Source organism: Callorhinus ursinus, unplaced genomic scaffold (genome assembly GCF_003265705.2).
Source record: "Callorhinus ursinus isolate GAN/ISIS: 27379988/994484 unplaced genomic scaffold, GSC_fseal_2.0 scaffold4, whole genome shotgun sequence".
NCBI lineage: Eukaryota > Metazoa > Chordata > Mammalia > Carnivora > Otariidae > Callorhinus > Callorhinus ursinus.
This window is the reverse complement of record NW_027397066.1, coordinates 72,840,863-73,084,646: the sequence shown is the minus strand read 5'-3', so window position 1 is coordinate 73,084,646 and position 243,784 is coordinate 72,840,863. Positions and strand designations below refer to the sequence as shown.

General features: G+C 35.8%; 1 protein-coding gene and 1 long non-coding RNA gene across 8 annotated transcripts; one reads left to right on the top strand and one right to left on the bottom strand.

Annotated features, from left to right (window-relative positions):
- The first annotated feature begins 15,530 nt into the window (after positions 1-15,530).
- SNCA (synuclein alpha) lies at positions 15,531-161,176 on the top strand. 7 transcript variants are annotated; one of them, XM_073891959.1, is made up of 6 exons: positions 15,531-15,664; positions 18,217-18,362; positions 27,103-27,144; positions 35,177-35,319; positions 158,549-158,632; positions 160,848-161,176. In XM_073891959.1, exons 2-6 carry the CDS (start codon positions 18,242-18,244, stop codon positions 160,878-160,880), a joined length of 423 nt encoding a protein of 140 aa, XP_073748060.1. In that variant the 5' UTR covers positions 15,531-15,664; positions 18,217-18,241; the 3' UTR covers positions 160,881-161,176. The 7 variants fall into 7 exon arrangements, with proteins under 7 accessions (XP_073748060.1, XP_025729234.1, XP_025729233.1 ...); XM_025873449.2 differs by lacking the exon at positions 15,531-15,664 and adding an exon at positions 16,473-16,617; XM_025873448.2 differs by lacking the exon at positions 15,531-15,664 and adding an exon at positions 16,496-16,649.
- On the bottom strand, positions 131,764-149,740 carry LOC112825412 (uncharacterized). Its single transcript, XR_003208684.2, has 5 exons — positions 149,609-149,740; positions 148,871-148,998; positions 133,364-133,430; positions 132,286-132,339; positions 131,764-131,889 (listed from the first exon to the last, which is right to left on the bottom strand). It is a non-coding gene; the product is annotated as an uncharacterized lncRNA (long non-coding RNA).
- Positions 161,177-243,784: the final 82,608 nt, after the last annotated feature.

Genomic DNA, 243,784 nt, shown 5'->3' with positions numbered 1-243,784 from the left:
TCTTTCTTTCTTTCTTTCTTTCTTTCTTTCTTTCTTTCTTTCTTTCTTTCTTTCTTTCATCTTTCTTTCTTTCTTTCTTTCTCCTTCTCCTTCTCCTTCTTCTTCTTCAATAAAGATTTATTTATCTTAAAGAGAGAGAGAGTGCAGGAGAAGGGGCAGAAGGAAAGGGAGAGAGCATCTTATGCAGACTCCATGCTGAGCCCAGAGCCTGATGTGGGGCTCAATCTCATGACCCTGAGATCACGACCTGAGCCAAAACCAAGAGTCAGACACTTAACTGACTGCGCCACCCAAGCACCCCTTGACTTGTTCTTTCATGTAATGACTGTATTGAATACCAACTAGGCTAGGGTTACATTAATAGAAAAAGCATAGGCATTGAAGGCAGGAGATCTGGTTGAAATCTGAGACCAACACTCTAAGCTCTAAGGACTCTGTGTCTTCATGCTCCAAGTAAAAAGGAGAGAGTGACTAATGATTCATATCTCAAATGTCAATGTGAGGATTATATGCTCTATGAAGCCATGAGCATATTACCTGATGCAGGTTAGTGTTCAAGAAATATCCCTTTTCTTTTTTACTATGGGAGGTGGTGGGTTCTTAATCTTTGTACATTTTCTTGTTTGTTTTACATACAGGTAAGGGAAGGCAAGACACTATCTTGAGTTATTTGTAAATTTGTGACTTAGAGAAAACATGTTTTCAATCAAATCATCTTTGTCCATTGAGTGTGCTATACTAGATAGTGAGAGAGTTGGTTTGTGGAATCTGGTGTGGCAATAGTAACACAGAATTTCATACATCTGTAAATTTAAGCAGAATTTCCACTGTGGAATTTTAAAAGAATTAAAATTTTTTTGTTCATATCTTCCTAATTTAAATGTTTAAATTAGTTACTGAGGTACAGACTAAATTTTACTTTTTTTGGCCTTATTGAAAGAGCAATAAAAATAATATTGAAAAAACATACTAGAAATATTATTGTACATTTGATTAATTGATATGTTTATTATCAATATTTTATGTATTAAATAAGACTCTTAGTTGAAAGCTTTGTTTATTCAATCTGTTTTTTTTTTAAGATTTTATTTATTTATTTGACAGAGAGAGCACAAGCAGGCGGGAGCAGCAGGCAAAGGGAGAGGGAGAAGCAGGCTTCCCACTGAGCAAGGAGCCCGATGCCAGGCTCCATCCCAAGACCCTGGGATCATGACCCAAGCTGAAGGCAGACGCTTAACCTACTGAGCCACCCAAGCGCCCTGTTTTTTTATGTTTTTAAGATAAATTTTTTGTAAACTATTCTATAATTTTACTTTTATTAGTTCAGAATAGTCTTACTTTCTTTTATCCAAATCACTGAGTATATCAGTGAAAACTTAGGAAGACAGGAGCAATAATAGATTGTTCAACCGAGATAACTTAATATAAGGATTGGTTACATTGTATCCAAGGACTGTAAAAGGACATCATGGGATAACTAAGTCCAAGAAACAGGTGTCCCCCGTGTGGCTGGGGCAATGAAGGCCAAAGTTCAGGTTATCAGAACTTAACATCTCAAAGCAAGACTCCTGTTGAGTTAGCGTTCACACTTCTGAAGAGAGGGTGCCACCAGGCTCGAGCTGGCATCTCAGGAGCTCAGAGCAGCAACCAGAGCCCCAAGGGAATCAGACCCAGGAGGAAGGGGCACTGCCTGGATGGCTGGTGCTGATAACTCAGAAGCCCCAGGGAAGGGTCCCACGTGGTTGGCCTCAGACATCTGAGCAGAGAGGGCTGCCCTCCTGGTTCTGGAAACCCGAAGGCAGCAACGAGGTTGTTACTGGAGATGTAGAAAGCAGCTAGAAGAGGGAACCAATTGCTGCTGCTGGCATGAAGGGAGATGGTCGGAGTCCAGGGACACCAACAATAACAGCCAGTGAATACGGATCACGGTCTTTCTCCCCTGTCTTCCACCACGTCTCTAAAGTCCTCAGTTGGTAGCATCTAACAGCAGGCAAAGGAACACGGTTTGTGGATCCTAGCCTCAGCACCAGTGAGGAAAGAAAGGAAAAAATTGACCTGGACCGAGGAGCAGTGGCTTTGTAACTGGCACAGGGACAATTCGTAGGCTTAGCAAAATCGTGCTCATCATCAGTTTTGTTCAACAGATTCACTTACTCACATATCAATGTGTGTTCATTTTGTGATACCCCATCAATAAGGATTGAGTATTTGGTGTTTATGGAAAGCAAATTAAGGTCTTAGTACAATTTTTACTTCATTGTTAAATGTCTTGATTTAAATACAATCAGAGAACTGTTGAGTTATCATCATCTGTTCAGTTGATTACCCAAATATGAGAATATAGTTGCAAAACTGAATTCTGGTAAATTATTACTTTTTTATCAGCATTTTAAATATTCATTAATAAGATATATTTTCCACTTTTTCAAATTTGTTCTTATTCTGACAAGTTTCTTCACCCTACAAAAATAAATAATTCTACTGCCTGGATCAATTTGTTTCATTCATAGGAGATTAAGAATAATAAAATCAGTAAGGTGGAAACTATGGGTAAGAGGGAAAGAATTAAAATGCCTGGATCAACCTTATTCTAATGAAAATATGAAATAATCAAACTAGAATGGTACAATAATATATTTGAATAACATTTTGAACCCAAATCAAAATAACATCTTTGCTATTTTTAAATTTTATTATGTTATGTTAATCACCATACGTTACATCATTAGTTTTTGATGTAGTGTTCCATGATTCATTGTTTGTGTATAACACCCAGTGCTCCATTCAGCACGTGCCCTCTTTAATACCCATCACCAGGCTAAGCCATCCCCCCACCTCTCTCCCCTCTAGAACCCTCAGTCTGTTTCTCGGAGTCCAGAGTCTCTCATGGTTCATCTCCCTCTCTGATTCCCCCCCTTCATTTTTCCCTTCCTACTATCTTCTTTTTTTTTATTAACATATAATGTATTATTTGTTTCAGAGGCACAGGTCTGTGATTCAACAGTCTTATACAATTCACAGAGCTCGCCATAGCACATACCCTCCCCAATGTCCATCACCCAGCCACCCCGTCCCTCCCACCCCCCACCACTCCAGCAACCCTCAGTTTGTTTCCTGAGATTAAGAATTCCTCATATCAGTGAGATCATATGATACATATCTTTCTCTAATTGACTTATTTCACTCAGCATAATACCCTCCAGTTCCATCTACATCGTTGCAAATGGCAAGATTTCATTCCTTTCGATGGTTGCATAATATTCCATTGTGTATATATACCACATCTTCTTTACTCATGAAAGAAATTGAGGAAGACACAAAGAAATGGAAAAACATTACATGCTCATGGATTGGAAGAACAAATATTGTGAAGATGTCAATGCTACCTAGAGCAATCTACACATTTAATGCAATCCCTATCAAAGTACCATCAACTTTTTTCAAAGAAAGGGAACAAATAATCCTAAAATTTTTATGGAACCAGAAAAGACCCTGAATAGCCAGAGGAATGTTGAAAAAGAAAAGCAAAGCTGGTGGCATCACAATTCTGGACTTCAAGCTCTATTACAAAGCTGTCATCATCAAGACAGTATGGTACTGGCTATTCGGCTATTTGATTTTTTTCATGTACACAGTGGGCATTAAGAAGCTTTTGGAGCAGGTTGCCAGGTTCTAAAGATAAGTACTGTCAAAGTCAAAGCAGGACCCTAGTCCTCACAGGGGTCCCTTGTGTACGTAGACACTTTCCTACACTAGGAAAAAGTGGAACCAAAGGAGAAGCAGAGAGATAGTGGGTAAAGAAGTGCTTGGAAGGGGCACCTGCGTGGCTCAGATAGTTAAGCCTCTGACTCTTGATTTCTGCTCAGGTCACGATCTCATGGTGATGAGATCAAGCCTCCTGTAGGGCTCTGTGCTCAGTGGGGAGTCTGCTGGAGATTCTCTTTCCTTCTCACTCCGCTCCTCTCTCCACTTGTGCTCATGCTCTGTCTCTCTTTCAAATAAATAAATAAATCTTTAAAAAAAAAAGTGCTTGGGAACCTTCTGGGTGCCTTTTCGGGAAACATGCCAAGTACTGGAGATGTAAAAAAAAAAAAAAAAGGAGGTCCTCAGTTGTTTAATAGCCATTAATTTGAACTAAATATTTAGGAACAGCTGGACCACAATCAGATTTGAAGTCCAGGAAAATACGTTTAAAAAGTCAATTCCTTAGAATATAACTGATGTTCTCTATTGTCTATACCCTATTTATCAGTCAACATGTGTAATTTCTACTGAATTGTGTGGGCAGGGTAGAATGGAACGTCCTACAGGGTGGGAAGTTCAAAAATGAATAATGGATGCTTTTGATCTTCTAGCTGGTTATAAGAAAGGTAAAATCAGAAAACACATTCTTTATAACCTGATTATAATTCAGCTCTTTACATTCTCAGTCCTAAACTTTATTATACAAATGATATTTTAAGTGAATTTCCTCAACCCCACTCTTTTTAAGGAATGATGGCCAAAATGGTAATAAGCAAATGATATTGGTGAAACTGGTTTTAAAGCCTTAGATTAAAAAAAAAAAATTCAGAGCCTTAAATTTATTTTTAGTTGAGCATATTTATTTCAACATATTCGTAATGACAGCTTTTGTTCTCTACCCTCAGATTTTGTTCTCCACTCTGTGAAGCCTGCAGAGTACAAAATAAGCACTTGAAAAGGAGAGGACGGGACAGTACTAATTCTATATATTTTCTCCTCTGGCATATTTGCTTATAAGAGAGTGGACAAAGGAATTAGTGTCCATGGCAAAAATAGGGCCTCTGCATTTTCTGCTGCTGGAGTGCTGGTTGGTTAACCTTGGGCCAGTCACACGGCTTCTACAAACTTCAGATTCCCCGTACAAAGTACTCGGCTCGTCATGCAGCTACACAGCTTTGATTTCAAAATATAACTATTACCCTGATGTATTACCTTTCTAGGGCTACCATAGCAAAGTGCCACAGACTGGGTGGCTTGAACAACAGAAATTTATTTCTTACCATCCTGGGGCTAGAAGTCTAATGTGTCAGCAGGATTGGTCTCTATGGTCTCTCTTCTTGGCTTGTGGATGGGCATCTTCCTCCATTTGTCTTCATACTGCCTCTTCCGTCTGTTGTGTGTGTGTCCTAATCTCCTCTGCAGTCAGTCGTGTTAGATTAGGCCCACCCCAATGACCTCATTTAAATTTACTTAGCTCTTTAGAGATGCTGTCTCCAAATACAGTTATATTCTGAGGTGCTGGAGCTTAGGACATCTGAATTTGAGAAGGACACAATTCAACCCATAACACTTTGGATGTTAACTCCATTGGCTGTTCTTGCTTTTTTAATGAATTTCTACTACTTAAATCAAGACCAGTATTTTAGAAAATAATATATAAAAAAGCCCCCAAAACAAAAAACCAAAACCAAACAAAGGTCAATATTTTAGACAGGGCAAGTCATGAGAAATAAAAGGAAAAGACTGAAAGACTGAAAAGATAAGGTAAAGAGGAAAGAAAAATCCTGGTTGAGAGGTCTCCTAATTATGTGAAGCTGCTAACTTCTAACCATCTGAGTATTCAGAGAAATGTTTGTATCTCTCTTTACCTTCATTAAAAGTCTCAATATGTCAATCAGAATATACAATTCCCGTATGAGAAATTTCCTCAAATTGCTTTCTCTAAATCCAAAGCAAAAATTAATTTGCATATTTGGCAAGTGTGCAAAAGCTCAACACCATTCCAACACTGACAGAATAATTCAAAAGGATTTTAGATGAGACATATTATTACTGGCTCTAATTAGCACTCTAAAAGGTATAACATTCTTTCTATGCAACTGAACTCTATTCAGAAAGGTGTTAAATTCATTTTATTTCTTGGGGAAAAGCAAAATGTGGAAGAAATCTTGAGAAGTGGAGCTATAGTGATCACGAGAGTATAAATCATGTAGATCAAGTAATTAAAGCTTTAATGGAGAATAATGTCACGTAAAAATAATTTCATGGATGTTGCTAGCTAAGAATTATAAGCAGAAGTTGAGAGAACACAAGTTCTGCAATGTTATCTTGTTTGGATAGAAATTAAAGAGCATGTCCTTTCTGCCATAGGGACAAGTGACTCCATGTAGATGTTTCTCCTTAGAGAGCAGTCTCTGAGATTCATCCTTTCCACAGTGGATTTGAGCACGTGCCCTGTTTCATTATTTCTCCCCTTCTCTGCCACGGTGCTGGGTTATTTTGGCCATGATAACACACGATACTTGTGAGCCTCTTCTCATCTTCAGATGAGTCTCTGCGGACCACCACAAGAAGCTTTGTAACAAAGATTAGGGAAACTTACCCCTTGCAATATTCTCAAAGTTTGAAAATTCCTGAAGAAAAATAGTGCATTTTAAATATACTTATGCTGAACAACTCTTTTAATTACATACATATGTGTGATTTTTAACTAAATATTGTATATATAAAAACAAAGTTGAAAGCTCTTCCACTATTTGAATTGGTGAGACCCAAGATGCACCTGGCGGTACTGACGCACTCTGATAGATTTTTTGGAAATTACTCTAAGAGAGCTGGCTTTAATGATAGGATGGGAGGACAATTGTTGTAGACAGAGAATGCTTAATGTTTTTGAATATTTTCATCTCTGATGTAGCTTTTGGCTTTTCTAAAGTGTTCCAAATTTTCACACTTTCTTGGATTTCTAGTTTTAAAATCCTATAGTGTACACTGTATGTGGCAAAATGTGGAACTCTACCTCCTTCAGCTTCACATCCTGAGGCTAATCATTTCTTAAGGAGTTTTAATTTTCTTTTTTTATTTCTTTTTTATTTTTTGAGAGAGAGAGAGAGAGCGCACGTGGGGGAAGGGGCAGAAGGAGAGGGAGAGAGAGAGAGAGTCTTTTATTTTTAAGATTTTATTTATTTGAGAGAGAGACAGAGCACAAGCAGGGGGAGGGGTAGAGGAAGAGGGACAAGTAGACTCCCCGCTGAGTGGTTAAAGGTGGGGGGGGCTCAATGCACAGCTTGAGGGTGGCTTGATCCCAAGACCCTGAGATCATGACCTGAGCTAAAGTCTGTTGCTTAACCAACTAAGCCACCCAGGTGCCCTGGGAGAGAGAGAATCTCAAGCAGGCTCCACGCCTAGTGTGGAGCCTGACCCAGGGCTCAATCTCATGACCCTGAGATCATGACCTGCTTGGAAATCAAGAGTCGGTCCCTTAACTGACTGAACCACCCAGGCGCTCCAGGAGTTTTAATTTTATAGACAATAAAATCGAAAGGTTTTAAACAAGTTATTCTGAGAAATTTGTAATAAAAATAAGATATACTTGGGCAAATTCTCCTTTGCTTCTAGGTAGACTCTTTTTGATTTGATTTGACTTGTTTTGGTGTTTTTCTGCCTAACTGGAAAGTATTTACAACCTCGCTTCCTTTTCATCCAATTAGTAGCTCTTCCATGTCCAGAACTAAATCTATCCTTTACTTCCACAAGCATTATTTCATCATAGGCGGCATCTGTCTTAGGAGAAAAGCAATAAAACAATTATCCCTTCCCCACCAAAGTATGCTTTATAGGTTAAGTAGAATTAGCTCTTTTACACACCATCATAGCAGTAATTTACATGCATTAGCTCAATTCATTTTCACAAGTTTATTAGGTAAATATAGCTAAAGTTTCTCTTTTAAAGAGCGGAAGGCAAGTGGAGTAAAAGGTCAACCACAAATATTTTGAGCTGCATCGTGTGCCACTTAAGAAGAAAGAAGATGGAGACAAGAGACTTCATCATTTACAAGTTATGTCACGTATCACATAAAGAGTAAAAGAGGTCCCAGAGAAATAACTAATCAGAAACTTAACTTGGAAAATTGCATTGCTAAAAACTTCTTATGGAAAATGCAGGAGTATTCTTACAATTGTATAAAACACCACAAATGCCTTTCTTTGAGTATATGACATTATTTTCTTAGTATATATCTCTAAAAGCGAAATTGCTCAAAGATACTGAATGCTTTTGCTACATATTTTTAAGTGATCTTTTTAGAAAAGGTAATCCTCAATAGGAGAGTCAACAGGTTATTTCATGTTCCTGGGCACACTGATACTTTGTTTTTCCTTTTTCTTGCATGCATGTATTTCTAATGGGCATGTACTATTTATGTAACAATGAAAAACGAAGGTGCATTATATTTATGTATCTTTTCAGTCAGTCCTGTCACGGAAATCCACTTGGATTTTTAGCATGTGTGAGAGTGTTATTTTGGCCATTTAAATGTTCCCTACAGGTTAAGATCATAATCCAAGATGATTAAGGAGATTGAATTCTCATTTAATTGATTGTTTTTATAGACACAGAGAGATAAACTAAGCCATTAAACATGGGTTGCTTTTACATCTGAAAATACTTGGCAAATCATTTCACTGTTATTCTTTCTTTACTGAACATAACATCTACATCATGTGAATATATGTGTGCATTATATTCTTTTGTCTATATTTTAATGATCTGGTAGGTATATACAACTTCCTTACTTGAAAGTCAGCTGCACACATTTCAGTAATGTCAGTGAGTTTTTTTTTTTTATGCGAGTTAGGTTTTCCTTTTGATGATTACATTGTGTGAAGATATTTGATTGTTACTTTTTTTTTGGTTCTACATGAATTTGAAGACATATTTGTGAAACCTCTAGTTAGATTTGCTGTAGGAATTGAAGATTTACATATTTAAGCAGATTTATTTCTGCACTGCAAATTTTGATAATATAAAATAAAAATATACAACTTTATTTTTTAACCATTCTCAAGTGTTTAATATCCACTGCTATCAAAAAATCTTTCTTTGAGGGCGCCTGGGTGGCTCAGTTGGTTAAGCAACTGCCTTCGGCTCAGGTCATGATCCTGGAGTCCCAGGATCGAGTCCCACATCGGGCTCCCTGCTCAGCAGGGAGTCTGCTTCTCCCTCTGACCCTCTTCCCTCTCGTGCTATCTCTCATTCTCTCTCTCTCAAATAAATAAGTAAAATCTTTAAAAAAAATCTTTCTTTGTGACAACCTGATTACTTGGAGTTTCTTCCTATCTTGATCTAAAAACAAAAACAAAAAGCAGATTTTAGTCTAATATTTTAATGAGGAAAGTGAAGGGGAATTTAAACAGAAATAGACTCAGAAGAGAATCTGTGAGACTTAAAGAACAATCATTGCTCACCACAGGGAAGTTGATTTAAGAGGAGCTCATTCATAATACATAAATATATATGAATAATTATAAGGCTAAGTATACAGGCAAGTTCTCGTCCCCTTTTCAGGAAGATAGTAGGAGATGAACTCAAGTGATATTTATAAAAATTAAAAATTAAAATTAATTTTAAAAAGAAGATTGATTACATGGTACTATATAGTTTCTTTGGTCAAAAATGATTTTACAAATATGTATTTATTAGTGTGGTTATGTTTTAATGCTAAACTATTTATCAGGTAGCAAGTAAAAACTAATTCCTTCTTGGGGCACCTAGGTGGCTCAGTCAGTTAAGCATCCGGCTCTTGATCTCAGCTCAAGTCTTGATCTCAGGGTTGTGAGTTCAAGCCCCGTGTTGGGCTCCATGCTGGGTGTGGAGCCTACTTAAAAAGGAAGGAAGGAAGGAAGAAAAATTTCTTCTCTGAATAATTTCCTTTTCTTAATTTCTTAATAATGTAAATTTCCAATTTTAAGTGGGATAACAAGCTTTCAAAATATTAATGATGTGCTTTTTATTTACAGTTGAAGAAAATTTCTTAAATGCCACTTAATGCTGTTAAAATATCTACAGAGGAAAACATATTAGATGCCTGGATAATTTTGATGTTACAAGAAAAACATGCTCATTTTATTAATTTGCTATGATTTCTGTTTACAAAGGCATTATAACTTCAGTTCAAACACTACACAAAACATTATAATTTCTACTGAAATATCATTTCATCCATTTATTTTCTCCCCTCTGAACTCAAATGCTGTTGAAAAGTAGAAGTAGAGGGGTGCTTGGGTGGCTCAGTGGGTTAAGCATCTGCCTTCGGCTCAGGCCATGATCCCAGGGTCCTGGGATCGAGCCCCGCATCGGGCTCCCTGCTCCGTGGGAAGCCTGCTTCTCCCCCTCCCATTCCCTCTGCTGTGTTCCCTCTCTCACGGTGTCTCTGTCAAATAAATAAATAAGATCTTAAAAAAAAAAAAAGAAAGAAAAGTAGAAGTAGATCTGTCAGTGTCTTGTCAGTCTGTCCATTTTTTCACTCACCTGAAACATTAGAGGCTGAGTTTATCTCTGGATTGGATATTCATTCTGACGCCTTTCAGAGCTGCTGTCTCAATGAGTCTGGCAAATTTGGAAACCATTTGTTGTGTCATTTTATTTTTCTCCCATGGCAAATCAACATAATTCATACAGAGCTCTGCCACCACCTCTTTAAAGAAACCAGGTTTTAAGAATGTAAAACTGCCAACAAATATAGTAAACATTAATTCTATCACCATCACTATTATTTCTTCATGCTGCTGAAGCAAATTGCTATGAGTGACATTGTTATTGTAATCCATACACTAACGAGAGAAAAGGGATATTGGAAAATTTTTAATTAATGATCCCTATCAGTCCTCCTCAGCTCCCCCCTCTCTGTCTTCCTACAACTGCCATCCCTGGTTGGAAATGTTTTATTTACCCTAATAAGCCAAAGTTATTGATACGGAGACATCAAATACCTCAGACATGTTGTAAGTGAGACAGGAGGTCAGGGAGCATTGGGAATAACGTTCAAACTGCTCTAATGAAAAAGTGTTTCCAAAGGCCCCCTAAACAGGGGGACTAGGTAATAATAATGCCTCCTTATACTGAGAGATGCCAGTTCTTAATTCTTTGCTAAGAACCAGATTATTTATTCCTTACAGTAATCACACAAGACAATTGAGATATCATCCTCATTTCATAGATGAGAAAAGTTGAGATTAGAGAGGTTGGATACTTGCTCTCAGTCACTACTACTAAAGTGGCAGAAACTTGCTAAGTCCCTGTGTTTAATTTGTACCTGGTACCCTTATTCTCAGAAATCTTCCAGGTTCACCAGGGTTTAGTGCATTTATTGAGCTCATAAGTATCTTTTTCTTCTTCTAATACTAAAGGATTTGAACTTTCTAAATCCCAAAATATTTAAATATATTTTCTATCTGGCTTTAAAATCTTTAATCTTGGAATCATGCATGTCTGTATTATTAGCACCACAAAAACCACAGGGACATTTAAAATAATATGCAATTGAATTTTACCTATTTCACATGGTACTTTCTTGTGATCACAATTTATAGTCATTCTACATTTTTGAGGATATACTACAGTATTAATAGATATAAGTTACACTGTGCTACTATAAATGTCCATTCTTTTTTGCTGCCTAAGGTATTATAGGAAAAACATGAAGTTGTTCATGGGGTCAAATTAGAGAATCTCCTCTGGACACTATACGCCCTCTTCATTGCTCTTCATATCTTTTTGTAACTCTATTGCCCTGTCTCAATTTCAGTGTCTTTTAAAAATTGTACGCAATCGTCATCCCAACTGTATCCATTAGGCTTGCCCTTCTGTGCTCACTGTGAAACTATGAGAGAAGCCCACCAAGATGTCACTACCCCATGCTTTTCATACCTCTGCAGAAAATGAGACAAAGGTACAAAAAGAGAATACAGGTCACTGAGGATCAACATTACATTGCCCCTTGTGTTCACAACGAATCTGGAATATTATCCAAAGAGAGTAAAGATTGTATTTTCCTCACTTAAACATGTTAAATCAATTCCTATCCACTTTTTACTACTTGGTTACAAGAAGCTTCCTTATTTTTCATGCCATTCCACTTTGCTCCACAAGCTTACCACATGGCACACTTAGAAAATTAGTTGTAAGGGGGAAGACTAAGAGAGTCTAGGCTAACCATGCACCTCATAGAATGTTAATCTCTAGCTAAATTACTGTATTAAACTCAGATAAAACAATCTCATTGAAGAATAGCAAAGTATTGGGGCACCTGGGTGGCTCAGTCATTAAGCATCTGCCTTTGGATCAGGTCATGGTCCCAGGGTCCTGGGATCGAGCCCCGCATCGGGCTCCCTGCTCCATGGGGAGCCTGCTTCTCCCTCTCCCACTCCCCCTACTTGTGTTCCCTCTCTTGCTGTGTCTCTCTGTCAAATAAATTAATAAAATCTTAAAAAAAAATAGTAAAATATTTAGATTTCATTTATCAAAGAGAAAACCAACACATATGTAGTAGTTATTAACAAAATTTGCACATCAACAATGTCTCCCAATAGGTTATTCTTCCATATTCTTTATGAAGTACAGGCCAGTCAATGAGTTAAACATTTTTTTCAAGTTTAAATTTTAAAGTTACATTTACACAGTTAAAAATTTACTTAAGGCTATGCTATCAATGATGAAAATTAAAAGAAAAGTATCTTTATTAACTTCATTTGTTTTTTTTCTTTATTTTTTTATTATATGTTAATCACCATACATTACATCATTAGTTTTTGATGTAGTGTTCCATGACTCATTGTTTGCATATAACACCCAGTGCTCCATGCAGAATGTGCCCTCTTTGATACCCATCACCAGGCTAACCCATCCCCCTCCCCCCTCCCCTCTAGAACCCTCAGTTTGTTTCTCAGAGTCCATAGTCTCTCATGGTTCATCTCCCCCTTCATTCATTTCTTTTTTGTCCTTAGAGTAATTCCATTTTCTTAGGAATACAGAGCTAAGAGACTATAAGTAGAATATAAGCAATGTCACTCTTGATAGCACGAGTAATTAAAAGTTTATTGAACGCTTAACTGTGTTCAAGATGCTTTGAGAGGAGAAAAGAGAACTAGAATATAGAATTATAACTATAATTCTAAATGACCAAAAATTGACTTACAATTTTCTTTCTCCCTTCTTTTTCTTTTTCTTTTTTCTTTTTTTTTTTTTGTGGGTGATGAGAAATCATCTTTCCCTATTAAGAATTACCAACGTAGATTGTTTCCTGAGATTAAGAATTCCTCATATCAGTGAGGTCATATGATACATGTCTTTCTCTGATTGACTTATTTCACTCAGCATAACACCCTTCAGTTCCATCCACGTCGTTGCAAATGGCAAGATCTCATTCCTTTTGATGGCTGCATAATATTCCATTGTGTATATATACCACATCTTCTTTATCCATGGGAGGGAGGGTGTGGCTGGGTGATAGGCATTGGGGAGGGTATGTGCTATGGTGAGCGCTGTGAATTGTGCAAGACTGTTGAATCACAGATCTGTACCTCTGAAACAAATAATGCAATATATGTTAAGAAAAAAAAAGAAGACAGCAGGAGGAGAAGAATGAAGGGGGGGAAATCAGAGGGGGAGACGAACCATGAGAGATGATGGACTCTGAAAAACAAACTGAGGGTTCTAGAGGGGAGGGGGCTGGGGGGATGGGTTAGCCTGGTGATGGGTATTAAAGAGGGCACGTTCTGCATGGAGCACTGGGTATTATGCACAAACAATGAATCACGGAACACTACATCAAAAACTAATGATATAATGTATGGTGATTAACATAACAATAAAAAATTTAAAGTGGAAAAAAAAAGAATTACCAACGTAGAAAAGGCAAAATTTCAAATATGAACGCTCTGTTTTATAATAGCTTAAGTTCTTCTTAATTTCTATAGTCAAATCTAAATCCAAAGGCTATTTCTAACAAAACTGGGTCCCTCCTTTTTCCTCCCACCCTATACCACACCCAATATGTAAGGTTTTAGAGAGAAACTGACAACTCAGGAGACAATTGTGCCTTTTGGAATGGTTCCTGCTAGATTATCTCAGCTCTGCTGCTTAAGAGCTAGGCAATTTCAGCCTTTTACTAAAATTCTTTGAGCTTCAGATTCCATGACTATAAAAGGTGCATAATAAAACTTAATTTACCCACTTGTTGTGATTAAATGATACAGTACCTTAGTCTTTTGTGAAGCATAAAGTACCATATAAAGGTGTTATGGTATCATGCTATGCTATAAGAATCACAAAAATATAACAGCCACTCCAAAATAATTCTCTCATTAGTCTGCCATGGGACCTAAGAATACAGCCCTTTGATTTAAAGCACTAGGTTTCAAGGAGGTCCCTGTTAAACTATAAACTATGTTAAACTATGTCATATGATACATTAAATAATTGTCATAATAGTCTATCAAGGTAACTTGCAGTGATAGGTCACAGTGGAAAAGATATATTATTTCAGTAATGAAAGGGAAAAAAAAACAGAAGTAATAAAATGGAACAAACTGCTGATACATGCCACAACATAAATGAACTTCACAAATATGTTGAGTGAAAGGGGAAAAATTTTCATACTGTATGATTGCAAATTTGTGCAATTCTAAAATATGTACCACTTATAAAGGGCAAAAGGGAATTTTCTGGGGTGATGAAAATGTTCTGTTTTCAAAATGTTGTGTGTTACACTAATGCATGTATTTTTCAAAACTAATTTAAAGGACTATTTAAGATCTGATGATTTCACTATATGTATATTATACATCAATTTTTAAAAAGACCATTTAAGTGTTATTGCCGATATTTTAAAACAGTTCTTGCATTTTATGCATAAAGGCTGACATATTTACAGATGAAAGGATACATGTAATGCCTGGGATTTAGTAAAACATAAAGTGTGGTGATAAAAAATGGAGAGTGGGTGAGCATATAGATGAAACATGATTAGCCATACATTAAAAAAACAGTGACAGTTGGGTGATATTCACATGGATTCCTTCATTCTCTCAGCTTTTGTTTATGTCTAAACATTTTTCATAGTAAAAAGTTGAAAAGAGATGGCTCATCTGCGTTCATCTCCTCATTTACAAAAGAAAACTGTGAACAGAGGACATAACTTGTTCAAAGTGTTAAAGTCAGACAGTAAACCAGTTCCTAAGCTTAACCTTCTTTTTCTGATTCCAAGGAAACAAAATATGAGCATTTGGAAAGGCTGCTTTTAAAAAGGGCAGACCAATAGCATAAGGACTTGTTTAAGCAGAATATATATATATATATTCTGGGTCCCTGGTTCCTGTTTGTTTTGTTGTTGTTGGGTTTTTTTTGGTTTCAAAGTGTTGTTTTGTAGATTTAAATTGCATTTTACTGTTGTTGTTGGGTTGTTGTCGTTGGATTTTTCAGTTTCAAAGGGCTGTTTTGTAGATTTAAACTGCATTTTACTCAAATTTCAGAACCCAAATGAGTGCTGGGATATAGAAAGCATTTTTTTCCTACAAAAATAAATAAATAAATAAACAAATATATAAACAAACATAAAACAAAACAAGCAAACAAACAAAAAACAAAACCCCATACAGCAAAGACTTGTCTTTCCCTTCCAGTGCTAAAATCCTCCTCCAATTCAGGCAAAAACAGCAAATGCATTCTGTTAGAGGGAGGAGCTTGGTTCTCCATTCTGGTGTGATCCAAGAACAGCTGTTTTCCCTCCAGCTCTGAAAGAGGTGAAATGTGTGAAGCAATGCAAAAATTGTCTTCAAGCCCGCGCATATGTCTGCGTGTCTGTGTGTGGGAAGGGATGTGTCGGGTGTCAGCTCCGAGGGCAACGTGAATCAAATGAGAAAGGTGAGTAGTGTGCAGAAGGGGCGAAGAAATTGGGTGGACGTTTCAGGAGAATTAACCACGCTGATTCGTCTCCTCCCTCACACACTCGAGAGTGGAAAGTAAATTCCATTTCGAGAATGAAAACCTTAAGACCGCCTGGTATCGACGGCTGGGGAATATTTATTCCATGTTCCACCGATGGGAAAAGTCGGCGTCTGGCAACAGCTGATTGGTGGACAAGAAAATGGTGATTGTGGGGTGGGAAGAAGATTCGAAGAGGCTCCTTCCTGCCTCAACCTCTAACTCTGCCTTACTACTCTCTCCATCCGCGGACCCTTTCGGGCTCATCCGAGGTTAAGAGGTTACGAAAATCTGAGTGATATTTGAACAAAGCCATCCTTAACATCGTGTCCTACCATCGTTAATCAACATTTCACCGATCCGAGGGAAACGTGCTCTTGGTAGTACTGGTTGAGCATCTTTCCTGAGCTGCCTGCCTCCTTCAGTAGCCTCCCAAGAGGATGGCTCTATCTTTGGTGGTCGATGCCTCAGACCTCCACTCCACTAGGGTGGCTCGGACAAGGGGGTCCCGTGAGGAACCAGAGGGAAGGGCGGAGACAGCGAAGGAGGGGGGATGGGAAAGACGGAGAAACATCAGCCTAAGGCTAACGGGTCCAGATCGCCACAAGAGTCTCCTTTATCCTGAACCTGGGGTGAAGCGCAGAATACCCCACCTCCCCGCCCCCCGGGCCCAGGCTGGTGGCTGGAGTTGGAGGTACAGCCTCCCCCCGCCCCCATCCCCATCCGAGTAAAGGAGTGAAGTGCACGCGGCTGGGGAAGCAGCGAGCGCCGGGAGAGGGGCGGGGAGAGGAGCTGACAAATCAGCTGCGGGGGCGGTGAGCGGAGGAGAAGGAGGAGGAGAAAGAGGAAGAGGAGGAAGACCACGACGACGAGAAGGGGACCCGAGAGAGGGGGTGAGAAACCGAGCGCGGCAGCGTGGGGCGAGGTGTGTGCTGGCCTTAGAGCAGACCCGAGGACCGAGCCTGGCCCTTAGCATCCTTCGCGCTCTCTCCCTGCCTTCCCTTCCGACCTTCTGTCTCTTTCTCTCGGATCCAATTGTGCGGGGGACGGGGCGTGGCAATTCGACGACAGGTTCGTGGGTTTGCCTCCCACGCCCCCAGCCTCTCATCACCGGGTTGTGCTGACAGCAGCCTCCTCTGGGGACCATCCCTCCCCTGCCGCTACCTCCTCCCTTCCTGTGCGCTTCTTATTCTCCCTCTTCCCATTTAAATAATATTTGGGAATTGTTTAAAAAAAATTTTTTTTTTGTAAGGGGGTGGTTGAGAGGAATTGTAGTTGTGAGGATCAGAGGGACCCAGGTAAGTACCTATGGATCTAAACGGGCAGCTTTGGCAATACTGGAGGAAACCCGGGAGGAGAGGAGTCGTGGGCTTCTGGGAGGGAGGTTGTTGCTGCAATAAGGACCCGCTGTGTCGAGTCTCTCGGAGGTGGGTGCTTATCTCCTCAGTGAGCTTGAGGAAAGTAAGTTGACCTGGCTTTCCTCTGGCATCCGATAATTCCGTTCTTCTCGTCCCCAAAGGCTGAGAGGTTACGCTGCTTCTCTGGGATACGCTTTTTCCTGGGGAAACGCGAGAAGACTAGATGGAGCGTGAGCAGCCAACTTTTATCTCTCTTTTACCTTAAATCCCCCAGTCCGCCCTCTGCGTTTTCTCGATGAAGTAAGCAAGCAAGCTGTATTTGGCAGATCATTAAATAGAAGTGCTGGGAGGGCAGGTCAACAGGTGGTAAGGGGTTAACAGGTGCGGGCGCCGGGTGGGTAGCGAATTCGCGCGCAGAGAACGCCCCCTCGGGTGGCTGGCGCGAGTCAGGAGACTGCTCCCGGCTGTGCACAGGCGCCTGCTCGGAGTAGATAGCTGCGGGCGGGGGTGGCTGGTCGCGTGGATTAGGGCCGGTGCGTGTGGGCTCGAGCTTGAGCCACACCCAGAGTGAGTAGTTCTCTTCCCGCCCCTCTTGGTGATCAACCAGTTAGCCCTCTTCTGAGATTCATTTTTAAGACTGACCTGACCCCATGCCTCCAGCTCCCTTTCTTTTCCTGTGATCTTTTAAACGTACTTCTAACTTACCTTGTCACCGTTTGGACTCTGGGAAGTTGAAAGAGGGGTCCATCTTTTCATGTAACTACCCTTCGAAGATACAGTAAGCACAACTCAGATGATTCATCTTAATCCACGTTTAGGCAGCTAGACTTTTACTAGCCAAGATGGATGAAGGATGCTAAATTTTTAATGCAAAAGCTAAAAAAAAAAAAAGGTTTTTTTTTTTTTTTTTTTTTTGGGTCCAGTGGTTGAAATAAGAGTCTAAGTAAAAGAGTCTCGCACTTTTGGGAGTTGTACTGATCTTTCAGTGGTTTTTATCTTGAATGGTTCTCATTTTATTTTATTCTACCCAAAAGTTATTTATTTATTTTTATTATGTTATGTTAGTCACCATACAGTACATCATTAGTTTCTGATGTAAAAGTTCTCATTGAAATTATATTTTGTGTTCTCCAGTGTGGTGTAAAGGAATTCATTAGCCATGGATGTATTCATGAAAGGACTTTCAAAGGCCAAGGAGGGAGTCGTGGCTGCTGCTGAAAAAACCAAACAGGGTGTGGCAGAGGCAGCAGGAAAGACAAAAGAGGGTGTTCTCTATGTAGGTAGGTAAGCCCCCCCCCATGGCATCTTGATATTTATTTATGATTGATGGGTTAGGATGATTGATGCTCTAAATGCTGGTATTTCTTGATTCATTTTTGCATCATTACTTGTCAAAAGGGTAAACTGAGTCAGAGGACTGTGTGGGTAGATAACTGTGTATATTTGAGCTAATAGTAAAAAGTGAGGATAACCTTTTGTTTTTTTTCAGAATATTTAATTTTTCAGTAATACTTTGGACTTTTTAAATGAATGCTTCTGTGCATAAAGGACTATAATTCATAAAAAGTTTTTAAAACTCAGTCTCCAAAAATAATGAAGAATATTTTTAAGAAGTGAAAGTCAAAGTCATTCATGGGCCTTTGATTTTTTTTAATCATCATGAATAATATTAGCAAAAGTTAGTGTATTCATATTTTAAAATAAGACTTCAATATGGCCCTGGGATATATAAAAAAGACCTATTGTGGCCCTAAAAAGGAGAGGACAGAAAAGTCTTTGGTAGAGTTCATCCTTGTGACCACTTGGTAAACTGAAGACTAATTGCCAGAAAAAGTGCTTGAAGGCTGTTGCTAATATCTCAGAGATATATATAATTCATTTATCAAATGATACTAAATAATGAGATTGATGCTTATCTTTTCTACTTGTTCCTAAATTGCCACTTTGTAGTATTCATGCAGATCCTGACTCTCTTTTTTCTTACCTTGAACTGTGCTAGGTTGGGTGTTACTTTACAATTCACTTCAAAGTCTTTGGGGAAGGAATAGACACATACATAGACAAACACTCATCCACAGAGACACATGCATACACTCACCCTCTGCTCATTCTGCCTCTCGTCTTTCTCTTCTGCTGCTCTGAGCTCTTGCACATTCTCTGGTGGCAGCTGGAGCAGCAGGAGCCCAGGATGGGCAGGAAGATGGAGGATGAACCTGTTGGGTGGCATAAGGCACTACGCCTCTGTGCGTGAAAGACAGCTACACTGCCTCTCCAACCTGGAGGCACTGAAAAAGAGTTAGACTTGGAATAATTTTTATGAATGCCTCTCATATTATTTTTTTTCTCATTGCTCATAGGCTCTATATTGGCTGAGTTTGCTACAAATCTTAAGTTAAATTATTCTTTCTCTTAAGACATACCTTCAGAAAATCATTGAATTAAAGAGTGTTACAAGAGGAAAAAATGACCAGTTAATTTCAAGTGTTTTGTGAATTATATCTTTTTTAGAGGGAATTTGGAATACTGAATCAGTGATGTGCAGATAATCGATATCTTTATACTTGTCCTCAGTTTTCTAAGTTGTGCAAGTGTGTGCTTGCAACGATTCTTTGATTTCCATTATTTTATAATTTAGTAACTTTAAAGATTTTTTTAGGATGCTAATATTTATTCTATTAGTTGGTAGTGAGTCCGGAAACTATTGAATATTAATTTAATACATTCCTGTTTTCTATGTAATAAATAGGTTTTATCATCTGGAAAACTTTTTGTTTTCATTGTCAACTATGTGTTTAGGCAAATATAATGATTTTATTTTTTTGATATTCTGTTATTTGCCATTACATAAAATCATAATTTGTTTACATGTCATGTGTATTTTTAGATCATCTTCAATATATTTTGTGGTATTTTTTTTCAATTTTATTATGTTATGTTAATCACCATACTTCACATCATTAGTTTTTGATGTAGTGTTCCATGATTCATTGTTTGCATATAACACCCAGTGCTCCATTCAATATGTGCCCTCTTTAATAACGTGGTATATCGTGGTTTTTTAACACATAGTGCATTCTATAAATTATTTATTGGTTGTTTGTGTTCTGAAGGATAGTTAAAATTCGAACTCAGACACAGGGTTTGGGATGAAAACTGACCATGAGAAGAGAGAGTAATTAGATCAGGAGTTGATAAACTTTTTCTGTAAAGCGCTAGACAATAAATATTTTAGGCCATAAGATCTCTGGGTCAATTAATCAGCTCTGCAGTTGTGGTGTGAAAGCAGCCATAGACAATAATTAGCTGTGATCCAGTAAAACCTTAGTTACCAAAATAGGTGGTGAGTTGATTTGGCCCATAGGCTGCAGTTTGCTGACTCCTGGAAAAGTAGAGAGAACATAGACGACGTCACACAAACTTAAATTCTAGTCTAGGCTACATCATTTATTGCTCTTAGAATACTATAAAAGTTACCTAACATCTATGAGCTTTACTTCCTTCATTTGTAAAAATAAGATTTAGATAAATGCAATTACCTTGCAGAGTTTTTGTGAGAATGTCATAATAAAACAAAACATGTGAGTAATAAAGCACACTTAAAAAAAATTAAAGACTTTTATTTTTTGTAGCAGTTTAGGTTCACAGCAAAATTGACAGGCAAATAACAGAGGTTTCTCACATACCCCCTGCCTCCACACATGCATGGCTTCCCCCACGATCTACATCCCCCACCAGAGTCGTACATTTATTAAAATTAATGAACCTACATTGACACATCATATTCACCCAAAACCCATAGTTTCACTCCTCATATCATACATTCTCTGCATTTGGACAGATATATAATGAAGTGTATCCATCATTATAGAATATGTAGATACTTTTGTTGTCCTAAAATTGTTTGTATATCACTTATTAATTTCCTTCCACCAACCCCTGGCAACCACTGATCTTTTTTTACTATCTCCATAATTTTGCCATTTCCAGAATGTCATATACCTGGAATCATCACTATGTAGACTTTTAAGATTTGCTTCTTTCACTTAGTAATATGCATTTTAGGTTCTTCCATGTCTTTTCATGACTTGATAGCTCATTTCTTTTTAGTACTAAATACTGATTCCGTTGTCTGGATGTACCACAGTTATCCATTCACCTACTGAGGGACATCCTGGCTTCTTCCAAATTTTGGCAATTGTGAATAAAACTGATATAAACATCCATGTGCAGGCTTTTGAATGGACATAAGCTTTCACCTCCTTTCGGTAAATACCAAGGATCACTATTGCTGGATCATATGGTAAGGATATGTTTAGTTTTATAAGGAACTGACAAACTGTCTTCCAAAGTGGCTGGACCATTTTGCATCCCACTAGTAATAATGAATAACAGTTCTTGTTGCTTCACATCCTTGTCAGCCTTTGGAGTTTCAATATTCTAGATTTTGATCATTCTAACAGGTGTGTTGTGGTAACTGATAGTTTTAATTTACATTTCCCAGATGACATATGATGTGAAGCATCTTTTCATAAGCTTATTTGTCATCTATATATCTTCTTTGGTGAGGCATCTGTTAAGGTATTTGGCCTGTCTTTTAATCTGGGTTGTTTTCTTATTGAGTTTTAAGAGTCCTCTGCATATTTTGGATAATAGTTCCTTTTCAGACATATTTTCTTCAAAAATTTCTCTCAGTCTGTAGCTTTTTTCATTCTCCCCACTTCCTTTCACGGAGCAGAAATTTTTAATTTTAATGAAGTCCAGCTTATTGATTCTTTATTTCATGGGTTGTGCTTTTGGTGTTATATCTAAAAGTCATTGCCATATCCAAGGCCATGTAGGTTTTCTCCTATGTTATTCTAGGAGTTTTATAGTTCTGTATTTTACATTTAGGTCTATGATCCCTATTGTGTTAATTTTTGTGAAGGGTTGTTGTCTCTTCTTCTCCTTGTTTCTCCTTTCTTCTTGCATGTGGATGTCCAGTTGTTTCAGCACCGTTTGTCAAAAAGACTGTCTTTGCTTTATTGTATTGCTTTCACTCCTTTGTCAAAAATCAGTTGGCTATATTTATGTGGTTCTATTTCTAGGCTCGCTATAAGGTCCCTTTGTTTTATTTGTCTATTCTCTTGCAATTATCACACTGTCTTGATTACTATATCTTGATAGTAAGTCTAAAAGGCAAGTAGTGTCAGACCTATGATTTTATACTTCAATATTATCATGGCTATTCGCGGCTTTTTGCCTCTCCACATAGACTTAGAGTCTGTTTGTTTATATTGACAAAATAACTTGCTGAGGTTTTTATTAAGATTGCATTGAACTGTAGATCAAGTTAAGAGCTGACATACTGACAGCATTGAGTCTTCCCATCCATGAACACAGAATATACCTCCTTTTATTAATTCTCTGTGTTTGTTCATTAGAGCGTTGTAGTTTTCCTCATATAGATCTTGGATATATTCTGTTAAATGTACGCCTAAGTATTTTTTTTTTTTGGTGCTAATATAAGTTTATTGTGTTTTAAATTTTAAATTCCATTTGTTCATTGCTGGTATATATGAAAGTGATTGACTTGTGTTTATTAATGTTGTATCCAAGAGTCTTACAAAAGTTAGTGTTTTTTTTTTGTCATTGTTGATTCTTTACAATATTCTACATAGACATACAAGTCATCTGTGAATGAAGATCATTTTATTTCTTCTTTCCCAACCTGTATACCTCTTGTCTCCTTTTATTATCTTATTGCATTGGCTAGGATTTCCAGTAGGATGCTTGCCTTGTTTCTGGTCTTAGTAGGAAAGCCCTAGTTTCTTGCTATGAAATATGATGTTATCTATAGGTTTTTTGGTAAATATTCTTTATCAAGTTGAGGAAGTTCCCCTCTATTCCTAGTTTACCAGAAGTTTTTATCACAAATAGATGTTGCATTTTGTCAAATGTTTTTTCTGCATCTATTGATATGATCACATCATTTGTCTTTTTTATCCTGTCAGTGTGATAGATTACTTTAATTAATTTTTGAATAATGAACCAAACTTGCATACCTGGCATGAATTCCATTTGGTTGTGAAGTATAATTCTTTTTATACATTGTTGGATTTGGTTTGTTAATATTTTGTTGAGGATTTTGTAAAGCACACTTTTATATATAGGAGCCATGGTTATTATTATCAAATAAGCTGTCCAACAGAATAATTGCTTTGCCAACATATTTTCTTTTTATCTTTTCATTCATCATTACAAAACTCACAAATAACTGGGGTGAAAGATTGGAAGTGACTATAGAAAGTTTTCTAACTTCTATATGGCTGAAGATATTTAGCACACTTTTTTCTTAAGCCTAATGAAAAAAGTAATCTCATTCCTTTATAATATTATATTTTTGGCAACTATCTTTTAACTAATTGAGGAACTACATAAGAATCAGTGTTATTTTATGATTTTTTTGTGATTTGTTTGTATACAAATTTTCAGTCTATATACTTCAATTTAATAAATAACAATTATCTCAAATGGCTTAGAAATTATAAATTTAGAGTCCAATTGAAAAGCAAAACAATTTAGTTTTCTTTATATAATGCCAAGTATGTTCCCTTATTTATTTTGTAATTACAAGGTTGTACTTCTTAATCCCCTTCACCTATTTCACCCATCCCTCACCCACCTCCCCTCCGGCAACCACCAATTCTCTGTTTTTATGTTTCTGTTATTTTTGTTTTTTTTGTTTTCTTTTTTAGATACCACATATAAGTGAAATAATATGGTACTTGTCTTTTTCCATCTGACTTATTTCACTTAACATAATACCCTCTATTGTCCATCCATGTTGTTGTTGCAAATGATAAGAGCTCATTCTTTTTTATGGCTGAGTAATATTCCATTTGTGTACACACAATTCCATTTGTGTACACACACACACCCCATATCTTCTTTATCCAGTCATCTATCATTGGACATTTATGTTGCTTTCATATCTTGGCTACTGTAAATAATGCTACAGTAAACATAGGAATGCATATGTTTTTTTGAATTCAGTGTTTTCATTTTCTTCAGGTAAATACTCAATAGTAGAATTACTGAATCATATGGTATTTCTATTTTTAATTTTCTGAAGGACCTCCAAAGTAGTTACACCATTTTACATTCCCACCAACAGTTCATGAGGGTTCCCTTTTCTCCACATCCTCACCAACCCTTATTTCTTTCTTTTTGATACTCACCATTCTGACTGATATGAGGTTATATTTCATTGTGGTTTTAATTTGCACTTATATGATGGTTAGTAATGTTGAGTATCTTTTCATGTGTCTGTTGGCTGTCTGTATTTTTTTTTGGAAAAATGACTATTCAGGTTCTCTACCCATTTTTAAATTAGATTATTTGTTGTTTTTGGCACTGAGTTGTATAAGTTCTTTATATGTTTTGGATATTAACCCCTTATCAAATATCTTATTTGCAGACATCCTCTCTCATTCACTAAGTTGTCTTTAATTTTGTTGATGGCTTCCATTGCTGTGAAGAAGCTTTATATTTTGGTGTAGTCCCAATAGTTTATTTTTGCTTTTATTTCCCTTACCTCAGGAGACATGTGCATAAATATGTTGCTAAGGTCAATGTCCAAGTGATTACTGCCTATGTTTTCTTTTAGGAGTTTTATGGTTTCAGGTCTGACACTTCAGTCTTTACTAGTTTGAATTAATTTTTGTGTGTGGTGTAAGAAAGTGTTTCACTCTTCTGCATGTAGCTGTGCAGTTTTCTTATCACCACTTATTGAAGAGACTGTCTTCCCCATTGTATATTCATGTCTTCTTCATTGTAGGTTAATTGACCGTATAAGAATGAGTTTATTTCTGGGCAAAACCCATATTCTTAATTACAATGCTATCATTTATTATATGTTTTATTTTTATCAGAGGTCCTTAAATGTATTCAAATGGAAACTTCTTAACTATATTTAAATTGTTTTATTAAACATAGATACTTTTCTTGATTGTTTAGTAAAAAAGTTTAAATATGCATCCAAATTTCACTTAATGCCTTATTTATATATTTTCATAAAAATATTTAGTAAACATTTTCAACATAGTCTTGTATATTCATTTAGGTCATTTTAGCAATCATATTATTGAAATCATGGATATATGCTTCTAAATTTTAAATAAATTTGGAAATTGAAGCCATTTAAGACCAGTGTTTTATAAATTTGACACGTGAATTAGAATTAGATCATGAGGGTTATTAGAAAATGCAAATATCTGTACCTGGTATTTCCTGAACATTTGAGGCTCTGACACAACAGTCAGCATTTTCAACCAGCACTCCCACCTGACTGGTTCTGCTGCACTCTCCAGTTTAAGGACCCAGTTCTTAGAGATTATTTAATTAATCCTGTGTAGTCATCTTAGTGATGGGGAACCTGAGATTCCCTAATGCTTTTTTCCTTTGTTTTAAAGTGTTTACTGTTATTTCTAACATGCTTAGGAAAGCTTTTTAAACCAGTGCATTTTTAAACTGAGGATTAGTACCTAGTTTAATCTCCAAATATAGATTTAAATATTTTCTCAGTTTTTATGCCCTCATTTCCTTATATTCTTCTATGTCTGATAGAAATAGATTATTTGACTTACAGGGTAGTTTTCAAATGAATCTCCTATCCACTGTTATTTTCTCCAAAAAAAAAAAAAATTAGTTAAAAAACTGGTGTAGAGGTGCCTGGGTGGCTAGGTTGATTAAGCATCTGGCTCTTGATTTTGGCTCAGGTCATGATCTCTGGGTCGTGAGATTGAGCCCCACATCGGGCTCTGCACCAGGCGTGGAGCCTGCTTAATATTCTCTCTTTCCCTCTCTCTCTACCCCTCCCCCCCAGCCCTCTCTTTCTCTCAAAAAAAAGACCCAACACAAAAAACAGCTAGTGTCACACTAAAAAATCCAACATTAGAGAGCTCATGAATAAAATTGTTAAACTTAGTTTTAGTATATATTAATGAGCTATTTGTATAAAGGCTGTATTCCTCCTAAAAGTTTGCTTGGCTTAGTGGAAAGCATATAGGTTTAGGGTCATATCAATATGCTAATACTGATATCAATAGCTAGCTATTGCCTGTGTGACTTTAGGCAAATCATTTAACTTTGAATTGCAATTTCTTCAGATATAAAGTGGGCATAATTCACCTATAATAAATGGATTAAACAATATTAAAATGCCTTTTACATAATAGGTGTTCAATGAATGTTAATTTCTTCTTTTTCTTCCCTTCTACTTGAGTTTCATGGGTTGACTAATCTCTCTGCTCTCCTGTACTTTAGTATAGCTTCTACAGTTCTGAACCTAAGATCATCTTCCCACCCAGCCCCAGTGTTATCTCCCCTTTTATTTTTCCCTCTGTAAGTTGATTATTGAAGAGACTGTCTTCCCCATTGTATATTCATGCTTCCTTCATTGTAGGTTAATTGACCAAATAAGTGTGGGTTTATTTCTGGGCAAAATCCATTATTGAAGAGGGACACAAGGGGATAAAAAGTCATCATTGGAAGGTGCAGCCACTGTGGATAATGGTATGGAGGTCCCTCAAAAAGTTAAAAATAAATCTACCCTATGATCCAGCAATTGCACTGCTGGGTATTTACCCAAAGAATACAAAAACACTAATTCAAAGGGATACATGCACCCCAGTGTTTATAGCAGCTGTCAACACATGGAAATGTTGAATTACTATATTGCACACTTGAAACTAATAACACTCTGTTAACTAACTGGAATTAAAGTGAAAACTTAAAAAAATAACTCATCATTGTAGGTTAAAATTTTAATTGGAAAGAACCTCCTGCTAGTTTTGCTTTCTTCTATTTGTTGTATGATTACTGGAATTCCTTGTTTTAGATTTTATGCCCTCTAAGGATATTTTTCTATATGGGCTTCTAAAGATTGAGACTTTTTTTTTATTAGTTGTATTTAAAACTAGCTAATCAGTAATATAAGGCCAGTTTGAGACTTATGTTTATGTTTTGAATTTGTTTTTATAGGCTCCAAAACCAAGGAAGGAGTGGTTCATGGTGTGACAACAGGTAAGCTCCATGGGGCCCATATCCAAGAATGATATTGAAAATATCTAGTAAGCATTAATCATTCAGAATGTAATTGTAAACAGCCGCTATGTTCCTAGAGAAGTATTCTAAGGGAATATCAGCTTTGTTTAACTTTAATTCTTTATTAAATGGTTTAAGTAAGTAAATATTTATTATAGATAAATAAAACAATATATTCCACTATCAAGAATGATGCCTCTGAATTGACCGGATATGTTTAATTTATGGTAATATCACATTTAAATATTTTGAAACATTATGTCTTGGCAAACTGCTACCATAAATTAAGTATAAGAATTGCCAGTTTTCAAAGGATTAATGTCAAATTTTCTGTACAGTATAATAAAGCATTCTGACATTAAACTATACTCAGTATAACATTTCCTTGATGACTCAGAAAACATTTTAAGAAACACCCTTGGAATGATCAGTGAAGTATTTATTGTATTTATATCTATTTGGCATGATTTTACCAAGAATTTGAATAGGTTTATAAGAAGATTGCAATACATTAATATCAAAAATGAAAATTATGGTGGTGATGATGAGGAATATGTTAGAGACAGATAGAAAAATGAAAGGAGAACCAAAATTTAATAATCTTAAGAGCCCAGAGACTTGCCGTGATTCAGTTTCATGTTGTATGTATTCCAAGCTGCTTGACAGATGGGGTAAAACAGGATATATAATCAGAAATATAATTCATATGATCAGATAGCAGTAAATGTAAAATTGCCTCAGAAAAATACCGTCTTCCTATTACTGAATTATAAAATGGAAATGGAGAAAATCAAATGGGAGTATTAATACAGTTTTGTGATTGATACCATAACACTGGAGCCAGACTTCCTTGGTTCAAATTTCTGCTTACCATTTACAAGCTATGTGATTTTCTGCAGGATTCATAATGTTTTTGTGATTTAGTTTCCTCATCTGTAAAAGAATAAAGAGAATTAATGTGCACAAATACCTAGAATAATGAAATTAAGTAGTGTGTATTATACAGGTGTTATCTATCCTAACACCTGTATAATACACACTAAATGTTGAACATTTTTACAGCTAGTGGAGAAAAATATTTCATATGACTATTTTATATATATATACTTTTGAAAATAAATGAGGGCACCAAATGAAAATAGAACCTTTGAAACTGATTCTGCTAGAAGGTAGATTAAAGTATGCTGCTTGTATTTGCTCTGTTGCAATCCAATCAATACGCAATGCCCAGAACTAGGCAAGTACATGAACTGTGTTGACTTCTAGGGACTGTTTATAAATATGATGTTATTAAGCATGATTTGAATAAGACCTGGATGGCAGACAGTTGGAGACTGTACTATCTGAAGAGCCTAGCTAGATTAATGGTGTTCCATTTGATAGTCGAAGAATCCATGTGGTTTAGAAAGCAGATAAGCTTGTGGCCAGATTTAGAGCCTGTGGTAAAAATTAAAGAATACAACTAGTAACATCATTGAATGAAAACTAGGGAGATGGACTGCAAGGCTAACTGTTAACAAAGTCAGAGTTTTTATCCTCTCCACAATGAGTGTGTGTGTGTGTGTGTGTGTGTACGTGTACACTACTGAAGTTTGTACAATAAGGCAGCATTTTGTTTTCTGAAGAACAGTAGCCACAGTAGTCACCTTATGTTTCCCTGACTTAATAATATTGAGAAACTTTGTGTATCATGTCTTCTTTAGCATACTGAAGAATCTGAGATATTCCATAGTAAAGAAATTTTCATAATATGGTTTAATCCAGGACTTCTCAAATTTATTTGACCTTATTTCAGTAGTTACTAGGATTGAGTGAAACCAGTGTTCCAGAGAACACCATGGAAAATCCTGCTAAGCAGCAAGACCATGATGATTTTTATGTGGGTAATATTTACAGCCATTGTACCAATCAACTACCCTGGCAATAGCAAAGTATCAAAAATGTCATAAGTAGCCTGTCTATGAGAAATGCAGTGGGATAAATCTGCTGTAAATACCATCCTTCTCCCACATTAGGCAATGAGTAGGATTATTTAATATAAAATTCCAAATTCCAAGTATAAGGATAAATAAGTTTAAGATAATTACCTCCATGGTTAAGGAGAAGAATGGTTATTATACTTGGTCTAAAATGTTTATTAGGTCTACAAAATATAAGTGCTAAATAAATGTTATTATTGTAATTAGTATTAAAGCAGGGAAGTGAGAAACTATTATATAGTATATAATAATATCCTCTAATGTCAAAAGAAAAATTTCTTCAAGATCCATCCCATTACTTATTTTTCAGAAATATAGACTTCAGTAAACTTAAGTTAGGCCAGGAGTTTTCTACCTAAACAATTCCAAGAAAAAGAATTTCTCCCAGTTAGATAATCTCATGATAAAATCTAAATATCTTTTCCTTATACCTTAGCTATTTGATCTCAGTTCATTATTGTTGCAGTTGTCAACTTAATGCATTATGTTATAGAAAAATATGAGAGTGTATTTAATCTGCATGTACTGAATGACATGTCTTTCAAGGCTGCTTTAAAAAATAGATGTTGATAAAAGCTTACTTAATTTTTTTTTCTCATGAAAGTATGGTATAAATAATTTCCTATTATTGGAGATTTTCTGAGTTTTGGTTCTTATAAACAGAAATTTGTTACATGATAATGAACACAACTAATTTCAACATGTTATAATTTATCAAAATGTTTTATAATATAAATTTATTTTCCTCAGATATACAATTTGTACAATTCAAAGCTAGATCTTCTTAATTTTATGATTGTGTTTAAGATCAAAGATTGGATTTACTGTATCTATTTGAAAAGTTGGTGCCGCATTTTCTTTCTGAAATTTTATTTTTGACTTAAAGCCAAATTAAATCTAATTATCAAAGTTAATGAATAAATTACAGAATACACAAAATTCCTTTTAATTCGTTCAAAATAATTTATTGAGTATCTGCTGTGAAATAATACAAAGAAAAATAACTGGCTCTCTGATTTTAATGAACTTTAAATAGGCTGGTGGGGGTGGAGAGACACACTGGGAAATGAATAATTCTGGCACAATATAAACAGTTCCAGAGCAGAGATGTATCTAAAATTTTACAAGATCACAGGAGGAGAAACAGGACACTTGTTGGGAGGAAGGTTTTTTAATATAGAATTTGACATTTGAGGTGGGTTTTAACAGCAGCTTGAATTTGCTGAGTAAACAGATAGGGAGATATCTGAGAAGGATCAAAGCTTCTGGCCAGACAAAGCTATATGAACAAAATTGAGAAAGACTGGCACATTTGGGGGAGAACATAAAATATTATACTATGATTAGTTGGCCGGAAAGTATCCTTTTTGATCCTGGTTATAAGGTCTTTTCCCTTAAAAATGAATATCATTTATTAGATGAAAAATCTTACCAATTTGAATGGGTCTTATTTCCTTTTGTTTTGTCACCCTTTTGTTTGGCATGTCAATGAACAGAGAAATAGTGTAAAAGTCCTTAACAGGGGGCACAGGGGCTCAAGATGACTGGATAATCCACTAGGTAAACAAGTCCTACAGTACTCTTTGAAAATGTGTCTGTCATTGCTACAAGTACACTCTGTCATTTTGTAATGTAACTAATTTACTTATTCTTACAATGATAAAACCTGATGAAATTATGATAAAGTACAAAGTGCATTTGACTGTGAAGTTTATGTGCATTAAAAATAAATTAATGTATATACATATACAAAGAATGGTCTAGATATTATAAAAATAACCTTTCATGGCTGGTAGAAAAATCATGAATCTGTAAAAAGATCAAAATTTCCTCTTGTCTTTGAGATATTGTAACAATAAAATGTTCATTTTTCAAGCAAAATTTTCTATTCATGTTCTTGGAAAAGAAAAAAAATGACAAGTTAAAGCTCACAATTCACTATTTTTGAAGGATCAACATTCTGGAAATGTTTAAAAACATGAAATCTCCAGTATAGCTTCTCACTGGCATTTAAATTGAACTTTGCATTGGGAATACCCATTACATGTTAGGAGGCATCAACTATATCCCCAGAAGTGGCAAAAGGCAAATATAAAGCAACACCTTCTGAGGACTCTTCCTGATTTTAGAATCTAGGGTCACTTCAGCTTCCCCACATTGCCCAGAACTAAAGAGTAAGTATCTGTCCTTGCAGACCACCTTACTTCCCTGACCTGCTATCAAAATCCAGTTGCTTTGTCCACATTATTCAATCATTGGCCTTCTGCAATGGGTGACATGCAATCTGTACTATAATCATGTGACTAGCATATAACATTTGCCAACTTAACAGCTGACAGTGCAGCTCAGCCAATTCCTTGGGCTGGGGATTATCTGGCGAGGATGTACGCAAGCATAAAGCATAACCAAAAAAAAAAAAAAAAAAGTGTCTCTATTTACTTAGAAGAGGGCCTGAGAAAAATTACCACTCAAAACCCCAAATTCCTGAAATCTGGGAAAAAAGCAGGAAAAGAGTTTGTGAGGCAAAAAGGAAAGAAGGCTAACGTTACATAGATGGACATAAGAGATGCAAGATATAGGCTTTATGAGTATAAATGTTATAAGGTTTTGATGAAGAGCAGTTGTTTTATTGCTCTATTGACCTTGAGTTATTAAAAGAGCAGAAGCTCTTGTTTTTCATAGAACTCTTCATTTAATTGAAACAAACTTTTTTTTATTGGAGTTTCTTTTATTTGGCAATTGCATGGAGGTAATAGAGAAAGATTAATTCAACAATTATATCAGATATAGTCTTGGAGAATTTTTTTTTAAAGGAGTGAAAGCCTTTTTTTATTTTTTTATTATTTTTATTTTTTTTAAAGATTTTTATTTATTTGAGAGAGAGAGAATGAGAGATAGAGAGCACGAGAGGGAAGAGGGTCAGAGGGAGAAGCAGACTCCCTGCTGAGCAGGGAGCCTGATGTGGGACTCGATCCCGGGACTCCAGGATCATGACCTGAGCCGAAGGCAGTCGCTTAACCAACTGAGCCACCCAAGCGCCCTTGGAGAATTTTTTATATGAGATTAAGTCTGCTTCTAAATCTAATGCAAACTATTTACACTGTCTTCTCTAAATGTTTAAATTATTTAAAAAAATCTACTGAATCACCATATTGTATTTTGTTTTGTGAAAAGAAATTATAAGTTTGCTCAACAAACTTCGTTTTTATACTTAATTGCTAGCTCTTTTGTTGCCATTAAAATTGTTGAAAATCAACATTTTTATTAAAAACCCTGTTTCAACCACTTGACGTTTGATAAAAGGACCAAAATTTCTTCATAACCATCCCTTAAGAGTAAGGGATGTTTGTTCATTTTTTTGTCTTTTTAAGTTTTTATTTTAATTCCAGTTAGTAAGCATATAGTGTTATATTAGTGTCAGGTATACAATATAGTGATTCAGTAATTCCGTACATCACCTGGTGCTCACCACGGGTGCACTCCTTAATCCCCATCACCTATTGAACCCACCCCCTGCCCTTCTCCCCACCAATAACCATTAGTTTATGCTCTATAATTAAGAGTCTGTTTCTTCATTTGTCTCTCTCTCTTTTCTTTCCCTTTGCTCATTTGTTTTGTTTCTTAAATTCTACGTTTAAAAAAAATAAAAACATAAATTCCACATATGAGTGAAATCATATATTTGTCTTTCTCTGACTTATTTTACTTAGCATTATACTCTCTAGCTCCATCCATGTTGTTGCAAATGGCAAGATTTCATTCTTTTTTATGGCTGAATAATATTCTATTATATATGTGTATATATTAATTATATCTTTATCCATTCATCAATCAGTGGACACTTGGGCTGCTTCCATTTCTTGGCTATTGTAAATAATGCTGCTATAAACTTCAGGGTGTGTGTATCCCTTTGAATTAGTGTTTTTGTATTCTACTGAGTAGATACTCAGTAGTGTGATTGCTGGATCATAGGGTAGTTCTATTTTTAACTTTCTGAGGGACCTCCATACTGTGTTCCACAGTGTCTGTACCAGTTTGCATTCCCACCAACAGTGAACAAGTGTTCCTTTTACTCCATATCCTGGCCAACACTTGTTTCTTGTGTTGTTGATTTTAGCCAGTCTGACAGGTGTGAGGTGATATCTCATTGTAGTTTTGACTTGCATTTCCCTGATGGTAAGTGATGATGAATATCTTTTCATGTGTATTACCCTTTGGATGTGTTTTTTGGTGAAATGTCTGTTCATGTCTTCCGCCCATGTTTCAATTGTATTATTTGGTTTTGGGGTGTTAAGGTTTGTAAGTTCTTTATATATTTTGGATGCTAACCCTTCATTGGATACCTACGCAACCATAGGTTGCCTTTTGGTTTTGTTGATTGTTTCCTTTGCTGTGCAGAAGCTTTTTATTTTGATCTAGTCCTAATAATTTATTTTTGCTTTTATTTCTCTTGCCTCAGGAGACAAATCTAAGAAAAAAGTTGCTATGGCCACTGTCAAAGAAATTATTGCTTGTGTTCTTTTCTAGGATTTTTACGGTTTCAGTTCTCACATTTAGGTTTTTAATCCACTTTGACTTTATTTTTGTGAATGATATAAGAAACTGGTTCAGTTTCATTCTTTTGCATGTAGCTATCCAGTTTTCCCACCAGCATTTGTTGAAGACACTGTTTTTTTCACATTGGATATTCTTTCCTACTTTGTCAAAGATTAATTGACCATATAGTTGTGCGTTTATTTCTGGGCTTTCTATTCTGTTCTATTGATCTATGTGTCTGTTTTTGTGCCAGTACCATACTGTTCTGATCACTATAGCTTTGTAATATAACTTGAAGTCTGGAACTATGATGCCTCTAGCCTTGCTTTTTCTTTTTCAAGGTTGCTCTGGCTATTTGAAGTCTTTTTCAAATTTCAGAATTGTTGGCTCTAGTTCTGTGAAAATTGCTGTTGATATTTTGATAAGGATTGCATCAAATGTGTAGATTGTTTTGGGTAGTACAGACATTTTAACAATATTTGTTAAATCCAGGCCATAAGCATGGAAAGTCTTTCCATTTCTTTGTGTTGTCTTCACTTTCTTTCATCAGTGTTTTATAGTTTTCAGAGTGCAGAGCTTCCACCTCTTTAGTTACATTTATTCCTACATATCTTCTTATTTTTGGTGCAATTGTAAATGAGATTGTTTTCTTAATTTCTCTCTCTGCTGCTTCATTATTGGTGTATAGAAATGCAACAGGTTTCTGTAGATTGATTTTGTATCCTGTAACTTTATTGAATTTGTTTATCAATTCTAGTAGTTTTTTGGTGGCGTCTTTCAGGTTTTCTATATTTAGTATCATGTCATCTGTATTGTTCATTTCTGATGGTAACATGAGCAACTATGTGTTGTTAGTGTGACTCAGAAGGTGTAGTGAAAATGAACATGCTGGGTGAGATTAAAGAATTGATGTTGAAAATGAAATAAAGAAATACATACCTGATACCACAATAGCTGCATCTGTAATCATTGCCTTCTCTAAACTTTCCTTAGTAAAATGTTAATCAAACCTCAGCTACTCAAAGGTTCTATTTGTGATCATTATACCTGAAGCACGTTTTACTATCTGCATGATTACAGCAGCATATCTCAGCAAAGATTTAATGGACTCTGAAAAACAAACTGAGGGTTCTAGAGGGGAGGGGGGTGGGGGGACGGGTTGGCCTGGTGATGGGTATTAAAGAGGGCATGTTCTATGTGGAGCACTGGGTGTTATATGCAAACAATGAATCATGGAACACTACATCAAAAACTAATGATGTAATGTATGGTGATTAACATAACAATAAAAAATTTAAAGAAAAAAAAGATTTAATGTTTGTCTAAGCCATACTCAGTTAAATATCTCTGAGGTTTTATTTCTTCTGACACTTCAGTTATTTATAGCACGTGCAAATACAGGTCTTTAGAAGTTGACAGCTAGTGGAAGTGAAATTAATTTCAGTCCCTGTTGTTCCACTGTCCCTTAATCTGTTGTTGTTCTGGACTTATCCCAGTGGCTGAGAAGACCAAAGAGCAAGTGACAAATGTTGGTGAGGCGGTGGTGACAGGGGTGACAGTGGTAGCACAGAAGACCGTGGAGGGAGCAGGGAGCATCGCAGCTGCCACCGGCTTTGGCAAAAAGGATCAGTTGGGCAAGGTATGGCTGCATACATTCTATGTTACATTTGTAAAGTCTCGGGATCACAGCACATTTTCATGGAAGGGACTAGGCAGGAATAAGATGCTTACTTGGGGGAGGGCTGACGGACCTTCTTCTCAAAAAAAAAAAAAAAAAGACTACTTTTATGTGTGTATTCTTTTTTGGAGGTACTAACCCAGATAAGTGCTATGAAAATTGTACAGTAATTATGATTGTTTCATTTTCTGGAAGAAAGTTAATGAAATGAACAATGTAATAAATACCAAAAGAACAGTGACATTTCAGAAAGAAGGGGTGCTTTCATGTTAGCTACGAATCTTGAAATCTCTCTTTGTTGGGGTATAACCAATGCTTTGTGCCCAACTGACAAAGTGTCAAACTGAAGATCTTTTGCTTGATTTCTTTATAATGACATCATCTCTTATTAAATGGCATATTTGCTTATCACATAGCAGTTCATTTGCAAATATATGTTTGTGGAGACAGAGTCAAATTGCATACCAACCAGAGATCGTGGTTTTGGGGTGATTTAAAAATTTTCAGGAAAACTTTGTATTTTTGACAAATACGAGACTCTAGTAGGATTATACAAAAGATATTATAACTTTCATTTTAAACAGGTAAGTGATAGAAAATGAGGTGTCAACTGGAAGATGAAATTTCATAAATTTTGTGACCACAGCAGCAGAGATTTTTGCTATTTCCTTGGCACCATGACCTCCTTGCTATTCCTTGAACAAATCAAATACTCCCTTGCCCTGGTGCCTCCCTCTGTCTGGAAGGCTCTTCCCAGGTTATATGCTAGGCTCACTCCCTCATCTCAGGTGTTTGTTAAATGATACCTTCTCGGTGAGGCCTACCCTGACTTATTTGAGATTGGAACCACTCTCCTCACCTCTGGTGTTCCCAGTTTCCCTACTCTTTACTTTTTCCTTTTTTACATGTACCACTTTTAAGAATCATAAATGACTTACTTTTTTTAAAGAGTTCATTTATCTGAGAGAGAGTGAGAGAGCATGTGTGTGCATGTGTGCAAACACAAGTGGGGGTGGGGCAGATGGAAAAGGAGAGAGAATCTCAAGCAGACTCTGCACTGAGCATGGAGCCCAATGTGGGGCTCAATCTCAAGACCTCAAACTCATGCTCTGAACCTAAGTCAAGAGTCTGGATGCTTAACCGACTGAGCCACTCAGGTGCCCCCAACTTACTTTTTATATATGTTCTTTAGTATTTTATTTGTACCCTCCTAAAATATAAGCCCCATGAGGATGAAATATATTTATTTTGTTCACCGATATATCACAAGTGTCTAGAAGAGTACCTGACACCTGGTGGATAATTAGGAATATTTATTAAGAAGGAAAGGTAAGAAGAAATTAAGTGAATAAGGAAAGGTAAGAAGAAATTAAGTGATTAAGAGTGGTTTTTATTTCTGTGTCTAATAATTATATGCGTTGCATAGCAACTGTGGCTATTCAACTATCTGAAAGTTATAATCAAAATGGTTTTCAAATAGATATTTTGAAAACTCTGTAAGAAAGTAGCTTTATTTGCTGGCAAACTGCTCTGGATTGTTTCCACTCCATGTTATTCTATGTAGCAGGCTGCCTTGATTGATCATTAAAACACTGATAATGAAAAAGCAGGACTAAAAACCTGTGACATATTGAGATTTATCACAGGTATTTATATCATCTGGGCAATTGATGTTACTTATGGAAAATCTGGGCTGGGCTTCTACGGTAGTTCTTTAGCTAACGCGTAAATGTATGGTTAGTGAGAGGAGTGTTCCTTTGTCGAGTTTATGCTCTTCAAATAATCTTATTACTTACGCTAATAATTATACACATTTCTATTTTCTGTCTGAATTTATAATTATAGCTTTATTATATTTTAAAAGTTAAGAGGGATCTCTGCTATTAGTACAGAGGCAATTAACCTGTTAAATGTCCCAAGCCCTTCTCCAATCCCACAGAAGCTCTGGATTCTCTTCTCAGAAATACACACAATAAAGGACTTAGGGGGATCTTGGAAGCCCATCAACAGACAAAGCCCATGATTTAGACCAACCCTCTGATTGTACAGATAAGGAAAGTAGAATCTACAGAGGGGAGTGACAGTCCAAGGTCACATGCCAATTGTGACCGACTGCTTTTCCATCCACTATGTCACTTCCCCAACCACTTCCTCAAAACCTACCTTCCTTTTGGGGTTTATAAACTGAATTACAGACTAGTTTTAAGTGGAAAAATTCTCTGCTTCAGAATATTAAGAAACCAGGGAAACATGTACCATTCCCTTCTCACCCCTATTTAAGGCATACCATGTAAATTGCAAATAAGGCATGAAAGTGCTTCATTTCTTATAAAATTGGGCTTGTTTTTTTTTATTTTTCTAAAAATATTGCTATTTATTTTAATACTTTAAAGCAGAAATCTAAACGATATGACAAAATTAACCATTTGGAGATATTTCTCTTATGGGTACTTATAAGTTCTTCCAAATTTTTAATATGAAAATGTAGTCATAAAAACCAGAAATTGCAGCATAGTTATAGGAAAAAAAAAAAAGCCACATTAAACTGAGAGTTTAAATGGCTGATTTTCATCCCTGCTCTGTCACCAACAGGCTGGATGACCTTTTGAGGATCTCCTAAGACTCTTTCAATATGAGAAACTATACCAGAAAATTGTTAAAGCCTAATTTAGCAAAAACATTCTGAGTTTCTATTATAACTCAAGGAGTATGCTAATAATCTTTTCATTGTGGCCATATCTATGAAATGCCAAAAATCTTAGAGAGTTTAGATAAAATCTTTCAATTTGTTCATTATGAGATTTGAAGCAATGTAATTTCATCATTCAAACTCTGATCAAAATGATTCTGGTAAATGAAAATAAGCAGATTATTGTTGCTTTAACCACTTGTTAATGACTCCATTGGCATACTCATTCTCCATTCAAGAAATAATGCTTGCTCACTATGTGTCCAACACTTTGCTAGATATTGTGGTTAAAATGAGAAAACCGTACATGGTTTTTCTCTTCATTGAGCTTACGGTCTAGTGACAAAGGTTAATAATAATCATCTAATTACTACACAATAAGTATGCAGTTCTGTAAAATGCTGTGGAGTACGTAATGCCGAGAATATCCCAGCCAGTATGGGGTAGGGATAAGGGAGAGCATTGCAAAGGCTTCCCTGAGGAAGTGATGATGTCTGCATTGAGATCTAGAAAAGTGACTGGCAATTAATAAACAAGTGGGAGTTGGAAGAAAAACATTGTAGGCAAAAGTAACAACATGAAGAAATCTCATGTGGTAGGAGGGGTACCTTGGCAAGTCAAAGAGGACTGCAGTTGGAGCCATAGAAAATAAGGTAGAAGAAGCTGGAGAAATATGCAGGGGTCACAACCTGGTTGGTCATGTTGACAATGTTGGTCTTTATTCTAAGAATGAAGGAACCTATTAAAAAAAATTTTAAGCAAGGATGTCAGGTTATAATTTTGCATATTGAAAAGATGTCTCTGTTTGCCAGGCAGGAAAGAGATTAAAGGGAGGGAAGAGTGGAAACCAGGGACCAGTTAGTGGGCTGGATGGAAAGAGGAGATGACTGTATATTCTAAGGTGTAGGTGGGGGGAAGAAAAAGAAATGGATTAATTTAAAGCCTATGTAGGAGGTAATACCAACAAGATTTGGTGGTGCATTTCATAAGGCTTGGGGGAAGAGGGATGTGGTTGGCAGGACTACTGGGTGTTAGCTCGTTGAAGTGGATTAATGGCTGTGCCATTCTCTTGGCAGTGGTGCCTCTCTTAAATATCAGCAACACTGCCAAGGGAGTGGCTGCATTGATGTTTAGCCCTCGTGTCCTTTGAGGATATTTGGCCCGTTACTCCCTGATTGATAGTGGATCAAATCTTTTTTCTTTCTTCCCTCCTTCCCTTTCTCCTTTTCTCCTTCCCTTTTTCCTTTCCTTCTTTCCTTCCTTTCCTCTTTTCTTTCTTTCCACCCTTTGGTCTTGTCTGTCTGTCTGTCTGTCTGTCTTTCTTTCTTTCTTTCTTTCTTTCTTTCTTTCTTTCTTCTCTTTCTTCTTTCTTTCTTTCCGTCCTTCCTTCCTTCCTTCCTTCCTTCCTTTCTTTCTTTCTTTCCCTCTCTCTTTCTCTCTTTCTTTCTCTCTTTCTCCAAGAACTCTAAAAGCTCATTTTGATTATCTGTTTTTATTTGCTAAATTCATCTCTTTGGAAATGTTTGCTTTGGTGTACTCTATCTCCTTTTGATGTTAACAGAGAGATATGATGACAGATACCTAAGTATTTTTTTAAATTTGAATTTCATATGAATGAAGCTATCTTTATTAATAATTTCTAATTATAATCATTAGATTAAAGGACAAAAGGGATGTCTTGAATTTTAAGAATTTGCTTTATCAAATATTATTAGCTCCTCTACTGAATACATTAGAATAATGCATCTACTAATCTATATTTTTGCCTATGTACACACAAGAGATTATCAGGTATACAGTTCATTTCCTGAAGCTCGTTCATTTGATTGGCATGGTAGAAACAAGCTGCAAATGCATTGGCAGAAATACTCAAGTTTTAAGTTCAAACAGTGGTATTATATAGACGGAATTTGTTTCCTACTTTTTTTTTACATTTTATTCACATTTATTTTCGCTTTTAGTGTGCTCACAGAAAATTAGAACACCCTAAGCAGGAGTTTAATAGCAATTTTTGTAAGCAAAGTTACATTCCATTTCTAAGTCAAATTGGCCAAAGTTTCTCCAGTATTACAAAATATGATAGACAAGATGCTACACAAAACCATTGCATCTGAAGATTTTTTCTTTTATTCTCAAATTGTTTCCTACTTCTATTGAGAACAAATTATCTGCTTGTACTAAGACTATTATAAACAAATGTAATGAGTAAGAGTTGCTCTGTAGTACATCTAGGTTTGCAATATCCAGCTGGTCACGACATTTGCTCCATCCCAACCCCTCAACAGTGCTTTGCGTGTGGTTACTGCTCAAATAAATCCTTGCTGAACAAATGGGCATTTCTTTCATGCTATCTGGAATGCCCTAGAAGAGTTGGATCCTCAGTGTCCTTGAGGTCTATACTTTTGTATTTTTTAAAATTATTTATAGAGAGTGAAAGTTCTCCATATACCAGAGAACCACTGCCTAACAAATAGTATAGCAGTAAGCTTCATTATCACATCCCATTTAGTCACAGACCTCCCTACAGAAATTAATAGGTTTCATGCAAGAAATAAGCTTGAAATATTTATAATCTCAGATACTTGAAATATTCAAGTTCATCTGTTTATTATTTTTCTTCAGAATTAGAGTGAAGTGCCTAAACAGTGCCATTTTGAAAAAATTAGATCAGATTATAAGAAATTTTTACTATCCCCAGCACAGTTATCCAGAAAATATTGATTTCAGATGGATAGAAGCATGCATACTCTGTGCTGCTGCCTTAACTCATAAGAGGATAGCTACCAAATGTGTGCTAGAGGAGTAAAACAAAGCAGGAATGTGACATTTTTTGTAACATTTAAGGGTCCTCCTTACTTCCTTTGATTTACCAGAGCGATCATGTTTAGCTTGATGCAGACTTATTTTTAAACACTTGAGTGTTATTGACCTTCTTATTAAATAATCAGATGATTATTTGGATGTTGGATGGATGTTGACATAAGCTAACTCATTTATATTGATTTCACAAATAAGCCAAAGGTCACAGGCAATCTTTCAGATTTCTTTGAAGAAGCAACACATATCATAGGTGTAATCTTAATACTGAATTGTTTATAACAAGGTAACAAGAGATGTCAAGATTAGTGAAATATTCTGATTTATAGTACGTTCTTATTAAATGTTTAGTAATGATAAATCTAATATATTGTCTCAAATAATTGGAAATTTGAGTCTTGCTTTTGTGCTTGACCTCTGAAGATAACCAACATGACTGTTAGTTATATTTAAACCTAACGCAAAAGCTCTGTGGCACAGGGACTTGCCTGATGTGTACTTGTGGTGGGAGTGGCACAAACTATTAAGAGCATTATAATCTTAGGTTAAAGCATATTGTAATTAAAGAAAAAAACCCAATTGACCTGATTGATTTGTTTTTAACATGTATATAATCAGTAACCTTTTGTAATGTGGTATGTAAAAATCAATATTTTATGCTCATAGGAAAATCTACTAATATTATGTAAAGTCTCTCTACTTGGAAACACATCTATTGTGGTGGGCTTTCTTTGTATCTAATATTTCACTGGGCTCAGGATGGATGAATCATAATTCCTAATGACCCTTAACCTTGTAAGGCTGGAAAGGGGAAAGTGCACAATCATTATATAGGAAGTTGTAAGAAACTTAGGCTTATGATTAGGTTTTCATTAAAATTCAATATCACTTATTTAATGGGTACTTTGTATGTACTGGACACTCAGTTGGGCACTCCCAAGATTACAGAGGTGGATAACATATGCATGACTCCTGCCTTCAAGAAATGTGGTCTAGGCACAGCACCTGACATATTTACCCCTGGGAAAGAGGAGCATCTCTATTCTTGGAGAATGTGTCTGTATTTGTAACAAGTATATATCCATCATAGGGAAAAAAATCCTTTTTGTTAGGAATGAGAGAGACCTATACTCTCAATAAATATTATACTTTAAATTTTGTTTCTGTCAGCAGATTATGAAATTACCTCACACACATAAAAATAACAGTCACAATATTTTAGCTGTTTAGACAGAAACATAAAAATATTTCCACCTGAGTCTTAGCACCAGTAGTTAATAATGTGTAAGCATTATAACCCCACAATATATACATGACTACAAATCCAATTTCAATCTTCAAAGAACCAATTGTGATAGTAGTTTTGTTTGTTAGAAAATGTATTATAGGAAGAGTGTGACAGAACTGCTTCAAGGCACACCAGCAAACAGCTTTAACTCATATTTGTGAAATTGGCTTATTCCTTCATAAATGCTTAATATGAATTAAAATTCTACTGAATGCAATGTAAGAGCAATGACCATACTTTGGTGAGTCAGTCTTCATTGTGAAGGTGGCTAACATCTCTTGCTAATGTCCCTTCACATGCAAAGAGAACATGATATTTTTGATAGTTTCATGAATCAGATATTATTATACATAGAATGATTTCAAACTTAGGTGTTTTCATTTTAAACCTCTGTTACCACTTGAGCCATATTTCCACCTTATAATTCAATGGAAAACCTGGAAAAAGAATATTAATATGTTTAGGTGACAGGAATAAAGGGAATAGACATATTTGTTTATTATGACATATAGTAGTCATTTCCCAAACTTCAATGATAACCAACTTTTCTGTTCCTAAAAAGTAAGAGTAATTTTATTTTTTGCCACTTCAAATACAGGCTTTTAGTTTTCCAATTTTCAGGGAGATATTTGATGGTGTTGTTTGCTTTATCAAGAGAAAATAGGAATTCAAGATACACAAAAATCTAGGACAAAATATGTTTACTTGAATTCAAAGGAACAGAAATAAGGTAAATGAGATGCCAATTGTCTTTTGCATGCAAATACATAATTATAGAACTAGAGTTGAATGATACATCTCATCAACCCAATTGTTCCATGATAAGGATAGAAAATAAGTAATTTGTCAACTAAAATAGGAAGTAATTCTTTTATAAGAAATTTTATCAAAGCTTTGCAAAACATTTAAATATTTAAGTTACAATTTAAATATTCCTCTTTATCAGGTGATTCTGGAATCACTAAACAGTTATTTTGAAAATTCTCAAAGTAGTATTTAATTCGTAATGAAGCTATAGTATACATTAATACAAGGAACAGAAATTATGTTTGTTGAATAAACGAATGAATGAATAAAAAATTTTTTAAAGAAGGAATGTATATTTTATCTTCCTGATTAGAGGTGAAGAAACTGTCTTACTCTTCTTTTGTGTTCCTCACACTAACAAAATATAATAAATCTATTTGGAACTCAATTCATAAGAATAAATTCAGTTGACAGCTTTGTAAATTGTGAAGAATAATGTGAACTTTTAATTTAAGAATTTTAGAATTTAAGAATAGAATTTAACTGTCTGCCAAACCATAATAGTAAATCACCTCCAATGCACACATATATACACTTTATCCTATTCGATTGTTGGAAATCTTCAAAAGATTGGAGAATTGGACCTTCGATATTTCTATTTCATGCCACAAAAGTTTTCTGAGAATGTACATACCGTTTTGTCTTAAGGGTCCAGTTTTTGGTCAGTAGCTTGTGTGTTATTTGCTATCTAGTGAAACCGGAGAAGGCATGTACTCTTACCAATGTCACTGAGTTTGGAGATTAATACAGTTGTCATGTAAAGCATACAGTGGTATTAAAAATACCTCATCTTCAGTTTTTAACATTATGATGTATGTAAGGTAGGCACCTTTAAAAAATAATCTCATCTAAATAACTAATGCCTGCTTAAAATAATCCTTTTATGGTGTTCTTCCTGCAAAGGAAAACTAACACTTGTGAGTTTCAAAAAAAAAAAAACGCAGTTCACAAGTTTTCTAATTAAAGCTGCCCTATATCTGTTCTTTGACTCATCATGATAGCCAGCTGGCCTTTATCTTTATACTGGGTTCCTGGTTTATCTATGTCATTTGATTGGGTCATGTGTATAGGTCCTGTTATGGCTCAGTATGCACAGCATGAGCTTTAAGTAGGGAACGTGGAATTGGTCTTGTCTCTCTCCTTCTGCTGGATGATGTCATCTCACCCCTCTAAGCACGGATTTTCTCATCTGTGAAATAAAAGTGTTGGATTAAATGAGTTCAGAATGTTTTGAGTATGTTTAATGGCTTGAATTTTAGGCCAGTTTGTTCAATTATGCATTGCCAGACCTCTGGCAGCTCATTTAACCTTTCTAAACCAAAGTTACTCGAGTGTCTCTAACTGGCCAGCCACTGCACAATCAGTGTGAATGAAATGAGATCATGCAGATAAAAAATAGTCAATTGTGATATCTTATACAGTGAGGATATTTTGTTGAGAAGAACCTGCATTTTCTTTGAGTTGTGCTAGATATATGATTATAGGTTTTGTTCGTGTAAGTAAATTGTAAACACAGAAAGTGGAAAAACCATTCAATGAACATCCTACTTTATTTAGCTAAGTAAAATGAAGTCACATTACTATTATTTTTCCTTTGATTTCCCCAGTGTGGTTCTATTGAATATTATACACATGTAATTAGAAAGAAATAATTTTGGGAAACACTGGAGTAAACAAAAAAAATTTCTCTTTTAAACAGAAGAAAATCCCAGAGCCCTAATATCTTGTTAGGGATAGAGTTGCTGTCTTTTCTAATGTCTTCTTAATGTCAAACCCATGGAGAGTAGGTCTGGGTGTTTAGTGGAGGTCAGGTTTAAGATGCCCCAGGTTGACTGAAACTGTCCCCACTCACTCTTTTTGTCCTTTTCTTAATAAGGCTGGTATTTAGGTCCTGGGTTAGAGATATTTAGAGATTATCAGGACTCAGCATCTCATATCTAAATCCTATTCTTTTATAGCCATTTTCTGTAAGATCTCTTGGACAAGGCCAAAGAAATGACTTTCTTCATTCATAGGACATTCATATGAAACTTTGTACCAAATCCAGATGAAGCTCCCTTCTGACCTGGATAGGGACAGGTCTAAGAATTGGCTGTGTTATCTTGGCCCCTTCCCTTACACTTAAAGGCAGGATGGGGTGCATGGGTGGCTCAGTTGGTTAAGCATCTGCCTTCTGCTCAGGTCATGATCCTGGAGTCCTGGGATCAAGCCCTGCATCGGGCTCCCTGCTCAGCAGGGAGTCTGCTCCTCCCCCTGCTCATGTTTTTTTTCTCTCTCTCTCTCACTCACTCTCTCTCTGAAATAAATAAATAAAATCTTAAGAAGAAAAAAAGGCAGGAAGGTCCATGGATGGGAAGGAGGCCAGAGAGTTTTTCCTGAAGCTAATTTTGTATGCCAGAACTTTCTAGAATGGAAGCAATTCCAGAAGTGTACAATCCCAAACTTACCTGATTTTGACACCTTCATGACAAGCACTAAGGCTTAGTTTATGGTCTTTAAGGCCTTGCATTTAATCTTATTTTAGTTATTTCCAGGGTAAAACAGACTCATTATATAAATATTCAACCAAATACAAGATTTGTATGTTGCCAGAGCTTAACATCAGCTCAAGTTTCCTCTCCCCAAGTTCACTTGAAAATGGGATGATATGTCTGCAAAGGGGGAAAGTAGGAGGGATAGGAGTAGCAATATCCTTGCTCTTGATCGGGACTGGTTTTCAGTCAGCACAGCCACTAATGTCCCAGAGTGCCTCTCTGATGTGGTACATTATATGTCTAAATGTGCCCACCCGTCCCCTCCTAACCTCAGGGTCGAGGACAACTATGCTCTCCTGTCACTCCCTGCCTCTGTCCTCCACACTTGGCCACCAGGTCCTGTGTCCTCTTCTTTCTGCCTTAATCTGGACTCAGGAAAAACCTAGGAATCTCCACCACACCAGCCTCAACTCTCAAGGATCAGGAGATGTGGGGGTGAGACGACTGAGATTAAACTCTCCATCTTGGTATGTTAGCCCCCCATGTCTCTGTGGTTATTTGCCTACACTCTTTTGGCACTGGGAAAGCTAGCAGGTCCTGCTTTTCAGGCAGAATCCCACCAGGGAGTGAGATGTGAGCCTTCCCAGTGCACAGACCTTTCCAAGCTCATGAGTAACCACTTGTCTCCATAGAGAAGGGCTCAAGGGAAAAGACAGATTCCCACACTCCCACTAATACTTTCCTTCAAATCTATTTTCCTGGAAATGTCTCTTCTCTTTTTAAACTTTACTGATGGGGGTGGGGGGGGGGCCTGGGTGGCTCAGTCGTTAAGCGTCTGCCTTCGGCTCAGGTCATGATTCCAGGTCCTGGGATCGAGCCCCGCATCGGGCTCCCTGCTCCGCGGGAAGACTGCTTCTCCCTCTCCCACTCCCCCTGCTTGTGTTCCCTCTCTCGCTGTGTCTCTCTCTGTCAAATAAATAAATAAAATCTTTAAAAATAAATAAATAAATCAACTTTACTGATGGGAAAATAATGAAAGGGCCTGCACTTGAACTTTTATAATTTAGTTTCATTGTCTCAAATGGAAGCTTATTTCATAGCAATCCTTGCACCTCCTGTTTAGATAGGGGATAGGGAATTACCTATTAGAGCTATTACCCAAGGTCACCATGCCCTCGGTTGGTGTTTCACATTACTAGCAGCTTTATGTGAGAGTTGTCCATTTAATCACTAGCAATATGGTTGGAGAGTAAGTTGATACAAATCATTCTTGAGGACATGTTGGAAATCTATATTAAAAGCACTGAAATTATGGATAGTCTCTGAATCAGCAGTTTCACTTCTAAGAGTTTAAATGATCATGAATTTAAATATAAGGATAGCATTGATTGTAATGTTAAGTTGAAAAAAAAGTTAGACATTTGACAATAGGGTCTTAGATAAGGTTGATAAGGCCTAAGATATGGTTGATCCATACAGTGGTATGCTGAGCAGCCATTAAAATGCTGACAGAGAAGAATATTTAATAGAGTGGAAGGATGCTCTTGTTGCATTAGGTGAAAAGAACAGATTACCAAACAATATGAACAGTTTTTATAGTATTACCTATTTTTATTTAAAAAACAATCTGTGCATGATATATGTATATATAAAGACCTGAAGTAAATGCACCAGGCTCTCAGTTTTTCTCAATGAAGCACACTCAGCATTTCCAGCTGGATAATACTTTGCTTTGGGGAACTCTCACATTCACTGTAGAAAGTGTCCCAGCCTTAGACATTGCTTGTGAGATGTCAGTAATGCTCCCCAGGCATTAGAGCGACCACAGAAAGTCCTCCCACGTTGTCCTTGAGGAAACACTGCAATAGACGATTTCTAGGTCATGGATTACAGTCATTTTATTGTCTCCCCTTGCTTATTTATATTTTTGTCGATTTCCTTTAACAAGTATGTATTAAACTCATAACAATAGCATAATAAATAGTTATTTGACACTTATGTGACTAAGCATTCTGCTGCTTTCACCACAATTAGAACTTAAAGAGGCTAATTTTCCTTCTTAGTGTCTCAGTTCTGTTTACATTTGTTCAACTGATTAAAAAAAAATCAGCTTCATGGGTACTTAAAAGTACAGTTACACATTTGTTATTCATCCATTCACCTATTTATTCATCAGCTCATCTGGTCCGTATTTGTTGAAGTCATGCTCTGTGTAAGATGCTATTCTAGGCAGCATCAGAAATATAGTGATATTCAAAACCAATTTCTTGTGCTGTAGGCATTTAAATCAAACTCTTAATCATGATGAGTATATGTAGGAGTTTCTTAGTCTACTAATGTTATAGACTTTGCTTGAAGATTTCTTCCCCAACCCCTTTGTCTTTCCTTCAAGTTTGAAGTAAGGCTGTCTCTGAGTGAAGTATAATAGCACTAATAGTCTTTTATTATTTCTCAAAAAAAAAAAATCTGGTATAGTCTTGTATTTATTTTTCTTGATCCCAATTATCAAACCAAATTAAAATACTATTTCAGCATTGTCTTTTTGCTATCAAATAATACTGGGTACGACATCCAAATTTCAAGATAAATTTTAACAAAGATTTTTGAGGAGTAATGGGTTGTATTGCCTGAATGAATGTAATACTTTATTCTTTCATTTTTAGCAAGTTTATCTGATCAAGTGGGACCTTACAATTTGACTTTGCAAAATTGTAATACAGATCTTTTGGGCTCTGGGAAAGCTATCATCATCTTATTTTTACGTATCCTCAAAACTTTGCCTTTCTCGTTTCAGTATGCTTTATCCACAGCATGCCCCAATCCCTAAGCTTACAAATAACTTTTAATGTTTTTATTAACCTGATAACATATAGAAAGTTGTAAAACTATATTTTTTGGTAGACTTTTTTTTTTTCTGTAGTTTATTTCTATTGCAATTAGATAAGTCCATCCACAGTGTATAGTTTATTTTATATATGAACAAAGGCCTTGTACCTGGACTGGGAGGGCCTTTATATTCTTTAGTTTTCCCTATAACCTCTGAATATCTCATTAATAGGTACTGCCTTTTAGTCGTAACTAGCAGATCTGATCACCATCTCAAATTCCTAAGGTCACATTTTAAAATGTATTTTTGGACCTAAGAGCTTACTGAAACATAATAAGAATTGACTGATTGATGTAGGTATTCGGAATACATAGAATTCAATTGTAAATAGAAATTTGAAACTAATTTATACCTTTATAAAAAGAAACTGCGAAAGACTGACTTGAGGATGGTAGTAGTTTATGTTATGAATAGTGGCTTAGTATTGTATATGTGTGTATATACATGAGTGTGAGTGTGGGGTGTGGGTATGTAAAATGAAATTTATGGTAACATTTTCTTTAGAAATCTACTTAATCTTCTCATAGTTCAACCATTTTTTAATATTCTTTTTTTATTTTAATTTTTTATTGTTATGTTAATCACCATATATTACATCATTTGTTTTGGTTCAACCATTTTATAAATACATCTACCTTGATCTATCTTTGGAATCTACGAAATGGCCTTTGGCAGTACTTCCTTTAACAAAAGTTGGAAGTTACTAGCTAGATTAGTTCTACAAAATTAGCCAGTGGCTGTTTACTACCTATAGAATCTAGCCCCAGGGCTTAATCTCATTATTCAAGGCCCTATTTTATTTGGCCTCCCTTTCTTTTCAATCACATATTTCTCAATCACTCCACAGAACTCTTCAGTCTAGGCAGACCCCCAGGTGTTTTCAAAATATCTCCCAGTTACCTTACACAATATGTAACTTTATTTTTTTTTAAGATTTTATTTATTTATTTGACAGAGAGAGACACAGCGAGTGAGGGAACACAAGCAGCGGGAGTGGGAGAGGGAGAAGCAGGCTTCCCGCGGAGCAGGGAGCCCGATGTGGGGCTCGATCCCAGGACCCTGGGATCATGACCTGAGCCGAAGGCACATGCTTAACGACTGAGCCACCCAGGCGCCCCACAATATGTAACTTTAACTCTGCTTTACCTTTGAGAAGGCTTTTATGCCTCCTGTCTGAATTTTATCCAGTCTAAAAAGTCCAGCTCAAGCCTCCAGAACTACAATAGAAGCTTTCTCTAACTGCTGTAATGCATAATAATTTCACCTTTCTTAGCTTTCATAGCATTTGCAGATATACCATTCATATTTGGTTGCTTAGGTGAAAACACTGAAAGAATTCTTGCTTCTTTTTCTGGTACATCTTCCATCCAATTCTTTAGCTATCAGTTCACCTGTATTTCACAATATAATATAATACCATGGCTTCCTTCTCCACTGCCACCTCCCGAGGCCAGCCCTCCATCAGTTTTTCACGTCAACTCCTTCCCTAGCCTCCCAAGTGACCTCCCTGCTTCTACTTACCACAACCCAGTTACTCTGTTCTCCACCAGTCGTAGTAATTCTTTTGAAACAGTAACCAAGTCATCCCTCCCCTGCCGTCACTCATCTAGTGGCTTCCTTTCACACATAGAGTGAAATCCAAATCCTTACTGTGGCTTACAGTGTCCTATCCCTTTTCTCTGGTGCACTGCCCTCCACATACACTGGCCTTCCAGGCACATTTCCAATACTTACTAAATATATATGAAAGGAGTTTTATTCATTTAAGTGTAGACGTTTCCTTCTTCTGAAAGCAGAGATAACCGTTATAGTCTTCTTTAAAAAAAACTGACTAACCAGAATTTCTGATCTTAATGTTTTTTAAAGATTTTATTTATTTATTTGAGAGAGAGAGAGAGAGACCACAAGCAGGGGGAGTTGGCAGAGGGAGAAGGAAGGAGTCCATGGGGCTCGATCCCAGGACCCTGGGATCATGACCTGAGCTGAAGGCAGATGCTTGACTGACTGAGCCACCCAGGCGCCCCTCTGATCCTAATTTTAAAAAGACAGACAGCAAGAATGTGTAAAATGGCAAAGATCGTTCTCTACTTCAAATTTCCATGTGATTTTTGGTGCATATTAGTGATTTGGCATGCTATGGAATGTGGGCCAATTCTAATAAAATTACTTGTACCTTTCATACTTATCACAAAAGTTCTTGCGTTTTCATACTTGTGTAGCAATTCTACTTGGTTGTACGTGGATACGTGATATTGACTTTTTCCTTAAGAGCGAAGCAACCCTTTCACTCATAAGATAAATCTTGGAGATTTAAAAAACTGCTTATCATCATACATTATTCATATTCCATTAAATGTTTTCTTAGTAAATCACATAAATTAGATTGACTGTTGGACAGATGGGCAGAACCACATGCATCCAATATTAGGCAGTTGGTGAGCACACGATGCCAGAAAGAAGATTAGGAATATCAAGGCAGTGAGCTCCCGATTGTTCCTGACTCTCCACTGTGTGTTTTCCTTTGTAAGTAACACCTTCCCCAAAATAACTTTCCCCATTTTATGTCCAAACACACACTCAATGTTTTCTCATGATAATTGATATATAAATAATAAAAGGAAATGTTTAGGCACATGGATAAAGGAATTTTCCCCTCCCTCTGCCTTTTATGCAAGGATGACAGCTATGAAATGTTATGTTTCCTCTGCAAGGAATGTGACAGTGTTCAGCTGCAAGAAGATGAGAGGGAGAGAAGGCTGCACGTCCAGGAATAGCGTGTCATTTGTCACTGCCTGGACTCATCAGCTGTGTGGAACTCCAGGAGGCACTGGCTGAGATACCAGGCTCCTTTATTTATTTCTTCCAGAATACTTCGACAATACAGATTTCATTAGGGGCAGAGAAAAACATTAAAAACTAGTTAGTGTTTGTGATGTGGAATAGTCCTCTCTGAATATGGATCAAGATTCAAAAGGAAGGCTTGGTAACTTATTTTATCCGTGCGCTACACTGATTTATCGAGAAAATTCTAATTTCAGGAAGTATTTTGGGGTGTGATAGATCTTTATAACAAATGAGGGCCCATCTAAAACTACAGATAAATTCTGCCTACTGTAATGTTTGAGCTGGTGGAAACCGTTTTAGTGTGACAGTCCCTTCTCTGTAAGAGGGAATCAATTGATATCCTACAGCAAAATTGCAAGGGCCACTAGATTCACATCCAATGCAATTTTTGCATATATTTGCTCTTTCTTAATTCCAAAATACATCCTTCAGGAGTGGACGTCAGTGCAGATTGTGTGAGCAGAATGGCATGAGGGCCACAGTCCTTTTCTATGTCCTGTCCTCAGACCCCTTGGTAGAGTAAAATTTGAAGAGCCTGAGAATAGCCCACTGTGGCCTTATCCATATTGTCTCGCACAGGTAGAATTAATGGCCACAGGGATGGTGATTTTCCTCTTTTCATGTTCAGATAAATTTGGATATTTGCTTGGAGTTAATACTTTCTACCACATTAAAAATTTGGGGGGGAATTGGTTATATAAATCAACATGCCAAATTTCACTGGATTCATCCACTGTATTTTTTTTTATTATGTTCTGTTAGTCACCATACATTACATCATTAGTTTTTGATGTAGTGTTCCATGATTCATTGTTTGTGCATAACACCCAGTGCTCCATGCAGAACGTGCCCTCTTTAATACCCATCACCAGGCTAACCCATCCCCCCACCCTCCTCCCCTCTAGAACCCTCAGTGTGTTTCTCAGAGTCCATCATCTCTCATGGTTCGTCTCCCCCTCTGACTGACTCCCCTTCATTTTACCCTTCCTGCTATCTTCTTTTTTTTTAGATTTTATTTTTATTTTTTATTTTATTATGTTATGTTAATCACCATACATTCCATCATTAGTTTTTGATGTAGTGTTCCATGATTCATTGTTTGTTCATAACACCCAGTGCTCCATGCAGTACGTGCCCTCCTTAATACCCATCACCAGGCTAACCCATCCCCCCACCCCCCTCCCCTCTAGAACCCTCAGTTTGTTTCTCAGAGTCCACAGTCTCTCATGGTTCCTCTCCCCCTTCATCCATTGTATTTTGAGTGGAATTAATTCAGCCCTAAATTTTCACTTTCATTTATTTTTTAAGATTTTATTTATTTGAGAGAGAGAGAGAGAGAGCACAAGCGGGGTGAAGGGCCGAGGGAGAAGCAGACTCCCCACTGATCAGGGAGCCCGATGCGGGACTCGATCCCGGGACTCTGGGTTCATGACCTGAGCTAAAGGCAGATGCTTAACCGACTGAGCCACCCAGGCACCCTGTGTTGTTGATTTTAGCCATTCTGACAGGTGTGAGGTGAGATCTCATTGCGGTTTTCGTCTGTGTTTCCCTGATGATCAGTGCTATTGAGCTTCTTTTCATGTATCTGTTGGCCATCTGTATGTCTTCTTTGGAGAAATGCCTGCCCATATCTTCTGCCTATGTTTTATTGGAGTATTTGGTTTTTGGGTGTTGAATTGTATCAGTCCTTTATATATTTTGGATACTAACCCTTTATTGGATATGTCATTTGCAAATATCTTCAGTAGGTTGCCCTTTAGTTTTGTGGATTGTTTCCTTCACTGTGCCAAAGCTTTTTATTTTGATGAAATCTTAATACTTTATTTTTGATTTTCAACTTCGTCTAATGTCAGTTTCTATTAACTTGTCTCTCAGTTCTAAATATTCTTTGCTTCATTTGTTTTCTATGTGTTTCTTTTCAGACTATTGAAAGAAGATTTATTAGGTTATTTTTAGAATTATTCTGTTACTTTAGGGAATGTATTTTAAAATGTTTTAGATGCAATTACCAGTTAATACAACATTGAAGTTTTTCTTGTTAGAGATAAATTGTTTTCTCTATGCCTCACTGGAAGAGAAGTTGGCATGATACTTTTACAATATATGTAGCTGGTATTCACTCTTCTAAGGCGCATTTTTTCTGGGAATACCATTGTTTGATTTCACTCAGGCACGTTGAATACAAGCTGATAGAACCAGTAATTCTTTTAAGGACCTATTACTGCATAAGTCTTAAAACTTGCCATCTTTGATCTGCTCATTTCAGAACATTAATGTGATCTAAGTTAGACACACATTTACATTTTTTTAGTTTTCTTTCTTTTTAAACATGGTATTTTGAATGAAGTTTGAGGTGATCTGCTAAATAGCAACCAATACTGATTCTAACAGCAAAACAATATAATAAGCAACCTTGTAGCAAATATAGAACACAAGTGAGCCCACAACAATTATATTCTTCTGTTTACATCACAAACTCTTTTCACATCTGATGTTCAACTGATGTTCAATGAATTTCTACTTAGTACCATACACTGTGGTAAATTTTAAGATATGAGAATGAGTAAAATGCTCTTTGATCTTAGGGAAAAGGAATATAGCATCTCTGTATAATAGTTACTCTGACAAATCTCAGTAGAACTAGGAGTAGTTTTCACAGATCTGTTTTAGACTGTAGACACTTAGTTCGATGTCTTTTTCTCCTTATCAGCCTATAATCATTCCAAACCTCTTAACTTCTGGGTAGCCATGAAAATGAGACAGGATACTAAATCTGCCACAAATTTATCTTGATATTCTATTCAGTCTTCCTTGGTATTGAAGGTCATGAAGAGAATGAGGTAGCTGTGTGTGTGTGTGTGTGTGTGTGTGTGTGTATTTCTTTTCTGTTCTTTTCATTTCTTTCTTTTTTTTCTTCTGTTAATAGAAGAAAAAAAAAACAGCAGTATGAACACAAAGACACTGTCTAAAACTGATTCTTGAGTAAATAGGGATCTTACCCTTAAGAATCTCCATGTAAAGAGATCCTACACCTACCCACTGTCAATAGCTATGGAGTAATCTGTTGTGTGTGGTATAGCTTGAATTCTAGAAAATTGAGTTCTAAAAATGGCCCCTCCAGTTAAGGATATATAATGCAGCTTTTCCCAACTTACCATAAAAAGTGGAATTACATTAACTTCATTAGCTTTGTTGCCCTGAACAAAGTGCTTCATTATTCAGTTACATTCTCTGTATGAAATGAGAATAATAAAATACACATATCAGAGATGCGATAGAGACTACATGAGATAAATGTGGTCCCAGAACCTGGCACAAAAAAGCTTAATATCTATAGTCTTTGACAGTTCTTCCTTAGTATTCTAAAGGAACCTTGTCATACCACATCTACAGCAGTGATCAATTGTAATGTGGTTAGTTGAGTGCTTTCTTGTCGAACCACATCTACAGCAGTGATCAATCGTAATGTGGTTAGTTTAGTGCTTTCTTGCTAAACTGTGAGCTCTTCGGGGTAAGGATATGACCCTATATTTTATGTAGTGTTTTGTGATTTTCAGATTGCTTGCATAGTATCAAATACACAGCATAAATGCATATTGTTATTACAACAGTTTCACGGTAGGATGGGCAGAAAGAAAATATATTTTTTCATTTACAAATGCATTCTCGAGGCTGAAAGAAGTCAAATGAACCAAGGTCTGATGATTGTGAGTGTCTCAGGTGAAATGAACTAAATCCACTGACTCTAAGCTCAGTGCTTGTCCTACGATCCCATTGAAACTATCACATATCCCAGCAATGTTTCCAGTGTTGCAGCACATGATTCTCAGCTATATATTTGTGCATATCAGAAAAAATGTCCTGCTACTCAAAATTGCTAACAATTAGCAGGAACTGATAGTCATTACTGTTTACCAAATGAAACATTGATATGAATGCAAGAAAGGACAGGGAAGGTTTATATCCTAGGTATGTAGTCAGCTTTGCAGTTTGAAATGGACAGGCAAGTAGCCAAGAAAAGATCAGACAACCAAAGGTTCTGCTTTTTAATTGTAGTGATGTGAAAATGTGTTGAAAGCTGACTACACACTTATTAGAATGGCAAAAACCAAAACACTGACAGCACCTAATGTTGGTGAGGATGTGAAGCAATAGGAACTCCTCTAATTCATTACTGGTGGGGATGCAAAATAGTACAGTCACTTTGGAAGTCACTTTGGCTGTTTCTTACAAAACTAAACATACTCTTACCATGTAATCCAGCAATCACATTCCTCAGTATTTACCCAAAAGAGTTGAAAGCACATTCACATAAAAACTTGCATATAGATGTTTCTAGAAGCTTTATACGCAATTGCCAAAACTTGGGAGAAACTAAGATGTCTTTCAGTTAGTTAATGGATAAACTGTGGTACATTCAGACAGTGGAATATTATTTGGTGATAAAAAGAAATAAGCTATCAAGCCACGAAAGCATGGAGAAAGCTTGAGTTCATATGTCTAAGTGAAAGAAGCCAGTCTGAAAAGTCTACATATTGTATGATTTTAACTTTGACATTCTGGAAAAGACAAAACCAGGGAAAGCATGAAAAGATCAGTGGTTGCCAAAGCTTTGTGGGAAGGACAGAGGGATGAATAGGTGGAGTACAAAGCTTGTTTAGGGCAGTGCAACTATTCTTTCTGATACCATAATGGTGGGTGCATGACATACATTTGTAGAACTCATAGAACTATACAACACAAAGAGTGAGCCTGAAGGTAAACTATGGACTGTAGTTATAATAATGTATTATTATTGGTTCATCAGTTTTAATGAATGTATCATATTAATACAATATGTTAATAATAGGAAAAATTGGGGGAAGGGGAAAAAAGGAGTATATGGAAATTATCTGTATTTTCTGTACTGTTCTTCTATAAACCTAAAACTTCTCTAGAAAATAAAACCAATTTCAAACCTTATAAAGCCCAGATTAGTTATGGTAACAGTGTAGTAGGAGCCTTATTTCATATGATTTCACCTGTGCAATAGATATAGTTGTGCTGCACTTTGGGTAAGATTCAGTATACAAATTTCTGAATTTAAGGTTTACGGGGAAATTATTTGAATTTCAAAATAATTCTTAATGTTCTTCTCAAGTAATACAAACAGAGCAGTTAATGTTTCATTTAATCACAGAAGATTGATGTATATAGGATATGCCAGGAATGCAATTAGAAACTGGGAGAAGCATGTTATTACTGACAGCTCCCACACAGAACTGTGAGGCACTGTGTGGCATTTTTTCCTTCCTCAAATTTCATTTGGCCACACATTCAACTAATATTTACTGCGGACTTGGGATCTGGCCCCTCACCAAGTATTGAGAATACTCTCTTTGGCATCAGGGGGATGTAAGGTACAAATACCACTTTCCCCTACAGTCTTACTTTGTTTTTTGTTTGTTTGTTTTTGTTTTGTTTTGTTTGGACCTCAAACAAATAAGCTCATAAATTCTTCTGAGGATAAAGCCTACATTTTAGTCAACTTTGTAACCTCCATAGTATCTAGTACAGTGTCTTCAAAAACAGTAGGCTCCAAGAATTTGTTGACTCATTGAATGAGTGCATGACTAAATTAACAAACAGACATCTCCATATACTTTCCTGCTTCTTTATAAGGTGTGACTATAAAAACTGAAACAATCTCACTTCTTATAATCTCAATATTTTCTTCTTGGGAAGAGTTCCAAGAACTATTCTACCTGGTTGTTGCTCTTCATTGTAAGTTTGTATCTCTATTTCACATGAGAGTAACAGGGTAAGAAAGCGCATTTAGTGATCTTTTGTATTCATAGCTAACTTTAATTGATCAAATCAAAGCGTAAGAGGTAATATCGGTATCAGTCAGTGACTATTACAAGGCTGCCTGCACAAAACATGGCAACGATTGGGGCCAAAATGGAGGAAACTCCTCAATGACTATTTGGTGTTTTTCTTTTCTATAAATATTTTGATCTGAACTCACCTTGTATCAGTTATAATTCCTGCAGAAACAGATGGTACACACAAATTAGGTAATTTGTGGAGACTTTCATAAAGTGAGTAATCATGAAGGGTTGGATAGAATTAGGATGTAATGTAGTACTTCAGGATAGTAACCGTGTGCACCATTATACCCACTAGGCCTAAATGAGCAGAGGCAGAAGAGAAGTTACAGATTCTGAGGCAGTAGGCAACGGGGAGAGGAGAGGTGTATGTGTGTGTGTGTGTGGAGAGAGAGAGAGAGAGAATATCAGAGTGAGAGAGAAAGAACGGGAGAAAACACATGAACAAGCAGAGGTTGTTTAAAGATAGCTGCCTGACAGGAGCTGTGGTCTGTGGAGTGACCCAGCTTGCCCGCGCTGACCTGGCAGGGAATGGATGTTTGGGAAACAAACAACCTGGTCTTCCTTTCCTCCCTCCATTTGGTTTTCTGGTGCTCCCATTGGCCAAACACATAGGGTAATGGAATTACCAAAGGAGTACATTGCTGTAACTAACCTTCTGGTTCTCAACGCTGGGACAGGGAGGCGGCAATTTTGTTTGCAGGGACATTTTTGTTTGTCACAACTCTGGGAGGAAAGAGAGAGGTGCTAATGGCTTCCAGTGGGTAAAAGCCAGGCATTTTGCTAAACTTCCTCCAATAACAAAGAAGTATCTAATTCAAAATATCACTAGTGCCAAGTGTGAGAAACCCTGATGTAGTTCATATACGTTATCTTCCCAGAGCAAGAGTAGAGTGGAGAGAGTTTGTAAGGAGGAAGAAGGAAGAAACCAGCATGCTTCACAAAAGAAACCAATAAAAATAGCAAACATGAGAAGAGATAGCACTAAAAACATAGAAGTGTCAAAAATATGACTGTAGTCTTTTATGGAATTTATTAAAATTTATACTGGAGCTCATGATATTTAGCAAGCCAGGTTTATCTTTAGAGAAATAAAAATCCTTCTGAGATTTATACAAGGATTGATTAATAAAGGGCACACACAATACTCAGATTATAGTCAGTCATGTTATGCAAATCACAGACAAGAGCATAATAGAACAAAGAATTTCATGACTACATAGTGAATCCTCTCGCTTTCATTTAGGTGCTGTGAAAGGCTATAGTATCCATAGTAATACAGCCACGTAAGATAGTAAACTTGACATTTATGCAGCTATATATGTTGCCCACACCGATATCCATGGCTTTTCTATCTAGTTGACATTTGATTCTTTTTTTTTTTTAAGATTTTATTTATTTATTTGACAGAGAGAGAGATTGCGAGAGCAGGAACACAAGCAGGGGGAGTGGGAGAGGGAGAAGCAGTCTTCCCACTGAGCAGGGAGCCCGATGCGGGGCTCGATCCCAGGATCCTGGGATCATGACCTGAGCCGAAGGCAGATGCTTAACGACTGAGCCACCCAGGCATCCCGACGTTTGATTCTTTTATTCATCTCTAGCTTATTTCCTAGAGCACTCTCTACAGAAACTGTTTCTCATATTTTTGTAACTTGAAGTTATAGATTCCTGACTCATTCTCCGAGTTTTGCTTTTTCCTTAGCAATGTTATATATTCTCATGAGTATTTATTCTTTTTTACATTTCTAGTAGGCCCTTTCCTAATATACACTCTCATATTTCTCTTTGTGCAGTGCACGTTTTTAGACATCATGTCATCACTTTGATTTCAGCAGGCCTAAAGTTGGGTTAATCTTTTTCCTAAGTAGGAGCACTTCCATATCAGTTATCACAAAAGACACCAGTATTTTCTCTGTGACCTATAGTACAAATCCTGGGTATATTCACAATCTTCTCTTTTTCACGTCTGACCATAATATCATTCTAGGATCCTTATTTATTTCATTCATTCTTCCAATCTCTCTTTCATCTCCTCCATTATGGTTTGGCTAGAACTCTCATTAACTTATGCCTACATTAGTGTGTAGGCTCTCATTTCATCTATCTGTGGCTTACCTTGTCCTCCCAGTAAAAAAGTTTTTTTAAAGATTTTATTTATTTATTTGACAGAGACACAGCGAGAGGGAGCACAAGCAGGGAGAGTGGGAGAGGGAGAAGCAGGCTTCTCACGGAGCAGGGAGCCCGATGCGGGGCTCGATCCCAGGACCCTGGGACCATGACCTGAGCCAAAGGCAGATGCTTTATGACTGAGCCACCCAGGCGCCCCCTCCCAGTAAATTTTTAACTGCTGTCTGTACTGCCTCACACATCATTTCCCATTCAAACATATTTAACTGACTCTTCATTAATTAGAAGCAAAAGGTTGTCACCAGATATTTTAGTGTTCACATTTTTTTGTTCCAATATTATGTCTTTTGTCATTTGTTTATTCATACATTTAAGAGTTGGCTAACATTTGAACATCCAGGAAATTTAATACCTACCATATATGAAGTCTCTAATGCTAGTTCATTCATTGTTACTAGAATGTATCGGGCTTTTTCCTATGTTCATGTATGTCTATATATTTTATGCCAAAAACCTTTTCTTAAATCTCAAATATCTCAGGCACATACTTTTGCCCAAGATCATAAAAATCCCTGCCATAAATTTTTATACAACCTGTTGCCTACATTACTCCTGTTGAACTTGTCAGACATACCTGTTTCATGTCAATTATCTTTTCAGTACAAAATCTTTTTCCATATCTTCATTGTAATTACTTTAGTGTTGGACTGTGATTTTTTTTCCTCTTAGTTTCCCTAATAGCTAATACAATTTCTTGCATAGAACAGGTGCTCAGTAACTGTTTCCTGTTGATCTCTCTGGCTGCACTGTCCACTATGGTAGGCACTAGACTCATGTTGCTATTAAGCCTTTGAAATGTAGCTAGCCTGTATTGAGATGTGGTATCAAATATACACGGGATTTCAAGAATTTAGCATAAAGAAAGAACAAAACTTCCTAATAGTTTATACATGTGGATATTTTGAATGTTATATTACATAAAATATAAAATTCAGCTGTTACTTTTTGCTTTTCTCATGTGACAGCTAGAAGAGTTTAAATTACATATGTGACTCACATAATAATTATATTGGAAAGTGCTCTAAGCAATAATGTGCATGAGTATTTAATGTGCACTATAAGCAATGTGATCAGATAAAGTATTTCATATTCTTTGATGGTACATTATTCTTGACATTGATTTTTTTATGTATATGTGTACAGTTTAACATTGGTAATTGGAGAGGGCAGGATGACAATAGGTTTTCATCTTTTGACTAACTTACAAAGCTGTATGTGAGGAGCCAAGGTATCTGATTACTCAAGTAATTTGTATTCACTTGCAGAATTCCAAGGATGTTTATGCACCTTCATATTGCTTTTAACTTGCTGTCTCAGAACTTTCCTTAAAATCAGTATGTGGTATTCATACTTATTCCTGTTTTCTGTGATTGCCTTTTGATATCACTGTGATTTCCAGGAATATTTTGGGTTGTGTACTATGTGTTGCACAATTTGATTAATTGCACAATTTGTACTACACATATTCAATGCTCATTATTCTAATGTTTCAAACCCCTGGGGTGTTTATTTGAGTTTCATACCGCATGTGTCCTAGCTTTTGCTGTTTTTAACCTAAATATTTAATATTTTGATTAAGCATTATGGAATTTCTAAATGGCTCAGCAAAAATAACTGTCCTTCCCACAATGAGCTATACAGTGCAGTGGCTCAGAGCACTGGATCTAGAGTCAGAAAACCTCTGCTGCCTGCTTTTGCTAAGGTATATACCTGCCGTGGTACTGTTTCTTCATCTGTAGAGTGATAATAACAACAATAAATCCAGAGTGTTGCTATAAGGATTAAATGAGATTAAGCACTTAGAATATAAATGATGCATAGTAAACTCTCAAAGAATGTTAGGTATTACTACTGGTATTTCAATCCTTTAAAAATCTTAGCTTCTTCTCTATCAGTAAAGCTAAAGTTACTATTTCATATAAAACTTGTAGATAAACAATGAAAGTTTACCAAGTGGTTACATATTTCCTATTTTCCAAACATTGATTTAGAATATAATAGAATATAATAGGAAAAATATAATTTAAAATCTGACCTTATATTTAGAGGCTGTCAAATTATTTACAAGAAATTTCAGGTGAAGTTGCACAAGGTAAAATTATACTTTGTAAAATTTTCTTATAGCATTCTAAATCTGTCTGTCAGTGTTCACAAGGACTCCATCAAGCACTTGGCATTATTATTATGATTATTACAAAACTCTTTGCTTACTTTCATTACTCAAACCAATTAAGTAAGCATATATGATTATAACTTTTTTAACCTAAAAGTCTAAAAAGAAAAACAGAAATTGAAATACCCAGGAGAACCATATGTTGGAAATGTATTGAGTTCTGTCCTTTTAAAAATTTTTGCTTGAAAATCTTACCAATCCCTGCAGTATGTGTAGTGTACATTTTTAATTCTTTCTTAACCAAATTGGTATAGTGAAAAAAGGTAAGAATTTATATATATATATATATATATATATATATATGTATATATATATATATATATATTACCCTTTATAAAAATTGCATTACAGAAGAAAAGGGAGTGCTCACCTGCCAGAGGCTGAGAATCTCTATACCTGCTATAACATAATAAACACTTACAGGACACTCCACTTAAAATAAGAATAATAGGCATTCTTTTCAAGTGTACACAGAACATTGCCCAAGAGTGATCACATTCTAGACCATAAAACAATTTTCAATTTATTTAATAGGACTGAAATCATACAAACTATTTTTTTCTGACCACCACAGAAATAAACTAGACATCAATAACACAAGGATGTGTGGAAAGTTCCAAAAATATTTAGAAATTAAACAGTGAGCTTTTTAATAATGAATGGCTCAGAGAAGAAAGCACAAGGGACATTAGAAATTACTTTTAACTGGATAAAAATGAAAAAAAACAGTAGTAGGATGCAACCAAAGCAATACTTAGAGGAAATCTGTAGCTTTAAATCCTTATATTAGAAAAGAAGAATGGTCCAAAATTATTGGTCTAAACTTTTATCTATTTTAATAAGATAGAAAAATAAGGAAAAAAATTAAAGCTAAGTTAGATAAAATGAAATAATAGCAATAAGAGCAGAGATTAATGTAATAGAAAACAAAATATAACTAGAGAAAGGTTTAAAAAGCCAAAAATTGGTTCTTTGAAAGTATCAAAAGAAGTGATGGACCTCTGGTTGACTGGTTAAAGAGAGAGAGAGCGAGAGAGCGCATATTACCAATGTTAGAAATTAAAGAATGCATATTTCTGCAGATCCTACAGACATTAAAAGGATAATAATGGAATAGCTTGAGCAACTTCATGCATATAAATTCAATAATTTAGATACCATGGACAAGTTATTTTGAAAATATAACATCACAACGATATAAGGTGAAATAGAAAATCTAATCTTTATCTGTTGAAGAGTATCAGAGGGGAGAGGGGTGGGGAATGGGTGAAATAGGTAAAGAGAATTAAGAGTACACTTATCTAGATGAACAGAGTACTATATAGAAATGAATCATTATACTGTACACCTGAAACTAATATAACACTATATTAGTTAAATAATAGTATGTTATTTAAACCTTAACTGAAAAAAAAAAGAGCAGACATATAGATCAGTGGAGTATTATAGTAAATCCAGATATAGCTCCATTTGTATATGGCCAATTTATTTTTTAACAGAGATATAATTCACTGGGAAAAAGAAAGCCTTTTCAATAGCCAGTGCTAGAACAACTAGATATCCATATGGGGTGGGGGGAGGAGAGCCTCCATCTTTTCCTCATACCATATGCAAAAATTAACTCTGTGTGGATCACAGACTATATATATATATATATATATATTATATAATCAAAATTTGTGGTATATTCATACAGTGGAATACTACATGGTACTAGAAATGGAATGAACTCTGGTAACCTCAACAACATGGATGAATCTCAAAAACATGCTGAGTGAGGAGTGCCTGGGTGGCTCAGTCAGTTAAGCATCTGCCTTTGGCTCGGGTTATGATCCTGGTGTCCTGGGATCGAGCCCAGCGTCTGTGTCGCTCTCCCTCCTCAAAGGGGAGTCTGCTTCTCCCTCTGCCCCTTCCTCCTCCTTGTTCTCTTTCTTTCTGTCTCTGTCTCCCAAATAAATAAAATCTTTAAAAAATATATGCTGAGTGAAAGAATCTGGCAGAAATGAGTACACACTATAATTCTAGAACACACAAATCTCATTTCCAGCGACAAAAAGTAGATCACTGGATGCTGGGGGCAGAGGTGAGTATCAATTCAGTCATCCAGGAAGCAGTTGCCAAGATGGTGTTAGAATTACAAGAAATTTATTGGGGGGCCATATCTGCGAAAGGTAGAAAGAAAATGGGAGGAAAGTAGGCCCAGAAAGTCTGGGACCACAGTGCAGTTTTGCTGTCTGTGGAAAGGGAGGCAGAAGGAAGAATTGGGTAGGAAGACATCAGGCTGCAGTGCAGCTCTGAAGAGGTCTTGGCTTCCAGCAGTGGCTCTGGTACAAAGATTGCTGGTTCAGTCGTGCACTGGGCAGAAACCTTCAGGCATTAGTTTCTATGCTGTTCTCAGTCATGGGCAGAAGGCTGCCTTGGTTCATACGCTGGTGTGGGTCCCCTCGCTGCTGCAGTAGGAGACTGATAGCACTCCCTGTCGCTCTTTGGCTTTCGAACAGGGATCCAAGAGGTGTACCTTCTACCACACTGGGCCAGGGCGGGGGTGGGGAGAGGAGATTAACTACAAAAAGTTACAAAAGAAATTTGGGGGAGATAATAAGAATATGTAATTTCTTGATTGTGGTAATGGTTATCTGGAATTATTAATACATCAAAACTCTAGAAATATACACTTAAACTGTGTGTATATTATTGTAGGCAAATTATACCTCAATATAGTTGACTATTTTTAAGTTATCGACTTTCCTTTATATGTAAGAACAAATCCAAGAGCAACCTTCCCTCCAAAAATTGATTGCCTAATGACCAGCCCAGCAGAAGTTACCTTGTGGAGGACGAATGAAATGTGACATTGAGTAAGCCAGGGTGGGGAGGGGTGGACCTGTCTTAAGTTAGCAAACTTCAAAATATCTGCTACTAGCATACATTTTGAAAACACTGCAGTATCTTCCCAGTATACCATTTTGGCTCTAGGGATGCCTGGGTGGCTCAGTCAGTTAAGCGTCTGCCTTCAGCTCAACTCATGATCCCAGGGTCCTGGGACTGAGTCCCACATCGGGCTCCTTGCTCAGCAGGGAGCCTGCTTCTCCCTCTGACTGCCACTCCCCCTGCTTGTGCTCTCTCTCTCTCTGACAAATAAATAAAATCTTAAATAAATAAATAAATAAATAAATAAAATTTTGGCTCTTTAAAGGGGTTAGATCATTTGTCCAGGGAAATAAAACCTTGAAGATCTATTAAGGGGTCTAGAGAAGTAAAATATGAAGGCTCTCTTTGCTAGACAAGATATTTAACCTTCAGAACCTGTGGGATGAGGTTGTGTTAATTACACAAGGGTGCTTGCCTATCACTGGTCAGGTGATGATTTGATCTTCTTTCCCCTCAGCTTGTTCTTACTCCCATAACCTGCTGTTTCAGTTTTGTTTTGTTTTGTTTTGTTTTCATCTCTTCCTCTCGCTCACCTACTTCCCTCACTTGCAGTCGGTCATAAAGTCTGTGATTTTACTTTCTATATACAGTATTTCTAGAATTCATCTCAGGACTTCAAAATCTCTTTGGTAGATGGTTGTAATTATCTCCAACTCATCTCTTTCTGTCGCTGCAACCATCCAAATTCATGTCTCATAACTCAGAGTTGTCCCCTGCTTCACACCCATGGACAGCTCTCCTTCAGATTTGGACGGGCTCCCAGGTATTGACCTGGGAGACCCTCCGTGTGCCAACTCAGGCTTTCTCTCTCACCTCATCTGTTACCTCTGCTGCCCCACGTTTTCCCCTTTGCTTGTCTGGTGCTCTCCCAGCATGTTCTGTGTATCTTTTCAGAGTTTCCTGGCTGATGGTACATGGTAACTTTGTTAAATAATGTATTTCCAAAATTTGATAAGAAACTTCCTAAAGGCTAGGATCGATCGTGTTCTCATTCTTATAAAGTCCTCAGCATTTTACCAAGTCCTTAAATATAGAAGAGCCCCAAATGAAATAAATCAGTTGTTATTCAGCAGATTACTTCTTCTCTTTTGCTTTACATATTTTTAATTAAAAGTGAAAGTTATGATGTTTTTTATTATGCAGAATACATAATCTGAGTTTGACATAAATTTTAGGAATACTAGAGATATTACTTCCTAAAAGTTTCTTTTTATAATCTTCCTGAATATTTTTCCATAAGATGCCAAAAAATAGGGAAAAAATTGAGTTTCAATATCTTTCCATGAAGTGCTATTATGACAAGACTCAGGAGCTATTTGAACTCTTATCACATTTAATAGGCAGACTCCTAACCTAGATTTTTCTATTCTTTTTTTTTTTAAGAGTTATCCATTTATTTTAGAGAAACAAAGAGAGAGAACTGGGGGGGAGGGGAGGGGCAGAGGAAGGGAATATTCAAGCAGACTCGTTCCTGGGTGCAAAGCCCAACACAGGGTTGGATCCCATGAGCCATGAGATCATGACCTGAGCCGAAACCAAGAGTCAGATGTTCAACCACACAACAGACTGAGCCATCCAGGCACCCCTAGATTTTTCTATTCTAATGTAGATTGTTTCATTGGAATACCATACAAAGGCTTCCAAACTGGAACTTTTTTCTGGGGTAGAAGGTTTATTTTCTTCTCTTAGAATATTGAAGGAGAGGACTTAATTTTTCCAGTTAATTCCTCCATATATACTTGAACCAAATTTAGTTGTCAGTCTTCCATCTAGAAAAAAAAAACAAAAACAAAACAAACATTACCCTGACCTGTGTTCTATGTCATGTGAAGTGAACAGCTGCTTTTTATCTTTGATGATTAAGTAGCTCAGAGTATTTTTTAGCACTCTGACAATAGAAGTAGGAATAGTATATCTGTTGCATGATGTGGTGATATTTTTAGCTATAATAGTGTATTGCAGTTATAATTGATACAGTTCCATGGGAACATGTATTGTGGCTTTTTAACAGTTGTTAAGTTCACTATTTATAGGTCAGAGAATCCCCAAATGATAATCATGTGGTAAACAAGGTCTAGATTGTAATGAGATAAGAACTAAAATAGCTTTAAGTTTATTATGTCCAAAATAAATAGAGGAAAAGTATGATAAAGTGCTCCTGACTTTTATTTCTTTCTTCACAAGTTCTTCTCATAACCAAGTAAAAAATACTTCATTTTACTTAAAAAAATACACAAAATGTGGATCTACATGGGATAAAAATATCGGAATCAGGATGGTTTCTTCTCCCTCATTCTCCAGAACATCCAGGCTACTGACTTGGCTTTGCCTAGTTTTTTCTTTACCTCCACCACCACAAATATCAATTCATGTCTTCAAAATTTTTCACCTAGCCTGTAATAATAAATTTCTAATTGCTTTCTGTCACTATAACACATTCCTGCTACATCAGTATACTATGTTATATTAGTCACACACTATAACCTCAAAGTAAGAGCCTGTCCTAACAGACTGAGACTTGGAACATCTGTTACATTGATGGATAGTCTTCAGGACCTCTGAAGGGGGGCCTTTGGGCATTTATGCAGAATACCATGAGTAGGGTAGGTATGCACAATTTGAGGGAAGTGTTCATGTCTATCAGGTTTTAATAGGCTTAAACAATACATAAAACATTAAGAACTCTTACAGTATGGAGAATTCAAAACTTCTTCCCATCATCATCACTCTCTATCCCATTTTGAGTTCTACAAAAGAATCTGTAAGAACATACACAGAACCATCATAATAGTGGGCACAGCTTTAAGTGGTAGAATAAAAGGCCCCTAAGGTTCTTTTCCTACACACAACTAAAATTAATTCAACAAGGATTTCTTCAGCTCCTACCAGTTGCTATTCTAGGCACCGGAGATATACAGATGAAGCATGCAAGATTCTGCCTTCATGGGACAGTTAATAAATGAGTAAAGAAAAAATAATTTGGATAGGTGTAGGTGCTATAAAGCCTGTTATTTTATTTTCTTTATTTTAGAGAGAGGGAGAGAGGGAGAGAGAGAAAGAGCGTATGAGTGGTGGGGAGGGGCAGAGAGAGAGGGAGAGAATCTCAAGCAGACTCTGTGCTGAGCTTGGAGCTGATGTGGGGCTTGATCTCAGGACTCTGAGATCATGACCTGAGCCAAAACCAAGAGTTGGATGCTTAACCAACTGAGCCACCAGGTGCCCCAAAAGCATGTTATTTTAATTAATAATAATAATAGTAATAATAATACCATTTGTTTATACTGTGTGCCAAGTAATATGCTACTTGGTATTCATAAACATGACCTCAATTAATCCTGAAGACAATATCTTGGTATTAATACCCTCGGTTTTCATATAGGGAAACTGAGGTTTAAAATTTTTATCTTCCTCCAAATAATATAGTTATTAAGTGACAGAACAAAAATTTTGGTTTTCATTCATTAACCCAAGTTGACCAAGGGTTTATCATACGTCCAGCATCGTTCTAAGACACTAGGACATAGCTATGAAGAGAACAAACAAAATGTCCTGCCCACAAGGAATTAACACTTTTACAGCAGTTAGGCAAACAATAAACAAAAAAGTAAGTATAAGATACATGCTGTTGGATCATGATAAGAGCTATGAATGGCCTTAAGCTAGGAATGGCAGGGAAACATTCTCCCTTAGAAGTTCCAGAAGTAAACCACACCCTGCCAACACTTGATTTGAACCCAGTGAGACCCCTGTAAGACTTCTAACCTATAGAACTCTAAGGAATTTAGAGTGAATTTGTGTGGTTTTAAGCTACCAAATTTGCGGTACTTTATTTAACAGCCACGATAGAATAATACTATGTCAAAATAGTTATATCATGGAACAATAAAGTGCAAATGTGACAAATAATACCATGGCATTATTGTTAATGCTGAAGAAGAGAATGGACTTAAACCTCTAAGGACAGTGTTTGACATAAAATATTGCATGCTATAGTATTATCATCATTATCAAAACTTAGGGGCTTAAAACACATAGCATACATGTAAGGAGATATAAGATTTTCTTGCTGAAGTAGAGGTTAGAATAGAATATATCCTGGTAGATAACAGCTATCAAATAGAGGAAACTGCATGTTTTATTGGTTTAAATTTAATTTTAGAGGATTTTGAGAACAAAATGCAAGCTACAGGATAGATTAGTCTCTGCTACAGTATGTGTAAAAATGACATGATGGAAGTATTGAGAGACTAGACTGACATATTTGATATACTTGTGACAAAGTCATGACCAGGGAGTTAGCACGGGAATAAATAACTACCAGAAGTAAACCAAGGAGACTGTGTTAATATGGGGGAGTGTAGACAGAATGATTCTCTGGCCAGATGTTGAGCTATTGTGAAGGAATTTTTGTACATACTGCATCACTGGGTTTCACCAGGGAGAAATTGAACAAGATGGGCTTAATAGCCCAGTTCTACCACTAGCTTATGGTTTAGGCAAGTCACTTAGACTCATCTACCCTGTTTCTATTTGTAAATATGAGGATGTTTGTTACAGGATCTCTAAGGCTCTTTCTCAGCTGTGAAATTGTATAACTTTCCATTGCCTCCGCAGTGGACATTTACTGTTACATTGCAAATGTTCTAAATGTACCCAATGTCAGGAACATTCACTTAAAAAATAAAAAATAAGCATCCTAGAAATAATGTTATTTTCTGTATGTCTTTATTTCCCTTCAGAAGTGTCCAGGACACAAACCATTCAGAGGTGAGAAAATGTCATGATGTTATTAGTACAAGTTGGAAAGGTTTGCTTTTCTGAAGCTAGATTTTTCATTTTTTGAGTGCTTTTCATTTTTCCAAATGAAAGCAATTTGGAAGGGTCAATATCTCTGTATGAAGGTAGCCAGGTCAAAATTACTTGTTTGCAAGACATTTTTACCCCCTAGAAACCATTGCCATATAGCATAGGAGCAAGCAATTTGATAGTAAGTATATTTACAAAATGCTGGAAAATTATAATCAGCAGGATTTTGAAGCAATGGTATATCATTACTTTTGAAAGTGTTTGGGGTTAAAAACACGTCACCAGACTAGGTGATGATGATGGGGGAGGATAGCAAGGGGAGGAGATTTATATTGTGTTTTCTTTGTGGACAGAGAAACACATTCTTCATTTTTGTCAGACTAGTAAATCACAGCTGTGCAGAATTTTTTAATGTATTCTTTTGAGACAAGCAAAAAGCCACCAAAGGAAATCAATGCCTTATTCTCCTCACATCCAGAGAACAAGATGAGAAACATATCTATCAGTGACTTTAGTTTTGACTTGTGGAATAACTCCTCTTAAGAAAAACAAATTAATTCAATGACTATCTACTTAATCTTTGACCTTTATTTTATAAGAGATTTTTCTATATGACATGCTGAGCTGTCTCAATTATATCAGTGTGTCCCCTGAGAGAGATAAGAAAGGACCACAAATATATCGCACATTATCTTTAATAGCCATTATATACCAAACCATTACTTAAATTTGTATAGTACAAACAGTATTTGTTAATATCAGAAAGCATTCTATAAAATAATGAATCAAAACAGTTAGAAATATTGAATAGTAACTATTATTTTGTACTAGTTTGTGATGTTCCAATTATCAATGTTAAATTGAGACCTGATGAATATGGGTGTGTGTGTGTGTGTGTGTGTGTGTGTGTGTGTGTGTGTGTACACATATACAGTGGAGGTGATTTCCCAGAGGCCAGAATTCAATTACCCACATAGGTTGCTGCTGGAATTGTCCTTCCTTCCTCCTGTTGTATTTAGCCATTGTTTGCACCTCTTCTCTCTCTTTTTTCCACCATCGCTTGTCATCAAAGACATGGTCCTCTCCCTGCCAAATGCAACTAGAGACCTAGGGCACAGAGATTTAGGTAGCAATCATCACCTTCCAAGAATGAAACCATGAGTTCTGCACAAGTTTACTCATGAAGACTCAGTCCCTTTTTGCAGCACCCCAAAGACCACTTTCCCCTGCCTAGAGCCTCAAGACTAGTTACCTTACTATTGAGAACTAGGAAAACTTACTGCTGAGAACTAAGATAATGAGTACAATTAGAACAGGTAGAGAAACCTGGATATTGAGAATGGACTTTTAGTATTTCTTGGTTAGATAGGTAGTACTGATAATGTAGTTACAATTTCATGACATAGTAAGACAGACTGTTATGGACTTGTTTTGGGAAATAAAAAATATCCTTAATGTAATTTCTGTGGTGGAAATAAGGTCATTGTTTCAGCAAATGGCTTACAAACACAGTTTTGGAGGAGACACATTTATAATTGAGGAGACAGTGCCCTAGGCAACAATGTTCTCTTCCTGTTAAAATCATAAGTCATAATTAGTTTTCTTATATACCATCACATGTATTGGTTCCTTTCAGCCCAATTTAGTTGTAGTACTGCAGATGTTACCTTTCTATTAATTTATCAAAGTACTTCATAAAATTTTATATGTAGTATATTAACCATGAGATTTTTATAAGATTATTCAGCATAATGAATAGATGCTGAAATTATATAAAATCTAAATTATTGTTACATTAAATAAAACACTGCTAATCAGCCCTGTCTTTATTCATTTGAGATAATTTTTGGCATTCATTGTGAATATTCAAGGAAGGGAATATATTTTTAGCAGGAATCTTACATACCTCCTACATAGAAATGAAGCATTTACTGAAAACAACTATGAGACAAAATGTTTCTGAATGTGTACTACACGATTCCTATAACCTTTTCTCTTTTGTAATGATATTTGCTTTTACCAAAAAAAATCATGTTGGCTTACAATATATTCTAAAAGTAAGCAGTGTTTTGGTTTTGATAAAAAAATAAAGACGAGAAGTTTAAGCACACATAGTAAGGTCTTCTTTTTAATTTGAGTTATGCCACTGGACAATCGAAAAGAATGTTCATTGTTCTCATGTGGCCCTTGACTTTCTCAAGTCTCAGAAGATATTTTATAAGCAAGGGAATAAGAGAAGAAAGATTTTGATTTCAATCTGAATAAAAAATTCAGTTTTATGTACTTGATCCTGCTATTTAGGAAGGTAGCTGGTCTTCAAAGATAATTATAAATCTAGGTATCCAGCTCTGATTTCTCAGACCTCTCAGATACCCTTTTCAATTCAGACAGAATTTTGAGAAAAATATAAGTGCTCATATTAGGTAGTCTCTGGGGATGTTTTTACTATTAACTTTTTAAAAATGTTGCTTGTCAACGTTTTCTTTCATGTAGCACTGTATTAAAAATGAATTAATTCATCCATCTTCCTTTGTTCTTCCTGTTTTTCCTTCCTTTTCTTCCTTTCTTCCCTTGGTATGGAGACATGCAAACGTGGGTGCCTGAGGTCTGAGCAAGCTTGAGGAAGGAGGTTGTCAGACAGAGGTCAGCTGCAGTGTGGCCAGAGCCAAAGAAAGAAGTGGGAGAGGGAAAGGAGGGGTGTAGAGAGGGTTGTTGAAAAAGGTAGCCAGAGTGGTTATAATATTTGTCACACTGGACAAATAATTGAACAAACAATAAGTACACATACTCTAGCTTGGATGGTAGTGTTGTATCAGTGTTGACTTACTGGTTGCAGGAGTTGTATAATGTCAGTTATATTATGTCTTTTTGTTTGGGGGAGGTACTTATTGGAGTATTTAGGTTAATGCATTATTGTGCAGGAAAAAATATATTTTTATGTCAGGGGAAAATCTCTATTGCATGCCATGCATAAATATAAATATAGATGTGCATATGCATCTACATATACATATGATGCATATACATAGGTATGCATCCATATGATGGGCAGGGAGAGCAAACGAGGGTAAAATGCTAATAATTATGGATTCCAGATGAAAGGGATACTGAGATTTTTGTACAGTTTTGACACTTTTCTGTAGGTTTGAATATATTTTGAGTTTTTAAAAATGAATTTGTTTTAAAGATGAATTTGTTCTTAAAAAAAACAAACAAAAAAGAATTAATTCAGCAAATACCTACTGAACATCTATGTATTTAAAAACCATAAGATGAATTTCTATAAAATTACTCAAAAACAATGCAAGTTTATTTCTCATTCACATAGATCTGTGGTATAGATTTTGGGCTAGTGGGTGAGTTTCCTCCATGGAGTAATTGAGGGACCCAAACAATTACCATTTTATAGCCTCACCATCCTCTAGCGGGACATATGTGTTCCCAGTTTGAAGTAACATACATTATTTCTTCTCTTCTTCCATTGGATATTAGCCACAATTAATTCCAGATAGACTGGAAAATGCAGTATATAGCTACATGTCCTGACAAAGAAGAGGAAACAGATTTTGGTGGACAGCTAGCAAACTCTGACATAGACTGTTATTAAGCATTGTTTGTGGATAGATGCTAACTAGAAGGAGATATTTTTCCCTTCAGCAAACATATATTGAACACATTTTCTTTGGTGGAACTGAGCTAAGTGATGGGAATGTTCAAATTTTATAAGCAGACATAGTCACTTCTGTCAGTGAGATTGGAAAGGATGAATATGTATAATATAATCATACCTACATAGGGCTTGTGTCACTTAAGTAAAATGAATATTCATGAGTACAATTTTTAGCAGTAAGTTACTGTGGGATGGTTAAAAGTCATCTTTGAATGTTATTATGTTAAGGAGGAGATGTTTTGGGTTTGGAAGTTAATGATTATAGTTAAAAACAGTTCTTAATTTTTTTAGTCTTTTCTAGGTTTAAACATATTTATACCTGCTAACATTCAGAGGGTAGAGACTGTGTTTTTACAATCATGACAAGAATACAACATGTTAGTCATGCACGTGCCACATTTTTTATAAACAACTAAATCATGTTGACTGCTTTGGACTTAATTGACCATTAAGAGTGATCTGGCTAAGTGTACAGACATGGCCAAAATGCGGAGAACCCATCTGTGTTGCAAGTTTCCTTTCCCACTCTTTTCTAAATGCTCCTTAAATTTTTGTTGGTGAATGTACTTTGTAGATCAGACACCCTCTTGGCTAGATCATCACTTTTATAACAAATCTATATGCTGTTCTCGCTGAAATATTTTTAGACATTGCCCTACTGGGAGTTTTTTCAAGTAATTAATATACAGCTTTTGTACCAGCTTGAACTTGGCTTCTTGGAAATAATTCACTCTTAGCAGAATCTAGTTCCTGAAGAACACTGAAAGCTTCTGTAGATGTTGGCTCAGAACTTTCTCTTATTTATTATCTCTGAGTTATCTCTTCTCTGTCATTTCTCTGATTTTCCTAAAGGAATCCAAAGTATTATTTTGGAAAGCAAAATTTATTTATAAAGAAAAATCAGGTGAAGTATTGACTTTGACTTATCTCTAACCTTCTAATAAACTTAATTTTTTTAAAGATTTTATTTATTTATTTGACAGAGAGAGAGAGCGAGAGCAGGAACACAAGCAGGGGGAGTGGGGGAGGGAGAAGCAGGCTTCCCGCGGAGCAGGGAGTCCGAAGCGGGGCTCCATCCCAGGACTCTGGGATCATGACCTGAGCCGAAGGCAGCCACTATAACGACTGAGCCACCCAGGCGCCCTAAACTTAATTTTAAGACCCTTTTAAGGGTCATTTAGTTGTGATATGAACAGGAAGCTCTGTATTCAGTTTTTAGTTCCTACCAGAGTAACATACCATATTGTGACTGCTCGTGGAGATAAAGACCTTAAAAATATATCTATCTTTTCTAACTTTATTGAGATATGATTGTATATAGATTGATTAACTAAGATGTATAATGTAATAATTTAATATACATATGTATTGTGAGATGATTACCACAGTCAAATTAATTAACACATTTATCACCCCACATAGTTTACATTTTCTTTTTTTATACTTGTGAGAACATGACTATACAATACATTGTTAATACAATACTAATAATACAGTATTATTAACCATAGTCACCATGCTGTACATTAGATGCTTGGAACTTATTCATCCTGTAACTGAAAGTTTGTACCCTTTGACCAACATCTCCACTATTCCACCAGTCCCTGCCAACAACTATTCTACTCTCTAGTTCTATGAGTTCCACATTTTTATTTTTTTATTTTTTTTAAAGATTTTATTTATTTATTTGAGAGAGAGAATGAGGTAGAGAGAGAGCATGAGAGGGGAAAGGGTCAGAGGGAGAAGCAGACTTCCTGCTGAGTAGGGAGCCCGATGTGGGACTCGATCCCGGGACTCCAGGATCATGACCTGAGCCGAAGGCAGTCGCTTAACCAACTGAGCCACCCAGGCGCCCCCTGAGTTCCACATTTTTAGATTCCACATATATTTCACTTAGTATAATATCTTCCAGATTCAACCATGCGGCCACAAATGGTAGGATTTCTTCCTTTCTCATGACCGAATAATATTCCATGACACACACACACACACACACACACACACACACACAACCACATACACACACACATTTTCTTTATTTATTCATTCATTAATGGACACTTAGGTTTTACCCATATCTTGGCTACTGTGAATAGTGCTACAATGAACATGGCAGTGCAAATATGTCTTCAAGATACTATTTTTATTTCATTTGGATATATACACAGAAGTGGGATTTCTAGATCATTTGGTAGTTTTATTTTTAGTTTTCTTGAGTAACTTCCATACTCTTTTCCATAATACCTGCACCAATTTGCATTCCCATCAATGGTATACAAGTTCTATCTTCTCCATACCTTCACCAACACTTATAATCTTGTCTTTTTGATAATAGACCTCCTAACAGGTGTAGGGTGATATTTCATTGTGGTTTTGATTTCCATTCTTCTGATAATTAGTGATGTTGAGTACTTTTTCATGTACCTGAGCCATGTGTATGTCTTCTTTGGAAAAAAATGTTTATTTGGGTCCTTTGCCCATTTTTTAATTGGATTATTTAGGTTTTGTTTTTGTTTTTGGGGGGTATTTTTGTTTGTTTTTGCTATTGAGTTGTATGAGTTTTTTTTAAATATATTTTGGATATTAACCCCTTATTGGATATGTGGTTTGCAAATATTTTCTCCTATGCTTTAAGTTGCCTTTTCAATTTGTTGATTACTTCCTTTGCTGTACAGAAGATTTTTAGTTTGATGTAGTCCCACTTGTTTAGTTTTGTTTTTGTTGCTTGTTTTAGTGTCATAGCTAAAAACTCATTGCCTAGACCAATATCAAGGAATTTTTTCCCTATATTTTTTTTCTAGGAGTCTTCCAGTTCTTATGTTTAAGTCTTTAATTTGTTTCAAGTTTATTTGTGAGTGGTATAAGTAGAGTTCCAGTTTCATTCTTTTGCATGTGGATATCCATTTTTCCCAACACCCTCTTAAAGAGAGTGTCCTTTCCCCATTGTGTATTCTTGGGGCCTTTGTCAAAGATTATTTGATCATATATGTGTGGGCTTATTTCTGAGCTCTTTATTCTGCTTTATTCATCTATGTGTCTGTTTTTATTCCAGTACCATACTGTTTTCATAATTATAGCTTTGTAATATAGTTTGAATCCAGAAAGTGTGATATCTCCAACTTTGTTCTTTCTCAAGATTGCTCTGGCTATTTGGGGTCTCTTGTGGCTCTCTGTGAGTTTTTGGATTATTCTTTCTATTTCTGTGAGAATGTAATTGGAATTTTGGTAAGAATTGCACAGAAGCTGTAGATTGCTTTGGGTAGTATGAACATTTTGACAATATTCTTTCAATCTATGAACACAAGCTAGCTTTCATTAATTTGTGTCTTCTTTAATTTCTTTCATTAGAGTCTTATAGTATATAGTGTATAAATCTTTTACCTCTTTGGTTAAATTTATTCCTAAACATTTTATTCTTTTTAATGCTATTGTAAATGGGGTAGTTTTCTTAATTTCTTTTGGATAGTTTTTTGATAGTGTACAGAAACACAACTGATTTTTATATGTTAACTTTGTATCCTGCAACTTCACTGAATTTGTTTATTATTTCTAAAAGTGTTTTCGTGGAGTCTTTAGGTTTTTTTGTATATAAACTCATATCAACTTCACTGAATTTGTTTATTATTTCTAAAAGTGTTTTCGTGGAGTCTTTAGGTTTTTTTGTATATAAAATCATATCATTTGCAAACAGAGGCAATTTATCTTCTTTTCAGTTTGATGTCCTTTATTTAGTTTCCTTGCCTAACTTCTCTGGCTAGAATTTCTAGCCCTATGTTGAATAGAAGTAGTGAGAGTGGACATACTTATCTTTTTCCTGTTCTTAAGGGAAAGATCCAGCTTTTCATCACTAAGTATGATATTAGCTGTAGACTTGTCATATATGACCTTCATTATGTTGAGGTACATTCCTTCTACACCTTGAAAAATATATTTAATATTAAGTATATTATCTAGCACTTGGTATGTATGGCAGCATAACAATCTACTGTTGGCTGTGCTATTACCTATTTATCCTTCCTTTTCTTTTAATTTAAAAAGAATAATTTTAATCACATTATACATAAACCCACATCCAAAAAATAACTTGGGGAAAACCATCAGTCCTGCAGTTAGAATATGGTATAGAGTGTCCTGGTAGAGAGAGTTCTATATCTAGAGAGATCTAACATAAATTTGAGTCTCAAATCTGTCCCTAACTACTGGTATGCCTATGATCAATTCATGTGACCGCTATGGGTTTCAACATACTTATGAATAAAATGCCAATCTTTATTTATAATCTTATATATTATAAATAATGTTTCAATAAACATCCTTACATTTAAATCTTTGTTTATGTCTTTATCAATTCTTTAGGAAAGATTGGAGAAATAATTATTGAAGATGCATGTCTGCTACTCAAAATACTGAAAACTTTTGATGTACAATAAATACATTATATTTAGTAAATATTTCTTGTGTTTAAATTTATTCACCTTCTTGCTTTTTAAATGGTTTCCTGAATAAACACGTACAAAAGCACTAAAAAGTTAACAGAATTTTACAAAGCCATATAACTGAGTAGATCTTTTGATGTCAATATAGGTAGCTGATCCTGTAGAAATACTTCAGGAAATATACTCAGTATCACATTATTTAAGAGCTCAGTGACCTTATTTGTGTCATTTACAGCCCCTGAATTTTTTGTGTAATAAGAGAATGCTATTATCTACCTAACAGTTATGTGAGAACCAAATGGAAACATACATGTGAAAGTGCTTTCCAAGTGGTAAAACAATATATCTGTTTTTATTACTGTCATTAATGTTTGATAGATAAAATTGTCAGCCTCACTGAATGATCTTTAATTTCAGTTTCTAGTTATTATTGATTTCCCTCTAACATTTCCTAAGATTAATGAATAAGACATTTCTCTTAAATATATTGACCACTGTCTTTCAATGAACATACCGGATATATTTTTACAGTAATGTCAGAACACAGTGAAGTTTTGAAGCTCTTTATAGAGGACAAATTTATAAGCAAAATTAGAAACAATAAAGTGAACAAATGCACTTATATGAAGCATGTCCAAAAACATTTCATCTCTAAGAGGGACAAATTTCAGGAAAAATCTGACTTATTTTTCATGGACCTTTCAAAATAAACCCAGCTCATATGGCACAACTTTAAGGAAAGGAAAGAAAAAAAAAATCCGAGAATCTCTGGAATCCTGCCGAAAGTATAATTTGGCATTTTACTCCACCTTCTGGATGCAGCTGACTGGCACACTTATATGATGTTAGGGGCATCGTGGAGCCAGAAGAAAACCAGGAAATTCAGGGTTCTTGCTCTTTAAGATCAACATGCTTTGTTATTAGCAGTAAAATTCTGCCACTCTGTACTGCAAACCTATATTATATGATTTGTGGGACCAATCTCTTTTATGTTGCTAGACTTTCACATTCTCTGCCTACACTAACTTAGAAAAGTAAACATTTCTTGGTAAATATTGGTTGATAGTCCCATTCCATATTTCTAAAAAATAGTTCCTTTAAGGTGAATTTATGCATATAGATTAAAATGACTAACTATTCATATGTTTCAATTAAAATATATTGTTACCTTAAAATGGTTAGATTCTTAAATTTTATAGTCAAGTAAACTGGTCAATCTTAAAAGAATTTCTAAGATTTTTTCAGCTTCCACTACCTTGGGAAGGAATAACTTAAGAGAAATTTTAACAAAGACATCTCTTCATACATGTGGAAGTTTTATGTTTAGGAAGTACTGCCACAGATATTTTTAAACACATGCTAAATTCCTGAAAAGCTCTTGAAAGGCTTCCAAAATGCCAGGGAAATTTCAGATGTACCTGTGGCTGTAAATCTCCAATCTTACCATTAGAATGGGTCACCATAGACCCTCATCTTCACATTCATTTTTAGACCCAGAGTAATTAACTGATTTGCTCAAGGTCACAAAACTAGAAGGTAGTGGCATGGGCGCTAGAATAAGTATTGCTTTCCTAAGTGCTACGGTCTTCTCACTACTTAGCCTTCTATATTTTAAAAGTACTGAAGGGCGCCTGGATGGCTCAGTTGGTTGGGCGACTGCCTTCAGCTCAGGTCATGATCCTGGAGTCTCGGGTTGGAGTCCTGCATCGGGCTCCCTGCTGGGCAGGGAGTCTGCTTCTCCCTCTGACTCTCCCCCCTCTCATGCTCTCTCTGTCTCATTCTCTCTCTCAAATAAATAAATAAAATATAAAAATAAATAAATAAAAGTATTGAAGATTCTGAGGCCCCTGGGTGGCTCAATCAGTTGAGCGTCTACCTTCAGCTCAGGTCATGATCCCAGGGCCCTGAGATCGAGCCCCATGTCGGGCTCTCTGCTCAGCTAGAAGCCTGCTTCTTCCTGTCCCTCTTTCTGCTTATGCTCTCTCTCTCCATCTCTTTCTGTCAAATAAATAAAATCTTTAAAAAATATAAAATAAAAATACTGAAGATTCTCTCTGCTATTGATGTCCTTTCCTTGATGTGTTTCATATTTTTGTTCATTTGTTTCATATTTTTAAACAATTGAGATACAGTCTCCCTGTTCCCTATTTCCAACCCATCTTAGAAGGAACTTAAAATCTCCCTCCTTTATCTGCAAGATGATTTATAGTGATGGCATCCAAAATAAATGTTTCTCTCCAAGGCAGGGTTTCTCTGCTTATAACAGAAATATTATATATTATCAAGTGTACAAAAAATTTTCTTCAACAAGGAACCTTCACATTCCTCTCCACCTTATTATAGCAATAGGAGCATTGTGGTCCCATGTTCCCCTAGCACCTGTATTTCAGTCTTTTTATTCACCTATCCATTCATTCCTTTAGCTGATAATTATTGACTACTACTGAGTTGCCCTTAGATTTAGTTTCTGCCATTTTGTCATGGAGGAATATGGGAGAAGCCACAGCATACTCTTTTCTTTTAGTATATTTACTTCCATCTCGTCTAGCCCTGACTCTGGTCTCTTTGTTATATTTCAAGCTTCTTATTGTTTAAAATTATTTCTGCACCATAAATTATTCTCTTGGTCACTTTGTTTCTTCACTTACAAAAGTGACTCAGAAAAATTACCCAAAGATTACTATAAATCACAGACTATATGACTATAATACCATCTCAAATTTATAGTTTAAAGTGTGGTTTGTTTTTAGTTTCTTTTTTTTTTTTTTTTTTTGAGAGAGAGAGAGTGGGGGGGATGAGGGGCAGAGGGAGAGAGAAAATCTTTTTTTTTTTAAGATTTTATTTATTTTAGAGAGAGCACATGATCAGGGGGAGGGACAAATGGAGAAGGAAAGAAAGCATCTCAAGCAGACTCCCTGCTGACCATGGAGCCTGACACGGGGCTTGATCCCAGGACCCTGAGATCATGACCTGAGCCGAAATCAGGAGTCGGATGCTTAACCAACTAAGCCACTGAGGTGCTCTGAGAGAGAGAATCTAAGCAAGCTCCAAGTCCAGCACGGAGCCTAGTGTGGGGCTCCAACTCATGACCCTGAGATCATGACCTGAGCCAAAATTAAGAGTTGGATGCTTAATTAATTGAGTGAGCCAGCCAGGCATCCCTATAGTTTAAATGTTTTAAATACAGATATTGAAAAAGGATACAGATCTCATATAAAATGATAAAAGTAGTTTTTTTTACTCACCTCCCTATGTTGCAGGTCAATAATTAAAAAAAGAAAAAAATAGCTTTCTTTGATCCATCAAAAATGTATATCTAAAATTTAGGAAGAAATGTGCATTTTCTCAAGTTACCGCTCTCAAATTTGAAGTGGAAGAATAGAAGTTTGACCTTGAAATTCATCACAAACCCAATCTATTTGCCTTTCCTATTCCCTGGTAGGATGTATTGAATAACTGGAACCTGGAACTACTATTCTCATTCTTTAAAATCTTTCTTAACCTTCGGTTGATAACTGGAATAAACAATATTTGTCTTACCTGCTTCTTCCAATATCATAGTGATGGGGCTTAATGTACCCTTTGATTAGCAGATAATAATTTAACCACTGATGGAAGTGGGAAATTAGTCCAAGGGCAATTAGAATTAAGATTGGGATTCTAAGGAATAAAATAATTCTAGAGAAATTTGTATTTAAGTCATTAGTATGACACAACATGTTTGCCCATGCATGCAGAAACTATCAATTCCATATGGATGCTTTTATTCACAAAGAAGTAACCACATGGGATCCCACTGTTGCTCCAGAGAGACAAGCAGCAAGAGTCCTTTTCTAAAGGTGTATAAAGAAATTAAAAAGAAAAAAAAAAAGTCTTGTGTTGGTTCAGCTAAAGCAGAACACTTTCAGTTGGTAATGGCTTTTAAAATTAAAACAAGTTCAGCATGTAGGTCGTTAACCTTGGATATGTTCTTTATTGTCATGATCTTTAACCATCTGTTCTCAAATCTTAAGTTTTTTTTTCTTTGCTAGATTATATTCATTCTCACAGTACTGAAATGATTTCACCATATTTAAAGACAAGAAAACTAAAAGTAATGCCTTCCACATCATTATTTTTAAAGATGAATTCCTAATGAAATACTCCCCTCTGAGATTGAGAAAGGAACCGAGTGACATCTATGCTACTTGGGTGGACTAGTCCTAAGTGGCTTCTGGCTGTTTTTGAAAAAAAAGATGTATCTGAAAGAAAAAGAGGAAAGTCTGGTATTTGGCTATATTTGCTTTGAGAATATGTTTATAAGATATATATTAGGAAATGTTTTCCTTTTATGTTCTTGTTTAGGAACAAGGTGTAAAGAATTTTGAAAATGTCTAGGGCCAGTATATAAGCCTAAAGTAAAGAAAAGTTGGGTACCAATGCCATTAGGTGAAACACTGCACTATTAATATAAAGTCATGTAGCTGAGAATGTAAGAGGCCCTCTTGTTTAGGATTAAATATCAGCTACAATCAGGATTCTACATTCACTTGGATATATGATTTGTTTTTTTTCATGGATGGTGTTGAATGATACTGAGATATGTACCTTTCTTGTGACCACAGCTTTATTGCAAAGCAGTTAGCCAGGCTTAGAGATGCTCTCTCCCTGTGTGCAAGAGCGATACCTGGTATGAAGCTATGGGTCTAGAAAGGCTTGACTATGAGCAGAGCGCTAAGCAGGAAACCACAAGAATTCAGGTTGCATTTTTACAGGCTAGTGAAACATATTTCATACTTTTCCTATAAGATATTATTTATGCAAATCTTGTTACAAACTACAACCAGTGAATCAATTAACTGACTTGTTTTTGATTTTGTATTGTATGTAATATATATGTGAGGGTCTCTATACAAAGAAGTATAATTCAATTCATCAATCACTTATTGGGCCTCAACTCAACTGCCCTTACGGTTTTAAATCTAATTGACAAGTGGAGATGAATTAATTAATTGATTAAACAAACCAGTTAATAATGTAACATTTATTTAATAATCAAATAATGATAAATTAAATCAATGTGTTAATAAATAAAATAAGTATTTTATGAGTGTTATAAGCAATAACTTTGGAGAAGTAAAGGGTAGGTTGTCTGAAAACTAGTCCTACAATAGTGAGGTTTAATCAGATTCTTGAAAACTTTCAGTGAAAGTAATAACATGATGAAATTGAGGGCTTTAAATAGTCTGATGACAATGCATAAAATGCTTTGAAGAGACAAGTTAAGGGTAGGAATAACAATTCAAAGGCCATAACAGATTCATCTGAACTCTCAAGATTTTGGAGTACTTATTTATATATTCTAATTGGCAGTTAAATACTTAAAGGATAGTTTCTTAAAGAAAAAAAAATTCTGCTAACAATGGCTTATGCATAATAATGTTACAATAGTATTTTCTCTAGTTTATGCAATAGATTTAGAAAGGCTTTTGAAATGATTTACATATCACTATTTGATGGACTTTTACAAAATGATAAGCTGGTATAATATTTTTTAAGGTCTCCATTATAAATAAGATGTGAAATATTTATTGGTTCTGAGGTATTCACCACAAACTATTCTGGAAATTCAGATTTTTCCTGAAAACTCTTTAGAATTTTTGTCATCTTTAACATCTGTTACCTCTATGTTCAGGTTTGGATTAAGGATGTATATTTCATAATAGCAACAAAAAGAATCAGGGTCCAAGGTGTATAGGATAGATCAGAAAACCCAGTGGCACCAGAGGTCTACACTAAGGGCTTACCAAAAAAAAAAAAAAGTAGCAAAGCACATGGATGGAGATCCCTGGAAGGTCTTCCGCTGGTATGAAAACCATGCACATTCCCTTACCCTCACCCACATGCACACACGAACATGCATACACATAGGACCAGTAGGCATCTATGAGGTAGGAAGGGAGGGCCATGATAGTACAGACAAACATTCTGAATGGCCATTTAGGAACAGGTTTCTCTTTCCACAAGAACATGGCATGGACCCAAACTAAGTGAGTACAAGTACTTGGCTTTGAGAAGCAGGGTTCCAAGCAGGATCCTAGGTGTACAAATTGAGAAACATCAAGCAGGGGAACTATGTCACTGGAATATAGGCTTAAAAATACCCAATCCTCCCTGGACAGGGCCCTGTGTGCCATGCAGAGTTTGTAGGTGTGTTGTGGGACGTAGATGGCCAGGAGATGATTCTGTGAGCCAGGTTGCTATCGTTATAAATTGCTATAATTGCCACACCCACTGATTTCCCATGATGCTTTTTCACCTTTCATGTTCCAGAACCAACCTGAGTTATGGTTCTAAATAGTTAATCATAGGAAATCAATGGGTCTGGCAATTATAGCAATTACAGAAAAATGGTGTGGAACAGTTTGTTGTTTTTGATTATAACTAACCTGACAATAGTTTGAGACCCCAAATCTTAAATTGCTGGGAATATATATTATTTTAGTCTTTTTCCTTCAAATTTTTAAATATAGTTTTCAAAATTCAACATAGTTTGCAAGCATAATTTATGAGCACATGCTTCTTAACAGCTAGCACTTTTTCTCTCCACTTTTTGTGATTCCATAATAGAAGGATTGAAAAGTTTCAGACCCACTTAACCATCCAATCTTATACAACCCATACATTCACGAAACATTTGTGGGTCGTACTATGGGTTGCAGATACGAAGATAAACAGAGGTCATGGTGTCTCAAAGTATGTAACACAATGTGAGAGGAACAGCCACCGAACTACGTATCAAGTGATGTGGGAACACTGAGGATCAAGAATTGGACTCTGAATAAGAAGATTGTAGAAAGCTTCACGGAAGTGTCATTTGAACATCCACAGCACCAAATCACTTCTAACCAGGCTTTTTTTTTTTTTTTTTTTTTTTTTGCCTTGGTGCTCTTGTGCCACTCTCTCCTTCGCCTTCTTTCCCCTTCTCTTAGGCAACTCTTCCCTCCACTTCAAGACTTTCTGCAGACATAACACCCTCCAGCAAGTCTTCCTAACTGTCTCTTCCTCCCAGCCTGGCTTATTATATATCCTCCCTTATGCTCCTGTGGCACCTGTGCACACTGCTGTATCATTCACTGCCAAGTTGCCTTACGGATTTCGGTCTCCTCCAGTTAGACTCTGAGCTCACTGACAGCAATAACTATTGCATTCCCCTTTATATCCTTGACACCATGCTGAGACCCTGAGAGAAACACACAGAGGTGAAGCTGGGAAGCAGGTTGGGCCATATATGAGTCACTCTTTAGATCATGTACATTTGAACTCTAACTGGTAGCAATATGAACACACGACAGTTTTTCAATAGGGGTGAGGTGAAAGCACGTTGTGATTTTAGCAAGAAAACTCTGAAGACATACATAGGATTAAGGAAGAGATTAGAAATAGGAATTCCAATTAAGAAAGTTAAACACAAGTGTAGGTGAGAGATCACTGCAGGTCTGACCCAGATTTCAAATGCGGGAATGGATAAAAATGTTAATAATTTCAGTGTAAGCAGAGAGAGAGAGAGGTGAAGAATGACTAAGTGTGGGACTGTTTTTAAGATGCAAATGAAATTTTGAGTATTTGAGCTAATCAGGCCTAATACCCACTTTTGGACAAAGCAAAAATGCTTGCAACTTACTATTTCAACCATGGGCTAAAAATATATATATAAATCTTCATTTCACAATCTCCTTCTTATACCTGATTTGACAAAGGAATCCAGTCAGTCCCATTGCTTTCAAACTCCATTGAAATCCAAGGCCAGCAAAATAAATTCTACCTACCCCAAGAATACTATATAAAAACTTTACTGTCTTTTTTTCCTAATCATGTGTTTAAGTATGGGTAGATCTTTTACCTTAGTAACAAATTTTTACTATAACCATTTATATTCATCTATGTTTCAAGTAAAAAACCTGTTTCCCTATCTGAAAAACTTACAACTGGGTAAAAGTATTTTTCCCATAAGAAACATAGAAATGTCATAATAAATATTTTTAGAGTTAACTAACTAATTTTTAAATATTTATTATGTAAAATATTTCAGGTCACTTTAAGAGTAGTATGATTACAAAAATACTTCAGTATTGTCTGCTAGCAACTTCTAAGGATACTTTTCATATAATTTCACATTTTTATATCACTATTACAGATTTTGTCTCCAAATCTTGAAAAGGCGTATTTTGGTGCACCTCTGACCACCATACTGGAATCTACACTTACATCGGAATAAACATTATTATGTAAATATAGTTGTAAGATTATGCATGAATTACACCGCCAAGTAAATGATTTCATTATATTTTATGTTCAATCCAAAAATATAAAATTTATTTTTAAACCTGTAGAATGCTGGTAAAATGGTCAGAAGACTCTGGCTTGATTGTTACTAATCTCAAACTGTTCATTGGTGGATTAGTGAGTAGTTTATAGGGAGACCGTGATTAATAACCATTTAGTCTGCCTGCAACAATCAGAAGGTCCAAGGGACAGGGAACAATGCATGATCAGGCCAGACTTCAACATCTGTGCTCTCCTGTAATGTTTCCCTGAAACTTTAAAAGACAAAGAAGAAAACTTGGGAGGCACTTGATATTGACAGCTCTGGGTCTTGATGCATAAAAACATAAACTGCAGAGTGCTGGCGACTTGCCCAGGCAGGGCTGTCCTGGGACTGCTTTGCAGCAAGGCTGACTGTCTGGGAGAGGGGAAGGAAAGTGACGCTAGCTTCTTGTCCCTTTTTCCTTCAGACTGCACTTTTGCCCCTCCGCAGGTTAATATCTCTAGGTGTGAGGCCTGAGGAAAGATGCCCATCCTGTTTTTCTTCCTCGTTAACAATCTATCTCAAGCTACGTTGAGGGAAATCGTACTTTTTTCCAGACTGTGTCTGTGCTTTTGGTGAGTCAGCAGCCTTCATCTTCTTTCAGTCCACAAATATTTTTGAGCTGCCACTCAGTACTTGATGTTGTAACTCTTACGACAGGTCTGTTTCCTAACAGTTTAACAAAAAGTTCATAAATGAGAATTATGAATTCATTTATTTAATCAAATATTTACTGCGCATCTGTAGTTTGTCAGAGACTGTATTAACACTAGTGATTCAAAGATGAACAATAGAAACCTCAGGCTTAAAGAAATTTTGTTTGCTAAGTTTTATTTTTTTTTAAGATTTTTTATTTGAGAGAGAGACACACACACCAGGAGCATGGGGCATGGGAGGGGCAGAGTCTTAAGCAGACTCCCTGCTGAGCACGGAGCCTGATGCAGGGCTGATCTCAGGACGCTGAGATCAAGACCTGAGCCAAAACCAAGAGTCGGATACTTAACCAACTGCGCCACCCAGGTGCCCCTATTGCTAAGTTTTATAATAGAAGTAGGTTCAGGGACTTGGGAGTATAGAGGCACGATGTGTTTTAATAGGAGTAGTTGGGCCTTGTCTTACCTTTTTTGGAATTTGAAGGCTGAATCTGAAATATAGTGGAGGACTCAGGTAGTTTATTTGGGTGGAAATCTCAATGAAGAGGAGAGAGTGCAACAGGTAAGGAGAAAAAGCCAATATAAAGCTATGTTATTAACACAGAAAGTCTGTCTAATAAACTTTGTTTTATATGTCTATACACATGTATATGGATTCAGAGGTGGGTTATAAGATATCCTCAAACAAAAATTTTAAGGGGAAAATATGTATTATTCAATGAAAACTTAATATAAGTGTTATAGGTCAGTAAACACTGCATCTTTTGAACATTGGCTGTATTTATTTAAAATTTTAAAGATTAGGGCACCTGGGTGGCTCAATCAGTGAAGCCTCTGTCTTCAGCTCAGGTCATGATCCCAGGGTCCTGGGATGGAGTCCCACGTTGGGTGCCTTGCTCAGCGGAGAGTCTGCTTCTCCCTCTATCCCTCCCCCTTGCTTGTGCTCTCTCTCTCTCAAATAAATAAATAAAATCTTGAAAAAATAATAAAATAAAATTTTAAAGATTAAATCAAAGATGGTACTAGATCTTAATTTAAACTTCTAATCTAAGACATAGTTATGATGTGGAACAGTTGTTTGATGTTTAAAGAAAAAAAGGCTAAAGAAATTCAGCTACACAGTTATACTGTGAGGTAGAAGTACTCCACAACTATTTAAATTTTTCTAATTATACGTTAAGGGAAGATATTTAATTTTACTGTCATTTAAAAAAAACAGAATTTTTATACAGTTTTAAAAAGATTCAGTATTAAGTATATGAAAGAAGCAAAGTATCTTTTATTCACTTGTCTTGCATCTTTTAGAAGTAAAGTTCAACTGCCCTTTACTCTCCATAAAAAAAAAAAATTAATAAATTGAGATAGTCTAAGGAAAGTCTAATATTTTGATTTTAAGTAATTCACTTTAAATAATATTTTCCTTAAAATGTTCATGCTCTGTCTTCTACCAAGTCTAGGTTAAAAAAAGAAAACCCACTTGGACTTTAAGGTGGAAGAAAAAAATTAAGTGTTTTGAAAATACCACACTTTCTTCCCTCTGTCTTTTTATTTTTAATGCAGAAACAGAAATAGTATGGATTGAGTTTGTCCTGGGATCTCACAAGTGTCAGTATTTCTTCCCCCCGCCCCCATCTTGATAGCAACTTGAAATAGGATCTCAGTAGCTAAAGCAAAATTGGGCTCTGGAATTTGGTTAAAAATTATTTGGCTGGGAGCCTGTTGCTGAGGGAAGAAGTAACAAATCCTGAGCATATTTTTGGAGCCAAATGCCAAATTGTCTGTGCTTAGTATCACAGAATCAGGCTTACCCTTCAAAATGATGCCAGACCAAATGCCAGGAATGTTCTGGTTTTGGCTACAAATTCACAAGAAGCAAGAGGCAGAATCACAATTATATGTGACTCTACATGATTTTCAGAATAAGTGTCTTTTGCTTTTTACTCATTTACCATTCTGGTTTTCTTTACATTTCACAATTTTTAAGGTGACTACTTGTATAAGAAGCACTCTATATGTATATGTGTTAAGCTCTCAAAAATTGCTGAAAGTACTACAAATCTTGCAGTGTAAAATAGATGGGGCTAGGGAAAGGAACTTAAAATATTCTTTTCCTACACTGTCCTACTTTGGCATCTGTATTTTTAAATTTTTCCATTGTTAACACTCAATTTGGTGATAGTAGCTGTTACCAGGCAATTCTAACTCCACCCAGATAAAAACAAGTCTTTAATCTTGAGGATGGATTTCCTTGCCTCTGAGCATAGATTCAAGATGCTTACAATTGAGCAGGATCAGATTTGAAAAGACAGAACAATATATATAAATATGAAAAGTAGAAGAGAAGCATCAAACATATCTAAACTTTTAATTTTGCCAGTTTATAGATCTATATAGTTATACCTTTTTAGTCAGTTTATACAAATAACTATACAAAGCCATTGCTTCTCCATGTAAATATCAAATATTTCCAACAGACTGAAGACTTTATAAAGGTCACTTTTGTAGCCATCTATTTTGTTTACCTTCTTTCTTTCTTAATCTCACTAACCATTATTTTTGCTTAAGTCTTTCAGCAAATGCTTGTGACCTCAGTCTTATCCTGTGGAAGTACTGGTAATGACAAAAATGCATATTCAGACTAAGGATAAAATAGAAACAGAATGCCAGTTCATGGAGAAGAATCTACTTCTGTCCTTAAATAATTCCTTTTGTTCTGTGTTTTCAAATCTGCTCTTGCTTAATCAATTTTAAAATCTTGAATGTAATTTATACATTTAAGAATAATTAATACCAAAGCAGTGATAATTAAAAGTGGAGATCTACAGATAATTGAATGAATTACAATGAAGTCTCATCACTTTCAAAAATAGCTCTGCACTCATTTTTCACTTTTACTTCCTGTGACTGGGAGCAGTACCCCTTTCCTGTACGGAATTAGCAACATTACCACATCTGAGTGAGAAAGACCTTCAGTAGCTTCAAGACTGAGGGGATCACATGACTTCAAAAATCATATATTTGTCATCTACCAGTGTCTAGGCACTTTAATTACATTCAAACATACAGTAAGAATTCCTCAAGCAAATTCTTCCTTCATATTATTTTCATTTCTTGGGTCCTTGTCTGTTGCTATAGACAACTACGATGTAGGAATGTCTTCACGTGTTTGTTACTCCTACTAGACTTTGAGATCCTGTAGGTCAGGGACAGCATCTCATTCTTCCCAGAATCTCTAACATCTAGCACTATGCTGGTCATAGAGCAGATGATTGCTGAGGAATTTAATAAGGATACGTACAAGGGACAGAATTAGCATTGTTGGATGAGATGTAAAAAAATGAGCAGCTTTGGAGGGTTAATCTTCAAAGCAACCAGTAGTATCTTCTCATCTCTGGGTTGATTGCCCTTTGATTTCTTCCACTGAACCGCACCTGCAACATTATATGATTTCCATGTGTCTTGAATCTAACACCTACTCCTAAGATACACTATTAATTTAATAATACTTTCCAATAAAACTTGGGGAGACAGGCAAAGAGGAGAATATATGTACTAATTTTAGAAATGTATCCCAATAGTAGAAAACAAAAAAATATGGAAAATTATGGGTCACTGAATCAAAGAAACAGTATTTTATTTTATTTTATTTTTGAAGATTTATTTATTTTAGAGCGAGCATGAGCAGGGGGAGGGGCAGAGAGAGAGGATCTCAGGCAGACTCCACACTGAGCATGGAGCCCGACACAGGGCTTGGCTCAATCTCTCTACACTGAGATCATGACCTGAGCCAAAACCAAGAATCAGATGCTCAACCAACTGAGCCACTCAGATGCACCAAGAAACACAGTATTTTTTTTTAAGAAACACAATATTTTAAACTTCTTTGTTTATTAGGAGTTGGTAGTAAATCATTATGCTCACTGACCTATATTGAGCATTTACTAATACCAGGCACTTGGTTATGGCTTTTACATGTATTATCTCATTTATTTTTCACAGTAACATAGGATGTAGGCATTTTGAGAAGTTAAACAATTTGGCTTTGACCAAAGACCTAGTAATTAGAATTCACAGACATGTCAAACTCGAAATCCCATGCTTTTACCCATTATACTCCCTATATCAGCCGCCTAATTTCTTTGTGACAGGCAAATCATAAACTTTGAAACACTGATGTATCCTCTTACTGTTTTATCTTCAAATGGTGATTTTATCTTACTTTATGGATTAACGAGCATAGTATATTTTCATATTACATAACAGGAACTTATTTATAGTTATACCTGGGCATGATTACAGATATCTATTTCCAATGCTGTTTCACAATGGCAGAACATAACAAAACAAACTTAATACACAGATATCAGTAGGGCCTGTGGTATCTGAAGAGAAATAAATGCCCCTACAACAGAGGGAGGAAGCATGTGAAGTATTTCAGTGAACAAAGGCCCTTCAGTCACAGACTTGGGAAAATAACAACCAAAACACACTTAAAATTTCTCATGCAAAGTTCATAAAAAGACCACTTTGTTTATACAAACTGTTCTTTAACTACTTACAATGTTCTGTCAAATATTGCGATTTTTTTTTCTGAGATTTCTTCTGCCTGCCTGTTTCAGGTTAATAGTCCATGGCATACTTTTAATTTGCTTTAATTTCTTAGGTGGCATAGAGCAAACATAGGGGAACAGTGGTCTCTGGTTGGTGTTGATGTTAGAGTTCTGCTTTCCCATTTACCGACTGAGCCACCATGGGCAAGTCATTTTGCCTCTCTCTCAAATCTTCCAAAAGGAGGACAGTAGGAATACTTACCTCAAACAAACACCTATAAACTGTTTAGAAATGTGCCTGGCACATATTGAACACCCAATGAGTGTTGGATTTTATTACTTCTCTGGAAATGGAGAGTGGGATTATCAAAGTTACATTTCTTTAAAATCCAGATATGGAAATAATTATGGGTCTGTTTAAGAGAGCTTGGCATGTGTTTTCAGGATAAGACCATTCCATGTCAGCTTCAAATGAAAGGGCATACCTGAGTTCCTACTCTGGATGTCAGCCTTCTTGCCTCCATCTTGAGATACAGAAGCTTTGATGGGGGATGGGGTAGAGTTTTCATTTGTCTGCAAAAATTTCCTAAGAGAGGTAGACCCCCTCCACCCCCCCAGTTCCAGAGTCTGATCCAGTCCAGATGCCTAACCAAGTGAAAGCAATTGTCCTCTTCATTCAATCTAAATTATTATAACTTGCAGAGATATTTTTAAGGCCAAGGAATTCTGTGTATGGTATATTTTTCATTATATAGGTCTATGATTCCTGAGAATAAAATATTCAAAGTCAGGAACCAGAGTCAAGGTCACAACTTAGATCAACACCTCACCAAGTCAATTTGTGTGTGTCACCTGCACAAAAGCCCTAATCTCTACCACCTTGACTTTCATTCTTCATTTATTAGCTATTCGCAGCAAAGTACCTACTGTGTGCCAGTCTTGATTGATCTGTGTTTTCTTATATTGCCATCTTCTGCTGCCCCCACTCTTCAAACCATAAACATATGGAGTGAAAAAATGAAAATCTGTCTCCTCATCAAAACCATGTTTCAAACAAACTATATTTTTTAATCAAAAATACATATTTCATCCTAATAAAACTAGTGTTTTTGGTGTGCCATTCCAGAAGTTTTTGTTTGTGTCTGGACAAATAAACTCAGGTACATAATTTGGGGGGATTTTCTTATATTACTGTATTATTTTTTTTTACCCTGTTTTGCTTTTTACTTAATTCCTTGATATTGTCTTGACTTAGTCGGGTATGGGCCTAGTTGAGTATTATGGGACTCCAGGGTCCTCCTAACCTGGCCTAACCTGTCTGGCATGAAGCATGTCTTATCACAGGATTTCAGAAGTAAAACTAAAAAGGACACATTTTAAAATGAGCTTTCCCACTGAAGTAGTAGAGGTAAAGAGTTACGATACCTATTTTATTTTTGTAAATAGGTAAGTGTCTTATACTTTTAATTATATAGGACTTGTGTGTGCATGTATTAATAAGTTGTAGATCGCTTTACATTACAAAAGCATAGCCATGATAATTTGGCATCTGAATTTGGTAAGCCTCTCTGGGGCTGTCGTGCTGCGTCAGTGCAAAGAGGAGCTTTACTTGGAAACATAAGGAGCCATTTAAATCCTATTTGATTCAACGTATTATATTTCCAAATATGTTCTGATTCTGTCTTTCCTCCCAAGTTTATCAGCATTCATGTAGTGCAGGCCTCCTCATCTCTCCCTTAGTCTCTAGCTAGAAGTCTCCACAAACGCAATTGTGCATAATCCCAGCTACAACCCTCCTATGATTGCTCACCCCATGTACAATAAAGTCCAGACTTCTTACTAATGCATCCAGGTACTCTATGGCCTCACTTTATTTTCTTCAGACTAATTTTTTAGCAGTTGACTTCCAATGCAAGTGAAAACCTAGAGTCATGACTGCATGATAAATAAATCTGAAGTTGAAGATCCCAAATGTAAAGACCATGTAATGAAAGGTTTACAGTGACAACACAAGAAGCCTTATAATATAGTGGATGAAAGCTTGATCTTTACTGTTACACAGACCATTTGCCAACTATGAGATGTTGGGTAAGATGTTTAATCTTTCTGTGCCTCAGTTTCTTCTTGTGTGAGATGAGGATAAAAGTTACTACCACTTCACAGGATTTAAATAAAGCATCGGGGGGAAAAATAAATAAAGCATTGGGCATAGTAAATTTGTTCAATGTTAAGTAAGTGTTTAGCATAACAATTACAGATTCAGTGGTGGTGTTATTATAAAGGGAAAACTCTTGATTCATGTTTAAAGTAGTCTGTTAGGTATAGATCTATGGCTATAAAACAAAGGTTAGAGAATGACCTGGAAAGAGTTGGTTACAGGATGATTGAAGGTAGTGATGGCAAGAATAAATGAAGACTGCAGAGTGTGAGCCTGCAATAGCAGAAAGAATGAAGGTCTTGCAGGAACTAGTGTAGGGGAAAGACAGATCAAAAAGGCTATTCATGGAGTTCCTGGGTGGTTCAGTTGGTTAAGCATCTGACTCTTGATTTTGGCTTAGGTCATGATCTCAGGGTCCTGGGATCAAGCCCCACTTTGGACTCCATGCTCAGCGGGGAGTCTGCTTGAGGATTCTCTTCCTCTCCCACTGCCCCTCCCCCTGCTCTCTCTCTCTAAAATAAATAAATAAATCTTAAAAAAAAAAAAAGCTATTCATGTTTTTTGACTTCTTTTGCCAAAATGGAAATGAGAAATTTGGGACTTACAAATTAGGGCAATTGTAGCATCTGGTTTCTACATAATTCTTATCCCTAAAAAAGAATCTATAAGAAACCCAAAGGATAAGAGGCAGCCATGGGTAGCATTGCATTTCAAATCATCTTCTAATTATTAAAATTATAGCTTGTTTCCAATATAAAAATAAAGCTTGCAAATTAAAAGAAATGGGTTCCAAATTTGTGACAGGCAATGTAAGGATAAAGTCTTTTAAGAGATGAATTCCATCTCCTTAGAGCTCAAGTACATGACTTATCAATGTCCAATCAAGCCTTCAGCTAGTGCTCAATTTCAAAATGTTAATGATGCCAATTAACAATACAATCTCTGGATACCACAAAAATAATTTGTGCAGTTTGATTGTCAGTGAAACTGAGAAGCAAAGAATGTTAATATTCTACCTGTATATATATGGAAATCCAATATCAATGAAATAATATCTGTTGGGACTAGAAATAAGTGAGAACTTTTATATCTTTCCATTTGCTTTTTCCTCAATGGTATGATCATGTTGAAGATAGTTCTGTATAGTAAGGTGTATAAATATTCTTTATCTTAAAAGAGATAACATACTGGTTTCAGCATAACTCTTAAATTAGTTTGTAGTTAGGCAGCAATTATATTACTAGCTTTGGTCCTATTACCATTTTCCATTTGATTTTATAGAGTGGGATTTTTAAAAGTTGAATGCCTTTTTGTATCCATAAACTTTACTGAAAGATTCATTTATTTGTTTGGGTCTGCTGATTTTTATAATCATAATTTCACTCTTGGGGCACCTGGGTGGCTCAGTCGTTAAGCGTCTGCCTTGGGCCCAGGTCATGGTCCCAGGGTCCTGGGATCGAGCCCCGCATCGGGCTTCCTGCTCGGCGGGAAACCTGCCTCTCCCTCTCCCACTCCCCCTGCTTGTGTTCCTCCTCTCGCTGTATCTCTCTCTGTCAAATAAATAGAATCTTAAAAAAAAAATAAAAATAAAAAAAATAATTTCACTCTTACAGATTTCTTATAGGATTATTACAAGTGATTTATACAGTACTGAATTTCATCATACATATTAATAGGCTTTTACTTATGGGGAAACAAATAATGATCAGAAGTTAAAAGGCTAGTCAAATTGTTACAGCTTTAAATGTTATAGAATTTATATTTTAAAAGTTACATGTTGGGGTGCCTGGGTGGCTCAGTCATTAAGCGTCTGCCTTTGGCTCAGGTCATGATCCCAGGATCCTGGGATCGAGCCCCGCATCAGGCTCCCTGCTCAGCGGGAAGCCTGCTTCTCCCTCCCCCACTCCCCCTGCTTGTGTTCTGGCTCTCACTAACTCTGTGTCAAATAAATAAATAAAAAATCTTTAAAAAAAAAGTTACATGTTAGGAAAACTCATGATCTCTATGTTTAGAAGCTATAGATAATTCTTCTATCAATTATATAACTCTCTAATACCACCTTTCCTTAATGAAAATATGAAATTAATTAGTGAAAATATATCAGTGTGCTAATCCTGCATAATTCAGCTAATTTAGAGATGGTCTCTAAACCCATTTTAAATTCAATGATATTTTCCTTTCATCTTTCACTTATTTAGTGAAAGAATATTAGTTGAATGCCTACAATATATAAGGCATTGCATTTAGCCTAGAGTTTACACTGACTAACGCTTGAAATATTATTGAAGATATTAAAAAAAAGAAAAGGTCTGAGGAAAGACAAAGGGTTAATTCATTTTAAAAATAACATTTGAGGACTAGATTTTTGTTTGTTTTTTGCAAAGCATAAAGTTACCATCTTTATTAAGAGTAGATGTTTCAGATTTGGGATGTGAGACTCCAGTTCCAATAAAACTCATTGAACAGCTGCTACACCAATGATCCTGTTACACAAACACTGAGCCATGTTCGCAGTAGCTGCATGCTTCAGCTTTCATAATGGTTAATTCCTTCCGTCCTCATTAGTGATCTTCTGAGCTTTGGGATTTCCCATAGCACCTCGGGTATAAAAGCCTATTTATCTAAATGGAAAACAAAGAATAAGATACAACAAATGGCATGAAATACAAATGGCTTTGTCCATTTATTATAGCAGAAAATGGATATTTGAGAAATTAAAGCTGATATTAGATTATATAACTGCTTTTTATCTAGAAAATATCCCATGTCAAGTTTTATGTACTTTGGAGTTGAGAAGAAAATAGCATTTATTTTTATGCACTATCATCTGTTTTCTTAGAAGAGCTCTCTGATGAATGAGCACCATGTAAATATAGGAGATATGTAATTATATTCTTTCTTGACCCAGTTCCTAAATAATAGATGTCATTTTAGGAGTTCCTCTAATACTTGTCCTTTTGTTCTAGACCATATTCAGACACATATCCACTCTGACTCCCAGCCAGTGGGACCATACTGTTCACATGACCCTTTTAGTCCTCTGTGCGTATACCTCATACCAAGTGGACCTTAGGATAGTGACTGACTGTGCCTACCCAGGTTCATGGTGTTTGTCTGTTATTATGGTTTTATAAGGAAAGGCAACACTTCTAGGTAAAGTGGCATGAGGAAGAATAATCCACCAGACAACTGCCATCTCTTCACTTCAAATGGTTTTCTTTTGAACCTGCAGCTGGCATAAATAAAAGTCAAGTTTAAAAAGCTTGTGGTTCTTGGCAAACCACTATCTTCCTTTGCATGAAAGAGTTTAAGATCTTAAGTATTTCCTTCCTAATGGTAGTAGTTTGTATTTTCATGTTTTATTAATTATACTAAATATAATTATATTAAATATTAACAAATAAATAAAATAGGGTTAAAAGGATAAATTAAATGGGAGATATATGTAACTATAAGTAATGAAAATGATGATAGTATGCATGTATAAAATAGCTTCTTGTAGAGAAAGGAGCTGCATTATAAATAAAAACACTTAAACACTTTTAAAAAGAGTACTGTTCAGTCGTAAGTCCGGAGACATATAAATAGACGGGTCTATAAATTGGATTGTTTCCTCTGTGTGGATCTCAGTTTTGTCTTCTTTTCTCTCATAAGAAAGAATGCCAAAGTATATAGCATGCTTTTTTTTATACATGTTTTTAAGTGGATTCCTCAAAAGGTAGATTAGTGATTAAATTTTCTTACTCTAAGAGAAGATATAAAAAGTCCCAGTTAAATCAGCATTATTTATTTCCCGGGGCCCTAAATAGAGGGAGTCATTCTCAATGTAGGTTACACCCAAATTCACAAAACCAATGTAGAAGTGTAGGCAGAGAAGCTGATAAAGCTCAGTGAAGCGTTTGCCTGCTTGTTTGTGATTGTACGAGTACAATTAATGTGCAACATATGTTTAAAACTTCTGTGATAAGGACTTCTTTTTTTTACATACTGCATCATAAAAAGACTAGATATCAAACAAATTAGCTGATAGAAAGGAAATGAGCGAGAACCTGAGACTAGGCACTTGAACATCACCGTTTTTCACCGCAAATCTGTTTCATGCATTGCTCACTTATGCTGAATCTTCTTGAACTCTGATGGTTAGATAATATTCTTTTTCTGGGATAAATGTGTTTGTGCTCCCATATAGTGCTACTTGTGGACAGAACAGCATTAAACGTCAGTTATTTTCTGTGGCTTCCAAGACTTCTCTTTCATAATCATCTTTGAATATTTTAATCATTGTTAAAGTACAGCCAAAGGCCATCCATGGTAGGGCTCACATGGACAAAATTCAAAAGGAGTTTTAATTGAAGGTCATTTTAGTCCTCAGATAATGCTAATCACATTGAAAACAAACCTATCACTGAACAGAACTCCAAACAATAGAGCCATTTGCCAAATGTGATCTTAATTTTAAATGGGACTGTTGGCAGTTAAGATGAGTGTTCTGTCACACTTGAGAGCATTTGGGTCCCTGAAGATTTATATGACAGCTTAGCCGTTATCGAACCAGCTCCTCATAGATGACTTAGTAAATGTCTGTTTTTGCATCAGATAATGGCTTACAAGTTAATCTCCTCTTGCTCCCAGTTACACACACACACACACACACACATACACACACACACACACACATCCACACATACACACCCATACCCTTTCTTCCCAAACAGCTTATAAAGTGGGAGGAAAAGACTTTGATTTCTGACTGTGAATTGATAGTGTTACACAGGCTATCTGCTCATCATCTGTTAGTCACACTAGCAGAGTTTATGGTTTCAAGATACTGGAAACAATGCATATATTAGGAAATGAGCAGTTTTCTGAAGTAGGTTTTATTGTAGTTTTTAAGTTATCTAATGTTTTTACCTCGTGCTTTATAATATTTGATAATAGAATTGACAAATTCATTTTTAAGTGAATTATTTAGAATAACTATCATAGCAAACTCCCTAGTACCTAAATTGCAAATCTTCATTCCCTGCTTTAAATAGTTTGACTATAATAGGAACCATGATCAGCTCCCACAAATTCCATGTCAGGATTCATTGCATTAAAATAGACATTGTTTTAAAGGCCATTTCTTGCCAAAGCTGTCAGTTTTGAGTCAAGTACCCCTTAAAAAGTGACCTAGAACAGTGAATTCCAACCTCTCAAAATACACACCTATTATTTTTATTTAAAGATAACATTTTTCTTTCCTGACACATTGCATTATGTATGTATTCCTTATAGTCACAGAGTTTTTATAAACCATTTCAGCATCTCTGAAATAAACATCTATGTTTTAATCTTTCTCCTTCCGTCAAAAATGTCTTATACTGCTACAAGTGTATATAGTGTGCTTAAGACACTAGGGGTGAAAAGTAATAAACCAACTTACAGTGTAAATGTGTTTGAAACTATAGGCTGACATGGCTCCAACAAGAAATAGATTCGTCCAGTCCAGATTGCCTTAGCATCCAGATAAAAATTGTTTTTTGGCATTATATACCTGATTTTATTAAATGACCAGCTGGTTCTCTTTTTATATACACAGAATATTTCTAGGCATCTTCGTAATTGGTGCCTAAAAGATATTAGTGAGGGGCCCCTGGGTGGCTCAGTCAGTTAAACATCCGACTTCCGCTCAGGTCATGATCTCAGGGTCCTGGGATAGAGCCCTTGAGCCCCACCTCTGGCTTCCTGCTCAGCAGGGAGTCTGCTTGTCCCTTTCCCCTCCCCCTCCCCCCTCATTAAATAAGTAAATAAGTAAATAAAAGATACTAAAGAATAAATGGCTAGCAATAAGAACAAATATCTATACAAATGTATCCTTTATTTGGGTGTAATTCACTCTCTTAAGTTGCTAATAGCCTCTAAGAATGACAGCTGCAATTAGTTGAATAAACCATTATGTTTATTATTAGAACATTAGGCCATTAATAAGCCCAAATAATTCATGAAATTTCTATCTCGTATTACTGTTGTTTAGGTTATCAGATGCTGATTTATTTAACGGTTCTTTCCAATTATTCCACTTAATTTTTTGCTTACCCATTTGCTGAACATCAAAATAAAACAGGTCAAAGAGAGAAGGGTGCTTGAAATCCTAGACAACTGCACTTAAAATGAAAATAAATGCACTATTTATAAATATAGTTATTTTTATATTGTATGACATCTAGGCCTTTTGAAATATATTATTCTTTTAAGTTTAGGTTTCTTAAAATATTCATTTAGGGTTGGATGCTTTCTAAAAAATTGCTTTCAGTTTTCCTTTGAAAATATTAAAGAATATAACTCCACATTCTACATGTACATCCAAACATTCAGTTTTAGCAATTTCGCAAACTCCCTAGAAAACTACCATTTACTCTTTTACAATGTAAAGAATATATGACAAAGACCATCTTTCAACTTTCCCTAAATACTATAAACATCTTTATTTCTTTTCTATCCCCTTTTGTCAGGAGTTCTGAAGGACTGTATTTTTATCTTAAGTTTCATAAAGGAGGTTAGGAGAAAATTAAGCTTAAATTCTTTTAAAGCTGTTATTTTCAGGAGAAATTAACATTGCATGTTTTGGGGTTATAGATGTATTGAAGATTTCAAACTATTGGTAAAATAAGGTTTCTCTTTTGTTAAATATATTTAATAATTTAAAGTTATGAAAAGTATCTAAGTGCTTATACTTTTCCCATGCTAATAATCATAAACAGTCTTACCCAGTAGTCATACAGAGTATACTTTACGAAAGGTTTTTTTTTTTTGATATATAAAAAAATTCATATATTTGCCTTAGTGGAACTGATGGAATAAAACTATAATAACCAATATAGGCTGAGTTATTTTCTATTTGCATTTTATGATAATTATGTTTAGAACAAGCCTTTAAAATCCTTCAATAATTTACTTTGCATTTGTATTTTGTGCCTTTTTACTTTCAAAATCAGTGACTTTTTAGGTCCACTGAATAACTTTTAACATGGGCTGACAAATAGTGCACTGTTTTTTGTTTTGTTTTGTTTTTTTAAATTTTTAACAGAACCGTAAAGTACACTTGCCTGAGCCCCAGTTGGAGACGAAATGGATGGCTGAACTTTATCACTCTAAACCTCCCACTGTTACACAATATGGCCACACAAGTGAGCACACAAACCCGTCTGAGTCACTCTCAATGCTATAAATGTTTAAATAGTTTTCTTGAAATCTGGAAATGGAGCTGTCCACAGATGATGCCTCTTCCTTTGAATGTCATTATTATCTCCTTTACAAGTTAATTAATGCAAACTTAGATATTACATTGGCACTTGATGAAACTGTATTGAGCCTTGTATTTTTGATTCTGTGGGTGAATAAAAACCCTTGGACAAATGAAAATCTTGAACATGTGCAGGAGTATCCACAAGGTATCAAATACATTTTTTTAAAGTTTAGAAACATTTATTATTAGTTTTGAAACTTGTTAAATGTGATTTAATATAAAGTATAATTTGCTTTAACTTGATTCCAGATTAAAAAAGTATGTTTACCTATTTGTTTTAAACGGTAATCCTAGAGATTTTAACAGCAACTTGCCTGTTATATCTCAGTTAAAAATAATCTTTATCAATTATAGAACATAATAGTTTTCATTAACTAAGGTAACATTTCAAATAGGTAAGCCTAAAAAAGAAGAAAAAGTTCCCATGCTGTGTTCAGTTTCCATATAAACATTGGTTTCATACTGGGGTGGGGGAGGAATCTAACCACTGGCCATAAACTCTACTATAATCACTTTCCTCTCGAATGCATCCTACTAGATCCATAGGGAAGTAGGAGAGAGAAGTAGGTTCATGATAGTCCATGAATATCACAGGAAAGAAGACCCTGGAAGCACATGTCCCGATAGTATCACATGTATGCCAGTGAGAGCATATTAGTATTGTCAAGTCAGTTGCAATTTTTCCACGGTTGAGAGTCAAGTGAAATGCTTAAATGTATTGAGTCATTGGACTTAGAGACTAATTACAGCTATTTTATGGCTGTACTAAAATAAAGCCAGCTAGAAAACAGACTAAATTCCCTGAGATAACAAGCCTGACTGATGACTCACCTTAAATTTGGGGAGCATCATTTGTCCTTGCTTCTTAGTTTGTCTACTTGACGCCTTGCCAGTATCCATTAAGTAGCTGTGAGGAAAGAGAAAAGTGCTATATGGATGCATGACAAGACACTGGGATTGATTTGTGGCTTTTGATAGTTCCTGCATGCTGTTATCTGCTTTAGTATAGAAACGGATCTGCAACTGCTGATAATCGCTGGCTGTTACCATCCCAGGGGTCACTTACTTAACCCAAGTAACTTCAGATCTGACAGCCGGAGGATAAACATGATTCCCCTCCATTGCGGAACTCCATCTGCAGGACCTGAGCCTCCCCTCGGCCTCCCAACTGATTTATTGGAATCTCCAAGGCTATCTCACATGTGCTCAAGAACAAGTCTGCTTGCTTTTATCTGCTTTGCTTTGCTTTCTGAAATCTGCTGCCCTCAAGTTACTAAGGGAGGAATCCTTCCACTGCCACCCTTGCCCCTGACCTTACATCCTGTGTCTTGTGATCTCAATCAAAACAGTGCCTTCAGCATTTGCTGTGGTCCTCTCTCTCTTCCTTCTTAAGCTTCCTAGAGCCAGGCTGGGGAACAGACCACTGTTTCCCCTCTTGCATCTCTATACCAACACTTCGATTCTCTGGAGATCACCTCCCTTCCCTTTTATTTATTTATTTATTTTTAACAAAGCATCATAAAATAGATACTTTGAGCACATAATGAAAATAGAAGCCCATTAACCACTTGGTTTCAGACAATCCAGTTTATGGAAAGTTTATACAGGAAGGTCACATTTAAATTGAGATGGGAAGGGAGAGGAGGAGCTGAACATGTGATGAGAGAGAGAGAGAAAAAAAACTGGGGGTGGGGTGCTGGAAATGCAGGACAGAAGGCAAAGCAAACTTATGTGAGAAGGAGAATCTGGTGGCTTTAAAGGCATGAAAGACTAACTAAACCAGTCTGAGAGAGAGTCTAGCTAGAGCAAATCTGAGAGAGAAAGGAAGACACAGACGCTGAAGATAAGAATGATTCCAGATCATATAAGTCATAGTCAAAAGGCTTTATGGATAGACTTGTGGGAAGGCATTTAAATTTTATTCAAAGGAGATTAACATTGCTTTATTTATGTCACTTTGATTTATGACCAAAAAGGTGTAAGAAACAAGGTTTTTAAAAACAGAACAACAACAATAAAACTGGTGATGTTTTTGGTCACAGAACACTTATATACACATTTTCACAATGTAAAAATCTTTTAATACAAACTTGAACATGCATGAGCTTATGAATATTAAGGTTTATTGGGGAATGTTGCTAAAGGTGGGATTTATTGCATGAATGAAATTTATTAGGGAGAAACATCCCAATGCTTGTTGAGTTAATGCATGCACATTTTTTTGTCTTCCTGGAATGCGGTGAGAAGAAATTGTTAAGTAATGTCTATAAAGCACTTTTCATTTCTTTGAAGAAAATAACTCTGTAGTAGAAAAATTGCAACTGGTATGTCCTGACAGCTTCCAAAGTTCTCATTCAAAAGTAAATGTGGAATCTGCTTATTGAAATGGCTCGGATTCAGCCATGTTCTCGAAAGAATTTGTTTCCATAGATTTCTCCAAAAAAAGAAGGAATCCTGAGTTTAAATTGTTAAGTATCCATCTTGGAGTAGAGCTTTTTAAAAATCTGACTGTATTATATTTTGAAAGAAATAAATTATACTTATAACTGTATTTCATAAAATGCTGTATACCATACTGAACAGGAATACCACTCTCTTTGTGCCTTTATAAGTCTGTGTCTACCTGTGCATCACAACCATCCATGTGTTGAAGGTCCTCCGATCTCTCCCACATGTCATAATAGTAGTGTTTCAGTTACAGTTGTTCATTTTACACAAGCCTCTTAAGAAACAGACCATTGACACAAAAACAGTAGATTATCAGGACAAAATTTCATTGTCGGTTATTCTGTTTTGTTTTGTTTTTTTTCAAAAAAATGTATGTTTTGTTCATACTTTTATCACAAATACAAATTTCTTTGGCTTTATGCAATAAAATCCAGTGCTTTTTTTCCTTCTCTCAAAACATCTCCTTCCTCCTCCGTAAGTTTTATACTTACTCAAAAGGACTATTCCAGTATCGGATGCTATTGTCTGTGTTTCTTCCTGGAGCAAGTGTTAATTAATCTCTGTGGGTCTGCATGTAAACTGGAGGTGGGGGAGGGGGAGGACATGTAGTTGTCTAGGGAGTTGATCTCATCTCTATAGGAAAGCTGATTGATGTTCTATATAAAAAGCTTTTGAAAAAGGAAATGGAGCAGCCACTTCCCCGGGGCTTCCTCAGTAGTCAGAATCCTTCATTGCCTTAGATCCTCTGCCTTTTGCCCTGCTGGAGCCACTTCATTGGATGGCTGGCCATTGTTCTTGTTCATATTTTGGCATATTTTTACCTGTGCTCTTTGGAAAAGATGCTTGGAATAGGATACATGCTTTCTCTGAAAACACCAAAGTACGTAATACATTCCAAATGGAAAGCGAAATGACAGAGAAAATATAATTTATTTTAAAAATAATTTATAGAGGGGTGCCTGGGTGGCTCAGTCAGTTAAGCGTCTGCCTTCGGCTTGGGTCACGATCCCAGAGTCCTAGGATTGAGTCCCGAGTTGGTCTCCCTGCTCAGGGGGGAGCCTGCTTCTCCCTCTGCCTCTGCCTCTCCCCCTGCTTGTGCTCTCTCTCTCTCTCTCTCTCTCTCTGTCAAATGAATAAATAAAATCTTTAAAAAAATAAAAATAAATAAAAATAAAAATAATTTATAGAAACACCCCATGGGATATATGTTTAAAAAAAAAAACATCTAATCTTCTTGTTGAGTTTCTACTAAGTATACTGAGTAGGACTTAAAGATTTAAAAAATAGTTCTTACTTTTTTATGTGTTTACTTTTAAGTATGAAAGTTTCCAAAGAATTTTACTTATCTAATTTAGGTAACAGATTGTATTACTTAGGAAGACTATAAATAAAACATTTTCTGAGTTTTTAAGTAATCTAAAATTATATGGAATGTTAAAACTAAAAGAGGAAAAAATAATTCAACAATGCTTCAGGTGAACCTAGAAATTGGCCTTTCTACAGTATATCATAGTTTCAAAAGTAAGAAAATGTCTTTCACACACAAGTAACATGGATAGGAGTAAAAGATTTTACTCAACGAATATGGGAACCAGGAAGCTGGTAAGACTGGTTGGAAGGAAAAATTTGAGGAATAAAGATTTATAGAAACAGTCAAAGGAATTCTAAAATGAATTGGCTTATAGTTGCAAAACTAGTTGATATTTTACTGATCAATGAACCTTTGGAATTATGTTTTCTACTGAACAAACATCTACAATTTAACGTAAAACTCCAAAGTGGGAACATCTGGGTGGCTCAGTCGGTTAAGCATCTGCCTTCGGCTCAGATCATGATCCCAGGGTCCTGGGTTGGAGTCCCCCATCCTGGAGTCCCTGGATCGAGTCCCGCATCGGGATCCCTGCTCAACAGGGAGTCTGATTCTCCCTCTGCCTGCTGCTCCCCCTGCTTGTGTGCATTCCCTCTCTCTCTGGCAAATAAATAAATAAATAAAATCTTAAAAAAAGAAAACTCGAAGTTGTTTGGGCCCCAATCAAATAGTTAATTGCGAAGTCTAACTCAGATAGTTTCTCTCAGATAATTTAATCATTGGTAAGCCTGTTTAAAAAAAAAAAATTAAAAGACATATAGTAATCTTTTTTCTTTGTTCCCAAGCTTTATATTTCCTCATGAGCATAAGTGCTATGAAATTTTTAAATAATAGAGATATCATATAGGCCCCAAAACCCCTCCAAAAAAGGCATTCTAGTCTGTAGTGTATGTGTGTGTGTTTACACATGTATTTGTGTACTTGTATATTAACTAAAGAAAGCATGCTGAGAGACCTTTATTAAATGATTTGAGAGCAGATGGTATGCTCTAGAGAGAGAGAATGGGAGAATGAAACATTATTAGAAGAATCACTTGCATTGTATTCAGTCTTTTTTCTTTTTCTAAATTCTTTTTTTTAAAAAAAAGATTTTATTTATTTATTTGAGAGAGAGAGAGAATGAGAGAGAGAGAAAGAACATGAGATGGGGGGAGGGTCAGAGGGAGAAGCAGACTCCCTGCCAAGCAGGGATCCCGATGTGGGACTCGATCCAGGGACTCCAGGATCATGACCTGAGCCGAAGGCAGACGCTTAACCAACTGAGCCACCCAGGCGCCCTCTAAATTCTTTAATAGAAGTCAGTTAGAAGAGATCAATTTCTGGGAAATGGGGCAAGATTTAAAGTCAAATCCGAAGGAAACTAGAGATTTATGAGTGGATGTTAAATGGAAAAAGTGTTTCTTCTTTGATGTTTGTACTTGTGTTTGATTCATATAAAAGTTCCCACCTGTTAAAATTTAAAGGTACTGTGGAAATACACAGGGGTAGAGACTGTTAATGAATCCTACTAAAATTTTAGTGATTTCAAAGGTACAAATATTTTCTCATTTGCCTGGAACTCCAACATGAATGTAAACATTGGTAGACAGATTAAACATAAATGGCACGCTGGTGTGCGTGTATCCCTAAACACATACCCCCACATATCCAGGCATGCCTTGAGAGGCTATGTGGCCTGGTAGTTGAGAGCATAGCTTCCAGACCCAACATTCCTGGTTCCACTTCCTATAAGCTGACTGAATTGGGGAAAATTAGTTAATGTTTGTAGAGTGGACCTCCTCTTAGTACCTACATCCTAAGGTAATGGGAAATCACCCAATGAGTATCTAACAAGTAGTAAATCTTCAAAAAAATATTAGCTACCTTTATTATCTATAATTCTATTTCATTCTATAATCAAGACACTTTAAATTTAAACATTGGTTATATTCATTCATTTTTTGTAATTCTGAAAGACGACTTTTTTTTTTTTTCATTATCAAGTACTTTACAATTGATGCATTCCTTCTTCATCGAGAATCCTAAGCTGAGGTGGGAGTCCCATTGATAATACCAGGAATAGAAAATGGACTATCTGTAATTGGATTTGGGGGGCTCCTTCTGCAGGGGAGTAAGGGCAAAGGGGTAGAGACCACTCTCATTGATTTGGATGATATTGTCACTGGGATCAAGGCTTTTCTAGAAACGTGTGCTCTCAGAAAAGCCAATTACATTTATATTTTCCCCAGAGAAAAAAATTCTTTTCTCAGAGAAAGGAAACTTACTAGTCAATGCATATGTAAAATTTTGCAATAGCAAATAAAAAATGAAGAGTCACTTTTAATCTTTACAAATCATCCAAAGAGCTTATTTTTAAAATTCAAATTCTTGTTGAATTTGTTCAGTAATTAGCGCTCAAAGCTTGGGAATCTGCATTTATAATGAGTACCTCAGGTGACAGGCATGCATATTGACCTTAATGTACTATAAGTACTTACACATAAAAAGGAAATGAATTAAAATATTAAATTTAGTGTAAGCACTTAATATCAAACAATATATATTTTTACCTATCTTACAACAAATCATATCTTTATGGGGCAATAGTATCTTTTTTTTACTTGGATCTGAATCCTAATTTCTGCTATAAATCACCAAGGGATTCCTATTTTACACAATTTAATTGAGTTATTTTTTTAATAACTCTTAATTTTCTGTTTTCTCCACTGGTGTCCTTATATATATTTATTCAGTTTCATATTTTTTACTTGGCATTATTTTCTAGGCACTGGGCAAAGAACTGTAGAAGATAAAGATGAAAATATGATTTTATCCCTGCTCTGAGGAACTTACTCCCCAGCAAAGGACTCTGGCCTACACCAATAATCTCATGATAGTTTATGCTGAACTATATCCACAGGGAAAGTGTTTAGCAAGGCACATAGCAAAGAGAGATTGGCTCTGACAGAGGATATCATGGAAAAACTTATAGAAGTACAGTTAATCAATGATTATTTGCAAACTATTTACTAGGTGCATATGCTGTTCTAGGATCTAAGGATATGGGGATGATGAAGATTTCAGGTCTCTCCTCTTAGATCCCTTCTCTTCTAATTGGCATGAGAGCTGGTCTTAGAAAAAGGCAATTAAGGAAATTGGCAAGGAAACTGAAGAAGTTCTTATCACTCAGTTTGCTTGCTTTTGTTTGCATTTTTATTTTAACACAGCACAATGTAATAAGACATAATCCAAAGTCTAGGGCCAGCTTTGGTTGGCATTCCTGTAACCGAGAGCCAGGTTCTCTGATCACTACATTAACCCCGGAAAGGCCCCCAAAGGTAGTTTTATACTGCTCTTAGGCTAATGAATCATCAGTTTGCTTCTTGTCTCACTAAGCTTTCACATCTTAAGATGGTGATCTAGTGTAAATATAACTTTAGCACCTTGATCACAACAAGCACCTGATTCATATTTCTTTACTAGCTCAGGTGAAATCAGATTAGATAAGTACATTATAGGTTATGAAATATGTGCGAAATTCATAATGACCTCCTTTTAAAAATGTGCAGAAATAAGATTGAGGTACATTCCAGAGACCTTTTTGAGAATATCTGTATATCAGAAAATGTGGCTGAGAAGCAATCTTTTTCTTAATGTATTTTTTTTCTGGAAATGAAGATCTAAAAATACTTAAAGATGCAGAACAGTAACCTGTCTCCAGTGATTGTCTCTTAATTAATGTGGTGATTTGTGTGGAGAAAAGGGACAATTGCAAGAGTCCCTTAATAATTATCTAGCCAAGGGCTTCAGATAATTACAGCCAGAAGACTTTCAAGACACAAAACACTCTGCAAAATTTGACCTCTCATTTGGTTCAGGCATTTTATTTTAAAAGTCTTGTCTTTCATCTTGATGCTTATGCTTCATAAAGTCAGCTAATGTCAGACGGATCCTTGGAAGTAACAACATTACTCAATTCACAGCTGGAGGATTGCAAGATAGTAAACCAGGCTTTAAAAAAACCCTGTAGAGAGAATAAGAAGACTTAATGAAAAGAAAATCAAGTAATGATTGGGTAGGAATAGGGAAACATGGAGTGGAATAATAAAACATATTCAAAATAAGAAGTATTAACTCTTGGCAAAGAAAAAAATAGTATCAGAGTATCAGACAATGATATGTTCCATTTGTATAGCTGATCATTAATTAGTGGTCTTGCTGTGGGAAACATTAGAGAAAATGCTGAACCATCACATTCATGAATATTAAATCCACCCATTAGCAAAACTTCCTTTTTGCTTAATTTCACAATTGATAGTCCAAATAATATTCAGTTTTTCCCCATTGCAATTAAAAAAATCTTGTCTTTGGATGAGTTTATGGACTTTAAAAATTCAATCAGAAACTGCATAACCACATTTTGTTTTTGTTAAAAGCCAGCTTGCCTTCATGATCTCTCTAAATCTTTGAAAAGTCTTTCATCAGCCCTCTCTCTAACTTGAATAATGGCAGTGTTTTCTGAAAAATGATGAACTCTCTCCTTGTTGTGCCTCAAGATAGAGTATATAAACCATCCTTAGAGACTGAGCTCTCAATTCCGAGTTGTCCTTTGCGATACCAAGCAAGGACACTGCTTTGTATTAAGTGGCCATGATATTAAGTGTAGCTAGAGGCAAAACTACATTTTCTAAACACCTTATATTCTTTTTAAAATGACTGACATGTAAATTAGATTATAAGTAGACAAATGCATGGATGTTATATTTTCAGCTTCCTATCTTTTTTTCCCTGAGTTATTTCCCTATTTTAGCAGCCTTCGCTCTCAGGTGCCTTGCACTCCTCAGTGGTGTGTGTTCACACTAACCAAAGCAGTTGTCTTACCTGCCAGAAATAGCTGTGACATTTAGAGAGAGGACCGGAGGAGAGAGCAGGCCTTAAAAGCCAAGGCTGAAGAGCTAATAGTGAAATTGGGACATCAGTCACACAGAGATTTAGGGATAATGAATGTACAGCTCCATCTTCAAAAATTTTATGGAAATGATTTCTGTTCTAAATATGATTAAAACTAACCCATGTTAATTCTGTTTATTGATTTAGTAACTCATTCAATATATATTGTGCTATGCTATGAAGATAATAAAACTGAAAGTCTAAAATTTCACATTTAGACACTCACTCAATACTTGTTCTTTAACACCTGCATGTGTATATGTGTTTGAACGTCTTATTTTACAGGTATGCAGATGAAATACAGATTGGATAACTTGTCAAATTATAGTGATTTATCAGTAGTACCTTGAAAGTAGCTTCAGGTTTTTAACTGATGATTCTCTATTATATCATGCTGCCTTTTTCCTGAAATAAGATGTTTGTATCTTTCTTTTTTTTAATTTTTTTTATGTTAGTCACCATACAGTACATCATTAGTTTTTGATGTAGTGTTCCATGATTCATTGTTTGCACATAACACCCAGTGCTACATTCAATACGTGCCCTCTTTAATACACATTTGATCATTGTGGGTTTTCACACTTGCTTCAAAGAACTCTCTGAATTCCTTTGATGTGCCTAAGTCCCCAGTCCCGGGGGAGAGGGAATGATGGAACCACTTTTATCCATTTCCACAGAGATTGTAAAAAATTTCTTGTGAAGAAATAGTATTTTATACTTAATCATGCTTTAATGATGAGGAGGAGGGTGATGATGATGATGATGATACAGAGGTTTAAAATGATTGGATTGTCAAACTTGGGCAGGAATTGTTATGCTGTATTAACACTTAGAGAAGCACCAACCTTCTGTTTTCTGAACATAAGCACATGAGAGCTCCAACACAGTCTTACCACCTGGTTTTTGTTTTGTTTTGTTTGGAACATTCAGTGGCTGTCCCTTTGCCTGGGGAAACTCAACAGAGGCAAACATTCTTTCCAGGTTAAACTTGCTGAAAGTAAATTGTGTGTACGGGCTCTTCTGCTCTAGTGGACTTTCTAATAAAATAATCTTTGTGTTGCTTACATCTTGGTTTCCACAGAGATGGGACGCATAGATACTCCACACCGAATTATGGTTTGAGTTGTGAAAAATGGGACAGGAATTCTGCAGATGAAGAAAAGAATGCCAATCCTGGAAAAGTTAGGGCTAGAGAAGATGAAATAGTTTCCCAGACTTAAATTCCAGAGATATCAAAATTAAAGTAAGAGGAATCAAAAATGAAGGTAAACTAAGCAATAAAAATTTGTGTAGGAATGTGCAAAATATAATAGTCATTCAGAATAATTAAATATAGATTTATATTGAATTATTTTTAACCTCAAAGATCAAATTTCATTTCTTCCAACTCACTTTAAAACACATTATGCACAGTCTCCTTTGTATAGCAAAGTGACTTTTTTCTTGTTTCCAAATGCTTGGAATTATTTTTAAAAATACTGTATGATTTAGGAATTTGGGTGAATAGAAAGTGGTTTTGTATATAAATATAGTGTGTGTACATATCTATATCTATCTACCTATGCTTTAGACTTGGCTTTTAGTTAATGTAACAAACTGGGCCATCCAAATGATTTGTTTACAAACTAGCTGTGATGCCCAGAAAGTCACCCTATGACAAAAAACTGGCAGTACAATTCTTTTTTTTTTTAATCTTTAACTTAAATTCAAGATAGTTAACATATTATTAGTTTCAGAGGTAGAATTTTAGTGATCCATCAGTTGCATACAACACCCAGTGCTCGTTACATCAATTGCCCTCAATGCCCATCACCCAGTTATCCCATCCCCCCACCCGCCTCCCCTCCAGCCACCCTCAGTTTGTTTCCTATAATTAAGAGTCTCTTATGGTTTGCCTCCCTCTCTGTTTTTATCTTACTTTATTTTTCCTTCCTTTCCCCTATGTTCATCTGTTTTGTTTCTTAAATTCAACATATGAGTGAAATCATATGGCATTTATCTTTCTTTGACTGACTTATTTTGCTTAGCATAATACCCTGCAGTTCCAAACATGTCATTGCAAATGGCAAGGTTTCATTCTTTTTGATGGCTGGATAGTATTCCCTTGTATATACATGCATCTTCTTTATCCATTCATCTGCTGATGGACATCTGGGCTCTTTCCATAGTTTGGCAATTGTAGACATTGCTGCTATAAACATTGGGGGGAGATACTACATTTGTATCCTTTGGGTAAATACCCAGTAGTGCAATTGCTGGGTCATAAGGTAGCCCTATTTTTAACTTTTTGAAGAACCTCCATACTGCTTTCCAGAGTGGCTGCCCCAGCTTGCATTCCCACCAACCACATAGGAGGGTTCCCCTTTCTCTGCATCCTTGCCAACATTTGTTGTTTTCTGACTTGTTAATTTTAGCCGTTCTGACTTCTGTGAGGTGGTATCTCATTGTGGTTTTGATTTGGATTTCCCTGATGATGACTGATGTTGAGCATTTTTTCATGTGTCTTTTGGCCATTTGGATGTCTTCTTTGGAGAAATGTCTGTTCATGTCTTCTGTGACTTTAGGCAAAAATGCAAACTGACATATATGCTTATCATCAATAAAATGGGATGATTAACCACAAGATTATTCAATAAATAAATATAAATTCCTTCCCCTGCCTTTTCCACCCTTAAAATTTCCGTCTTTATAATCTCATTGCCTATCTTACTGCAAAAATAGAGACCATATGTTTCAGGCTTCTTTTGGTTCTCTTGTTTCCACCTGGAAGTATCATTGCATGTTAATGTGTCCTGCCTCTTCTAATGTAAACACTCCTTGTGTTCTTGACTCCATCCTTTTCTCTCTCTTTTGAGATTTTACATTATCAATCAACGCCTCTGTCTTGTGAAACTCTATTCCTATTAGAATCATTAATGAGTCTCTCCATTTCTTCAAAAAGAAAAACAAAACGACAGAACAAAAACAAAAAGACTAGTATTAATATAGTCTTATCTTCTAAGGCTTTTCCCTTACAAATCCCATTGCCCTAAAAATTAATTGTCCCAACAACTTTCTGTACTCATCACTTATCAATTATGTCTACCATCCCGGCTTCCAGTGGCCCTGTTCATTCCTTTATTCCCTGAAATCCGACTTATTCATCTTTTCTGGATTCTTCAGCAAACTTAAATATTTAATAAATATATGTATCCCCCATGCATAAAAGACTGAGTACTGGGACACCTGGGTGCCTCAGTTGGTTAAGCATCTGCCTTCGGCTCAGGTCATGATCTCGGGGTCCTGGGATCAAGTCCCGAGTTGGGCTCCTTGCTCAGCGGGGAGCCTGCTGCTCCCCCTGCTTGTGCTCCCTCTCTCTCTCTCTGACAAATAAGTAAATAAAATCTTTAAAAAAAAAAAAGATCGAGTACTAAAAGAGGACATGTGTACTTCTCTTATTTTCTCTTTTCAGTTCTTGAAACTGCCAGTGATAGTACCAGTGTGTTAGAAAAACAGCTTTTTCATTTAGCTTTTAAAACATTATTTCCCATTTGCTTTTCCTTCTTTTTCCTACTTTCCCTCCTAGCTACAAAATTTCTTCAGGTGATACCATAATGCTTTCTTTCACTTGTCTCTTTTTCTCTTAATTTTGGGGACTCTGATGACTTCTTCAAATAGCTCTGTGGAGTAATATTCAAATATATATCCAAAGTTTCAACTCGAATCTCATATTTTCAACATATATTTATGGAGGCACCTCAGACTCAATAAGAAATGACTGGCACTACAATTTATTTTGCCCTCTTTTTCTCTATCACAACTGCTAATAGTCCCCATCTTCCTAGTTATACTCAAAACCTTACTGTTTTTATCCCTTGTCCTTGTGTTAATCTGCCTACATTTGAGCACTGTGGGGAGCTTAAGAGTCTCACATTTCTGTACATTTTGGAAGCAGGCATTAACTGCTTTTTGAGACTGTATTTCAAGGATTTTTATAGAGGGAAAAGCCTTAGAAGATAAAAGTAGTTTCTTTGTCTAAAGCAAAGGGCAAGTGTGCTGATAGCCTTGGTTAGGGATAATGTCTCATTCTGGAGCAAAGGAAAGACAGGTTTACTGCCTATTATAAAAGATTCATGTTCCCTAAATCCTGGATTCCTCTTCTGTAATGCAATCGGCTGGCTGTGTAGGTATCACCTGCACTTCCCTATGGGAATTAGGGCTTAGAGAATCACCTCAAGAAAATGATGATACTCTGGCTACTTCTGTTGTGATGGGTAATAAAGGCATTCACCTCTGACCCAGGACTCTTATGTTTTTAGCCAGTATCTGTAAAACTGTGGCAGACTAACTCATTAGCTTGCAAGTAGGATAAAATCTCAGACTTATCACAGTTCTTAAACATCAGTTGCTAAATCCTGTCCATTAAACTTCTACATCTCACCAAGGCAATCTCTTTGCTCCATTTGCATTCCCATTCCTCTAGTCACCTGACCACTTCTCTCCAGGTTATTGCTATAGCTAATCTACTTCATGATCCTTCCACTGAATAATAATTTCCATTAGTTGAGTAGGTTGATATTGGCTAAGATTGTATATGTGATAACAATATAACACAAAATGTATGGAAGCTCTATCTTTGAATTAGACTATCAGAAATAATATTTTCTGCTTCATAACTTATAATTTGGAGGCATTTATTGATAAATAATATAAAAATTATCATTAGCTGCTCAGTTCTTTGTACAACACAGTGTTAATTTTACATTTGCCTCCCCAAATCTTATATATAATCCCTTAAATATAAATATATTGCACATTTTGGGAAGCAAGTCATGGTGTTACCAGTTGGGACATATTATCATAAATACTAATGTTACACTATTGGTATTTGCCATTTCTAAGACCTCTGTACTCTGTATTCTTTCCCCATGAGTGTCTCTTATGGCAAGGTTATAATTGACTGATGTAGCAGTCTAGAGTTTCACAGGCACAGTACTAAGCCTTTTGTGAGGTTGATCCAAGAGTCTACAAAAAAAATGGTCATAATATATATCTTGTTTTGCTTCTATTATGAGAAGCCAGTTTTGCAAGGATAGAAGGTGCCTCTTTACCAGCATTATAAACATGAAGAAAAGTACATTCATCTTTAAGTATGGGTGCTGTGAATATTTCTCACCCTTGGTATGGTCTAAATAAAATACTACTTCTACTTGTAAGTCTTCAGTTAAAAACAGTGAGGACACTGTACTTGCAGCATTTGCACTGATAGATAAAAAGCAAGTGCTATAGAGCTATTTCACTTGGATGTACTCAGAACATAGCAAGGCCTGTCTATCACTTAGTACTAAAAGTTTTCGGCTGCATTTCTAAGCAACTGAGAGGGAACAAAAAGGGGGACTTGTGAACCAATTTGAGAAAGGCAAAATACTGACAATAGTCAAATGTAGCTAGTCAATGAAAAAGGCAAAAGCTTCCATTCTTAAAGTAATTATTTGTTTGTTTCAATCTTTCCCCCCAAAAAAGTTTATAAAAATTAGCAGGAAAATGAAAATATAACAGCAGCAGGTAATATGTTTTGAGACAATATAGGATATACATTTATTGGAATAGTTAGATCACAAAAAAAAATGCTTAAGACATCTAGAGATGCTTAGTAAATATTTGTATTATTTTGACTGTGTGCTGGTCATTATAGGCTATTTTATGTATATCATTTCACTTAATACAACAACAGTCTGATAAAGGTTTTATTACCACCATTTTCCAGTTGAGACCTCTGCATTGCTCAAAATCTCACAGATACCATCTGCCACTAGGTCAATCAGCCACCAAATCCCATTCTCTTAAAAGCATGTTTTTTCCTTATCTTCTCAACAACAAATAGTGCATACAGTTGTTGGAGGGAGGAGACTATGACACAGAGTATTTAGAGTGATTGTGTAACCACACTTCTAGTTCCTCAAGAATAATAGGATTAGGAATTATCCTCAATATATAGTTTTCCAACACACACACACACACACACACACACACACACACACACTCACACGCATACACACGTGTACCAACACCACCTTCTCCTTACAACCATAGAGACACTTGCAGCATCTCAAATACAGAATATTTTGTATGTTCTTTGTTTTTCTCCCATATTTTATACAAAAATTGAGGAGTTTCCACTCAATAAAAAAAACAGATATAAACTAATCAAAGAAAGGAAAATGGTTGGGGAACCTGGGTGGTGCAGTTGGTTAAGTGTCCAACACTTGGTTTTGGCTCAGGTCTGATCTCAAGGTTGTGAAATTGAGCCCCTCATGGGACACCATGCCTAGTGTGGAGTCTGAGTTTCTCTATCCCTCTACCCTTCCACCCATCTCTGTCTCTCTCTCTCTCTCTAAAATAAATAAATCTTTAAAAAACAAAAGGAGAATAGTTGACAAATTAAATACAGAATCTGCTTGAGATTCTCCCTCTCCCTCTACCCCTCCCCTCACTCTCGCATTCTCTTTCTCTCTCTAAAATAAATCTAAAAAGAAAAAAAAAAGGATTGAGGAAAAAGCTCAAGTGATGATACTGCAAAGCATTCTAAAAAACTGTAGTTTCTGTGCCACATATTTGGGGGGAAATGAACAATTTATTTCTGACAGTTTTATCATCTTTATTTGGTTAGAAGACACTAATGAAAAGGTCTAAACCAGAAAAATGCTATTCATTAAATTCATAATAAGCTATCTTTTTCTTTAAGAAAAAATTAATTAGGTTAGTGTTTGCAGATTTAATAAACATATGATAAAAAATACATTCTGTCTATGTAAGACATAGATGTAATAGCTGAGTGCCTTGGGAACCAGACTGCCTATCTCTGTTCATTCATTGGTAAAATAGAGATAATAGTAGTAACTTTCTCATAGGGTTGTTTTTTAAGATCAAATAATGCTTGTGAAACTCCTGGAACAGTACCAAATAGAGATAAGCCCTAAATAAACCTTAGTTGTAGGATGGAAAATTAATCATTTTAATATTTTATTTGAGTCACCTCCTAAGGATACACCCAGGCTATTACCTTTCTTGATAATCTTTTAAGTAGATTTCCTTTTATCTTAGATCTCTTGAGACATGGATAGAGGTTTTCAGAGAAAACTCTTTCCATGTAACCAAAAGAAAGTAACAATCACAATTGTGACAAAGCTTAACAATGAAAGTATTTTCAGGGTAGAATAATTGCAAAACCTACAGAAAGTGACTACTGTGGCCTGTAGGGCATCATTCCTGAGCCCCTTCTGTCTGTCAGAGATGCTAAACAAAGATATTCCAACTTGAAAGCTGAGATCCACTTGAAGAGTTTTCCTTCCAGATCTTCAGAGCCTTTCACATGTGATTGACATCTGTTCCCAGTAGCGAGGAGACTCCTGGGCCCTCAGGTATCAACATGCATCTGACTACATGTACTGCGTTCCTGCTCTGGCTTTCTTAGAGCCTTTTCCTCATCTTACTTTCTTAGACAAAGAAGACACATCTTCATCTTGCTCTTTAAGATTCTCCTCCTAGATTTCATGTCCACTGATCTTGAAGCTACTGTCTTCACTCTCTGCTTCAGAGCCTTATTAAGTCCTAGCCACCCTCTGGTGTACAAACATTTTATTTTGCCTGACATATTTTCTCCCAGTCAGATACTAAGACCAGTTTCCCACCTAGTTTTGAAAGCAAACACCTGGGCCTTGGATCAATAAGATTTTGATGGCAGATTTCCTCTTTCTGGGAGCCTTTTAGCATTCCTAAGACACCTAAAATACAGAAGCAGACCCTGATCTCTAACACTTACCCTCACTGATTCTGTACCCAGGTCCTAGTTTTAAGACTTGCTGCCATATATCAATGAATTTGCAAAGATGAAACGACTGGCTGGTTCTGAGCTCAACACAAGTGTAGATCTTTTTTTCAGGTTGACCCACTTTTACTTTGATGTCTCATTCAGTCACTACCCCAGGGACAGGTCTGCAAAAATCCTATCTATGCAAACTTAAAATAATAAGTAAATTTAAATATATATTTATTTACTTATATATAGTATATATATATATACACTAGTTATGTATATTTATATATATTTATATATATGTATATATAGTATGTATAGTATAATGGAAGAAGAAGATTCATTTTTAGAGAGGAAAACAAAAGATAGTTTATTCCCAGACTTCCCATTGTATATTACTGTTTAGAACTAGGTCTATAACCAAGTAGCAGGGAAAAAGGCTGGCAAGGTTGCTCTGTTGTGAAGTCTTATTAGGTGAGTCAGCTAATTACATGGCACTATCATAAATATGGCAGTCACTGAGCTGCTAGTTAATGCTTACAAGAAGAATAACATTTTAAGATAGAATACTACCACTTGGCTATATTATGGAAATTTCTTCTAAAAATTGATTTCATACTGATTCCTGATTTATAGACCAGTTATTTTGTAATTTATGGTTGAATGTATTTAAAACTGGGTTCAGGGATAATAGATAAATAACATCCAAAAAATAACCTCCAAATAGATTTAATGTATTTACTTTCTCCTTCATTTTAAACCTTATAAAAACAAATTAATTTTAATTGTATCTGTTCCCTTTATCTTTCTCTCTCTCTGAGGGGGATTGTCAAAACCAAAGAAATAGGGCAAATGGCAAGAAAATAAGTAGTATGTTAATTAATTATCCAAAATAGGGTATAAATAGCTTCTAAATACATATTTCTATGGAAGACTGGTTTCTCTAAAAGTATGATTGAATTAAAATACATTTGCATTTTTAATTTGAAAAGATTCCCCTGTAGGTATGAACTATGTATAATAGTGTAATGTTTTTACTATAGATTTATGGTGTTCATCAATTTGACTATTCCCAAGTGATCCAGATGGTTGATGACATAATAATCTGTAAATTTGCTGAGACACAATCTGAGTTGGTGTATAACACATGAAGAGCATAGGCTGCTTTGCCAGTAAGAAAGCCTAGCAGATGACCAGGAACTGTATCTTTACTCAGCCTTGTTTTGCTAGGTTTTGTTTATTGTAGCATATGCAATTTATGATGAAAATTGTGTGCTGTAGTTGCACTTTTTAGTTAAGAGAATCAGGATGGTCTCGGGAGGTAGCCCCAGATGTAATCAGTGGTCTAGTATAATGTATGTCATATGTGTGTGTTTTCCCATATCCTAAAGCTTGTCTTATGCAAGTGAGCAGTAAATGTTGATAGAAAAATTATGGACTAGGACATCTAAAACACAATAGGATACTATAGTATCAAAACTTAAAATTTTCTATCTTGTTGAAAAGTTAGGCCAACAAAATCTAAAATACTGCTACATTGAAATAGCAATGCAAAAAATTCAAAATATTGTAGTTATAAACTTGTCTCTGTCTGTACCAGGCCTATCACCTTTTAATTCCTGCTGATGCCTTGCCCTCCCACTTACCCATTCTCTTTTACATCTGTCTCACTTTGCAGTGTTGCAACTCTGCCCCTTTGCCGTGAAAGGAACAGATTAGTCCAATAGGCTTCAACCACAAGGCCATTAATGCTGGTCCTGCCATATTTGATTCATTCCTAAAGGTATAGCATTGAAGAGACCAATTCTGTTGGTCGCTTTAATTCTTCCCTAGATCTAAACCATAACTGTACTTTACCCTAAAATAAAAATTGTAATTTAATTTAAGCATATGTAATTGGAAAAAGAGGTAAGAGTTCATTAAGTGTCTCTTTAACAATATTTATTATTCTTCGGGTGTTGATTATACCAGAATGTGTTAATTTTCATGCTTTCTCATGTCATAGCACTTAATTACTAGAAGGCATTGAAACAGTCTTTATAGTCTGTAAACAATAAATGTGATCATTGCATTATTTTTGAATTCCCTATTCATAACATTAAGACTTAAGATATTAGTATTTCTGAAGTACATGTGTTGTTTTAGTTTTGAAGATTAAATAACATTGTCCAATTTTTTAAATTATTATTCAATTTATTTTCTTTATAAACTTCCTTAGCTGGTTAAAAAAAAAAAGAATTGAAATTAATCTGATTTTCTATCAGATGCCCTTTGCTTTCCACTTCAAATGTCATTATTAGAACACTAAGAATTGACAGCAAAAATTTGAATATATTGAATATATTTTGGCCTTTTTTTTAAACAAGACTCTCACACCTGCCTACTTCATTTTTTAGTTTTTCAATAAAATAAATGGTACTTAACATTGTCTACACACATTTCATTTACTCCCCTTTTTAAAATTGGGAGTATATGATATACACATTAGTTTAAAAGTCTATGTTATTTTCACTGGAACAGGATTTCTAAGCTTGATTCCATATCGGAAACATTGGATTCTTTAAAATGAGTGCTAAGTTCAACCATTTTTCTCTCTTAAATTGGAGTTCTTTGTTTAGTTTCTTAATCGCTAGGGTTACTATCTCCTCTATCCCGAGGGTTTGATCTGTTGAGTTATTTGGGGTTGATTAACATTGTTTGACAATGCAGCAAAATATTTCCACCCAAAATATCCTTCAGTGTAAAAACAGTGGGGAAAATGTTTAAGGCATAGATGCCTGGTAGTGGATGAAGGCATGTTATTATAAATATCATCATGTATTGCTTCTCAGAGTCTTTAGAACACCCTGTACCTTTGCCAACAGTTTTTTTATAGATTTCAAAATGAAAGATTTTCAAAAGACATGTATTCACACTGATAGCAAGTACATTGCTATACTCTAAACCAAATGATGCCACAGAGTTTACAAACAGTTGATGATGTTGAGTAATAATTTCCTAGGAACCTGGGGCGCCTCGGTGGCTCAGTAGTTAAGCGTCTGCCTTCGGCTCAGGTCATGATCCCAGGGTCCTGGGATCGAGCCCCACAATGAGCTCCCTGATCAGCGGGGAGCCTGCTTCTCCCTCTCTCACTCCCCCGCTTGTGTTCCCTCTCTCGCATTCTCTGCCGAATAAATAAAATAAAATCTTAAAAAAAATTCCCTAGGAACATATAAAATATTCACAGGGCCCTAGAAACCTACCTTTTTAACAAGGACCCCTAGTGATTGTTAAGTCTTGCTTAAGAGGGTGGCTTGGGGAAGTAATTTTTATCTCCATTGTGCATTAGAATAAATATACAATAAAATTAAAAGTCATGCAACTAAACAAAAATAATTTTGTTATATAAATGATGAATTTACATTTGTTAAAAGATAAACTGAGGCATATTAAAATTTTTAAGAGTTTATTTGAGCAAAAATTTGATTCAAATCTGGAATCATCCAGCCTAGCAGATAGAAAGGAGCTCGAGATTGTGTACAAAAATCCAAGACTTTTAGGCAAAAGGGAGTGGGAACAAGTAAGTTATACTTATGCAAAAAAGCAGATTGGTTATGACAAGGTTACTTTCCTTTAGGCGATTGTGGGTTATCTATCAGGCAGTTAACCTAACTAGTGCTGGATCTAGAGATTCCTGACAGACTTGAAGATTCCATCTCTATGAAAGCTGAAACTGTAATTGAGTGAAGTCTTTGTTTGATTATGTGGGGCTTAGCCTAAATGACTCCGGTTTGGGCCTGTCTTGTTGTTTTGCCTTTTTTTTTTTTTTTAAACAATTTCTCCCTTTTGATCAGGATCGCAGCCTAATTAAGAGACTTGATAAAAAATTGAAGGCATTAGCACTACTCCCAGTTATCACTCTGGAGCTCTCATGGTTTTTATTGAATCTCTTCATAGTATTCACAGGTCACGATGTCAGGTTCACATTTTTTAAGTTGGTCATTCTCTTTGTTCCTTTTATGATGTTCTTTCTATTCTTAGGGAGGTCATTTGCCTGGTGGTTAGCAGCTGTGAATATGCATTTAAATCATTTGAGAGAATACAGTGCCCTGGAGAGACTACTATGATTATTATGGGCAGGATCATTCCCAATGTGTGGAGTGCACTTTAAAGCCATGGACCATGAGACCCAAACCAGTCAGACTCAAATAAGCCAAAGAAAGACCCCTTTGAAGAGGTCACTTTCTTAAGCCAACTGGCTTGTTCAGTGATCTTACATAGCTGGGTATCAACTTCCTCAGAAATGTTAATCTAAGTTCAGCAAGTGCTGTTGGCTACAGCACAGACATTTCCTTGCTTAGCCAAGAGCTAATTAAGGGCTCTCCTGTTATCATGAACAACTTTGGCCAGAGAATCTGAGGACTTTTGTTAGGCAGGTATTTCTTTAGCAGAAGATTCTGCAACATCTTCAAGAATTAAGGAGAGGTTCCTAATCATAGCCTCCTTTGCCCTTCTTGTCTGGGGAGTGGGGATCTGCCAAAGGAAGTGAATCTTAAATCATGAATGTCTACTGATAATTCCTGTTTGAGTCTGTGGCTCAGGACTGGAAAGGCAACAGCCATGGAGGCTGGTAAAATGCAAGTAAGGGTCTCTAGACCACACAAGTGGTTTTATTTTGTTTACCCTTGCCTTGTCTCCCTTTGATTATATAGAGCCTGGATGCAAAGTTTCCCAGGTTTGGAATTGTTAACTGGAGATAGGAAAATGGACCTCTAAGGTTAGGGAGTTTGGCACCATAGAGATGAGGCTGAGTTTGTTCCAGAGAAACTGAGGCATTGGAAAATCAGGGAGAAATCTCTGATGGGCAGAACTACTGGATCCACCAGCACTGTGGCAAATCCTACAGTTGCTTGGAGGTTGGATTACCCTCCTTTGCAATGGCCTAAGATACATGAATAGTGGTATTATCTTTCCAGGCCAGAAGAAAGAAAAGATAGACAAAAGAATCATAAAGATATTCATTTAGTCAGAGAAAAAAGAACTAGAAAGAAATGTTTTTGATTTGACATATTAGGAAGAAGCAGTCTGCCTCAATGTCAGCGACTTCTCTTCCTGGCCAATTGATTTTGATATCTTCAGTATTTGCACAGGACGGATGTCAGGTGGAGCTGCCTTCAGGTATGAAATATGCACCTGAATTTTAATACCTTGGAATTGGCTGCAGTGTAAGTGGTCCAGACTACTTGCTAGGGTCCTTTCCATGAACCTCACTTTTTCAAAAGCATTAGAGTAACAAAATGATCTATAAATGACAAAACACTTTAAATGCGCATGGTTAAAGATCTGAGGAGAGTTCATTATAATGGAATTGATGAGGAGGCTTGGTTATTTCTGTGACGTACATTTTAAGATAATAACTGGAATTATGACTGATAACATTATACCCCAGAACATATCATATTTTTATGAATTTCATAAAAATTTGAGAGCACTTATACTAATAACATGCATTTATTTATATAGAGAGATGTATGTGTATATATATATGTATGTAGACATAGGGATGTGTGTGTATATATGTGTGTAGACATAGGGGTGTGCATATATATATGTGTGTAGAAATAGGGGTGTTCGTATATATATGTGTGTAGACATAGGGGTGTGCGTATATATATGTGTGTAGACATGGGTGTGCGTATATATATGTGTGTAGACATATGGGTCTGTGTATACATGTGTGTAGACATATGGGTGTGTATATATGTGTGTAGACATACGGGTGTGTGTATATATATGTGTGTAGATATAGGGGTGTGTGTATATATATGTGTAGACATAGGGGTGTGTATATATATGTGTGTAGACAGAGGGGTGTGTGTGTGTGTGTGTACACAAGCAAACACATATCTGTGTCCAAAAATATAACCTAAGAAGTTTTATCATCACTATTTAACAATGCTTAACACATAATTTAACATACCAAGTAAACATAATTGGTTTTACATCTCTCTTTTACAATCTGAGACACAAATCCTTTCAGATTTTCCAAGGTTCCTCTAGGAAATCTCAAAATTAGTTTGAAGTTAGAATTTGATTTTAAGAAAATGTCAAAAGGTTTAAGCATTTGATTAATTAGGATCACAGATCATTATGAAATAATAATTATCTATTTAACAAAAGTAACAAAAGATGACATTAAAGGCAAATGCAAAAGGCTACATACTTAGGAACAAAACTTAGCTCTCTTAATAGTGAGAAGATTGGGTCTTATTAGGTAATCAAAGACTGAAAAAGACAATGTGGGGGCGCCTGGGTGGCTCAGTCATTAGGCGTCTGCCTTCGGCTCAGGTCATGATCCCGGGGTCCTGGGATTGAGCCCCGCATCGGTCTCCCTACTCGGCAGGAAGCCTGCTTCTCCCTCTCCCGCTCCTCCTGCTTGTGTTCCCTGTCTCACTGTCTCTCTCTCTGTCAAATAAATAAATAAAATCTTTAAAAAAAAAAAAAAAGACAATGTGAAGCATGGTAAGTTATTTTGGTAAAACAGAAAATCTTTGCTGACCAGGCAGATTACTTAAAAAATAAAGAGAAATATTTGTTTAAAATTTCCTATTAAGAACAAACCAATAATCTAAGAAAATTTGTACTTTTAACAGAGAAAACCAATTTCCAATTTTGTACCAGTGCATTTTTTTGTTGTTATTATTTTTATTTATTTTTTAAATTTTATTATGTTATGTTAATCACCATACATTTCATCATTAGTTTTTGACGTAGTGTTCCATGATTCATTGTTTCCGTATAACACCCAGTGCTCCACTCAATATGCGCCCTCTTTAATACCCATCACCAGGCTAACCCATCCCCCTACCCCCTCCCCTCTAGAACCCTCAGTTTGTTTCTCAGAGTCCACAGTCTCTCATGGTTCGTCTCCCCCTCCGATCTCCCTTGCTTCATTTTTCCCTTCCTACTATCTTCTTTTTCTTAACATATAATGTATTATTTGTTTCAAAGATACAGGTCTGTGACTCAACAGTCTGACACAATTCACAGTGCTCACCATAGCACATACCTTCCCCAATGTCTATCACCCAGCCACCCCATCCCTCCCACCCACACTACTCCAGCAACCCTCAGTTTGTTTCCTGAGATTAAGAATTCCTCATATCAGTAAGATCATATGATACATGGTTTTCTCTGATTGACTTATTTAGCTTAGCATAATACCTTGCAGCTCCATCCACATCGTTCCAAATAGCAAGATTTCATTCCTTTTTATGGCTGCATAATATTCCATTGTATATATATACCACATCTTGTTTATCCATTCATCTGTCAATAGGCATCTTGGCTCTTTCTATAGTTTGGCTATTGTGGACGTTGCTGCTATAAACATCGGGCAGCACATACCCCTTCGTATCACTACATTCGTATCTTTGGGGTAAATACCCAGTAGTGCAATTACTGGGTCATAGGGCAGCTCTATTTTCAACTTTTTGAGGAACCTCCATACTGTTTTCCAGAGTGGCTGCACCAGCTTGCATTCCCAACAACAGCGTAGAAGGGTTCCCCTTTCTCTGCATCCTCGCCAACATCTGTCGTTTCCTGTTAATTTTAGCCATTCTGACTAGTGTGAGGTGGTATCTCATGGAGGTTTTGATTTGGATTTCCCTGATGCCGAGCGATGTTGAGCACTTTTTCATGTGTCTGTTGGCCATTTGGATGTCTTCTTTGGAAAAATGTCTGTTCATGTCTTCTGCCCATTTCTTGATTGGATTATTTGTTCTTTGGGTGTTGAGTTTGATAAGTTCTTTATAGATTTTGGATACTAGCCCTTTATCTGATATGTCACTTGCAAATATCTTCTCCCATTCTGTTGGTTGTCTTTTGGTTTTGTTGACTGTTTCATTTGCTGTGCAAAAGCTTTTTATCCTGATGAAGTCCCAGTAGTTCATTTTTGCCCTTGTTTCCCTTGCCTTTGGCAATGTTTCTAGGAAGAAGTTGCTGCGGCTGAGGTCGAAGAGGTTGCTGCCTGTGTTCTCCTGTAGAATTTTGATGGACTCCTGTCTCACATTTCAGTCTTTCAACCATTTTGAGTCTATTTTTGTGTGTGGTGTAAGGAAATGGTCCAGTTTCATTCTTCTGCATGTGGCTGTCCAATTTTCCCAACACCATTTGTTGAAGAGACTTTTTCCATTGGACATACTTTCCTACTTTGTCGAAGATTAGTTGACCATAGAGATGAGGGGCCATTTCTGGGCTCTCTATTCTGTTCCATTGATCTGTGTGTCTGTTTTTGTGCCAGTACCATACTGTCTTGATGATTACAACTTTGTAATAGAGCTTGAAGTCCGGAATGGTGATGCCACCAAATTTGCTTTTCTTTTTCAACATTCCTCTGGCTATTCGGGGTCTTTTCTGGTTCCATACAATTTTGGAATTATTTGTTCCACTTCTTTGAAAAAAGTGATGGTATTTTGATAGGGATTGCATTAAATGTGTAGATTGCTCTAGGTAGCATTGACATCTTCACAATATTTGTTCTTCCAATCCATGAGCATGGAACGTTTTTCCATTTCTTTGTGTCTTCCTCAATTTCTTTCATGAGTATTTTATAGTTTTCTGAGTACAGATTCTTTGCCTCTTTTTAGATTTATTCCTAGGTATCTTATGGTTTTGGGTGCAATTGTAAATGGGATCGACTCCTTAATTTCTCTTTCTTCTGTCTTGTTGTTGTTGTATAAGAATGCCACTGATCTGTGCATTGATTTTATATCCTGCCACTTTACTGAATTCCTGTATGAGGTCTAGCAGTTTTGGGGTGGAGTCTTTGGGGTTCTCCACATAAAGTGTCATATCATCTGCAAAGAGTTAGAGTTTTACTTCTTCTTTGCTGATTCAGATGCCTTTTATTTCTTTTTGTTGTCTGATCACCGTGGCTAGGACTTCTAGTACTGTGTTGAATAGCAGTGGTGATAGTGGATGTCCCTGCCATGTTCCTGACCGTAGGGGGAAAGCTCTCAGTTTTTCTCCATTGAGAATGATATTTGCTGTGGGTTTTTCATAGATGGCTTTTATGATATTGAGGTATGTACCCTCTATCCCTATACTCTGAAGAGTTTTGATCAAGAAAGGATGCTGTACTTTGTCAAATGCTTTTTCTGCATCTATTGAGAGGATCATAAGGTTCTTGTACTTTCTTTAATTAGTGTATTGTATCAGATTGATTGATTTGTGGATGTTGAACCAAACTTGCAGCCCAGGAATAAATCCCACTTGGTCGTGGTGAATAATCCTTTTAATATACTGTTGGGTCCTATTGGCTAGTATTTTGGTGAGAATTTTTGCATCCATGTTCATCAGGGATATTGGTCTGTAATTCTCCTTTTTGATGGGGTCTTTGTCTGGTTTGGGGATCCAGGTAATGGTGGCCTCATAAAACGAGTTTGGAAGTTTTGCTTCTATTTCTATTTTTTGGAACAGTTTCAGAAGAATAGGCATTAATTCTTCTTTAAATATTTGGGAAGCCATCTGGCACTGGGCTCTTGTTTGTTGGGAGATTTTTGATGACTGCTTCAATTTCCTTAGAGGTTATAGGTTTGTTCAGGTTTTCTATTTCTTCCTGGTTCAGTTTTGGTAGTTGATACATCTCTAGGAATGCATCCATTTCTTCCAGATTATCTAATTTGCTGGCATATAGTTGCTCATAATATGTTTTTATAATTGTTTTTATTTCTTTGGTGTTGGTTGTGATCTCTCCTCTTTCATCATGATTTTCTTTATTTGGGTCATTTCTCTTTTCTTTTTGATAAGTCTGGCCAGGGGTTTATCAATCTTGTTAATTCTTTCAAAGAACCAGCTCTTAGTTTCATTTATCTCTTCTACTGTTCTTTTGTTTTCTGTTTCATTGATTTCTGCTGTGACCTTTATGATTTCTCTTCTCCTGCTGGGTTTAGGCTTTATTTGCTGTTCTTTCTCCAGCTCCTTTAGGTGTAGGGTTAGGTTGTATATTTGAAACCTTTCTTGTTTCTTGAGAAAGCCTTCCATTGCTATATACTTTCCTCTTAGGAATGCCTTTGCTGCATCCCAAAGATTTTGAACAGTTGTGTTTTCATTTTCATTTGTTTCCATGAATTTTTTTAATTCTTCTTTAATTTCCTGGTTGACCCATTCATTCTTTAGTAGGATGCTCTTTAGCCTCCATGTATTTGAGTTCTTTCCAACTTTCCTCTTGTGATTGAGTTCTAGTTTCAAAGCATTGTGGTCCAAAAATCGGAATGATCCCCATCTTTTGGTACTGGTTGAGACCTGATTTGTGACCTAGGATGTGATCTATTCTGGAGAATGTTCCATGGGCACTAGAGAAGAATGTGTATTCTGTTGCTTTGGGATGGAATGTTCTGAATATATCTCTGAAGTCCATTTGGTCCAGTGGGTCATTTAAAGTCTTTATTTCCTTGTTGATCTTTTGCTTAGATGACCTGTCCATTTCAGTGAGGGGGGTGTTAAAGTCCCCTACTATTATTGTATTGTTGTCAATGTGTTTCTTTGATTTTGTTATTAATTGGCTTATATAATTGGCTGCTCCCATGTTCGGGGCATAGATATTTACAATTGTTAGATCTTCTTGTTGGATAGACTCTTTAAGTATGATATAGTGTCCTTCCTCATCTCTTATAGTCTTTGGTTTAAAATCTAATTTGTCTGATATAAGGATTGCCACCCCAGCTTTCTTTTGGTGTCCATTGGCATGGTAAATGGTTTTCCACACCCTCACTTTAATCTGGAGGTGTCTTTGGGTCTAAAATGAGTCTCTTGCATATCGATGGGTCTTCTTTTTTTATCCAACCTGATAGCCTGTGTCTTTTGATTGGGGCATTTAGTCCATTTACATTCAGGGTAACTATTGAAAGATGTGAATTTAGTGCCATTGTATTGCCTGTAAGGTGACTGTTACTGTATATTGTCTGTGTTCCTTTCTGATCTATGCTGCTTTTAGGCTCTCTCTCTCTGCTTAGAGGACCCCTTTCAGTATTTCTTGTAGGGCTGGCTTCGTGTTTGCAAATTCCTTTAGTTTTTGTTTGTCCTAGAAGCTTTTTACCTCTCCTTCTATTTTCAATGACAGCCTAGCTGGATATAGTATTCTTGGCTGCATATGTTTTTCATTTAGTGCTCTGAATATATCATGCCAGTCCTTTCTGTCCTGCCAGGTCTCTGTGGATAGGTGTGTTACCAATCTAATTTTCTACCATTGTAGGTTACAGACCTCTTGTCCTGAGCTGCTTTCAGGATTTTCTCTTTGTCTCTGAGACTCATAAGTTTTACTATTAGATGTGGGGGTGTTGACCTATTTTTATTGATTTTGACGGGGCTTCTCTGTGCCTCCTGGATTTTGATGCCTGTTTCCCTCCCCAAATTAGGAAAGTTCTCTGCTATAATTTGCTCCAATATACCTTCTGCCCCTCTCTCTTCTTCTGGGATCCCAATTATTCTAATATTGTTTCATCTTATGGTATCACTTATCTCTCAAATTCTGCCCTCGTGATCCAGAGTTCTTTATCTCTCTTATTCTCAGCTTCTTTATTCTCCATCATTTGGTCTTCTATATCATTAATTCTTTCTTCTGCCTCATTTATCCTAGCAGTTAGAACCTCCATTTTTGATTATACTTCATTAATAGCCTTTTTGATTTCAACTTGGTTAGATTTTAGTTCTTTTATTTCTCCAGAAAGGGTTTCTCTAATATCTTCCATGTTTTTTTCAAGCCCAGGTAGTATCTTTATAATTGTCATTCTGAACTCTAGTTCCGAAATCTTACTAATGTCCATATTGATTAGGTCCCTGGCAGGCGGTACTGCCTCTTGTTCTTTTTTTTGAGGTGATTTTTTTCCATCTTGTCATTTTGTCCAGAGGAGAATAGATGAATGAGAGATTAAAATGCTAACAGGGTAACAACGACCCTAGAGAAATATACACTAAACAAATCAGAAGAGACCTGAAACTGGGGGAAAAGAAAGGGAAAGAAAGAAAAAAGAAAAAAAAGAAAAAGATTAAAAAAAAAAAGAATATGATCAAATATATCAGACTGGTGCATAGATCAGTGCCACACCCTAGATTTTGGGCATATTTTGGTCTGTTAGAATAAAGTGCCTCCCAAAATTTTAAAGAAATAAAAACTTATATATGTACAAAAATGAGGGTAAATACGATGAAGGGATGGAATATGACTGTATAAATGAAAATTATTCATAAAAGGGATTGATAAGATGTTGGTTGAAAAGGGAAAAAGAAAAATTTTAAAAAGAAGTGGAGAGAAAAAGAAAATTAAAACAATTAACTTTGAAAGACTAAAGAATCATGGGAAAAAAAGCCATGAATTCTATGTGCTGTCTTCCCCTAGTGCTGGAGTTCTGCTGTTCTCATTAATCGGTAAACTTGGTCTTGGCTGGCTTTTCTTGCTGCTCTTCTGGGGGAGGGGCCTGTTGCCGTGGCTCCCAAATGTTTTTGCCCGAGGCGGAATTGCTCTGACCTTGCCGGGGTCGGGCTACGTAATCTGCTCAGGTTTGCTCTCTGTAGCTTTTTTTTTTTTTTAAGATTTCATTTATTTGACAGAGAGAGACATAGCAAGAGAGGAAACACAAGCAGGGGGAGTGGGAGAGGGAGAAGCAGGCTTCCCGTGGAGCAGGAAGCCCTATGTGGGGCTCGATCCCAGGACCCTGGGACCATGACCCAAGCCAGCCGACAGCAGACTAACGACTGAGTCACCCAGGTGCCTCATCTCCGTAGCTTTTGTTCCCTGCAAGCTTTCCGTACAGCTTTGGAGGATGAGAGGGAAAATGGCGGCCTCCCCATCTCCGCTCCAGAGGAGCCAAGAACTTGGGGCCCCGCTCCTCAGTGTGCCCCCAGAGGAAAGCAGTCAATCACTCCCGTCTCCCCAGTCTCCTGCCGCACTCCATGCTCAACCAGCCTGTGACCAAACGTTTCTATCTCTGGCACCCGACCCCGTGAGGAGTCTCCAAATCCAGCAAATCCCTGAGGTGCACTCCCGCGCTGCTCCTCCCAGGGGAGGGAGGGGAGTCTCCCTGTTCTGCCGCTTGTTGGGTCCCTGCTGGAGGAGCAGTGGCCCAACTGTGCTGTGGATCACAGTTTATGGCAACCCCGAGCTGAGAGCCTGCTCCATGTCTCCATCTCTGCCCCCGGCTTCCCTGCTCCGATACCGGGGAGCTCTGCCGCCCTCAGGCACCCCCGGTCTATCTGTGACCCCGAGAGTCCTGAGACCACACTGTCCCCACAAGTGTTCCCCGCTTAGCCACTGGAGTGATGTCCCTCAGCGGAGCTGACTTCTAAAAGTTCCGATTTTGTGCTCTGCAGCTCTATCACTTGCCAGTAGCGGCTGTGGAAGGCCCCCTTCCCCACCGTCTACCCTCCCGAATATCGCCTCAGAGTCACTTCTCCACACGTTCTACCTTCCAGAAAGTGGTCGCTTTTCTGTTCAGAGAGTTGTTGCTTTTCTTTTCTTCGATCTCCTGTTGAGTTCGTAGGTGTTCAGAATGGTTTGGTACCTATCATGCTGAATTCCTGGGACCAGACAAAATGTAGGTCTCCTACTCCTCTGCCATCTTGCTCCTCCCCCTCCTGTACCAGTGCATTTTTGATATTAAAACTCATTTAAAAAAAATCCATTCTATTTTTAGCCAGCTTGATCACACATAAAATTCCTTTTCCAAGATTCCCTTTCCACAGACCTTCTACGACTTTTGCATATCCAATCAGATTTTGTCCTATGCTTTTTCCTCTTTCTCATTCTGAAACAATCATTTTACTTTCCTTACCAAATTTTCATGTATGGTGGTTTCCTTTCACCTTTATTATTTCTAAGTAGTTTTAACAAAACATATTGATTAGAATTCTTAACTCTTAGAATTTTTCATTCCTAGTGAAAACTAAGAAGTCAAAGCAGTTGTGGATTGTTACACCAGCATTCTGTGGACTGGCAAATTTATAAATATATATAATAATTTCTAGAAGCATATTCTTTCTCATAGTAAATTTTCCAATGTGGTATGTTTATTAATAGACCCAATTACCTTTAGTTCATCTGTAAAAGGAGGCCAAAAGTGGGTAAACCTGTGATCAGTAATTAATGTTTTAGTATTTTATCTTATTTGGAAATTACATAGTCAACAAATACGCATTTTAATTTGTCTCAGTATAACTTTGAGATTTCAAATTACCAAAAAGATCTTGAAAACTTTTTTAAAGTTGAACACATGATAAAGCATAGTTATTGTTGAAAATTCCATTTGTAAAATTTTACTTACATAAATTTAATTTACTTGTTCTTAACAATTATGTTTAGATTAGTCATGAAAATTTTTTGAGACATTAAGCAACTAACCTTCATTTTATGTTATCTTTCTTGCTAACAAATTCTATAACAGAGACAATGTGAGCTTATTTGACTTTAGTAAACCTAGGTAGAATAAAATTGTTATATTTAATTCTGATAACCCTAAAGACATGACTGTTTTAATTAAACTAACAATGTTTAGTTTCTATTTACTAAAGATTATACTAGGTCTTGTGACCTGGAAAAACATTGGGATTAGTTTCTATATTTCTGAGAGCATACTTAATTTATATAAATGGTTGTCTTCAGGCCAATTAAATAGAGCTGTTTACAAATTAATTCTGGCAATATCATTTGAAGATAGAAAAAATTACACGTTTATAACATACATATGTAGACATACATAAACACATATATAAATGCAACATGCATTTCTGTCCAGCCATATTTTTAGAGTCCCCAACCTGAAGGTTGCCAAGCCAAGTTCTCAGTACATAAAATAAGACAAACAAGAAGGCAAAAGTTAAACCTGGGAGAGAAAAGATCAACAAAGCACAGGTATCTGAAAGCAAATTCATGAGTCACAATTCAAAGACCTCATTCTTAATTTTTTTTACTTCCAATCTGAATTTGGAAAGAAAGGGACAATGTGAAATTTTACCTTCCTACAGACAGAGATCTGGGAGAAATGACTTTGGTGAGAATTCTCACCCTTTGTTGACTTCTGCCACTTTTTGTAGGATCTTGTCTGGAGTGAGGTATCCTAGCAAGTCTCATCCTGGTCACCTGAAACTAAGAGAGGAAATATAATTTTCCCTCTATTCTTTATGGTGAATGCTTGGCTGAGACCCCTTTTCCTCTACGGCACCTCCTAAATGGATAAATTATCTAGGTTAAAACTTCTCTACTGTAGTCACTTAGATTATCTTTGTTAAGATTGACCTGCTTGTTCAGCCTTAGAATAAGGTTTTATTCACCTGAGGCCTCACACTGGACCAAGTCTAGCTTAACTCAGACCTAGTTCGATTCCAGTCAGTTTCTAGGTCCATTCCAGAAAAAGAAATGCTCAAAGTCTGAAAGCAGAGCTAGGATTCAAAAGGGACTTCCCATGACCTCCAGACATGGCAAGAATATAGTGAGCTCAATAGGAACAAAAGGCACATTCAGTCCATTTGCCTGCTTACTTACTTGTCTGGGGCTTTCAGAGGTCTCCTTTGGTTCCTGCTTCTGGCAATAGAACTGCTAAGAGATAAACCAAAGCATATTAAAAAATGTAAGAGTTTATTTGGGCAAAAACTGACTTGAATCAGGCAGCATCTGAACTAGAAAGGAGCTCCATTCACTGTACAAGATAAAAGACACAGGAATTACGGAGTGGGAACAAGAAATTATACTTTAGCCAAAAGGCAGGTTGGCTGTAAGTAAAGTTATTTTCCTTTAGGGGATGGCAGGGGTCTAGGAGGCAGTTAACCTAACTAGTGCTGCTCAAGGGATTCATGATGGCCAGGTTTAAGATTCCATGTCTAGGAGAGCTGAAACTCTAATTAAGTCTTGGTTTGGTGACGTGGAACTTCACCTAAGTGACTTCATTTTGGGGTGTTGTCTTGTTTCTTAACATATCTAAGTGTAACGTGACTAAAACATAAAATTCATTAGCATATGTATAGTTGTATTCATAAAGAAAAGTATGCTAACCAAAAGTTATGTAACAGTGTGAAACAAAACAGATGTAAATTTAAGCTAAGTTAATGAAATTTGAGTTGCCTTTTGAATCACAGTTTGACCAAGGGAAACAGACTCTACTGTTTTCCAAATATGGAAGTTTTAATACAGGGAATTATCCCCTTCCATAACCAAAAGAAAGATAGAGTACTGAGGGTCAGGGAGGCTGCTACCCACCTGCTGGGGATGCAACCGCACTTTGGGTGGTGCTCATGCCCTTGCCTTAGAGCAAGCTGGGCAGTTAGCCAGGACTCTCTCCTCATGGTGTTGTTGCTTTGCATCCCTCCTTTGCTTGCTTCCCTTTCCCCTCACTTTCACGTTCCTAGAATTGCACTTCCCAGTTGGTAATCGGTTATATATCAGCTGTATGACATAACAGGTTAGTTTAGAAAGAACTTGAGTTTGTGTTTTAGGGTGGAAGAGGTCACAGCCATTTCTAAGTCTGTACCTTTACTTAGCAATGGAGGGCCACTCCACTGTAATATTTTTGACAACCATTTGAGTTGTCCATGGGTTATACACAGAAGTAAGATACTAAACTTACTCTATTTCATTGTTCTTAAGACAATCTCACTTGAAAAAAGAAACCACAGATCCTCTGGAGGTAGGGCCTATAAGAGAAAAAAAAGGTATTCTCTTACTGAATCTATATACTCTATTGAACTTTGCACACAAGTTCTCTTCCTAAACATGCAGGCATATGCCATAATCTAGCCATTTTTTCCTCATGTATTTTATTACCCTAATATATTCTGGCTTGATACATTATAATGAAAACTTGGGAACAAAATGTTTTTTGTTTCAACCTTTGGTTGAACACCAAAGGTGTTCAGCATTTGTTATACTGGTATTTTTTTTATGGTAAAAAATGAACAGAAGCTGAATTTTGTATTTTCTGAGAGGGATTATGTTTTGAAAACAAGTCCTTAATATCCATAAATACAAAATCTTAATGTTATTTAACATTCAAAGCATAATTAGGCACAGTTCTAAAGTGGAATTGGAATTGGAATTTATTAAGAGATATTTCTAGATAATACTCAAGGTTTTTAGAGATAAGTTTATAAAATGGTAAATATACAAGTTAAGGATAAAATTATATCTAGTGATTAAACTGTTTCTTGCAGTATTCTCTTTGGAATAGCTGCCAAATATTTTAGTAAGCTTAAAAATCTATTAATACATGGAGTTGACAGATCTAGATCACAAAGTCATATTCTGAAAAACATATCAGGGTTAGAGATTATTGAAATGAATGTGTACATTGTATTGCATTTGATATGAAAAATGACATAAACAACTGATCATCAACTAATAGATGCTGTTTTCTATACTCCATCCATTTCTCCCCACCCAAACCTGGATAATTTCAAAGCAAATACCTATTTTATGATGATTAAATAATCAAATGTTTACTTAATTTCTAAAAGTTAAAGACACTTTTTAATGCAAAACTCTCATATATTTTCATATTTAAAAAATAACTCTTTAATTAAATACCTATTCAGTATTCAGACTTCCCCAGCAGTTTCATATTTGCTTAAATCAGGATTCAAATAAAAATAAAATAACATTCTTAAAGAAAAGAAGAAAACATTGTTAAGATGCAGTTTTCTGATACTCTCTCATCTACTTTATCCTCAAAACTTTTGTTTTCCTTGAGATTTACTTTGTTGAAGTAGCTATGTTATTTGTTTTATATCACTCCCCAGAGTCAGAAATTTTGTGAGTTGTATCTAATGTGAACATGTTCTTCAGCTGCTACATTGCTGTAAATTTTCCGATTGAGAATAGATGTGAATCCAGTTCAGATGTTGGGTAAGGATACCTTATAAGGAACACAGAATATGTGGTTCTCTCTCTTCATGTCATGTTCACAGCCTTTGCCAATCATTGCCGAGTTTCCTTGTAAAATGATGATACTTTATTTTTCCTTTCTTAGCCAGATTAGAGAGAAAAACTTGTACTCACCAACTATTTGTTTAACCCAAGGTACAGTTAGTACAGGAAAGTCAAAATACATACATGATAATTCTAATTCTAATACGAGATTAGATTTCTTGTCAATTCTGGCTCTAATTTTTTCCATAAAATAACCTGTCTCCTACCTATTCTGTGCCTTTCTCATCCCACAGCCTCCTATTCTGATCACTGTGTAGTAAACTTTATTGAAGACTTTGGGACAACAGGCTATGTGTGAGGGGCAGGGTGGGGCAGTGAAATGATTTTGCAGCACAGAACTCAACAGAAAATAGGAAACTGAATATCAGTTATCTTTGTCCTTAAGGGATTTTGCTTACTTACATAGCAGGAACCATCACAAGAGTAGGCCTATCTTTTACACTGTCGCTTCATCCCCACTAGTTCCTTGACTTTCACTAGTTCTCCTGGCCACATCTTCAAGGTGGATCTTTCTACACACAGGTGACTCACTCATCAGAGTAGTTTTTTTTTTTTTTAAGATTTTATTTATTTACTTGACAGAGAGATAGAGAGCACAAGTAGGCAGAGTGGCAGGCAGAGGGAGAGGGAGAAGCAGGGAGCCCGATGTGGGGTTCAGTCCCAGGACCCTGGGATCATGACCTGAGCCAAAGGCAGCCGCTTAACCAACTGAGCCACCCAGGCGCCCCCAAAGTAGTTTGATAGAGACAATTCTCCCCTGTGCTTTAACTAATATTGTTTTTCCTTCTGGGTAAACTTCTATAATATAAAAGATGCAATGGCCCCATAGAACATATAATGTTTATAAATAAAATTCTTTGATAGGTCTCAGAAATCAAATTATAAGAATTTCATTTACCAGGAATAGACTCTTTTTTTTAAGATTTTATTTATTTATTTGAGAGAAAGACACAGCGAGAGAGAGAGAGACAGAGAGAACATGAGTAGGGGGAAAGGGGAAGTGGCAGAGGGAGAAACCGACGCCCCGCTGAGCAGGGAGCCCGATGTGAGACTCGATCCCAGGACCCTGGGATTATGACCTGAGCCAAAGGCAGATGCTTAACCAACTGAGCCATCCAAGTGCCCCCAGGAATAGACTCTTAACTAAGTCTTAAAGAATAGATTGGACATAGGGACATGATAGAAGATCTAATTTCTCAGTTTCTGAAATCTATAAACATTTCAATAAAAACATTTGAATGTCAGAACTCTTGGAGAACTTCAGAATAGTGGTTAAGAGCACAGTCAGAAGTCACCTCTGCCAATTTAACTCTGAGTAAATTACTAAACCTAAGACCAAGTTTTCTAGGGAAGATGTGGCTAAGGATAGTGTGCCTCACAGTAATTGTGTGAGCTGTCCCCACTGTATTTAAGGTAAAACAGTTATTTAAAAATTTTACAGTTAATAATTTATTAAAATATTAATGTACTAAGGCACCTCGGTGGCTCAGTTGGTTAAGCATCTGACTCTTGATTTCAGCTCAGGACATGGTCTTGGGGTCTTGAGATTGAATCCTCCCTCCCCCTGTTGGGCTCTGCTCTGGACGTGGAGCCTGCTTGAGAGTCTCTCTCTCCCTCCCTTTCCCTCTGCCTCTCCCACACCTATCCCCCACCCCCACTTGTGAGTGCTCTTGTTCTCTCTCTCAAAAAAAAAATTAATGTATTCAATAATCTCATTCTCCAGAAAACAATGCTTAAAAAGCCCAGCAGTCAGGCATGTAAACACAATATATTTATGCCTTTAATGAGTTAAAGGTTTTTGAAAGCATAAACCTGTTCTTGTTATATGCTGATAGTTATTGAATATCTTGGGATTTTTTTTGATTGCTTATGCTTATTTTTTACCCTCTTTCTTCCATTTGTTAAATGACTAAGATTCAGCTGTGCACATTTTAAAGATCTAATTGGCTTTGTTAAACAATTAATAAATGGGGCAGCATCCCATCTAGCAAATGGGGGTGAGGGGAAGTCCAAGGAGATGCACAAAATGAAAGGCTTTTATAGAAGGAGGGTGGGGCAAGAAGGATATTAGCAAAAGAATTATTTTAGGGGAAGCCACTTTCTGGGGGGAAAGCAAGGTGTTTTATCATACAGATTACCTCTTTTTTTGAGGGAGGAAGAGGACCAATTGGCAGATTGATTGGCACTGACTGAAATATTCCTGACTGGTTAAGACTACATTTCTGGGGGAGGTTGAAGCAACAATTAGAATAGGTATCAAGCCATGCTTTGGGAAATTCTTCGAAGTGATGCCATTTTGGGCCTGTGGTTTTCTTCCTAACAAGCACCCCCCCCCCGCCTTTTCAGCAGACTCAGCTTAACTGACAGATGTGATCAAACTTTAAAACATTAGTGTCTCTCACAGCTTTTGTTCCTCCTTGGTGAGGTGGCCATAGGCCATGACATTTTTACTTAACCTCTGTGATATTCATAGGTCACATTTTCCAGTTGACATTTTTTAAGTTGATAATTTTTGTTGTTGTTCCTTAGATGTTCCAGTCATAGTTGCTTGGTGGTTAGTAGTTGCAAACATACATTTAAAGTTTCTGAGAGAATATAATACACCAAGGAGATCATTATGATTAATATAAGCAGGATGATTCCCAATATTTAGAGTATATTTTGGAACCATGGTCCCCAAGACCCAACCATCAAAATCAAATAAGTCAAGGAAAAACCCCATGAAAGGAGTCACCTTTTTAAAGCCAAGCAGCTTGTCCTTATTTGAGTTTTAGCTTCCTCAAAAGCATTAATCTAGGTATGGCAAGTGGTGTTGGACAAAACACAGACACCTCCTTGCTCACCTACAAGATAATCAAGAGCTATTCTATTATCATAAACAACTTTGGCTAGAGAGTTTGAGGATCTTTGTTGAGCTGCTATTGCTTTAGAAGATTCTGCAATAATTTTAAGGAGATATTTTGGATTATAGCTTCATTTATATTTATCCCTAGCCAAGGAAAAAAGGACCTGCCAAAAGGAGTGAGTCCTGAGTCTCAAAAGCCTCCTGAGAGGTCCTTTTTAACTCAACAATGTAAATTTAGGAGAATCAACTAATAAGATGTATTATGTTGCTTGTGAAAAATTAGGGGCACATTTAGATTTTCTCCTAGCCTGAAATCAAAGATGTTAGTCCCTGCCTTAGCAGTGGCCTGGGAGATACAGATGAGGGTGTTATCTTTCTAGGCCAATGCCAGAGGAAAAGAAAGGAAAAGAGGGAGAAGGGGTTTTATGTTCACAGTATGAAGTCTTAATCCAGCAACTTGAGTGGAAGCAGTCTACCTCCATGTCAGCTACTTCTCTTCCTGTGGATTTGATTTAGAGGTCTCTAGCATCTTTTAGTTTTGGAGCAGGGTCAGTGGTCAGGGGCACTTGTTAAGGTCCCTTTCAGTGGGGGCTCACGGGCTGTCTTCCTCTGATGACATTTTAGAATACCCACAACACTCCAGGGGATGACCAACAGGCTCCTTTAAAATTAGGATCTACGTGGGTGATGGCCCTTGGGGAAGGTATGTGTTGTAATAAGCACTGGGTATTATACAAGACTGATGAATCACAGACCTGTACCCTTGAAACAAATAATACATTATATGTTAATTAAAAATAATTATTTTACAAAAAGAAAAAATAGGATCTAGAAAACCTTCTTTATTGATGGCTGGCTTGAGCATAAAACATTAGAGACTTATAGTAGCTGATCATACTAGCATGAGACAACAAGGGATCAGCAAAAAGCTGTAACACTGATAGAATTTCAAGTTGGTAAAGCTTTTGTTAAGGCTTCTAGGATTAGTCTGGTGAAGTGGGTGCCTTAATCACTGGAGATAGTGGAAAATACACTTCAAGTGGGAAACACATTTAAGTTTTTTGTTTTTCCTGTAAGGGCATCAGACTTGGAGCAAGGAAAGGCTTTAACCCATCCAGAAAATGCATATACAATAACAAGAACATATTGATAACCCATACTAAGTAGCTGTTTAATGAAGTCTAGTTGCAGGGGTTTCATTGAATTTACAGCCATTATTTGTCCATATCAGTTTTTCTGATTCAGAAGCAGACTATTGCCATGTCTCAAGGACATTAGGATGGCAAAAATCTGGCAATAAGGGGCTGTTTTTGCAGGAAAATAGACTTTAACTACATGTGCCACAATCCTACAAATATAATATAAAGAAGGCTTAGTATTACTTATATGGCAATGCTTCCATGTAAATTACATATCAAATGTCCAATTTGTTTGACAAATATTTTGGAATGTTCTAGATAAAACAGGCATTTTTAAAAGAACTTGATTTTGGAAGTTTGTCAAAAATACCCAAAAAAGGGTTTAAAAACACTTATCTAAATAGGATCACAGATCATTATGAAACCTAATAATCAAAAGGTAAAGAATCTTATACAATAATCTTACCAAAAACAGACCAAAAGTCCAAGAAAACTGTCATTTTAACAGAGAGAAAACCAAATTTTATCTTTACACCAGCTTATTTTGATATTAAAACTTATTTTAAAAATAAATTCATTTAGGGGAGCCAGGGTGGTTAAATGTCTGCCTTCAGTTCAGGTCATGATCTTAGGGTCCTGGGATTGAGCCTCACATTGGGCTCCCCACCCAGCAGGGAGCCTGCTTCTCCCTCTCCTGCCTGCCACTCTGCCTACTTGTGTGCACTCTCTCTCTCTCTCTCTGTCAAATAAATAAATAAAATCTTAAAAAATAAATAAATTTATTTAATCTTAGCCAGCTTGACCACGTATTAATTTTTTAAAGGTTTCTTGTTCATAAACCTTTTACAATTTTTTTTATATATTCTGATTTTGTCCTTTATTTTTTTCTCTTTAGCCTCAATTCAGGACAAATTTACTTTTTTTCTCCCTCAACAAAAAATGCATCTTAATTTCTATACCTCTTTTTTTTTTTTCCTGAAAACCTACTTTCCTGGCATACAGAGAGGTTTCCCTTATTTTAAGTAGTTTTAATTACATATAGTATTTAGAATTTTAACCCTTAAAGACCTTGATTTCTAGTGAAAACTAAGAAGCAGTTGTGAATGGTCATATCAGCATTTTTAAAATTTTCAAATTTATGAATACATTTTAAAACTTCTAGAAGCATGTCTCTTAAAATTTTCAAATGTAGTGTTAACATTTCCAAGGGTCTTTTATTTAATCTACTTGTTCTTAACTCTTTAGGTTACTTACAAAAACTTTATTAAACATTACGCAGCCATTATCCTAAGCTATTTTTGTTGTTGACAGATCTTGTAAGAGTTAACAAATTTATTTGGCTACTAAACTCAAGTAGACTAAAATTTTTATATATAATGTTGGTAACTCTAAAAACATGTTTGTTTTAATTAAACTATCAACTTTAGGATTTATTTCAAATATTTTTTCAGATCACATGAATTTGAAAAACATTTGGGTTAGTTTCTGCCCCTGAGTTAAAGAATGCCTATCTTTAGACAAGCCTGCCTTCAAGCCAATGAAATAGTCCTCTCTTACAAATTAATTTTATCAATACCATCCAGAGGTAGAAACACATTTACAACACATATATAGACACACATAAACATACAGACAGAGGCAGACCTTATAGCTTCTATTTTAAAATCACTGCCATGAAATAGATACAAAATTTACTGGTTATAAATGTTGGATGAGTTTGTTTTTGAATTTAAGGTTATTGGCCTACATGGCTAACGGTTTCTTTTAGTATTTGTGGAGAAGACAAGATTTGTATTTGTCCTTGGCAAGTCAAGTTCTAAATGGCTTTCCCCCTTGTTTTTTCTTGATAAAAATTACCTCCTTGGAATTTGTATTTTAAAGAGATGAACTAAGTTCATTGGAAAAGACCAGGTAGGACACTGAACATTTACATTTCAATAGCACAGGAAAAAAATGCAAGCACTTTCTAGAATGACTCTCCTTCCCTCAAGACCAGGATTTTTATAATACTTATGCATTTTGAGATAAATAGGAGAGGTTGTGGAATTGGTAAAAAAAATATTTGTGTCTTTGAATTGGTTCTGTAATCGTACCTCTGGTCCTGTAAGACTAGACTTGTAAAATAAGGACAGCTGTTTTTAATTCCTCAAAGAATTGGGTTGCTGTGTAATGCTATCAAAGGACTGACACACCCATCCACTTATGAGAATGTCTTCTTTTCTTCTGGGTACATTCACCTGAGGTGAGAGCGCTTAAAATTTTTTATACCAGGTTCTGAATATCAGCTTCCAATTTGGCCAAATTTCTGATTATAGAGTCGTTAAGTCTTAAAATATCTTGTCAGGTTTTAGCTAGGACAAACAGTAAATATTTCTGGCAGTATTAAACAACTTCATGGATCGCTTCTCGGCCTTTTGGCTAAGATCAAGTGTAAACAACTTCATGGACCCAAGAGGCATCCTCAAAAAAGGTGTAAAAGATACTATTTTTTTTTCAATATCTGTCGTTAATCCCAAAGATAGTCAAAAAAAGTACTGACAACCTGCATGTCCCAGACAGGCAGAAAGTCAAGCCACGTTCTTAAGATGTAAAATGAGAAAAGTAAAAAGAAAATACTTATGCCCAGGAGAGAAAGAATAAAAAATTAATATGTTTAAATTTGGACCAGAAGGAATAACATGATTTTTTTTAAGTTTTTATTTATTCACCCATTCCCCCCACCCACCCCCCCTCTGGTAACCATCAGTTTGTTCTCTATAGTTAAGAATCTGTTTCTTGATTTCTCTCTCTCTCTCTCTCTCTCTTTCTCTCTCTCTTTTTCCTCCCCTTTGCTCATTTGTTTAGTTTTGTAAATTCCACATATGAGTGAAAGCATATGGTATTTGTCATTTCTCTGTCTGACTTATTTCACTTAGCATTATATTCTCTATCTCCATCTATTTCATTGCAAATGGCAAGATTTCTTTTTTATGACTGAATAATATTCTGTGTGTGTGTGTGTGTACATTTCTTCTTTTTCCATTCATCAATTGATGGACACTTGGATTGTTTCCATATCTTAGCTATTGTAAATAATGCTGTGATGAACATAGGGATGTATGTATCCCTTTGAATTAGTGTTTTCGTATTCTTTGGGTAAATACCCAGTGGCACAATTGTTGGATCATAGTGATGTGGGAAACAAAGGCAAAAGAAAAAAAAATTAAATTTCCTTGCTGCTCACAACCTATTGACAAGTCCTTGAAACAGGCAGAGTGACCTTCCTCTGGGAGCTCAGCTGCCTCAATGTTGATGCTTTGCTAAGGGCAAAAGGCGATCTTAGCCCGACACCCCAGGATTCTATGAGTCTATCTGAAACATGAAGAAATTCTTTTGGAAACTTCCTTTACTCTACCCCCCAAGATATATGTTAGCAATCATCCTCCAAACATACGGTCCGCTGATATACATCTGAAGGGTCCCATGACTGAGTTTTTACCTAACACTAATAAATGACCTTTTCTTAACAATAGCTAGCCCCTTCCAGGTCCTGGAAACCTTGTTTCCAAAATACCTTGGAGGTTTGTACTATTCCTGGCGCCCTCCCAACTTGAACGTATATAATCAGCCACTCCTCATGAGCCCACTGCAGCACTTTCTGCCCTGGGGTCCTGTCACCGTGCTTCAATAAAACCACTTTTTTGCACCGAAGACGTCTCAAGAATTCTTTCTTGGCCGTTTGTTCTGAACCCCAACATTTCCACATCAAAAGGATAGTTCTATTCTTAGCTTTTTGGGGGACCTCTATATTGTTTTCCACAGTGGCTGCCCCAGTTTGCATCCCCCCCAACAGTGCAAGACGGTTTCTTTTTCTGCATCCTCGCCAACACCTGTTGTTTCCCGTGTTGTGGATTTCAGCCATTCTGGCAGGTGTGAGGTGATATCTCATCGTAATTTTGATTTGCAAAAACTGATGATAAGCCTCTTTTCATGTATCTGTTGGCCATCTGTATGTCTTCTTTGGAGAAAAGTCTGTTCCTGTCTTCTGCCCATTTTTTAATTGGATTATTTTTTGGGTGCTGAGTTATATAAGCTCATTATAATATTTTGGATACTAACCTTTTATCAGATATGTCATTTGCAAATACCTTCTCCCATTCTGTAGGTTGCCTTTGAGTTTTGTTGGTTGTTTCCTTTGCTGTGCAGAAGCTTTTTATTTTGATGTAGTTCCAATAGTTTATTTTTGCTTTTGTTTCTCTTGTCTCAGGGGAGTTATGTAGAAAAAAAAGTTGCTATAGCCAATGTCAGAGAAATTACTGCCTATTTCTCTTCTAGGATTTTTATGCTTTCAGATCTCACATTTAGGTCTTTTATCCATTTTGAGTTTATTTTTGTGTATGGTGTAAGAAAGTGATCCAGTTTCATTCTTCTGCATATTGCTGTCCAGTTTTCCCAACACCATTTGTTGAAGAGACTGTCTTTTTCCCATTGGATATTCTCTCCAGCTTTGTCAAAGATTAAATGATCATAGAGTTGTGAGAGTCTTTCTGGGTTTTCTTTTGTCTCTATTTTTGTGCCAGTACCATGAAGTTTTGATTACCGCAGCTTTGTAATGTAATTTGAAGTCTAAAAATATGATACCTCCAGCTTTGCTTCTTTTTCAAGATTGCTTTGGCTATTTGGGGTCTTTCGTGGTTCCATGCAAATTTTAGGTTTGTTCTAGTTCTGTGAAAAATGCTGTTGATATTTTGATAGGGATTGCATTAAATATGTAGATTGCTTTGGATAGTATAGACATTTTAATAATCTTTGTTCTTCCAATCCATGAGCATGGGGTATCTTTCCATTTGTTTGTGTCATCTTCAATTTCTTTCATCAGTGTTTTATAGTTTTCAGAGTCCAGGTCTTTCACCTCTTTGGTTAGGTTTATTCCTAGGTATCTTATTATTTTGGGTGCAACTGTAAATGGGATTGTTTTCTTAATTTCTTTTTCTGCTTCTTCATTATTAGTGTATAGAAATGCAACAGATTTCTATAGATTGATTTTGTTTCCTGCGACTTTGCTAAATTCGTTTATCAGCTCTAGTGGTATTTTTTGGTTGGGTCTTTTAGGTTTTCTATATAGAGTACTGTGCTATCTGCAAATAGTGGAAGTTTGACTTCTTCCTTACTGATATGCTTTTTGTTTCTTTTTGTTGCCTGATTGCTGTGGCTAGGACTTCCAATACTATGTTGTATAAAAGTGGTGAGAATGGACATCCTTGTCTTATTCCTGACCTTAGGGGAAAAGTTCTTCATTTTTTTTCCCATTGAGGATGATGTTAGCTATGAGTTTTTCATATAAGACTTTATTATGCTGAGGTAGGTTTCCTCTAAACCTACTTTGTTGAGGGTTTTTATCATGAATGGATGTTGTACTTTGTCAAATGCTTTTCTACGTCTATTGTCTTGCTTTCCATTACTCTCGCCTGCAGATGGCTGAGCTGCTCTTGTGCTTTCTCTGGTCTGTATTTATTCCTTCTAGCGTATTTTTAATTTCAGTTATTGAGTTCTTTCCCTCAGAATCATTCTTTTTTATGTTTTCTTTCTCTTTGTTGATGGTCTCACTGAGGTCTTCCACTCTTCTCAAGTGCAGTGAGCATCTTTATGACCATTACTTTAAATTCTCTGTGAGGCATATTACTTATCTCCATTTCATTTAGCTCTCTTGCTGTGATTTTTTTTTTTTCCTGTTCTTTCATTTTCACTTGGGACATATTCCTTTGTCTCCCCATTTTGTCTAAACCTCTGTGTCTGTTTCTGTCTGTTAGGAAAGTCATCTACATCTCTTGCTCTTGGAAGTAGTGGCCTTATGGGGAAGAGGTCCTGTAGCTTTCTGCAGTGCAATGTCCCCTGTTCCCCAGAACCTGGTGCTTCGGGAGTGTCTCCTATGTGTGTTGTGCATGCTCTACTATTGTGGCTGAACTTTTGCCTTCAGTCTAGTTGTCTGCAGTGTCTTTCTTTGCCTGTTGTGGCAGGATTTGGTCCCTGTCTTGTTAGTGGGCTCATATGTGGCACTTGGGCTTGAGTCAGATTAGGCATTTGCTAGAGCTGTGGTTGTACCAAACTGCAGGGCACTTTCCTTGTGTTACCCCCTGAGGAGCTTGCATTGTTGGGCAGGGCCTACAGTCAGATCACGTGTCTGCCCCCAAGCCCATTGCTGGGGCCACTGTCAGAGTGGCCTGTGTGGTTATCTTCCCCTCTCCCTGGGGCAGGAATCACTTTGAAGTGGGGCTGGCCCCTTCAGGGCTGCTTGCACACTGCCACTGTTCTGGATAGACTCTGGCCAGGCTCTGGCCAAGGACATATCAGAGGGGGCAGGTCCATAGGAGAACACAGCAGTAGGGCGTGCAGTGTTAGTGAGCTTTGTGCATGTTTGCAGCAGGAGGGGACCTGAAGCCACCTAGAAACCTCCTGCCACAGGGCTGCAATGGGAGAGTTCACAGGAGAGTGTGGGGGTGGCGCGCACAGTGCGCGCAATGTCTGTGCAGGTCTGCTGCAGGAAGGGACCTGAAGCCACCCGGGAAACCTCCTGCTGAGGCTGGCAGGGTTGGATGAACTGCAGAAGCCTACAATGGCAGGTCACCCTGTTAGGTGGCACCTTTTTGGTTCCTGCAGTTGTCTGTGTATCCTGCAGGTTGGTGGGCAAGGTAGGGAAATGGCACCTGCCAGCTCTTTTGTTCTTGCATAAGTCACCCGAAGATCCCTGCCCCTCAAGCATAAACTCTGAGATTAGTAAACAAATATCCCTCCTTTATATACCCCAGGCGATTTTCAAACTGCTTCTTCTCTGCTGTATCTCCATGGGGCTCTTTGTTGTCTTATCTCATTAAGGGCATGGACTGTTTCTTACCACTTTCCTGGCTCTCCCAGAGCCAAGCATGCTCAATTTTAAAGTTCCAGGTGTTAAGCCCTGCTGTTTGTAAGAACTCATGAAATTAGGCCCCTCTGCTTTTCAAAGCTAAATGTTACAGGTATTCATGTTCCCCATGTGGGTTCCCTGTGTCTGGGGTGCCTGGTGAGAGGATCTCTCTCTCCTTTCTCCATGCCAGCATGGTCCCTCCTTCCCATGGACAGTCTTGTGCATTAGTTTGGCTCCTAACTAGTGTCAGCTCCTCCTAGCCTCTTCAGTGTGCCCTCGTCTCTACAGTTAGCTGTAGAGGGTCTGTTCTGCCAGTCTGTGCCATTTTCTGAGTCATTTACACTGATGTGAGTATTATTTAGTTGTATCTATGGGACAAGGGAGCTTAGAATCCTCCTACTTCACCATCTTCCCTAGAAGTTAAGCCTTAGCTCTTTTAAAATTGAAAAGATTCTGAAGGATTTTTTCCCTTCAGAAAACAATGACAAAAAAGTTTGTTTTTCCTTCAAAAAACAAAAGGAAAAAAAAATGAAGTAATCAAAGACCCAATAAATACAAAACATACAATCTTTATTTTTCTAAGCAGCTTATGTTAAACAAAAAACCTTAATTAGAAATTGTAAACAATGACCAGACCAATAATCTAAGAAAACTTTTCTTTTAACAGAAAAAAAGCCACATTCTAGTTTTATAGCTGTGTACTTTTTAAAAAACTTTTTATTTATTTATTCATGAGAGACAGAAAGAGAGAGAGAGAGAGAGAGAGAGAGGCAGAGGGAGAAGCAGGCTCCCAAGGAGCAGGGAGCCTGATGCGGGACTCGATCCCAGGACCCTGGGATCATGACCTGAGCTGAAGGCAGACGCTTAACCATCTGAGCCACCCGGGCGCCCAGCTGTGTACTTTTAATATTAAAACTCATTCTTAAATAAATTCATATTAATTTTAGCTTGATTATACATTAAAATTTCTTTTCACAGATTTTGTTTCCACAAACTTCTTCAACTTTCTTTTTTACATTTGGATTTTGTCCTATGTTTTTCCTCTTTAAATAAGCAGCCTTACTTTATGCCAAAATTGCTTTTTTTCCCCTTAACTAGAATATATTTTCATTCCTCATACCTTCCTTTACCAAAAGCAAACATCTTTCTTTTCTTGCATACGGAGGTGCTTTCCTAGTAGCGTTAATTACATATATTGATTAGAATTTTCAACTCTTAGGGACTTTCACTAAGAAGTAAACAATTATGAATGCTCTTTTACATTGGCATTCTGTGAATTGACAAACATACTGTTTCTATTTCTAGAAACATACTTTTATGATTTCTGCTTTTTTCATAGAAAATTTCTCAATGTGGTTTAAAACATGTTTACTAATAGGTGCAAATATTTTTGATTCCTCTGTAAAAGTAAGCAAAAAGTAAATAAGCCTATTTTCAGCGATTAATGTTTTAGTATTTTATTTGGAAATAATCTTGACACTTAATGAATTTAACTTAACTCATCACTTAGCAAAACTCTAAAGTTTCAGGTTACCAAAATGATTTGAGGAAATGATGTTAAAAATTCACCTAAAACTTTTATTTACACCTATTCAATTTACTTGTTCTTAATTATGTTTAGATTTGAAACATTAGACAAAATCTAATTCTAAGGGTTTTTTTTTTCTGACTAATTTTGCAACAGAGACAACATGAACCTATTTGATTAGTAAACATAGGCAGAATAAAAAGTTATGTTTGCATTATAGTCAGTGTTGATAAGTCTAAGATATGTCTATTATAATAAACCAGCAACCTGAAATTACCCTTAATACTGAATATTTTCCCAGGTCTTGTGAATCTGACAAGCATTTGTGTTAGTTTCTTTTATGTTTCTGAGATTTTCTCTAAAAAATTTAAGTTAGAAGTACTTATTTTTAGGCGAATTAAACAGAGCTCTTTACAAATTTTAGTAATACCATCCAGAAGTAGAAAATGTCACACTCTATACTAGACACACATAAGTATATAATCAGAGGCCTTGTTGTTTAAAAGTATTTAACCATGAGACAGATACGATAATGCAAAATTTACGTGGGGCCCTCATTCTAAGATAGATAACGGGGGGGGTGTCTGTAAGGTTATTAACTTGGTGGACTTATGTTTATGGTCATGTTAAGGCAATTCAGACAGAGGACTAGGAGGAGTATTGAAATGATAGAGGGAAGTACTGAGAATTACATGAGTCTTATAGTCTTCTCTATTAGTTACCTCTTGCGTCTTTTTAATTTTTTATCAGTTTTTTTTGTAGTGAAATTTTCAATGAAGCTATTTTTAGAATTTTGAAGGCTTTACTTTCAAGTACACTCCTTAAAGGGGATCTTATATAATTGAAACATTCCTCATAACGGCCATTGTAATTCTAGATAGTTTTTAGCAAAATTTTGCCATTTCTGTAGATATTCACAGATTCTGAGCCCATGGTTTTTAGAAAAAAGCAGGCATGCTGGACGGTGGTGTGCTTGACTGCTTAGAGTTTAAGGATCCCATTAGCCAAGTCTTTGGGTTTCTCAGAGGCAAACTAATATCTAAAAGGCATATGCAGCTGGGGTGGGAATTATGCATGTTTTACAGTGTACCTGGTTGCACAGAAGCTTTCTTGAAGTGGGTGGGTGATCTACTGTCTATCTAACCCATTGTGTAACCAACTTATCCTAACATGGGAGTCTTTGAGTTAGGTGGTGTGTAAACTAACAGCTCTTAAATGCTGAACCCATGCCCACGAATTTTTGCAGGTTTTTGGCATCCAAGATTCCCTTTAACAATTAGCCTTTACCTCATGTGCCCATTAACAGAAACCAATAGTTACCAAGGAAACAGAACCATGGACACCAACAGTAGGAAAAGAACTTGGTACTGGGAAAAGGATTAAACCGGAAGACCTCAAAGAATGAAGACTCTGGACTGATGCCAAACAAATTAAGAACTTCTGGTGGCAGATGCAGTTCTCCATGTGGAATCTGAGGATAGAACCAAGGGCTGGATTTAAGAAATCTGTGGACTTGCCAATGGAAGTTCCTACATGCACCACCAGCAATTCCCAATGTGGACTAAATCAGCAGACTCCACTACTGGAGACTGGAGTTGGAACTGAGGAAGGGATTCCAACTGAAATTGTAGACTGAAACAAGGGCTGGTTAGAGACCTCCTGTCAGTCTAGACTGGCCCATTAACTCTAGACTGTAAAGCAAATTAGATTGGAAGCTCGATGCAAAAAGAACAGAGCTCATATTGAGAGGAACTCACCAATGGCCCTCAGAAATGGTGAAAAAGACAATGAACTCAAAAGGATTGGTGAGGCATTGTGCCTCTGTTTCTTGTTGTCCTTGAAGGCTGTCAGAAGTTCACTTTAATTGTCAATACTGCAACCAAATCTGTTAAAAAAAAAAAATTCAACTGAGCAAATTTGTAGATCTAATTAGCTTTACTCAGTGAGTCAGGCAAATAGAATGGAGTTCCATCAAGCTGTAGGAAAGAAAACATTTTTAAAGGCAGAGAGGGAATGGGGTGGGGGGAAGAAATTATTAACAGTGACTGCATTGTTTTAGGCAAGGTCACACTCCTAAAGGGAACAGAAATGGTCTAATAGCAGGTTACCTCCTAGTGTAGATGAGGAAATTAGTATGCTGGTTAAATTTGTATTCTTGGGGGTGTTAGAACTGCAGTTAGTTTAGGTATTAAGACTTGGTTTACTGACATGGGTCTTTAACATAAGTGATTCTGTTTTGGGCCTTTGGTTCTTTTTAACAACAGGTTTACTTTATTTTTCTCATACTTGACTATCACTAAAAGTTACCTAAATATTAATAGTAGATTAATGGTATCTTTTTTTCCTCCTCGTTAAAAGATGAATTGCTGCCCCATTTTTTTCACTAAGGCTATTTGGTGCTTAGAAAAAGCTTAAGAAACTTGCCCAACATCACAAAAGATCTAGAATCTGGGAGATCAGGAAGATATGGCAGAGTAGGAAGATCCTGAACTCACCTGGTCCCTTAGACACACCAAGATAACAGCTACATCTGTTACCTCAAAGACTTGCAGAATAGACTTTCCACAGTTAATAAAGAGGAGGCCACATGGAAGAGTATAGGAGGGGAAGATGCAGATAGTTGGGAACCAAACCCCCAGTGAGACTAATCACAAATGGCAGGGTAGGGGGGGATGACATCACAAACAGAAGAAACAAGATCCAAACCCCACCCCAGAGAGGGGGGATTAGCACTGGGAAGATGAGTCCCTTTGACTTTGAAAACAAGTGGGGCACATTTTGTGAGCTTTTACTATCAGTGGGGCTTAACTCCAGGTACTTTTAAAATCAGCACGCTTAGTTTTGGGAGAGCTAGAGGGTGATATGAACCTGAGGCTCTGCCCTTAAAGAACCAGCATAGCAAATAACCCAGAGGAGAAAAAACATAGGTACAGCAGTTTAAGTAAAAGCTGTGATATATATGAAGGAGAGTTATTTACTAATCTCAGAACGTGTGCTGAAGGGGCAGGGATCTTGAGGAGACTTATCCAAGAACAAAAATGCCAGTGGGTACCATTTATCTTCCTATCTCCCATACGAGATAGCTGAACACTTGCAAGAATCAGTGTGAACATTCTCCGCCTCTCTTGCTACACGATGTGCCTGGCACCCACATTCCCCTGCAGACCCACCCTAAGTCACCTGTGTTAGCAGGGCATCCCTCCAAAGCAGCTCCTGCCCCAACACACCCTGTAAGTAGCTCCAGCAAAGGCTGTTGCCATTCCAAAATGATTCCTTCCCTGGCAGGAGGGGAAGAAAACTACAATACACTAGCACACCCACAGTTCCAGCAGCGGAGCTTTTAAACTGAGTGTTCAGGGATAGTGCTTTGCCTTTTGGTGCACCTGCATTCCTGGCAGACAGACTAGGTATTGAAATCTGGTCTGACTGCCAACCTTGCCCACCATTGAAAGCCTCTCAGGAGCCCAACCAGGAGAGCATTTTGCTGTTTGGTGCATGTGCACCTGTGGCAGACAGACTGATTGCAGACAGCTAGCCTGACTGCTGACATGCCACATCTTGACTGGTGCATCCACAGCAGGGAAGTGGGTCATTGCAGCTCACTGGACTGAAGGCAAATGCAGCTCAGCCACAACAGTAGGGTATACACAGCCCACATAGGAGACATCCCTGAAATGCCTGGTTCTGGTGACCAGGGGACATTGTGCTACCGGGTGCCACAGGACTTCTTCATAAGGCCACTATTTTCAAGACCAAGAGACGTAACTACCATCCCAATACATCAAAACAAACACAGTGAGGCAAAATGAGGAAACAGAGGAATATGTTCCAAATGAAAGAACAGGACAAAATCACAGTAAAAGAGCTAAATGAAATAAGATAAGCAATATGCCGGGCAGAGAATTCAAAGTAATGGTCATAAGGATATCCACTGGACTTGAAAAAAGAGTGGAGAATCTGTGAGACCTTCAACAAAAAGATAGAAAATATAAAAAAGAACCAGTCAGAGATGAAGAACTCAATAACTGAAATTAAAAAAATATAATAGAGGGAATCAATAACAGGTTGGAGGATGCAAAGAATGAATCCATGATCTGGAAAACAGGGTAAGGGAAAGAAACCAAGCTAAACAGCAAAAAGAGAAATTGAAAATGAGAAGAGGTTGTGGGGCACCTGGGTGGCTCAGTCAGTTAAGCGGCTGACTCTTGATTGTGGCTCAGGTTGTGATCTCAGGGTTGTGAGATCAAACCTGTGTAAGGCTCTGTGCTGGGTGGAGAGCCTGTTTAAGATTCTCTCCTTCTGCCTATACTCCCCCACTCACTCTCTCTCACTCCAAAAAAAAAAAAAAAAAAAACAGGTTGAGGAAATTCAGCAATTTCAAGTGTAATTAACATTTGCATTATAGGGATATCAGAAGGAGAACAGAGAAAGAAGCAAAAAATTGTGTGAAGAAATAATAGTTGAAAACTTTTCTAATCTGAGGAAAGAGACAGACATTCAGATCCAAGAAATACAGAGAACCACTAACAAGATTAACCAAGGGGGTCCACACCAAGACAAAATATTAAAATGGCAAGAAAATAGTTATAAACAGAGAATTTTAAAAGCAGCAAGAGAAGAGAAAACAGTTACATACAAGGGAAACCTTCAGGTTTATCAGCTCTCAGCTGAATTTTCAGCAGAAGCTTTATAGGCCAGAAGAGAGTGACATGATATATTCAAAATGCTGAAAGAAAGAAACCTGCAACCAAGAATACTCTTTCCAGCAAGGTTATCATTCAGAATAGAAGGAGAGATAAGGAGTTTCCCAGACAAAAAAAGTTAAAGGAGTTCATCACTACTAAACCAGCCTTGTAAGAAGCATTATAAGGAATTCTTTGAATGGAAAGAAAAGCCATAACTAAAAGTAAGAAAGTCATGAAAGAAAAACATTCACAGGTAAAAGCAAACATGTAATATAATAGAATAATTATTTGTAAAACGAGAATGGAGATTAAAATGCAAAAGCACTTAAATCAATTATATCTACAAAAGTCAGTCAAGGGATTCACAAATAAAAGGATGTAAAATATGACATCACATACATAAAAACTGCTTTTAGAATGTGTTCAAACTTAACTGACCATCAAATTAATAGAGAGTGCTATACACATAACATGTTATAAATGAACCTAAAGGTAATCACCAAGCATGAACTTATAATAAATGCACACAAGAAAAGAAAGGAATCCAGACATAACACTAAAGAAAGCCATCAAACCAAAAGGGAAGAAAGCAAGAGAAGTAAGGAACAGAGCAGAATGACAAAAACAACCATAAAATAAATTACAAAATGGCAATAAATAAATTCCTGTTAATAATTACTTTAAATGTAAATGTTCTAACTGCTCCAATCGAAAGACACAGGGTGATTAAAGTTAGAAAACAAGACCCATCTATATGCTGTCTGTAAGATACTCACTTCACACCTAAGAAGACATGCAGATTGAAGGTGAAGAAACAGAAAAATTTACCATGAAAATGGAAATGGAAACAAAAAATCTGGAGTAGTAGTACTTATCAGACAAAATAGAATTTAAAACAAAGACTGTAGCAAGAGACAAAGAAGGGAACTACATGGTGAAAAAGGGAAGAGGATAAAGCAACTGTAAATATCTATGTGCTCAACATGGGAGCACCCAAATACATAAAGCAACTATTCACAGACAAAGGAGAGATTGGCAGTAATACAGTAGTTGTAGCATTCTTTAATACTCACTTACATCAATGGATAGATCATCCAGGCAGAAAATCAACAAGGAAACAGTGGTTTTGAACAACAGATTAGACAAGATAAATCTAATATATACATACATTCATTATTTATATATATTTAATATATATAAATTTATTTAATATATATAAATTTAATATATATCTATAAATGTATATATCTTATATATATACTATATATTTAGATGGACTATATATATATATATATATATATATAGTCCATCTATAAATAGAAGAAAATACATTCTTTTCAAGTGCTCATGAAACATTCTCCAGGATAGCAGGATAGATCACATGTTAGGCCACCAAACAAGTCTCAATAAATTCAAGAAGAATAAAATTATATCAATATATCTTTTCTGACTATAATGGTATGAAACTAGAAATCAATTACAAGAAAAAATCTGAAAAAAAAAAAAAACAACACCACAAATACATTGAGGCTAAACAACATGCTACCAAACAATGAATGGGTCTACCAAGATCAAAGAAGAAAAATAAAATAAATTGATACAAATGAAAATGAAAACACAACAGCCCAAAATCTTTTGATGCAACAAAAGGAATTCTAAGATCAAAGTTTATGGCAACATAGGCCTACCTTTTTTTTTTTTTTTAAGATTATTTATTTATTTGACAGAGACAGTGAGAGAGGGAACACAAGCAGGGGGAGTGGGAGAGGGAGAAGCAGGCTTCCAGCTGAGCAGGGAGCCCGATGCGCAGATTGATCCCAGGACCCTGGGATCATGACCTGAGCTGAAGGCAGATGCTTAAGGACTGAGCCACCCAGGCACTCCAACATAGGCCTACCTTAAGAAACAAGAAAAATCTGAAATAAACAACCCAACCTTGTATCTAAAGGGCCTAGAAAAAAAAAAAAAAAAAAGAAAAAACAAAGCCCAAAGCTAGTAGAAAGAAAGGAATAATAAAGATTATAGCAGAAATAAATGAAATAGAGACTAGACAAATCAATAGTAAAGATCAATGAAATAAAGATCTGGCTTTTTGTAAAGGTCAACAAAGTTAAAAAAAAATCAACAAAGTTGATAGACCTTTAGCCAGACTCATCAAGAAAAAAGAAAGAACTCAAATGAAATTAGAAGTGAAGGAGGAGAAATAATAACACAGCAATACAAAAAACTATAGGTGAATATTATGAAAAATTATAGGACAAATTGGAAAATCTAAAAGAACTAGATAAATTTCTAGTAAAATATCATCTTCTAAAACTGAATCAGGAAGAAAGAAAATTTGAACAGAGTGATTACTAGCAATGAAATTGAATCAGAATTAAAAACTTCCAGCAAACAAAAGCTCAGAACAAGATGGCGTCATAGGTGAATTCTACCAAACATTTAAAGGGTTAATAACTATTCTTCTGAAAGTATTCAGGAAAAAGAAGAAGGGGGAGGAGGGGAAGAGGAGGAAAAACTTCCAAATTCATTCTACAAGGCCAGCATTACCCTGATACCAAAACCAGACAAAGAGAGTGCAAACAAAAAGAAAACTAAAGGCCAATATCTCTGATGAACAAAGATGTAAAATCTTCAATAAAATATTAGCAAACAGGGGACACCAGGGTGGCTCAGTTTGGTTAAGCGCCTGCCTTCAACTCAGGTCATGATCCCAGAGTTCTGGGATGGAGCCCTGTGTCAGGCTTCCTAATCAGTGGGGAGCCTGCTTCTTACTCTCCCTCTGCCTCTCCCCCTTTTGGTTCTCTCTCTCTCTCTCACACACTCTCTCTCTCTCTCTCATGTTTACTGTCTCTTTCTCTCTCTCAAATAAATAAAATATTTAATAAAAAAATATTAGCAAACAGAATTTGACAATACATTACAAAAATCACTCACCACAATAAATTGGGATTTATTCCAGGGATGCAAGACCGGTTCAATATTTGCAAATCAATCAGTATAATACATCATATTAATAAGAGAAAGGATAAAAACCATATGATCATCTCAATAGATGCCAAAAAAAATTGACAAAGGACAATATCCATTCATGACAAAAAAACTCTCAACAAACTTAGGTTTAGAGGGAACATACTTCAACATAATAAAGGACATATGTGAAAATCCCTCAGCTAACATCATATTCAGTTGTGGAAAACTGACAGCTTTTTCCCTAAGATCAAGGACAAGACACAGATGTCCACCCACCACTTCTATTCAGCATGATACTGGAAGTTCTAGCTGCAGCAATCAGACAAGAAAAATAAAAGGCATACAAATTGATAAGGAAGAAGTAAAACTTTCACTATTTGCAGATGACATGTTACTATATATAAAAAACCCTAAAGACTCCACCAAAAAAAACTATTAGAACTGATGAATTCAGTAAAGTTGCAGGATACAAAATTATGTAAAGAAATCTGTTGCATTTCTATACACTAATGACAAAGTAGAAGAAAGAGAAATTAAGAATACAGTCCCATTTGCAATTGCACTAAAAAGAATTAAATACCTAGGAATAAACTTAAGAAGGTGAAAGACCTGCACTCTGAAAACTGTAAAACATTGATGAAGGACATTGATGATGATACAAATACATGGAAAGATATTCATGCTGATAGAAGAATTAGTACTGTACAAATGTGCATACAACCCAGAGCCCTCTACAGATTCAATGCAATCCCTATCAAAATGCCAGTGGCATTTTTCACAGAAATAGAACAAAGAATTTCTAAATTTGTATGGAACCACAAAATATCCCAAACAGCCAAAGCAATCTTGAGGAAGAACAAAGCTGAAGGTATCACCTTCCCAGATTTCAAGATATACTACAAAGCTGTAGTAATCAAAACAGTATGGTACTGTCACAGAAATAGACACATGGATAAATCAAAAAGAATAGAGAACCCAGACATAAGCCCATGCTTATATGGTCAATTAATCTACAACAAAGGACGCAAGAATATACAATGGAGAAAAGACAGTCTCTTCAATAAATGGTGTTGGAAAAACTGGATAGCTACATGCAAAAGAATGAAACTAGACCACTTTCATATGCCATACACAAAAATAAACTCAAAGTGGATTAAAGATCTAAATACAAGACTTGAAACCATAGAAATCCTTAAAGAAAACATAGGCAATAATTTCCTTGACATCAGCCGTAGAAACACTTTTTTCGATATGTCTCCCTAGGCAACAGACACAAAAACAAAAATAAATTATTGAGACTACACCAAATAAAAAGCTTTTGCACTATCAAAAAGGCAACCTACTGAATGGGAGAAGATACTTGCAAATGACATATACAATAAGGGTTAATATCCAAAATATATAAAGAACTTATACAATATCAAAAAAACAGTGCAATCAAAAAAATGGGCAGAGGACCTGTGTAGACATCTTCTGAAGAAGACCTACTGATGGCCAACAGACACATGAAAAGATGCTCAACATCACTAATCAACAGGGAAATGCAAATCAAAACCATAATGAGATATTTATTACTTGACACCTATCAGAATGCCTAGAATAAAAAAGAAGAAATAACAAGTATTGGTGAGGATGTGGAGAAAAAAGAAACCTGTGCACTATTGGTGGAAATGAAAATTAGTGCAACCAGTCTGGAAAACAGTATGGAGTTTCCTCAAAAAATTAAAAATAGAAATACCGTATGACCCCATAATTCCACTACTGGGTATTTACCCAAAGAAAATAACAACACTAATTTGAAAAGATATATGCACCCCTATGTTTATTGCAGCATTATTTACAATAGCCAATATATGGAAGCAACTTAAGTGTCCATTGTAAAAGGAATGGATAAAGAAGGTGTAGTGTATTTACACACACAATGGAATATTACCCATAAAAAAGAACAAAATGTCACCATTTGCAACAACACTTCTAAGACCTAGAGAGTATAATGCTAAGTTAAATAAGAGAAAGACAAATAAGTGACTTCACTTTTATGTGGAATCTGAGAAATAAGAAAAATGAACAAAGAGATAGACTCTGAAATTCAGAGAACAGGTGGTTGCCAGAGGAAAGGTGGGTGGGGAATGGGTGAACTAAAAGGGATTTAGAGTATAAACGTCCAGTTATAAAATAAATAAGTCACAGAGATGAAAAGTACATAGGGCACATAGTCAACAAGATTATAATAACATTGTTTGGTGACAGATGGTGATTATACTCATTGTGCGTGGTAAGCACTGAATAATGTATAGAATTGTTGAATCATTATGTTGTACACCTAAAACTAATATAATACTATATGTTACTTGTACTTCAATTTAAAAAGTCTAGAATCTAGAGAAGCTAAGATTTGAACTCAAGTCTTGTGATGCTACCAACCTCATATCTAACCACAACACAAGAGAACCTGTATTCTTGACTTGTGCTAAGAGGTGAAACTCCATGGAAATAGTATCTTTATTCCACATTTAGAAGTAAGGTATTCTGGGGAATGTCTATATTTTATTTCATTTATATATAACTTGGACTGTTTGGGTTTATAAAAAGGGAGTTGGGCAGGAAATGATGATCTATAAACTACTCAGCCCAGTTAACGTAAGCATGAGGTTTAGTTTGACTTTTCACATGGGCAGCCATTTCTTTATCTCTCTGCCTACCTGTGAGTCACTTTCATGATGGAGACAGGAGGAGCTATTATTTACATCAGGCATATTTTTAAACATAAGCAACATTGGCTGAGGGAGTATTTGATCTCTTTGAGTAAGTCCATTTTAGGCTCACATTGCTTCTCTGCTTTTTCAATTTTCAGTGAACTTTACTGGAATAAATGCAAAGCAACAAAAGGTATTTAATGAAGGATACTAGTGAAGACCTGAGTTCAAGTTGAGTTTTATGGTATCTTATTTCTAAGGAGAGAGATCTGGGAAATTTGTGGATCATGTATTTGATTCTCTCTCTCTCTCTACATATATATATATATATATATATGTATATATATACATATATGGTGATATATAGTTAGTATATATTTATATAGTTATATATATTTATATAGCTTCAATTTTGAAATTTCAGAAAATAATTTCTTTGCCATCATTTAAAAATAAATTATAAAATATGTATGCTTTTACATTATAAATGGTTATATAAGTTAACTTACGAAAAAGTAAAACATAACTACCCAATAAAAAGTGCTTTTAATATTTTGTTGGATTTTCTTCAATCTTTTTAGCTTTGTATCTGAATAATACATTGGTTATGTCCATAATATATACAACTTTATATCTTTCTAAACATGCTATTATAATAGGTTCTCAATTTGTTATATAATTCTTATGCTATAGTAAATACATATCTTCATAATAATCTATTGAATAGATTAATTATAATTTTCTAAACTTTTCATCTTCTACTGAACATTTAGGTTAACAATTTCTTTTACTGCTGTCATTGATGCTTTGAAAAACATGTTTGGATGATAGCTTTGGACTACTTCCTGGGTAGTGAATTACTTGGGCAAAAAATTTGTACATTTTTAGTGTTAACAACACATACAACCACAATATTTCTGCAACGGTACTATATAGTTTAGAATGCGAGCAGTAATATTAAGGAGTGCCACTTTTACAACATTCTTACCAGTATTATATATAAGATGTTTTGAAAGTGTGCCTAATTTTTAAAAAGTAAAAACTAGTACCTCATCATATTCCTTTTGTGCTTCCCATTTAGAGTGAAGAAGGAGGCCCACAGGAAGGAATTCTGGAAGATATGCCCATTGATCCTGACAATGAGGCGTATGAAATGCCTTCTGAGGTAAAATTTTATATACCTACAACTCTAAAAATAAACTTCAGGACTTCAAGTTGGGTCTTTTTAATAAGCAGTACCAAAAATCTGTCACTGTCAGATTTTCCTTCCATTTGTCCTTAATGAAAGTGATTTACTCTCTAGAGGGACAAATTGGCCAAATCCAGAATATATATTGTGCAGACAACTTGAAAGCTAGAAGTGGTTTTTACATTTGTAAAGGTTGTTTAAAAAAAAAAAAACAGAGATACTCTGTGGTTCACACAACCTAATATATGTATTTAATGACCCTTTACAGAAAGTGTTTGCTGATCCCTGCATTAGAAAATTATTTTATTAAAAACCTTACTTTCTAAAATAAATCCCCAGATGGAAAGTTGGAGAAATTAACTGAATGCCTAAAGTATTATTTGCCATACATTTCCAGCAGGATATTTGCATGGTAAAATAAAAGGTACCCACAAAAATTATAGAGTAGAAATATGATAAATGCATGGTTTGCAGGAACTGATGTACTTCAGTCTAGCCTTTTGATGATTAATTTTAATTTGAAAATAAGTTTCTTTAAAAGAAAATGTATCTTAAGGAAAATTTAAAAATACTTTTAAATGAATGCAGCTGACTCAAGAAGAAATAGAAAATCTGAATAGACCTATAGCAAAGTAAAGAGACTGGATTATTGTTAAAAAAAAAAAATCTACCCACAAAGAAAATCCCAGGACCAGACAGCTTCACTGATGAATTCTACCAAACACTTATGGAATAATTAATAACTATTAATTATAATTAATACCAATTAATTTCTCTTCCAAAAAAAAAAAAGAGGAAAGATTACTCCCCAACTAACTCCATGAGGACAGTGTTTACCCTTATACTGGAACCAGACATCACAAAGAAGATGTATTATTCATTAAAAATCAAGTTAAAATGTCTTTAGTTAGGTTATATACTATTCTTCATGGCATCAGTTAAAGGCATAGTGATAATCCCATTTATAGAAATTGAGATTAAATTGTTTCTTAGATTTTACCAAAATTTTTGAATCTTTTTATGCACAGCACAATGCTAAATACTATAGAAAATACAAGAAGATTAATTGATAGTACCAGGACACAAGGAGTTTACATTCTAATGGTTTGACAAAAACAAATACAAATTTACTCCTTCATTTATTCATGACAATTCCTTTAAACATTATTGACTGTCTTCTGTGTATTAGGCATCACAGAGGCAAAAATATTCAAGATACACAAAAAAAGTATAATATTTTACAGGAGCTGGTCAGAGTGATCAGGACTTTTATAGAAGAGTTGGTGTTGATCTGTGTGTGGGGGGGATGGGAGATATGATAGGCCAAAATGAAAGGAGGACATTCTAGCACAAGGTAATATCAGAAGCAAAGGCATGCATGTCTAAACATGCATAAAGATATGTCTGAGGAACAGTGAGTAATTAAATAGGATTTGAGGTTAGGGAACAGAGACTAGTGACATATTAACGCTGCAGAGTTGGGTCAAAGATAAGTTGTAGAATACTAGGAGAACCTTTCCATTTAAGTTTGTACTATATTCAGAAAGCAACTTGAGTTATTGAAGATATATTTGTTCACTCATTTTAAAGCAGGATCCTAATTAGAGTTGTTCTTTAGGACTAATCTGACTGCTTTAGTTAAGATCTTTAATATTTTTATTGTGGATCCTATCCATATATTGTATGGGGAGAGGGGGGTTTAGAATAAAAGTAATAATTGAAGCCATGGATGAAGAAGACATTTTCATTGAGAAGCAAAATGAGAGAAAATGTCACTTGCCTTTAAATGTCTTTGTCTCATTTTAAAAATTAGAGGATCTTAGCCCTTGAAGAGGCTTTTTAAGCCACTTAATTTATCTCTCAAAATGTACAGTTGAGGAAACTGGGAGCAATATAGACCAACTAACTTGTCCTACAGGACTAGAACATATGATTGTTAAATGTCATCTGAAAGTAAAATTCAGATACCTGAACTCTGAGCAGCATAATTCACTTTTATATTTGACAGGAAGACAAAATTATTAAAAATGAAAGTATACTGTGTGTAACTGAATAGTTGCAGAGCTGTTATGAGTATAACCTTCATTCAAGGTAGTGAGCCGTGTCCTATCTCATTCACCCTAAATCCTTCATTACTGATGACTAAAACTAATAACACTGCATGTTTTCTTTCTGATTTTCTTCATATTAGGAAGGATATCAAGACTATGAACCCGAAGCCTAAGAAATACTTTTGCTCCCAGTTTCTTGAGACCTACTGAAAGATGTTCCATCCTGTACAAGTACTCAGTTCCAACATGCCCAGTCATGATATTTTCTCAAAGTTTTTACAATGTATTTTAAACTCTTCCATCAGCAGTGATTGAAGTTATCTGTACCTGCCCCTACTCAGCATTTCAGTGCTTCCCTCTCACTGAAGTGGTTATATGGTAGCAGGGTCCTTGTGTGCTATGCGATATTGTGGCTTCAAATCTAAAATGTTAAATTAAAACACCTAAGTGACTACCACTTATTTCTAAATCTTCACTATTTTTTGTTGCTGTTATTGAGAAGTTGTGATTTACTATCATATACTATAAGATTTCTAGGTGTCTTTTAATGATTATTTCTGTTTAAAAATGATGTGTTGTGAAATTTGTTTATATAATACTTAAAAACGTGAGCATGAAACTATGCACCTATAAATATTAACTCTGAAATTTTACTGTTTTGTGATGTGTTTTATTAACTTGTGTTTATATATAAATGGTGAAATTAAAATGTTATCTCATTACAAAAATATTAATCCCATCTCACTTTAATGATAAAATCATGCTTATAACAATATGAACTGAGAACTGACAAAATTAAAGTTCTTGACAGCCATTTGAAGGAGAAGGAATTTTAAAAGAATTAAGCAGACAAGATGGAACATTAAGCCTTTACTCTGGGAATTCACTGAAGCAACACTACCCAAAGTATCTTCTGACATGCAGTGGTGTCTTAAGAGGCTATTCAGAAAAAATGGGTTCCATGGAACAGTAAGCTTAAGAAATGATTTTGACTATGTCTGCTTCAAGTATTAATAAAACATATTAGCACATTAAGGCTCCGAGAGAATCTGGTTAACTTTGTTTAACCCAGCATTTTATTTTTATTTTTTAAATCAAACATCCCCGCCACCACCCTCGGAAATGTCTTTAAACATTTCTGGGAACTACCAAACCGTTACCTTAAGAAATGTCAATTTAAATGGACACATTCCTAGAAATATATCTTTCAAAACTGAATCAGGAAGAAATAGAAAATTTGAAAAAAAATAATTACCAGCAATGAAACTGAATTAGTAATCCAAAAACTCCCAACAAACAAAAGTCCAGGACCAGATAACTTGACAGAGGAATTCTACCCAATATTTAAAGAAGAGCTAATAATTGTTCTTCTCAAGCTATTCCAAAAAACAGAAGAGGAAGGAAAGTTTCTAAGTTCATTCTGTGAGGTCAGGATTACCCTGATACCAAAACCAAAGACATGGCAAAAAAAAGAAAACTACAGGCCAATATCTCTGATGAACATATATGTAAAATCCTCAGTACAATATTAGCAAACAGAATTTGGCAATACTTTACAAAAATCATTCACCACACTAAATCGTGATTTATTCCAGGGATGCAAGGGTGGTTCAGTATCTGCAAATCAATCAGTGTGATACATCACATTAATAAGAGATGGGATAACCATATGATCATCTCAATAGATTCAGAAAGAGCTTTGATAAACTATAACATCCATTCATGCTAAAAACCCTCTGCAAAGTTGGTCTAGAGGGAACATATTTCAGCATAATAAAGGGAACATATTTCAACATAATAAAGGACATATGTGAAAGTCCCTCAGCTAACATCATACTCAGTTGTGAAAAACTGACAGCTTTTCCCCTAAGACAAGGATGTCCACCCACCACTTCTATTCAGCATGATACTGGAAGTTCTAGTCACAGCAATCAGACAAGAAAAATAAAAGGCATACAAATTGATAAGGAAGAAGTAAAACTTTGACTATTTGCAAATGACATGATACTATATAGAGAAAACCCTAAAGACTCCACCAAAAAAAAAAAAAAAACTATTAGAACTGATAAATGAATTCAGTTAAGTTGCAGGATGAAAAATTATGCACAGAAATCTGTTGCATTTCTTTACACTAATAACAATGTAGCAGAAAGAGAAATTGAGAAAACAATCTCATTTACAAATGCACCAAAAAGAATAAAATACCTAGACATAATTTTAACTGAGGAGATGATGTAGTTTTCAGATGTACTCTGAAAACTTTAAGTCACTGAGGAAAGAAATTAAACATTACACAAATAAATGGAAAGATATATTGTGCTCATGAATTGGAAGAATTAATATTGTTAAAATGTCCATATTACCCAAAGCCCTCTACAGATTCAATACAATTCCCATCAAAATACCAGTGGCATTTTCCACAGAACTAGAACAAAGAAGCCTTAGATGTTTATGGAACACAAATGACTCTGAATAGCCAAAGCAATCTTGAGAAATAAGAACAAAGCTGAAAGAATAATGCTCCCTGATTTCAAACTATATTACAAAACTGTAATAGTAACAACAGTATGGTACGGCACAAAAGCAGACAAATAGATCAATGGACTAGAATAGACACCCCAGAAATAAACCCATGCTTATATAGTCAATTAACCTATGAGAAAGGAGGCAAGAATATATAGTGGGGAAAAAACTGTTTCTTTAACAGAGAAAACTGGACCACTATCTTAGAACATATAGAAAAGAAATTCAAAATGGACTGGAATGTAAGACCTGAAACCATAAAACTTCTAAAAGTAAACATAGGCAGTAATTTATTTGACACTGGTCTTAGCAATATATTTTTGGGCCACTTTCCTCAGGCAAGGGCAACAAAAGCAAAAATAAACTATTGAGACCGCACCAAAAAAAAAGCTTTTGCACAGTGAAGGAAACCATCAACAAAATGAAAAGGCAACCTACTGAATGGGAGAAGATATTTGCAAATGATATATCTGATAAGGGGCTAATGTCTAAAATATATAAAGAACTTATACAATATCAAAAAAACAAAAACAAAAAACAAAAACAGTGCGATCAAAAAAATGGGCAGAGGACCTGAATAGACATTTTCCAAAGAAGACATACAGATGGCCAACAGACCCATGAAAACAATGCTCAACATCACTAATCATCAGGGAAATGTAAATCAAAACCACAATGAGGTATTACCTGACACCTGTCAGAATGGCTGGAATCAAAAAGACAAGAAATAAAAAGTGTTGGTGAGGATGTGAAGAAAAAGGAACCCTTGTGAAGAAAAAGGAACCCTTGTGCACTGTTGGTGAAAATGAAAATTAGTTCAGCCAGTCTGGCAAACAGTATGGAGTTTTTTCAAAAAATCAAAAATAGAAATACCATATGATTTAGTAATTCCACTACTGTGTGGATTCAAAAAGATATATATACCTCTATGTTTATTACAGCATTATTTACAATGGCCAAGATATGGAAGCATTCCAAGTGTCCTTTGATAGATGAATTGATAAAGAAAATGTGGTATGTGGAGCATAGTTATAAAAAAGGATGAGATCTTGCCATTTGTGTCAACGTGGATAGACCTAGAGCGTATTATGCTAAGTGAAGAAAGTAAGAGAAAGACTAATACCATCTGATTTTACTTACATGAGGAATCTAAAAACAAACAAACAAACAAACAAGCAAATGAAGAAACAACAAAAAAAACAGACTCATAAATACAGAGAAAAAACTGGTGATCGCCAGAGGGGAGGTAGGTAAGGGAATGGGTGAAATAGATACAAGAGATTATGAGGTACACACTTGGAGTTCTAAAATAAGTAAGTCATGGAGATGAAAGGTACAGCATACGGAATACAATTAATGGAAAATTGTTGATTTTCTAGATTCATAAAATCTCATGAATTCCTTTAAATTCTGAATATGTGAATCTCAGGATACTTTTTTAGGGATGGTTTTTCTATTTAGGAAAGATTCACTAACTCTCCATGGGTGCTGACAGTAAATTTGACTATAAAAACCCTACATAAATTAATTGAAGAATTATTTGGTTTATCTTTTTAATTATTCAGGAGAAAAATCGCAGTTACTTTTTAAAGTCACGAGTAGAAAGTATAATTTTAAGAAGATTCAGAGGTGCTAGGAAGTTTGTATGTAATTGTGAGTAATTTGATGTATATTGAGCATTGGCAAGGAAAGAAAAAGGAATGACTGCAATGACTATAAGCATAATCACCATAGAAACTTCCTTTTTTGTCTAATTGGAAAGGGACCATGTTGAGCGTTAAACTGTCTGTGTAGTCTTAAACTGGAAAGAAGTGGTAAGTTTCTCGTTTTATTTCGGTACATTAATGAGTATTCCTAATTAGGAAAACAGCTTGGAAAATTAAAATATCTTTGTTCAAAAAGTATCCTAGTACTAATACACACCAGTGGTGGTTGTCTTGTGCCAAGCACTTAAACAGAAAGTTGTATAAGACACACAAGCCTTTTCGGGAAGGTTATCTCATATCCACTGCTGAGGCATTCACCTGACAGGTAGCATGAGGGTTAGTCTGGTTCTAGGTTTACTTTGCAGATATCATTCCCTCAAGTTTGAGTTATTCATCCTCATATGACTCCATGGGAGCTTTAACAGAACGAGTCAGGGTGGGCTTTGGCACCCAAATGGCAACACGACAATCTCATATGTGGTTTGGCCTTATAAGTTGGATTTTCAGAATCTCTCCCCTAGTGTGAGGTGCAAGATATGTTTACTCATCTTTCTGGCTCATGTGGTAGGCAACTATTGGATTAAACACACACACACACACACACACACACACACACATACACATACATACCCCTCAAGGGCAACCATTAATTCTCAGAAATAGTGCTGTCTATATCCATACTGAGAAAGAAAAACATTTTTCTAACAGCAAACTCTATAGACTCCTCTTCCAGTGCACTGACAGTCCTCTGTTTTTATCTGGGATGAGTCATCTCACTGTTTTCTTTGTGTCTTGGGCAGGAGTGCGACAGGGATGGCATTTCCTTGTGAGCTCTGTCCCTGGCATTGGAAGACAAAATATGTTTTTTTTATTACTGTGTCAAATATAGATATGTGATTTATCAATACTAGCTCATTTAATTCTCAAAACAACCCTAAGAAGTTCCATTATTATCCTCATTTTATACTTGAGCAAACTGAGGTTCCTGTGGACTAAGTAACTTTCTCAGAGTCACATGGCTAGTAAGTAGCAGAGCCAGGAGTCCCAATTAACGTAGGGCCAGAGTCTGTGTTCCCCCCCCCAGTCCCCATTGTCTCTCTGAGTGAGGACATACAGCTATGTAAGAGAACCCTGCAGAAGTTTAGGGAATGGGGTAGTAGCCTAGCTTTTCTACATACAATTATTAGAATATTTCTATTTTTCTTCAGATGTCTATGTCTAGAATAAGTGATACTCATATATATGGAGACATATTTCTAATTCTAGAAGAAATTAGCCAGCCCTGATTCCCCTGACATTTCCTTATAATTAAACTATGCATAGCCTGACAATAGAACTAAGTTATTTATTTTTAGTGGAAAATAAAAATATTAATATAGTAAAAGCAGTCTACACTAAGGAAAACTGTCATTTTTTTCTGTTGAATCATGGGCACTTGCCTTCTGTCAAATGGCATATATATATGTGTGTGTATATATATGTGCATATATGTATACATACACAAAGTATATGTATAAATATATATCATATAAGTAGGATTTTCAATTATACAGACTTAGTAAAATGATGCCTGAATTTACATATGAATAAACCAGAAAGGGCAAAAATTAAGAATTTGTATTTTTAAATAGTATTAACATAATATTTTATAATAAACTTTTGATTTTCTAGGTGTATCTTTTTGATACAGTAATGCTGCATTTTATTATTTGAGTAAGCCTAGGTTTAAAGAATCCAAAAGCAATAGATGTAATACAAACTATTTCCAAAATATGATATTGGTTCTGATGTTTCTTGTATAATTATCTAAGATTTCCTTTAATGTTTCTTTGTTGCTAGAGCACTATCTTTGATTATTTTAAATCCAATAACACAGATGGCATATTGGAAGTAGTTAAAAAAAAATTTCTTCAAAAGAGCTTGAGTTTGAGCCTCTAATGAGTTTTGCTGATATAATATACTTCTAAAGTCAGGTAGGATTGTATAGGGGATTTCCAAAGCTGTCCTGCCACTATAAGTTAATATACTGGGGTAGCTTCTCTTATGAACCTTATGATGAAAACGTATCCTCAATTTCCCTTAAAGGTCAATGACCAGAAATCTTCCACTGTTTCTATGGCAACACAGCAAGATACGGTGCCTTGGAAATGAGCTGCATTTTAATTAGGTTCCTCTAGGGCTTCCTAACTGCCTTTTGTAGGAAAACTAAATACCAGGTTGCCCTATATCTTGCAGTGGGATGAAAGCTAACCCATGTCTGCAAATGTCAAAGCTAAGCTTGGCTCCAGTAGAGTCAAATCTAAACAAATAACAGTAGCAGGTCTATTTGTTTATCTTAGAAAAGAATACAATACTCTTTACCTAAAATAGTCAAGGATGTTTGCTTAATCAGCCTGGCAAGAGTAGTAGTTAAGAATATTGGATTTAAAACTAGACTATGTAGGCTGACTCGGTTATGTCACTTCCTTTTTTACTTTGAGCAAGTTACTTAATCTCTCAGTGCCTCTATTTTCTTGTCTGTAAAAATATAGATAATAATAGTGCCTCATAGCATTGTCGTATGGATTAAATAAGTTAATATAAGTAGAATCCTTTGGGTTAGGCGTAGTCCTTAGTAAGTGATCAATGAATCAATGAGGCTAGTAGTAGTAGCAGTAGCAGTAGCAGTAGTAGAGTACACTGTATTTTTAAAGGCCAATAAGAAATATTTAAATGTTCAGATATACGCATTTGTATCTTCTCTTAATAAAATTATTAATAGCCAAAGTGATCTCAGGTAAGAACAAAGCTGGAGGCATCAAATTTCATGATTTCAAACTATATTACAAAGCTATATATAGTAAGCAAACCGGTATGATGTTTCATTAAAACAACATAGGTCAAGGGAACAGAATAGAGAGCCCTGAAATAAATACATGCTTATACGGTCAACTAATTTACAATAAAGGAGCCAAGAATATGAAATGGAGAAAGGACAGTCTTTTCAATAAATGATATTAGGAAAACTGGACAGCCACATGCAAAAGAATGAAACTGAACCACTACCTTACACTATATGTAAAAATGAACTCAAAAATGGATTAAAGACTCACATGTAAGACTTGAAACCATACAACTTCTAGAAGAAAACATAGGTGGTAAGCCTTTTGACATCAATCTTGCCAATGATTTTTTGGATTTGACACCAAAAGTAAAGACAACATATGCAAAAATAAACAGGTGGGACTACATAAAACTAAAACGTTTCTGCACAGCAAAGAAAACCATTAACAAAATGAAAAGACAACCTAATGAATGGGAGAAAATATTTGCAAACCCTATATCTGATAAAAGGTTAATATCCAAAATATATAAAGAACTCACACAACTCAAAAACAAACAAGAAAAACTAATGTGATTTAAAAAATGGGCCAAGGTTCTGAATAGACATCTTTCCAAAGAAGACAAACTGGCCAACAGGTACTTGAAAATGTGTTCAACATCACTAATCATCAGGGAGATCAGCCACAATAAGATATCACATCACACCCATTACAATGGCTATTATAAAAATACAAGAGATAACAAACATTGGAGGAGAAGTGGAGAAAAGAAAATCTTTGTGCACTGTTGGTGGGGCCGCTATGGAAAACAATATGAAGATTCCTTAAAAAATTAAAAATTGAACTACCATATGATCCTGCAATTCCATTTCTAGGTATTAATCTGGAGGAAATAAAAACACTACCTTGAAAAGATATCTGCATCCCATGTTCATTGCAGCATTATTTACAATAGCCAAGTATGGAAGCAACCTAAATGTCCATCAATGGATGAATGGATTAAGAAAATGTGATGTGATTTGTCTATATAGTGGATTATTACTCAACCATAAAAAAAGGAAATCTTGTCATTTGAGACACTTTGGATGGAACTTGAGAGCATTATGCTAAGTGAAATAACTCAGATAGATGAATATAAATAGGGTATCATCTCACTTATTTGTAGAATCTAAAATAACAGTGGAATTTATGGATAGAGAAAATAAATAGGTGGTTGCCAGAGGCAACAGAGGGGAAGGGTATAAAATGGGTGAAGGGAGTAAAAAAATACAAACTTCCAGTTATAAAATGAATAAATCATGGGATGTAATGTATAGCATGGTGACTATAGTTAATAATATTGTATATTTGAAAGTTTGTAACACAAGGAAAAAAATCTGTAACTGTCTGTGGTAATGGATGTTAATTAGACTGTGATCATTTTGCAATATATTCAAATATTAAATCATGTTGTACCCCTGAAGTTAATATAATGTTATCTATTAATTATATTTCAAATATATAATTTTATATATTATATAATTATAATATATACACACACATATATTTGTGTGTGTATATATATATATATATATATATATATCATAGTAATCAAGATGAAAATGATGGTAGAAACACTTCAGAGACTTGAACAGAGGTTATTAACTAATAGCTATGGGAGCATTTTAATGGTTTAATGACCGGTATGGATATTAGTAGACTATCAACTAGCACCAAAATAACTTGGGAGAGCATAACTTACTAAGAGGTGAGTATGCACCAAATTATAAATAGTTGCTTTACAGAACACATCTCTCTTTCGATTCAGCTATACTCATCAAGCCACATTCTCTTCATATCAAAGTGAGATATTTTTGCTATTTTTACAATATATTCTCTGATTTTGGTTCTAATCATTAGAAAAAAAGGAGAAGCATATATAAAAGTAAAACCTATTGGTCCAAAACAGGTTATCATCAACGACCAGGGACAAAAAGGCACTTGAATCCACCCATTTCCTAAGTCTCATCCATTCCCTAACATCTTTCCCGCAAAACCCTGACACTTGGTAGTCTTATTTTTTACCCAAAAGGAAGCAACATTTTACCTAACAACTTCTGCATGACACTAGAAGCCACAGAAATACCAGCAATTACAATGGTTCCAGGAAAAGTATTGTTTCTCTATGGTGGAAATCATTGCTGCAAAAGAACAAGTGATCTTGTAAGATGCTTGCCATGGTTCTGTGTGGTCAGATCATCCTCTGTAGCATGCACTGAACATCAATCAGTAGGACAATGCACACTTGCCTTTTTACCCTCTGTACTGTTTGACACAGCCTAGGGAACTAAATCAGAGTAGCAGAAAATTATTATTCAATGCTGTATTTCCTAACAAAGATCAACTCTTGTGGTAAAAATAACCGAAGATTAAATCCACACAGATGAGCATCTAGAACATATTATTTGTCATACGAGACCTCTCCCTAATCTCTATGGAAATGGTTAAGGCAAGTCTTGAGAGGCTGCCAAGCATTTGTAATTCAGCAGAATTGACTCCTGCTGTTGAAGATAAAGTGCCATGTTGAATGATGAGAAGTCTGGCAAGTCTTCGTGGCAAATTTCCCCAGCAATAAGTCATGGGCACCCTTAGTGGCTTGCACCAAGCTTTCAGCTAGGCTCTTTGCCTGACAATTATGAGCAGAAGTGTAAAGCTGAGATAAAGACCTTTTCTATAATGTTTAAAACCTCATCTGAACCAGAAGCAAACACATCATTTAAAGCAATTGGAAATTCTGTATTGTTAATAAATGATTCTGAGCTCTAGTTATCACAACAATGTTTAGGGATGAAATATTGTGGATACTTGTCACCATTCTGATAAGAAGTTTGGCACAACTCAAAGTCATGTTTAAGAACAGTTCTGCAAATCAATATTAAGGTGTTTTGATCTGGCTGTTTTGTTACTGCCCATGGTGAGAGTAGACATTCAAATGCTACACTCTGCTGGGTTTTTCACTATCTGACTGAGTTCCAGGTCATTAGACATAGCTTTTAGCCATTACTTTCATGTCAACAATCCCTGGATGCACTAGGAACAGTTTGTTCAAAGTAATTCTTTCTGGAATAAAAAGGATTTTCACATAATAGACACACTTTTATAGATGATAACTCATATTGACAGTTTGCAATTGACTTGAATTCCTTGAGCAGTTTCTTTACTGACAAGCCTTCCCATTCCTACTCCCACACACACCCATCACCAGTTTAAGACAGACCAATCTATAATCTTGCATATTTAACTATGGAATACATTCAGTATGAAGGTGTTGATGTTTTGATCTTTAACATTTAGTATCTGTATAATGCTCCTGACTCTGAATGCATTTATTATTTATATCAAAGTTACCTCCAAAAATTTCAGACAAGAATTACAATAAAACAAACAAACAAATCACCAAACCAATAAACAAAAAAACCATCAAACCAAATTGTAAAATAAACCTGAATTTTTTTTAAGATTGATTTATTTATTTGAGAGAGAGAGAGCGTGCGAGCAGGGGGAGTGTCAGAAGGAAAGAGAATCTCAAGTAGACTCCCCACTGAGCATGGAGCCTGATGCAAGGCTCAATCCCGAAATCATGACCTGAGTTGAAACCTAGAGTTGGACGCTCAACTGACTAAGCCACCCAGGTGCCCCCTGAAAATTTTTTAGGTGACAAATTATTTGTAGAGAGTGGAGAAATAAGTCCACTGAGGATATGGTGTGGAATAATATATTTAAACTCTACACTGAGATCTAAGTTTCTTGGTAGCAATATCTGAATGGAAAACACAAAGATTATATAATTTCCAATGTCTGCAGAAAGAAGATATTTTGTTGATGGTGGTGGTGATTATTATTTTGCAGAGGAGTAGGAAAGCCCTTTTAATTTTTCCTGCTTTTATATCCAGTAGAAATTTCTCACCAAAGAACTCTTTTAAAAACAAAACATGTCAAATGGAACACTTCCAAATCATAACTCCCTATAGTCAAAGACATATTCATAACCAGGATCATTGCTGAGAAAGAAATAGTTAAAGTCCCAGGCCACCCAAAGGATGGGTGACTGGGCAAACCATACTGTCTTCCCCTTCAGTGCAGGCCCACATTATGGGCAGAACAGACAGGGACAGATGTTTCAGTTTATCATCCCTTCTAGGTTTCTAAAAGCAGTGAGCCCAAGTCCCAAGTACTGCCTACTCAGTGACAGAATTAAAAGCATTACTTTTCCTCAAGGAGAAGGCCCTATGAGGTGATCTGTTCAAATTGGGAAGGTATCTTATGACATTCAGGTAGAGCAGGCTCAGATATTTGTAGTAGAGGATGCCTTTGGAAGGAACAACGTTTTGAAATTTACTCATCTGAAGAATGAAATGCTGGGAAGAAGTCTAGAGATAGAGGCAATAGGGAGGAAACTATCTATCCCATCAACAAATGACAGTGTGCTAAGGGTCCAACAAGAAGCCAGGAGCATTCAGGTGAAATGCAGTGCTAGGAATACAGGAACAAGTACTATTTGTCCAGGCAGCAAAAGAGAAGTCTGACAGCCAGAAGCAGCACTCCCTCCACCCCACGCCAGAAATTTAGTAGTGCAATTCCAGAGCTTTCAGTATATTGGCAATACGAGCGTCAGGCTACAGACCAAAAGACTAGAGTTTTGCGTAGATTAACAATAAGCTCTACTTAAAATGCCTTATCAGTTATGTAGCCCAAAATGTCAGCCTTGACTCAGAAGCAGTTGGCAAAATAATAAGAAGAGTTCTTACTACGTGTCCGATACTTAGAGAAATTTAAATATTTTAAGAATTGGTGTTGATAATCTTATACAGAAGCAAACAATTTCATATATACCTTAGGCCAAGGTAAAGCAGAAATATGAAAAATGTCATTTTACCATGTATTGGGGCCTCGCAATCTCTAAGATACAATGCATTCTTTAGTTAATTTTTTTTGTTTTGTTTTCTTGCAGGGAAGAATCAGAGCCCCCAACTATAAATTCCAGGGAGCAGATTAAGTAGCATTGTGCTTTCTGAAAATCCTCAAAGCACACATTTGAAAAAATTTAAATTCCTGGGTGGACTCTTGACCGCATTTATGTTTCCTGTGCTTATCTAGCTACTTTCCTTTTTGGTGGATGCCTTCATCTTGTTAAGTTCAGACAGGAGTTGTGAGTGAAAATCCCCAAGTGACAGCAAAAAGAGAACTGTTCAAAACAGTCTAGATTGTTAAAAGTTACAAACAATTAGGAGTGAGTCCAGGTCAAGATTTAGGATCCAACACAGATGTAGGAAGAAAAATCAATCTCCATCGTTCTGTACATCGGAATCTATCAGTTAGTGCTGACAGCTTTTCCAGAAGATTAATGCCACCTTTCCTCCCAGTGATAGAGAAGCCCTGTCCCACTGTGACCACAAAGTTACAGATTGGCTGAGGGTCAGAAAATCATCTAATTTTTTTAACTATCCAATGCCTTTGTTTTATAAAGAAGGAAACACCCAAGATTGCATGGTCTTGCCACTTCGGATAGAATTAAAACAAACTTTCAACCAGTAAAATATTGCAGCAAAAACTATTAAAGGTGAATTCTACCCTAATTCACAGCAATATTATAATACATAATTTCTAGGAGGAATAAAAAATATTAACACTAAAATCCAACATACACTGGAAGCATAATAATGATCCCATATGGTGATAATTCTTCTGTACAACGATTTAGGATTCACTCTTTCTGGCTCCTTTGAACCATTGTATTCACTCCTATCCCCATACCTTCCTTATTGCTTGTGGGGGGAAAAAATGTAATTTTTAAGTAATTTAAGAAAGGTATAATAAATGATATGTAAGTGTACAAGAAAAGAAACATAAAATTCCATGTCTAAATAGATAAATAAGAACTTATTATTTAAGTAAAGAATGACCCATATACTCATACAAATGTAATCTTATCAAGTTTCTTACTGAACACATTTTAGGGCCCTTATTGTACAGTTCCAGGTAGAATTTTGCATAGAATAAATATCTGAATGAATGAATCGGCTATTAGATGTTATTAATAAACAAAATATCTTGTCCCGATTTATTAAGATTGAGATATATTAAGATTGAAAGAAACCCATTTGTACATTCACTAAAATATGGAAATATGATTAAAATGTGTTATATCATTCAGGTATAGAACTATTATCTTATAAGTACAGCATTGATAACCTTTCAAGTGCCTACCATCAAGTAGAATGACATTTACTTTTGAAATGCTATTTCTCTGTCCTTTAAACCATGACCAATTGTCTTGATCCTTTAAATAAAGGGACGTTAGGTCATTGGAAAAAAAAAAAGGCAAGTGCTTATCTTTAGGAAAAGAAAAACTCAGTCATTTCAGGACACCATCAGCTTAAAAGAAGGCAGCACTTTTTTGGGAGTATGTTTGACATTTTCCACATATTTCAAGAAGGTCTTAGTGATCTAAAATTGTAGCAGATGGAATAGCAGCAGGTGTGAATTCAGCAAATATACAAGAGACAAGATTCTAAACTAGGCCAGTCACTTAAGGCCTTTGACAATTGAGGTTAGGGAATAGACAGACTAGAAAAGATATTAAATAGTGTGTGTGTGTGTGTGTGTGTGTGTGTGTGTGTGTGTGTGTGTAAGGCATTAAAAATTATGTATTTTTCTATATGACATGCCATGGATCTAGATCCTAGGACAGAGACAATAACCATGTGAAAACAGAGGTCAGAGATACCAAAGTAAAAAAGAAGAACCTCATTTCCAGCTACTATGCAAACTAATTCAGTTACTGTACTTTTAACCTTTGGAATATGCTTTTCTAAAGGCAAATTCTTATTTATTTTGACAACCTCATCCCAAATACTTGTTCTGCCAGCTATTTTGAAATTATTTTAAAAAATGAAAACATACTATTTTTAAATCAGAATCCTTGGGTTCAAATCTTATCTCAACCACATTCTACCAGTGTCATCCTAGGAAATATCTTAGTCTCTCTGAAAATAACATGTAAATTGGAAATAATGGAACTTCTATACATGTTGTAAAGACTAAATAAACTCTACTATAGTTAAATTACTCTTAATACTTAGTATTCCTTCATTTCCATTTTCTCATCTTCATTGTTATAAAAGTCAAAATTATAAGAGTAAGATGTAATATAATTAAAGTGTCATAAATATTATTCAAATAAATATGTATTCCAAATAAATATATCTGCTTGAATTTAAAATGTAGTAATTCTTTATATTACTATGGTGACTATTATTTAAAAAGGGGGGGAACACCTTAAACAATAAGAGCTTAGGGCAAAAGAAACGGAAAGAAAAATGTTTTAAATAGATTCCAACTTTGTTATCAGTGTAGATATACCTTTCTGTACATTCTGTTGCAGAGAATTGGATATTTCCAAAAAGTCTTTTGATTCAGTAAGAGATACATAAACAAATTTAAATTAAATTGCAAAGTAAAATCTTTTTGTTTACTTACACCATCCTAACATGTGGAGAAAAAAGAAAAATGATAGAAAACTCTTAAGTCCTCCATCCTTAGACATACATTTGAAATAGACTGCACACTAACCAAATATAGCATGCATTTTGTACTTTTGGCTGCAACAGAGCACAGAAATGTTTTACAAGCTGTTGAACTGTCTCAATATTATGCTTGTGAGGATCAGTAATATAAATGCAGTAAGGAAATTCTAATATATCCTTAAATTTTATCCACCAAAGAAATACATTTAAAATTTTGGTTTCTAAATAATGTATTTCAGAATATACAAGAGGAGGAATCATCCTTGGCTTTCTTGTTCTTGGTTCTCTGATAATGTCTCTATCTTTCCGCTTGCAGGTGATTCAAAAGGGCAACAACAAAGGCAAAAGGCACATATTACATTATGTGAAGGGCAGGAGTAAAACTGCAAAACTTAAGTTACCAAGAGCTGACTATGCTTCACAGTAGCAGTTCCAAAAGGGAAGCTTCATTTGTGAGTGAACCAAGAGCTTGAATTCCTTAACATGGTACCAGTGATAGATTTTTAACTATCAGCCTTAAATATATGCAAAATTTTGAACTTTATGTAAAATTTAATATACATATGCCTGTGTAGCTTTTCTGGATAAAAATAGCGATGACCTTCATCTACTTCTAAAGTGGGTGTGACTCAGGAGAGGTTAAGAAATTAAAGAATAGGGGCGCCTGGGTGGCTCAGTCAGCTAAGTGACTGCCTTCAGCTCAGGTCATGATCCCAGGGTCCCGGGATTGAGCCCCGCATCCGGCTCCCTGCTCGGCGGGAAGGCTGCTTCTCCCTCTGACCCTCCCCCTGCTTGTGTTCCCTCTCTCGCTGTCTCTCTCTCTCTGTCAATTAAATAAATAAATAAAATCTTTAAAAAAAAAAACTGAATGATGGATACATGAGGACTCTCTATAATAATAATTTAAAAAAAAGAAATTAAAGAATAATAATATTGTGTGTAATTTACTAACTGCCCTCAGAATCACCTTCTATAAACCTTATTTTAACAAAATGTATTCCAAAAAACAATGGTTCCTGGGGATTTAAATAGATATAAAAGAATTTGTTAGATAAATTAAACTTGTATAATTGCAGTATTTTTCAGAGCCATCAACATTTTAATTAGCCCTGTTTATCACCAAGAGTGCAATATAAAGGGCACTGCTTCAAAAACTCATGTACCCATTGAAACTTCTTTATCTGGGGAGCATTGTCCAGCTCCAGTATTTTAAGGAAAACACTTAGGGAAATGATGATTTAAAAGTGCGCTTCCTAACAAAACATTCAGGGATAGATAACAAAGTATTTCATAATACAATTCGAGTCAACCAATTTTTAGTGAGAAAAATAGCAACTGTGCCTGTGACATCATGCTGATTCTCCAAAGAGCAATAACCATAGTTTCGTATAACTGGGTAAGTTGACTGGTAGGTCCCAATTGATAAGTAATTCTTCACATATTCTTTAATTATATGGGCAAATTACCTTTGAAAAGTATATTGCCTGGGCTCTTTTGTCACAGGATCCTTGTTTCTTCCTCCCTAACTAGCCAGTAGATGAACAGAAAACAAAAAACAAAACAAAAAAAACATGTCAGAATAGTAAAAGGACAGGAAAAAAAAAAATTTTTTATCAGCAAACTGCAGGTATTAGAGTCATTGGAAAATTGTATAAAATGTGATAAGTATAGCCAAGAGCTATATTTTTTGCTACAGAATTATCAGAATTTGAAGTTTAATCCATTGTAAACCTACATCAATACAAACTAGACCAAAAAGAAACACTCTGCTAATTAAACTTGAAGAATAGTGGGTCTACATTGTCCTACTTCCTAAGACTCAAACATTCTATGTAACTGCTTGTAGTGTTATAAAGACCTATAGGATTAATGTTCCTTATGAATGAATTGAAAACACATTTTATTTCCACAAGAATCACAGCTGTAACACACAGCTAAAGAAAGAAAATAAGATTGCAGGTTATCTCTTCTCTCCTACCTACTTTATCAGCTGTTCAATTATATCCATGAACTCCATTTAAGCTGACAACTGGTATTTTTCTTTTATTCCCTCTGCTCACACTAATGTCTTTTAGTTTCTATGTTCCCCCCTAGTGGCACCATCTTGTTTTTGCCTGCATCGGTTCTTCATTAGCCTCCCAGAGAGGTTAGTTTTAATCCAACAATATTTATGGAGCACCCATATGAGCACAAGACTGAATATATCCATTCGGGAAGATTTGTTTCAAGACTGAAGAAGTTGACAATCTTACAAGGGAGCAAGGGACAAAAATAGCTGCTACTTTATCCAACAGGAATAAGATGAATTTTTTGATAAGTAGTTTTTTTGTGTTTGCAGCAAATGAGATAAAGAATCACTTACTTGATTTCTCATTTGTAAAAGTCTATTTTGATATTACCTAAAGTTTGCTTTGGAAGCTACTGTTCCTCATTTGTAAAATGGCAAGAGGTTGTACGTTTAAAAAATAATTATGAATAATTTTAGTAAATCTACATTGTTAAAAAGCTCTATGTTAGACACATAATAGTTTAAATGCTGAGCTGATTTTTATTACAATATCCTTTAATAACTATATTTTATCTGTTATTAGATAGAACATTAAATTATGAAAACATTTATGTGGTGTATTGAAAATGTACTGAAATGAGGTAAGAAGGTAGTTGTCCAAAAATACAATAACTGAATTGATTTAAATTCATTAGATTCACACTGAATACCTTCTGTATAGTTAGATTAAGGGCATATTCTGTCAACAATTTTATTTCAGTAAACTGCAGTATTAAATGTGGATTTTTTAGTATGGATATCCTTGGAATTTTGCTTCATTATAATTAATGTAAGCATTCTAATTTAAGTACAAATTTTTGGAGAAAAATATCTGTCATATATTTGTTAGTAGGCAGGAGAAATGTAAAAGGACATTAATGTTTACAATGTGAAAACAAATGTATACACATGATAAATATAGTCTTAATGTATTGTTTGAGTTTTATTTGGTTGCGAGTAACAGACACCAACTGGAGCTAGATTAGACAAATAAACATACTTTTAGGAAGATGCTGCCACATCTCACAGAAGCTAAGCTAGAGCTAAACTGGGTCTCAGGTAAAACAGGTATCAGAGCAGGTTCCCACTGTGGGAGTTCATAGGCTTCAGGGTATTGCCACTAATAAAACTCAACTACTAGAAGCTCCCAGTCTCTGTGTCTCGTTTCAACTTCCTAAATTGTTGGGACCATATAATGGCCATTGGTTAAATGAAGTGTCCACCTCTGACCCAATCAACCACTGCAGGCCATATGGAACAGCCATGACTGAGACAGACCCCCTTCTGTATCAGTTTCCAAAGATGGAGAATGATTGTCATGCAGACAGTAAGCCAAGAGATGTTTCCTAAAACCAGAAAGAAAAGAGTATGATAGTTAAGAAATTTAATTTTAATGATTATTAAAGTTGATGATTATACCTTTAAGAATATTTGTTCACCAGTTATGGGCAGATTATTGCCTAGTTCAGCAATACAACTAAAATGTGTGCTCAGTCTTCCTTTGTAGTACACAGAGAGAAACATTATAAAATGAATTCCATTTTATTTACATAAGTAAACAGATTTTTAAAACTCAGCTCAGTAGGCTTCAGTATTTTTTTTCCTTTTGTGCCTTTGCAAGTTCTTAGATGTGAAATGTAATCATTCAACTCTATTCATTTTTTAGAAAGTTGAAAACCTAATGGTAAGATAAAAGAATAAGGTAACTTTTCTATACATTAATGCATCTATAAAACAATATGTGGGTTTGATAACTTTTAAGAAATAATCTAGGGTTTCTTTATAAGCATTATCAGATACTAGAGCTTCTGACTGCTCTTAAATTAAAGGCTGTTACTCTGTTACTGACTGTATTTGGAGGTAGTAGAGAAATTTTTTGTTTTGTTTTGTATTACTTGCTTTCCAAGAAAGTTAATAATTATCTATCAGCCTTATTTGCTTTAACATTCAGAGTTTACCAAGAAACTCAGTGGCTATATAAGTGGCACATAAATAAGCAAAGAAACCCACTGAGCTCTTTGAATAATTACATAATCTGCCCTTGATTTTTAGACAACACAAATCTGCCCACTCTACAGTAGTATGATAAGGTGACCAATAGAAACTGTGGGTGATTCTTTATGATTACTGTAGGTGAAGAAAGAGCTGAGTTCAGTGGCTTCTGGAAGACCTCCAAGGTCAAAAATAGCTGAATTTGTTTTCCCCTCTCTGATAATAGCCAAGCACTTAACTCTTTTAATGAATTGCTTTTGTTGGATCATGCAAGTGAAGAATGGAAAGCAGGAAATTGCAAGATGAAGAGACAGGCTCTCATCGTCTGAGCAGCTGACTGCTGAGCTAGAGCAACATCAGGGGGGCCCAAGCCAAAACAGAAATGACACAAAATACAACAGATTCCTTTGTACATTCAGTGGTATGTTAGATTCAGGGCCAGATACTAGCAGTGAACGGAAGACAGGAACCAAGCATGGATGTCTGTGAGGAGATGAAAGCCCTGCTGTTTTCACACTGGCAAATGACATGCATGGAAACACCAGGGATTTTTCACAAAGCTCCATCTTTCTTGCCCTTTCTTTCTTCGAAGAAGGAAATCAATTAAACTTGGAACCCCTGACCTTCACCCTGAAGGATGCAAATTGGCAAGAACGGCATTCCCTCTGTGACAGCATGCCATGCTGCCTTGAAAGGAATTGAACTGGGAATGAAAGGCAGAGGTTTCTGGGAGTATAGACAAGGGAGGCGGTGAAAACTGATTCCATTATGTTCCACAGTTTAAGACAGCATTACTAGAATTTGCTGGTATCCATTTTGAGTCATAATCAATTGAATTTTAATAGGAAGTGTATGTGTGTCCGTGTGTGTATGTAATGGGGCTACTTCATATAAGTAATATGGTTGATGCAACTAATTTTGACACAGTTGATTCTGAAATTAACCTAGAACTATGACTGGGTCTCTATCAAGAATCCTATTGTCTATTCCATTAAGCTTGAGCAGCAGCTATGGCCTGGAACCTTCTAGATCAGACCTCAAGACATCAGGTGGGGTGACTAGGCCAGTTTTAGATCAGTGGTAACCATTGGCTTAGTTGCAATCTATGTCTTATTGTGAATCAGAGGTATTCCAGTAGACAGAACCAAGTTCCAATACATAAGCTATTAAAATTAGCCTTTTTCAGGGCGCCTGGGTGGCTTAGTCAGTTAAGCGTCTGCTTTGGGCACAAGTCATGCTCCCAGGGTCCTAGGATCAAGTTCTGCACTGGGCTTCCTGTTCAGCAGGGAGCCTGCTTCTCCCTCTCCTTCTGCCACTCCCCCTGCTTTTGCACTTTCTTTCTCTGTCAAATGAATATATAAAAATCTTTAAAACAAAATTAGCCTTGTTCTATTTGCAATATATTAAAAAGGAGTGATTGGACTTAGTGAAAATCATCACATAGGTCCAAAAAAATCTAATATTTACATATTTAATAGAGTAATTATGCTCTGCTAGATGCTGAAGTGGGGCCTTGCAAATCAGTTTGAATTTTATTTAGTGGAAAAGGTATCAAACAAGAAGATAGAATGAGGTTTGATGCAACTGATCATTATTAAACTTTCTTCAGTCAAAATGGATGAAACAGGGACAGCACAGGCTGGTATAACATATCGGGCTTTTGGAAAGTTCAGTGGGAATACTAATTATGAGGACAATGGAATCAGATGACTCTTGCTAAGTGTAATTGGTGCATTGGAGAAACACACCGAAAGGCTGAGGGCAATTTCACAAATCAAAAGCAAAATGTGAAATTCAGAGATCCTCCTAGGCTGCATGTAAAGTAATTTGTCTCTTTTACAGCCTAGGACAGAAAAAGCAGAGGCTCAAGGCTAGTAGCAAATCTCTAAAGAAGTTTGAAATCTCAACCATGTAAAGTCAAGACTGTGCTTGGATAGCAGTGGGACTCTGAGACAGGAGAAGGCCATGTGTATAGAGAATATTGAAGCTTCAGGTGCCCTTTAACACCCTGGGTCTACAGGAAGGTTGTGTCCCTCTCTTAGGGGAGGAATCAAAAGGCCCAGTTTCTCCTTGCTTAAAAACAATGCAGCAGCCTCTAGACTGTACCCCACCCCACTGTAAGGATCTAGTCCCATATCCCTGTCCAGCCACCAGAGCAAGTCATAGCATCAGGCCACAGCAAAGCATGGCCAGTGAAGTGCTGGGACTAGAGGAGAAGAAATGGACTATATCCTGAGAAAGCTTCGTGATTTAGTCAACATGTACCAGCAGGAGCCTGGAAATTATGTATGGGACCATGGAGTTGGGAGTGGGGAAGGGAGGAGGGGATGTGGAGTAAACAGAAGGTTGGATAATGAAGCGCTTATTGACACAGGGATAGTCTCCAAAATACAGGATCTAATAATGTGGCAAGGACCTCAGAAGATGGTAGAAGTATACTGATTCTTAATATACTAATTAGATGGTTCTAATTCTAACTGGGGTAACACTTAGAAGTTTGGAAACAGCATTGGCCCACAGTAAGTGAAAGAGAAATGGAATAACTACAGTAGCAGATAATGAAAGCAGGCATGCTAGATGGATATCTATATGAGTTAGAAAAATCTACCAACTGACCATGTTCCATGGATGGAGCTGGAGGATACTTCTACCAAAATGATCAATTACACTCTAGTGAGAGAAGCACCAGTATTATTAAAAAACTCAGTGTGACTTTTACTCTATAAGAGAAAACAATGGAGATTCTATTACAACGGGGCTCAATAGTAGAATTGGGAATTACAGAATCCCAGAGTAATAGAGACCAGGCGGTGGCACTTAACTGTCAGAAATAAAATAAACTCAGTATTAGGCTGTTCCTTAATGAGCTGCAAGGTTGGTATGGCAAACAGGGGACCTGAATCACAGGGTACCTTGGAAATGGTTGCTAAAACATAGCTTCCCTAGGAACAACCTAGATGGGTAACCAACAAGGGTATTGCTCAATACATAGAATCAAAAGAAATCAGGAAAGGAAACTGAGGGCACCAGGCCCAATAAAATATTTCAAATGCTTGCCCAGATTTCAGACCTCAGCCATTTTGCAGATCTGAAATATACTGACTGAAGTCCTCAGAAGAAAGGACCCTGCAAAACTGTGAAACTGGACAAGTAGGTAGAAAAATAATCCCCATAGGCCTCAAAGAAACTTACAGACATTTACTCAAGTAAGGGGAATACAAAAATATTCAAAAATATTTCAAAGAATGTTAGTTGCTGGGTCTGAGTTAATTTGACTCTCAGGAATGTAAGGAATATAATAAATGTACTACTACCCAGATTAGTTTACAGAGAATTCACTGGGTTCCCAGAAACATCCAATGTTTAATTCTCTGGTACCTGGCCCTGATTATATCATTGGTATGGATATACTAGGTTGTTCTTAGAATTCTCACGTAAGTTCCTTCTCCTGATTCATAGATTATATTGTTGCAGGGAAGGCCACATGGAAGCATCTAAAACTGACACCATCCCACCCTCCCCCCACTGGTCAAGTTGGTAAATCAAAAACAATATTGCATCTTGGAGGAAATGGCAGTGATTAGTGCCACCTTTAAATTCTCAAAGAATGCAGGAATAATGGTCCTCATTATATTCCACATTAATTCACTAGTCAAGTAGATGAATTCTGTTTGCTATGTGGGATATGGATAATTAACATGGGCTCAGATATATGGTATGTAGCCATTGATCTAACAAATGTTTTCATTTCTATTCCTATTAAGGAGGATAAAAAACAAAGTTGTAGTGATTTGGAACAGACAGAATTATACTTTTATGGTCTTGCCCCAGGCCTACATTAACTCTCCTGCCATCTTTTGTAATATATCTGGAAGTGATCTGGACTGTCTGAACATTTACAGAACAGCACACGAGTACACTTTATGAATAATATCATGTTAATGGAGCCAGATAAGCAAGAAGTCACAAATATGTCAGAAGTTTTGATGAAATGCATAAACTACAGGGGATAGGAGACGGACCTGATGAAGAATCAGGGCCCAATACATTGGTAAAGACTTGAAGGGGCTCAGTGGCCTGGGTCATGATGGATGTCCCCTACAAAATTATTGCATCTCACACCTACAGGGACTTTGGTGTGAAGAAAGCTAAACAGATAGCACTTTGAGGTCTGTGGCAGAATATTCCACCAGTAGGAATATTGCCCTGACTTTTAGTAGATGGGATGAAGCTGCCAAATGGGAGTGGGATCCAGGAGAGAAAAGTTCCTTGTAGCAAGTCCAAGCTGCTATGAAAGCTGTTCTACAACCTGGGCCCTAGTCATATAAAACTACTACTTCCACATTTCTGCATTTTCCAGGCTACAGCAGAGGATGACTGAATAGCAACCCTAGAGATAGCCCCTAGAGCCATTTGTTTATATTCCATTGTGATGGAAAAAAAAAAAATTTAGAGACTTCTCCTCCTCCTCGCTGGAGAAGATTTGTTTATAACCCAGAGCAAAAGTCTCTTCTGGAGAGGAAGAAGACAGACATGTCATAATTTCAAGGTTCCCCTTTTATAGTACAACCTTTGTATGCACGAGTAATATCTGGCCCTCATCATGTTGCTCAAAGGGGAGTTAGGGCACTGCTAAGATGCTTGGTGAATAAATTGTCTTCTCTTATCCAGAGGCCCGCAGTTTCTGTTAATAGGTAGATTGGTAGGAGAAAGGCCAGCTAACTTGTTAACCGGAAAGTAGAATAAGATCTCAGATCCTTCGATTTCAGACTTAAAAATGTGATCCATCACTTGGGGTGGGGAAAAAAAAATATGTGTGCAATTTCTGGCAAGTTCCAGGAGGAATTTCACAGCATAAATCCTAAGGGTTTTGGAACTAGACAATGCTACATACCTACAGCAGAGAATTAAACACCATTTTTAAAAGACAGCTTCTGGGTTGCTCTTTAGCTCTAACAGAGATGGAGATTGTCTAGCTGAGTGGCATGAACTATAAAAGAGCATAAAATTTTAATAAGAAGACAGAAGACTAAGTCTAAAGGTGACAGTGAAGAGCACAGAGCATGGAGATACCTGCCCCCAGCCCTGAGAGATAAGAAAAGGGAGAATACGCAGCTCTGCTTGAAAGAAGAAAAGGTTAATCCAGGTCTTCTAGGGAAAACAAGATTTCATTTAAATCCAAGGTGCACAAAATATTTTGTAAAGAATTTTGGGATCTGGAGTCCATTACTAACAGAACTGGTAGACTCAGGGAAGAAAGAGCTTAGGAGGAATAGAAGAGAGAGTATGGGTCAAGAAACAGCAACATAAAGTGGTATTGATATGAGAATAAGAAAAAGCACCACTTACCCAAGAATCTATACTTGAGAGATGGCTGAAAAAAAAAAGTATGAATGTGAAGCAGGTTGATCTTGGGTCCCACAGATAAGTGCGTGATAGCGAATGACAGGCCTTTGGTCAACACAATGGTTCATTTTACGTGTCATCTTGACTAACCTAAGAGATGCCCAGAGAGCTGGCAAAACAGTATGTCTGGGTGTGTCTGTGAGGGTGTTTCCAGAAGAGATTATCATTTAAATCAGACTGAATAAAGGAGATCCACCTTCACCAAAGTGGTTTGGCATTACTCAACCCTTTGAGGTCCCCCCCAAAAATAAAAAAAGACCAAGGAAGGGTGAATTCTTGTTTTCTTTTTTTGAGCTGGCACACCACCTTCTCCTGCCCTGAGACAGTGAAGATCCTGGTTCTCTGGTGTTCAGACTCTGGGATTTACACCAGCATCCCCCCGGCTTTCAGGCCTCTGGCCTCAGACTGGGAGCTGACACCATTGGGTCCCCTGGTTCTCAGGCCTGTGGACTCGGACTGAATTATACCACCAGCTTTCCTGGCCCTCCAGCTTGCTGATGACAGACTATAAGACTTCTCATCCTCTATAACTGAGATAATAAATCATAATCTCCTCTCATCATCTCCATAAAAAATCTTTTATATATTCTCTATACATCCTAGCAGTTCCGTTCCTCTGGACAACCCTAACTAATACAGTCAACTTGTGATTTCAGAGTCAACAGAAAGGAAGGTGGAGCAATGAGAGGCTCACAACAGAGGGAGACGAGTTTTAAATGGTCAGTGACTAACAGCAATGACGAGGACATTGGAGGGAGGCATTCCTCTTCTCCCTGAGACGGATAAGAACCCAGCTGTGTGTTCTTTGTGCCCAAACATGCCTATTTCCAGAGAGAATTGATGAAACTCTAGAAGCCTGCCAGGCCCACAGTTGCCTTTAAAGCATCAAAGATCCTGTCTTGAGCCAGTGTGAGAAAAGCAAACAAACTTTAACCGACTAGACACAGTGCTACAGTAACTCTGTCTGGGTGAAAACGCAGAGGCTCCCATGGGAGATAATGAAGCTAACCCAGTGAGATTCTTGGGGAAGCCTGAGAGCTTGCACAGAGGTAGATAGGCCAATGTCACTTGCGCTCCTGCTGTATTCCCAGCGACACTAAGCTCTCCTCCTAGGTCTCCCTGAAGCCCATTCTGCCAGAGGATTTGATGCCTGAGGAAGGAGCATATGCTAAGGCTCATATATCATACCCTATTTCCCCATGTGTCCACCCTCCCTAGAAAGAAACTGGGTGGCATTTTTTTCTTATTAGTAAGATTACTTACGGCTTAAGAGCTACCATTTTCTGAGGGCTTAAAATATGCCAAGCACTGGGCTGTGCTTTTTAAGCTTTATCTTCTTCTATACTTAAATGATTTGTTTGGTCCTCTTATTAATCTTAATGTCACAGAAAGGAAACCATGGTACAAAGAGGTTAAGTAAACAAGTCACATAAATGGTAACTTGTGAGACTTGATTTCAAACTCAGGTAGACAACCTCAGAGCCTGTGCACTGCGACCACTAACCATGCTGGATGGTGTTTTCCCTTTCACTGTTTATTTCCATTTTCACTTGGGAATCTGTTAGGACAGCTGAATATATTTGTTGTAGACATAATATGTTTGCTCACCTAGGAGTAAGTAATGTGGCAAGATAGAAGTAACTAAAAGAAAATAACATTGGTTAATGTGAATGGAGCCAATTTATTTAAAAGGCAAATAATTTTTTGTTCAGAAGGGCAGAAAGTCAAGAACAATTAACTATCATAGTTCAAACCTATAACAGAGCACAGGTCGGATGCCACCTTGAACACTTTTAGCCAAGTTGTAAAAAAGCTGCAAGTCCGTTTTTGTACCATAGGTGCAAAACCTAAATATTAACTCTAGATTTAATTAAATTAATTTATTTTGCAAAGATTTACTTATTTTAGAGAGAGAGAGAGCGAATAGGGGAAGGGGCAGAAAGAGAGGGAGAGAGTCTCCAGCAGACTCCTCGCTGACTGTGGAGCCTAACACAGGCTGGACGTCACAAACCTGCGATCATAACCTGAGCCGAAATCAAGAGTCAGTCGTTCAACTGATTGATCCACACAGGCACCCCTCTATATATTATATTCAGTAAAAAAATGGAACATTTATCACATATATGTATTTTTTCATATATCAATTTCCATATACCTTAACTATGTGTAATACCATTTATATTTAGATCTCTAGGAATTAAGTGATTAAGGGGCTGATTCACAAGTAGATTTTATCATGCATAAACTCCCTCTTCTTCCTCAGCCTTGAAACCCAAACAGCACGTTATGAGGAATCCCAGGCTACAAGGAGTGGCCACGAGTAAGTGTTCCAGCTGCTAACCCCAATTTTACGGATCATGGACCACAAGGTTGACTGATAAGTAAAATGGGCAAACCCTCAGATGATACCAATCCCCAAGGCTTCTCTCTGAATATAAAACCTATCTTCTTATCTTTCAGTTCTCAAACTAAATGGTACTTCCTCAAAGAGGATTTTCTGAACTCTCAGATTCAATTAAATTATCCTTTTCTATGTTATCATAATACTTTGTGGATTCCTTCCATAATGCCTATGGAATAGAAGTATGTATCTATTTGTACAGTTATTCATTAAAATGCTGTGCTCTACCCCCCATAGGGGTCAGGAGGTATTTCTTTTTGGTATGCTCTATCTCCCTAGTACTTTAATTCTGATACTTAGTAGACATTCAATACATATTTGTTGTATAAATCAATTGTTACTCCAATTACTCCAATATTACTTTTAAGGAGCTGAGGCACCAATGGTCTGAGAATCCCTAGATGCTCAGAAAGACTTTGTTGTTTGTTACCCTAGGAGATTGAAACGATGGTGGTAAAAGACTGAACAGCGTAATTTTCCATTTTGCAATTTTAATTTTCTTAGTTAAATGTACGGTGGGGTTTTTTGTTTGTTTGTTTGTTTTGTTTTGTTTTACATAATTAACTCATCTGAGCAGATTTTCTTGTAAAATTATCCTTCTTCTTTTGGAACATACAAATGACTTCTTTCAAAATGCCCTTACTTCTTTCTCTGCTGTGCTCGAACATCATTTATCATTCAGAGAATGAAGCTATGGTATAAAACATGAAAAAAAAAAAAAAAAAGAGGGAGTCCAGAAGACAAACTTAATCCTAACTAAATGGATGATGGGCTGGGTGACCTAGACTGGAAAGGTTTCAAATCTTCCTAGACTTGTGGCTCTGCAAAGCTACATAAGCAAAATTTTCCTGATGGAAACAGACACACATATATATGCAGCGATGTGTGTAGTGCAACTTAATGCCACATGATGTGTCAAGAAAGATCTTGGAGATTTTTCCCAGGGGCAGCACGCTAAAGAAGAAAAAATGAAGGTTGTGATGTCAACAGACCTTGAACCTGACTCTTTCACTTTGAGCTGGGCCTCTAAAGTAGCCTATAATTAGAATTAAAGGAAATGAAGCAGATAAAACACAGGATACATTAAGCTCTCAAAAATTTTAATCCCTTTATCTGATAAATATTAAAGAATCAAATCCATAGCAAGCTATTATAGATCTTAATTCAATCAACGTAAATATTCTGGTTGTAATATTATACTATATTTTTATAAGATGTTACCTTTGGAGGAAACAGTAAAGAGTAGATGGGATGGCTCTATGTTGCTTGCAACTCATGTGAACCCACAATTATTTTAACACAAAAAGTTTAATTTTAAAAATTCTGTAGTGAGAGGAAGGAGAACCTCAGTTCATAATACAGTGGTACAGCTGAGAGAAATTTTAAAAAATTCAATGATTCATTTGCCATTATGTTACAAATCATATAAAGGAGTCATTCCACAAATGATAGAAGCCCAATGCAGTTAAGTGACTTGGACAACATATAGCTAGTTGTTGACAGAGCCAGCAAAAAATGTTGTGTCTTAGTCCCCCTTGGTTTTGTTACCCAAATCTAAGTATACTTTTGAAGAGGAGTCCTTGATATCTAAGCATTCATTACTGTTCTAACTCTGGGGTTGTTGTATTTCTATCTATAGCCTTTTATAAAGATGAATATGTTTTCTTAACAATCTTTGTGATTCTTAGTACTAATATAGAATTTCACAAAATCACTTCATCTTGTACTTTAAGAAAGCATCTTTAGCAAATAATCTTGAAATCCTGGAAACAAGATTGAATAACTAACTAACTTCGGTGTCCATTTTCCATTGCTGCTCTTAGACAGAAATGCCTTTGAGAGATCATATGCTTTGAGTCTTACTGTCTATAGGACAAGAATAATGCTATAGCTAGTAATATATCCATCCTCTCATCTGTTGAAATATGATAAATGGGAGAAATTCAACATTTCAAAAAGAACACATTGGATGTACTAATTTTAACATTTAATTTGAAACATCATTCAGTGCTAAGAAGGGCTTTGTGTTATATGTCTTATTGTAACCCAGAGACACCCTGCCCCCACTCCAACCCACCACAAAGGTCTTACCTCTTTGGCTCTCTTTCTTTAGTTTTGCCATTGTTTTTACTCATATCGGTTACACCTAGATATAAACATCTCAGAAAAGGCTTTTTTTGTTACCATCCATGTTTTAAATTGCTTCCCAACAGAAGACTAGCTGAAATCAACATTCTGAGGTTATAAAACACAGGATAATTAAATTTTGTTGGAACAAACATTAAGCCATGATAAGGAAGGGTTGGTCTTCATGGATCACTGTGATGGGAACCTAATGCAGAGGCACATCTGAGTTAAGGGTAGAGGGTGGTGGGGGCCAGTAAGTCAAAACCGGGAGAGAAATATTGAAAAGGCTTTAGAGAAGGACATCTTAAAAATACATTCTACTATTTTACTGTTTTACTGTCATATATATAGTAAAATAAAAGTCTTCACAAATGTTAGGTGTGAATCTTGTAAAAAAACATATTAAAATTTAATTTCCATATTAAAATTAACATGGAAAGTGATGGGATGGGGAGGTATAGGATATAAGTGTTTTCCCACCAGAAATTGTTTGTGTGTATTAAAGGAGAACTGGATACATTTTTTTGAGGCATCACAACTATAAGCTCTGATGTTACAATGAAATCTTTTTTTTCCACTAATTGATTTAAGGTCCCAGCTAGAATAATATAGGTATACTCTTCACTTCTATGAAAATAATTATTCACATTTCTTTTCCATTATTTTGGCTATGTATTAGAATAGCCCTACATAAGTGGATATGTCACCTGAACTCTCAAGAGAGGAATCAAGCTTAAAGCTAACAGCATACATAACAGTCAGACGTGAAAAACTATATAGTTCATTCTACTGCTGTTTCAGTAGAGCTATAATCAAGCCACTGATTGAATTCTACTTGAATTCACTGTCTTTAGTACTGCATTAGAAAATAGGAAAGCATTCTTTAACGTTTTTTCTCAAGTATGTACAATTCCTTGTATTGAGTATTCCACATCTAAATGAAACAATGTCTGAGGAAAAAGATGTATGATACTCATAATTTCTTAGCATATGTGGCAATGTTTACTTAACACCATTTCCCTGATATGGAGGAAATCTCTATGATGGTGGAAAAATTACTTAGGGCATTGCTTTCACCACTACCTGGCTTCTATAAACTCTCTTTCTCTTTTTTTTAAATCATAAAAGGAATAAAACCCTAATGCTACAGGAAAAAAAAGCAGCAAAATATGATTGTCTTTTTTTAATCTTTAACTCCATCTAATGTTGACCATTATATCATTATAAAAGTTTACTGGATATTGTTAAGAGCCTATTTCCTTCTAGTTACAAATATCCACAGATCTTACACACAAGCAAATAAACACACACAAGTACACGCTATATCATACTAGTCATTGTTTTGTGACTTACTTTTTTAGATAATAGATCATATAAGTCAGATAATTTTTTTTTACGATTTTATTTACTTATTTGAGAGAGAGAAAAAATGAGCAAGTGGAGGGATCGAAGGAGAGGGAGAAGCAGACTGCAATTATAGACCTGTCTTATATCCATGCTAATACAGTAGCCTCTGGCTATTAAGCACCTGAAATTTGGCTACCAAATTAAGGAATCAAATCCTAAATTTTATTTAATTTAAATTATTTTAAATTTAAAATGCCACATGTGGCTAGTGTCTACATATTTTAAGTGCAGTTATACACAAAATGAGATCGGATTTGATTTGTATTTTCCTGTGTATTCACAAAATTGATCATCTTTCACACTTTTAAAGTGGTTTGTCACCTTAAATTATTTATCTGATAAATTTTTTATACTTTGTTATTTTCTATTGTCTTCATCGTAATTTATAAGTAACATTTCTATTGTATGCTTATTTCTATTGGATGTTCATTAACATTTAATCTACTACATAGACTGTAAATATTTTGTTCCAAGTTTTTATTTATTCACATATATTTTGTACACTAGGTACTATCATGAATTACACATATTTTCCCAGTATAGTATCTCACTGGTAATAACTTGTATATATGAAAACTGTCGGGTTTTTATATTTATTTTGTATCTCCTCACTTAACAATGAATACTAATTTTTGGTGATTTCATTAAAAGTTTTTACTACTAACTTATTTTCTCTTTTTGCCTCTTTTTCATACTCCTCTCCCTCTGGGAATCCCATTTTGTGTATGTCAGTGTGCTTAATGGTGTCCCACATGTCTCTTTGTTTCTCCTCATTTATTTCTTCTGTTTTTTAGATTAAATTATCTCAAAAGAATCTTTCTTAAATTCCAATTTTCTTTCTTCTACCATTTCAGATCTTTTGTTCAGCTCCTCCAGTAAATTTTTCTTAATAGTTATTTTACTTTTTAAGTGAACTATTTCTATTTCATTCTTTTTTAATGTTTCTATTTGTTCTTTGTTGGAGATATAATTCTCACACTTTCCTCTAATTCTTTATATATGTTAACCTTTAGTTCTTAAAGGTATTTATAAAGCTGATTTATGATCTTTGTCTATGAAGTTCTATGTCTGGCCTTTCCTCGGGGCAATTTCTATTGACTAGTTTCCTCCCTATGTATGCGTCATACTTTATTTTTATGTGTGCCTTGTAATGCCTTCTTGAAAAGACATACATTTAAAATAATGAATTTTGGAACCTCTGGAAATCAAAGGAAAATTAGATCCCTTCACTTTCCAGGGTTTATTGCTATTGCTATTTGTTATTGGTTGTTCTCTTTGTATGGCTTTCCTTTTGTTTGTGACTTTCCCAAAGTAATTCAGTTGATCTGTGTCTCTGCTATATGCATCCACTTAAGTACTTGTTTGGTTAGTTTCATCATGAATTAATGATTAGATAGAGATTTTCTTAAGTGTCTTGAACAACTAAGTCCCATAGACCTTGAGGTGCTCTGTGTTTGTTTTGCACATTTTCAACACTCTAGCAGATAATTTATAACTCTGCCTTCCCCTTCAATCATTGCTTAATGTAGACCCAATGTCAATCATAGGTGAAAGAATTGGGCCCTCTCAGCTACTTCTTAGACATGATCACAGTCCTGCACATACATGTGGACTTTTAAATTACCTAAATTTCCTAACACACCAAATCAAACACAGAGATTTAGACAGAGGAATAAGTCCTAAATGAAAGAATAGAACAAAACCACAGCAAGTGACCTAAGCAAAACAGATATAAGTAATATGCCTGACAGTATTTAAATGATGATAAAGATACTCACTGGACTTGAGAAAAGAGTGGAAGACATCAGTGAGACCTTTAACAAAGAGATAAAAAAGAAACAATCAGAGACAAAGAACACAATAATTGAAATTAAAAATATACCAGATGGAATAAATTGCAGGCTAGGGAAGCAGAAGAATGAATCAGTGATCTGGAGGACAAAATAATGGTAAATAATCAAGCTGAGCAGGAGAGAGAAAAAAAAGCATGCACAATGAGAACAGACTTAGGGAACTCATAGGTTCCATCAAGCATAATAACATTTACATTATGGGGATCCCAGAAGAATAAGAGAGGGAAAGGGGGCCAGAAAATTTATTTGAAGAAATAAGAGCTGAAAAATTCCCTAATCTGGGGAAGAAAACAGATATCCAGATCCAGGAGGCACAGAAATACCCCAACAAAATCAACCCAAGGAGGTTCACACCAAAACACATAGTTAATAAAATAGCAAAAAGTAGTGATAAAGAGATTTTTAAAAGCAACAAGAGAAAAGAACACAGCTACACATTAGGAAGCCCCATAAGGATATCAGCAGATGTTTCAGCATAAAGTTAGGTCAGAATAGGATGGCAAAATATATCCAAAGTGCTGAATGGGAAAAATATGCAGCCAATAATATTCCATCCAGCAATGCTATCATTCAGTTTAGAAGGAGAAATAAAGAGTTTCTCAAACAAAAACCACAGGAGTTCATGACTATGAAACCATCTCTGCAAGAACTGAAGGGTGACTCTTTGAGTGGAAAGAAAAGACCATAAGTAAGAGTAAAAAAAGCAGGAAACACAAAAACAGTAAAAATAAGTATATCTGTAAAAATCAGTCAAGGGATTCACACAGTAAAGGGATGTAAAATATGACATCATATACCTAAAATGTGAGGGGGGGGGAGAAGAATAAAGAATGATTTCAAACTTAAGTGACCATCAACTTAATACAGACCGCTGTATGCAGAAAACATTATATACAAACCTAATGGTAACCACAAATCAAAAACCAGTAATAGGTATGCAAAAAATGAAGAGAAAGAAATCCACGGGTATCACTAAAGAAAGCCAGAAAACTGTAAGGGAGCAAGAGAAGAAAGAATTGGAGAAGAATTACAAAAGCAACCACAAAACAATTACCAAAATGGCAATAAATACATACCTATCAATAATTACTTTGAATGTAAATGGACTAAATGCCCCAATCAAAAGACATAGAGTGATGGAATGCACACACACACACACACACACACACAAATAAACCAAAAGCAAGACCCATCTATATGCTGCCTACAAGAGAATCATTTCAGACCTAAAGACACATGTAGATTGAAAGTGAGGGGATGGAGAAACATTTATCATGCAAATGGATGTCAAAAGAAAGCCAGAGTACCAATACTTATATCAGACAAAATAGACAAAAGAGACTTTAAACCAAAGTCTGTTGGATTGTGTCATAAGGGGCAATCCAACAAGAAGATATACAATATATAATAATTTTAACTATACACCCAACATGGGAGCACCCAAATACATAAAGCAGTTAATAACAAGAAGGAACTAATTTATAGTAATATAATAATGGTAGGGGACTTTAACACCCCACATACATCAATGGACAGATCATCCAAACAGAAAATCAACAAGGAGGATGCCTGGGTGGCTCAGTTGGTTAAGTGACTGCCTTCGGCTCACGTCATGATCCTGGAGTCCCTGGATCGAGTCCCGCATCGGGCTCCCTGCTCAAGCAGGGAGTCTGCTTCTCCCTCTGACCCTCCCCCCTCTCATGTGCTCCCTCTCTTATTCTCTCTCTCTCAAATAAATAAATAAAATCTTAAAAAAAAATCAACAAGGAAACAGTGACTTTGAATGAAACACTGGACCAATGGATTTAACATGCATTCAGAACATTCCACCCTAAAACAGCAGAATACATATTCTTTTCAAGTGCACAGGGAACATTTCCAGAATAAATCACATATTAGGGGATGCCTGGGTGGCTCAGTCGGTTAAGCGTCTGCCTTCGGCTCAGGTCATGATCCCAGGGTCCTGATATCGAGTCCCACATCGGGATCCTTGCTCAGCAGGGGGTCTGCTTCTCCCTCTGCCTGCCACTCCCCCTGCTTGTGCTCTCTCTCTGACAAATAAATAAAATCTTAAAAAAAAAAAAACTGCCCTCTCTTTAAAATCCATCAATCAATCAATCAATCACATATTAGGTCACAAAAAAAACAAGTCTCAACAAATTAAAAAAGATGCAAGTAGGTTTAGAGGGAACATACTTCAACATAGTAAAGGCCTTATATAAAGAAATCCACTAATATCATCCTCAGTGGGATTGTTGGCTCCATATGGTATCTCTACCTTAGGAAACCATGATTTGAAGTAACTATCAATGATTGTTTTAGATATGTGCCCTGGGAATATGGCTAGATAAACTCTGCGTTTTTCAGGTAGCTTCCCAATAATATGGGTAGGGATTTGGGGGAAGTTCCAAGCCCCTACTTCCCCCTCCATTGACTTCTATGCCAGTGGTTTTCATGGCTACGATGGTTGCAGTTGCAAAGCTGTTGGTTTTTAAGGCTACCACAGAGCTGGTGAAAAGGGAATGAGAATAAGGCATCTAAAACACCACAAAGTTCACAGTTTTACCTACACACAGGATTTATAGCAGCTTTACGGTTAATTTTGTAACTTGGAAACAGCCCAGGTGTCCTCCAATGGATAAAGTGGTCCATCCAGACAGTAAAATACTATTCAATGCTAAAGAAAGATAGATAGGGAAAGATGAAAGGGAAAGAGGGAAAGAAAGAAAGGGAAAAAGAGAGGGGAAGAGAGGAAGGAGAAGAGAGGAAGGGAAAGAATGGAAGAGAGAGAGAAAGGAAGAGAGAGACTCTATCAAGCCATGAAAAGATATGGAGGTAACTCAAAGGCATATTACAATTGAAAGAAGTCAATCTGAAAAAGCTACATGTGGTGTGATTCTGTGTGACATGCTGAAAAAGGCACAACTGTGAGACAGTGAAAATGTCAGTGGTCGCCCGAGTTTGGGAAGGAGGAGGGATGAATAGGTCGACCAGTGGAAGATTTTTAGGGAAGTGAAAATACTATGTATGATACCATACTGATATATACATCATGTCATTACACGCTTGGCCAAACCCCTAGGAGGTACAAGCAAGAAGGAACCCTGATGTAAACCATGGATTTAGGATGATAATTATGTGTCAACATAGGTTCATCATTTGTTAACAAATGTACCTCTCTGGTGGGCATATTGATGATGGGGAGGCTACGCAAGTAGCCAGGGCAAGGAGTACATGTGAACTTTCTGCACTTCTCAATTTTGCCGTATATCTAAAACTGCTAAAAAATAGTTTTAAGTATGAAAAAATGATTAATGGCTAAAATAGATATTTTATTTTGATGAAATATGAAATAATTATGGTATTTGTGTTGCAAACAACATGTTTTTGAAATATAAAGATGTAGAGGAAGAAATAAAGCCACAATGGTCCAAGCTTATGATATCACTCTCAGAAATAATTATGCATAGCCTAACATTATACAGTATTACAGTGTAATACTATAATAGAGCTAGGTTTCAGAAATCTTTACATCTGACAAAAAATATAATTTACAATTCTTTTTAAAGTCTTAGAGAACAATTACAAAAATCTCTTCAGCTACAAAGAAAATCTCTAAAAATTCTCCTAAGTAGAATTTCAATGCATTACATTTTCTGAGCACAATAAGACTCTAGTTTAATGGGAAAAAGATAGAGAAAGAAATAAAATAAACCAATTTGAAATAAACACTCCTCTAAATAACTTTTAGGTTAAAGAGAAAATCAAAACTAAAAACAAATTTTAAAAGCTATGACATTTTATCTTTTCAAATAGCTACTATTCTTTTTTGGATATATTAATTTCTTGACATTCTCCGAGGATAATTTCAAACAAAATGTTTTTCTTTTTAGAGCTCCTCTTTCTTAAAAGCAGATTTTGACAGTATAAAATATTATAACATCCATAATCACACTTCCCAGAGGCAACTACTTTTTCCACTTCTATTTGTGCTATTCAGGGGGTTATCTCCTTAACTTTGAATAAACTAATTATATCTCTATTTTGTGGATTAACAATTTTAGACATTGTCTATTGTTTCCTCCCTTTGAAAGATCAGGATTTGCTCATATTGTTCATCATGTCTTTTTGCCTTTGTCATTTTTACACTAGATATTTTACACTAGGTATTTTTAACTCCCCTGTGGTTACCTTAGTAATTTTAAATAATATTCTTAAGCCTATCTTTCTTATGGCAATAAATGACTTTAGACAAGGATCTGAGCTACCCACTGTGATATGGGAGGATATAATAGACCCTACCATTTAATTTTCTTCTCATCTCCAACTTCCATGTAGATACTTTCATTATCCTATCAAAAGGACAGTAACATTACATTGAATTTATCTGTGCTTAATCATAAGTTTGATCAAAGTGTTCAAAACAAACTATAGTTCCATTATTATGTTTACTTATGTACCATTCACTCCTGCATCAAGTACTGTAGTAGAATTTACCCCTTCTTTTCAATAGGCATAATGCCATGACCCCTGTGACTCTGAAAACGTCAAGTTCAAGTAGATTCTTTACTCTTACATTCTTTGACCATTCAGAATTGTGCCACATTTTACTTTGTTTGATATTAAAATCACTTTTTTTCAGCTTTTGATTTTTCCTGGCATTTCTTAATTATCTTTCTTTTTGATAACAAAATCATATATATTTTTTTGCAACATATCCTCAAAATTACCAGCCTCTTAGAGACATTTGACTAAAAATTATAATCTAGTTGTGTTTCTCTTTTGGGTAATTGATTTTTTTGCAAATTTTTGGTGATCATCTCTTTTTCTTCATTATAAAGGAAGAACCAATTTGATTAATATTGGTGCAAACACAGAGTTTTATTGTCCTTATGTATATGTGTTTTTTTAAGGGTCTTCTCTCTTAAAAGACAAAAAATGCAATCTCTGGTGCATAAGAAAGGCTTATGAATTTTTAGGCTTTGTTTTAGAACACTCATGGGCAGCTAATCAGTCAGTTACACTGGCCCTCATCCCTGCAAAAAAAAGATTTGTATTTATTTCTGCCATCTTGGGAACTACTAATTGGAGACCACTTTTTAAATGAAATTTTGATTTGAACTTTTTTAAGCCCCACAGGCTTTGGAATTCAAAACTCTACTGGAAAGAGTGGCTTCTGCTGAAATCTCTGTGTATTGTCTGCCTTCTGTCTACTCAATTTTTACCTTTCTGTGTCATTTAAATATGACTCTTAAAAAGAGCTAATTATGTTCTTTGTCTTTGATAGAGGAATTTATCTAATAAATATATTAAAGCTTTTTGCCACCATCTTGTTATATTTTCTATTGTTCACGTTTTTTAATTTTTTTAAAGTTTTTCTGTATTTAACTTTGTTACTTCTTTCTAACAAGTTGCAAATTCTGTATCTTATTTCTATTATTCTATTAGTTATCCTTAAATTTGAAACAAAGCATTTCAATTCATTTTTCCATCAATGTCAAGGATTATTTGAATTTCGATAAATTATTAAAATTGCTTATTACATTGTGGATCATCTGTTTTATGAATTCTCTTTTAAGAATTATATTAAATTTTGGAGTGCCAGCCTCAATAATTATTTAAGTAAGTAACATTTTTCTGGCTTTTTTGCTCATCACTATTTCTTGAATACAAATTTTCTTCTTCCTTGATTATAGTTATGTTTCTGATGACATGTCCTCTAACCAAGTGTATGGCTGCCATCACTAGCTAAATAATGGCTGCAGAAATACTCACAGCCATACTAAAGTCTTCCTTAAAATTCAGGACTATAAGCCACACATGGACTCTTAATGCTGGTCTGTTGTCATACTATATTTCCCTATTCTATTCATTCCCCTATTCCTCTAGATCTATGCTACCCAAATGAAGCAGCCATTATCCAGATGTGGGTATTTAAATTTCATTTTAAATTAACTAAAATTAAAGTAAAAAAAATGTTCACAGCTGAACTGGCCATATTTCAAGTACCCAATCACCATGTGGTATTAGTGGCCACACAGCTAAAATGAATAATGCCACCTCCAACATTATGTCCACAACCTAATCCTCAGAACCTGTGAATAAGTTACCCTACAAAGCAAATGTGATTTTAGAGATATGATTAAGTTGGCATTGATTTAGGCATATTATTCTGCATTATCTTAGTGGGCTCAATATCATCAGAAGAATCCTTAAAAGTGGAATCAGGAGGCAGAAGAAAAGATCAAAGTAATGAGATGTGAGAAGGAATCAACAAGCTTCACTGGCTTAGATATTTCAGGAAGGGAGCATAGCCAAAGAATGCAGGTAATCTCTGGAAGCTAGGACAGGTAGATTCTCTGTGAAAGCCTCCAGGAAGGAATTTTATTCTGCTCACACCTTGATTTTAGCCAAGTGAAACTATGCTGGACTTCGAACCTACCAAACTGCAAGATATTAAATTTGCGTTGTTTAAGTCACCAAATTTAAGTTATTATGGTAGAACTATAAAACTAACACAGTTTCTATGATAGTGCAGACATAAAACATTTCCACCACAGCAGGAAGTTGTTTTGGACATCACTGATTTATACAATTTTAAATAATTGAAGATGCAGTAAATGGAGCTCTCATTCACTTTTTGTCATCTTCTCTTTTTTATATATGCTCATTTTTTTTGGATGATCTCCTCCAGTCTCATAACTTTGAATAACTATAAAAAATTGTTATCCAAATTTATATCCCCAGTTTGGACCCCTCTTCTGAGTTTCCAATGCATACACACACCCAAACACACACACACACACACACACACACACACACACAAACACACACACACGCAACTTGAAATTTTGACATCTCCAATTAGGTATGTAATAGATATCTCAGACATAGCATGCCCAAAACTGAATTCCTGATTTCCTCCATTGTACTCTTGCTTTATTTACATCTTTCTCATTTTAGTTATTGGATATTACACTATTTTTAATTTATCAGGCAAAACAGGAGTCATTTTTGATGCCTTTATTTCTCTCACAACACTCGTAGAGCCTATCAGGAATCGTGTTCACTCTACCTACAAAATATATCTTGAATCTCATGACTTTTATTAATTCCATTGCTACCACCCTGTTCCAAGCCACCATCATCTTTAGTCTTATGTATTGTAATAGTCCACTCTATTAATTAAGATTCAGTGGAATAACAGAATCTATTTTGGGGTATTAATAGAAGCCAGTTATTTACAAAAATGTTAGACTATCTGAAAGAACAAACAGAAGAGTTTAGATAACCCAGACTATTATAGACAGCTGCTACCCTACCCTTAAAATTAGTTTTACTGGAACCCAAGATTCAAGATTACCCAAACAAAGTGGTTACCAGAGTGGTCTGCCCAATAGGGACTAAACATGGAGCATGTGCAACAGACACTAGAGACACAACCCAGAGCCAATAAAGAGAGGGAGCAATATCCTGGTTTTCCTTTCTTTCTGCCTTTAACTTCACTACAGTGCTTCTCTTTGATCAAATTTAGCTTTGAAACCTGTTAGCAAAGTAGCCTGGGAAATACACTTTTCAAGGATTAGACCTCTAATATATAAATCTGATCAGAGGAAGGGCAAGGAACAGATTTGGAAGAAAAAAAGTATAAATCCTAATTCATCCCCCAGCTTCTATTATATAGCTGTCTATCTACTACTACTCTCCAACACATACAGAGCAGGCAAAGTGATCTTATTATACTACTCTTTATTCCCACAGAGCAGGCAAAGTGATCTTACTATGAATAAAAACAAATCATTTCAATCTTCTGCTAACAACTCTGTAATTGGTTCTCATATCTCAGAGTAAAAGTCAAAATCATTACAGCAGTCTGCAACTTCTTTATGGTCTGCCCTCAGCCCTGCCCTTTGCCTCTTTGATCTTTTCTCCTTTATCCCCCAACTCATACTTCCCCAGCCACAGCGATGAGCATGCTGTTCCTAGAGGGCCCCAAGCCCACCTAACTCAACCTTTCTAACAGCTCAGCTTCCCTTCCTCTGATAACCTCACCTGCCTCCAAATGTCATGTTTTCAGGCTGAAGAATGATCCTTGGTTATCACAGCAATGCATTAAGAAGAGTTAACAGCTACTGCATTGTAAAAGAATGGAACTGGGACATCTGTGTAGTGCCCACTGCTTTTATCGATGCTGTTGATTCCTTTATTACATTAAACTATGCTAATTTAACTCCTTTTTGTTGTCTTCTTCTATGATTTGATACCTAATAAACAAACATTACATTATTATCAAGGTAATAACTGTAAAAACAATTGAACAAACATGAAAATTCAAATGACACCTCAGAACATTTTTGTGTTGATGTTGTTCAATATAGTTCATTTCATGGTTCAATTCAGCACAGTATTTGGCTTGAACAAAATAATAATAGAGGAGAATGCAGTAGACCAAAGCAACAATTTCATTATTATACCAAAAACAAGTACTATCTGAAAGAATCATAGACTTGACAGATTTGCAACATGAAGAAGCTAATCTAGTAGAACAGTCTTGATTGTCTGAAGGTCTTTTTCATCTTTTTCTCTTGTTTCAAGGAAATTTTTATTAAATGCCGACTGAAGCATAGAGTTGCATGCTGCTGTATGTTAGAAATATTTCTTGTTTTCCCTCAGTAAAACAGAAACAACAAAACAACATGATTTAGAAGTACAACCTGCTCACAAAGCAGAAATCAGCATGTAGATACTTCTCTGCCTCATACCTGCCTCACACCACATAAGTAATCTCTTACCTGAATGCAATATTAGCTAAGTTGCGGCCCTCAACTGAAATCAGTTTTTTCAGTGTTGATCTGCAGTCAATCTTCCTGGCCAATGGCAAAGAGTGGTAGTTTGCAAAAATGACCACAATCCGAGGGGTGGTTGTGTGGCTCAGTCCGTTGAACATCTGCCTTCCCACTTGGGTCATGATCTCAGGGTCCGTTGCTAACACCCTGTTCCAACCTGAGGGGGACCTGGGGACTGACTCCCTGCTCAGTGGGGAGTCTGCTCTCCCTTTCCCTCTGCTGCTCCCCCCCATTCAAATAAATAAATAAAATCTTAAAAAAAAAAAAGTGACCACAATCCTTGCTACTTTCTATTTCCATGCCCTTTTCAATGTGATTTTCAGCTCCTCCCCTCAAAAGGTGGAGGCTATTTTCTCATCTGTATATCTGGCGTGGCCTGGCCTGTGAAGAGAATGTGATAGGAATGACAGTGTGCCATGTCCAAGCTTACATCTCCTGAGGCCTTGCATGTAACAATATCTTTCAGAACTCTGCCACGACCTTGTGTACAAGACCAGGCTGGATGGCTGAAGGTGAGAGACGCCCATATGAAGATAGAAGCTGTCCCAGCTGAGGCAATCATGGACAACCAGCCCCCAACCAACCCAGCAGCGGACCATTCACACATAATTAGCCCAGAAAAACCATGCAGCTGATCACAGCCCAAGTTGCCAATTGGAAGATATGTGAGCTAAACGAATAGTTGTTGCTTTAAGCCACTATGTTTGGGGATTGACTGGTACACGGTAACTGTTAGTCAGCGTCTTTGTTTTGCTGGCAAATGAAAAAAAAAAAAAGCTCCTGATTTCATCTTAAATTACAGGTTGGTTTTTAACTGGAAGAAGCAGCAATTCCCTTTTAGGTGCCACAAATTAGATAAAAGAACTAACTTGTTTATTGCTCCACAGTATCTCTTCATTAGACCACAATTCTAGATGCAGGTGGCTGGCACGGAGGCCCCAAGTGACAGTACAGGGAAATCCAGCCCCTTAGAGCAGAGTTGCTATTAGAGCAGAACCAGCACGGCCAAAGCTGCTCAGGCCGCCAGTAGAAAAACTCCAAATTTAATCATTGTCACACAAATGTATTGCTTTGATTTCTAACTTTTGCTTGATTGAATCAGCTGTTTTATGAAAAAGGAGGCTAAAATCCTTCATACCCAATTGAATAAAAGAATTCAAACTGTCTAAAGAATTCATAAATCAAATAAGAGAGCCAGGAGTCAGCTATTTTGGCAATACTGAGACGGGAGAGAAGTCACTTCAACACAGTCCTCAGACTGGAATATAATTGTTGCTGTGTCTACAACTTTGGGAGGGGTAGGAGATAGCCTCCTGATACATTCTGGGGGGAAAAGAAAGGACTAGGTGAATCTAAACCTCAGCAAGAAGAGCCAGTATAAACCACACAAAAATAATGAAATAAGATATGAAAAACAGAATTAACAATTTTCATCTAAAAGAATTTCTGTATAGGAAATTTTTTGCTGTGTATTTCCTCTGCTTTAGTAAATGCCCACAAATCCATCACTTGACATTTTTCCCCAGGCTCTTTTCTGTTTCTTTCCATTTTATCATTAGATTTTCGCGTTAAGTGCTGATTTTTTTTTCTTAAGGAGAGCCTTCTGGCCTTTTTAAATGAATTTCTGATAATGAAACTATTTCTCTGATTATAATTCCATTTGAACAAACCAGCTAAATCAGATTCTTTTAAAAAGCTTCAAGAAAGCTCCACCCACTGACATCCACTTATGTATAAGTGGTCAGGACTGTGTCACCTGGACACTCAGCTTAAAAAACAGTTTCTCTAACAAGGTGGTAGAAATCCATTCTGTAATATAAAAGTAGCAAAATTGATCATTACACTATAGGAAAATAAAATAAATGAATATATACATACGTGTGCGTGTGTGTGTGTGTGTGTGTGTTGAGCAACCCTCCCCATAATTGATGACAATTGCCTCAGCTTAGATCTGTCTCATCATGGGCTGTTAGTCCTGGTCATTTATAGACCACTTTTATATTAAGTGTAAAGTGAAAAATCTTTTTCATAAAAAACACATTATCATCTCACATGTCTAAATTTGTAATATGCTAAATTGGACCCTTGCCTTTTAAATTAATGTAGTTCAAAATAAGAATTAGAATCAAAGAATGAAACTAAGAATCTTAGAAGTCATTTGGTGAACATCACACCAATCAGTCAGGAGACTGAAAGTCTGAGATCAGGGTGCCAGCAGGGTTGGGTTCTGATGATGGCCCTCTTCTGGTTGCAGACTACTGATTTGTCATTTTATCCCACATAACAGAAAGCAGAGAGCCTGGGCAAGCTCCTGAGTCTCTTCTTAAAAGGGCACTAATCTCACTAATGAGGGCTTCACCTCTTGATCCAGTTACCTCCAAAAGGCTCTACCTCCTAATCACTTTGGGCATTAGGACTTTAACATAGAAATTAGAGAGACACATTCTGTCCACAACACAATCCATAATAGTTCTTTGAATGCTTCTATCATTTGCTCACTAACTCTTATAAGGCTTTCATCCTTGTCCTTGCTTTAATGGCTTTAATCAGTTTTCATGCCTTCTTTGCTTGGATCCAAAATTGTTTCACAATTATTATGACTCATGTCTTCTGTCAGAATCTGTGAAACGTTTTCAGGATAACTTACTAGCTTTCAAGAATGGTAAAGTTATATATACTTTACAGTTCTTAACACAGGTATCAGAAAGTGGTTCTCTTGGGGAAGAAAAATATTTAACTGGAAAGGAACACAAGGTAAATTTCTGTGTGAAAAAAATGTCCTATTTCTTACTTTGGGCAGTGTACACAATGGCCAAAAGTGAACACTTAAAAACTGTGCATTTACTGTATGTAATTTATAAATTTTAGCCAATTATAAAAAATAAAATAAAATTTAAAAATATAAATAAAGAGCGATGCCTGGGTGACTCAGTTGGTTGGTCTGACTTCAGCTCAGGTCATGGTCCCAGGGTCCTGGGATTGAGTCCCACATTGGGCTCCTTGCTCGGCAGGGAGCCTGCTTCTCCCTCTGCCTGACGTTCCCTCTGCTTGTGTTCTCTCTCTCTGTCTCTCTGACAAATGGATAAAATATTAAAAAAATAATAAATAAATAAATAGGGGCATATGGGGGGCTCAGTAAGTTGAGCCTTCAGTTCTTGGTTTCAGCTCAGGTCATGATCTCAGGGTCCTGGGATCAAGTGTGCATAGGGCTTAGCAAGAAGTCTGCTTCTCTCCCTCTCCCTCTGCCCCTCTCCTCAGCTCTCTCTCTCTCTCTCAAATAAATAAATCTTTAAAAAACATATAAATAATAATAAATCTTTAAAAATACATATAAATAAATAAATGTAAAATTTATAATTTATAAATTTATTTCAAAACAGATATAAATAAATTAACAATGAAATTTAATCAATTTTCCAAAGTTCCTAAAAATGCTGTACTAAATGGCATTAGACCAATTCTTTTTCTGAGAATTTTTAAATTTATTTGTAATATTATTATGATTGACATACACAACTTTAAGTGGCAAAAATTAAATAATTATTTATGAATAGTTAGAAAGCAGCAATTACCGAATTAATTAAATGAATGACAATTCACAGGAAGAAAAATATCAGTTTGATATAAGAGGTTTAAAGGATCAATAACTCTTGATAAGCTTTAATGTTTATTGTTCAGGTTTTGTGGAATGTCCGAAACTATAACCAGGAAAGATTCAGTGAAGACTCTCAAGATGTGGCTACTGAGGGAAACCTGGAAAAGACATCAACAAAATTTTATAGAGAAGAAAAGTAAGGCTACTTACGGTAAAAACAGGTTCAAGAAGTTTAGAGAACATCAAGCAGGATAAATGCTCAAAAAGCTATAGGTAGACATATCATTTTCAAGCTTTAGAAAATTAAAGATAAAGAAAGCATCCTGAAAGATATCAGAAGAAAAGCATCTTATCTGTAAGGGAACAAAGATAAGAATAACATATGATGTCTCAGAAACTATGCAAGCAAGAAGAGAGTAGAGTAAACATTTAAAGTGTTGAGAGAAAAAAACTACCAATCTAGCATTCTGTACCCTGAAAAATTATCCTTCAAAAGTAAAGGAGAAAGAAAGACTTTCTCAGACAAACAAAAATTGAGAGAATTTGTTGCCAGCAGACCTGCCTTGCAAGAAATGATAGAAGTTCTTTTTTTAAAAAAATATTTTATTTATTTATTTGAGAGAGAAAGAGAGAGCACAAGTGGGGAGAGAGGCAGAGGGAGAGGGAGAAACAGACTCCCCACTGAGCAGGGAACCCAATGTGAGGCTTGATCCCAGGACCCTGGGATCATGACCTGAGCCAAAGGCAGATGCTTAAGCAACTGAGCCACCCAGAGGCCCCAAGGAACTTCTTTAGAAAGAAACAAAATGATATAGGTAGAACCTTGGATCTACAAAAAGAAAGAAAGAGCATTGAAGTGAAGTTAAAATAAAACCTTTTATTTTTCTTATTCTTAATTGATCTAACAGATAATAGTTTCTTCAAAATAATAATAACAACAATGTATTTATTATGTATGCATATGTATATATATGTGTGTGTGCATGTACATTCTTATGTATACTTATACAGAAGTAAATTAATGACATCAATGATATGAGAGATGGGAGGGAGGAATTAGGATTATTTTGTTATTATAAGTACTTACGCCACCCATGAAGTGTAATTTTAGGTGGACTTAGATTAATAGTAAATGTATATTGCAAACTCTAGAGTAACCACTAGAAAAAGTAAGAAAAAGAAGTGCAACTGGTATGCTAAGAAAGGAGAGAAAATGGAATCATAAAATGTTCAGTTAAAACCACAAGAGGCAGAAAAAGAATGAAAGACAAAAATAGAGAAAAGGATGGGAGCAACAAATAGAAAACAGTAACAAATAGGGTAGATATTAATTCAGTTATATCTGTAATCATGTTAGATGTCAATTGTCTAAATGCACCAATTAAAAGATTGTGATTGTTAGATTAGATCAAAACAACAACAACAATAAAAACAGCAACAAGACCCAACTATATATTGTCTATAAGAAACACTTTAAATATAAAGACATGTATAGATTGAAGGTAAGTAGATGAAATACAATGCTAACATTCACTGAAAGAAAGTAGGAATAACTATATTCATTTCAGCCAGGGCAGATTCCAGAACAAGGAAAGTTATCAGGGATAAGGGGGACACTGCCTAATAATAAAGAAGCTAATTCTAGAAAAACATTATAATCCCTAACAAGTCTGTGCCTAACAACAAAGCATCAAAACATATAAAACAAAAACTAATAGAATTGCAAGAAATATATGAATCCACTATTATAGTTGAAGACTTCAATGCCTTTCTATCAGAAATGAACAGATCCAGCAGGTAGGAAATTAGTAACAGCATAGTTGAATTCAATAAAACCACCAATCAACTTAATATATTAGACAGCTATGGACTGCTTCATTCAACAAAAGCAGAATATGCATTCTTCTTAAACTCACATGGAACATTCATTAAGGTAAACCAGATTCTGGCTGATAAAACACAACTTAACAAATTTAAAACTACTGTAATCAGACAGTGTCTGCTCTCAGACCACAATGGAATTAAACCAGAAAACAATAACAGAAAGATAGCTGGAAAATCCCCAAATACTTATAGATTAAGCCATACACTTCTAAATACCACATCTGGCCAAGAGAACTATCAAGAGAAATTAAAAATTAATTTGAACTAAATGAAAACAAAAACACAACTTATCAAAATGTGTGAGATGCAGCTAAAGCAGTGTTTTAAAAGGAAATTTATAGCATTGAATGCATATATTAGAAAAGAAGAAAGAAGTAAAATGAATTATTTAAATTCCACCTTAGAAAACAAGAAAAAGAGCAAATTAAACTCAAAATAAACAGAGGAAAAGAAATAACAAAAATTACAGCAGAAATCAATGAAATTGAAAATAGGAAATCAGTAGAGAAAATCCATAAAACCAGAATCTGGTTCTTTGAAAACATCAATAAAATTGATAGGCTTCTAGCTGGGCTAAGAAAAAAAAAAAAAGAGAAAAGAACTACTAGCATCAGAAATGAAAGAGGGAATATCACTACAGATCCCATAGACATTAAAGGATAATAACAGAATACCAAGAACAACTCTATGGCCACAGATATGATCACCTAGATGGAATAGGCCAGTTCCTTGAAGGACACAATCTGTCAGTACTCACACAATAAGAAATAAGCAACATGAATAGGCCTATATCTACTAAAGAAATTCATTTAATCATTAATAACTTTCCAAAACAGAAAGCACCAGACCCAGATGGGTTCATTGGTGTACTCTAACAAACATTTAAGGAAGGAATTATATCAATTCTCTATAATCTCTTTTGGAAGTTAGAAGATAAAGGAATACTTCCTAGCTCATTCAATAAGGCTGGCACTACCCTAATACCAAAACCAGGCAAAGGCATTATAAGAAAAGGAAACTATAGACCAATATCTCTCATGAACATAGATGCAAAACTCAACAAAATATTAGCAAATTGGATCCAACAATGTATAAAAAACTTATACACCAAGTCGAAGTAGCATTTATTCCATGTATATAATGCTCGTTCAATATTTGAGAATCAATTAATGTAATCCATTATATTAAGGTAAAGAAGAAAAGTCATATGATCATATCAATAGATACAGAAAAAAGATTTGACAAAATCTAAAACCCATTCATGATAAAAACTCTCAGTAAACTAGAATATAAGGAAATGTCCTCAACTTGATAAAGAATATCTACCAAAAAAAAAAAAAAAGAAAGAAAAAACTTAATAGTGAGAAACTTGAAGCCTACCCACAAAGATCAGGAAAAAGGTAGCGATGTCCCTTCTCACAACTGGTTTTCAACATCTTTCTGAATGTCCTGGGTAGTACAATAAGACAAGAAAAGGAAATAAAATGTATACAGATTAGGAAGAAAGAAAACTGTCATTGCAGATGACATGATCATTTATGTGGAAAACTGGAAAGAATTGACACATACACACACACACCATCCTATACACCACCAAGAAACAAATGAAATTTGAAATTAAAAACAATACCATTTATATTAGCACCAAAAAAATAAATTACTTCAGTATAAATCTAACAAATTATGTGCATGATTTATACGAGGAAAATACTACAAAACTGTTGAAAATCAAAGAACTAAATAAATGTAGAGGTGTTTTGTGTTCATGGATAAGAAGAATCAATATTGTCAATATGTCAGTTCTTTGCAACCTAATATATAGATTCAGTTCTTTCCCAATTAAATTCCTAGCATTTTATTTTGTGGATATTAACAAACTGATTCTAAAGTTCGTATGGAGAGGAAAAAATACTGAAGGAGAACAACACTGAAGTACTGATGCCACCAGATTTCAAGAATTACTATACAGCTACATTAATCAAGACCGTGTGGTATTGGCAAAAGAATAGACAAATAAATCAATGGAACAAAATAAAGAGTCTAGAAGTAGAACTACATAAATATAGTCAACTGATCTTTGATAAAGGAGCAAAGGTAATACAATGAGGTAAAAATAGTCTTTTCAACAACTGGACATCCACATTCAGAAGAGGGAAAAGGAGGAGGAAGTGGGGGAGGAAGAGAAGAAGGAAAAGAATCATCTTGACACAAAATTTACACCCTTCACAAAAAAAATTAATTCAAAACATGCTCTAAATATAAAACACAAAACTATAAAACTCCTAGAAGATAACATGGGAACAAATAGATAAAATAAAATAAAAATTAAAAAATAGATAACCTTGAGTTTGGCAATGACTTTTTATATACAACACTACAGGCATGATACATTAAAGAAAGAATCAATAAGCTGTCTTCCAAAGACAGTTAAGAGAACGAAAAGATAAGCTACAGATTGGGAGAAAATAACTTTTTCCATTTCTTTGTATCTTCCTCAATTTCTTTCATGAATATTTTATAGTTTTTTGAGTACAGATCCTTTGCCTCTTTGGTTAGATTTATGCCTAGGTATCTTATGGTTTTGGGTGCAATTGTAAATGGGATTGACTCCTTAATTTCTCTTTCTTCTGTCTTGTCGTTGGTGTAGAGGAATGCCACTGATTTCTGTGCATTGATTTTATATCCTGCCACTTTGCTGAATTCCTGTATGAGTTCTAGCAGTTTTGGGGTGGTAGAATCTTTTGGGTTTTCCACATAAAGTATCATATCATCTGCAAAGAGTGAGAGTTTGACTTCTTCCTTGCCGATTCAGATGCCTTTTATTTCTTTTTGTTGTCTGATTGCTGTGACTAGGACTTCTAATACTATGTTGAATAGCAGTGGTGAGAGTGGACATCCTGCCGTGTTCCTGACCTTAGGGGAAAAGCTCTCAGTTTTTCCCCATTGAGAATGATATTCGCTGTGGGTTTTTCATAGATGGCTTTTATGATATTGAGGTATGTACCCTCTATCCCTATACTCTGAAGAGTTTTGATCAAGAAAGGATGCTGTACTTTGTCAAATGCTTTTTCTGCATCCGTTGAGAGGATCGTATGGTTCTTGTTATTTCTTTTACTAATGTATTGTATCACATTGATTGATTTGCAGATGTTGAACCAATCTTGCAGACGAGGAATAAATCCCACTTGGTCGTGGTGAATAATCCTTTTAATGTACTGTTGGATCCTATTGGCTAGTATTTTGGTGAGAATTTTTGCATCCATGTTCATCAGGGATATTGGTCTGTAATTCTTTCTGCTGGGGTCTTTGTCTGATTTTGGGATCAAGGTAATGCTGGCCTCATAAAACGATTTTGGAAGTTTTCCTTGCATTTCTATTTTTTGGAACAGTTTCAGAAGAATAGGTATTAATTCTTCTTGAAATGTTTGGTAGAATTCCCCTGGGAAGCCATCTGGCCCTGGGCTTTTGTTTGTTGGGAGATTTTTTGATTACTGCTTCAATTTCCTTAGTGGTTATCAGTCTGTTCAGGTTTTCTATTTCCTCCTGGTTCAGTTTTGGTAGTTTATACAACTCTAGGAATGCATCCATTTCTTCCAGATTATCTAATTTGCTAGCATATAGTCGTTCATAATATGTTCTTATAATTGTTTGTATTTCTTTGGTGTTGGTTGTGATCTCTCCTCTTTCATTCATGATTTTCTTTATTTGGGTCATTTCTCTTTTCTTTTTGATAAGTCTGGCCAGGGGTTTATCAATCTTATGAATTCTTTCAAAGAACGAGCTCCTAGTTTCGTTGATCTGTTCTACTGTTCTTTTAGTTTCTATTTCATTGATTTCTGCTCCGATCTTTATTATTTCTCTTCTCCTGCTGTGTTTAGGCTGTATTTGCTGTTCTTTCTCCAGCTCCTTTAGGTGTAGGCTTAGGTTGTGTATTTGAGATCTTTCTTGTTTCTTGAGAAAGGATTTATTGCTATATGCTTTCCTTTTAGGACTGCCTTTGCTGTATCCCAAAGATTTTGAACAGTTGTGTTTTAATTTTCATTTGTTTCCATGAATTTTTTAAATTCTTCTTTAATTTCCTGGTTGACCCATTCATTCTTTAGTTGGATGCTCTTTAGCCTCCATGTATTTGAGTTCTTTCCGACTTTCCTCTTGTGATTTGAGTTCTAGCTTCAAAGCATTGTGGTCTGAAAATATGCAGGGAATGATCCCAATCTTTTGGTACTGGTTGAGACCTGATTTGTGACCTAGGATGTGATCTATTCTGGAGAATGTTCCATGGGCACTAGAGAAGAATGTGTATTCTGTTGCTTTGGGATGGAATGTTCTGAATATATCTCTGAAGTCCATATGGTCCAGTGTGTCATTTAAAGTCTTTATTTCCTTGTTGATTTTTTGCTTAGATGATCTGTCCATTTCAGTGAAGGGGGGTGTTAAAGTCCCCTACTATTATTGTATTGTTGTCGATGTGTTTCTTTGATTTTGTTATTAATTGCCTTATATAATTGGGGCATGCTCCCATGTTAGGGGCATAGATATTTACAATTGTTAGATCTTCTTGTTGCATAGACCCTTTAAGTAGGATATAGTGTCCTTCCTCATCTCTTATTATAGTTTTTGGTTTAAAATCTAATTTGTCTGATATAAGGATTGCCACCCAGCTTTCTTTTGGTGTCCATTAGCATGGTAAATGGTTTTCCACCCCCTCACTTTTAATCTGGGGGTGTCTTTGGGTCTAAAATGAGTCTCTTGCAGACAGCATTTCCTTGTTTTTTTTTTTTTTATCCAATCTGATACCCTGTGTCTTTTGATTAGGGCATTTAGCTCATTTACATTCAGGGTAACTATTGAAAGATATGAATTTAGTGCCATTGTATTGCCTATAAGGTTACTGTTACTGTATATTGTCTGTGTTCTTTTCTGGTCTATGTTGCTTTTAGGCTCTCTCTTTGCTTAGAGGACCCCTTTCAATATTTCTTGGAGGGCTGGTTTCCTGTTTGCAAATTCCTTTAGTTTTTGTTTGTCCTGGAAGCTTTTTATCTCTCCTTCTATTTTCAATGACAGCCTAGCTGGATATAGTATTCTTGGCTGCATATTTTTCTCATTTAGTGCTTTGAATATATCATGCCAGTCCTTTCTGGCCTGCCAGGTCTCTGTGGATAGGTCTGTTGCCAATTTAATGTTTCTACCATTGTAGGTTACAGACCTCTTGTCCTGAGCTGCTTTCAGGATTTTCTCTTTGTCTCTGAGACTCATAAGTTTTACTATTAGATGTGGGGGTGTTGACCTATTTTTATTGATTTTTAGGGGGCTTTCGTGTGCCTCCTGGACTTTGATGCCTGTTTCCTTCCCCAAATCAGGAAAGTTCTCTGCTATAATTTGCTCCAATATACCTTCTGCCCCTCTCTCGCTTTCTTCTTCTTCTGGGATCCCAATTATTCTAATATTGTTTCGTCTTATGGTATCACTTATCTCTCGAATTCTGCCCTTGTGACTCAGTAGTTGTTTATCTCTCTTATTTTCAGTTTCTTTATTCTCCATCATTTGGTCTTCTGAATCACTAATTCTCTCTTCTGCCTCATTTATCCTAGCAGTTAGAACCTCCATTTTTGATTGCACCTCATTAATAGCCTTTTGATTTTGACTTGGTTAGATTTTAATTCTTTTATTTCTCTAGAAGGGGTTTCTCTAATATCTTCCATGCTTTTTTCAAGCCCAGTTAATATCTTTAAAATCGTCATTCTGAACTCTAGTTCCGACATCTTACTAATGTCCATATTGATTAGGTGCCTGGCAGTCAGTACTGCCTCTTGTTCTTTTTTTTGAGGTGATTTTTTCCATCTTATCATTTTGTCCAGAGGAGAATAAATGAATGAGAGAACAAAATGCTAACAGGGTAATATTGACCCCAGAAAACTATACACTAAACAAATCAGAAGAGACCTGAAACCAGGGGAAAAGAAAGGGAAAGAAAGAAATTAACTTTGAAAGACTAAAGAATCATGGGGGAAAAGCCATGAACTCTATGTGCAGTATTCCCCTAGTGCTGGAGTTCTGCCGTTCTCATTGATTGGTAAACTTGGTCTTGGCTGGCTGTTCTTGTGGATCTTCTGGGGGAGGGGCCTGTTGCCGTGGTTCTCAGATGTCTTTGCCGGAGGTGGAATTGCCCCGCCCTTGCTGGAGCCGGGCCAAGTAATCTGCTCGGGTTTGCTCTCAGGAGCTTTTGTTCCCTGCAAGCTTTCCGTACAGCGTTGGAGGACGAGAGGGAAAATGGCGGCCTCCCAATCTCCATCCTGGAGGAGCTGAGAACTTGGGGCCCCACTCCTCAGTGCACCCCCAGAGAAAAGCAGTCAATGACTCCCATCTCCCTGGTCTCCGGCCGCACTCCGTGCTCACCCAGCCTGTGACCGAGCTTTTCTATCTCTGGCACACGACCCCGTGTGGAGTCTCCAAACCCAGCAGATCCCTGCAGTGCACTCCTGCGCTGCTTCTCCAGGGGGAGGAAGGGGAGTCTCCCCGGATCTGCCACTTTTTGGGTCCCTGCTGGAAGAGCAGTGGCCCAACTGTGCCATGGACCACGGTTTATGGCAACCCCAAGCTGAGAGCCCACTCCTGGCTCCATCTCTGCAGCTGGCTTCCCAGCTCCGATACCTGGGAGCTCTGCCACACTCAGGCACCCCCGGTCCTTCTGTGACCCCAAGGGTCCTGAGACCACACTGTTCTAGCGAGGGTTCCACCCCCCACTTAGCCACTGGAGCGACATCCCTCAGTGGAGCTGACTTCTCAAAGTTCCGATTTTGTGCTCAGCTGCTCTATCACTTGCCGGTAGTGGCTGATGGAGGCCCCCTCCCCGCACCAATATCTTCCCGAATATCACCTCGGATTCTCTTCTCCGCACGTCCTATCTTCCAGAAAGTGGTCACTTTTCTGTTCAGAGAGTTGTTGCTATTCTTTTCTTCGATCTCCTGTTGAGTTCGTAGGTGTTCAGAATGGTTTGATGCCTATCTAGCTGAATTCCTGGGACCAGATGAAATTTAGGTCTTCTACTCCTCTGCCATCTTGCTCCGCCTCCCCGCAAATAATCTGGACATATTCTTTCTTTTACCCATTCATCTGAACTGTTTTTGGATTGCTGAGGCATTATATTTGCTATCTAGTCATACCCCCAGCTTTCTTCACTGTAAGAGATTTTCCTATACCTGGAGGCAGATATTTTGCTGAGTCTTTTTTCATACTTCAAATTATACAGATTTGAGCTTGAACCCTGAATCTATTACTTCAAAGCTATGTGTCTATATAACTTTGGGAAGTACTCTGAACTTCAGGTGAGGTTATTTATGTTCAAATGCTAAAGCCATAGCAGACACTCAGAAACTATGATTTCTTTCATCTTCAATCTTGTCATTCAAAGGTAAACACATGGTAGAAGCTCACTAACTAATTGATTTTGCCTCATTTTATTAGAAGAAAAAAAACTTTCCCCAATTAATAATTGATATTAGGCTTGATACCATCTGTTATTGGGAAATGATCATTTTGATAAGAAGAATGTCAATTAGGGAATTATCTTTAAATTATTAGTAACAGTGAGATCATTAAAGGTTAATTTAGGAATGGAAAAGGGAAACAATTGGATAGAAATGTGTCATGTTTTATGAAAGGTTCAATGAGTGTATGTATGAAGAAAAAAAAGGAATATACTGTGCTTTGAAGAGTGACAGAAAGAAATTATTCCAATAAGAATGACAATTACTAAAAATATCAATCCTGGCTGTATTGTTATAGTTCTCCCTGATCCTCTGAAAATGCTTTTTATTTTTTTTTACACAGATGGCCATTTTAATTTACCAGCTGACTTGTCACAGCTATCACCTTTCTGAATTTCCTCCCAAAATGAAAAGCTATTCCAATGTAATAAAGGAAAGCTATACAGTCTGTTGAATTATGTTCTCATGTCTCTCCTGAAAACTCTATAATGGAGAATCATATGGCTTCTCTTGACCTCAAAGTAGAGGGTGGTAAAATGAGTTGTTGGCCTTGTCTGCATCGTGGATCTGATGGCAGTAGCTAGAGCTAGCCTTACGCAAAGATGAGTTATGGAGCTTTGTAGTAGCAATCCTTTGTATCAGAATAAGGGTACATCTGGAGGAAATGTATTTTCCCAATACTATATAATGAAGATCAAAACAGTGTTAGTTCCCTTAGGGCTTGTAAAGAAATTCATATCCATTTCTCTCAGTTTTTGTAGATTAAAAAAAAAAAGTCTTCCAAGAAAAAAAATTTTTTTTGACTTTACACATCTCTGCCGTAGTCTACCTGTGTACGTGAAATTCTTCTTTTAAAGATGACTTGCACATCGAGGATCTTTTTGCTTCAGGTATCTTTACTTAAAATGCAAACAGGCCCACTAGGCAAAATTCAAGTACTGTTATCCTCCAACGCCTGTAAGGATTCTCCCCGCAGGGGGATTACCAAGGGAATGGACAAGGGACAATCAATTGTAATGACAGGAGGCTAAGTATAATGAGTATTCTAGGCACTTGGCAGAGTGTGTCTGAGAAAGGCAGCTTCATGAAACGGAAAAGGAAAGGCCAAATGAAACTTTCTCTATCTTATCATTGTATCTGGCCCTTGTCCTGAAGGTAGAAAAAAGCTTAAGGGGCACCTGGGTGGCTCAGTCAGTTAAGCGTCTGACTCTTGATTTCAGCTCAGGTCATGATCACAGGGTCGTGGGCTTGAGCCCTGTGTCCAGCTCTGTGCTCAGCGGGGAGTCTGCTTGAGGATTCTCTCTCTCTCCCTCCCTCTCTCTCTGCCCTTTCCCCCGATCTAAATAAATAAATAAATAAGTATCTTTTTAAAAAAGAAAAAACTTAAAAATTAAGTTCTAAAATAAGAGAGGTAATAATGTAAAAGCTGCTTCAAAAACCTCAAGAGGAATGCACTTATTAGTACTTCAAATCTAATCTCAGAGCAGATGCATTATTAGAAGAGGACTCCAAGACCACTAGGAGCAGGAACCCCTCCTTTGCCTATAGTCCTTTCCCCTGTTCTAAGCAACTTTTATTCCTGACAAATGCTCTGCTGATGGACGGAGATGCATACTCAAGAGGGAAACCTGGAAACCCCACCAACCTCACTGGCCGGTCCTGCTCATCCTACCCCTGCTTCCTCTCCAGAGTCTCCCATTCTCTGCCCTCCAGGAAGTCCCCCTTTAGTCAGGAGTCCCTGATTCCCCCACAAAAAACAAAGATCCCTGGCTTAAATAACTATCTCAAACAACCACTCTCCTGGCTAAAAGCTGCTTTTATAATAAAGTCTTATTCTAAGCAGAGCTGCTTACACTCACAGCTGAACATAACAAAGTTTCTTTAAATACAGCATTGCCTCATTCCCACCCAGGTGAGGATAAGCAAAATAAACCTTAGGCAAAGCAGTCATGTCTACAAAGCTAGTCTTCCAGATCTGCCCCTGGTCACTCTCTTCTGGCTACTTGCCTTCCTGCCAGCTTTTCTCTTTCATATATCAAATATTCTTATCTTATAAAGTCTCAACTTCCTTCTTGGAGACAGTGTATACTTTGGAACAGCAAATATCCCATTTCTTATTCTTTTCCACCCCAGAATCTGGAACTTTCTCCCAGGCCTTTTCCACCTGTAGTCTGTTTATCATATTCCATTTGGTCCAGTTTGGTTTTCACTCTAAAGGAGCTCCCTTTCTGTAATTCCCATATCTTTCTCTAGTATCATCAACTTAGAACAATATCATCTGCTTCACTGCCCCCACCATTATTATATCACAGACACAAGAATAATCTGGAGTTTAGGTTTTGCTCTTCTGTTTGCTGTAGTTTTATATTCTTTAGAGAAAGATAGTGTCTCTGGGCCTCAGTCATCCCATCTCTAGAATGGGTAAAAATGTCTACCTCATAACATTGTTGTGGAGATTAATACATTAACATATGTAAAGTGCCTTCAGGTAAATAGTTGACAGGCCAGTTTTCAAAACAAACTCGTTCTTACAATGAAGAAAAATTACAATTTCCAGTCTCTGGCTTTCATCTATGGCGGGATTCTTTTGCATTGTGAGGGATGTTAGGCATATTTTATAATTTTTAGATATTTTTAGGGCTTCTTGATAAGTTATCTTTATCAGATTATTTTTGCCTAGAACTCAGTAGATGTCCAGAAAATTTTGGATATTTCCCGATTTCCACACATAGTTAATCCTTTCTTTGTTCACTTACTGAAATTGCTTCACATTGTTACTATTACTGCCATTCTTACAACACCATAGTATTAAAGCATTAATAGGACAATGTAAATTAACTCTGCCTTAAACTGAGAGTTCTGAAGGGCAAGAATTGTGATTTAATCACCTTTGGCTTCCCAGTGCCCATTTTCCCTGATGGATAAATGGATGTTTAATAAATACTTTTTGAATTGATGAATGAATTATTTAACAATTTCTGGGATGTTTAAAAGTAAATGGGTCATATTGTGCCAATATACTTGCATAAATGATAAAAAAAATTTTCTTCTCTCTGTATAACTTGCAGGGTGATTTCCTAAGTTAGAGCACAAAATTTTTCTTGTGACAGGCATGAAACAAAAATTTAATTTGAATAGCATAATGTAGTGCTTAGTATTACAGATTTTGTAGACAGACTTCTACCTTTTAATGGTCATATTACCTAAGCAAGTTACTTAACTTTTCTGTGTCTTAAGATATTAATTTCTAAATGGAAATGATATTGATATTATAATATTGCTTAAAAAATAACAATAACATCTAACTCATACAATTGTAATCTACAGTTATTGGATCAGTAACGTTTTCTATCTCTTCAGTCATATTGGTAGTTTATGTTTTCCTAAAATTTTATGCATTTCATTTATATTGTCATGCTAATCACTAAAAATTGTATGTCAATTCCTTTGTATTAAAAAATGTAAGGGGCACCTGGGTGGCTCAGTCAGTTAAGCGTCTGACTCTTGATTTTGGCTCAGGTCGTGATCTTGGGGTCATGAGATAGGGCCCCACATTGGGTTCACTGCTGAGTGAGAAGCCTGCCTGAGATTTTCTCTCTCCCTCTCTCTCTGCCCCTACACCTGCTCTCTCTCTCTCTCAAAAAGCAATGTAAATATGTATCAATAGTTATACCTTCTTTCTTATTCCTAATATTTAATCCATTTTCCTTTTTCCTTTATCACAATATCCAATGGTTGTCTACTTTATCTTTAAAATAACTAGCATTGTGTTTTACTGATCAGACCATGTTTTTGTTTAGTTTGTTTTCCTTGCATATCTATTACTTTTTTTCTTCTTATATTATGTGAGCTTTTAATATTTATTTTTTAAAGCTTTTATTTATTTATTTGAGAGAGAGAGTGCAGAGTGAGAGAGAGAGAGATAGCATGAGTGGGGTAGGGAGGGGCAGAGGGAGAGGGAGAAGGAGGCTCCCCACTGAGCAGGGAGCCCAATGTGGGGCTCAATCCCAGGACACTGGGATCATGACCTGAGCTGAAGGCAGAGGCTTAACCACTGAGCCACCCAGGCACTCCTTATGTGAGCTTTAATGTACTCTTTTAACCCCTTGGCTCATTTAATATTAAACATTTTTTCTTAAGACTTATTTATTTGAGATAGAGAAAGAGAGAGTGCATGCACACACAGTGGGGAGGGAAAGAGAAACTCAAGCACACTCCATACTGAGCCAGAGCCCCACAGGGGCTAGATCTCACCACCTCAAGATCATGACCTGAGACAAAATCAAGAGTTGGAGGCTTAACTGACTGCACCACCCAGGCATCCCAATGTTAAATACTTGTATTAATAAGTATATTTTTGGCTAGAATTTACATCTTAATAACATTGAGTCTTCTAATCCATGAACATAGTCTATCTATCCCTTTATTCACGTTTTCCATTTCTTTTAGCAATGCTTTGTTTTTTCTGTGTATAAGTATTGCACATATTTTGTTAAATTTTGATGCTAATGTGGACAAGTTTCTTTATAATTAAAGATTAAATTAAATTTAAGATCAAATTAAACTTTTATAATTATTCTTTCTTTTTAAATTTTTAGTTTAATATACTGTATTAACAGGAAATACATAATTTCTGCTTTGGAGAATTTCTTAATTAATGTATGGTCAATTTTTATAAATATCCCTTGGACACTTTAAAAAGAAGGGTTCTCTTGGTTAGATATAAAGTTTAATATATGGCTATAAATAAAGCTTTAAGATTTCTTTATTCAATCTTTCCTTTATTAATTTATTTTTATATATTTAGTTTGTTGATTTCTGAGAAAAATATGTTCATGTCCTTCATTAAAATTGAGAATTTATTAAATTATCTTTACATTTCTGTCACATTTTGCTTAATTTGTCTTGATGTTATATAATTTGGTGTTAAAGATGTTTATATTTGGTGTCAAAGATTTCATACATCCTTTTATATGTTATTTATATCACCACTTCTGCTGTTCTTGTTGCCTTCGCCAATTGTCTGAGATTTCTATTTCACCTCTTTATTTTCAGCCTTTTGATTCATTTTGTATTAGGTGTGTTTCCTGCAAAGCGCTTGTGGCTGTATGTTTCATCTCGTACCTCCCTTTTTCATACAGTAATTTATTGGACATTTATTATGGGAAATGATATATTTAGAATTATTTCTGCACTTTACTTTTTATTTTATATTTTATAAATATATTTTTATAATATTTTTTATTCACTATGTTTTTTGTTATCTCTTTCTGTCTTACTATTTCTACAGCTTATTGGAGTATTTGTGTTTCCTTGATTGTGTTTTTCTATCTATTGGTTTAGAAGTTAATCTAGTTTTTATTCTTTTTGTGACTTATTTATTTATTTAAAGATTTTATTTTTAAGCAATCTCTACACCCAGTGTGGGGCTTGAACCCACAACCCTGAGGTCAAGAGTTGCTTGTTCTACTGACTGAACCAGCCAGGTGCCCCAACCACTTTAATTCTTAATAAAAAAAAAAATAACTTATGTTCTATTCTGCCATTAGTATATATACAATTAATATTAACACCAAATATCTCAGAAGCCTTATTCCATTTGTACTGTCCTTTACTATGCTCCCAAATTATCACCTGAAAGCATCTTGAATTTAAATTTGAGAAAATGTCACTAAAATTTGTTCATCATTCCATTAACACTTTTATATTGTTAACTATAAATTTACTGATTTCTTTGACTGTCACTACTTCTTGTCTTCTATCTTATCTTAGAATCTCTTCCTTTTGCTGGAATAAATCACCAAATAATAATTTCAAAAAGGATCTAAGGGTAATGTATTAATTAGGAATGTCTTTGCCTGCAAGTAAGATACATATGTAACACTAGCTTAGACAAATAGGGATTTATTTCTGTCTTAGAAGATTGAATGTAGGTGGCTGATAGACTTGGCTCAGAGCTATGTAACATTAGATCAACATTTCTACAACTTTCTTTTCCTCATGGTTACAGAATAGTTACCGCATCAATCTCAATGCAAGCCTTCTAGTAGGGAAGACAGGAAAGGAAAAGAGTGGAATCTTCATCAAGAAATTAAAACAAAACAAAACTAAACTAAACTAAACTAAACTAAACAAAAACCCTTTCTCGTGAACCCCATGACAAAATTCCACTTATCATTAACCAGAATTGTATACTGTGAGCAACCTTGGCTGTAATTAAGTTATGGGAAAAGAGGATGCAAATGAGGGCTAGGTTCACCCAAAAACAACATTTTATTCAAGAGGCTAAATTTTAGAATACTTACATGATTGAAAAAAAAAAACTTTTTTTTTTGGTGCACAACTTGGTAATTTTCTTTTGGCGGGGAAAATCATACTATGTTAGCTTCAATTTATATCTTTTCAGTACTTTGAAGACATTACTCTATTTTATTCTCCCATATAGTGTTGTTGAGTAGACCATTGCCAATTTTATTTTTGTTTCCTTGTAAGTAACCTGTCTTTTTATTGGTAGTAATGATCATCCTGGAGGGTTTTGATTCTTTTATTATTATTATTATTATTAGGTAATATAGTTTAAATTATATCCCCCCAAAATATATGTTCAAGTCTTAACCCCTAGTACCTGTGAATGTGATTTTTTTAAATATTTTATCTATTTATTTGACAGAGAGATGACAAGAGCAGGAACACAAGCAGGGGGAGTGGGAGAGGGAGAAGCAGACTTCCTGTGGAGCGGGGAGCCCGATGTGGGGCTCGATCCCAGGACCCCGGGATCATGACAGGAGCGGAAGACAGACCCCTGACAAATGAGCCACCCAGGTGCCCCTGTGTGAATGTGATCTTATTTGGAATTAGGGTTTTTGCAGATGCAGTCAAGTTAAAATGAGGTCACACAGGATTAAGGGTGGGCCCCAATCCAATTACAGGTTTACTCATAACAGGAGATAAATTTGGACAGACACAGGGAGAATACCTGATGACAGAGGCAGAGATTAGAGTGATGTTTCTATCAGTCAAGGAATGACAAAAATTGCCAGCAACCACCAGAAACTAGGAAAAGGCAAGAAAAAATCCTCTCCTACAGCCTTTAAAGAGAACATGGCTTAGCCAACACCTTGACTTAAGACTTCTATTTAAAAAATATGTATATAAATCTGTATGTCTATAAATATACATACATATATTTTACATTTTCAAGGCATATAACAAAATCTTCAGATTAATATTTTTAAAATTTCTTATGTCCTTATATCATTATTTGAAAAATATACAAAGTCCCAGAAGCAAGTGTGTTTGTTCATTTTTAAATGAGGAACTCTCTGTTGATTTTACGTCTTTTTGTGGTATTTGAATACAAATCAATTGGGGGAAACTCACAATAAAATGTGAAGGGAGTCCACTCATTTTCACATTTAGCAATTAATTGCTTATTTTTATGACAACGAAAGTGTATCTTTCTCACTGAAATAAATAGTGCCATCTACTGGTTGAATTTTTGTCATATAGACACAGTTAACTAAAATGAGAGTTGGTAGAAACTCACATTGCCCTTAATTTGATTTCCTGCTTTCACCCTCATCTAAGTTATGAGCTAGAAGTAGATCTAAAACACTTAGCTGTTCCAATTCAATAACAGTACCATCTTTATAAGTGACTGAGAACATGGGAACTTGGAACTAGCCATATTTGAATAAGTAAACAAGAGTTTTTTCATAGTACATTAGCTTTCTCTAATTCTTTAAAAATTATTTTCCTCAGTGAAAAAATTATGTATTGAAATGTAATAAATCAAAGGTACTGAATAGTCTTCAGTATTATTGTAACATAAGAAACACTTTAGCTTCTGGAATAAGGTGGCAGGACAGAATGATTGGCATGTTTAGGGTACCCTTCTAGAAGGCTGGGGGTGGGGCAGCTTGGTATCTCTGTCAACTTGAGGCTCCTTATGAGTGAGATGGAAGCATCAGGTAGCATGACTCAGACCAGGAACTGATAAATACTAATACAAAAAAAAAAAACAACTAAGTTAGATGGCAAGGTCATATCCCAGATAAAAGTTTGGTTTTATATGTGAATGCGTTAGAGCGTTAAAATACAATGATAATTTTTCTATAAAAATTATGTCATAACTAGTCATTTACAAGACTTTATTATGTCTCATTTGAATTTTATTTAAGCCAGGATACTCAAATCCCACCCCTTGGTAATTACCTTCCAGGGGTCTGCAACCTCTAAAGACACATCACTGTTTGCTGAGCCCTTCGATTATAGGAGACCTTAATATTTTAGTTCATCAATAGTACAATTTCAGGCAATATATCCCTTATTACAATCTCCAGATATAATCAGTTATCTAGAGTTGTAACCGTAAGATTGATTAGCAATCAGTGAAATAAATCTAATTAGTGAATTTTGAAGACCCCAATTTTTTTTTTTTTTAGATTTTATTTATTTATTTGACAGAGAGAGTGAGAGAGCACAAGCAGGGGGAGCAGTAGAGGGAGAGGGAGAAGCAGGCTCTCCGCGGAGCAGGGAGCCCGATGTGGGGCTCGATCCCAGGACCTGGGATCATGACGGGAGCTGAAGGCAGACGCTTAACCATCTGAGCCACCCAGGTGCCCCATGAAGACCCAATATTTTTTTAAGTTGTTTTAAATCTCAGATTTCTAATAAGGCAAATCCTAATTTTATTTTCAAAATTATTTAAGGCAGCAAAATTGTGTACTAATTTTAAAAGAAAAAATTAAAAACCTTTTCTCATCATCAGGGTTGAGTGTCATAAATCTGTGTGCTAAAAATATTAACAGTATCAGCTGCTTGCAAGGTTGAACCTTAATAAATTTGACCACTTAATCTTCATTAAAGACACAGATTGATATTTGAAGAAGAAAATGATTTCATAATTTTGGGTTTGTTAATTAAGGTTTGTTAATGAAATAGTCCAGTTTGAGATATTAAGTTCAGTAATATCTGAGGTAAACCTTAGTACATAAGAGCAGAAATAAAGAACTAATGTAATAACTACATCTCCACCAAATGTTAAAAATGAAAACAAAACTTATTAGTTGCTTGAAGGGATGGATAGCAAAGGAGGGTGAGAAAAATCAGACTTGAGTTTCTCACCGGAGAGAGAAAATTTCCCGAGTGTCAGAGACTGAGGCGAGGCAGTCAACACCATAGAGCATTGTGGGGGCGCATCTGGCTGAGCCTCACAGACCCACGGTTAATGCCCAGATATTTGCTATCTAAGCCAGGGAGCCCCCACCGTGAAATTAAAAGTTTGTCCAGAAAAGCATTAACTCAAGTGGTATGAAGCTGTCCAGCCATCAGCAGGATTGTCCAGGTTTTTCATTCAAATCAAAATTTTCCATATGGTGATGAGCACTTTGGCTGACAGGATGGTAGCACTGCAGCTTCTGGAGATAAATGTAATAATCATAAACACTAGTGGAAATTATAATTATGAAATGGTGGAGAGTTAATCCTTTTCTCAAGTAATACGTGTAAATATGTCAGCTATAGAAAGCCAATGAGAAATCCCTTAATTGATGGCTTTCCAATTGTTCTTCATCAAGTGAAATTAAAAATAAGGCATTTAAGGGTCAATTATTTGCAAAAATAATGCGAATGAAAGAAAACAATATGGGACAATCCTTTAAAATTCTTTTGAGGGAAGAGGAAGTTGGTAAATGAGATTGTGAATTAGAAAAATTTTATTCTTTTGATTTCTAACTAGTTTCCTTGATTTTGCAGCAACTAAATTCTCACTATGACACCCCCTTTCTGCTTTCCACCCCTGTTATGGACTGAAATGCATTCTCCCCAAATTTATATATTGAAATCCTAGCCTCTTAATGTGACTATATTTGCATAATGGGCCTTTAAAATGGTAATTAAAGTTAAAAAAGATCATAAGGGTGGGACCTTAATCCCATAGGACTGGTGTCCTTCTGAAAAGAAAAAAAAAGACACCAGCGTTCTCTTTCTCTCTACGTGTGCACAGAGGAGAGGCCATGTGAGGATGTGGTGAGCAGGGGGTCAAGAAGAGAAGCCTCACTAGAAACCAATACTGGGCTCCAAAACTATGAGAAAACAAATGTCTGTTGTTTAAACCAGCTAGTCTGTGTTATTTTGTTATGGCAGTTCAATCAGACTCATATAACTCCCAAATCCCATGTTAATGTAATTATGCATAAGTAATACAAAAGGTAAAGTAGTGAATGAAAACCATTTGAAGAAACTCAAAATTATTCAAAACAGTAACCAACAATCTGTCCACTTCCACTTGTTCTTCTCCTCCCCAACCTCCTCCCTTGCCTTCCTCCCCTCCTCCTCATTTTCTTCTTTACAGTATTGTTATTGTTGTCATTATTAGTATTGTATAGTGCTACAAACTTTAATGATCGTCATATTAACTCTGTTGCCCCCCCCCAAGTTTTTAGGCACATAACAGTATGGGAACTAATTTTGTAACCCATTCATTATATACTTTTGAGACATGATGCATCATTCTCAAATTCAGAATTGTTATAATGTCTTTTTTAAATATAAGAAGAACAAATTGTCCAAGGTTATAAGCGTAGTACTTGGGGGAGCTAGAAATCTACATAATTATGGCTTTCCCCAGAACGTGTGGCCTGTTTACTATATCATTTTGCCTCAGAAGCACAATTTACACAGAGAATTTCAAATTTGTGTGCTTTACCTGAGCTTATTATGTTAGCCCATTTAGTTGGAAGGTAGCATTAATGGATCCAAATGTAGATAGAGGTCTAATTCCTACTGGGCCCTATTAGCTTTCTTATCCTACATGACCAAAATCTTATGAGAAACACTGCTCTGTATATTTTTAAACAAAGTAAGTTGGAAGTCCAAATATAAACCAGTTATATTTCTGAAAGAATATTTATTTTTGAAAGATTTTATTATTTATTTTTTATTTGACAGCGAGGGAGAGAGAGAGCTCAAGTAGGCAGTGGGAGAAGGAGAAACAGGCTCCTCACTGAGCAGAAAGCCCGATGTAGGAATGGATCCCAGGGCTCTGGGAGCATGACCTGCGCCGAAGGCAGACATTTAACCAACTGAGCCACCCAGACACCCCAGAATATTTAATTTCTTAACTGCACATCATTTTACCTGTGAAAATGTAATTGTGTCAAAACTACCATTTGAGAAAAAAAAAAGAGTTGTCTATTGAGTGTTTTCTTACATATATAATTACAGCTCTTAAAAACAGTCAATATTTTATTTCAAATGATGGAATTTTTTTAAATAAAATTTATTTTTGGATCTTTTGGTTGTACTTATCAAGATTCCTCAAAATTGATTTTTTTCCAAAAATAGATGTAGCTATTTTTAAAATTCTATTAACATAGGTTAAAATAAGCCAATAATCCCACCACTGAAGTTGTTTATTTTATATTGATAGATTAGAACCAAGGAAAAAAGCACACACACAAAAAGATCAACTATTTCTTTTATTCTAAAAATACTCAGGAAAATAAATAATAATTAAGGTAAAGAGAAAATGTTCTACAATGACTGGCTGTGGTAGCTTATTTGGGATTTTTTGGAGAAAAATTCATGAGTTTTATAAATATAACTTTGTGTAAAATAGTTACACACTTAGACACTTGTGTTGAAATAATGATCATATATTCAAAGCTAAAAACAATACCTGAAATACACAAGCTGTTTTTGTTTTGTTTTGTTTTGTTTTTGAGGGGGAGGGGATTTATTCTAGCATAGATTCTGGTAATAATGAATGTCTTTCTAATATAATATAACAATTGCTTTCTAGATATTCCATTAGGTAATTTTTTTTCATTTACTTTTGGATCTTCCCCATTATCTTATTATTCCTTTCCTTCTGAATGATTTTATGGTTGTGGCGGAATAGGCAAGGACCTGGAAGACATCACTTGCATTTCTTACTAGCAAGCTAATTAAAGACATACTAAGTCCTTGTACTTCATTTCAGTACCTAAGCAAGGTATCAAGAGATCTATGGACATTGGAGAAGCCTGGCCTTGGCCAAATAAATATAATGCAAGGTATAAACTAAGACTAGATGGTATTTGGACGGTTCAACTATTTTGATGTTTAAATGTTCATAGACTCATTAAAAATGTAATTATCTTATTAGAGCAGAAGTCACATTGTCACATGACTCTGAGTAGGTCAGAGGACAAGATCTGGAGCACAAATTCAGGGTTTATAATGGATTTGCACCAGATATCCCTAAAGCCATGTATAGCAGGGGTAGGTGGTACCACTCACTCTGACTGAGACTTCTGAAAGCAGATTATTAAGCCTATTAGGCAATGACCACTAAACATTGCCATCAAGATATGCTATCTTGACATGCTACTTGTCCAAGTGATTTTCTGTTAATTCTGACATGGAGCAGTATCACTCGGGTCTCATGGTGATTAGGGGGACAACTGCCAGAAGATGGACATAATTTAGGGATGTGTCTATGTTTGGTTTTGGCCTCTGGATTTGGCCAAAATCTAACATTTAGATTCATCTTTGGCTTTATCTTTTAAAAGTCCAAATAGCCAAATGTCTGCTGCACTGTTATTTCTGATATGGTCAACAGGTGTATGATCAAATAGATTACCATCTATCCTATACCTAAGTGAGTATTATCAGTGATATGAACACGGAACAAGAATAAACACTTCAGATGTATTCTTCATGTCTCATTATGTACTTTCAAATGTAGGTAACTTGGAATGAAAATATTTCTATAATAAAATTTTATCAATTTGAAGGATGAATATATACAATTACAATAACAAAATGGAGCAATAATTAGTGATGGTTAGCCAACTGTGAATTATATTTACATAAAACCTTTTAATCACTTTCACATAGTAAAATAAATAGGGAAATAGACTGACCTTTATGAATGTTAACAGTAAATGTATTACATAGATAAATTTAGGAAGAACACTATGTTCTTTTGGAGCCAACTAATTGATCTAAATAATTTAATTGCCAATAAACCAAAAATAAAAACTAGGTCATATTATGTTTCTATCTTTGCAGAATTATTTCAGGACTAGTATATATAACACTAAATAAAACAACCTCTAAGGACTGAATTTAATGTTGTTATTTAATTACCATTTTGGCCATTAAGTGTTTCAATGAAAAGTCGTATTAGGTAGTTCTACAGTCTTAAAAGATGATTTAACTGATGGATACCAACTTGGTCTCCTTTGTTTATCACATGTGACAGGCAGCATTAATTCATGAGCAGGGGCCTAAGCAAAATGAACTAAAAGATTCTTTACATCAATATGTGTACCCCAAGTGCTTAGTGTGGTGACTAGAAGAAAACAATCTTGCACTTCATGTTGCTGAGACATTACTGTTTCTGCATCATTAAGCCAAGTAATTATTAAAATAATTCATCTATATATTAAAATTTCATAATTATTCTTTTATTCTAGATGTTCATTCTAGAAGATTATAGTCTGCTTTGGCCAAAAACTGATTTTTGACACTTAGCCAAAAAAAAAAAAAAAGAATGTCTCTGTATTTGTTTACAAAATTGTCTGGAAAATTTGCATGTTTTTATATGAGTATCTCTTCATCCTGCTGCCCCTAAAGGGACAGAATGGCAAATTTTCCACAGGCACGATAACACAATACTTCCCACATGCATATTTTCACTGTAGGCCAAAGAGGTAGAATATCTTATAATAAGTGAATCTGTGAAAGCAAGTGGAAATGGTTTTCTATAAATGAACCAAACCGACCTGGAAAAAGCTGGATAGATCTTGTGGGTATTTTCTATTGTTCTATATGATTAACATGAAATATATCACATTTGTATAAATAAAGAAACATATGTTTATATACAGGAACAACTTAGTCTATATTTGGACTTGAATAATACATTCCAATCAACCTTTGCTGCCATAAAATCTATTATGAATCAATACTAATGTTTTTCTTAAATACTTGATATTAAGAGAAACATGGTCATTTCTCTTCTTCCAAGTTCAGTTTCTAGTATTATTTCTTCTAAAGTTAAGGTCTATTAACTAACATAAAGATAGACGGTAAGAGGTTCACATGCGAGCTATCTTGCTTTGGCCTCATAGACGAAAATTTAATGTTTACTGTCATTACAGATATCACACCTCTATATCTACTTCCTAACTTCTTTTTAGCAAGTTATAATTATGATCTCTGCATCAGCATCTAGTGATAATAGGCCAGATATAATTGCAACACTGGGAGTGGGGCAGCTCTGTAGATTTTTTAAGGTGACATGTTCCCCTTAATTTCTGCCCCAACACCCAGAAATCAATGGGTTCTGAGATATCTTAGTTTTAACGGAACTCCATTATTTTGAATGAACTTTGTATTTCCTCTGTGGATTATTACCTGCCTGTGGGATTTGAGATTTTTTCAGCCAAAGCTTTTACAGAGATTTGTGTATCAATTTATTTTTTCATTTCAGTTAAAACTTTAATTAGCACAACTATTTCTAGGATTATTTAAGATTATTTTTATTCTTCCACTTCTGAAAATCTCTGTCTAGCCTCTTTCCTTTATATGTGTAGTTTAGGAATAATATTCATTAAAATAGCATTTGGAAACAATAGCAGAAGAAAATGTTTTATGTAAAAATCTTAAGAACTGAGCAATAAAATAATTAGCCATCTATTTTCTTTGGATTTAACTGTTATATATCATTCAAATTAAATATTTTCTGTTTACTTATTCCTATCTGGTTGAATTCAATAACAGAAGAAAGAATTCAAGAACTCAAACGAATGGTAAAATCAACCCAATTAAGCTTGATGTAATTTAAAAATAAATAGAATTTAAACACAACCAATGGAATTTGATAATAAATAGATATTGGCAAGATCTCAAAATCATAGAATCCATAGAAGCTAGTCTCCTCTCTTCACTATTTTGGCTAAGATACCTTTTGGAGTATGCTGAAGCACCATCTGTAAAACATGTTCAATGTCTATAGTTAAAACTAATAAGGAGGGCATTTGTTGTGATGAGCACTGGTGTTATATACAAGTGATGAATCACTAACTTCTACTGTATGTTAACTAATGGGAATTTCAATAAAAATTTGTAACTACATATATATATAAAAAGAACAAATCACTCCCTTTGCATATTTACAGACCTTTGAAAAGGTCTCCCTATTCAGGTTAAAGAATATTTTTTTACCATTATGTGTATGTGTGTGCTTCTGGGTTAGGTATGCATTTCTAGAAGCCACGTTTGTATTTTTGTAGGAGTTGTGTAAGTACCTAGACTGCAGGTGAACCAAAGAACCTCTCCCAACAATGAGAATTCTGTATCTTTGCGATTCACCCTATTAAATATTTGATAGCTCTAATAGGTATAAAGTGTTGTTATAATGACCTGAAGTCTCTCTCTCTATAGAATATACTTAGAGATCATTGTTTTTGTCTTGAGACAATACACAAAAATGCTAAACTTGTTTGACATGGATTTATTTCATATGCAGTTACTGAGGCAATCAATGACATTTTCCAACCCTATATCCCTCTTGTGCATGCTAAGTATCTCATCCCCATTTATTCCAAACTGAAATCACTGGGCATGGTTTTAATACTTTTATAAAACCTCTTGGTTTCTCTCAAAAAAAAAATATGTCCACATTATTTGGAGAAATGGTTCTCAGCAGTGAAATACTATGTGTTTAAACACATAAAGCAAAGCCCATCTAGTTCTAGAAACTGTTTTCTGACGAGAATGACCTGCTTGTTACATGTTTACATGTAAAATCTGACTGTATACTTCTTTAGTTAGGACAATATTGGAAAAAACTATCTTCCATGGGAAGTTAATATATGTTGTACATACACAATACATATACATAATTTGTTCTTTGATCAAATTAGTTTGGAAAACTTTCAGTTAACTCAAGTTCCAGCAAATTTAAATCTAACAGGCTTTTAAATTATAGAACACATCAGAAATTTTAATGTTACTGTGCCAGATGACTCCCTGAGGGATGAACATAGTGCAGTGTTTCCCAAACTTTTTTGACCCCAGATCCCTTTTAATAGAGTGTATTGCAGGACAGATTTTGGAATTAGAATATTGTTACTCTTTGGAGCATGAAAAAGTATAAAAGGTAGAGTCATCTGAAAGGTGAAATTAAAGTTATTCATGCAACATAAATCTGACTAATTATTATGGGACATTCATGGTTTTTTGTCCTAAAATGCTGAACTATATTGTAGAAGACTAGGATTTGTCAAGAGAACAAGGTATTTGGGCAATTGGTTCCTGGAAAATGAATCAGAAGTTGGCATTCTCCAAATGCAGGCAAGCTAAGAGCTAGAGAACTTTGGCTCTGTGCCTACAAAGCTCTATGAGCTCATTTGGGGTAAAGAGCTCATCTTTCCTTTGGGATAACCTATAGACTGAGGCAGAGTTTGAGCCTCAAACTCAAATCTTTTAAGGGAAACTGTTTCTATATTTCTTGATGTATCTGATAATTTCTCTTTTGTTTTCTCTTAGTGTTCAGTAAAATCTCTGAAAATTCCAACCAGGCTCAATTTTGTAGTGTACATGCAAAATAAATAGTTTTGTCCTTCCTCGCCTTACTGGAGGGGAGCAATGCCCACCAGTATCCAACGTTATGATGGACACTATATTAAGTGGCTGAATTCTGACAAAAAGGCAAAATTGTATTGACAATGCTATAAGGTCAGTTTTATTAGATGCCCTACCCCACCTGGAGACCCTCGTTTGCTACTAGCTGCTAAATTATGGACGCGGGGCACCTGGGTGGCTCTGTCGTTAAGCGTCTGCCTTCGGCTCGTGTCATGATCCCGGAGTCCTGGGATCGAGCCCAGCACTGGGCTCCCCGCTCGGCGGGAAGCCTACTTCTCTCTCTCCTGCTCCCCCTGCTTGTGTTTCCTCTCTCACTGTGTCTCTCTCTGTCAAATAAATAAATAAAATCTTAAAAAAATAAATAAATAAAATAAATTATGGACGATTCTGCATTCATTAAGTGGAAATTATTTCTTTACAAGCGGTTCAGGCAGGAACTATTTTATCCCCTACTTTGGTTTTATTTTCTTGTCTGAGGGAGCCACATGTCCTATTGATTCGCCTTGAGCTGATAATTAAAGGAAAACAATAAATCTTTCCTTTTATTCTATTTTCTCCACCCTTATTTGCTATTCAATTATCTTTTCCTAATATGTTACTTGGATTTTTGGAAACAAAACTGAGAATTTATATTTATTCCTTTTAAATGCAATTTCTAAAGATTTAGTCCAATCTTCTAATCCCTCTATATATTATTTCACCCTGCTTCTCTCCTCCCATGTATTTTTGCCACAGCTACAATTTTATCTGCAAATGTGATAATTATGCTAATTCTTTATTCAAAAAATTAATAAAGTGGTAACAGATTGGGATCAATCCATTAACAGCCTCTAAGTGTCACAATATAAGAACTTTATTTTCTCCTTAATTATATTAATATCTAGCCTGTATATCTTGGTATTATTCCTAAGGATGTCTTGAGATACCTCGTCAAATATCTCATCAATTACAGATACATAAGGGAAACAAGAGAATTCAGGATCAAGCAAAACACTTATTATTTAATTTAGTGATATTTCCTATAAATATTAAGATAATTTAAATTCTATTGTACTATTATTTCTTGCTTCTGTAACAATTTTGTTACTGAGCTCAGAAAATATCTAATCCAATGGTTATTGGCTATGAGAGCTTACCAAGGTTATTTAAATATCCTGGGCTTCAGTTTCTTCATTTTTAAGTAAGGAATTAAACAAAATTAAATATCTAAAGTATCTGGCAAAATCCTGGAACTTACTAGACTTTCAGCAAAGATAGATTTCCTTACAAAGTCATTATAATTGTCTTGATATATAAAGAATTCTTCTTAAAGATGGGCTGCTTTTCTGACTATTAAATGACATCAGTATAAATTCTAAGTATTGTATGAACAGAGACTAAAGTGAAATAGATGTATTTATCAATTGAGCAATAGAAATCTTTTGAATTTGGAAGTATAACACAGAGTAACAATCAAAAGACTGTTATACAGTAAAAAATAAATAAATAAATAAATGCCTACCATATATTTCACCCTCTGTTAATACTAGAGACAAAAAAAAAAAAAAGATTCAAATCTAAGATTCAAAGTATGGTCCTTTCTGAAAAGAAGACCACAATCTAGTAAAGAGAACTTACATAAAGCAAATAATTACAACTCCGTATGCTGGGTTCTTCAAAAGTAGGCTGAGGAGCGGTAAAAATGGCTCAGTTAATTGTCCCAAGAATACTTAGATGAGAATTCAGAGAAGAGGAGGAATTTTTGTTGTTTTATATAGCAAGCTGAAGTTTTAAAGGGAATAGCATTTCTTACTTAGGAAATGGTAAAGAATTTGAGATGGCTAGAACATATGGCTAAGTTGGACTATCCAAAATATTAAGCTCAATATATTTTTGTGAACTTTATATAACATGTTTAGAACTTTGAAGCCTTTTTCTATAGATGTCCTTGATTTAGGAAAAAGATACACTCAAGAACCATTTAGGAGAAATAATGACCTGAACTTAAGAACTAATTATTTTGGGACAATGAAAGAAACACAGATCAGTATGAATTTAACTTTCTATCTTGGGTGACTAAGCAAATAGTAATAAAATAAATAGAATTATGAAATTATGGAAGAGTAGCAAATTTGAGGGATATGTGGAGCTTGAGCTAATCAAGAAAATAACATGTGCAATATAAAGCAGCCACTTGTCGATTAAGTTCTTGCGCTTGTAAGAGACTGTAGCTATAGATATAAATTATATATACCATTTGTATCATTTGTCATTTTATTATGATTATATAAGTTGTATATGTTTATTAGGGAAAACATAAAATATATAAAATAGGAAATAAGATTTCTCCTAAACCTATCATCTGTTAATAATTACAGGGATAATTCTGACATATATCCTTCCAAAATTAGGGTTACAATGTTTATTCTTTTTCACTTAACTTTATAAGCATATTTCCATGTCCCTACACATTAATTTAAAAATAGTTAAATGCTAAAAAAAATAGGTAATTGCTATATTGTATTATATAGACAGATCTTATAATTATTTAATGAATTCCATATTGCCATTTTAGGTATTTCAATTTGTTATGGTAAAATATTGTTATATTTACTGTCTTTTTCATAAATATCTGCATACATCTCTGATTTTCTCCTATTAGCTACATTTATAGAAGTGAAATTAATTTAACAAAATATATGAAAATTTAAGGAGATAAATGGAGAGTTTTAAATTGCCCTCCAGAAAGCTGGTCCTATTCTGCATTTACTTTCCCAAGCAGTGTGTAAGACCCATTTCACTGGATTTAATTGTAATTGTAAAGTTGAACTTCATATTTCCTGACTCTATCTTTGAAAACAATATGCTTTTGACTGATACTGAAAAAGGAATGTATGGCCATGTAGTAATAGCCTCTATTTTTACAATTATATTAACACTAAAAACAGATTTCTCTTAGAACCTGGAATAAACACTTTTGAGCCAAGAAAAATATTGATATGACTTGGAGCTACTAACCCAAATTAGGAATATTTACTGGTTTACTGGGTGGATATGAGTCGGTGAGAAAGTGAGAGATATGGGGATAGTATACGTGCATATTAAATATACCATTTATCAGAATACTATTATTTTATTTTTATTTATTTTATTTTTTATTTAATTTTATTATGTTATGTTAATCACCATACATTACATCATTAGTTTTTGATGTAGTGTTCCGTGATTCATTGTTTGCGTATAACACCCAGTGCTCCATTCAGTACATGCCCTCTTTAATACCCATCACCAGGCTAATCCATCCCCCCACCCCCTCCCCTCTAGAACCCTCAGTTTGTTTCTCAGAGTCCATAGTCTCTCATGGTTCATCTCCCCCTCCGAATTCCCCCCCTTCATTTTAAAAATAAAATAAATGAAAAAACATGTACAATATAACAATAAAGTTAACAATTTAATTACACTTTATTTTTCAAAGAAATTTCACAAGTTGTTGAACTGGCAAAAGCTGAAAAGATAAGTAAGTTTTTAAAAAGTGGAAGAATTTTCATAATAATACCTGAATAAATTAGGAAACAAACGTTAAACTTGATATACGCATTTCAAGAGAGTTTAGAAATTTTATACTAAGCAACTACTAATACAAAATTTTGTACCTTAAGTAAATGTATTCTCATCACACTGAAGTCTATACTGTGTTTGCCTTTAGTAAATTTACGTATTTTTTTGAATGTTTGTAATTGTGATCTCTAAATTCCAGGGACTGATGTCACTCTCTTATATTTGCAATGAGTACTTATCTTGAATTACAGGATTGCAAATCTTTAGTTATCAGTCTCCTGGATGACTCAAACCCCAGGGAAATATAGGTCATTTGTACAAATTAGAGAAATTATAACCAGAAATAATAAAAAGTGTTCTGTGCATGATGTAGGACTGTGTTGTCATTGATTCATTTCTCTCGAGACTTCTAATTTGTTAGGAAATTATGAGGTTTTCTTTCATTTTTTTTTTAGCTTCCAGCTTCCTTTTTTTAATTAGAATTAATTCCTTATCTGTTTTCATTCAATGTGTCAAAATAAACACTGAGCAAGAGACTTTAAGGCAAAACAGAATTTATTTTATCTTTTTATTACCTTTATGTCATTTTATTTCTAACTTACAACCACAAAGTAGAAGAGAAACCTAACTGGACCACTGAGGATGAGTGAAAAGATTTGAAAACAATTTAAAAGTTTAATAAATTAGAGTTATGATAGAAAGAGTCATAGTCTCAGTACATACCATTTATTGGACACTTACTATGTGTCATTTAGGAAACTAAGCTGTGTATACACACACACACACACACACACACACTAAATTATGCACACACACTCATTCAGAGTTTAACCAAATTGTCCAAAGTCACATAGTAATAGTGAATCTGAGGTTTGATTTTGAGTTTTTCTTACTCCAAAGCCCATGCAGTAGCCATGAAGTGAGAGCAGAATTAACTCACTGGAATCCGAGGAACTGGGTTGAGAACTATGTTGATCCTCAATGAAAAGCCTGGGACTGCTAGGAATCAAGCATCCCCCCAAGGCATCCAGCCCCTGACCATGTTAAGAAAAAGACAGAGTGGGCCCAGATAGCCAGTCCAAACACTCAAAGTGCTTTCTTGCAGAATTTCTTATTTAGTTTGGCTTTCTGGTCTACCTTTTATTCCATTGCCAATTTCTATCCAGTTTGATCTGCTCTCTGCCCCTGCTTTCGTATCTGATTCATTCTTTCATTTGCCCTCATCAGCCACATTCTCCCCACCCCCCTCCTCTGGAATATCTTGAGTTACCTGGATTATAATATTGAGTCTTAGTGTTGTTCCAAGGGTTTTGGAAATTTGGATTATACCCCTACTTTTTATGAAGACTTTCCTATAAATGAGAATTCAGTTCCTGCTGCTTTTCATGCAGAGATTCTCTTCTCCTAGGCGCTGTTAATGAAAATGGGGATTCCTGGACTAGGAGCGGACATAAAGCAACTGAGAAGCCCTCTTCTGGACTCTGATCAACAATGAAACGGGTTCCTTTAAGAACTATCCCTTAACGTCCCATTAGCCCATAGAATTTTACATTTGTTTTTTCAGAAATCAAAGAATTGGGTGAAATTAAAATCAGTAAATATCTATATGGTGATCCATGGAGGAGAAGCATAATATAGTATGAAAATCAAAAGATCTAGTTTTTAGTCTTGTTACAGAGCAATCTTAATTCAGACACTCAACTTATGTAAGCTGTTAATGTTATTTGAGAAATAAAGGAAGTAAATGGTCCCCACAGTATTTAAGAGTCATAATATTATATAACAATATGATTCCAACTAGCAAAGGGGGAATCTAAAGATTACAAGTATAAAGGAGTGAGCTGGTTAACCAGGCCTCTAGTGAAGTTAAGTGTACCAAGTTAATATAACAAGATGGTATACTTACAGCTAGATCAGTTTTATTTCATTTACCCCTGAAGTTTCAAGTTGACATTCTAAAATTGTTTTTGTAGTCTTAATAACTGTGCATGGAAAATATTGAGAAATGCTAACAAAGTGCTCTTAAAGCTCTAGGTGGAAAAATCTATTAACAGAAAATGTTTCGAAGAGTCTCAAACTTGAGTCCCCAAGCACATTTGCTCATACATGATCTCATTTATGAGTTTAAGCAATTTAAGGTAGACTTTTTATTGACTAGAGTATAAACTTGATTAAGCAAATTTAAATTTTTATAAATAAAATTACCATAAAATATAGATGTAAATGACAAACTAAACTGTGTTTTATAACATACAAATAATTTATTTAACAAAAAACAAACACTGAGCAAATACATAAAATGCTAGTTCATAAAATATCTAGTACGTTCAAATTCATCAGTAATTGAAGAAATAAAAATTTTAAAGAAAAATACACTATATTTTCTCAGTTAGGGAAAATTTAAAAGCCTGGTAATATTAGGTCTTTTTTTTTTTGGTAATATTAGGTCTTAGCAAAGATGTGAGAAAACTAATATTTTCATATTCCACTGGAAGTAATGTACCATCTTTCTGGTAGACATTTTGATATGTATTACTCTGTCTGAATTAGTATTCTGTCTGAATTAAGAATTTCACTTATAGAAAATTATGCTAAATATATGTATGTATGTGTGACATTTATGTACAATATTTTTGCTATAATATTGTCTATCATCTAGAAAATTTGGGGAAAGAAAACAAAAATATGGGTGGATTAAGTATTCCATGAAACTTTAGAATACTAGGCACGTAGAGGGATGGCTCAGACAGTAGTGCGTGCAACTCTTGATCTCAGGGCTGTGAGTTGAAACCCCACATTGGACATGGAGCCTACTTAAAAAAAAAAAAATATACTAGGCACATAGGGGGAAAAAAGGCCTTATGATATAGCTTTATATTTTTTGATATTGAATATTGTGAAATATTAAATAAAAAAACAAGTTTATTATAACATTGTTATCACTACTACTATTTTTAATTCAATTATTTGTTCACCCATTCAACAAATTTTAATAAGCACCTAGTATATGTCAGAATACTAATTCAGACAGAGTAATACATATCAAAATATCTACCAGAAAGATGGTACATTACTTCCAGTGGAATATGAAAATATTAGTTTTCTCACATCTTTGCTAAGACCTAATATTACCAAAAAAAAAAAGACCTAATATTACCAGGCTTTTAAATTTTCCCTAACTGAGAAAATATAGTGTATTTTTCTTTAAAATATGGATTACATTTGAGAGGACTTCAGGAGTTGTCTTTGGTAGTAGGGATATAGCAGTGAACTAAAAAATCCCGGTCCCCACTCTCATTCATGGAGCTTACATTCTAGTGGGGATGACAAGCAATAATTAAGTAAATATATAAGAAGTTCACTGAGATAAAATGAGTTAGAAGTATAAAAAGTAACAAAGTAGGAGGTGGTCAAGAAAGGTCTCTCTGATAAGGTGAACTTTGAGCAGTGATCTAAAAGAAATGAGAAATGAGCCATGGGGAAGGATACTGTAGTTCAGCAGATAAAAGAGCAAGTACAAAAGCTTGCAAAAAAGGATGTGTTTGTGTGTTCAAGAATGGCAAGGAGACCAGTGTACCAAAGAGTAAGCAAGAGGACAAGTGGTAGGGAAAGACAGGGAAAATGCAGGAAGTGATACACATCATAAGGCCTTCTGGGACAAAATGTAAGGATTTTTTTTTTTAAGATTTTTATTTATTCGACAGAGAGAGAGACAGAGAGAGAGGGAACACAAGCAGGGGGAGTGGAAGAGGGAGAAGCAGGCCTCCCGATGAGCAGAGAGCCCATGCGGGGCTCCATCCCAGGACCCCAGGATCATGACCCGAGCCGAAGGCAGACGCTCCACCGACTGTACCACCCAGGTGCCCCCCAAATGTAAGGATTTTAACTATTTTGACTAACTAAGACGGCAAACCAGTGCAAGTTTCTGAGCAAAGACGCTCATAAACTGACATACATTTAAAAGGATGGTCCTGGCTGCTGTGTAGACAGTGGACTATAAGGGGCAAGGGTGGAAGAAGAGACACCAGTCAGGAGAACCGATGGTGGACTGAACTAGAGCAGTAGCAGCAGATGTGGAGGGAAGTATTTGGACTCTGGATATATTCTGAGGGTTGAATATGAGGTGTATGAAAAAGAAAAAATTCAATAACTGCAAGCAAGTAAATATTATTGCATGCATTTATGTGTGTATATATATATGCATAGAAAAAAGGATAGAGAGCTATAATAAAATGTTTTAGTGATTACTCAATATCAGAATTTTTTATTCGTTATTTTTTCTCCATGAATATAAAATATTTTGGAAGCAAACAATAGAAGTCAAGTTCCTTCAGATTGTACAGTAAGTTAATCCAAGTTGCTGGTGATGCATCCCTTTTCTTTAAGTACTTGAACATTCCCCAAAAGGACTTTTAAACTTCAGAAAAGATCAACACTTGACAACTTTAGTGATATTTCACTATAGCAAAAATGATGACAAAAGCATTGAGAGGTAGGTATGAACTTCCTTTGCATTAATTTAACAAAAAGAAAAAAAAGAAAAAATATTTAGAAGCAGATTTTTAGAAGGTCTGTAGTGGCATCATCTTCAAATGGTCTCTAATTGTCAGTTCCCTGCTGAAATAGTTTAAGTCTCATTGAAAAGTAAAATAAATTGATAACTGCAAATAATTTTACATTAATCTGCATTGGCTATGGGAAAATACTTCATTCTCTTGAACAAAAGATATCCAAATTCATGGTAAGTTGCCTACTTTTTGAGACAGGTTAAGTCACTATAGCTTAATTGTGCATGTGGACTGTATCTCATCTTTTGATATGAAGCTTCATCTTACCCCTGGCTCCAAAATTATTCTATCTGGATAATTTGAGAGGACTTTTTTTTCTGAGAGGAGTTTTAGATACTGTTGAAATCCCCCCTAAATGGCTTCCTTTTTCTTATTTATTCCCTCAATTATTTAATTTTCCACCTTGAAATATGTTCTTGGCCACTTTAAGCACCTCTAGAATATGTTTCATGAGTACATGGTAGGTGCTCAAAAATATTTGTTGTGGTGGGCTGACTGTAAGATGTTTCTCAATGATCCTTGCCACCTGATATTTAAGCTTCTGTGTATTCTCTTGAGTGTGAGCAAAACTAGCAACTTTCATGTGACCAATAGAATACAAGAAAAATAACAGAATGCCATTTGTGTGAATAAGTTACATAAGAGAGTAACTTCTGTCTTGCCAGCAGAGCCTCATTTGTTGGCTTTGATAAAGCTATATGGAGAAGTCCACATAGTAAGGAAGTAAGAACTGTTCTGGCAATGTCTAGAAAGCAACTGAGGCCTTCAGTCCAATAGCCTGCAAAACCTAAACCTTGCCAACATTCATATGAGCTGGTAAGTAGATCCTTCCCCAAGAGCCTTTGGATGAAAACCTTTCCCTAGCTGACACCTTGATTGCAACCTTGTAATGCTTTAAATCAAAGGACTCAGCTAAGTCAGGTCCAGATTTCTGAAACTGAGATAATAAATGTGTGTTGTTCTAAGCTGCTAACTTTGTGGTAATTTGTTAACTGCAATAGATACTAATACATTTGTGAAATAAATTAACATGTCCCAGTGTCCCATCTGTAAAGTAAGACAAAATTAAAATAATTATATTATGGACTTTGGTCAGAATTAAATAAAACACTTGAATGCCTGTCATAAAGTAAGTGCTCAATAAATATTTGTTATTATAATGGGGTGAATAACATTTTTTCTGTATTTGATTTTTACCTGAAAGGTCTAGAATGGTCATCTCAGGGAAGTGGAGATTAAATCAAAAGTAGAATAAAAGGCATCACACTCCCTGATTTCAAACTAGATTACAAAGCTATAACAATCAAAACAGTATTGGCACAAAAACAGACAAATAGATCAGTTGAATAAAATAGAGATTCTAGAAATAAGCCCATGTATACATGGTCAATTAATTTATGACAAAGGAGCCAAGAATATACAAGGAGGAATAGATAGTCTCTTCAATAAATGATATTAGGAAAACTGGACAGTCACATGCAAAAAAATGAAACTGGACCACTACCTTACACCATATACAAAAATTAACTCAAAATGGATTAAAGAATTGAATGTAAAATTTTAAACCATGAAACTCATAGAAGAAAACATAGGCCATAAGCTCCATGACATCAGTTTTGGTGATGACTTTTTTTGGATCTGACATTAAAAGCAAAGTCAACAAAAGCAAACATCAACACAAGTGGGACTGTATCAAACTAAAAAGCTTCTTCCCAGTGAAGGAAACCATCAAGAAAATGAAAAGGCACCCTACAAAATGAGAAAACATTTGCAAATCATACATCCCATAAGAGGTTAATATCCAAAATACATAAAGAATTTACACAGCTTAATATGAAAAAACCCAAACAACCCAATTAAAAAATGGGCAGAAGACTTGAATAGATAGTTTTCCAAAGAAGACCTGCAGATGGCTGATAGGCACATAAAAACATGTTCACCATCACTAATCAGGAAAATGCAAATCAAAATCACAATGAGGTAGCACTTCATACCTGCCAGATGAGTTATTATCAAAAAGACAAGAAATACCAAGTGTTGGTGAAAATGTGAAGAAAATGTGCACTGTCGGTGGGAATGTAAATTAGTGCAGCCACTATGGAAAACAGTATAGAAGTTCCTCAAAAAGGTAAAAATAGACCTACCATATGATCCAGCAATTCCACTTCTGGATATTAATACAAAGAAAACAAAAACACTGACTTGAAAAGATATATGCACACCCATGTTCATTGCAGCATTATTTACAATAACCAAGACATGGAAACAATCTGTGTCCATCAATGGATGAACAGATAAAGGAAATGTAATACACACATACACACACACATGCACAGGAATATTCTTCAGCCAGAAAAAAAAGAAGGAAATCATGTTATTTATGTCAACATGGTTGGATCTTGAGGGCATTATGCTAAGTGAAATAAGTCACACAGAGAAAGACCAATACTGTTTGATTTCACTAAATGTGGAATCTAAAATATTAAGCTTATGGATGCAGAGTACAGATTGGTACGTACCAGAGGTGGGGGGGAGGCAAAATGGGTGAGTAGTGTCAAAAGGTACAAATTTTCAGTTATAAAATAAATAAGTCATGGAGGTATAATATACAGCATTGTAACTATAATGAATAATACTGTATTACATGTTTGAAAGTTGCTAAGAGAGCAAATATTAAAAAGCCCCATCACAAAAAAATTATAACTATGTATGGTGACAGATGTTAACTAGATTTATTGTGCTGATCATTTTAAAATACATATATACAAATATCTAATCATTATCTTGTACTCCTGAAACTAATAAAATGTTACATATCAATGATACCTCAATAAAAAGAGAAAGTAGAATATATTTCTGTACCAACTAAATTTTCTCCTGTTTTAGTTATGCAATGTACAAGACAGCAGGAGTAGTGGTGAAGACCGTTGACTATATTCAAATCCTGGTTCTGCATTTATGAACTATATGAACTTAAGGAAGCCACTCCATCTCACCAAGCCTCAATAAACAATGGGAGCAACTATCTGTATTTGCCTCACAGGTAGGACTGAATTGAACAAACTATGCAAGCACTTAGCACAGTTTCTAATTCAGAGTTAGCACTCAATAAAGGGCAGCAAATCTTCTCATTGTTTTCCCGAATATCTTTGGTAAAAAAAAAAAAAAAAAATTGTAATTGTGGAACTCAAAACTTTCAAAAAAAATCTAATGGAAAACTTGGACGATATTATTATGTAGCTTTCATTATGCACTTAGAGCTGATGCATCCCCTTTCCCTTTCTCCTCTGCCTTCTATTGTTTGCACCTAGCAGTCATCCTTCCCCTATAAGATAGGGCCTCTTTGGGTCAGTTTGTCACCATCCAATATGATGTCAACCCATCTTAGATGTAGGTAGCCTTCTGTATAGACAATCTTAGCAACTTATTTAAAGTGAATAGACAAACACAGTAAGTCCCAGTTTGAAGATGTGTTAGTTCTATGGTTTAGCCTTTTGTGAAAATAAAAACATTGCCTTCAGGATTAAGATTTCAAATCTGTAAAAATGGGATTATATCCATCTCAAAGAATTTTGGAGAGAATTAAATGATGTAAAATGCTATGCCTGTCATAAAATAGTTGTTCAGTGAATGACATTGTTTGCTTAGTTATCAATATTATCCATGATTTACAGTCACAGTACTTAGAAGTGCCTAGAACAATGTTTGCAAACGAATGAATGTATATATTCTTACTATTTCTCAAGTGGTGTCATCTGGGGCTCTGAGAGAGAGAAATATTTTCTACTGGAAACATGAATGTGTACATTGGTAGCATTCATAGAACATATGGATGGTTTCAAATGGCACCTATTTGTAGCTTCTGATGGCCTACGTAACTCAGCCATGTGGCTGAGCATAGTGGTGAGCCCTTGAAAATACAGCTGATTTCAGCCCCTTTAAATAAAAATGACAAGAAAAAAGTGAAAAACAGATTTATTTATAAACCATCCTACATAGACACAAGGTGCAGTTTTGTTTTCATGACACACCAGCAACTCTTTAAATATTTATTGTCAACCTGGGGAATCCATGTGTAGACTGGAGGCATATTTAGGCCTTTAATATGCCACCTCAGCAGGGCCTGCTTGAGGCTGCCCATCTGGAAGATGAAAAGTTTAGAGCCAATTTTAAAACATTCTTTTAAGAATGGATATGATTGTTTCTAGTTGATTTTTACCATGACATATGAAAGCGAACCTGGGGCTTTTTTATTTGGGAGTTAACATTTAAACCAAAAAGGTAATTTTTTTCCCAGAACACCTGTAGTAAACTCCTATATAGCCAAGCCTAATTTAAATTCAGTTCTATAAAGCCAACTGAAGAACAATGTAGAAATCAAAGTGAAGAGATATATTTTCCTATTTGGGCACCAAAATCAGTAATATGGTTATAGTTAGTAGGTTAGTTAGAATTTTATCCTCATTTCTTCTCTTCAGACTTGGACTGGTTTAATGTGTTGAGTCTCTGCCTATTGAGTAAAATTCCTCAGAATATTACCAAATGAATTTCTAAATATAATGAAGCAATGTTACATTTCTCTTTAAATCATTGTTTTACCAATTTTAAAATGTCTTTTTAAAAAACTTAAACATGTATTATAGAATTCAAATGCCGTAGCATTCAGCAGAACC

Bases quoted from the DNA above. Each gene is read 5' to 3' on its own strand.
- SNCA (XM_073891959.1), top strand. From the start codon at position 18,242: ATGGATGTATTCATGAAAGGACTTTCAAAGGCCAAGGAGGGAGTCGTG. The intron at 18,363-27,102 runs GTAGGTAAGCCC...TTGTTTTTATAG, and splicing joins AGAGGGTGTTCTCTATGTAG to GCTCCAAAACCAAGGAAGGA. The intron at 35,320-158,548 runs GTATGGCTGCAT...CTTCCCATTTAG, and splicing joins AAAAGGATCAGTTGGGCAAG to AGTGAAGAAGGAGGCCCACA.